Here is a 288,358-nt window from a genome sequence, read left to right as displayed (position 1 = left end):
TATAATGTTACAGCCGTAATTCACAGAAGGTAAATGAAGATGGACGAGAGGGATGGAGATCACCCTTATCCATGTGAGGTGTGCGGGCTGCAGACCAGACTCCTGACATACACAGGCCCACATGGTCCTGCATTTGTGTCTCCAGGAGGGCAGGAGCCATTTACATCTTGGACGTTCTGTCCCCAGCACTCCAGTTACGGAGATGCATGTGCATACGTTTAGATGTGTGCTGTGAGTTCAGATGAATTGTTCTACAGCAGTTACTGCAACATAATTTCTTTGAGTTGCCTCACCTGAGGGAAGGTGGGGGTAGTCAATAAAACTCTGCCAGTTAGAGCCAGTCATTAAATGTGGTTTAACAAGGGTGCAGAGCGCAGTGCTGGGGGACAAAGGAGCCCACAGATGACAGGCAGCTAGACCAAGTGCACTGCCTCCAAATTACTTACTTTATTTTTTATTTTGAGATAGGTCTCTCTCAGTTATCCAGCCTGACTGTGAACTCAGTCTGTGGCCCAGGCAAGCCTTGATTTGGCAATCCTCCTGCTTCAATCTCCAGATCCGATTTCTTTCCCTCCTTGGGGAATAATAACCCAGATGAACACTAGAAGCACAATGGGAGACAAGTCATGGGCCATTCAAAGAAAGAGTGGTAAACAGGCCTCTTATCCCAGGACTCAGGAGGCAGAGGCAGACAGGTCCCTTAGTACTAGGCCAGCCTGGTCTACAGAACAAGACCCTGTCTCAAAAAGGAAGCTTAAAACTATAACTCCAGTCCCAAGAGATCTGATGCCCTCTTCTGATATGCTCTGGCACTAGGCACTATGGACAGACGTACATGCCGGCAAAACACCCAAACACATACAATTTAATTTCATTTACAAAGTTAACTTGGAGGAGAGTCCCGTGTTAATCTCAGGACAATAGTAATGAGTAGCTTTCATGCTCCATTCTCAGCAGTTGACAGGTCATCCTGACAAAGTATAAAAAGAGAAATATCTGAGTCAAATGACATTGTAGGTCAAAAGAATTGAGCAGATTTTCACAGAATGTTCCATCCAAATGCTGAGGAACGCACTCTTCTTCCAGCAGCCCACAGAGCCTTCTCCAAGATAGAGCGTGTATTAGGGCAAAACCAGGTCTTAGCAAGTAAGAGAGACTGAAGTAACTCCTTGTATTCTATATGATCACAGCGAAACTACAATAGCTGGGAAATGAAATCAGCTTTGACGCCCGTCATTGGATGAATAGATAATGAAAGTGTGGTGTGTATACACAAGCCAATTTTCCTCAACTAAAAAGGGTAAAATTATGAAATTTGCAAGGAAATGGAACTAGAAAATATTATATTGTCTTAGTTGGGGTTTTATGAGGAAACACCATGACTGCAGCAACTCTTATAAAGGAGGACATTCCACTGAGGTTGGCTCACGGTTTCAGAGGTTCAGTCCATTATCATTATGGCAAGAAGCATGGCAGCCTGCAGGCAGACATGGTGCTGGAGAAGGAGCTGGGAGTTCTACATCCACAGGCAGCAGAAGAAGACTGTCACATTAGACCTAACTTGAGTATGATGAGACCTCAAAGCCTGATTCCTCAGTAGCATGCTTCCTCCAACAATGCCACACCTACTCAAATAAGGCCACACCCACTCCAACAAGGCCACACCCACCCCAACAAGCCCACACCTACTCCAACAAGGCCACATCTCCTAAAAGTGCCACTCCCTGTGGCCCAAACATTCCTATACATGAGTCTATGGGGACCAAACAAATTCAAACCACCACATACACTAAGGGAAGCAACTGAAGCCTGGAAAGACAAGTGTTCGATGTTCTCTTTCATATGTGAGTGTAGCTTCGGAGTTTAGGAGTTGTGTGTTCAAGCATCTGTAAAGGTCAGAAGGCTAGAAAGAGCCCATGAGCAGGGGAGGAGTTAAAAGCTGAATCAGGGATTGAGATGGGGGACAGGAGGGACAAGGGAACTGTAACAGAGTCACCAAAACTAAGGATGCACAGAAACCCGCTATTTTGTAGGCTAACTAAAAAAAATAAACTAATAAGAAGTTTTAACAAAGGTACCTTCATGGGCTGGATAATATTTCTTCCATGGTTATTATATGAAAATCTCAGGGCCAGACCCCCAGACAACGTAGGCTATCGTCGTCGTCCTTGGGTGCCACAGAACTAGAAGGTAAGTCCTATTCCTGAAGACACAGCTGACTTTGATTGCTGGACACAGGGAAACCAAGCTGGAAATAACCAGAAATGTCCTCCTTGTTGATTGGCCTTCTTTGGGGGAGAAAAGGTATCAGTGGTATCTCCCAGCAGCAAACCCCAAGTACTAAGTCCTGACTTGTTGAGCAACCCGGGCCCACAAATGCAACGGTGGCATGGGGTTACAGGGGTAACCAGCAGCATCTGAGTTGGAGTTTAGCCCCGTTCCTCAGGAGCAAATTCACATGCAGTACTAAAGATCTCGTCAAAAGCCCGTGGCTAGAAAGGTCATAGGCCCCGTACGGCCGCTTACTCTAATTCTGCCAAATGGCAAGTTGCCAAGCTGCCTTTTGAACAGTTATATTTACGCACATATGTTGGCGCCATCTTGGCCAGAGACGCTTCTCTCTGTGGCGGCCATCAGTTCGTGCAGAGATTCATAACTCGCCAAAATGCTGAGGATAAATGACTATGGAGAGTTCAGCCCCAAGGGGGACATCTGTTTCAAGAAACACCATCCCTCTACCGTGTCACCCCACCTCCTCACAATGGGACACAAGACTCAGGAGGCACTGAGGAATGTGAGGGTCAGAAGAGGAGGAGGAGTCCTGTCTGTGAAATGTCCTCTGGAGGTGACCTGACCGTTGTACTCACAAACTCACTCCAGCCATGGCCACCTGCCCAAGATCAGGACAACAGGACATCAGTAGTTGGACCTAGTGGGTTACAAAAAAAAGACAGAGTATATATGATCGAGACATTTTGTGTGTGTGTGTGTGTGTGTGTGTGTGTGTGTGTGTGTGTGTGTGTGTGTGTAATTGTGAAAAAGGAGTTTTTTCTATGTTTTGAAAGAAAGGTGGAAAAGAGTAGTGAGAGAGACCTAGAAAGGTGTAGTGAGAACAGATCTTAGATAACCATGATCCCAGATTAGTGAGTGACCTTGACACCTGTACCCAGGGACTGACTCGCATCAAATCTCTCCTTTGCATCAAATCTCTTCTTTAAAACTTCTTTCCATGGCAGATGGGGCGTATGCTTCCATATCATCTGAGCACGGGATGGGACAATATGACTTACTTGACCCACGAGACGCCAGCGTCACACAGGTGAAATGGAGAGCTGTGCCCTGGCAACTGGGTTTGTCACCTGGGTGTTGCTTGGAAGACCCTGTGACCCAAGGCAGGAAGCAGTGTTTGTCCGGGAGAGCCAAGTGCACCTCCAGCCCGGGGAACTGAAGCAGCTGAACTCCAGCCGACCACTAAGCTATGAGCAGTAAATAACTACCTATTGTCTGATGCCGCTAGACCTTGCGATTGTCTTCCAGTGTCCGCTCCTGCAGGCTCTGTGTGAGTCTTCCCCAGGCGTGATGCAATGAGAGTTGTACCGAGTGAGTTTTGATGGCACCAGATCATCCCTGGGGTTCATTTGCACTAAGCCAGTCTCTTGCCGACCTCGTAGTGCTAGCAAAGCGACTGAGAGATGGATATTCAGTTCACGTCTGATGGCAGGTCCTTCTGTCCATCTGTTTTAGAGTTGTGCTGCTCTGCAGGTGGAACTCACAGGTGTGACTTGTTTGGATTTTATTTGGGTGTAGCAATGAAGCCGCCACCTGTCTCTGCTGCGACCGCCAGAGCGTTTGAAACGTTCCTCCTGTGTTTATAAATGTGGAGAAGAGCCTCTCCTCACACCACTTATCAAGGATTCTCTCAATCGTCGCGTCACCACAGCCGACACGCCAATCACTCTGGTTGAGAAAACTCATAAGCGATGGTGAAAGGAGCAAATTGCAAGAATCTTCCTCATTTATAATACATATGATGTATTATACATATATGTGTATGTATGCACACATGTGCATGATTCAAGACATCTTTGTCAATGGCCTCTTTAGTCAGCAGACATCTGTACTCATAGTACGTATGATATATAACACATATATGTATACATATACACACATGTGCATGATTGAGAAAAGGGGAATCTTCCTCAATAGTCAGCAGCCATCAGTATTTATAATACATATGATGTATACCACATATATGTGTACATCTACACACATGTGCATAACATATTTAAGAAATAGATGCTCATCACCAGGCATCGTGTTCCAGAGTATTCTAGGCTCACCAGCCTCAGGCCTCCCCCTCCCCTTACCCATGCGTTAACCTATGACCCTTTTTTTCAAGGGTCTTTTTTTCAAGATTCACCCATTAGGGCATCAGCCTCCTAGATCAACTAGGTCAGTGTTTCTTAATCTTCCTAATACTGTGACCCTTTAATACAGTCCCTCATATTGTGGTAACCACCCCCTCCAACCACAAAATGATTTTGTTGCTACTTCATAACTGTAATCATGTTACTGTTACAAATTGAAACATCATATATATATGTATATATTATATATATGCAGAGTATCAAATATTGGACCACAGGGAGTCACGAGTCACAGGTTGAGAACCACTTTACTAGAGCCAGGCATGATGATGGTACACACATGCTGTCCCAGCGCTCGGAAGGAGGAGGTGGGAAGATCAGGGGTTCAAGTCCCACTCAGCTCTATATCCTAAGAGCCTTAAGATACATGAGGCCTTGTCTCAAAAATAAAGGCAAGATGGATACATTTTTTTTTCAGAGTGAACTAGGATGAGAAAAACAAAAGTGTCAGAAAATGAGAGAGAAATCAGAAGGCTTTTATAGTTGATAGCACAAGGCAGTACCCTGCTTGTGACAGGTACTCTGCCAGGAAATGGACATACTGAAAGTGTAATGTCTGACCTCCAAGGTCCATGGGGACATTAAAATGTGCCAGCTCTCCTATAAGAGACTTAGGAAGGCCTGTTGAAGAAAACTACCCCGGGTGTGTGCTGGTGATGGTCAAGGTCCTGGGTCGAGCTCTAACCTCCAGTCTCTTAACATGTGGCCTTATTTTCAAATAGAAAGATTAAAGGTATCTGTATTCCAGCTGAGGTCTGGTTACGACAGACACACTTGCCCATGGTGAGAAGACAGTGGTCATGTACATATACATGACCCTGAAACACCTGCAAACCAAGAAGACCAAAGATTGCCAGAAGCCCTGCAGAGCCTGGAGAGGAGGCGTGGGACAGATCGGTTCTCACAGTCCTCAGACAGAAGCGATGGCTGCCGACACCCGGACATCAATCCTCCAGAGCCGTGATAAAAATAAACGCCTTTCATCTAGGTCATTGAGTGTGTAGTAGTCGTTTACAGCTGCCTAGAAAACTTGCACCTATGCCCTGATGAGAATTCCACGAATGGTCTTGTTTGGTTGTAAGCCTGGTTTCATGCGTGCTGTAGAAATGGATGCTCAATAAAGTACCCCAAGGCTTAAAAACAAACAAACAAACAAACAAAAAATAAACCATCTCTAAAGCAAGTTCTTTGTGTCTCTGAGTTAACGAGTGACAGACCACGATAAACTCGTTTGGCTGCTGTGCACTTCCGACCCTACTCGGTTCTCTGGAGCCATTCACGAACTCTCTGTCATGGTGATGGCTCACCTGGCTCCTTTCCGCTCTTCTAATTTCAGCCATTTGGTTTTTGTCTGTCAATTCAGCTCCACCCCAAGTACCAAGTCTTAAGGTATTTCTGCTATGAGAATAGCTTTGTTCCCCTGGGTTAATCTAATCAGATCCAACTACCAGGCCACATTGGCAGCCATAAGTCCCCCTTCCCCATTCCCCTCATGGCTTTCCTGCTGGTTGTCCTACGGCTGGCACCTGCCCTTATCATCTGTGCCAGCTTGGTGGCTCTGCCCGAGTTCTGGATCCTTGACTCCTCTGCTCCGACCAGTCTAGCCACTACCTAAAAGCCTCAGTCTAGGCTGGTTATGTCACAATAGCTGCAGAGGCTCCTTAGGCAAAAATCTCTTTCCTTCTGGTCAAGAGAACAAAAGGTCTGGCCTGAGCAGAACCTAACATAGCAACTCCCCTGAAGCATGAACGTTAATGCGAGTGGGCCGGTCAAATACCGGGTAATGGGCCACCCTCCAGGAAGGTGGGTTCGCCTGAAGCCACACTGAAGAAATAGGACAAATAAGTATCCCTTTGATCAGGTGCTGTACTCTTCCCTCCCGGTATCCCTACTCCTCGCATGGTTGATTACAGAGCAGTAGCCATGTGCCTTGTAAGTCTTCCCACGTCTCTTGAATTACTCAAAAAGTTATAACTCCTCCTCTGTCTCTCCTGAGCATGCTTTCCCTGCTGCTTTGGGCTTCCTTCTTTCTCTAAAGCTTGCTCCACTACCACATGGCTGCTCCGTCACCATGCGGCTGACCCCCTGCTGGCTTGACACAACCATCGTGGACTTATCTCTTTTCTCCTTCTCCCACCTCTCCGCAGCTGCTGAGACTTACAGCTTGCCCGTCCTGGGTTTTCCCTTCTAAACCCTGAGAACATTGTCCTTGAGATTCCTTTTGAGTCCGTTTGTAAATTCTTTTACTAACAAAACTAAGAACTTCCACAGGGAACCCAAATCCCCCACCCCAGTGACACATGGTGATTCTTGGGGACGTTCCCAAGTGTCCCAAAACTGTTGCCTTTCTGCTGAACTGAGAACATTGTATTTTCTAGGTTTTGTCTGTCTGTTTTAAGGGCCTCCATGTAGTGCAGGCTGGTGTCGATCTTACCAAGTAGCCAACCGTAACCTTGAGCGGCTTCTTTCCTTGCACCTCCTGAGCTTTGAGGTTTGGGACTTTCTGTCTGGCTACATATGGTGCTGGAGCTCAAACCCAAGGTTTCCTGTGTGCTGGAGAACGACCCTACCACCTGAGCTACGTCCCAAGCCCCCATTTTCCACTTTAAATATATAAGGTACTCTTGGTCACACGGTATTTTGTCAGTGTGGGCTAAGTTGCTTTTACTTACTTTTTTACTGTGGTGCCAAGCAATGCACAGCTCAAAACAGCCAAGACTGTTTTCCCCTATCTCCCGCTGTATTTTGAGTCAACATAGAGAGACATGGAAATTATGGGATCGTGAGAAGGAAACAGACCCTCCCCTCCTCCTAGTCTGATGGAAGCCTCTCCAGGCAAGAAGCAGGAATTCCAGCTCAACTAACACCATTTGCTGTAAATATTCCAGACGTCTTATGTTGAAGTAGCAGTGAGAATCAAGCCCCAAATGTATGAGACCTTGAGTAGAGCCCCATCCTTTCCCCCAAGACGTTGCCCGAGAATCTCAAACAGAACTTTGTCCGTTCCTTTATCCTTGTGGATTAGATTAACTGTTAGACTAGATTAACTACCTTAACCCTGCCAGTGCTCCTCAAGAACTGCCCCGGGATGAGCTGTTAAGATTGAAACTCACCAAGATCCTACATCTGACTAATAAAAACAAGCTTGGAGCCTTTTCTTTTTTGCATGTGTCTGTGTGTGATGAACAGATGTGTGTGTGTGTGTGTGTGTGTGTGTGTGTGTGTGTGTGTTCATAAGAGTGGGCGCATGCGTGTGTGCAGCGCGTATATATACACATGGAGGTCCGAGGTCAGTATCCAGACCCTTTCTCTATCGCTCTCACCATACTCATCGAGACGAAGTCAGCCTCTCACTCGGACCTGCAGCTCACTGCTTCAGTTCTCTGGCTAACCAGCTAGCTCTCTTGTTCTCTTCGGAACCCTGGGATGACAGACAGGCCACCACAGCCACCTGGCGTTTCATAGAGATTCTGGAGATCTGAACTCTGCTCCTCATACCTGTAAAACACGTGCTTTCCTGGCTGAGGCACCGCCCCAGCCTGGGCCTCTCTTTGAGAAGTTTGTCTGTCTGTCTTACTTTCTTACTTACTGGCTTACTTCCTTTCTTCTGCTTGCTTTACACTAACCCTCATGCTTAAGCCCGCATCTCAATACCTTTAGAAAAATCTCCTATTTCATTAACTGGCTCGTCCTGAAATTATTTTCAGTGTCCAAGCCACAGATCACTGTTTTGGCTTCATATTAGGTCCCTAAAACTCAAGCAAACATTCTTGGGATAGCAACGGAGAGATGAACACCCTGTACCCGAAAACACTGAGGTTTTAATTATGCTTAATCAGCTGGTGTCCATTAAGAGTCAGCTCAGAATGTCTACCCTCCTTCCTCTGTTCTCCTGGGCCCAGGCCGATAAGCATTGCAGTGTGGGATTATGGGAAAGAACCGCAAGCTTGTGCTTTGCTCTGGGCATGCGCAGGTCTAGAAGGACCTCGTTTCGCTTCCGCTTTATACTCACTGACTAGGAAATCAATCTCTGAGAATTTGGAAAGGGATCCTAAGGGCTTCCACACTTGACAATGATTTTGTTTGTTGTTGTTTTTGTGTCAGGGTCTCATTTCCCCAGGCAGACCTCTAACTTACTAAGTAGGAGGGTGATCTTTAACTCCTCATCCCCCTGCCTCCACCTTCCAAGTGTTAGGACTACAAGCATATGCCACCAGGCCCGATCATGATGAATTTAGCTTAGCCCGAATGTTATCAAGGTCTTTCTTCGTGTTCACAGATTTCTGGATTAAAATAACACAACTGCAGAGTATTTGCCAGTCGCTAAACCTGAGATACATTCCAGAAATGGATATTCTATACTGAAATAAAATGTTTCCTTTTTTTTTAACAGCTACTTAGCATGTGTCAGCATTTCAAACCGCCTGCAATATTGTACAAGTGTGAGTGTGTGCACGTGTGCATGTGCATATGTGTGAGTATGTGTGTGTATGTGTGTGTGATTGTTATGTGGCAATGAGGGGTGGGGTGAGGGGTGAAGGCCAGAAAGAGGTATCAGGTCCTCTGCCGCTGAGTGACAAGAGTTTATGGACTCCCCAGTGTGAACTGTGGTCTTCTGTAAAGAGCAGCAAATGTTCCTAAACACTAAGCTAGCTCTCCCTCCCCATCTCTGCAATATGTTAGCTTTGCTCAATCCAAAATAACAAACTTCTTTACTACACTTCTTTCCTTGCTAAAGCTTATTACTAACCTGAGGAAAATAGGCAAATCATGCTTTGGATCTTGTAGCTGCCCTGTAAGCCTCTAAAGTAAGAAAAAGATTTAAAAAGAAAATCTTTGTTTTCCTATTCATTGACTGGTTGAAAGATTAACCCTATGAAAAAACTAAAATCATTGCTTTTGGTAATCTGTGAATTTCAGTCATATATATTTTAAGTACAAAAAAAGATTATATTCAGGCTTGCTAGGAAGATGCTCACACATCTCATGTGACACACACTTTAGTAGCACGTGACACCCACGGTGAGGAGGTCCACCAGACAGCCACAGAATGAAGGAATCTCAATGGTTCTCAACCTGTGGGTCGAGACCCCTCTGTGGGTTGAATATGTTGGCCAAGGTTGAATATATTGAGTACTCTGTTTCCACTATGATCTATAATAACGCTACCAAATTACAGTCACAAAGTAGTGAATAAATTTTATTTTGTGATTGGGGATCACCACAAGACAAACTAACTGTCTTAAAGGGTCACAGTGATAGGAAGATTGAGAACCCGTTTTATAGGCTTCAGTGGGGAGATGTTTTGAGGTCAGTCCTTACGAAAGGTGCTGGATAGTCTACGGGCCCTTTGCTCCAGTTGCCTTGGGCCTGGGCATAGGGAAGCTTAATCCTTTCACCCTGTGCTACCTTGGAACCAGTTCATGCTAAAAGTTTAACGGAACTCAGGTTGCCTTAGAGAGATGGGAGAGGAGCTACAGGGAAGTAAGGCTAACCCCCCTCTACAAGGGCAGCATCTGTGATTACAGGGAGGCAAGGCTAACCCCTCTATAGGGGCAGCATCTGTGACTACAGGGAGGCAAGGCTAACCCCTTCTACAGGGGCACCATCTGTGACTACAGGGAGGCAAGGCTAACCCCCTCTACAGGGGCACCATCTGTGACTACAGGGAGGCAAGGCTAACCCCCTCTACAGGGGCAGCATCTGTGACTACAGGGAGGCAAGGCTAACCCCCTCTACAGGGGCAGCATCTGTGACTACAGGGAGGCAAGGCTAACCCCCTCTACAGGGGCAGCATCTGTGACTACAGGGAGGCAAGGCTAACCCCCTCTACAGGGGCAGCATCTGTGACTACAGGGAGGCAAGGCTAACCCCCTCTACAGGGGCAGCATCTGTGACTATAGGGAGGCAAGGCTAACCCCCAGGGGCAGCATGTGTGACTACAGGCAAGGCTAACCCCCACTACAGGGGGAGCATGTGTGACTACAGGGAGGCAAGGCTAACCCCCTCTACAGGGGCAGCATCTGTGACTACAGGGAGGCAAGGCTAACCCCCTCTACAGGGGGAGCATGTGCGACTTGGCTGTCATTTGTTTCCCACAGATAACTCAAACTTTGCAGTGACTGTTTCTAAAAAAAAAATTAAATTCTTGACTGCATAATGAACTTACACTAACGGGGAACACTTGAATTACACACCTGTTTCTGAAAGTCTATCACTGGAGACGGGAAGTTTCACTGAATTGCAACTTGGAAAATTTATTTTTCCTTACTTTCCTTTTACAATCTATAATTATAAAATCAACTTCAAAGGATAGGGTTTTAAACTAACAATTTATAAATTAATTGCATTTTATCTTTGCCATATGCCTTATTATTAAACATAGTTTGCAATGGTGACTTCACGTAAGATAATGACATATCTGAATTGAAAAGTAGTCACTGAAAATAAAAATAAGTTTTAAAACCTCTCATACATATGTGTGTACATGTGCGTACGTGTGTGTATGTGTATGTGTGTGTCTGTGTGTATGTCAGTGTATGTATATGTCTGTATGCGTGTGTACGTGTATGTGTGTGTATGTGTATATATGTATGTGTATGTCTGTGTCTATGCCAATGTGTGTGTGTCGGTGTGTATATGTGTGTATGTCAGTGTATGTATATGTCTGTATGTGTATGTACGTGTATGTGTGTGTATGTGTATATATGTATGTGTATGTCTGTGTCTATGCCAATGTGTGTGTGTCTGTGTGTATATGTGTGTATGTTAGTGTATGTATATGTGTGTATGTGTGTGTATGTGTGTGTGTATGTATGTGTATATATGTATATGTCTTTGTCTATATGTGTGTATGCCAATGTGTGTGTGTGTGTGTGTGTGTGTGTGTGTGTGTCTCCAGCGATCTCATTCTGCCAGCCAGACTCAGGGGACTCTCCGGCCCAGAGCTCTCAAAATGTTTCCACCCGACTCACTAAGTTCCCTTGGCGGGTCACTTCCATGCCAGCCCCATAGTCACAATTCCCAGTAACCTGGCAAAATCAAAACTCTAGAAGTTTGTAATTTATCAATCATCTTTATATCAGTAAATTCTCACTCCACAAAATGTCCACACGATAAGCTCAGAGTCAATTGTTATGAACATAAATGGCCCACTAGATAAGACAAACTGTACAGTAATTATCCATCCCTCATAAAATATTCATAGCTACCTGTGGCTATTAAAGCCACCCGGGGTTGGTTCATCCTTTTCCTCCTCCATCTTGGTTTCTTCTTCTCCTTCTCCTCTCTTTTCAAAAACTCTGCCCCCGACTTTCTTTTTCACTACCCAATCACAGGCCTTGCCTTATCTTGTGCCTGCCCTCACCTACATACAGACATTAATCCACATCTATTTGTGTGTGTTTGTGGTGTATGTATGAGAACACGTCTGTGTGTATGTGTCTGTGTTTGTGTATGTATGAGTATATGTCTGTGTGTATGTGTCTGTGTTTGTGTGTATATGTCTGTTCATATGTATATGAGTGGGTGTATGTGTGTGTATGCCTGTGTATATGTATGTGGGTGGGTACATGTATGTGTCTGTATATGTGTGTCTGTTTTACAAGTTTTTACAAAGAAGAAGCTGTCTTTTAGATATACAATTCTACAAAATCCCTAAGGCCTTTCACAATGGTGAAAAAAAATCTAATTCAGCATTTATGCAAATTAACACTGTGGCTTTACTCCATGCAGACTTTTTCCTTCTTGAACATGGCATCACTTTAAATCTCTACTCTTCTGTAGTGTTTCTCTCTGTTTACAAAGATCAGGTGACGCTTTCTCAGGAAATGATAAATGCTCACTGTTAGACGGCTCTGCTTCCTAGTATTATTTCTCCCCTTCTCTCCCTCCTCCGTCCATTCCTCAGCACCCTTCAGGGTCTTCCATGTTACCTTGGGTTTGGGAGCAGGGACACTCTGCCTTGTACTCTTGCTCCTGAAAGATTTAGTTTTCCAGAACCTTCTTTCCTCCTCTTTGCCATTACACATTCCACCACCACACACAGCAACACCCTGGCCTTGCAGGCTGAAATGCCACTCACCTTGTACCGGGAGCCTTGCTGGGGCTGGAGCAGAATGGGGCTGGTGTTCCCAGTATGACTGGCTGCTGACTTAAAACAGATGTAAGCAGTGTTTCTGGGAAAACAGACAACAACAACAACAACAACATCAGGCATAGTAGCTCATCCCTTAATCCCAGGACCTGGGAGGTGGAAGTAGGAGGATCCAGAGTCCAAGGTCACCTTTAACTACCCACCGGTGTAGTGAGTCAGCTCAGCTTGCTCTGTGGAATCCTGTGACTCTGCCTCCCCAGTCCTGGAATTACGTAATGGCCTTCATATGGTTGCTGGGTTTCCCAACGCATGCTTGGCCAGCAAGTACCCCTCCCCATTCACACCTTCCTCATGACTTTTTCTAGACATGGGCATTCTTGAACTCCTGTTGGATCTTGAAATTAACAGGAAAATATTTTTTTCTGGGTTACGATAAGGCTAACCTGCTCCTTTAAATTTTTCTTTCTTTACTTTTATGGATTTACTTATTTTTTTTCAGTCCTGGAAGGAAACAGACTGATTTGTTTCCACAGCATCCCATGGGTTCTATTGGTGGATTCAGATCACCGTGACCACGGGATCCCAGATTAGCTCTGGATGTAGGTATCACACATGGTGAAAGAACTTCTCCACACACAAGTTTTCTTGCTCTAAGTGGCTCGAGGAAGTGAAAACCGGGAGTGTCCAGTATAGCATATGAGGTAGAAAATCTCTTCAAATAAGAGGAGGTAGCGTTGAGCGTCGCTGTTTCTAACATCTGGATTTTGCAATGTCTCACGTAACAATCTCCAGAAAAAGCAATAGAATACAAATACTGGGATTTGCACCACAGCCCCTGTAAAAGCACCGAGCTAAAGATATGTTCTTTCTGGGCATTCTTATCCAATTAAGACTCTAGCGTGAGAGCCAGATGTGGTGGGGCACACCCTGTCATCCCAGTACTTGGGGAGCTGGGATAGGAAGATCAGAAGTCCAGGATCGTTCTCAGCAGCACAGCAAGAGAAAGGCTAGCCTGAGCTATATGAGACACTATCTCAGAAAGTTAAAACTCTCAAGCCATGTGACTTTTGTTTCAGCACTCCAGAGGTAGAGGGGGGAGAAGCATCACAAGTTTGAAGCCAGCCTTGTCTACATTTTAAGTTCCTAGCCAGCCAGGGATACTTAGCGAGACCTTGTATAAAACAATAAAGTTAATTAAAACTAGATTCCCCTAAGCAACGCTACTCACCACAGAATTTCATTTCATACATGAATTAGGTCGCCACTTCTCTACCCTTTCCAGGTCAGTCTTGCTTTTTCACATCTAAGCAAGACGGATCGGGCCTCCACCCAAGAGATTTCAGCCGTAGAGCCCCTCCCTGGACTCCACGAAGACACACAGCAAGTCCTTGAGCATTGCACAAATACGCCCTGAGTGTTCTGGGTCAACTCCTTCTGGGTTGTTGACTCAGATCTTTCCACAGATACGTAGATGCCTTCGGAGACGTAGAAATAGCATCCCCTCATTTTGAATGCAGAAGACACTGCAAAGCAACATTTTAGCACACCTTCCTAAGGCCGGAAGCTGTACAGGCTCTACCTGAGCTTCAGTGTGTGGTGTTCACCAGGATGAGCTTCTTCACAGATGTCCCCTGGTGACCCCATGGTGCCAGGCACTAAACCTGGGACCTGAGGGTGTAGGGCAGGTACTCTCTCACCAAGCAACATCCGAAATCCTATTTTTTTCCCTGACTTTTAAATTTTGAGATGTGGTTATGACCCTCCCATTTCAGCCTTCCAAGCAGCTTAGAGTTTGACTGCAGTTTCTGTGCCTCAGACAGGGCTTCTCCGGGTGCTCTTGCTTTCTCTTGGCACATTTGAAGAAGCCTCTTAATCATGTCTAAACAGAGTCTCGTCCACTTTTTTTTTTTTTTTGTCTCAAAAGTACCAAATTCTCCATCTCAAGGTCAGTCAGAAAAGGCAAAGCCAAGTCTGTGTAATTAAAACCTCTTCTGAACGAAAGGCATGTAGTCCCCCAAAGAATTTACGACAGACTGAGAGATCTATTTCTGGATGACTTTATCAATGGGCTTCCCTTGGGATCATGGCAAGCACTTAATTTATAAATGCCCGGCTTGCTAAGGTGTTATTTATGAAGCTTCCTTTCTTTTCGGGTTAAAAAAAAATCAAATTATTGTTCAACTTGGTGGCACACACCTTTAATCCCAGCTCTTGGGAGCAGAGGTAGGTGGATCTATGTGAGTTCAGGGCTAGCCAGGGTTACACAGTGAGCCCCTGTCTAAAATAATAATAGTGGTGATGATGATGATGATGATGGTGGTGGTGGTGGTGGTGTGGGTGGTGGTGGTGGTGAAGATGGTGAAGATGATAAATTATTATTGTTGCAAGACATGGTAGCATAAGTCTGGACTACCAACCATTGGGAAGTGGGGGCAGTAGAATCAGGACTTAGTAGGTAAAAGGTCTAGCTAAGCAGTCCTCCTGATCTAAGTAGGATTCCCCAGAGCCCTCATACATATAGAAGGACAAAAACCAATCCACAAAGTTGTCCTCGCTCCTCCATACACATGCTGCATGTGCACCCACATACACTGTGAACATACATGCACACGCACACACACAAGGGAGGGAGGGAGGGAGGGAGGAAAGAAGGGGAAAGGGAAGAAACGCATGCTCCTATTAGAAGCCACCGTCTTCGAGTCCCTCCATGATAACATTAGCTTATTTTTAAAGGACGGTTATTTCTCTGTGATCTTTTTCCTCTTTGTAGGCAGTGGAGACGTGTGCTTCTTTATGTGTGTGTGCTGAGGGCGGCAAGCTCCTCGGCTTTTGGAGATAAAGACTAAGGAGCTGCCTGGGTGTGTGAGCTACTTCTAAGCTCTCTGCAGAGGAGCTCCTGTGGCAGGGGAAGAGGGTGGGCTGTGGCATTCCCTTGACCAAAGAGTCACCGAAAATTATCTGGGAGTCACTGTTTGAAGGGCAGCGTCTTCACCCACTGAACTGTGTCCTCCTTTTCAGGGTGTGGTAGGCTTCGTCAGAAGGAGAGGAGGCTTCTAGAAGTCCTCATTTTCAATCATGGTTGCTCCTGTGAAACAGAAGAAGCACTGCTTAATGATTTTGTCCGCCATCTCTGTTTGCTCTAAGTGCCCTAAAATCGTGATCCTGAACCCATTCAGTAGGAGGTGAATGAAGAGTTGAGATTTTAAAAATCCTTGAACACTTGTCACAGGAGAGCACGGAAGTTCGTGTGCGGTTTTAAGAAGCTTACTGCGTTAAGTCTGTCTTAGGGTTTATGGGTAACTCTTGAGTCAATCAGGCTGTTGACTTACACGCATTCTCATAAAACTTGACTGCCTAATTAAAACATATTTATTGGCAAAGTTGATCTCCTTTTTAATTAACTCTTGGCTCAGGGAGCATTGCAGGAGCAAGGAGGGAAGGCTGTAAGACCCAAAGATCAGGGAGTTTGCTGGGAGAATGTGTCTTCTAGTCACGTCAGAAGCTACACCCATGGCTAGACATAAGCTAAACATGGGCCACAAGAGACATGTCAAAGTGGATGGGGAAAATGCGATGTGCTGTATATAATATATTATACATGTAATTATATGATATATGTATATAATATTTATATACTATATTACATACATATTACGCATATACGTGTAACAATAATTAATGAAAAAAAAGACCATGGATTTTTTTAAAAAGAGCAAGAAGAAGAAGAGGTATATGAGAGAGTTTGCAGGGAGGAAAAGGAAGGGGGAGATTATGTAATTATAATCTCAAAAGAGAAAAGAGATAATAGAAAATAAAAAAAAGGACTCTTGCAAACGATAGTAGAAAAATACCATTTGTTTTATATGACAGTATCTCGCTGTGCAGAGAATATTATTGGCCTATTTACCTCCCAGAAATGGGATTCTACAAACGCACTCCATGCATGTTCCTAAGTCTTTATTAGTCGCAAGCTTAGATGAAGCGCTGAGGAACACCCAGGGACACAAACAGGTCCAAACAGGTAAGTCAGCACAGAGTGAAACAGCAAGTGTGTCCCGTTCTGTAGATCACGTCCTTGTAGCTCTCTCGGTGACTAATTTCGATTGCACAATTTTTAGAGCAGGGTTTTTTTTTTAAAATTTATTACACAAACATGATAAGGACACAAAGACTTTTTTTTTTTAATTTGGGCCACTGAACTTTCAGGAGAATGCTCTGAGAACCCCATGTCTTATCACACTAACCCTCACTCTTGACTGGGTCACCGACTAAAGACTAGATTTTTTTTCCAGACATTGAATCTGAGCTGGGTTTGTAAGCTGTGAGGAATCCTGGACATACAGCAAGCTTGTCTGATAGTATTTTGACTGAATAGAAGCAAGTATGTTTAAAATAACAGTCAGGTCCCAAGAATATTGCCTTACCCCAATAGTCTGGTTTCCTTCCCAAGTTTCACAGCACACTTCAAGAATTCACCATTTAATGTTCTAAAATCTATCTGGAGTCCATGCTTTGGCTTTTTGTGGTTTTGTCTTTGTTTGTATTGTTGTTGTTGTTATATTGGTTATTTGGTTATTTGTTTTTTTCGATAGGGTGTCACAGTGACTCCATCTAGCCTGGATGGAACTTGCTATGCAGACAAGGCTAGCCTTGAACTCAGAAGCCTACCGCCTCTGCCTCCCAAGTAGTTGGATTAAAGGCATGAAATAACGTTCCCAACACTATAATTTTATATTGCATTTTTTATTCGTGTGTGTACATGTGAGCAAGCCTGTGGAAGGCAGAAAACAACTGATAAGACTGTTTTCTCTTTCCATCACACGGATCCCAGAGAACAGAATTCAGGACGCGAAGCTTCGCAATCTGCCTTACCCTGCAAGCCGTCTCCCCGGCTCAGCAAATCATCTTTAAATAAAAGAACGGTCAGTGACAGAAAGAATAAATAACTATAACTACTTACTATGCAGCTTTCTAAAGGCTTCCTGCCTCACATGGGATACAGGGAGGTTCCTGCATCTACCTTTGCTGACTTACTGAAGCAAAAGACATCTATGCAATTATAGAGTCGGTGGCCACTGTGAGGAAGCACGGGACCGTCGAGCTGGTGGTACGTTCGTCTCTCAGCCTTTCAGCTAGGGTCAGGAACAAAGAGGAACCTCAGCGTCGCACAGGAGAGCACGCAGACACAGCAAAAGTAGCCGGACAACCTAGACCCAACAAGCAAGCCCACTCGGCCACCGTAGCTTCTGTGTCTTCCTATTGGTGGGAGCGTCACAATCTGAAGAGATTGGCTAATCAGTGGCAAGGAAAGGAAGGGGTCAGGAAACATGAGCCTTGGTTGGGATTTAGCTCAGTGGTAGAGCGCTTGTAGAGCGCTTAGCAAGCACAAGGCCCTGGGTTCGGTCCCCAGCTCCGGAAAAAAAAAAAAAAAAAAAGGAAACATGAGCCTTGCCGGGATAGCTAGCCTCAGTGTGGGGGAAAAAAAGTAATCACATCTCATACTAAGATCTAGTGTGCGAAATCATCACTCCAACAGTCTGTGTTCGTTTTCAATGCTCAGCAGTATTGTCTTTGGAAAGTACGAATCTGTTATAAAAGGCAAGGCCTTCTTTCGAAGGGTTATATCTATTCCTGTGCTCAACAATTTTTGTTCTGATAAATGAATTAATAAATTAAAATCCAAACTCAGCCTCTTAATGTTTGACAGAAAAAAAAATGTAATGCACCCGAAAAGAAGACTTTTCACTGATGTAAGAATGTGATTTCTTAGGAAGCAAATGGAGCCAAAAGTGTTCAATGTATTCCTTTTAACAAAAGCAAGACAGCGAATGTAGGGCACGTGAATGAACGCCACTGCTGACATTTAAGTACTGAAGATTTTTTTCCCCCTCAGTCTCTCCCTCCGTTTCTCTCACGTTCAAGTTAACTTCCCCCCTAGAATGATCTCCAGCTCTACGTGTCGCCTGCTCTGAGACAGGATGCTGTGCCTCCCAAAACATAGAGCCTCTCTCTCTAGGCCAGACCTCAGCTCGGGGTAAACAGTTCTCAGAAGCATTGCCCCATTCACATGAGCTGTACCTGATTAAACAAAAACTATAGTGTCGAGCCTGGAAGTAGTCCTCCAACCAGTTAGGCAGAAACCTGGGGAGCTAGGCAAGAGACAAGCAGGGAAGGAAAGCCACGACGCTCAGATAAGGTCCTCAGGAGCGAGGTAAGAAAACAGACACGCTCAAGGGGCCGAATTTTATAAGCCTGGGCAGCAAGGTCAAAATGACACCATGAAACAAATGAGGGTGTGGGGGGACAAGCAGTCACTGACCCCACAGTACGTGACGTGTTAACTAGGTCACGTATTCCAGCTGCAACTGCCCCAACTCCAACAAAAGAAAAAGAGGTCCTCGAATGTCAGTCACCAACACTGTCATCTGTGTAGTCTTGGTCCGCCTGGGTTTTGCTGTTATAACTCTTGTTTCTGGGTCTCTAGGTAGAATCGGACAGCATCCGCCCCATTTTCAAGCGCATCGTGCCAAGATCAATCTCACCAGTTCCACAATTTGTAAACATAGATTTTTTTTTTAACCTGGAAATAGTCTGCCCCTTTCCCTCTGCTAAAGATTCGTCATTTAAACCTCGACAGCACACACTTGGAATCGAAGTCAGTTTGCTCAGATGTAGATGCAGCTGTCTTTAATATGTTAAGCAATTTTTTTAAAAAAAGTATATTTCTCCAGAAGAGGATATAAGCATCGTCCCTGTCGATATTCAAAACAGATATTGATGAGTGACCCACAAAGAAAGCAAGTAAAACATATTTGGCTTAATAGCCATTATGCTGCTCACCTATCTGTGACTTCATATTGACAAATTATATCCATGGAGAATTTCAAGGTCTAATCCATAAAATAGTATCCTTTTTCTTCCCCTCGTACTGGAAATTGAACTGAGGGCCTTTTACTGGGGAGGAAGTGTTTTACTGACCTATATATATCCCCAGCCCATGAAATACTGTCTTATATGTGTAAATAAATTAATTAACAGAAATTTATCATTCTTATTGGCCATACAGTAATTCAGGCAAGCTACGGTCGATATTTCCATTCAATAACCATTTATTGGGTGTCATCGTACATCAGCTCCCAGTTAGGAGCTGGAAATCAGCACAGGAGGACAGAAAGCACACGAGGCTTTCAGCGACATGGACCCTTTGCTTTTCCTCGTATCACTCACCGTTTGGTGAGGGCGGGTTCTTCCTCATTTCCCCAGGAGGAAGAGGTGCAGGCTCATGAGAAGGGAAACAAGGCAGGACTGTACGTTTAAGCTAAAGACTGTGTGTGAAGCAAGGGGTGCCCATGGCGATGTCCTTCTGTCTGTCTAGGGAGTCCAACATGGTGAGCGAGAACTGAGACACTGATGCAACTGTGGAACTCAAACATGAGAGCTGAAGAGACGTCTAACATCAACACCGAAGTGTGGCAAAGAGCAAACCCACAGAGAGTTTTATTTTATTTTATTTATTGATGTGTTATGTGTGCCTATGCACACACATGCATATGGGTGTGCCTGTGGAGGTCGGACAACAGCTTCTTGTATCTGTTCTTACCTTGCTTGAGATAAGGTCTCTCTACTCACTAGTACTCATGCCAAGCTAGTGGGACCCCACACTTTTGGTGACTCTTCCCTGCCGCCCCCATCTCCCTGCAGAAGACCGTGACTGCAGATGTGCGCCCGAAACAGCATGGGTTCTAGGAACTCAAACTCTGTCCTTCAGGCATGTGTAGCCGCTTCTTTATCCACTGAGCCTCCTTGGCCTGCCAAATGCTTGTCGAAAATTATATTAAAATGATAAACAATAGAAATAATTTTGGCCCTGACTGGTACATACAGTCATCATCCTTTCGGGAAGTTTGTTTGCTCTTTTGAGTAACTCCTGTCTTAGTAGCTTGCACTTCCTAACGATAGCGGATTCTAACACAGTAATGATATATTTGCTTATGTAGTATTGTGGTCCGTAAGCATCGTGTATTGGGCAACAATAATAACAAGAATCTTACGTCTGTGAAATGTTTTGTAGTTTACAAAACACTTCCAGTTACATTGTCTCATTTGATTAATGGTCTGGAAGGTGGCCAGGACAGCATGTTTATCCCTGCTTTCCAGATACCAGGACTGAAATAGGTTGTACAGATACCCAGACTTGAGTTATCCCAGTCAACAGCAAGAAGAGCTAGGGGTTATGTGATGGTTTGTATGTGCCTGGCCCAGGGAGTGGCACTATTAGGATGGATGGCCTTGTTGGAGGAGGTGTGTCACTGTGGGCATGGACTTAAGACCCTCATCCTAGCTGCCTGGAAGTCAGTCTTCTCCTAGCAGCCTTCAGATGAAGATGTAGAACTCTCAGCTCCTCCTGCACCATGCCTGCCTGGATGCTGCTGTGCTCCTGCCTTGATGATAATGGACTGAACCTCTGAACCTGTAAGCCAGCCTCAGTTAAACGTCCTTTATAAAGCATTGCCTTGGTCATGGTGTCTCTTCACAACAGTAAAACCCTAACTAAGATAGTTTATATCTAAATAATGTCCCCAAAATGTAGGTCTCAGGACCCAGGTTAAGTTTCATTTCCTTCATGCTCTGTATCTGATATTACTGTGACCCCACAGTATACCATGACGGTAGCCATCAGTGCTATAAAGGCTGATTAGATAGATCATTTCATCTCAAATTAAATAGCATCATTATGGGCAGGGGTAATAAGTAAAAATTCACTACATTCTGTGTGTGAAGGAACCTAAAAAGGACTGGGCTATCGTGAACAATTGTTATGAGTGGGCCAGGGGGTGGGATGGCTCCAAAAGTAAAGTGCTTGCTATGCAAGTCAGACAGCCTGAGTGCAGGCCCCAGAACTCAGGGTGAAAGAGAGAAATGACTCCTGAAATTTGACCTTTGGCTTTCGTGGCATGCTCCAAAGCATGCATGTATTCTCTCCCCCCTCTCTCTCTCTCTCTCTCTCTCTCTCTCTCTCTCTCTCTCTCTCTCTCTCTCTCTCTCTCTCACACCACCTCTCCCACTCACTCTGTCTCTCTCTCTCTCTCTCACACCCACACACCCTCTCTCTCTCTCTCTGTCTCTCTCTCTCTCTCTCTGTCTCTGTCTCTCTCTCTCTCACACACACACACACACACACACTCTCTCTCTCTCTCTCTCTCTCTCTCTCTCTCTCACACACACACACACACACACTGTCTCTCTCTCTCACACACACACACACACACTCTCTCTCACACACACACACACACACTGTCTCTCTCTCACACACACACACACAAACACACACACACACACACACACACACACACACACACACACACCCCTGATGCACACTTTTTAAATTTAAAGAACGTTATGAGCCAGGCGTGGTAGCTCTCACCTTTAGTCCCAGCACTGGGGAGGCAGAGGGGTGAATCTTTCTTAGTTTGAGGCCAGCCTGGTCTACAGAGATGGTTCTAGGACAGTCAAAGCTACGTGTAGAAACCCTGTCTCAAAAAAAGAACAACAATAACAACAAAAATAATATGAATTGCCAAAAGAAAAATCATAAAGCCAACATAAGGACCTCTCTGAGATTGTTTGTTTTAATTTAACTATGTCTGCAGGCGTGTGCACACATGTGCGTGTGCAAGTGTGCTGCACATTCCACAATGCACATGTAGAGGTCAGAGGACAACATGTGGTTTTCATTCTCTCCTTCAACCACGTGGGTTCTGGGGGTTGAACTCAGGTTGTCAGCCTTGGTGGCAGGCACCTTTACCCACTAGGACATTTTGCCAGCCCCTGTCTGTGATAATTTTTTGAAACCTTAAAATATATATAATACTTTATGTGATTCTTTGAGACTTGCATGCGTGCATATAGTATATTTTGATATTTGCTCCCAATTCCTCCACCCAACTCCTCCCCAATCCACTTCCCCTCTAGAGCCTTTTGAAAAGGTATCTACTAAGAGTAATATGTCAAGGAGGAAATATTTAAGGCGTTTTTAAGGGACTCGGTGTCTCAGTGACTCCTTGCCTACAATAAGTAGGTCATGAGGTGTCCCCGAGAGACCATTCATTGTTTCGTCCCCTAAGACTAACATAGTAAGCAGCTCAGACTGCTGCTTCTTCAAAGTTGTCAAGACCAATTACCAGTAATCACAGAGTCCCAGACGCTCGGTACCCCAAGATATGCAGACCTAGAAAGCTTGGTCTATGAACTCAGGAAATCACAAGAGTGGTTTCTGTGTGTCTAACCATGTTTGTTGGGAACACACACTGATTTACTATAGTATATAAGATTTTGAGTCAGCTTCTTGGCACGTTCCTCCATCCTGACAAAGTTTAACCTATCCCTAACTGTAGTGAAGGACTCCAGCCTGACTTAAGCTCCAGCAGTGTGGGTTTGAGCCAGGATGGACTGATTGGACTCTCCTTCCTGACTTTGAATGAAGGGAGACTCTTGTAAATGAGCTTTGGGTTATAGGTCAGGAAACTCAGGAAGTGAAGGGTGCTGAATTGCGTAGGCGTTATCTTAGGACTGAATAAATACGGGCAGCCCGTACTTTTACCTGCCAGATCTGGCAGCCCAAAGCGATATGCCGTGTTAAAGTGGAGTTGCCAAGGTAACGCTGCAGCTGGGTGTGGTAGTGCATGCCTAGAATCCCAGCACTTGGGAGGAAGAGGAAGGGGGATCAGGAGGTCGGGGACAGTTTCCACTGTATAGTGAGTTGCAGGCCAGCTTGGGCTACATGAACCTTTGAGTAAAAAAAAAAAAAAAAAAAGGCCGTGAAATGCTTAGATGGTAAAGTGGCCATGCTATTATCAGGACCTGCGTTCAGCTTCCAGCATCCACATAAAAGGTATGGCATTGTGAGGGTGATGTGCTGAAAAGACAGAAGCAGGAGGAGCCCTGAGTTCACTGACTAGCCCCAGGTCCCAGTGAGAGACCCTGTCTCCAAAATAAGGAGCAAGCTCTTGAAGAATAACATTCAGAGTTGACCTCTGGTCTTTATGTATACATGTACACACTTGCACACACACGCACACACACACACACACACCCCCAAACACACACACACACACACACACACACACATACACACACGTGCCCACACACCTATACCCGCAGATATATACTTACATAACAAACTAACAAAAATAATAGAAACAGAGATAGAGAAATTATTTAAAAATTAGGGGCTTAAGAGATGGCTCAGTGGTTAAGAGCACTGGCCACCAGTTCCAAAGAACAAAGGTTCCAGACCCATCCCCACCATGTGACTCACAACAATTCGTAATTCCAGTTCCAGAGGATTCAACTGCTCCCTCTGGCTTCTGTGGGCACCAGGTATATCTGTGGTGAAGAGCTATACATGCATGCAAAAGACCCAGACGCATAAAATAATAACGGTGCTAGGTGGATTTATGTCAACTTGACACAAGCCAAAGTCACCTGAGAGGAGGAAACCTCAATTAAGAAAATGCCTACCCAAGATCAGGCTGTGGGCATCTTCTTAATTAGTGATTTGGGGGTAAAGACCCAGTCCATTGTGGGTGGGACCACACCTGGGATGGTGGTCCTGGGTTCTATAAGAAAGCAGACCAGGCAAGCCGTGGGGAACAGCACCCCTCCATGGCCTCGCATCAGCTCCTGCCTCCAGGTTCCCGCCCTGTTTGAGTTCCTGTCCTGACTTCCTTTAGTGATGGACTATGATGTGGAAGTGGAAGTCAAACCCTTTCCTCCCCAACTTGCCTTTGGTCACAGTGTTTCGTCACAGCAGTAGAAATCCTAACTAAGACAATAATAACAATAGTAATTAATGATAGTTGTAGAAGTAATAAGTTTTAATTATGATTAAATTAGAAAATCGAATGTACCGTATCAAATGGACCAGGATGGAATGTGGTAGAGAAAAACCATCCCCGTCTGTCTTGCCTTCAGCCCCAACTCCTTGGAAGCTCTTACTGGACTTCTTGCCCTTGAGTTCTGTGAGACACCACACCTCTTTTTAAGAGACCCCATTTTTCCTTCACAAAGCTACATCTTCATGCGGAACTCGTCCCCCAGGCATGTATAATGCTGTCACACTCAGAGGAGAGGTTTGATTTCCCAACCTTCAAACAATCCATGGACTCTGTGGGGAAGCTTGCCTCTTGTAACTTAGACCTGGGGAGTCTTGGACTATCAAAGTGACTCAGGGGGAAAGGCACCTGCCCTGCAAGCCTTGACCGCCTGAGTTCATCCCGGAACCCAAGTGGTGGAATGAGAGACCGGAGTGCTCTAAGATGTGTTGACCCAAAATTATAACTCTCGCCCCAAAATGGGTAACAGACAGTTTATTATGGAGCCAAACATGCGTGAAGATGGCCCAGAGACATGGATTTAGATTACCCCAAATTCCATGCTCCAATGTGGAAGCAGTTTCGTGATGTTTCGTTAGTTTGTTTTAGGGTTTTGTTTTTTTTTTTAATGTGCCTGAGGATTTTTTACCCATGAGCATATATATGGAGCGCATGTGTGCTGGTGCCTCTGAAGGTCAGAAGAGGTCGTCAGATTTCCAGGAACTGTAGATAACAACAGTTGTGAGTGTAATATGGCTGCTGGCAAAAAGGACGGGTGGGGGATGGGTGGGGAGGTTGTCCTCTGTAAGAGCAGCCAGAGTGCCTAACCATAGAAACAAAGTAACAGAACAAAGAACGTTTTTAAACACATTGGTGGAAATGTTAGATACAGTTTCCAGCCAAGTGTGGGAGTCTGTATTAGAGGACTCCGAGGCTATCAAAAGACAGTCTTTGCGTGGGCAGCAGCTAGTGGTCTCCTGAGTTAGTACACTGTACAGTCCAAGTGATTTACCTGATGGTCACAAAGCTGTCAGGCCAGACACAGAGAATGGCAGCGCACAGCTGTTAAGAGAGATAAAGATGGCCCGAGGTAGTTAGGTTCTGGACCTGCAACATTCCAACTTCTCTGGAGTCACTAATCAGTTAATCAATCAGCCTCAGAGAAGGTTCTGTTTGGAAGTGCAGCTTCTCTCTGGGAACTTTCGTTCACACTGCCTCTGAGCTACACCTGTGCTCTGTGGCCTAAGTGTGTGCATTCACACACACATGCTTTCACACACTCGTTAAGTAAACTTAAAAATGTAATTTTAAAAACGTACGACTTGGAAATCCCACCTTTCTGTCAGAAGTACGGCAAAATGCTTGGCTCACCACTTCAGGACGTGTATGTTTGAAATTTGGGGGTTCACAGTTGGTCTCCTTCCTTCTTTCCTTAGAGATAACCTGTAACTTGGTATATTTGTCTAATACAGTTTTCCGGAGTAAAAATGAGCAGCAGAGAGGGCTGGAATGACGGCTTAGTGGTCAAGAGTGCCTTCTGCTCTTCCAGGGGATCTGGGTTTGCTCTCCAGAATCCACGTGGTGGCTCATAACTGTCTTTAACACCAGTTTCAAGGGATCCAAATGCCTTCTGGCCTTTGGGGGCACCAGACATATGGTCAGGAAAACATTCAGACATATGAAATATAATACCTTTTAAATGTCATCAACAGGATAAGATGAGTCTTTCTGGACCAGCTATTTCCATGCCACTTATTTCTCCTCTTCTTGTCATGGCTTCTCCTGGTCTCTCTCGTCTCTCAACCCATTCTCTACCCTGCCAGCTTCAGTACCACAGAGGAGAGGGGAAAGTCACTATTCTCTCCGTGTGGCTGAAAGTGCTCCTTGTAGAGTGTTTGCATGTTAGGAGTCCTGGGAGAGAGAAGACAGCAAAACATTTCTGAGTTTGCAGTGAAGAGTAACTGCCGTCGGTGTAATGTAGAGTAAATTAGCACGAAAGGATGGGTTACAGGTATCCAACGCCACTGAGGGAGAGCCTGTTGGTCTGCTTCTGCTAACTGTGGCTAGGACCAAAGTGGCTTTCTCAAGAGCAGAGAAAAAGATGTAAGGACACAGAAACTAGGAACAGTAAGTAAACAGGACACTGGTCCAACTCTCAGAGCGGAGCTGAGAAGAGTGAATTTCCGTGTGCGTGCGTGCATGTCTGTCTCTCTGTCTCTGTCTCTCTATGTCTCTCTCTGTCTCTCTGTCCCTCTCTGTCTCTCTCTGTCTCTCTCTGTTTCTCTCTGTCTCTCTGTCTCTCTGTCTCTGTCTCTGTCTCTGTCTCTCTCTCTCTCTCTCTCTCTCTCTCTCTCTCTGTGTGTGTAGGGGTGACCTGAGACATGGCATAGACATATTTGGTAGCACATCTGGAGAAGCAGTGAGAAGGAGGGACTGGGAGGGACAGTGCCTATGAGGTCCTTAAAGCTAACGCACTACACAGGTGACCAGACAGCTTAATTACACCCACAAGCTGTCAAATGATTCCCTCTATCCTAACACATCTGCCCTCGGCCTGAAACTCTGTTAATTGAATGTACTTTTTATTAATAATCAATCTCCTTTTAGGGTTTTAAGGAGGATTGCCAGCAACTCATACCTTAATATGAACGTGCGAAGGAACTGATCAGTTGCTCCCTGTGTTAGAAAATGTGGGGCTGTCCTTCTCTTAGGGAGAGGGCAGGATTAATTCTGAAAGGCGGGGCACTTTGAGGGGCAAGACGCCTCAGCCGTAGCAAGAAGGCAGCACTAATGATAGTCAAAATGTGTTAGAAGCCAGAGGTCTTGAGAGGTACCCCTGTGCCTAAGAGCATGTGGTGAGCTTCAGAGGACAGAGTTCGAGTCTCACCACCCACACCAAGTGGTTCAAAACCACTTGTGGCTCTCCTACCAGGGACCATGATGCCTCTGCCCTCGTCAGGAACTTCCCTCAGTGACATCACCCCCTACCCTGGCCACATACACCACTAAAGATAGTCAAGTGACCCATGAGAAACAGACTTAGAAGACAAGAACAAAATGAGACTTTGTTATTTATTTATTTATTTTTTTTTATTTATTTTAGACAAGTTCCCTCTATGTACCTCTGGCTGGCCGAGAAATCACTGTGTGCATTCAAGTGGCTTCGTACTTGAAGTGATCTTCCTACCTCGACCTCGGATGTAAAGCGACTGCACAGATGCAAAGTGAATCCTTTTTAAACTGGTTTATTTTATATGTATGGATGTCTTGCTCACAAGTACATCTGTGCTGCGTGTGTATGCAGTACATACAGAATCCAGAAAAATGCATCAGATTCGCCTGGAGCTGGAGTTACTAGGGGGTGCTGGGAATAGAACCAGGGACCTATAGAAGAGCGTCCAGAGCTCATCATCCTCCTGCTTCTCACCATGAAGGGTTAGTACTGCACTCATGGGCCATCTCACCTGGCTTCCCAGTGTTCTTCATTTATTCACTTACTTATGTTTGAGACAAAGTCTCCTGTCAGAATGACCTGGACTCCCCGTGAAACCAACGATGACCTTGAACTCCTGATCCTCCTGCCTCTTCCTCTGGGATTATAGGTGTATGCTACTTACTCTGGTTTCTGCCTTGCTGGGGGTGGACTCTGGGCTTCAGTTCACTAGACAATCTCTCTACCAATTGGGCTACAGCCCCCCACCCCCACCCCCAGAGATATCTGGGAATGGTAAATTGAAACTTTCATGGATCACTCACTGGACATACGTGATGGAGCCGGTGTGGTGTGCGGTGGAACGTCGCTCTGGAATAAGTAAGAGTGGAACAGATTAAACAGTACGTCAACGACAAAGGGATATCAGACAGTCAACTGTGAGTCTAATGGGCGAAACACACTAAAGATGTGCCTGGCTACCGGTATTTCCGGTATTGTCTAGGAAGTTACCGCGGGGCCCAGGAGCTGCTCAAAGATTTGTAATCACTTACAATGCTATACATTTGCAATTTTTTATATGAAAAATATAGATGAGCTTATAAATTTTTTGTTTGGTTAGCAATGAGTTACATTTTCTTCCCAGACTTTCCCACTTTGTAGTCATACTTAGCTCTGAAATTTTCTGCCTCTCCCTTCCCCTCTCCTCCCCTCCCCTCCCCCACCCCCTCTTCCCCTCCCCTTCCCCTCCTTCCTCCCCCCTCCCCCTCCCCTCCCCTCTCCCTCCCCCCTCCCTTCCCCTCCCTTCTCCCCTCTCCCTCCTTCCTTCTCTTCTCTCTCTTCCTCTGACTCTCTTTTTCTTGCAGTCCTTAAGACTGAACCTACGGCCTTATATATGCTAGGTAAGCGCTCTACCGCTGAGTCACATCACTAACCCAAGGATGACTTTAGTTAATTTTTAAGTTGAAACTCAACGTTAATGTTAATAGGTATACATCAAGCAGTAACTTCTAAAACAGATCTTCATGCTATGTGAGTGCAAGGTCACATGAGCGTGGTACCTTCTGAGCTCAGAGACTAAGTCCCCTGGAACAGGACCTTATTACAAGCAGTTGCGAGCCACCTAGTATGAGTGCTGGGAACTGAACTCAGGCCCCCAGGCAGCAGTAAGCACTCTTAACCGCTGAGCCATCTCTCAAGCCCCTGCTTAAAACAGTCTGGAAAATACTCTGGAACTGGAGCGATGTTCCAGCAGTTAAAAGTACTGGCTGATCCTCCAGAGGACCCAGGCCATCCCCTGTACCCACCCCAGTGGGCGACGTACGACTGCCCAAAACTCTACTTTCAGGGAATCTGGCCATCTGTCTCCTCTGGCATCCTTCCGCACTGGGGCAAACATAGGGTACACAAGCAGACATGCAGGCAAAGCATTCAAACACAGTTTTCAAAGGTAAATAAAATTAAACAATGAAAACAGAGCCAGGCATACTAACACACACGTTTAATTCCATCACTCGAGAGGAAGAGGCAGGTGGAACTCTGTGACTTCCTGGTTTACATAGTATAAATAAATAAATAAATATATATATATATATATCTGTATATATATGTATATATGTTTGTGTGTATATATGTGCGTGTGTATGTGTGAATATATATATATATATATTCAGGGACCTTCCAGATGGTTCAGCAGTAAAGATGTTTGCCACAACTGGGCAAGGTGACATACCTCTTTAATACCAGCAATCAGGAGGCAGAGGCAGCCAGATCTCTGTAAGTTCAAAACCAGCCTGGTCTACATAGTGAGTTCCAGGACAGCCAAGGCTACCCAGAGAGAGCCTGTCGCAAAAAAACAAAAGCCAAAACAAACAAAGAAACTGTCAAAAAATGTTGTTTACCACCAATCCTGGTGACCTAAATTTGATCCACCACAGAAATCACGTGATGGAAATTCTCTAGTCCTCTTCTGACCTCCACAGACATGCCTTAGCGTGCAAGCAAGAACACACACACACACACACACACACACACACACACACATGCACATACACGCACATACACACACCTTTTTATAAAAAGAAGGTTATATCTTACTTCTTTTATTACTAGTGCATTCCCTGCCCCAAAGTCTGTTTAATAAATCTTAAAGAATGAAAAGTAAGTATTTATGTAATGCCTTTAATTTAATTGTGAGTACTAAGAGAATGTAGAGAGAAAGAAAAGAGAAAGGAACAAAAAAAATCATGGGCTAGCTGTGGTCCTAACCAGTTAGATCCCCCTGGGCAAATATTTTAACCTGTCTGACCTGTTCGGACCTGCTTCCTGAGCATGAACACCGTGTGGTCAGTAGGGGTCTGAGCTCGGGGCAGCTGAGTGAAGGCAGCCCTGTCATAGTCTTGAGACAGATAGTTCATGTGTTTGGAGAAAATTTCCAACATTTCCATATTGTGCTGGTCCTGCATCTCATGCGTGCCTTGGGAGTGAAGAAAAAGAGAATACAGCTACTTTCAGACTTCGCTATTTTAATTGCTTTCTTCGAATGTTGCGCAAGAAAGGGTGACTCAGATACCTGAGTATATCAGGGAATTCGAGAGGTCGCCTGACTGCTGGGTGAAGAGTCATTCTGCTCTCAACACCTGCCCTCTCTCTACCACCTCCAGCAAAGTTCCTCCATCCCGTGCCTGCTAAATCTGCCACAGTATCCCACTGGCTTCCATAGGTTGCTAACGCACGAAAGCAGGACCCGGAAATGGGGGGAGGGGGAAGATCGGGAGCGGGGGAGGTCGGAGGCACAGACACACACGACTTGCCTTCTGATGGCAAATGTTTTAGCTCTAAAATGAGAGAAATATCTAATGAAGTTCCTATAAGAAGGGTTTTGGACAGAAAACCTGAAAGGCTTTGGAAAATCATTTGGATATTTTGAATCTCTTTCCTTCTCTCTCTCTGTCTTCTTTTCTTCTTTTCTCCCTCTCTCCTCTCCTCCTCCCCGCTCCCCCTGTGTGTGTACAGAGGGCAATCTCGCTATCACCCTCAGGGATATGGTCCACATCCTAGAGACAGGGGTCTCTCGGTGGCCTGGAGCTCACAATTAAACTAGGTTTACTGGCTAGCGAGCTACAGAGATGACCCTGCCTCCGCCCCTCCCCATTGCTAGAATTATAAGCCTGGTGCACCGCACCATTTTCTGGAGGTCCTCAGCGGAGGCTAGAATTTGGGTCCTCCTGCTTGCAACCCAAGTATATTACCAACTGAACTATCCACCTAGCCCCCCTGACCTCCAGTCTCCCAGCCTTAGCTTTTTCTTTCTTCTCTTTAAACCATTTCAAAAATACCTCATATCCATCCTCAAATTAAGGATATTTTCACAGAGAACAATTTTCATACACAATGTTGCAGAAGGGAACAAATGCCACCCCGGTTTTTTTTTCCCAAGTAGTCATTATGAAAATAAATGATGGGCAAGAGAGGGGGAAAAAAACACAGCAAGCTGCCCAGAGATGAGAACAGCATGCAAATTACTACTAATCTAAATTACCTTTTCTTCTCTCCTTTAGAAAAATGCCATCTCTATTTTAAAACATTTCAATCTGAGCAATTCAAGCTATTTCAAGATGTTAGAGCTTTGGTCTCTGAGTCTAATGCTTTTTTTTTTTTTTTTTTTTTTTGCTGCATCTTACAATGTTTAATAAAAGGCATTGTCATGTTACAGTCTGAAACAACTAGGAAGCATTTTAAAAATGTCTTTTTTACCACTCGGGCTTCGTTAAAGGTAGGGCAAACCACATGGCATAATTCTTCTTGACAATATCATCATTCCTCTATTGATAATTGGGAATGGGATGAGGACGTGCTTGGGAAGAGTGGATAGTTCTGGAACTGTGGGTATTGCGTTGTTGACCCTGAGAGCTGGGTAGATGGAAGGAAACACATCTTTCTGGGCGCAGTTTCTGGAAGTGTCTCTTTTGGTTTGAGTTTCCTGTCAGCTCTGTTTTCTCTTTACAATGATGCAGTAATATATTGACAAAATGCAATCTGTGGAGATTACAGAGTATCATGGTCACCTGGAAGACCTACTGGCCTTTTTAAGTGTTATTATATTTGTTAACTGTGTGCGTGTGAAGTGGGAAATTTCTGTTTTCTTAACAACTCCGCTGTGTCCCGTGATGTTTTTTTTGGAAGCTGTCTTGTGAGAGGGCATGGGGCGATTTGCTGGAAACAGACACCTGAGAGGGAGTGTAATGTTTTGAAAGAATATAAATGAAACCCCGCGAGAACACTGAGCGGACACTCTCGAATTGCTACACCAAGCAACACTTCTCTGGTCTTCGCTGGTCTTAGCTGGTTTTAGCTGATCGTCACTTCTTGGAGAGGAAGATTACCTCGTGGTGTTCCAGTTGATTCTGGCCACTTCCGATGACTCCTGCCACTTGTTGGAGCCTTGCTATTTCTGCTTGATCCTGCTGCTGCTACTGATTTGTGTCGGGTGTTTGCTAATGAACTGGACTGCTGGTATCCTTGACTACAAAGAGCGGAACCACTCATGGAACTACTTCTAAGCAGGTCCACAACCCCCTTTCCTACTAACCTTGTTTTCCCCCCTACCTCTGGTCAGTGATTTAGAAGGGAAGTTGCCGAGTATAAGAACCCTGAATAAAGTAGGTTTAGAAAAAAAATTCTTAGTCTACGTGTGTGTGTGTGTGTGTGTGCATGTGTGTAAGTACTGGCTTGTACATGCCATTGTACACATTTGGAAGTCGGAAGACAATGCTTAACAAAGTCTGCTCTCTCATTTTACCATGTGTTCAAAGGATCAGACTCAGATCTTAAGGCTTAAATGGTACTGATTACTATGCCGTATTTCCAAATAAGATACCAGAAAGCAAATTCAAGGACTGCGTGGGGAGGGGCTTCTGTGGCCCCGCCCCCATCTATGAAGCTATTGGCAGTTGATAACTGCTAGTGACTGTCACTCTTCTTTAAAGGCACAGCCACTGGTAGGTTCTTTAGATCCCAGTGCATGACCCCAAGCCTGTGCATATTAGGACAACACACATGGGACTCTGAAGATTAAATAAATAAATACGTAAAGACGTAAAAGCTAGTAAAGGATGATCTGTAGGGAGGAACGGGGTACACACCTTCTACAAGAGTCTGCCTTGCCCTCAGAAAACAAGGGAAGTACTGAGACCATCTACTTCATCTAAGAAACTCTCCAGGAGTTACTGTAGCTTGGAGCCAACTATACCTATGTGTGTTTTTTTAATGCACGTGTAGGGATTCATTCATTCAGTAAAACTATTCTGAGCACGTAACAGGTGCTAAGCATTTCACTAAGAACTAGAGAATGAGGAAATAGGATGATAGACCAGATAAAACCAGATTCAGCGAGAGTAGTAAATGTCTCCCAGACAGGATAGCTTCGTCAAAGCCGAACTGATTTCTCCGTCGGGATTCTGGAGTTGACGTCTATTGTATTGGCCTTGATGATGAAAGGGTTTTTTTGTTTCGTTTGTCTGTTTGCTTTGTTGTTTTCCTGGACATGGTTTCTCCGAGTAGCCCTGGCTATCCTGGAACTCACGCTGTAGACCAGGCTGGCCTTGAATTCACAGAGATCCACCTGCCTCTGCCTCCCGGTTACTAGGATTAAAGTTGTGTGTTACCACCATCTGGCAGAGCTGGAAATTCTTGTGGCCTCCCCTATCCAAGTCTCTGTTCTATCATCCTTAGGGCGAGCCTTTCTTCATCATCCAAGGTAGAGCTGGAGTCTTGAACTCTGTCCCGATCAGCCGGCACAGACAGCCGGCACAGAGGAGAAACAGGAAACCTCCCTTAATCTCCCAGTCTCTACTCTGTTTTTCTACATTGGAACCTAAGCCCAGGCCTCACTTCTAGGTCCAAGGAGTCTGAGAAACATGTGTTTAATTTAGCAGTTAAACACATCGATGCATCAATGTGTTCAACTCAAAATGGGGAAGCTCAGATGCTGAGGTGAATGTAACTTCTGCGGTGCATGGCCACAGACCTTCGATCTTGTAGACTACACCCTGAGTAAGTTCTTCGAAGTGTAGACAACACCATGAATGAACTTGAAGAGAAAGCAGTTAGCAGCTCATGGTGTAATTTATTGACTTCAAGTACTATGCGTAGAAACAATGTTAATGGACAACAGAATTCAGGTGCCACTTTCTCTGTGGAGGGCTCCATAACTGCCTCCCACAGGTGCTCGCACAAAGCCCCTCTTAAAGCCTCCGCCTCCCACCAAAGTGTAGCAGCATAGCATTTACTACAGGTACAATAACTGTGTTTCTGTCTTTCCTACTCTTTCTCATCCAAACTTGAGTTTAATGCCTTAAGGGCTAAAATCTGAGTTTTCATACTCCCACTTTCTCAGGAATTAGGTTCATGAAAAGGTTTTTTTGTTTTTTGTTTTTTGTTTTTTTTTTTTTTTAAAGACAAGACCTCATTATATAACCCTGGCTGGGCAGGACCTTGTTCTCTAGACTAGTCTGGTCCCAAACTTGCACAGCTCTTCCTGTCTTTGCCCCCTCAATGACAGGGACTAAAAGTGTGAACAATCATGCCTGGTTGAACTATTTTTAATAAGTAAAAATATTTCAAATGCAGGGTCTCTGAGCCAACATAACAAAGGTGCCACAAAATAAATAGTATACAGACAGACTACTTTGCCAGCTATCAAAATATTTAACACAATATTTTTTCCCCTTTGGTTCTTTTTTTTCGGAGCTGGGGACCGAACCCAGGGCCTTGGGCTTCCTAGGTAAGCGCTCTACCGCTGAGCTAAATCCCCAGCCCAACACAATATTTTTTTGCTTGTGAAAGCAAGTGGATCTTAGTTTTATCAATATTTAGAATCTCATCTGATTTTTCTAATCATGCTAAATATAGCTGGCAAACTTAGAATAAAGTATATTTTGTCAATGATAAGTGCAATGACAGCTATAGCAATTAAAAATCATTCTTTAATCACAATTGCCAAATAAATAAATAATTAACTCCCTTCAAATGTCTTAGTAAAAAGTACAGTGTGAGTTTTATCCCCTGTCTACATTTGTAACGCTGGTCTCAGTGTGGCCTGCTTGGAAACAGAGCATGCTGGCTCTCTAGCTCTTGCTTTTCCCTAGTTCTCTGATGCCTGGAGATTCTGTTCCTTAGATCGCCCGATGTAGAAGGACAAGCGCGCAAGGCTTCCGCCCAAGGTAGTCCACGTGACCCAGCCCAGTCCTTGCCTGTTACCCCACAAAGCCCTGCAGGGAATGAACTGCTAGGATTCGCACTCTCAGCCCTTTTCATTCGCATTTCCTTTTGTAATCATTCATAGCTTTTTTTTTTTCAATCTTCTTAGCTCAAACACAAATGGTTCTCAGATTAGAAATTCAGCTGATAAGACACTTTCTGAGTCCCCAAGTGTTTGGCTGAAAGAGAATCAGATCCAAAGCAGAAAAGCTTGGGGTTGGGCTGGGGTCTGACTCACTGGCAAGCTCTTGTCTAGCACACGTAAGGTTCCGAGTTCAATAGCTCTCCACCTATCCTCAGCGCTGTAAAGGAAAAAAAAAAAAATCACAACAAAACAAGAGCGTGGTCGACAGGCTCCTCCCCTCCCCCATGATCACTCGGCTGTTCCTTTGTGATTCATTCATATGCTAAGTATTGTTGAATACAGACGAGGCACAAAGACCCTGCCCGTGAAAATGCAAATAAAATAAAATAAATAAGTGAAAAATGAAATTGCACTGGCATTATATTTTTCTTATTTTTTTTACTTTATATTACAATTACCTATAGATAGTCTATTTTAGATTATTGATTATGGAATTCCACATATAGCTGAATTAAACCTTGAGTTGGAAATTGGTTAAAGAGTAAATGCATGTATAGAAACACGGACATCCATAATTTTCTACAAAGATGAATTGTCGGATGGGAAAACATTTTGTTTTAAACAAGCCGTGATGGAAAACACTGAGGGACAATAGTCTGTTTAGATAGTGGTCATGTATTGTTCACAGCACTAGTGATGCGAGAAGGAAAAAAAATCTCCTCTGTCTTGTGTGCTTAGGGCATGTGCTATAGAGCGTTTGAATGAGTCCTTCAAACACCCCTATATTAAAGGCTTTATGGGGGGACGGAGGGAGCAACGCAGGCAGGTAGTAGATCCAGTGGGTAACAGACCCCTGTGGGAGGTTCTCAACTCACTGGGGATGTGCCCTTGGCCCATCTAGTTTTTCTCCTGTTTCCTGGTTCATGCTGTGGGCAGTTTGTTCTTCCACATGCCCCCTGTTCGCTGTCTCTATTTCAGTCCAGACAACCCTCCCCAACAGAGTCTCAAGCAACCAGTCTACCTACTGCTGCAATGGAAAATTCTTACAAGTTGAATTACTATCCTTGCTGCTATGTCCAAACACCTGACCAGAATTAGCTCAAGGGAGTTGGCTCGTGGTTTGAAGGGAAACGGTCCATCACAGCCAGGAAGGCAGGACTGTGGAAGAAGAGGTGGCTGTTCACATTGTGTTGGGAGCCAGGAAGCAGAGAGCAGATGGGAAGTGGCGTCTGCTTAGACAACTGTACTTCCTGGGCCCCATGACTCGCTTCCTCCAGTGAGGCTATACCTCGTAAAGGCTCCACACTCTTCAAATTGGCATTGCCTGGGGGCTTCAGGAAGAATTCAGCAGTTAAGAAAGTTGGTCACTCTTCCAGAGGATAGGTGTTTGGTTTCCAGAATCCAGACTTAGTGGCTCACTACTGCCTGTAATTCTAGCTCCAGGGGATCTGACATCCTCTTTTGGTCTCCTTAGACACACACCTGATACACACACACACACACACACACACACACACACACACACACACAAAGAGAGAGAGAGAGAGAGAGACAGAGACAGAGACAGAGACAGAGAGAGAGAGAGAGACTTTTTCTTTGTTAAGGAGCTTCACCGTTTGGAGACTAAGTGTTCAAGCACATGAATCTATTTGGATATGTTGCAACCATAACATAGGTCAATTGTCTGAGGTTCTTTTATACTGTAGCAATGTGAAACTCATTAACACAGTATGAGAGATGATAAATTTTCTCTCACGGTTAATATATGTCTTTAGTGGTTTTACATTTACTGACTTTATTTTTTTACCAGCTTACTCAGCTGGAGTATTTGAATTTTTTTAGTTACTGTGTATTTTTTTTTTATTGGTATCATTTTCTCTAGGAAGAATTTCTTCTCCAAGAAAGCCTCTATAGATCTCTTTAATGAGCTAGCCGTGCCAAACTCTCTCTAATTTTCAATGTGTCATTCAAAATGGCGACAAATCTTCAGGATTCTTGAAGATAGGTAGATAATGTCATTGGAGCAGCTATTCTCAGACACTTCTATGCTGCTCTTTGGTCTCTGCCATTTTTTCCCCTATTCTATACAGGATAGTCTATAAAAAGCCAAGAGTGTTAAATCTAAGAAAGGATATCAGTATGACTCATGGCAAGTTACAGTAACATAAGCAGAAACAAGTATCAAAGATAGAGAACTTCCCAATGCAGAGCAGATGCATCACAATGTGCATGGAACATTTCCTGAATGACAGTGATAAGAATAAACATAGTGTTTAGGAACTGTCAAGAGGAGAAAGGGCTACAGATTATGTATCAATGAAGTAGGGACCACTGCATGGGAATCTGACGGAGGAGGCAGGCTGTCCGGAAAGAATCAGTTTGTTTGCTTTGTCTAAGACAATGTAACAGTAGCCCAGGCTGAACTTGGACTTTAGGTAGCCAAGGATGACCTTGAACTGCAGATCCTCTTGTCTCCTCCTCTAGAGTGCAAGGATTGCATGTGTGTAGGGCCATGCCTGAACTAGGAGATATTGGGAGGGAGGAGGGGGCTGTTGCATGCTGGACAAGCACTCTCCCAGCTGAGCTTTATTTCCCAGTGCAGAGGAACTTGTTAGCAAGGAATTCAAACCTCAGTAGGAGATAGGTAAATCAGAGAGAGGGCATTCTAAGGACAGAAGAGCACACACAGAGAGTTTTTAAAAAAAAGTCTGGTTTGGAGAATGTGCATGGGCTTCTCTCTCTCTCTCTCTCTGTCTCTGTCTCTCTCTCTCTCTCTCTCTCTGTGTGTGTGTGTGCATGCGTGTATGTGTCTGTCTGTGTCTGTGTGTGTCTGTCTCTGTGTGTGTGTGTGTGTCTGTGTGTGTCTGTGTCTGTGTGTGTCTCTCTGAGTGTCTGTGTGTGTCTCTCTGAGTGTCTGTGTGTGTCTGTCTGTGTGTGTGTGTGTCTGTGTGTTTGTGTGTGTCTGTCTGTGTATATGTGTGTGTGTGTGTGTGTGTGTGTGTGTGTCTGTCTGTGTGTGTGTGTGTTTGTGTGTGTGTGTGTGTGTGTGTGTGTGTTTGTCTGTGTGTGTCTGTTTGTGTCTGTGTGTGTGTGTGTTTGTGTGTGTGTTTGTGTGTGTGTGTGTGTGTGTGTGTGTGTGTGTCTGTGTGTGTGTTTGTCTGTGTGTGTGTCTGTGTCTGTGTCTGTGTGTGTTTGTGTCTGTCTGTCTGTGTGTGTGTTTGTGTGTGTCTGTGTTGTGTCTGTGTGTGTTTGTCTGTGTGTGTGTCTGTCTGTGTCTCTGTGTGTGTCTGTGTGTCTGTGTGTGCGTGTGCGCATTTGGAGGAAGGAGGTTGGTATTGGTGGTTTCCCTCTATTACACTCCACTTCAGTTTTTGACAGATTCTCTTACTGAGCCTGGAGCTCACCCCATTGGTTAGGCTGTCTTGGCAGGAAGGCCCTGGGATCTACTGGTTCTGTCCCCCTGCTCTGGGGTTACAGTTCATACTCTGCCATACCTGAGTTTTCACAGGAGCATGGAGGATTCAAACTCAGAGTCTCGGGTTTGTGCAGACAGCACTTTAACCATGGAGCCTGCAGGAATCCATTCCGAAGCAGCTCTAAATGACTGATGCAGATGGACGACTGAGCCAATTTCGAGAAATAGTGCTAAGAGGACAGGAGGATGGTGAGGACGTGCTGTTACAAAACCTAGAAGAGGAGGGCTCAAAAGGTGTGGCGGCCATGTTGATCTAGCAGAAAATCCTGGAAGCACAGAGCCAAGAAAGTGCACAGCCTGAAGAATACACTGTAGGTGAGGAGCAGTGAAGCCATGGGGAAATGGGCATGGGGAATGGAGCTTGTCTACGAAGGCAGCACCTTGCAGACAAGCTGGACTCCAGTGTCAGGAATTCAAGATCATCCTCGGCCGTGCAGTGAACTCTAGGCCAACAAGACTCCACGAGACCCTGTTTCAAAACCCACCAGCAGAAAGAGGGTGTGTAGCTTTTAAAAGATTAATAACTGCAGGGCTGGAGAGATGGCTTGGCAGTTAAGAGCATTGACTGCTTTTCCACAGGACCTGGGTTCAATTCCCAGCACCCACGTGACAGCTCACAACTGTCTGTCCCTCCAGTTCCAGGGGATCTGACACTGTCGCGCAGACAGACATGCAGGCAAAAGATTAATGCACAAAAAAGTAAACAAATCATTTAAAAAGTTAAGAATTGCATTGGGGCTGGAGGAGTGGCTCAATGGTTAATGACTGCTCTTCCAGAGGACCCAGGTTCTATTCCCAGGATCCACATGGCTGCTCACAAACCACGGGTAACTGGGATCGAAGTACACAGTTGGAGCTCTGGAGCTTTGCTGACCAGCAAAAACAAAAACGTGGGGGAGAGGGTGTGGGCGGTGGTTTGATTTGGTTTTGGTTTTTAGAGACAGGACTTCTCTGTGTAGCTCTGGCTGTCCTTAGAACTTCCTTTGTAGACCAGGGTGGCCTCTGCCTCCCAATCGCTGACCTTAAAAGTTTGTGCCGGTGCCTGCCAAGAAAAGGTTTTAATTTAACCAAGTTCAGGGTCTCAGACACAAGCTCCTTCAAGTTCTTTTTTGTTATTGTTGTTTTGGACACAGGGGGTCTTATGTAGCTATGGGGGTTGGAATGAGACTGTCCCTAGGAGGGTCATAGATTTAAATGCTTGGTTATAAAGGAATGGCACGATTAAAAAGGGTTAGGAGGCGTGGCTTTTGCTGAAGGAAATACGTCACTGGAGGTGGCCTTTGGGAATTTTAAAATCTCAAGCCACGGCCAGTGGCTCTCTCTTCCGGCTGCCTGCAGGTCTAAATGTAGAACTCTCAGCTACCTCCCCAGCCTGTGCTGCCATGCTCCCAGCCAGGATAAAGAATCAACCCTCTGAAACCAGAAACAAGCCTCAGTCGAAGGCGTTCTTCTGTAAGAGTTTCCATGGCTATGGTGGTCTCTTGACATCAGCAGAACAGTGCTGACTGAGACAGTAGCCCAGGCTAGCCTCTACTTGCTTGAACTTCTGATCCTTCTGCCCCCAAGACTAAGATGCTACAACTGCAGATCTGTATCACCACAGACAGTTTCTCCATCATCATTCAGGAGGCTAAAGAGAGAGGATCATGCCAAGTTCAAAGCCAGTCAAAGTTACAGAGTGAGACCCTGACTTAAAACCAAACCAACCAAACAAACAAACAAAAAACAAAAAACCAACCAACCAACCAACCAACCAACCAACCAAAAACCAAAATCAACCACTGAACTACAGCTTTGTGCTGTTCTTTTCAGACAGGGTCTCAATGTTTTGCCCTGGCTGGTCTCGAACTTGCCATGTAGGCAAGGCTGGCCTCAAAATCTGAGACCCTGCTTTCCAAGGGTTTGTTTAAAGGCATGCACCACCGGGTCCAGCTTTTTATTTTAATTTCTTAATGTGCGTGCGTCGCGTGCGTGCGTGCGTGGAGCGTCGTCGTGCGTGCGTGCGTGCGTGGAGTGCGTGGAGTGCGTCGTGTGTGGCGTGCGTGGGTGCATGGTGCGGTGCGTGCGTGCATGCGTGCGTGCGTCGTGCATGCGTCGTGCATTTCATCGATATATCACAGTACAGCATGTGCGTGCCTGGTACCTGAAGAGGGCAGAAGAGAGCACCAGATCCCCTGGAACCGGAGTTACGGGCAGTTGTGAGCTGTTGTAGGGGGAACTTGGAATCAAATTCAAATCCTCTGGCAAAGCAACAAGTACTCTTAACTAATGAGCCATCTCTCTGGCACTGTCCCCTTCCCTTCCCTCACGTCTCTTAAGCCCCATTACCTAGCAGGATTGCTGGCACCTAGTAAGGATCCTACTTACGGTTAGATTAGTGAAATGATTTTATCTGTAACTCTCTGTTATTGGGTTATTTATTTATTTACTTATTTATTTTATGGGACGAGGTCTCCATCCCTGGCCAACTAGGGATGAATCGAATTCTCTACATAGCTAAGGATAACTTGAACTTCTGAATTCAGAATCGTCGCCCTCTCCACACCCCCTCTCCCCCAGCTGCCCGGTCTCCCTTGAACTCCCAACCCTTCTGCATCTGCCACCAGGTGCTGGGGTTACAGGCCTGCCCCGTTGCTACTAGCTTTTTGAGTGCTGGGACTTGAACCCTTGAACCCAGAGTTTTATGCATGCTACAAAAACCCCACAGAACCAACTAAACAATAAACCCTCCCCCTGATGAGTTTGCTTCATAGGAAAGAAAAGTCCTCCAATCAATTGGCTTGCAGATTTTCCTTTTCTTTGCTGACTCGGACTTTCAGGCTCTATCCTTTCTGCCTACCTTTCCACTTGGCTAATTTGGTCATCCTTCCTCTCGGACCTCTCCTGGTATAGCCCATCTTGCTTTGGCTAGTTCAAGGGGGCTGTTTACAATAATGTCCTTAGGTCTGTCAACCAGTGATGTGACCAAATACATAGTATCAAATCTTATTGGTAGAGTTTGTTTGTAAGGACCAGTGCCTTCTTGTGGAAGGCAGGCAAAAGCTTGACCAGGGAAGTACAATCCCAGGCCCTTCTTAGTAGAGTTTAATAAATGATTGTATATATATATATACATATATATGTGTGTATATATGTGTATGTGTATATATATGTGTATGTGTGTGTGTGTATACATATATTAGGTGTTTCTTGAAGGTAAAAAACAAAAGAACAAAAAACTTTGCTCTCACAAGCTCTTTCTTTACTTTCTAGAAGTCACTTTTTTAAAAAAATCCCCTTTAAAAGGATAAGCGGGGGCTGGAGAGATGGCTCTGTGCTTAAGCTCACCGAGGTTCAATTCCCAGCACCCACAAGGCAGCTCACAAGGTTTGCAACTCCAATTTGAGGGCAACGGATACTCTCTTCTGGCCTCAGAGAGCACTGAATGCACACGGCACTTTACATACATGGCAGACGAAACCCTCATACATGTAAAAAAATAATAAGTGATTTTTTTTAAAGTTCCTAAAGGGAAGCAAATGAATTTGCAGGGGTCTTATATATGATTTATTTAGTGGTGTGTGTGTGTGTGTGTGTGTATGTGTGTGTGTGTGTGCGCGATTGTCAGGGGTTTTGAGGTAAGACTTCTCACCTTCTACCCTGTGCACCTAGAGGCTTGGCCGCAAGCTCCTTTGCCCACTGAGCCATCTCGCATGGGTCTGTTGTTTTCTAAGATGTCACCTTGTTGTGTTCTTGTGCTCTGAGCTAGGAGTTCTTCAGATCAAGGAGTGCCCCTGTGAATGGGGAGGGTGATTCTTTTTGGTGATTTTCAAAAATATTTATTTATTTATTTATTTAGGGGAAGTGTGGCTGTCAGAGTGGGGGTGGAGGTTGGATGACAACCTTGAGGAGCAGGTTATCTCCTCCCATCACGTGGGTCCCGTAATCTAACTCAGGCTACCTCACTGGCCCTTTCCTCAGGACTCTTAAGCCTCTCCTTTTGAGGAAGTGACAGTCACAGGATGTTCCTTCTCAAAAGGCAGAATCAAGAAATAAGAAATCAAATCGTCTCACAGCCTGGAAATATATATATAAAAGACAGTAAGAAGCAGACGTTGGATATGAGTTTAGGCGTGACTCAGTCCTGCAGAGGTGTAAGGTGATAAAAGGATTTGTTATTGGGTAATAAACTCCATTGAGGGGTTGAGGCATCAGGAAGAAAATTAAACAAGCCCAGGGCTGACTCAAGGTTAAGGAGAGTCGGCAATAGGAAAGGCATGATCAAACAGACCTGATAAAAAAAGTGTGGCTGTAAGGAAAGGGCACTTCAGGAAGATTTTAAGAAAATAAGAATTTTACCCATTAACGGTGAGGAATTATTTAGAGTCCTCAACATTGTAACGTCTGAAGCCGCTTTCACCAGCCCTGAAGGTCATGTGGGCTATCATCTACCCCAGTCAAAGCCCATCTTGCTTTGTATACACATCATTAGCTTTTTTTTTTTTTTTTTTTTTTTTTTCTTTTTTTTTTTCGGAGCTGGGGACTGAACCCAGGGCCTTGCGCTTGCTAGGCAAGCGCTCTACCACTGAGCTAAATCCCCAACCCCCATCATTAGCTTTTTTATTTGCTGCTTTCCCCAAACTTCGGGACACAGAGCATTATTCTTGAGAGTCTAGACTACATAGGGAATGGTGGCGCACACCTTTAGTCCCAGCACTCTGGAGGCAGAGGCAGGCAGATCTCTTTGATTTAGCCAGGTCAACAGAGGAAGATCCAGGACAGCCAGGGCTAGGCAGTGAGATCCTGTCTCAACAAACAAACAAACAAAAAACAAAACAAATGAAAGATTCTAGATTACTATTTGAGAACTGCAAATGATGTTTTTTCTTTTTGAAAAAAAATTTTTAATTTTACTTTTCTAGGATAATTTATGTATTTGCATTTCAAATGTTATCCCCCTTTACCCCTCCTACTCCCCCTGCTTCTATGAGGATGCTCTCACTCCCACCCACCTGCTTCCACCTCACTACCCTAACATTCCCCTACACTGGGGCATTGAGCCTTCACAGGACCAAGGGCCTCTCCTCCTATTGATGCCAGACAAGCCGTCCTCTGCTACATATGTGACTGGAGCCATGGGTCCCTCCATGTGTACTGTCTGATTGGCGGTTTAGTCCCTGGGAGCTCTGGAGTCTGGTTGGTTGATATTGTTGTTCTTCCTATGGGGTTACAAATCCCTTTGGTTCCTTAAGTCCTTTCTCTAACTCCTCCACTGGGGTCCCTGTGCTCAGTCCAATGGTGAGCTGCAAAAGCATCCTCACCTGTATCAGTGAGGTTCTGGCAGAGCCTCTCAGGAGACACCCATGCAAATGTTTTTCTTTTCTTCCTTCTCTCTGTCTCTCTTTCTACCTCCCCAAACCCCAAGCATAGAGTCTACAGTCTACTATTGAACTACACCCTTAACCCTTGGTTGTGATTTTTAAAGATACAAAAGTTAATCTGTATTGCTTTTTGAGATGTGCTTTCTGCGAACACATCTTGTAGTAGCAAAAGATCCAGCGTTAAATAGAAGCCTAGCACACAGCCAACGTGTAGACTTCTCGGTGGTATTCAAACATTCAAAGCCCACAGCAGGACTATCGAGCACTAGATTCATAAGCTACTGTGACATTTGGGAGATTTTTTTTAGTCTGCAGTGGTAGCAGCATCGAGAGTCAACAGCTCTTCGTATCCTTGCTGTGCTGTTCCAGTGACCACTGATGCTAATGTTGGACATTTCCTGCTAGCTATTCCTTGATTTAAAAAAAAAAAAAGTCATATTTTCCAGAGACTGGGCAGGAGATAAGATGTCAAAAAGTAATAAGGACTGAAATGAAGGAGTAGAATACAAAGGAACCCCAAAGAGAAAACATTACAGCAATGGTATTTTTTTTTCCTCCTGTATATGCAGATGGACAGGAAAATTATAGCAGTAATTGCAGTCTCCGTTTCACCAGAGACGTATGGCCTTGGGGAATCAGGAGATAGGAGAAAAAGCCAATGAAAATGCACTCTCATCGGGAGCTTTGGCCAAGGGCATTCAACCTCCCTGTGCCTTGGTTTCCTTAAAGGTTGAAAAGGATGATTTACTTATTTTAGTTACTGAGAAGATGAAGGAGATAATGCTTCAGAAGCACCTAAAACTGGTCAGGAAAAAAAAAAAGGTGCTTCGAGAATGCCAAGTTGTACTATTATTATTGAACTGTGTCTCCTTTTGGGATGAGTCACTTGCTGCAAAGCCTTGGTTACAATTCCAAGTGTGATGAGGGATCAGGGGCAGTAAGGAGCAAGCACAGTGCTCTTCACTGGTGCCAAGGGAGGTCTTACTAGCAGTGAACCCTTCCTTTGTTCAAAGGACAAGGGGAGTGGGGGTGTCAAGGCATTAAAAAAATACTATACAGCAACGTATTCATTCAAACAGACTCTTGAAAATCTATAGGCGATTTGAACTCAAGCTTTGCCATTTTCCCCATAACTCGGGGCACAATCACCTTTGTTCCTTTATATTTTCCCTCCCCCGTCCCCCCAACTCTGTGAAATACAGACAATCAGGATTTAAATGTCCACTATCCCAAGGACTCCGTAAAGTAAATTGCCCTTGTAATAAATGAGAGAGATCGGGAGCCTAGAAATTCACGTTGATAATCCAGTGCATCTTTTTAAGAAGAGGAAAAGGCAAGTTTTTATTTTCTAAACTGTTATATGACTCAGAAGCCTAGGAAGAAAAAAAAAAAAACAGTAACAAAAAGACCTTAAAGTCTGAATCGGTCCCATTTCAGTGGTCCGAGCTCACTCGTGGACCCTCCTTTATTTGGCACGCCACACATCAGAAAAGCCTTTCCTAAAAGCAGTTTCCCATTTCAACGCCCGGCGTCTCTCTGAGTAGCTCCTGGCTAGGCAGTAGCTGGTACAAAACCTCACGGGTTCGGAGCCGAGCCCTCCGGGTGGGCGCCGGCGGGACCCGACCCCGGAACCTTCGCGCGGCGCGGGCGGGGCGCGGGGGAGGGCTTTGGCGGGGGCGCGGCGCCGCTTCGCCCAGCCTCCGAGCGAGCGCAGCGCGGGCCGGCGGCCGGCCACGGAGATGCCGAGGGGCGGCGACGCGGGCCGGACTCAGCCGGGGCGGCAGGAGGCGCCGCCCGAGGGGTAGGGCGGCAGCGGGGGCGCGCTCGGGCCGGGCCGCGCGCCCTGCGCTCGGTTCGCTCGCTCGCTCGCTCGCTCGCGCCCTCCTTCCTCAGCAGCGGCGGCGGCGGCAGCACAAGGCGGCGGCGGCCGGGGAGCGACATGGCGGCCGACCTGAACCTGGAGTGGATTTGTTCGCTGCCGCGCTCCTGGACGTATGGGATCACTAGGGGCGGCCGCGTCTTCTTCATCAAGTGAGCGGGCGGGGGAGGCGCCGCGGGGCGGCTGGGGCGGGGGGGGGGACGGCGGGAGCGAGCGGGCCGGGGGCCCCGCGGGTCGCCCCTCGCGCGGCTCAGCTCCGGTCCCTTCTCTTCCCTGCAGCGAGGAGGCCAAGAGCACCACCTGGCTGCACCCGGTCACCGGCGAGGCCGTGGTCACCGGGCACCGGCGGCAGAGCACAGGTAGGACGAGCCGGGGCTGCGGCTCGGGGCCACCTGGCGGGGTTAGAGGTGCTCGGGGCTCCGCGCGACTGAGTCCCGGGGCGCCTTTCTTCTCCGCCTTTTCATCTGCACTTGGAGACGGCGCCCTCTTCCTGCGCCCTGGTCCCCATCCCTGCCCCGACACCCCCGGAGGATGGGCGACGCCCCTCTATCCCAGATCGCCCCCGTCTCAGCCTCCAGCACCCTTCACGAATTTCTCGCCTGCTCCCCTTTGCTCCCCGTACTCCAGCACCCCCGCGGTGAGACGGTCCCGCATCCTCACCCTGCTCCCCAGAGAACTGCCTTCTGCCAAGCAGCTTCCTCCTCCTCCACCTCCTACTTCTCCTAAGTGGGACTGTGGGAAGGTGACTGATGGAAGAGTTAGGGGTGCTGCAGTGCCCCCCCCCCAATGTGATCCAAACGCCGGTGAGTCCCCTCCTGCTACCGGAGGAGCAGCTGGAGTTAGGACGCTGGAGCGGCGCCGCAGCCAGTGATCCCGGCTCAAAAGTCCCCAGTAGCTGCAGCCAAGCTCCACGTACCACCAGCAGGCGGTGGGCGAGCCAGGGCGGTCCCGCGTGGGGGCATTCGGGCCCCAGTTCCGCGAGGAAACGCATCTCGGGTTGCTTTGATAGCTTTCTTGAATGCCTAGCTTGAGTTGAGCCGGAGGAGGGCTTGTGGTGGTTTCAGTGCGAGTCCGGCTTTCTTTTGTCATTCTTTGTTTACATTCAACCAACTTGTTTGCCTGAAACGTAACGTGAGTGCACCGACTGGCCCGCCTCTATTCCGGGTGACTGCAAAAGCTTGAGAACAGTTGGGTCGAAGGTGAGGCCGGTTCAGCCATCCCCTTAGGTACTTTTCTCCCCAACTCTGAGGTTCCCAGAATTTCCTATTAAAGTTGCCAGAAGGGTGAACAAACCTGCCTTTTCTGTTAAACGCTGGAGTTGAGTGAAGTGACTAATAATGTGTCCAGATTTGCAAAACTGTGGAGGAGGAAAGGGAAGGCTGCTGCAGCAAGCGTGTGAGGTTACATTTTTAGGGCATTTCTGACTAATAAACCGGCATGCTTCCTAACTCCCTGTTCGGTCTTCAGCTTCAGCCTGCTTTGTATACTATATGGAACGTTGATGGCCTCGTTACTTTAGTGGCTATGGACACTATTATTTCATGGAAGACAATATATGATTAAAAGAATTTAACCCAAATGTTTTATGGCATTATTTCGGGCTTGTTTTGGTTATGTATGACACGAATGTCTTTGAATTACCCTTACAGATTAAATAGCAGCCACATGCCAGAAATATTGTTTCCTGTGATGTGATTTCACATTTACCTATTTATTTATTCTTGTTTGATTTACTTTGCTTGGGCTCCGGTTTTGTGCGCACACGGATGCCTTTCCGTTTTGGAGATGTATGATTAAGTCCAGGCCACTTGCACCCTAAGTACCGTGTGGCACATAAAGATACAGCCGCTCACTTGAAACTTCACATCTCTTAGGTCAAGTGTATTGAAACACGTGCGTCAGTAAGTGTTCAGCCAGTTTCCCACTAATTGAGCGCTTGAGTTCTTTTCATGGTAGATGAAAATCTAGATGTGTTTGGATTGAAAAGTGGGGTTTTGAATTGATAAGATATACCTAAAAAGGCAAAATGCTGCCCATTTGGGGTTTGTGCCAATGATGGGTATTTTACGAGGTTTTGAAGACTTTGCCTTTCGGAGTATCAGAGTATAGTCCTTTCCCACCCTGACTACTGTTAAAGGGAACAGTTATGTTATTATTATCTTAAATATTGCTGGAACTTTCCTGGTGGCTTTAAATTTGAATTATCACCTTCCAAATTCCAAGTAATGTTATATTGATTGACTAATGATCTTGCCAGCCAAGACTTTGGATGGACACATACTTAAATGAATGTAGCTAATGGTGAAGACAGATAAGAAAGGTTTAAGCTTATTTTGCAATCTCACTGAAGTAATACTAACTATAATGTATATTTTTTAGATTTGCCCACTGGCTGGGAAGAAGCATATACATTTGAAGGCGCAAGATACTATATAAAGTGAGTGAATTTTGATTGCTTCCCTTGGTAACTCAAATGTTGTAATGAACTTGAAGTTGGATACTTGTGAGTCTAGACACAATCATATCTTAAAGTCTATTATACAGGTATTAATTATATCCTTTATATGGTTATGAAATTTTGAGGGGGAGGGTAGCCCTTTTCATTCATTATCTTGTTATTTACCTGGGTATTCACGGATTCACAGATTGCAGATTAGGTCACTTTTTACCACGTTTGTTTGCTTGATGTTCAGTAGGCTTCTGTGGTGGGATATTGTCAAGTCTCCTGACTTTAGTTATGTGGTACTTAGAAGTTTTGTGTTTTGGTTATCTGTGATAAGAAAACTGTACACACACGCACGCACGCACGCACGCACGCACGCACGCTCACACGTCTGTGTTGTTTTACCATTCCTCCTTGAGAGGTGAGTCCAGCTTAGATGGCAGGTGACAGCCTGAGTTGTTCATACGCAGCAAAGCTGATGCAAAGCTGAGGCCCGCTTAGAGGAGAGAAGCTCGGTGACCTCAGGACGCTGCACGCCTGCCCCTGCAATGGCGCTTGTTTGTAATTCTGGGTTAGTGTCGTTAAAAACACCCCAGACGACGTGTCTCACTAATACCTGCTTGGGGAAGGCTTTGAAAAGAGCTGAGAGGAAAGATGGCTGACTAATCTGTGAAAACCAGTTCTATGGGCTCCAGAGCAGGTTGCCGTTCTCCTGAAAGTTGGTAGTACTCCACACAAGCGCCCTGCTGGACGTCAGCATTGCACAGGGAAGATCTCATGCCACCAGGGGAAATAAGTTGTTTTGTTTTTGTTTCAAGTTAAAAACTATTTGTAAAAGAGCTTTGCTTTTGTTCTTATAAACATTTTTGGCTAATTTTAAGTGACTGAGTCTTGAAAGAGAATACTTAAGCACAAGATTTGGTAACAAGCTTAGTAGTTTATTAGTAGTCACAGATTCCAAGTTTAAAGGCACATTGGGCCCAGTCGGTTATTTTTACCAAGTGGCGTTTTTTAAGATCACAGCATATTTTCATTAAATTATAATTACTTGAATGGCTTTTTAAGTTTCTGTAGAAAGATGTTTTATGTAAAATGTCAAGGTATATTTATAGGTGCAGTTCCTCTGGCGTGCCACAGCAGGAAAAGCAGAAGTGAGATGTAGGCTTGAGCATCTTCACAGGTGTGGTCCTTCTGGATTAGTTATTATCTGATGATCAAGCCATACATTGTTAGATGACCTAAAATGAAGGCTTCAGTAAAAGGAAACCATCAAGTATTTTCCCAGCAATTGTTTTCGTTCTGAATTTAAATGAGCTCATGTTGCCTTGAAGAGAATGTTTTCTTTTTAGATACAGTGTTGATGTTATAAATAAAGGCATGGTGCTTAGGGCTTCTGTTTTTGTGAGACAGGCTCACTGGATTTCTCTAGTTGGGCTGGAACTCATGGAGATCTGCCTCCCAAGTGCCAGGATTAAATGTCTGTGCCGTCATACCTGGACATAAAAATGGGTTCTTGATTCTTTCTCATCTATTCAACACAATTTAAATTATTATACATTAAGCTTAGCTGATCTGAAAGTAGACATTAATGTCAATAATATTTTAATTCTTGTGAATGGGTGTACTCTTGCATGATTTTTTTTTCATAGTTCGAAATCGAAAAGTAAAGTAGGCCCACTGTATATGTTTAATTTAGAGCTGAGCTGGTAGACCTTGTTTTAATTTAGAGCTAAGCTGGTAGACCTTGTTTTACTACCTAGCCATTTTGTTGACATTTTCTTTCTTTTTGAATTAGAATTTTGATTACCATGCCTAAGTCACCTTAGGAAAATCAGAACAATATTAGAAAGCTATAAATTAAGGCCATCCTAACATTTGTGGGCTTTAATCCTGTGATAGTAAGAGGCAGCCAGTGATTGCTTCTGTAATAACTGTGATTTGTATGGTGAGAGCAGTTCATTCAGAACTGGGCACATCTTAGAAATCCATCATATACTGAGCTTCTCCAAGGATGTGGACATTCACAAGTAGATGCTGTGCTAATGTGGGTGTATGGCTCCTCTCTTCTAGTGGGGCAGAAGACCCCATTCCTTTATTTGTAGCTCCATCACTAAGATCGGCTGTAATTTCTTAGTTTCATAGACTGGCTCATCCCATATTAGGGATGCTTTCTCATCTTGATGGTGAAGACTGAAATTCATTTTAATGGTGGAAGTAATCAGAATCGTTGTTTCCCTTTTTCCCCGCAAGGAAGGAAGCAACAGGGACACACCTCCAGCGCTTAATCTTCTGCTGGTGACAGCCGAGGATCTTCCAAAGGAAAGATAGTTTCCAGGAAGAGAGTGATCAATGTTCTGGACATCATTTCATCTGTTGTTCTGGAAGAAGGGAGGTTATTGATCAAATCAAAGGAAAAGGAGGGATGGAAGAATGAGCTGTAAACTGGTCTCCTTTGAGAACAGAGAGAGAGAGGCCTGGCCTGGCTCCTAATCAGGTGTGGGGGGTGCCCCCCGTCAGTGGGGACCTGCAGCACACGTGTGCTCCGAGGGGATGTGCGTGCTTGGAAAGCCTTGCTCTTCTGGGGCGGTGCTGGTGCCTTCCCGGTCACAGTCACAGTCCAGGGAAGAGCTTCCTCGTTGGATGTTACTTCAGTATTGACAGGTGGGGTGGGCAAGTTCTAGGAGCTTCGTGTTAGCTTGACCTTTTAAAACAGTTTGGAGGTCAGTCTTCCAAACCGTAAGTTAGAGAAGCTGGAGAAAACAACTTGTAAATTCCATCCAGAGGGTAAGTTTCTTTGAGTTTTACTCTGTGCATTCTGGGAATTTTCAGTATTGCAGAGAGTAATGAAAGCTGAGCCTGCCAGGAGGAGGTGGTGTGGGAGACCTGGCAGAGCTGAGTGGCCTGAGTGGCCTGGTGCTTTGCTGTGGCCTGGCCCTAAGCTTGCATGGAGAGCAGCCGCAAGTGAAGTGTGCAGAGCTAGGGTGCGCTGCCATGCCGTGTGGGTCTGTGCTCACTCTTCCTCCTAAAGCGTGTGAGTGTACGACCTCCCCTGATGTTTCCAGGAGATCAAGGATAAGTAGTTGTCGTGTCAACGAGGGGCCTGAGCAGAGGGAAGAGTTTGATGCATTTGAACAGGGTCACCAGTTCACTTCGTACACTTTAGAAATCGGTTCTTTAACACAAGCTTAAAGCTAGTTTTGAAAAAGGATCATAATAAAGAGAACATTTTATATTTGTGTTCAAAAAGTTAATTTATAAAAATTCCTTATCTTAGAGATAAGTATTGGGCTGGAGAGATGGCTCAGTGGTTAAGAGCACTGACTGCTTTTCCAGAGGTCCTAAGTTCAATTCCCAGCAACCACATGGTGGCTCACAACCATCTGTAATGGGATCCGACGCCCTCTTCTGGTGTGTGTGTGTGGGTGTGTGAAGAGACTGACAGTGTACACACATACAATAAATACATGAATCTGTAAAGAAAAAGATGAGTGTTTAGGTCTATGCTTTGACTTGTCTAATGGAAAACTGATTTTCACTTTACCCTAAGCCAGCCTTCAGATTATGCAGTTGTCTTGTATATGTAAATATAGAGTTTGAATATTACCTTTCCATATTGCTTTCTAAAACTTAATTCATGTGATTTATTTTCAGAGAAAAATGCTAAAAATTATTATAAGTGAATTTATTAGTTAAACTATAGCTTTAAATATTCCATATTTTACCCATAATCAAACACAAGCCCACAAAATACAGAAGATAATCTTATATACTTGAATGTTATTAAGCTTCATGCTTAAGCCTTGCTAATAGTGCTTAATGACTCTTTAATGACAGGTCACTATTGCTTAAAATGAATGTGTCATTGACTAGTCCTTTGTGCTTCACAGCTTTATGACAGTTTATGTAAAGTGCAAAGCAAACCCTAAAACAGTGCTCTGTGACTGTGAGAACCTGCTGGCCTCTTACAGCCCATCAGGCAGGAATGAGCTCAGACTGCATTTACCTGCACACTGTGTGGTAATGCAGATCCTGGGAGGTAGCTTTTCATACTACTTTCTCCTTAACTGTAAATATGACATCTTTGAAATATGCAAATGGAACAATATGTAATTTGGGATAATGAGGTTTCGTTCTATCTTCAGTAGACTCTAAAATGTGCTAAGAATCCCCAAATACCTGTGGAGATGGAGTTTCTGATAGGAGACAGTCATTGCAAGGAATGAGAAGAAAGTAGGAAGACAGGGAATAATCCATGTCCACCGTGAACATTAGAATCACTCACTATATTTAATATGTAAAGTTGTTTTGTATTAAGTGCTGCAGTGCTTATAGTCAAACTTGAAACAACATCTCAGACTGTATTCAGGCTAGCCTGGAACTCTGACTGTGTAGGATGACTTGTAACTCAAGGTGATGCTCCTGCCTCAGCCTGCTGTGTGCTGGGATTAGAGTGGTTATGGCTGGTCAGCCCGTGATCTGCCAGGCTTTGCTTGTGGACCAGAGCATCCTAGAAACCCTGCCAGAGTTGTGCAAGGCCTTTTTGTTTTACGCTTGTGCCAGCAGCACTTCTGAACATGCCTAGGAGCTGGCAATGGGGTCACTTGTTGATTCAAAAAAAAAAAAAAGAGTGGTTTGTCACTAGAGCAGTGTGATGTTACTGAAAAGTCAGTGACAGGGCTCTGCTTCCTATTTGCCAGGAGAGTTTGGACTGTAAACGTGTAGCTCCTTCTGTACATTGAACACTTCATACCAGTCCACTAGGTACAACACAGCTATTATCCCTGAAGGAGCTTGTAACATCCTGCACATACTCCATGCATTAAAATAGGGAAATGTGTAGGGAAAACTAATATATCTTCTTACTTTTTTTACTTATACTTTATATTTTATATGTGTATATAAATTTTAGATCCAATCTAAATATCAGCAATTTCTTTTTAATTTTTATTAGGTATGTATGTGTATGACTGCATTTGTGTGTGTGTTCCATGTGTATAGCCTGGTATCCAGCAAGGTTAGAAGAGGACATCAGTGCTCTCCTGGGACTGAGTTACAGATGATTGTGAGTTGCCTTGTAGGTCTAGGAATCAAACCTGGGTCCTCAGTAAGAGCAAGTGCTCTGGACTGCTGTGCTAACTATCCCAGCTCCTGTTACTTTCTTGTTCTTTCCATTTCTTGTGGTTTTTATTTGTTCTTTAAACTAATTTCCAAAGAGGCTATAAGACCTATCTTGTGTAGGCAATGAAGCCTTATTATTAATCACTAGTATTCCAATAAGGTCTATTAGCCAAAATATAATCAAGATGCTGGAGAGATGGCTCAGTGGTCTAAGAGCCCAGGCTGCTCTTTTAGAGGGCCAGGGTTCAATTCCCACCAACCATATGTCAGCTCACAATTGTCTGTAACTCCAGTCCCAGTAGATATGACACCTTCTTCTACCCTCTGCGGGTACTAGGCACACACATGGTATACAGACACACATATAGGTGAAATTTCCATACCCTTAACAATAAATAAATAAAGATTAAAGAGAGCAAGGCAGCTAAAAGCAGGCCCTATACTATGTGGCACTCTAACTTGGTTACTTGAAACAAAGGGCTGGAGACATGGCTCAGCGGTTAAGAACTGACTGCTCTTCCAGAGGTCTTGAGTTTAATTCCTAGCAACCACACGGTGGTTCACAACCATGTGTAATGGGATCTGATGCCCTCTTCTGGCGTGTCTGAAGAAAACTATAATGTACTCACATAAATAAAGTAAATAAAGATAACCTTTTAAAAAGGTATGTTTCCTACTATTAGGCTACTGGACTAGCCCACAGGTCCTTGTTTAACCCACAAAACCTGTTAATTACTATGTGTAGGATCTGATGACTGGTCTTTCCTGTACATTCACTTAGGAGTGCCTGTACTTTCATCCACTCTTGGAGCTTGAGCACATGAAAGTGGGGAATGGAAACCACCCTGCCATCTTTGACTCTAAGGCCTAGTAGGAGAAACAGACATTTAGAACAAAAAGAACAAATAATATAATTTTAAAATAACATCTTCATGAAGGCAGATTTCAGTTTGTTGTGACAGATTAGAAGAGTTTATAACCTAACCATTCAAGGTTCTATTCCTAGCATTTCCAGCCGCATTGAGCTTCTTTGTGGGACACATGATTACAGTCCCCTACTTTTTAGCCTCAGGACCTCTACTCAGGACCAGGCCTGCTCATTATCCTTTGCCTGTAGTTCTCTTGATAAATACTCGGAATACAGTCAGTCAGCTTCTGTGTAAGTGTCGTCCATGAGCTAATGCTCACACCCAGTCAGTAAGGATTTCTTTTGTATTATTACGACTGTTGTTGTTGTTGTTATTATTATTGTTGTTGTTGTTGTTGTATGAGCACCCATGTGGAGGTCAGTGGACAACTTTGTGGACTCAGCTCTCACATTCTCCCTTTTATATGTGTTATGGGCATTGGATTCAGGTTGTCAGGCTTGCATCATCTGTCCATACGTACTTTTACTTGCTGAGCCATCTTTCCCGTCAGCCTAGATGTATTCTCAAAGTTAGTGTGTTTGAAGTGGTGGGAGAATAAAGAGTAAAGGTGGGTTGGAGTAAAGATGAGCTGGAAATGGTGGGAAGGCTGGAGACGGAGCCTGATGTAAACAACAACTGACTATCTTTTCTCGTGTGACCTTTTCATTGTGTTTGACAGATACGTGCAAGTTAGGGTTAGTGGTAAAAAGGGTTCTGTATAAATGTGTCAGTTGGAGTTTTGTCAGTTGACAGTAGGAGTTGTCAGTTGGAGTCATAAGAATTTACAAGAGGAAGAGGCAGTTTGGTGAGCTGCTAAGAGGTAAAAGGACTTGAACAAGGTAGGTTTGCAGGTGCAGTGGGATTCAGATCTAAATGACAGGAGGGAGAACTGAGAGGCTCTGGTCTGCTTTATCAGTGAGAAGCAGGGGCTGGAGGGGCGCTCCAGCAGGCAGAGCTGGGAGTGCAGTGGGAGACTTGACTACCCTGGATGTTGGTTGGGTTGTCTGTGTTCGCAGGCATTCTATTTCAGGTGTCATCCAGAGATTTTAACTCTAGCAGCCCCTGCAGTAGACGGGGCAGGCCTGAAATCAGAGGGGAAGACTGGTTTGTTGCTCTAATCTAGAAGTTGATTGCTTCAACCAAGTCTGTGACAGAGGGAGTGAAAAGGAAGGAAGGAGGCCATTGATCAAAGATATTAAAGGGGGGTTGACAGCCTTAGGAATCTTGCTGAGCAAGGAGATTGTCAGAGGAAGAGGTCATGCCCTTAGAACAAGGGAATACGTGTGTAGGGAAAAGCCCTGGGTGGATATACTAACGATGGTTTGGTTTTCTGAGTTGTTGAGAGAACACAGTGATATTTTAAGTGGCTAAAATCTGGCCTTCATGAGAGACTTCAGTTACATCAAGCAAACATATTTCTCCATTCTCAGTCAAATCCCAGACCATGCTAAGAATTTCGTATTCATCTATCTCTATTTCTTCAGTGTATATTGGGGCTGAGTGTCATGATTTTTACTGGCAATTATAGCACTGGAAGCAGAGTCAGGCCTCTGCAAGTTCAAGGCTAGCCCAGTCTACACAAGATCCTGTCTAAAAACAAAAAAAGTTGCCCTAAACAAATATGGGTGAGGGGTAGAATAGGAGCTGGGACAGGGTTTTAAACTCACAAAGCCTGCTCCCTAGGACATGTTTCTCTAGTGAATGGGGCCGGCTGAGACGACAGCCTCAAATGCATGCCTTATAGGGACATTGTGCATTCAAGCCGTCACATGACTTATTAAATTGTCGTATTAAGTAAGGCTGGAGAGATGAATGTAGCAGTTAAGAAGATGTACTGTTGTTCTGGAAGATGTTGGTTCCGGTCCCAGCACCCGTGTCAGCCAGCTCACAACAGCCACAACCTGTCCTGGAGAGTCAACCTTTGTTTTCTTCAGAAGGCACTTGAACACACATGTGCTTGTACACATACTCAGGCATAAATATACAATTAAGTTTAATATGTTTTAAAAGTACATGTTAGGCTGAGGGAAGAGAAAAAACCCACTTGTGCAACACTGTCTTCGCTCACTCCAGACAACAGATACTGTGGGAAGGGATCTTGCTCACCGCTGCATTCAGTTCCTTACCCCTTTCTATTTTAATACTATTTTTAATAGTATTAGATTCATATTTGTTGATAACATGAATGACTTTACTCATAGCACTGTACTTAATTTTATGCTGTCCACAGACTTTGTCCTTTGGGATTTTGTAAAATTTAACATTCTTTTTATGTGACATTTATCTACTGTGAATTGGTAAATCACCTCTTACCCCACGTTTGGTTTGTGTGATTGTGCTCAGGCTGTGGGGAGGGGTTTGGGAATCTGTTCAGAAATCTAAATATAACCCACTCCTCATAAAACCAAAATGATGGAGGGACTTGCGTGGCCTCCTGGGAGACACCCATTACATACCCAGAGCTTGCCCTTGACAGTCTCATTTCTATTAAAACTGCTTGCAGTTCAAGTTTGAGAGGAGCCACTGTAGTTTCTGGAAAGCAAGGCAGTGGAGAGTCTTCTGCTATGGGGAGTATGGACAAAGCAGCTGTAGAACAGGTCATGATGTAAGGAAAACAGTGGGCCTAGGAGAAGCCTGAGGGAAACAGGAAGTAGTCCTTGGCTGGAGCGCATAGACAGCGCTGGTCTACTTTAGAGTAGCCTCCAGCTATTTGAGACTTTTGTTCTGAAGTGGCCAGTAAGTACAGAAGCACCCAATCAAATCCTTGTGCTATTAGCACTTTGAAAGCAGCTGTGGTCTCAGAATTGTGCAGTGTTCATGTGTGATGGACAATTGGATGTGTGAAATGAATTAAGCACAGACAGTAAGAAAAGCTTTTTATCCCTCTAAAGCCGTTTGCCTTAACACCACAGGGCGCAATTTATTGTGCCTTCCCCATCTTTCAGGTGCTTCTTGTCCATGTCAGTGACCCAGAGCCAGATGCCTTAGCTCTAGGGTTCTCTCCTGCCTTTCTTGACTGCTGAAGGTTTCTTTCATCCAAACCAAAGAGTGGTTGCCTGTTTTTCTGGATAACAGTCTTTTGTTTTTAACCTCAAAGGTTAAGGTTCCTTTTTAGTCAAACAAACAAACTTTGAGTCACATGCTCATTCCCGAGCTAGATGCTTGGCCACTAGTCTCCATTGCCTCCTCTTGCTGGAGCCGAGGTGCTGATGTTGGCAAGCCTCCTGGAAGTGCCATTAGAGGAGAGGCAGGCCTAATCATCATCACGAGAAGTTGTACAGAAGGCTAAAGTCTCAGTGGCTGGCCTCTCCTCCCAGGTGAGGGGATAGGGCAAAGCAAGAGTTGCTTTCTTTTTTTTTTTTTTTTTTTTTTGGTTCTTTTTTTCGGTGCTGGGGCCCGAACCCAGGGCCTTGCGCTTCCTAGGCAAGTGCCCTACCACTGGGCTAAATCCCCAACCCCAAGAGTTGCTTTCTGAAGAAAGAGTAGAAGCCGATCCTAGACTTACACGTAGAAATCTCCCCGTGCATCTTTGTGGGCCAGGGGTTCTCCCCACTGCTTTTGAGCGTACTCACCACTTAAAAAAAATAATGGCAGGAATGAATACTTAAGAAATTCTACCAAATCTTATTTCCTTTTTATATTGTGTCTCATATGTTATCCTTCTGAATGACTAACAATCTACATTTACTATTCTTTGAATACTCATTATCCAGAGGGGGTGTGTGTGTGTGTGTGTGTACACAAATTAATTAAGCCTTTTGGTAAAAATTCTTTTAAGATGTATATAATAGTCATTTTACTAATACTAATATTTAATAGAAATTAAATATCTAGGATAAAGCTGTTTAACCTAAATAAGTAAAAAAGACAGTAGCACGAAATCTTGAAAAGAAATAATTCCTTGCTGAATTTTTATAGAATAAATAAATGATATAAAGTAACATGTTAAATTTAGATAAAATATTTTATCTTAAATATTCCTTATAGAATGTAGGTATATCATAATAATGGTTTATAGTTTGTAAATTTGAGGTGTATATATCACCTTTGATTACATAGTAAGATGGCTACTATAAATTAAGTAGACAAATTAATTTGTCATCTAGCAGATGGTTGTGTGTAGAGTAAGGAGTGTCTCTTCTCACAGCAATACTCCAGTAGATAACACACGATTAATTGCAGCCTTTTGGCGGCTTTACTTCTTACTTCTCACCAACTGCATCTCTGTCCTTTAACCTGTATCTCCCCTTCCATTTTGTCACTGTGTGTTTGACCTTTCCTGTTTCTCCTTCTTTTTAAAGCTTCCATGTATAGGTGTGATCTTGCACCATTTGGTCAGTGTATAGCTTATTCCACCTAGCATAATGGTCTTTAGGGGATTTGAATGGCTCCCATAAGCTCATATGTTGAATACTTGATCCCCAGATGGTGGAACTGTTTGGGAAGGATTAAAAAGTGTGACCTTGTTAGAGGAGGTGTGTCACAACCCCAGGCTGTAGCTATGAGGTTCAAATGACTCTTGCCGTTGCCTGCTGGCACTTCATCTGTGACTTGCCTACTCCATACGCAGCTCCTGTGTCCTTCACTGGTTGCTCCTCAGTGGTGTATGGGATACATGCGTTTGCAGTTTTTGTGTTTGTGCTACTTAGTGGAAGCTTTCAAAGTATTTTGTGTGTGAGTCTCCTATGAGAATTTTTGTTTGCTTTTATTATATGTATATTTGTTCATAAATTATGTGTGTGTGTGTCTGTGTGTGTGTATAACTGTATTTTACCATACTAGTTAATGATTTTTTTTTTTTTTTTGAGATTTGAAAGTGTGTGATTATATGCACTAATCATGCACATCCTTTTAGGAACTCATGGGTGGAGTGTACAGTATAATGTAAGTCCTTTCCTGGCCAGTTAGATAGCTAAGACGCTGTCTGTTTTGTTACATGTCCATAGAAGCCAGTGAGCATTGGCCAATGCCGTGAAGTGAGTAGAAGCTACAGGTTGCACGAGACTAAGTAGAGAACATAATTGTTGTGCCTATTTTGTAGTCTTTTGTAGATATTATGTACATATTAGGGGTTGATTTATCTGAATATACCATGAAAAGCTGTGTAGTGTGTATAAATATGAAACACAGAGGTCTTTGTTTTGCAAGTTTATTACATTGGGCATCTAAAAAAATGCTTCATTTTCATTTATTCCGGAAAATAATCCAGATACATGGCTTGTGGATAAATGTCATCAATGTAGACTCGAAGCTTTAGTCTGTGTTACATCTCTTAGAAGTAAGAACTCTTCTTTTTTTTTTTTTTTTTGTTTGTTTGTTTGTTTTGTTTTTCTTTTTTTCGGAGCTGGGGACCGAACCCAGGGCCTTGTGGTTGCTAGGCAAGCGCTCTACCACTGAGCTAAATCCCCAACCCGAGAACTCTTCCATGTAGTATTCACAGGTGAGGATAATGTGACGCCATTCAGTGACATATACTGAGTTTACAGTGTGGGGACTTGTTTAAGAAACATCTGTGATTTAGAAATAAAAATCAATTTAGCTGGTAAATACCAGATCTTTAAACAGTAAAGGAGCTGTTGTGTGTGAAGAAGAAAGGCAGGAGCTAGCTTGAGTGTCTTCCTGGTGAAGAGTGAAAGGCATTGCAGAGTACCCTGCAGCACAGGACTGAGGCAGCAGCAAACTGCAGGTGCTGGAGATGGAGACGCAGATGGGACATTAGGCAAGGTGACTTTGGACAGAAGTGTTGCTGACTTTTGAAAAAAATAGACCTTTTCAAAATGAATAGATTGTGAGTAAAGGAAGTCTGTAGGAAAGACAAAGTCATAGAGTCCCTCATCGTTCGTAAAATAAATAAAAGTTGGGACTGCAACTGGGATTGACCTTTGGGCGTGAAGCATTTAAATGTCTTAACATCACACTGCAGAGATGCTGGAAATGATGTGCTCCTGGGGCTACGACCACCGATGGCTTGAATAGGGTGGGACTTGAGAGCTGTAGGTCGCAGGCCAAGCGGGGTCACATTCCTTTGGAATCCCCTCCTTTCTGCCTCCATCTTGTATTCACAGGGCAGCCCCAGAGGGTGGGAAGCAGGTCAGGCCTGGCCATTGTAGCCACTGATCCTCACTGCTTTCCCAAATGAGTGGGCAGTGTGGCAGCAGGCGCTCCATGCTGATTAGGTCTGCTTTCAGATCTGATCACTTAGCTCTTGGAAGGTTGGAGAAGGGGCTTAAAACAGACAGAAAGCCCTTGTCAAGTCAGAAAATATTTCCTAGAAGTGACACAGAAATTTCTAGAAGAATGATTGTAAAAGGGTAAAGAACTGCATATGTGCAGGAGACCCTGGTCCTTCTGGCCACACAGCTCATCTACGGGCCTGGTTTTAGAGGATCAGGTTGGCCTCCCTCTGCTGTGTCAGAAGTGACGTTGAGCCTGCATGTGGCTTATTTGCTTTGTTAGAGCGGATTTCACAAAAAGAAGCTATGACTTTGAAGCTAGCTATATAATTGGTGAGAGAAGTAAAATCTTCTGACAGTTCTCCATCCTGTCTTAGTAGGATGGTTTTGTCTGGCTTTCTTCTTTGGTGTGATGGGAGAAGACTGACCTTAAGTATTTTAGTTATGGATTTCTGTTTTTCGAAAGTATTCATGGGGAAAGGTGATAGGCTAGCAGGGTAGAATAGATGGAAAGAGTTAGAGCTTGCCCCGGCAGCTATCGCTGTATCACACCATAGAGAAACTCAGGAAGTGACACTGGGGCAGGCAGAGCTCTGTGAGCTTGAGACCAGCCTAGGTTGTCTACATAACCTGTTCTAGACCAGCCAAGGTGACATAGATCATTTCAGGAGGAAAAAAACAAAAGACAGTGAGTGACTACTGTGTGTGGTTCTGCATGCATCCTTGGGGCAATCTGGAGTTGTTCTTGTCTCTTCTGGGCCTGCCCCTCTCTGTGAAGAGAAAGGTGAAAGGTGTTTTTGATACTGGCTGCTTCTGGACTGCCGTCATTGGTCTCTATTTGCAGTTCTGTTTTCTGCAGTATTCTTACATCTGTGGTCAGCAGTAGTATGAAAATATTAAATGAAAAGTATCAGAAATAAACATTACATGCATTTTGAACTCTACGGTATTTTGAGTAGTGTGATAACATTTTGTGCCATCCTGACCAGGACACGAGTCAATTTGCATACAGTATTCATGCTGTAGGCTACCTATTTAACAGTGTCTTAGTTATGAGATCACCTCTATGGTATCAGTGTCTGTATTCAAGTAACTCACACTAAATTATGATATCTACCTCATTCTCTTTATTTTATTTCTTTAGGCATTGTACTATCTCATCATATAAAAATGGTAACTGAAGAAAACTAAAATATTTTGAGGGCGTGAGACCATATTTCACATAGCTTTAATAAATTATCCTAGATGTGCATATGTGTCCACACATACACACAGAAGCGCACAGTATATACAGGGTAGTAATACCCACTGGGAAGTCTCTGGACGATGTGCCTGCTGTGGGTAAAGGGTCCTCCTGTATCTGGGATTATGAGAATGACTTAGCTCTTCGCAGGTGGTCTCTGATCCTCTAGCAGGCCAACCCAGCCTCCCTGTCTCGTAAAGAAAGGCATGCGAGGGCTGGAGAGAGGGCTCAGCGATGGAGAGCACTGGTATGTCTTCTAGATGACCTAGGTTCAGTTCCTAGCACCTACGTGGTGGCTCACAAAGCATCTATAACTGTAGCCCAAGGGATCCAACACACTCTTCTGTCTTTGTGGGCACCAGACATTCATATAGTGCACGGATGCAGACAAAACACCCACACACATTTTTTTTTAATTGCAAAGAAAAAGCGTCCAACTAAATGAGTGCACTCACGGGTGTCCTGAAGCTCAGGCCTAGTTCTGGAGTAGTGTGGCCTGCCTGCTCTCACCGGCTGGCAGTGGTGGTCTGCCTCACTGGCAGCTCAGACTGAGGGTTGTGGGTGAAGTAGGTTGCATCTTTGATGAGAGCAGACTCATACCACAAAGCTGTAGGTTCAGAGGAGAAGAAAAAAATGGAATGCTTCAAATCCAAAAGCATATGCAGAAAAATATTATTGACACCCCCCCCCATTTCAAATACAGGATTAAACTGGATAGTGATCTCACTGCTGATCCTGTCTTCTTTTACATAGAAAATTAAATGCGGCCTTGTGCTTTTATTAAAAGCTAATCTCTGAGTCAGATAGAGTATAGTTATGATCTTTGCTGCTGTGTGTAGTTGACTTGGTAGTCTCAGCAGGGCCAGAGTGGGCCTCAGTTCTTCTCCAAGGTCTAGAGGAGCTGCGTGAGTTTCATTGTGTTTAAAGACAGATCTCTAGAAGGTAAGCTCAGCGCTCTGCCCACACCTACAATCTAGCACGGTGACCAGGCGCCTGCTGTCCTCTTAACCCGGTTCTATTTCCCTGTAAGCGCGTTTCCTCGGATTAAGGTTCTGTTCACTCTTTGCTGTTTTTGTCTGGTTATGTGAGCTTCACATGAATGGAGATATCTGGTCCTTGTTATCACTAAATTCCCAAACCTTTTCTCTCTTTATGGGATGTTTACCATACAACTTACTAAAACACCACATGTAAAACCCATGTCTTTAGTACACTATAGGCACTCATTGGCTCTTAATTCATCATGAGGGAGGTCTGGGAGCTTGGAGAAAATACGTAGTTGAATCCACAATTGTTTACTGCACAAATACAATAAAAATGAGGCATCTGAAGAGCGTGGAGGAGGACAAGTCTGTTCACAGTTAGACTTCATACTGGGAAGGCGGGTAAGGGGCAAAGGGAGTCTAGTGGATGGGAGTGGAGTTCCTCCCAAGACGGAGGAGCTACACAGGGCATGTAGGTCAGCACGCCTGCTGGAGGGCGGGTGGGATGTGCGCTCACTGCAATTGGGTTCTTCTGTGCCAGTTATGGGTATAACCGGGTCCTAAAGAAGAGGATGTGGTTGGTAGCTGGACGAACTGAGAGAGTTCAGTAAGACTGCTCGTGTCTCTGGAGAAAGTCATTGAGAGGTCAGAGGTTGAGGTGATGCCCTACATGGACATGGGACAGTGTGTTAGTGAATGGAAATGCTCTGTAGCTGGTTTTAGGCTGTAGAGAAAATACAAGCTCTGTAGGGCTAAAGTGGGGTCAGAGGGCAAACAGGGAGGATCAGGGAAAACGGAGATGGGCATTAATTGATTTATAGATTCTTAGAGAAAGGATACCCTTAGGCTAATGTCTCATTTGTTAAAGGTGGAGGCCTTCCCAGAAATCTCTAGACTATCATCCTAGTTGGTGTTCAGGTAGATATACATGAACTTTTCATGCTAAGATTCTAATTAAATACAGCCTGCTATACTGGCTAAATGGGTAGCAAAGTCTGCAAGGGATTAAGTTCCTTTGTAAACAGTATAGTGATTACCTGTAATACACACACACACACACACACACACACACACACACACACACCCCTTCCTGTATACTTTAAATCATCTTTAGTCTGCCTAGACACCTAATAGAATAGAAATGTGCATGAATTGCCTCCTAACCCTTAGTGGCTAAGGGCAAATGACTAGAAAGCTTGTATGTGTTCAGTAAGACACAGCCATCACAGGCCTATGATGTCATCTATGAATGAGACTTGAGGACACGCAGACAAGTGCCGTTGTATGTGTTCAGTAAGACACAGCCATCACAGGCCTATGATGTCGTCTGTGAATGAGACTTGAGGACACGCAGACAAGTGCCGTTGTATGTGTTCAGTAGACACAGCCATCACAGGCCTATGATGTAGTCTGTGAATGAGACTTGAGGACACGCAGACAAGTGCCGTTGTATGTGTTCAGTAGACACAGCCATCACAGGCCTATGATGTCGTCTGTGAATGAGACTTGAGGACACGCAGACAAGTGCCGTTGAGACGGAGCATCCGAGAAAGATGGTGGCTACACAGTGGGGTCTGTTTCATCCCTTCCTTTGATGGCCTCCGTTTTTTTTTTTTTTTTTTTTGGTTCTTTTTTTCGGAGCTGGGGACCGAACCCAGGGCCTTGCGCTTCCTAGGTAAGCGCTCTACCGCTGAGCTAAATCCCCAGCCCCCGATGGCCTCCGTTTCTTGATCTCTGTGTGGCGATTCCAAAGCCTCTTTTTAGATGCTTTGGCTTTTCCCTTGATGCTTTCTGTCCACAGTTGATAAATATGTGGGTATGACATATGTATGTAGAAGGCTGACTCTATATTCATTTAAGATTATTCATATTTTCTCTGTGGGGTTTTTGTTGTAATTTTTTTTAAACTAGAAATGGCATTTCCCAAATGTGAACTATTCGAATATGCCAAACATTAATAACATGTACAAGTACTGAAGGAGATATTTAATTAATTCATATAATTCTAGTTATTAAATAAATCAAATCTAAAACCCAAGGATCAGAATGTCATGGTTATATTTTCCATTTTTTTGTTAGTTTCTTGCATCAGCGTTAACAGTGGGAGCAAATATTTAACCTCTTCCTTTGCTCTCCTTTTGAAAGTTCATGACCTGTATAGAACCAGAACAGACTTTGGTAGCCTTCCATCGAAGAGTTGGCTGAGGCAGCCATGCAGGAATGACAACAGTGGAAAGCTACAAATTCCCAGAACCCCCAGGAGTCGTTACTCATAGACAGAGACTGTGCATGAAGAATAATTAACAGCAATTACTTTCCTCCTTCCACTCTTCGGTCAGACTTGCTCCAATGAAAGTAGTAAGACTGGTTAAAATAATCTGTGTAATTAAACCACTTGTGCGATATAAGTCAGGTTTGTTTTTTTTTTAATTTGGTACTGGAGACTCGAACCCAGGGCCTTACTGTGTTAGTCAGCTTTCTATCAGTGTGGAAGGTAAGTGAGAAAAATGACCAAATAAGGACTCTGACTCAGTTAGCTCTCTGTTGCTGCGAAGGACACTGTGATGGAAGGGGACTTCCATGTTACTGAGGATGTCAGGCAGGACCTTGCAGCAGGAGCCCTGGAGCAGCAGACGCTGCGCACAGGCTCCCTTCACGCTCCTGACCTTTCTTACTGCCCCGGCCCACCAACCTGGGGATGGGGTTCTCCGCTGTCGGCCGGGCTCCTACACCAATTAGCAACCCAGGAACCGCTCCGTGGATGTGTGATCCAAGCAGTTGCTCAGTTAGAGCTGACCTCTTCCGGGTGACCCACCCTAGATCTGTGTCAGGTCAACACGAAAGCAGCTATGACAGAATGGAAAGTGCTTTGCTTCTTGTTCAGGTTTTAAAATTTTTTCTTTATGTGTATGGCCTTTTTGCCTTCATGTTTATGTGTTCCACATGCTGACCTGGTGCATGCAGAGGTCAGAAGAGGATGCTGGATCCCAGGAGCTGTCTGTGGCTTTCAGCACTGTGTGGGTGCCTGTTCCTCCCTCTGTAAGAGCAGCAGCTGCTGCGCCCTCTCTCCACTCCCAGTGTGCATTGTCGCTGCTGTTCCCTCAGTCCTGTCTTCTCCCCCCACGTCTCCTCCCTTCCTTCCTCTCTCTCTCTCTCTTTAAGACACAGTCTCACTATATAGCCCTGATGGTCCTGGAGGTCACTGCTAGACCAGGTTAGACTTAGACTCGGAGATCCTCCCACCTTTTCCGTCATAGCTGGGATTAAAGTGTGTGCTAGCTCGCCCAGCTCCACGGACTTTCCTTACGCGTTGCCTGGCAGCTCTGGTGCAGTGGAAGCAACTTGCTTTCAGACTCAGAAGTTCATGCTTTAGTTTCCTTTAGCACATGTTCTTCCAGGATTAGGAAGATACAACTTTTAAATACAGAGGATTCTCTACTACTCCTAGTTGGAGAACTTATGTAATAAAGAGTGCTGAATTCTATCATGTATTTTTTTTTCTCTAGTCAGTAAAGCAATTTCCCCCTTTTAATTTGCTACTTAATGAATTACATGAATTTCATCAATGTAGTTTTGATTTTTTTTTTTTTTTTTTTTTTTGAGACAAGAGTTTCTCTGTGTAGGTCTGGCTGTCCTGGACACATTTTTGTAGTCCAGGCTGTCCTCGAACTTACAGAGGAATGCCTGCCGCTGCCTCCCTGACTGCTGGGATAAAGATGTGCACCCCCGCACCCAACCCATGTTGCACCCTTTTAAAAATTAATAAGCTTTTATGTTAGGGTTAGGTTTTAGCAAAGTTTGAACAGAAGGTATAAATTCTGTATATGCACTCGCGCAGACACACTGCCCCCTTCTGGCGATGCCATGCACAGCCGAATTGCTGCACATACATTGTATGTCCTTATTACTCTGGATGTATTGGAGTTGTCGTTACACATTGGCTTAACCATGACTGTGGTGGTGACCGTTTTCCCTGTACAGTTCTGTCGTGCTTTAGAAAGTCGTTTGGTGCACTTAGTGCTCTGTACTAAGTTCAGCGTGTGCATCAGAGTCCGCCATGCTGTCTCAGCAGCAGAGGGCCTGTACCTCAATGATACTGTTGACCTTGCTCCTTCATCTGATTTGAATATTTCAGTTTTGTGCTATTTGATACTTGCTGTTTTTCTAGCTCTTTATAAAAATACATAAGTATGTGTATTTATAGGTGTGATGTGCTATTGTAAAAAGTATTTAATAATCAAATCAGTAATCAGCATACACATCTCATGCATTTATTGTTTCTCTGTGTTAGGAACATTCATCCTCTTGGAGCTATTTTGAAATACACAAATAATCGTCGTGAATTGCGGTCACCCTATTAATCGTGCTGAAGAACACTGGAACACCTCTACTTTACTGTAGTGTTCTACCTGCTCACCACCGTCTCCTTCTCTGTCCCTTACCTCCTTTTCCTAGCCTGTGGTAACCCCTGTTTTCTGAAATCAACATTTTTAGCTTTCAAGTGATTGAGAGGATGTTCCTTGGTGCCTGGCTTATTTCACCCAATCTAATCTAGTTTGACACATCAGGATTTCATTCTTTTTGTTGTTTTGTTCTGTGTTGTTTTGTATTGGGGAAAAACAGTTTCACCTAGTCCTGCTGGCCTCGGACTTGCTCTACAGTGTAGGCTAACCTTAGATTCCCCTCCCTTATGCCTTAATCCCCCAAGAGCTGGGTTTGCAGGCGTGTACCATTACTCTGATCCTCATACTTGTGACTTTTCTCCTGGTCCCACACACAGACACTTGTGCTTTGTGCTTTGTTCATTGGTGTTGTGCTGCCTTGGCATGCTAAGCAGGCCTTTTTACCACTGCCCTACACCGGCAACCCAGCAGCCTGTCTTTAAAAGTGTACTGAGATGTCATGGAGGGAGATGGACAGATTGCTCGGGGATTAAGAGTACTTTTTATTCTTTCAGAGGAACCAGTTTCCAGCACCCATGTCACGCAGCCAATACCGTCCTAACTCCAGCCTCAGTGGATCCAGTGCTTCATAGAGCCACATGCAGTTACGCACCTGTACATAATTAAAAACAATGAAAAACTTTTGACAAGTGTCATAGGCATTTCTTCATTTTTTTATACAAAATTTGCTGTCGATTGGAAAAGTCTCAGCTCTGTATTAAGTTAATTGGGAGTATTATTAAAATAGCTGTTCTACCTGATAAAGGGGAAATGCAGAGGAGTGAAACCTGGTTTGACATGAAATTAAGTAAGCCTGGTACTTGATATTCCTGAATTGTGAGTGTAAACAGCTGTCTTTAGTGAGAGCCCTACTGGGAGCAGTAGAAAGGGACATGTGGTGCTGTGAAAGCCCCAGGTCTTGCTTTTCCACTAAGGGCCTTCTGTCGGGCACACAGTGTGGGGTAGAGACTGTTGAGACTGTCTGAGCAGAGGGGAAAATAGCTAAGACGCCTCATAGAAAGCACGAATGATTAGCATCTTACATTAGGTACTGATTTCTGTGGATGGTCTCTTGGTATCTGGCCTTTCCCAGAAAGCAATGGGAAGCCCAGTGCCTACGTCAGCCGAGGCACGATAGAAGTGCAGGTGTTTCTGGGATCCAAAGCAACACTGCCCCAGCACGCATGGCTGCTTGTTTCTGAGGTCTAAATATAGCTTCCCACATGTTTTGCTGTAGCTTTTTCATACATATCCGTGATGTGAACCCTTAGGAGGAAATACGGCATCACAGGCTTTTGTTCCTCTCTCTGTGGAGCATAAAAACCATGCATGTGTTTGTTCACATGTGAGCCCCGACGCTGTCAGTAACAAACAGCCACCAGGGTCACAATCAATACAGTGTCGCGCGCCCAATGTCCCGCCAGCAAGAACGACGCGCGGCAACAGGATTCTTCTGCGAACAAGCCTTTACTGTGTTACAGCTCTTCTTAGTGTTACAGCTCTTCTTAGTGTTACAGCTCTCTTAGTGTTACAGCTCTCTTGAACAGGGACCCCGAGCAGCAAAATCGCTCGGCTTATATAGACAACAGTATGCTAATTATCTCTCAGGGATTGGTGGGGCTTGGGTCACCCCACTACTTGTCCTCCAGTAAAAGGCAGAGAATGAATCACCTCATTAGCATATTAACGGTCAACTGACACCTGGTGCATAAACCGCACATGTGCAGTACCGCTGTTCACCACTAGAGGGAGCCCTAGCAATGGAACAAGCCTGCACATGCGCAGTAAGTCGTTTATATCCAGGCAAAGCTGGATGTCGGCGCCATCTTTGTTTCGCCACGCCGCTCTCTACAATACAGGCCCTGAGCACAACACACATGCTGGCCGCTGTATTAGTGTGTGAGCTTCTGTCTTCTTCTAGCAAGCCTTCCCTATCAGATGGCCCAGAAACACAGAATCTTCTCCCAGTGAATTTTCAGCTACAAACAACAACAACAATAACAAAAACCAATATGTTTTAAGGTTCAAATAAACTTCCTTTTTCCTTGAATTGGAAAAGATGAAGTTAAGTGAATATACTCTGTCGAATAACCTGCCAAAACGGGCTGCAGAGATGAAATCCACAAGGTCTAGAGAGTCTTGGAACCACATACCGCGCGATGGAATTGGAACTGCCTATCTGCTTTGTTTGGTGCTGTACACTACGGGAGTACAGACTGTGTGCGTGTGCTAAGACTACAGGCTGGCGTGGTACTTGCTATGTTGCCTCGGCTAGCATTTGTGCTTCAGATCAGGTTACAGGAATTCATAATCATATCTGACCACTACTTTACTCTGTCTCTGGGTGGATACAAACCAGTTTTTGTTTGAGATTTTGAGGGCAAGAAATTAGAAGCAACTTTTCTTCAGGTTTTCATCCCTTTGATTTGCGTAACAGCTGCTGCTTTGCGGTTCTCACATGTTGCCCACACAGTAACCTGGTCAGCACTGACTGAACATTTGTGTAGCTGTCAGTGTGTAAGCATTTGACTTTACAAATGAGTAGACTAAACTTTAAATGCTGCCAGAAGTGAGATTCGTGCTGAGAGTGGGTTAGAATAATGGACCTGTGCCCATCTAGAAAGATCTCAGGTGTGCTTTGTGAAAAAAAGTCCATGTGCAAATGCAGACAAATCCCACCTACAGTATCAGTAGGTGTCAGATTCTGGAAATGTGAATGCATTTCAAAGTCCTCACTGGGTGCCTGAAACCATACATTGTACCAAACCCTGCGTGTGCACCTTTATTTCCTATGCATATGTAACTCTGATAGTTTAATTTTATACATTATATAAAAGATACATAACAACAAAGAAGAAGACAGAAGCTCACACACTAATATAGTGGCCAACATGTGTGTTGTGCTCAGGGCCTGTGGTAACTGAGACAACCAGCAGATGGTGTGGATGGAGTTTCCCTCTGTCCTGGGATTCACCCATGCAACCTCAGGTCAAAACTACATGGGGAAAGAAAGCATATCTGGTCATCATTCCCCGAACACTGGAGTAGTATTACTATGTACATCAGATTTATAATGTGACATCTAAGTGTACAGAGACCAGGCATACAGAGGTTTATAGTGTGATGTCTACACAGAGACCAGGCATGCAGAGGTTTATAGTGTGATGTCTAAGTGTACAGAGACCAGGCATACAGAGGTTTATAGTGTGACATCTGAGTACACAGAGACCAGGCATGCAGAGGTTTATAGTGTGATGTCTACACAGAGACCAGGCATGCAGAGGTTTATAGTGTGATGTCTAAGTGTACAGAGACCAGGCATACAGAGGTTTATAGTGTGATGTCTAAGTGTACAGAGACCAGGCATACAGAGGTTTATAGTGTGATGTCTACACAGAGACCAGGCATGCAGAGGTTTATAGTGTGATGTCTAAGTGTACAGAGACCAGGCATACAGAGGTTTATAGTGTGATGTCTACACAGAGACCAGGCATGCAGAGGTTTATAGTGTGACATCTAAGTGTACAGAGACCAGGCATACAGAGGTTTATAGTGTGACATATAAGTGTACAGAGACCAGGCATACAGAGGTTTATAGTGTGACATATAAGTGTACAGAGACCAGGCATACAAAGGTTTATAGTGTGACATCTGAGTACACAGAGACCAGGCATACACAGTGGTAAGTAGGCTGTATGCAGATACTGCCTTTAATATAGAAACTAGTTTTGTTTGTTGAGATTTGTCCTTTACCTGTGAGTTCTGGCTGTCCTGGAATTTGCTCACCCCTGTCTCTAAGTGCTGAGAAAAAGGCGTACACAGCACACGAGAGTGTGAGCATGTGCAGATTTCGGTGCTCTGTAGGAGTAGGGCTTGTGACCAGTTGGTTACAGATACTGAGTGTGGACATGCTGGGCTAAAAGGATGACTCATGTTCTGGGCAGGCAGGCGAGGTGAGATGGCAAGGGGTTTCAGCATGCTCCTTAGAACAGAATACACCCTAAAACTTTGGAATTGCAACACTTCCACCCCCTTGACCCTTTTGGTTTTTGTCTAGATAGCATCTTGCTCAGCCTTGGCCCGAAACTCCTTGTGCAGTGCCATTGGCCTGTATTTCAGCTTCTCAGCTGTTATGATTATGGCACACCATCATCGTGGGGTTGAATTATCTCGCATGTGTGTTTAGATTAGAGATGAGCCTAATGTCATTCCAAAGGAGTTGTCCATGTGATTTTTTGGCACACTCTCTTAGCTGGGGTCTTAGGCTGAGCTGGCTGGCTGGTGACCCCAGGGATCTGCCTGCCCTGCCTCCCAGTGCTGGGATTACAAGCACACAGCAGTGTGCTTGGCTGTTTACATTTGTGCTGCGATGCAGTTCAGGTCCTCAGGCTTCTGCAGCAAACACTTCACCTCTGAGCTTCTCTCAGCCTCCTATTTTGAATTTTTCATTTAATGTTTTAGTGGTCCATCGGTAATGGAAACAGAGAGAGCAAAACTGTATGTAAGATAAACTCCTGAATTCAGTAACTCAGAACAGTGATATAGATCTGAATGGGGCTTAGTTATAGCCTGTGTCACACTCATTGTGAAAAAGTTTTTAAAAACTCCTACCATGTCCGCCGATACATTCACTATTATAAACCTTGATTTAGAATGAATTTTGAAAAAAAATTAGTCCATAACATTAGTTTCCTAATTAATGTGGGTCCTGCAATAATCTGGCAAAGGAGGCCATATTATTCTGCTGGCGTGGGAGATTGATTGGCTACATTCTGCAAATTATGTGGATATCCCTTCCTTGCTTGCCTTCAAGTTCTGGGCTTCTCACGTTCTGGCGTACTAGTTTATAGAAGGGAGAAAGTAGTAGCCATGGTTAGCTCTAGTAAATGTTCCCTGCAGGAGGTCCGGCCTCCTCCCTCTGCCCATAGCCCAGCCTTCTGGCCCCTGTGCTGCGGGGGAAAGCATGTGGGATCTCTAGGAGGCAGAGACAGGATGGCCTGTTGGAGTGATCCAGTGACCTTCAGATACCCCAGCTTGTTGTCTGTTGATGTTTACTGTAGCAAAGTGGATCAGGCTTTAACTTGTTCATCCTTCCTATGTTTGCATTTTAGTCACTTGTAAACAGACATTTCTGTCGTTATCTTTGAACTTGTATTATGAGTTATTACACTCCTCTCTTACGTGATTCAACTGACGTCAGTGCAGTTTAAAACACAGTCCAGAGAAATTACTGAATTTGACATCAAATATAACTAAATATTTTCTAGTGTGCCTTTGACTTTTGCCAAGTGCAAGTAGAAGTTTTCAGCCTCTACTATTAAAAAGGCTTGTTATGGTTCTGTAGGACAGATTAAACACAGCTGGGAGAGAAGTAGTTCGTCTCCCAGTCTCTCCGCCCTCTGCTTATTTTCCTGTTTGTATTCCTGGAGGCAAACAGCTGTGCATCCATTTTATCCTTTATTTAAAATGCGACTCTAAAAAGAAGTAAGCGGGGCTTTCAGACTTAGAAAAAACTTTCCATTAGCTACTGACTTTCTGTTGAAACAATGTATTCATTATATTAAAATACCTCTTGAAAGTAACCCAACATAATGTATAAAGTAGCCTTATATGTTAGCCGAATATGTTCTTCTGCTGTCTTCACTGATGGCTGCTCTAATATGTTCCTGCATGCCCGCTGTCATTACAGTTTCTAACCACTGCATAGTGCTTCCTTATTAAAAACTCTTCATTTGAAAACTTGTGGGGCTGGAGAGATGGCTCAGTGCAATCAGTTAAGAGCACTGATTGTTCTTCCAGAGGTTCTGAGTGCAACTCCCAGCAACCACATGGTGGCTCACAACCATGTGTAATGGGATCCAATAACCTCTTCTGGTGTGCATGAAGACAGCTACAGTGCACTCATATACACAAAATAAATAAATACATCTTAAGAAAAATAAAATCAAATCTGTATAGTTCACTTAGACCCACAATACCCCCAGTTACCGTCAGTAATGAAAGTGTGATACTGTTAAATGTATTTCTGGGCTGATTAGATGTCAGCGTTCTAAGGCCATGTGTACTGTACAAATTACAAAAGACTCTTCAGGTTTTAGTTCAAAGAAAGGGCTGTGAGTAAATAAGAACTTTTTGGTCACTTGAATCAACCAAGTATTTGAAACACTTTTCAAAATTACCTTTAAGCTAGGTGTTGCTTTGCATCTATATTTTAAAAACAATATATGAAAATGTTATTTATTCTGACTACAGAAGAAATATGTGTCCCAGTTGGAAAAATACAGAAAGTTGCTGTGAGAAAATGCCCGCCCTCTGCCAGTGTCAGCAGTCTTGGCTGATACCCTTCCAGTGTCCTTGTGTATAAGCCAGGAACACTGAAATGTGACACACAGGGGTATGGTAACTTGGTGTATTTAACACTTCTGGTACATGCATGATCCTGTAGATTTTATTAGTAGTACTAGAACTCTCCGTGATGATGAGAAGGCAGGGGTGTCTCCCCGCCCTTTGAGCCCTTCTTCCCCACACTGTTGGCAGTTGTCTGTATCACTGATGACTAGTGGGGTCAGTCCGTACAGTCAGTCCTCGACTTCCTGCTTGCCTTTGACAGAGTCCTGCTGTGTACTCTAGGCCATTCTGGTGGAGCTCACTGTCCTAGTGCTTCAGCCTCCTTAGTGCTGTGAACTCAGGTACACGTTATGTCCCCTGGTTTGGATTTTGTTCTTTTGATACTTCATAGTGAGATATTTTAAATGACACTTTAATTTGTAGATGCACAAAGCTTATAATCTTTACTTTTGAGTATCTGGTTTTACTTTATGTGCATGTGGTTTTCCTTATATGTCTGTGTGCACCCCCTGTGCTCCGAGTCTCCTTGGGGCCAGAGGAGGGCAAAGGATCCCTTTGAACTAAAGATAGCAAAGCCACCATGGTGTTGCTGGGGTGGAACTTGTGTCCTCTATAAGAGCAGTAAGTGCCCTTGACCACTGAGCCGTCACTCAGCCCTTGTCTTCTAAGTTTCTTCTGTCACAGTCTAAATATTGCTCTTGGACACGTGTTTCTTACTTAAGACTGTTACAGGTTAATACTGAGGTATAATGAGTAATACTAATAATACTGATACTATCTCAGATTATAACGAACAGGTTTATTTTCATTTAAATCAGATTTACTGTGGAAACATTAGCTATTTACTGACATGTCCTGCACTTCCTTTTTTTAATTTGTTTGCTTTTTCGAAGTCTGTGAGCTGTTAGAAGTTGTGCCTGTGCTTCCTACATCCCTGGCTCCCGATGTGTTGGTGCTCCCTGGTCCATCCCGAACTCCAGGCAGTCTCTGCCTCTGCTCTCAGGACTGGACTGCAGGCCTGGGCCAGTCCCGTGTCTCTTGCAGAAGTGTTCATGTTGAAGGTTAGAAGTGGTGATTGGACCTGAAGAGAACTGTGGCAAGAACTCTGAAGAAAGGAGTAAAAGAGTTTACATGTCCTCAGGGCTTTTTCTTTTTGTTCTTAGTTTATTTCAAGGGAAAGAAAGTGAAATTTACAAGTGTACTCCCAAGTACACATAGTGCCTGTCGGTCTGTCTGCTTACCGTCCGTGAGTCGACAGCCGGCTTTCTCTGGGAACATCTCTTCAGTGAGCACTGTTACACTCCCACTGGGTCAGCCAACATGCGTTCCCGGGGTTCCTAAAGGTAGAAGTTTTGAATTCTCTTCATGTACCATGGGCTAGTAGTGGGTTTCATGGTTAGCTATTATTAACAGTCATTGTATCACGTCCTCCCGGTCTGCCATCCTCCTGCATGGTATCACCCAGAATTCTCTCTCATTTACATTCCCATTTGATAGCATGCACAGCTACCATGGTTAAGAACCACAGTTTTAATCTCTGAGATTGAACAGAAGATTTGGCTCAAAGTAAACGGAAGCCGCAGTTTCTAAAGCCTCCTGGCCACGCTTCTTCCTTTGACAGCAGGCGTGGAGACAGCAGCGTAGCTCTAGTGGGCCAGTTATGTCCTTCTTGTTCCAAAGAGTACTGAGGATGTTCTTTCCTTGGGGAAAACAGTGGTGACTACATTAAAGTCAGACGACCTTAGAGAGTGATGCATTTCTGAGGTAAGCAGGTGGACTTCAGTGGCAGCCTCCCACTGAAGAAGGCCAGCACCATAGTGAGCCCCGGGCAGAGGAGGCGAGCTGTGGGTCGTGCTAAATTGTTGTAATTAGAAACGGAGTTGTTGCATGACCACATAAGCTAGTGAGCTTTCCTCACTGCTACAAGTCTGTGAGACAGTGTGCACGTGAGGAACAGCCACTGTTCTGCCATTCATCTCTTTCCTCTGGAAAGTTTTCAACATTAAATTTGTTAATAAATATTTACCATGTTCTGTTACTCCTCAGCTTCTATGTATGAGTGATGTATGATACAATTTCTAGTATTGTGATTAGATGAAATAGGTAAAAAAGATATTTCTTTTCTTAAAAATTGTACATTTGCTTATTTATGTTTGTGTTTATGTGTGTCATGTGTCTTCTAAGACGTGTATGCAAGTCAGGGGACAACTCACAGGGGTTGGTTCTTTCCTCCAATCAAATTTGGGTTGTCGGATTTGGCAGCAGGTGCCTTCCCCTGATGAACTCTCTGACTTTGGCCTCTGCTTAATAATTTTGATGTGAGAGTCAGCACAGAGGTTGAAGGAGAAGCAGATAAAGGACCACCATGTTTCAGGGTGCCTGAGGTAGATATGATAATGTACCTACGTTCCATTGGTGACATAGCGAAGGGGCCAGTAAGGCTGGTGTGTGGGCTACAGTAGGAGGAGGGAGGTGCCAAACTGCAGGTAGAAGTCACTGAGGAAAAGGATAGTTTCTTTTTTATGTAAGTAATGTGTTTTCTTAAGAACCAAACTCTGGATTCACCTAATCCATGGGATATTGTTTTTACATGAATTAAGAACACCTTCATCTGAGATTATTTATTTCAATGTTGTACAGACAATGTTGTCTTCCCCGATTAGCTACATAAGCATAGAATGTGTTTCCATTTGCTTTTTCTTGCTGTAGTAAAACACTGGACAAAACCATCTTAGTGCGGGAAGGGCTTTCTGTGACTTGAACATCCAGTCACAGGCCGTCTTTGAAGGGAGTCAGGCAGGAGCCATGGAAGACGCTGCTTACCGGCTCCCCAGGCCTCGCTCAGTCTGCTTCTTGTAGCACCATGTGCCCAGGGGCAGTCCCCACAGTGGGCTGGGCCGGCCGTCCCACGTGCAGCATTAGTCAAGATTGCCCAGAGGCCAATCTGAGGAAGCCATTTTATTTTCTCAGTTGACGGTCCCTCTTCCCAGATGGCTTGAATTTGTTTCAAATTGACAAAGACCAACCAGCAAGGAATACAAGCCAAGATTGTCCTATATATTGAATTTTTAAAAAAAATTTGCCATGTACGAGCAGCGCACAGCCATGTGTAAACTCCAGTTCCAAGGGATCTGACACCCTCATACCAGTGCACATAAATGAAATTAAATTTTTTTTAAAAAAAGAAAAAATGTTAGAGTTTGATCAGAATCTGGTTTGAACATCAAAAGTGTTCAAAATACCTTTGGTGTTGAGCACTGATCTAATGGCATTTGTATTATTTAATCTTAGAATTTTCACGTGTCCTTAAAAAGACACAGTAGAAAATGCGGCCCAGTGGAGAATAGGTCAGAGGAGAACTCGAAGCTCAGCATTTAAAGGCAGTTACAGGACTGGTCAGCAGGTCGCAGAGGTAACCCAGTGGTTACCAACTGAGACAGGACACATCATTAAATCTCCTGGCTTCTGAGTCTCCTCTTACCCACCCTGTCCACCACTGTCCACCACAGAGCTGAAATCTGGCTCTAGACTCTTTGCTCCCAAGGTCATTTATGCTGTTTCCTTTATTTTTTTTTCCCCAGTAAATTGCATGGGCTTTACAAAATACTAGTAGTTTGGTTTTTTTGTTGTCATTACTATTCTTTTTTTTGATTGTAGAATAAAATATGAAAGGAAGAAGAGGCCCAAATTAGAATAACCTAAATTTCATAATTTTATTTAGCTAGTCTACATGATACTGCCTCATTGAAACCTGCTGCTGTTAATCAAACTCATCACAACTCTGATTGACCTGTCCCTCTGGTCTGTGTCTCTGTGACTCTAGCTGCCTTGCCCTGGCTTGGCTCTGCCTCAGGTTTGAGTCCGCCTCTGTGCTCCGGCTGCCTTTCCTGGATGAAACCTGCTTTAGCTCTGCTTTCACACATTATGATGTTCCAGCCTTCCACGCCCTGTCGCTTCCCAAGTTTGTCCTCCTATTCCTCAGAGGTCAGGGATCAGCTGTTTATTTTCCTGTTTCTAGAGAAAGTTCTGTCACTTGTGTGGCCTGCAGCTGACTGTGTGTGCACATAGCACCTTCATATGTAACGATGTGGGTGATGATAAACCAGTTTCCCACGTGTTTGTCCACCTCCCTTCCTCCCTGGCTCCTCCCTCCTGGCACTAAGTGCTGGTCACTAGAGCAGCCTGGACATCCCTCCTGATTTGTCCTTCAGTGGCCTTTCTGGACTCTGCACGTATCAACATGGCAGCTGTCCTTATGTTTTGGGTTATTAAATTTATCAAGTAAGCAAGCGATTTAACTTCTACATGTTATCTTTCTACTGTGAGAAGGCAACAACAGGAAGATAGTTGCTAAGCATAGCATGTATTCATTCAGAGAGAAAGAACTACTCCCTGTAGACCTTACCCGTAGCAAACTGGCACGCCCATACAGCCGGCCTCACCGTTCCCTCGAGCTCACCCAGATGTTTAGCCTCTTTGTCCTGCAGTCTGTCCCTTGCATGTAGATAACCCTTGAAAGCCGTCTTCACGGTGAACTTGAAGTAGCAGCAGCAGCAGTTTGATCCTGGTTTCTCCTGGAGTTGAAAGTAAAGCCAGACAGTGAACAAGTATGTCTTTTGTACTTGAACTCCAAGGGTGAACTCCATGTAGCCTTCTTTCAAGACAGATAAACATGTCATCAGATGTAATGCATTATTTGATTCCAGTGCATAAGCTTTGGTTTTCATGTTGACATTGTCCTGCCCATGACTCTGTGTTGTCGGAGGCTTCTCTCTCCCTGGAAAGTTGTGGGCAAGTTGCTGCTGGGACAACGTTGTGCTGGTGCTCTGAGCCATGTTGATCATTGCCAGGTTTGGGTCTGTCTCGTCCCTGTTGGTTTGTGTATGCTATCTTAGATTTTCACTCCTTCCTCTCTGTGGACTCCGTTCTGTTGCCGACCCGAAGTGGTCATTTGGCCTGCAGTGTGCACAGGGTGCTGTGCTGTTGGCTGAGGTTACTGTTGTGATTCCTTATTGATAGTTCGGTGGGGAGCTGCTCATTAATCAGCCACACAGACCAGTCTGCAGGTACAGCAGTGATAGCTCAGCAGCATTCAGTGTCAGTGGGAACCTGGGCTGCGGACGTGGCTAAGTGAGATCCAGAGGATAAGTGAGTTACTCGGACGCTTGTCCTCCACACTGAGGAACGGTCTGCTCGGAAGGCCTCTTGACTGGTGTTCTGTGGGTCTGAGGAATGGGGGGAAGTTTGTCTCAGGAATGCAGAGATGAGACGTTTGGGGAACCTGAGGAAGAAGGGTGGCATGGAGCCCTACGAAGCAGCAGAGTTTCTGGGATGACAGGTTCTGCTTATCCTGCCAGAATACGTCAGAGAGGACTCAGAGTCCATAAAGGAGGACCAGGATGATGGAAGAGTCATTTTAATCTTCAGATATAAAATGGTGCCCAGTTTTCCTGTCTTTGCACTTTCTGTTTTGAATTTATCTTCCCATTTCCTTACCAGACCCTCTTGAGACACCTTTGTGCGCACGTGTGTGTGCGCGCACGCACACACACACACACACACACACACACACACACACACACACACACCCCATCTAGGCCCATGGTCCCAATGATAAGCTATTCTTGGAATGACAGTGCAATGCCATTCTACCTCCTGGTTTCACTGGCTTCCTTTTTATTCTTCTGTTGGCATGAGCATTGTGGTGTGGTGGTAATTGTGATGGCAGCTGCTGCAGGAGCTGTAAAAACCATGGTAGCACAAATCTATCTTGAAAAAAAAATTTATGTGTACAGATGCTTTGCCAGCATGCATGTCTGTGCACCATAGGCAGAAGAGGGCATCAGACATCCTGCAGCCGCAGTGACAGGCAGTTGTAAACTGCACAGGTGCTGGGACTCAAACCCAGGTCCTCTGGAGGAATGGTCCATGCCTTGAGCCAGTATGCCATCTCTCTAGCACCAGGAAATCTATGTTTTGTCAGATACTGACCTAGCATTCTGCATACATATCCATCTTTTTCTTCAGATAATAGAGGGAGCTGAGGAGTATGAAATTGCAGACAGACACTAGAAATTATAGCATTCCTTTGTGAATATGCACTGTAGTTGACTAAACTTGCTTTACTTTTGGCTATTAACATATTTTATGAGAGAACTTAAAAGCATATGGTTCTTCCCTATTGGAATGGCTACGAAAAGCAAAAGTAGAAGACAAGTGCAGAGATATAAAGTGAGCAGCCACAGCTCCAGTGGTGTGGATGAATGTGTGTGAGAGTTGGGCACAGGGATATCCCAGAAGCCAGCAATCATTCTCTCAAGTAAGTATCTGAGAGAACTATATACATGCATGCACCAGGAAATGGTAGACTGTTCACGGTAGCTGTGTTAAACAAAGAGAAGCTGAAAGCTAACAGTGGGTAAATAGATGCATATTCACATAATGAAGGATGGTACAACAATAGACAGTTAAAAACTGCATATAATAATATAGCCAAGTGTCATAAACCTGCTGAGGAATACATTCCAGCCCTTTAAACATAGATATATCACATATATATGCTAGGTATCGTACATAGTGTGTGTGTGTGTGTGTGTTAGAGAATGTCTTTCTTTAACCATGGCTCTCCCAGCACTCTGGAGGCAGATGGATCTCTGAATTCCAGGTCAGCCCGGCTACACAGGGAGACTGTCAAATTAATTAAAGAGTAAGACATTGATATCCTGTGTGCTAGGATAAACCAAACTTCTGAATATAGGCCTAAAATACAGTGACACAAATACAGTTTAGCTTACTTGTGGCCCACAGAAAACTTTTATAGGACATATGTTCTAAACTGTGGTCACAGTAGGGGCTATTTCCCCTCTGTGTAGCCCTTAGGGAATTGGGCCAGTATTGTCTCTGCTGTGCTCAATGAACATGTAGCTCAAGGGCACACTACTCACTTTCTGTTGTAAGAGGACATAAGCACATGCCCACACCAAACTGTGGGGAGGCAGGCAGGGGGAGTGATACATACTGTGAACTCTGTTATTTTTTCTATCTTCTGACATACCAGTACATGGTGGCTAATTTTTCATGCCAGTGGCTATAGTTCTCATTACTACTTTTATTGTTAATAAATTGTTCCATTGAACAGATAGGATGAAATAAAATTAAATAATTGAATGACCGTGTGGATGATTTAATTTTGATTTTTGCTAATATTGACAATTCTACAGCAGAAGTCCTTGGTAAGAAAATAACTTTGGTCACTTCTCTTCTTCTGCCATGCAGGCTCTGGTGCTTTATCCAGTGAGGTGGCTCAGCAGCATCCATTTTTTATTTACTTATTTTATTTGCTTTTAAATTTTTAAAACTTGAGTTCTCGTGTGTTGGTGTTCTATGATGCAGATGTTAGGCATGGTTACTGTAGTGAAGCAATGTGATCTCTCGGGGTTGAAGCGACTTAAATGACCTGGGCGACTTAAACAGTGAAGATCTATATGCTTAAATGATGCTGACTATAGCCTTCATGTCAAGTAATAGTAAGTTGACCATATTTTTCATATTTTGACCATAATTTCATTATTGCCACAAAACTTTTATTTTAATGTCTTTTGATCTCATACTCCACTCTCCTGCCTCCTCCTGATTCTGCTCTTGGTGTCATATTTGGCTTTATCCTTAGGTTATGAAAATGTCTGTATTCCTGAATAGATGTTGACACTTTCATTCATGTTGGGTTTTTTTTTTTTTGGTAAATCTAGTTCTTCTAGAACTGATTTGTCTATAGGATCTAGTTTTCTTTTTTGGTTGAATGTTACTTAATTATGCCAGTAGAAATTGGTTGATTTTATTTTTAAGGGACCGTGTGAGTCTTAGATAAAACCATCCAGAAATGTTTTAAGATGTTTTTCTAGGTAGGGATTGGGACGGAGTAAGAAAGGAAGTTGTAGTTCTGAGTCTTTTGAAGGAGAAAAACCCGTATTGGTACAAATAAAAATGCTCATTCGCTCAGAATCAGGAGTGCTCTGACGTTTGGAGTCTCCGTCTGCTAGCTGCCGCCACTCAGGTGAGGCCTGTCACTTCCCTTACTTTAGGGCCACATCTGACTCACACTGAGACTCATGCTGGTTGAAGCTAAATTTGAATTGATTTAGTAAAAATTGACATCAGGATAACTTTAGAGACTTTTTCTGTATGCATAATTTATGGCATATTAATTTATTTAATGTGCATGACTATGAAAAGTTACTATTAAAAATCACCAAAGTCTATTAGCATGACTTTGTTCCTCAGTTTATGTAACATGCTTTGAGCACATCTGTACATGTGTAGCAATTACTAGGTGTTTGAAAGAAGAGTCCTTCCTTGCTCATTGTGCTTTAGTCAGCAGCTATGCTCAGGTTTGTGGGTAACAAAAGAAAAACTTAGTTGTTGGATGAATAACCCAAGGGCGCCCAGGGTATCCCCAGCCCCTGCTGACCTCAGGCTCATGGTCTGCATTTGTTTGGATTCCTTTGGTTACAGAGACAAACAGTGCAGTGGTAGCATATGCCCGTATGGTGATCACTAGAGCCAGGAGTTTGAGCTCATCCTCGGATTCATAGTGAGTTCAGCCTTGGCTACACGAGGCCCTGTCTCAAAACATATAGATGTCAGTTTCTTTGCTCATCAACCTCATAGCTAAGAGACTCTTAAAAACATCAGAATATGAAAGCCCCTTCGGTTGGTACTACTTGTTCTACTGATTGTCTCAGTCTTAGAAATGTCAGTTTCCTCTATTCCTTCCCATCTGCTGCACTCCACATAAGCTCCGAATGCTGGGTCGGCTTGCCGATCGGGAACACTGAGAATTGCTGGAGAAAGCAATATAACCCTTCTCTTCCACTTGCCATTGGCTGACTGTTGGCTTTGTCAGTCCCTCACTTCTGTAAGGCATTTGGGGTGGAGTCCTTAGTACAGTCCGTTAGCTGAGGGGCCGGGCTCCTACACCATGCATGGGAAGCTTCTCTTGGTTGTCCTCATTCACCCTGCCATAGCGGAACTGATTACTATCAAAGCATATTCTGCAACCCATAAATTTGTGGGTTTTGAATAGAAACAAACCAGACTGGCTTTGGGTATCTGTTTTTAGGTAGAAAGAACCATCTTCTGCCTGCCATTTTGTTTCATCTATTTTGAAACATTTTCCTTCATTGATTTAGTGGTTTTTGAGATTCACTTTTCATTGAAATTGTATATTTGGACTTGATCAGTGGGGAAAAAGCACTTCTTTTATGTGAAAATAGACCATTCTAATATTACATAAAACTTAGGAGTTTGTGCAACCAAACTGAGTTATGTTTTGTTTGTGCCACAAATGAAACAAATCACTATGGCAAATACATTTTGGAAACCACAAGACCTTGTGCTGAAGAGTTTATATGATTTGCAAACAAGTTCTCTAGCAATTTCTTTTGGGTGAAAGAAATGAAGTTTGACACTAGTATCTTTGTTGTTATAGTTGGATCTTGATGTCAACCCATAAGGCCATGTGGTGAAGCATGGTCACCAGGCTGTGGCTGTGTTCAGAGAGAAGTGTGGGGGAGGCATGGGTGCTCTTAAGAGTTTTGGAAATCCAAACGCTGTCCTATATCTCTCTGTTTCCCAATCACCACAAGGTGAACCAGTTTCCTCTACTACCTGCTTGTTTGCACTCTGATAAGCAGCTTTGACCAGTCAGTGAGCCAGGAACTGAACACCGGGACTTCGGACAAGCCTCATGTCCCTTCCTTCAGGTGTTTGTTTCTGTTTATGAAACACTTCACAATCTTCTATCCCCCCCCCTTATGTATGCCTGAAAGTCTCATATTGGAGACACAGTCCATTTTCCAAAACGTGTTATTATAGATGGCAAAAAGGGTTCTGCAAGTTTTAAAATAGTGATACTTACATAATACTCAATTTTGAGATTTCTGTTAAGAAAGGTTTAATATTCAGGCCAGCTAGATGGCGCAGTGGGTGAAAGAGGTGGCCACCAAGCCAGATGACCTGTTTTCTCCCTTGGTTCCCACATAGACCAACTCCAGTTGGTTTTCCTTGAACTTCTACACTTATGTCCATGACATGTACACATACATAACAATAAAATTTCTTAAAAGATTTATTTTACGTATGTGAGTACACTGTAGCTGTTTTCATATACACCAGAAGAAGCCATTAGATCCCATTACAGATGGTTGTGAGCCACCATGTGGTTGCTGGGATTTGAACTCAGGACCTCTGGAAGAGCAGTCAGTGCTCTTACCTGCTGAACCATCTCTCCAGCCCCACAATAAAATGTTTTTAAAATGTGTTGCTGAGAATCAGGAGACAGAAACAGGCAAATCCTTTGTGAGTTCAAGGCCAGCTTAGGATACAGAGTGAGGCCTTGTCTCAATTAGATCTGAAGGAAGACTTGACTTTCCCAGGGTTTCACCTCACCAATGGTTCAGTACTACCTACTAGGAAAAACTACTCGGATGAACACTAAACCGTGAAAGGAGATGTGTAACTCCAAGAGATAAGCAGTTTGAAGAACCCATTAATAAGGTTTGAGATCTTATGTGTGTTTATTTGGTTAATTCAGGTGACTTCCATATCTTTTCCTGTGTCCAGCAGCATTCAGTGACTCCTCCAGTAGAGCCAAGGTACAAATCGGCGTGTATTCAGTTGAACCATGGTTCCCTTCTTTTTCTTTTATTATCTGTTTATTCACTTACTTTTTCCTCTTTTGTCTCCTTGAGATCCCTTAGCTCAGGCTTACAAGCAACTCACTCCATAGCCAAGGCTGCCCTAATGCAAGGTAGTCCTTTGCCAACTGCTGAGCCTATCAGTGGGAGCTGCCCATACCTAGACAGTTTCATAGTCCTTAACTGCACATCTAACTTGTATTTTTTTTGTATGTGTGTTTTGTGTAGCTTCTGTGTACTCCTTTTTGGTAAGGTAACCAGCTTCTCATTCTCACCAGTGTGAGGGAAGAAGTGGGTCATCTGTACACGAGAACTCAGCTGGCATTGTTGGGACTGTTAGATCCATTGTTAAGTACCTGGATAAGTACGAGTCTGCACTGCTCAGTGATGCCCGCCATCTCAGGAAGCAGCCTGTGTGTAAGTCCTGTACCAGAGTGTGACGACCAGGTCCTTGATGCCCTCACCCCAGAAGGTGAATGAATCACTTATCTCTCTCATTCACTAATAACATTAAGTGTGTGACTTGTGTGACCTTCCATGGCACCCTTACCTGAAATGCTTTGCACTCCTTGTAAAACCCATGGGCAAACCATTTCTGAGTAGTAAGATGAGAAGAGGGGGATGAGGTGGGGGTGGAAATCGTTATGCGGTAGAGTCTTATGAGCTAACAGAAAACTCTTAAGGACAGTGTTGCTTTCTCTGCGGCTTTGACTGAGTTCTAGGAAACTCGGGTTAGAAACTAAACATTCAGCTTCCTTTGGTAATTCTTATTCATCTTGCTTATTAGATGGTAGAGGTATAGTGAAGATGCTCGACTCGAATGGCCTTTTGTGTTGTCACTTGTGAATGTTTACGGAGCCAGGGAGCTGTAAGGGAGCACTTCTGTGGCTGACTGTAAGGAGTTTTACACTGGGCATCCACCCACTCGGAGACTGACTTCCCGGGCGAAATGCTACCTCCCCCTCCCACTGTGACTTTAGAGGTCACTTTCACCCTTCATTTCTGACACCACATGACTTGTTTTCTGGATTGTCTCTCCCCACCCGCTTAAGTTGCAGAGAAAGCAGCTTAGCTGGCACGTTAATTGACGTAGGTGAAGTGAAGATGATTGTCACAGCCTTTGTTGTTATGGAACCCACAGGGCTAGAACTCTTGCTGACAGTGGTCGCCTGTTAACTTGCTGTGTCTTTTGGTGTTTGGCTAATAAGACAATTGCAAGCCTCTCAAATGTAATGAAGTGAAGGTTTCCTTTTCCACTTAGCATGCAAAACAGGAACAGTAGTTAGAACTGTTGTACCCACATTTTCCTCCTCCATAGGGAAGCCTAGATAACTTGGCTTGGCTTCTGTAGAGGTCATGTGAAGAAAACAGTCTTATGTGCAGCCGTATGAGAACAGAACTGCCCAGTTGTGCCTAGACACACAGTGATAGGAGAAGCGTTGAGAAGCAGGGAGCACTTACATCCCATGCGGGAGGACAGAAGAGTTAGGGGAGGGTAGAGATCATTAGTTCTTTTTAATGTATTTTAAAATGTAAATAAAGAGGCAGTTTATACTGTAAGTCCTAGCGGTATCCTGTAATAAGTATAATGTATTGCGCCAGGAGGACGGCAAAGTAGCTCAGTGGTGGGACATCTGCCTGGTGGGCATGAGCCTTGGCTTCATCCCGCAGACCCCACCACAGTCCTTTAGAAGAATGTTGAAGAGAACGAGGCATGAGGACTCAACACTACCTGACTTACAGAGCTTGCTGTAAGTAATCACAGTGTGCTTAGTCATTCTAAATACAGTGCACAGTCACCGAATGCAGCAGCTGAAAGAAAAGTGCTGCACATAATCAAATAAACGTGTATACACATGACCGTGTGTGTACACATTCATACATATGTATATAGAAGGAAGTGCAAAGCTGTGCACATACTCAAATTAATACACACACTTTGTAATTCATTTTTATAGAGAGCTATAAAATTATCACAGTGGAGAGAGATGGTAGTCTTGAAGGGAGGACGCTGAGCCAATGAGCGCGGTAGAGGATGGACCTGGGTTCATGAGAGAACTCTGACTCTTGGGCAATGTTTATGTTGGTTTGGTTTGGTTTGAAACAGGGCTCTCTGCATACCTTTGGCTATCCTGAAACCCACTGGGTTGACCATGCTGGCCTCCAACTCATAGAGGTCAGTCTCCCGAGTGCTGGGGTTAAAGGTGTGTGCCACTGCTCCGGCTCCCTGTAAATATAAGATATATAATTACATATTATGTATTAATACACTTCATAATTGTATGTTACATATTATTGCATATTAATATACTTGACAAAAATGGGGCTAACTGGTGTTTCAGTGGTATAGGACCTGTTTAGCATGCGTGGGGTTCTGGGTTTGTTCCTAAGCTCTGGAAAAAACTTTTTAATTAAAATTATAAAAAAAATGCACTATTGACCTTAATTTAAAACTTCTAAAACTGTTGAAAGAAAATATATCAGATAATCTTTGTGATCTTAAAGTATGTAAAGATTTCTTAGAAATGATGCCAAAATAGACAAGAAACTTCATAGGAGACTGTGAGAGAGGACCAAGATGTGTGTGGAAGTGGAAAGGAGGCTACTGAAAATGGACGGATGTAAGGAGGGCGGAGCTGAAATAAAACATTTTGTTTGTAAAGTTCTATAATGAAAACTAATGCTATAAAATCAATGGAAAAAGAAATGATACACAAAGTATAGTTCATACATAGAAAAATAGGTTGAAATTGTCAAAATTAATGGTGTTTTATATTGTAAAAGAAAGGACTGGAGATGGCTCTGTAGTTAAGAGTTCTGAGTTCAATTCTTAGCACCCACCTGGCAGCTCAGAACCGACTGACTATAACTGTAACCTTTAGGATCTGATGCCCTCTTCTGGTGTGCAGATGTATATACATGCAGAGAAAACACCCATATAAATAAAAAAAAACCTTTTAAAAAAAGAACTAAGAAGGAAAATAATCATGGGGAGCATATTTATAGATCATACATGACAAATTACATCCAAATAGCACAATGTTCAGAAAACAGCCACTAGGCAGTCACTTGTGGGTTTCCTAGGTGAAGAACAGAGTCGCTCAGGCCTTCGAGTGTCACTTTGTAGCATCCCACTTCCTATGTTCCTGCTAGGCCCCATTCCACCTACAACTCCACAAAGGAAAATGGTCTACAACTACAGTAATGCATCAAACCCATAATTAGGAACCAAAGCATAACTACTCAAGAGAAAAAAGGTGACCATAACTCACTGTATGACATGCAGATGTGTGAGGCACAATTCTCAGTGCTGGGCCTCATGAACCCACTGGCCCTCTAGAAGCCCTGCACACCAACCGCCATTACCCATCCCGTCAGATGGTGTCCTCGAGGTGTGCCGTTCTTAGACATGTTGAGTGGGCCGCATGCTTTGGGATTAATGAGTGCTGGTCAGTGCTCTTTCTTGCACCTCACAGGGGCTCTTTGTACCTGGCCATAAAAGGAGAAAATCATAACCAAAGCACTACTGATTGCCTCTCACTCATAGCAGTGTGTCATCTGTTCACTAAACTTCCTGTTCCCAAGGATTTCAGCCCCTACCCATTAGAAGAAGAAATAGATCCTCACAGAAAGAGCCAGGCAAGAGTAAGGATGGAGTGGAGCTAATTCGGGCGGGGCACCAGCCAGCGCTGTCTTCCTCTTCCAGGGATGCTTTTTCTTAGCAGTAAACATCAGAAGCGCAGAGTCGCTGTTGCAGGCTGCTTTGTCCCTCACTGTTGACCTCCCAGGAACATGAGGCAGAAGACTGCTGTAGCCTCAAGTGAGACGTGTGACTCAGTGATCCACCCTGTCATGTGCACAGGCACCACACACTGTAGGCTAAGAGGCCCTGTGGGACCGCATTCCTGATATTAGGTTTAAGGCCAGGGTCTAGACCTTCCTGTGTCCTCAGCCGTCACACGTCAGATACTTAATTTTAAGTTAGAAATCTGACTTTCATCTCTCAGTCCTCATGAACAGAACCTGCAGTTGCTATAGCAGCGATCTCTTTCCCATCTACATGAGATTTGAGTTTGAGACAATTACTTCCTCACAGATTTCCAAACTGTAAAATGAATACTCATAGCCGTTGTAGCTCGGAAATAATAACTCAGAGGAAAAGTGATTTGTTTTCCATGAGGGAAAGCCTGAAAACTCACCTGCAAAGTCCAGTTTGATCGGAAGGGAGACTTCGTGTAAGACAGGGACTGAAAAGTACAAGTTTAAAGGCCCAGCCTTCCTCCAGCACCGAGAAGAGAGGCATTGGCTCGGGCCAGTTACTCATTAGCTGTTGTTTCTGTTGAGCCTCTTACAGGATGAGGATCGGAGGACCGTTCTGTGGTCCTAAGGAAGAAGCTTTGACCTAACTTTTGGTGACGTTTGGCACTGTAGTCACTTTCGACCACTCAGCTGTCATCGTGGAGCCTGAAGTCTGCCATGGCTCCACCCCACCCCCAATGGTACATTTCAGTTTGAGTGCAGAGTGACCAGACCCATGCTGTGTGCTTTCATAAATTGTGACTTCAGGTTCATGTTTAACTCAGAGAGTAAGAATTAGTGATTTCTCTGTTGAGCAAGTATGAACTTTGACTTTGTGGTGGGGATGTTTGTTCCCGTCGTTAATGCCTCTGACCTGAGCAGTGCCGTCATCCGTACATATGGGATTGACCGTGGAGAAGCAAGCTTTGAGTCATTTGATCATTTGATCATTTCTTACAGCAACCCAGGTTGTGATGTGCTTTGTGTAATGTGCTGTGTCATGGTCGGGCTTTAGAAACCGTGAACACTCACCCTGTACCCTAAGAGCTGTGACTGCCCAAGTTACCTTCTCGGTGTGCGCCGTGCGCCTTTCAGGAGAGCGTGGGAAGTGCTGCTGGCACCCCACGGGCTTGGGAAGGAGTGCACACAGACAGATCGTGTGCTTCCCATCTTCCTGTTACCCTCTGTTCACAATTCATTGTTCTCTGGTTAAATTCAGCAAGAACAGCTGAAGTCAGCGATGTGTCCTATCACTGAGTTGAATACAAGTCTATGCAGGGATTATTGAGCCCTGGGTCAAGAAGGAAACCCAGTACCTGACACACAGCTGGGGAGTGGGGCTCCATAAAGTGGCATGGCTGGGTTTCCAAGTGGGAAATCGGCATAGTGAAACAATAAAGATGCGCTGTCGTACAACACGGTGTGGCAGGACAGCAGCACCTTTGGGCTACGCGGTGACTTTCGTGGGTGATGTCGAGCTGTCCTGGCCATGAAATGGAAGGGCTGAGACTGCACTCCGCCTTCTCCCTCTCTGACTCTTCAGTCAGTCACATTGGGTATTGGTTTCCTCACCTCTGTGAAGGAATCCTGGGTAAAATATCAGTGTATTGCTTTCTTTAAAAGAAAATAAATGTAGTTACTATTTATAGGGAGTGGTGACCTTGCATGTGTTAGTCAAATTCACTGAACTCTAGAAGTCCGTGAGGTTATTGGTTTGCTCTGTTGGGAAACAAGAAACCAAATACTTAAGAATAAAGAAGGGGGGAATCTTACATTTGTAATAATTTAATTACAGGTGCAGTTGTCTCAGAAATCTTATGATTCATACATGATTACATTACATTTTAAAGGAAGACATTTAATTCCTTTGCACTGAGAAATCTGTTTTTCAAGTAGTTATTTTATACAACTGCAGTCACTCCCAGATGCTTTTTTCATTCTTCTTTTGCTCTGTGCTTTAGTGATGGAGCCCTGGTGTAGCCGCACCAATTACACAAATTGTGTACCTTACACTCATAGGAGAAGGTGAGTGTGGCACCGTGTGACTAGTGCGCATGGCTAAGCGCTGTAAAGGAAGCCGAGAAACAGCTGAAGAAAAGAGCGAAGGGCTGATTAACTGGAAAGGGTTGGTGACAGATTTTCCTCTGACCTTTGGAGCAGAGGGGAATTGTTATAGTACTTATAGGTAAGTTAATGTTAAAGCAGTGAAATTTAGCCTCTTATTTATAAGAACTCAGAATATAGACAACTCATTTCCATGACAGTTAAATACAGAGAAGAAATGTGGAATGGGTAGAATTAAACAATAAATGTAATGAAATGTGTCCCTGGTTGATTTAAGACCCATACGCACACAGTGGAGGTTATAGACCTTGCTCTTCTATCATTGCAGTGAACCAGTGATGTTTGTACAGTGTGCAGTCCCTGAGTTCATTAGGATCTACATTATCAGCTCTGAGAGTCCCTGTGTGTTCTGTCCAAGTCCAGAAGGGCTTAGCAGTTGAACACAAACTTGAAATCACTGCTGAGAAGGGAATTTGTACTTTGAAAGACTAGGCCGTTTGACCAAAGTCACTGGCATTTTCATCCTCTGATTACTTAGTAGGCTTGGAAAAACCTCTCGATCCACTCATAGGGCTTCATTCCTAGGGCTGAGGCATGGACAGTCTGGGGCTCTTCATATACAGTAGTAAAACACTGAGACTTGGTTTGTGGAGTGATCCTGAAAATGAGTTTTACATTGGCAGCAAGCAGCTAGGGAGGGACTCAGAAGTAAAGGTAAGGAGACCTTTGCTTGCCCAGTCATCCATCCGTACACTCACTTATTACTGAGTTAGCCTTTGTTTTCCAAGCTGGCCTCTACCTTGTTGTGTAGTTGAAACTAACCTTGAACTTACTGTTTTCCTGCTTCTACAGTCTGAGCGCTGATGTCACTGGCCTGGGCTGGTTTATGCGGTGCTGAGGATCAAACCCAGGAGTCATGCTTGTTAGGCAAACATCCTACCCAGTGAGCTACACTCCCAGGCCAGCACAAATACTGTCATGCTACATCTGACTGCTTGACAAGATCTCTTTACATAATCAAGGCTGGCCTCGACCTTGCTTTGTAACCCAGGCCAACATCAGACAGCAATCCTCCCTCATCCTAACCATTGTTGCATTTTTGGTATGTGCCACCTCGTCCAGCATTTAGAACTGCTTTTGATGGTCAGAATTTCACATGTACAAAGCCCATTTTAGAGAATTTCCAATGCGAGGACTATTCATTTGTTCCTGCTCTCCCAAAATATGAATATCGTAGTTGTGTTTTCAAAGATTTGGAGTTCACTGGTGATTTAAGGTGCACTAATAACATAGGTTTGTTTTAATCAAATGATTGAGCATAGAAAGAACAAATACATTTTAAGGATAGGTTTCTTGGAGCAGAAAGGTTTTTTTTTTTTTTTTAATCGTGTCAAGCCAGGAGAGGAAGAGAGGAAGAGAGAAAGAGAGAGAAAGAGAGTGGAAGAGGGGAAGGAAGAGTGAGAGTGAGGAAGAAGAGGGAGCGGAAAGGTTAAGAGCGAGAATGCTTGCTGTTCTTTCAGAAGACTTGAATTCTGAAAGTGCCAGTGCCTCCAGGCAGCTCACAACTGCCTGTAGCTCAAGGTCCAGGGCATCCAGTGACCTCATATGGCCTCAGGCACCTACACGTGTGGTATACATCCACACAAACACACAGAGACACACATAAATAAGAATATATCTTTTGAAACTCACAACTAGAGCTAGGGCGATAGATAGCTCTGTAGTCAGCAGCACACACTGTTCCTGCAGAGGACCCTACCAATGCAGCATCTGCAAACACCAGCTCCAGGGCGTCTAATGCCCTCTACTGGCCTCTCAGGGTACCTGCATACGTGTGGTGCACATACATATATTCAAATACGTGCACAAATACACACACACACACACACACACACACACACCATAATAAACTAAACAGATAAGTCTTTTAAAAAGGAAAACACATGTCTGAAATGCTGTTTGTTCTTCTACTTTCCAAGATGATGCTTTACGTTGCACTTCATAGTCACTGTTTTTCCTTTTAAAAAAAATCTCAACTCTCCTGAGACATGTGCAAATCAGACACTTAGGGTGCAGAGTCTGGGGAATGTATCTTTAAATCTGTTCATTTTTATCTAATGTGCATTTGTATTTTCCTGCATGTGTGTCCATATGAGGGTGTCAGATCCCTAGAACATTCCAGGGGTTACAGACAGGTGTAAACTGCCATGTGAGTGCTACGGATTGAACCTAGGTCCTGTGGAAGAGCAGCCAGTGCTCTTAACTGCTGAGCTCGGAATCCACTTTTAAAAAATGACACAGACCACTGCCCAGCCCGATCAGGATGCAGAAGTACTGTTCTGAAGTCTGTGCACTTCACTTGGGTAGGAAGATAGTTGAAAGGACATGTTGGCCCAACATTTCCCACTTCTCTTGTAATCATTAAACAGATTAATTTAAATTCTTTCACTATTCTAGAAAATAGATTCAAAAGAGCACTTCCTTCTCTAATAAAAGGTCTCTATTTGAGCAGACATGAACTAGATATAAAGAAACAGAAGGATCTGGAATATTTGACAGAGCTACACAGTAATGGTGTAAGCCATAGTTAAGTGTGGCTGACTAATGGAGATGGTAACTACTGCTCAGTGTAGAAGAGCAGTGCTACTGTGTTGTCCGCAGGCACTCGCAGTAATATACTGCAGAGAAGACCCACTGAGTGCTGTGCACCACTGACGTAGTAGGAGGTGATACTGAAAATATTCGTGTGAAAGTGCATACACACATATACACTTTGTATACAGTGAGTATTCAAAAGCATGTGTGGTGGACAGAGAGTAATTTACAGGAATCAGTTCTCTTTCTACTATTTGAATCCCACAGGTAAAATTCAGGATGTTGGCAGCAAGCACCTTTACTCACCGAGCTATCCTACCAGCCCACTTAGACATATTTAATGCTGGACATGACGGCACATTATGTAATCCCAGTGTTCAGGGAGAGGTGGGAGAGACTTGCTGCTAATTAATTCTAGGCCTACCTGGTGGACACAACAAATCCATTCAGCCAGCCTGATGATAAGATACTCTTTTCTTTTCTTTTTTTTTCTTTTCTTTTTTCTTTCTTTTTTTTTAAAGGAGCAGTAGCTGGGTGTGTAATAGGTTTGCTGCAAAAAAGTGAGGACCAAAGTTCTCAACCCCAGCACCCATCCATGTAAATATTGCTTGGTGTGGACCTGTAATCCCAGCGTTCAAGAGAGAAATTGGAGGTCCTGGAGGAAGCCAGGCTAGCAGAACCAGTGAGCTTGAGTTTGAGTGAAAGAGCCTGCCTTGATCTAAAGACGGAGAGGACAACACTCAATGGCCTCCATGTCTGTGTGCACAGCGTCCTGTGCTCCCAACTCACTAGGTAGAAGATAACGTGTAGACAGGAGCAAGAATGGCAGTGTTTGTAGAAGTGCATACAGACGAGTCACTGGGGTTCTCACTTGTTCCTTCCCTTGGTGCAGTAATCGGAAGATGGCTTTGCTGCAGAGGCCAGTGAGAATGTACTGGCCAATGTACCAGACTGGTCCTGAGTGGGTAGCCAGTCAGTTATCATTTTGTTGTAGGTAAAGTAGATTTTAAAAGTATAATTTGGAAGTATGGTAATGGAAAAGAAAGTTGATAGAAAAAATACTGACTTCTAGTAGTCTCCCGTCCCATAGTAGCAGAGGTTTGGACATGGGGTCCATCTGCTGGAAACAAGTGTAGTTGGGCAGAGAACAGGAAAGGTAGTGGTTAACAGTCATTTGTCATCAGTCAGCAGTTGGACACCCAGAAAGCAAGCCACTTCCTGAGAGACCTGTGGTAAAAACCAAGAAGGAAAATGTGCTTGTGTGGGGGTTGCAGTGTAAGGTATATACACGAGAGGGTGCAAAGCCCAAAGGGCATGCAGGCAAGACAGTGGCTGAAGAAGTTTGGGGCTGTTGAGGACTTTTGGGTGACTTTTGTAGTGTGTTCAAAGCACAAGTAGAAGATATAAAGACCAAATCTTCTTAAGGAAGTCAGATCCTGAAGAAACAGCTTTCCTTAAGGACACCACAGTGACTGAGACTGACTCAGAGTGGGTAAAGTAATGCCTTATACCCAGGTGGCTGTGCCTGCATCGGTGTGGTCACAGTGATGCAGCACGCTAGAAGGTCGGTGTGAGGCTGCTTGAACAGGGAAAGGGCTGAGGTAAATGGGTTTATGCAGCAGAAGCCAGGAAGGCCCTACTGAGACTAGGTATAGGAGAAAGTATGGGACTATTTCAACACTGAGTCCCTGGTGGGGCTGGAGAGATGGTGCAGTGGTTAGCCATACTTGCTGCACTTGAAAAGGACCCAGGTTCGGTTCCCAGCACCCAAGTCATGCAGCTTACAACCAGCTGTAACTCCAGTTTCCGGTGACCCTGGGTCCTTTCCTGGCCTTCTATGGCTACCCGCTCACACAGGATACACATATTTGCATCTACAGACACACATGTGTAAGATAAAATGAATAAATAAACATTTAAAAACAATGTCATTGGTACCATGTTTACCATGAGATGATGTAACCCCAAATTCTGGAACTGCGAGTTTGAGTTCTGGTTCAGTAGATAATTATTCCGAGTCTCACTTACAGTGTCTGACGAATGGCTGACATCTTGACACTTGCCAATACCTATGCTGAAGTCATCCTGTGATGGCAACACGAGGCTTGTCACCAGGTAATGTTTACTCTCAGCATTCCAGTTGTAACTGCAGCGTCTTTGCGGTTGCTTGAGGCGGTGTCATTCAGAGATAGCACGCTGATAATACAAGGGTATTTCAGAGGGTGGCTCTGAAAGCCCAGCCTCTGTTTGCTTCACTTGCTTCCTGGCGTGCAGAACTCTCATAGGTTCAAGTTTCGGACCTTTGGTTAGGAGCACTCTGCTGGTAAAATAAGTGGTCCAGGATCTGGAATACTTTTGTCCCTAGGAATGGAGACAAGTGATGCTTAGTTTGTGTATAATTTTTAAGAAATACTTAAACAGGACGAAGTACAAACTCTTATTTCTTACCAGTGAAGATAATTTTCGTGCTTGTTTTGTATGAGTCAGAATCTGTAGTTTTAGGATGTATACTGCTTTCCAATTTAGTTATTGCATTTGTGTACATGCGTGTGTGTGGAAATCATGGTCTATGAATGTCAAAGACCAACCTTGGGAATGGGTTCTCACCCTCCATCCACCATGTGGTTCTGTGGACAGACGCCTCACCTGACGAGCCGTGTCACAGGCCCCAGACAGAAACTTTCTTAGCCACTTTATAATGGTTGCAAATAAGAGGACTGGTGACACAATTGATGACGTGGAAGTTGGGGCTTTAGTAGCAAGAAGTCAAGCCTTTCACCCTTTAAAAGGTAGCAAACAAATTGTTACTGATAAGTTACCCCCCCTTTAAATACACCAATTCAAGTCCTGAAGTGTACGCTTAGCTGAGTTCATGACCATGGAGACTGTTGAGTTCCGTGTTTGGCCAGATGAGGGTGCTGGTTCTCCACAGTTCTGGAGCCTGGCCTGGGGAGCAGATTGTTTCCTTTGCTCCGCCCTTTCTCGACTGACTGCTGGCAAGACAGACCATTTACAAGTGTTTGATTGTGCTCTGTTCCTCTAGATTAATCTTTCTCAAAAGAAAAACCTTCCGCTTTTTGTACACAGCTTTTAAATAGGGAAATTTTAAAATAAATGATGCAATTTAGAGGAACGTGGTAACTTGAAAAAAATAAATGTACATTTATTCGTAATTTTGCTTACTAATAATGGGTGTTGCAATTTACTGAGAAAAATGCCATAGCTAACTTTCATTGTAAAAACTATCTACATCAGTGCATATTAGTTATACTTGTCTTGCTACGTGAACTTTAAACTTTCTTTCATAACTCCTGAGATTGGCCATAATTTTGGTCTCTAATTAATCCTTGGACCTTGCCTGCTATTCTCATTCGAGGCAGTCCAATTCTGTTGTTTCACTGTGGACTTTAAGCCTTTAATAAGCTCTATTATTGCTCTTCACAACTTGACTTTCAAAAATGTCGTAAACTTGTTGGGGTGGAAGGATGAGAACTTTGCTGTACAGGCCTTTTAAAAACAAACAAAGGCCAGGCATGGTGGCACGTGCCTGTGTCTCTGCAGTTGGGAAGCTGGTACAGGAGAATCTGCATTTGATATTAGAGAGACCTTATCTCAAAGAACGAAAGCCCAGCCAGCCAGCAAGTAGGCCATCAACATTGTGTCTTTTATTTCCTTAAGACTGTTCAGCTGATACCAAATAGTTGTCTTCACCCTTACCCTGTGAGCCCTAGTCTTCTGTGTTGGGTCTGAAACCTTAGAGATGTTAGGCGAGCTGCCCTTGGGGCAGTTCCCAGCCTTGATAAGTAGCTGGTAACCACTTAATAAGTCTGTGGTCTCTGCATCCCTCCATCCATCCGGACTTCACTCACGTCTTCCTTTTACTTAGGCTCATTGGAATTTGATTGTTATTTGAAGCTACAAGAGTCCTACTTCAGAGGAGAGAGAGAGAGAGAACATACACATACATACATACATACATACATACATACATACATACATACATACATATTTTAAAGTATTCTGTGATTCAGGAATTTATAATCAGACCACCATATACATAAATGCTTCTGCTCTGTTTAATATGGTGCATAAATGTACGTGCAGTTTTCTTATCATTAATTAATTGATCACCATCTTTGCAACAGTTTCCTTATCAGAACATAACCTTTTGCTATAATTAAGGAGGTGAGGTATTTTATAGCAAAGCCTCGTTCTGATATCCCTTTGAATCACCAGACTGCATTTCAATTTGCCACCTGTCTCTATAGACTTGTGTGTGTGTTGTCAGCCTCAAGATCTTAGTAACTAGAATCAGACTGGAAACCATAGCAACATGAGTTGCTGAAAGGTCCCTGAAAATGTATAGTTGTTCTGGCTTCAGTAAGTAACTTAATTTTGTCACTCAGAATAAGTGGATAATTCAGCTTAGAGTGGCGGATATTTTAAGGTATAATTCAGCTTAGAGTGGCGGATATTTTAAGGTATATTTCAACAGACTGTTTACTGGAAGGCAGCATTAGAAGTGTGGAGCGGCTGGGCAGTGGTGCTGCACATACGCCTTTAAGCCCAGGACATGTGAGGCAAAGGCAGGCAGAGACACAGAGTGAATTCCAGGACAGCCAGGGCTACACAGTGAAAACCTGTCCTGAAAAAACAAAAGGGAGGTGTGGTGAGGCTGCAGGACACCTCACCACACCTGCAGTCCTTGTGGCTTCACTTGGTTGGTTTGGCTCCTGGGCCCCATGTCTGCTCCTAGCAGGTACACAGTATTGCAGTTAACTGGAACAAGAAAACAGAGTATCGCCTGTGTGCATAATTGACTCTGGGCCTGAAGTTACTGAACCAAATGTATTTTCAGACATTTACTTTAAGAAAATAGTTTATCTCTAGTTAGTATGTTTTTAAAAGGGAAAGACAACTGAAGAGTTGATTAAAGTGAGATATAGACCATGTTTTCTGTGCTCTCGGTATGGTCCTTGAAACTGTTTTAAAGTTCTCGACTTCTCTTCTTTGCTTTATTTCCCATTTAAAGTACTATTTGAATCTGCATCCGTCTACTGAAATTCTATATTCAAAATCAGTTTTTGTCTTACCAGAGGCTTTTAGGAGAGTTGAAATCAAAATTTCGTTTGTTAAAGAGCACACATTTCTCACCTTCACCTTCCAATTGTTCAGAACTTTAAAATAGACTGTGTGATGATACAATAGGAAATATATTTAGGATTTATTACATTTTTTAAAAACATTGCTCATGATTAAAGAATGGTATTGCATTCCTGCCCTCTAGTGGTTGAAAAAGATACTGTGAGTATGCGATTACAAGTAACTACTCTTGGTGTCACACTCCTTCCCTTTACTCCTCGGTGCATTTACTAGTTTACTGATTTGTCAACAGTGTATTTGTGTGTCTTTATCAAGACTGTAGATGTGCCCTTATACTATTAGTCATGCAGACTCTTCCTTAGCAATGGGTTCACGTATGTGGAGTCTTAAGGTGCAGTTGCAGTGGGCGCAGCCAGTGCTCACACAGGACCGGCAGCTCCTGAGAGTCGTCCCCAGACTTCCATATACGACCAGTCAATATCATATTTGGTCACCACTCATCGGAGCAACGCTGGTTTCATTGAAGTTACAGTGTATAATAGAAACTGTAAAGAGGGGTGATAGCTCGATGGGTTTGCACATGCTCTGTAAGCACGGGGACCCTGAGTTTGAATCCCAGCCTGACGTGGAACTCTAGCACCGGGGATGAAGATGCATAGGTTCTGAGAGCTGCAGCCAGCACAGCTGAGACAGCAGGTTCCTGGGTCAGTAAGAGAACCTCTCTTGAAGAAGCAAGGTAGGCCGTGAAGAGGAGGACACTTATGCTTTCCTGACCTCTCTGTAGATCACATGGCCACACGGTCATGCGCCTTGCCACCCCATTCCCCCTACACCAAGTAAAGGCTGGTAGTGGGGCAGAAAAGGGCAGGCATGCCATATATGCAGGTGTGAAACACACTACATGACTAGAAATTACAAAGCTAATTTAAGAAGTGCTTTAATAATAAAAATATTAAAACATTGAAGTAAAATAGGAAAGGTAAAAAGTGACCAATCCTTTCTGTTATTATTTACCTTTAAATACCCTTTCCGTCTTCTCTTAACACACTTTTTATAAATCTGTTTTCTTCACGGTATCCTCATTTTGAAAACAAAGCCATGCTACTTTTAGTCTTTTGAAAGTAAGGGAAGAAAATACGAACATTAAATATTAAATTGTATCAATCTGCCTTTCACATAGCTTTAATGTTATTTTAGAACCAAGAACAATGACGTTCTTGACTCTGAAATGTACTAGTGCTTCCAGGGGAGGGGCATTTGCACTGGCTGCCCGTGGGTACCTGACGCTCGGTGATGCTGCCTCTAGCTCTGAATTGTCCGGCTCAGTCAGTAGCTAAGGTCCTTTCCTTTAGAATACTTCACTCCTTCTGTGAGCTTAACTTTGTATATTTTATCATGTATTTACATTTATGATTTATAAATCAGGATATTATTATACATATTTGATGGCATGTGGGATGAATTTAAGGAAAAAAGTCCTTTAACGGAAGGATGTGTCATGGACATTTCTTATGTCAAGCTTCTGATAGTTTCCAGGGTAATAGTGATAAGCAAAACAGGCATTGTTCCTCAGTTAGACTAATAATTTCACAGGCAACACACACACACACACACACACACACACACACACACACACACACACACACACACACACACCCCACTGGGGCAGAAAATAGCTTGCCAGGAAAGAGCCCTCTAGGACGAAGAGATTCGTGAGGTACGAGAGAACCTAGCGTGCCTGGAACGGGACTAGAGGGAAAGGAGACGCGCTTGTTAGGAGACTGCTGCCTTTGTACAGACGAGGAAGGCAGTGGATGGACTGCTCGGCGGACCACGTACCTCAGCAGTGGGTCAGAGGACAGGAGTAGTTCCCAGGGTGGTGATCTCTGGAATTGGAAGTCTATAGATTATTGCAGGCAGATGGTATGTGTGATGGTGTGGGAAAGGCAGGTGGAAAGGGAGTGGGAGCTACCAATCCACAGCTCAGGAATGAGCCGGGAAAGTAAGGTGGTGACATTAGTATGGTAATGCAGCTTAACCCAGTAACAGCCTGCCCTCCAGTCTTCCCTTCGATCAGTGGTAGGTAGAGGACGGTGTGCTAATGTTTTATTGACATGAGTCACCTCTTTATGAAAGATAAGTAACATTTGGAAGAGCTCCACGAGAAAGGCTGGTCAGAATTTTCCTTCATGGGCTTTCTGTGATGAGCCTTCCTCTGCGCTTGATTGCATTCTAGAGGGATTTGTATGACTGCTTTATCCTTTCCCAAAGGCATTGATTCAGTGCCTTATTAATTGTTGAAATCTTGTCAATTCCCCACTTTCCTCACGTCCCCACTCATAGACTTTTAAAATTATTCTTCAGCTAACTCTTGATCTTAGAATTATTTTTCCATAGGCTTTATTAAATTTCCACGCTGCTTTGGTAGAAGAAAACTATACAATGGACACCGTACCTTTCGTACTTTTTAATTTTGAAGTAATCTTGAAACCCTTTTAACATTGTACTATTTAGCTCTTACTATTTACTGGTGACATCATATTTTCAATTTTAAGAATACCGTTTGAAGTCAGCAAGAGCTTTTCCCGTTCAAACATTGCAAATAATTAAATCAGCTGTATTACGTTTCCTCTCCTTTCCTCTTCTCTTCTCTTATGATTCCCACATAATGTTTTTATTAGCTACTCATGTTCAGCTGACTGTAAAGCATTGTGCCCGACCTTACAGAAGAGAGGCTGGCTGTCCTGCATGAGAACCTTCTGTTTCTGTAACTATTGGCAGAGAGCAGGGACAGCCTTTCGCTGCTGTGCATGGGTCTGACTGGGACACTGGAGTGTAAATGTCAGCCTTATCAATCAGTGTGGCTAATCATGTCGCTGCCATGTTGAAGAAGTGACAGTGACTCATAGCCACAAGTCCATGATGTCAGGGTCATAACAAGCTCCCTATATGATCTCCCAGTGTGTCTGCCTTTGTTCTTGTGAGACAACCACTAAGAGTGTTTTAAATGAGATCCATTCCCACCCCCAAGAAACATTCCGAGACAGGCCCAGGGCGAGATGGAAAAAGAAGCGGCTGCAGGAGCCGTTTCCAAAGACAGGAAGACACCAAAGGAAGCCTGACAACAAGAGAAGCTAGAAAAGCAGTGCGAGGTGTGTCAGAGCTCAGTGTGCTGACTCATTATCTTCTAGGACACCAGTGTGTTAAGAGCAAGAGCTGACACGAGGCTGTGTTGAATGAACTAACAGGCTTCTACACGGGAAAGGACCAAAAGATGAGGAAGCCAGACTATAAAATAGAAAAAAATCTCCTCAGCTGTTCATCTGACAGCAGATTAATATCTAGAACACATCAGAAATTAAACACCAAAAGGACAGATAATCCAGTCAGCAAGTTGGCAAACAGACTGAATAATTACATTAAAATAATACTCAATATCTTAAGCCATGAGAAAATGCAAATCAAAACTACACATTCTGTCTCACCCTAGTCAGATGGCTATCATGAAGAAAACAAATCTAAACAGAAAACAAAAACAAATGCTGGGTTAGGCTGTAGAGGGAAAGGAACTCTTACTGTTATTGGGGATGTAAATTAGCACAGTCATTATGCAAATGAGTGTTGATGTTCCTCCAAAAGCTAGAAATAGAACTACCATATGATTTAGCTGTACCACCCCTGGGAAGGAATCCAAGTCAGCATAGAGCGAAGAAACTCACCATGCTTATTTCTATTCAGGATGCTGTGGGATGGGGTAGGTGCCCATCGGCAGGTGAGTGGGTAGAGAAAACAGGTGTATACAACCAGTGTGGTGATTCAGCATAAGAAGAATGGAGTCAGGTCATTTGCAGGAAAATAGATGGAGCTGAGATCAACATACATGTTAAACAAAGTCCAGCGGTCTACAGCAGACACTGCATGTTCTCTTTCAAGAAAAACCTAAGGAGAAAGGAAAGACAGGGAGAGCGAGAGAGAGGAGGAATGAGGTAGGATTGGCCAGCAAGTAGACAAGGTAATAGGTAAACATGGTCAAAATATGTACATGTGTGAGAATGTACAGTTTTTGGCTGATATTCACTGTCGACACAAGACTCAAAACTAAAACCATGGGTCCACATCTCCCACACAGAAGTCATCTTGACCTAGACTTGATAGCTGAAACTGGTGGTCTGTGTGGGAGATAGGGATCTGCCAAAACCAGACATCAAAACGCCAACGCTGCCAGTCACAAGTAGGCCAACGAGATGGACAGTGCTCAGAGGAGGAGACACAAGGGGCCAGTAACACAGCCTGGCCATCAGAGAAACACAAATTAAAACTACTCTAGGATGCTGGGTAAGGTGTTACCCAGTCAGAATGGTTGTGGCATTGGTGCTGAGGCTGATGTGGGGAAAGAGGAACCCTGTTCTCTGCAGTTGGGAGAGCATTCTAGTGCAGCCATTACAGGATCATTATGGAGAGCTCTCCAAAGTTTAAAACTGACGTACAGTGTGGCTGTACTATTTGTGGGCATGGGCCCAGCAGTCCATAGTCCCTCCTCTAGAGAGAGGGACACCCATGTTAGTGCTGCTCCGCTCACAACAGCAAGTAATGCCACCAGCGTGGCTGGGCATCCAGGCTTCCTGAATAGTGAGGATGTGGCCTTTACAGAGTGGAGCTTTATTCAGCTGTAAAGGAAAGTGAAGGCGTCAAGTTCCCAGGGACACGCCTGCTTTTGGTTGGAAAGTGACAGAAGCATCTCATTTTTCATTTGTAGAGAAGTGCCATTATTTCTACTTATGACAGGGAAGTCAAAGGTATAAAAATAAATTTTAGAAAACAGTATTTATAAGGAAATAAAGTGCTTCTTTGGTTCTGTTTGGTTGGTAAAGTATGAAATTAAGAAAAAAATTAAATATGCAGTGAAAATTTGAAAATGGAAATTTGCTGTTAGTGAAGTTAGTAATAGTAATCACCAGGGAGTGGGGTCACCTAGGCAGCAGTCAGGAGGAAGTGGGGGCCGGCTCCGTGCTGTGGAACTGGTCCTCCAGATTAGGGACCATCCCAGCCTGGTTTTGTAAATAAATTGTATTGGGACGTAGCCCTTCTCATGTGATTGTGTATTGTCTGTGACTGTTTTCTGATTACCATGGGAGAGTTGATAGCTGTGACAGAGACCATTTGGTTCAGAAGGCCTAAAATATTTACTGCCCTTGTGAAACAAGCTTGACTTCTGTTTCGGATTTTTTTTTTTTAATTTAGATTTATTTTATGAGTACCACATATGTGCCTGGTGCCCTCCAAGGTCAGAAGAGGGCATTGAATTCCTTGCAACTGGAATGTGGGCAAACATAGGTCCTCTTTGACAACATCGAGTGCCTTTAACCAGGGAGCCGTCTCTCCAGATCCTGTTTTAGTTTCTAAGCTAAAGTGTTATGTTTGGGATGTGAGTCAAAGACAGACCCCAGGAAGCAAGGGCTCAGCGGTAGAAAGGCTGACTGTCAGTCTCTGGTTGCAGTTTTTAGAAGAAAAGAACATTGTATCATTGGTCTGGACTTTGTTTATTAAGATAATTCACGAAGCCAGCATTTGAAAAGTAAATCTGAGCATTATTTAAGAAAAAAAAGGAGTTTAAATTTTATCCATTATTCTAAATTGGATGTTAGGTCTGAATTTTTTTTGATTTACTTAAAAATGTATTCTGTCTTGTGTACTTTTGTCTTACTGTAACACAATGAGAGTAATCCTGAGAGTAAAGCCCCTAGGTGTGTTCCCCCTCCAGCATGCTGCAGGGTGATGGTTAGAGTCAGTCATTTACCAGCCTGAGGATGCGCTGCTGAGTGCAGTGGCCTGGAGCGCTGCAGTGCTGCAGCCCTGCTCAGCTGGCGATGGCTGAGCACTGGGTTCCCTTAGCTGACATGGACCTCACGTCCTCCTGAGTGCTGAGAGTTGTAAATGTGTTTCTCCCAGTTCTGCAACACAACAAAACCTACTTTGTTAAACTGAGGAGAATCGTTTACTCTGTGTATAGTGTGCACTTTAGGTTGATGGATAGAAAGGCATTGAAGGCGCCCGGTGATGCGTTTCTCTGTAACCTTAGCACTTGGAAAGCGGAAGTTAGAGGATCAAGAGTTTGAGGCCAGGTCTCTCAGAACCTAAGCTGCAATATCTCCACAGTGCAGGGTAGGGCAACAGGAAGACATCTGAGAGGAGTCCCAGTGAGGATGGAGTAGCAGAAACCAGAGACCTCACACCAGACCAACGACTCACGGCAGAACATTTGCAAGCAAAGCTGTGTGGGCAAAGGGTTGTGCTGTGTGACACATCGCAGCTTCAGGAGTGGGATCTTTTCTTTCCTTTTTCAGGGGAGGTTGTAAAGGCAGAGGGTATATATGGGAAGGTGGGGAGATGAATGAGATTGGGGTGCATGACGTAAAATTCAAAGAATCAATAAAAAGTTTTTAAAAAGGAGAATTTGAGGCCAACCTCAAACAAACCAAAAACTGTAAATGGTTTAGAGGACAAATAATTTTATGTTAATCTATTGGGCATTTATTTAAACTCTACTAGATATTTTCAAACTCATTTAATGTTTATAATCCCATAAAATAAGAAATAGTATTTTCATTCAACACACGAATAAGCCAAATCTTAGAGAGTCTTTTGCAAAGCTGGAGGCCAGACTGGAGCCTGCGTGTGGGCACTCCCCTTGCATGCCTCCGGGGGGCTCACTGCTGACGTGGGCACCGTTCCCTCTCCACCCCACTTCCCAGAGCCTTTCTGTTGTTTCCACTGCTGACTCCATGACCAACCCGATGGCCATCACACGGCACAGGAGCGCAGTGTAGAATGTGGCCGTCACATGCCGCTTGCCTACTCCAGGTAGCTTGTGCTGCCCCCGTGTTCCACAGTAGCAGCCACACGTCGTGTTTCCCAGCGCAGACAGTGAACGTTACCTTCAAGATCGCTGCTCAGGATCTCTCTCAGCTTCTGGCATCTTCTTTGTCGCTGTTTATGGAATTTCCCTAATGAGCGTCTGGTGTTTGTCTTGCCTGCACTAATTGAGATGACTAGAGATGAAATATATCCATCCAGTTTTAGATTTTAAAGGGCAATAGTTTTTGTTCTTCCTGGGACCTAAAGAGATATTTGACTGCATCTGAATTTAAGTTTGTTTCAGCAGATTCAAACATGGAGTCTGTCTGTCAGGTGATGATTTCCAAGGCCCTTGGTATGCCGTGTGCCTGCAGTCACCATCCATCTGCACCTCCATCCCTTTGCTGCTCTCTGTCACGTGCGCTGACGTGCAGTGTCTCGTGAGGGCAGTTGAAAAACAACTGTGCAAGTATCCTTAATCTCTCTCCTTTACTCAGCAACCCTGGATCTCCTATTGGAGGCCCAGTTGACACTTCCTCTTCTAAAAGTGTCCAGACATGCCTCTTCCTGTGTCCCCATACTTTCCCATCTGCCACCACCCTTCCAGTCACAGTAGCCTCTCAGCTTTTCCTGTCTTGTCCTTTTAGGATCCATTCTCCATACTGTAGGTAAGCACATCTTCTCAAAGCATCTCAACCACATTGTCAGATTTCCCACTGCACTCACAGGACCCTTGCCTGGCCTAAGAATCCAGTAATAGCTGACTTCCTGTATCTCAGAATTCATCGCCCACCAGTCTGCTCACTCCATTGTACTTGGCTATACTAGCCTCCTTTCTTCTCTTTGAGATGCCAAGCTTAGTTTCTAAATTTAACTTGCCCAGTCTGGACCCCACCCTCCACTTGTGTGTCACATAGTGCTTGAGCAGTGTTCCTCCATGCCTTTTCTGATTCTCCAATGACAGTCACATAGCGTGTCCTAGCTCTGCATAACCTTTGCTGTAGTATAGTCTCTGATGTCTCCCTGTGAGCTTGGAAGCTCCTGGAGCAGACACCTCTTTAATGTTGTGTCTGCCATGTGGACAAGAGCATTTGCAACAGACTACCCAGCACACATTCAGAGAATGGATGAACAAAGGGACCAAATTACTTTTAAAAGTGGCAGATTTTTGCAATACTTAAGGTAATATTCTAGTCAACTCATTGACAGTATTCTTAGCAGAATAGGAAAAAATACAACTTCTGATTGGAGAGAGAGGTATTAAGTAGTTATTATAATGTCTCTTAGCAGAAAGTAATAATAATCCTGTCCCAACCCTGGCTTTTCTTTTTACTTACATAATGCAATATTTTTAAAATATTTTTCTCTTATACCTTTATTCAGAAGCAAAATTGTCTTGTATATTCTTTATTTTTCTAGTGAAGTATGAGGAGGTTTTTTTTCCTAGTATAAGTATTGTCTATTGCAACAGACAACTTAAATGCCAAAATAATATATAATTAGATCTATTCATTATCTTGCCACATGCTAAGTAGATGCTAAGGGTTTATTGCTACAATAAAAGTCAATGGTATATTTAAGCTTCTTTTGTATGAAAATGTATTTTAAAATTTGCAATTTTGTGTCACTAGCAAATTTATTATGTATACTGTTATACCTCTGCCAAAGACTCCTGTAAATGCACGTGCCCCTCAAATGCCTTCATGCCATGCTCCCTTCCATGTAACAACCTGTGAAGCTCATTTTCTTTTTAATTTATTCATTTTATTCTGTGTTTTGCCTGCATGCATGTCTGTGCACCATGTGCATGCTTAATTGTCCCTTCGCAGGTCAGAAGAGAGAGTTAGAGCTCCTAGAACTGGAGTTACAGATGGTTGTGAACCACCATGTGGGTGGTAGGAACTGAACCCAGGTCCTCTGTAGACCAACAAGTGCTCTTAACCACTGAGCCACCTCTCTGTCCCCGTTTAATAGTGTGTGTGTGTGTGTGTGTGTGTGTGTGTGTGTGTGTGTGTGTGTGTGTGTGTGGTGTACATGTGAGTGCACTGCCCACGGAGGCCAGAAGAGGGCGCATAGGAGCTGGCGTGAGGTCTGGGCAGCCGTAAGCTCTCCAGTGTGAGCGCTGGGACAGACTTGGCTCCTTTGGAAGAGCAGAGCACATTCTTCACCACCGAGGCCTCTCTTTAGCTCCTCAGTGTTGTGAGGTATAGTTGAAAAGTTCTAAATTTTGATAGTTAATAAAAATGCATATTTTAAAAATCAAATTCCTTCCTTTTTTCTCCTGCCTTTTGAAGCCCCTAGTGAGAAATCCCTGAAGCATCACGAGACGTCCTTGCCAACAGTGTAACAGAGCTTAGGCTGATTGGCACCCATGGGACTGGGACTCTGGTTTGTGGGAAGAATGGAATGGTAGCAGTGGTGACAGCGGCCATTTCTAATTCGTGGTTTGTCTTCTCATTCTCAAGATCCCTTTTCTAACTTGTGGTTTTCCTTCTCGTTCCCTTCCCTGGCTGATGAGACTTCTTTAGACTGTTCATTACCATATGACAGTGTGATCTTGAGTGCACCACTAGCTCCGTACTCACTGTAGTTGGAGGGATTTATACTCTGAGGTCCTCTAAATGTTAAATACTAGTGCAGCCATCAGTGAGCCCAGCAGCCACATTGGAAGACGCACATTCAAAGACTAGATGTTTTTGGAGAAACTGTATAACTCATTCTGTACTTCGTAACTAAGGTCTGTTTACATATAGCCTAAAACTCTGTATACAAGTTGAAGTTAAAATCATTTTATCCTTTTCTCCCGTTCTTCCTGGAAATGGAAACCTTAGTGGAAATCCCAGGGTCCAGTAAAGGCCTGGTAGTTTGTCACGTTGCAAAACGAGGGTAGGAAATGGTGTGGCGGGGCTGATGGTGGGGTGTGAGTGATACCCACATGGGTCACTGCCCTCAGAGTGCTTGGCTCATTCCATTCCTCCATTCGGAGCCAATCTGCACCCGCTGGGAGAGAAAGACAGCCGTGAAGTGCTGACCTCATTAGCCTTGCCGCTGCCCTTCCACCCAAATCTATTGTAGCTTGTTTTATTTTTCTTATCTTTTGTTACTTACTATTTCTGTTCTCCAAAACCAAAAACCAAGGAGAAAATTTTAATGATGATGCCAAAGGAATTCAGTAAAGGAAGGATAATTTTTCTGCCTATGATGCTGTAATAACTAGCAAGCCGTATGTCAATCAGGACAGCAACCCATGGGTCTGTATAATACCAGCATCATGTACAAAACATGCTAAAAGTCATTAAAGAAAATGGATGTTGTCCTTCACCAGTTTCAGACTTTTGCTTTATGTGATTAGAGACTGGAGGGAGCACAGAACAAGCTGCCGACTGGGAGTGTAGTTACCTCTCTACCTAGGAGTTGATTCACAACTGTAAGAATGCTCAGAACTGGGCTGGAGAGATGGCTCAGCGGTTAAGAGCACTGACTGCTCTTCCAGAGGTCCTGAGTTCAAGTCCCAGCAACCACATGGTGCCTCACAACCATCTGTAATGGAATCTGATGCCCTCTTCCGGTGTGTTTGAGGACAGCTGTAGTGTACTTATATAGAATAAATAATTTTTTTAAAAAAGGAATGCTCAGAACTCATAAGACAACTTTTAAGTAGGCCAAGATGTCAAACATAATGCTCAAAAAAAAAAGAAAAAAAAAAAAAAGAACTTGCACACATAGCTAATAAACACAAGTGTCACAGACTTCAGGGAATTGCAAAGTAAAAGCCCCCAGGCCCACTGACAAGGTGTTCAGTGCTGCGGATAACTGGGAATTCTCTTACAGTGGTGACAGAAGTATGCCGCAGTGTAACCACTTGGAAAGAAGTTGGCAGTTTGTGAAAAAGTTACTCACAAGCTTGATTGTGCAATGCCACGATGTGGGTAGTGTTGGTATTCCTCATAGCCTCGGATGGGCATGAGTGCCATCTCCTGCTCAGATGCTATGAAGGCCAACAAATGGGCAGCATCCATGCAAGAGAATACTGCCTGAAATCCAGAGAAAACACGAGCTGATAGTACAGTGTGGATAAACCTCAAGCCCATGGTGTTCACTGGAAAAGGCACAGATATAGACACATACCATATGATTCTGTGAGATTTCTGATGAAGGAATAAACTACCAAGGACAGCACAGATCATGGAAGGAGGGACGAACTGCAGGTGGGGCACTGAGGAATATTTTGTGTTGATGAAAATTACAGTAAGTGGTTGGTATGGAAAGAAAGCCAGACCTGTCAAACTAAACAGACACTGCTGAGTTGTTCACATGGCTTCTTGCTCCCCGAACAGGTCCTTCTCTTCATGGTTATTGGCTCTTCTCCCATTGCCTCTTTCTGCAGTCCCTACTGAAAACTCTTTCAAACAGTTCTGCCCGATCTCTGAGCTTGATGCCTTTTAAGTCTCCCTTAGACCACAGTTTGGTGCCTGCAATTGGGTTTAGGATCCCGTTCCTCTCACGCTGTATGACACTGAACTGCTGTCTCTGCATCTGAGGTGGCAGAGTAGTTACTACAGTCTCGAATATTCAATGGAACTGTGTATCTGAATCATTAATAGATGCTAGGCCTGCATGGTGCCTTTGTTAAAGGAGCATTAATGGCAGAGCAACAGTCTAATGGAAAGAAGTCCTAGCATTTAGAACACAGAGAGCTAGAATCAAAGTGTATGGCATACGCTACTGTTCTGCCCCCTTCTGCCTGTGTGACAGCACTCATCACCACTCCATGTTTCTCCTTTCTGATCTTTGAGATTTGTAACAGTTATCACAAGCATAAATGTTAATCTTCATAAAGGTTGATTATGGTGCCTGACAAACACCGTAAGTGCTTTACCATTAAGTCACCGGCCAGAACTTGGTGCCTCTCAGCCCTCTCTGAGCTGGCTTTAAACCCGTAGCTGTGCCTTGTGAGTCCTTTGACTTTTTCCAGCCATCTGGACAGCTGCCTGTTCTGTCCTCAGCAGTGTCCACGTCTGAAGCCTCCTTTGGGCCTCAGTGTGGTGCCTGGTGGGCGGCGCTTCCATCTGAGGCTCTTGTCTGCTTCTGCTCTTCTGTACCTGTGCATCGTTGGTTTTGATTTCCTTTTACCCCGGCATAGGTATCTCCTGCCTCTATTAGACATCGTCAGGCGGTTGTCAAGGCTCTGCACTCAGTCGCTCTTAAGTGCTTCCCTGTGAGCACCTAGAATCCCTGGCGTCTGCTTTCGTAGGCTTGCTACTCCCAGTCCTCCCAGGCAAGACCTGTGCTGTGCTCCACATTCCACACATGAGCACCACATCCTTCTGATGGCTGTTTACAGTCTCCCGGACTTGTCTTCTCTTGTCTTTTCCTTATGGCACAGCTTTAAAATCTCCTTGTAGATCACAGTGTACTCATTTCTGTCCACCAGTCATCAGTCTTTCTCCTTTCCAACCTCTCTCTAAAGTTACCACCAGCACTGTGTTTAAAACACGTGAGTAAGAGTCTCATTCCCCTGTTAAGTAGCAAATGCTTACTAAATGCTCCTCCTCCTCCCCCTCCTCCTCCTCCCCCTCCTCCTCATCTTTCTCTTCCTTTGCTTCTCCCCCTTCTTCCTTCCTTCTTCTTCTTCCTTCTCCCTCCTTCATTTTAGAAGCGTTTTATAAGCTTTCCCTCCTGCTTCACTCTGGGCCACCCCCGCCCCATGTCCTAGACAACCGGTGCACACATGCACTGTGTCATGTGGACCTTTGTTTTCTCCTGAAATTCTTGGCTTCTTCTGTATCAGCTGGCTATGTTGTATTCCAGCTGTTTACTTATCCCTCTCTGTCTGTGAACCAGTGCACCTCCAGAGAAGTTAACCAGAGAAACTAGTACCTCGTAACTGGAGTCATTTTGATAAGTCAGATAGTGTTTTGGGGTGTGATAACCTCTTCCAGGCCTAAGTATGCCACTGGGTATCTGAGTCCATTAAGCTCCAAGCTAGAGCCTGTTTATTGTTCTGGGCTTTTAGATTGAGTGGGAAGGGCTGTGGGGTCATCCAGAGTTCGTAGGATCTTCTAGTAGCTGAACAGTCCAGCACAAGCTGATTGAAAAGGCATAGCTGGGATAGGAGTTTTCTTCAGCAGCAAGTAACCGTAGATGGAGTATGGCTTCCTGAAGGTCTTGTCATGTTTTCATAGTGGCATGATGACAATACACTGGGTTGGTTGTCTGGCTGATAGCCATTTACTTAAGATAGCAAAAGTACTAAGGCCAGGGTCTAATGTCAAGGAGTCAAATTATCAATGTACTCATCAATGTCTTAACTTATTTAAAGGAAAATTATCATCAGTGATTTAACAACACTTCACAGTGTTCAGTGCTTAATTCTTATGAACCTAGAAAGTGGTTTCTCTAACGTCTCTCAGAACCTCAGAATAAGGAATTTCTCCACAGTGTGTACAATGTGTGACCACACGCAGGAAGACCTTAGGAGTGGGTAAGCACGTGTGCAAACACATGCATGTTTTCCGATACTCCTCAGCTACCCTGGATGGCTCTGCCGCATTCCTGTGGTAATTACACAGAATAACAGACTGGAGCATGCATGAGACTCCTGGGCGAGCACAGCAGCAAGTGTGAGTGCCACCACACTGTGGAGGGATAACATCCTAGTGAGAGCCATGGAAGGGAAGGAAATGTGTGTTTGGTCTCTGTGTCTTCCTGGGTTGACTGGGAGCCTAACACTGCTCTCAAAGTACAACAGATGGCAGGCAGAACTCATGGAGGCTGGATAAAGGGGTGCATGCTTGTCAGCTAACCCGGAGGCTGAGACAGAAGAATCACGAGCATCAGGCCAGCCTGGGCAGCAGAGCAAGACCCTGTTTCAGAGCAACAGTGAAAAGCTGATGTGTTTGTTTCCATTCCTGGCCCTTCCATCCCCACACTTAGTCAAGTGTGGAATAGAAAACAGGTCTATTTAAGTCTTCGTAGAACATGTGATTCTCAGAGAAATAAACGATGTCTTTGTTGAACTTTTTAAGAACTCATTCTTACTTGGGGAATGTTTGTCTCAGACTTTGCTGGTAGAAAGGATAAGCCAAAATTAAAGAATGATTGTATAACATAGAAATTAATAACATAACACAAGGATGGCAATGTACACCTGTAATTCCACTATTGAAAGAGCAGTCACAGCCTCACAGCCTGCTGGGCTGCATAGTGTGATCCTGTCTCAGACAAGTTTAAAACGAAGTCCTCTGATTACTGTGAGCACTTAGGTTGAATGTATACAAGAGGGAAATTGTTCTGAAGGGAAGGGAAGTAGTGTGGAGAAATGTCAAGGGTGAAATGAAAGAACAGGGCTGTGCCTGTGCTGCTCGAGCTGCCCTGAGTTCCCCATCCTCCTTCCTGTGTATGTGTGCATGTCTCTGTGTGTGTGTGCATGCCTCTGTGTGTGTGTGTGTGCATATGTGTGCACACATCTGCTTCTTGTTTTAGACTTGATGCCTTTACTCTGCAGTCGTTTTAAACATAACCCAACTTTTGCTGTCACCTTCAAGATTCCCCTCAGAATAATTATCTTTTTTTCTCCTTAATGTTGATACTGTCTTTGTTCATGCAGCCAGTGTCGCTGCTCCAGTCTCCATGTGGGTTTCAGGCTTCGCTCCTGGCTATCCCTTGTCCCTTCTCCCCATACCCTCATAAAAGCTCAGGTGATTTCCCTCCTCAGAATGCTCTCTACGCTCGCTCTAGACTTTGAGTCTGTATGTCACTCTGGGGACCTGCTCTTTTCCTTTGTTCTTTCTCTTCCTAGGCTCTTTCTTCAAAGATAGCCTGTCCTGCAGCTACCCACAGTCCTAAAACTACAAAGCTCTTTGCAGTCAGAATGCTGAAGAAAATGTTTTGTTTAAAGTTAACATAGTTTTCTCAAGGAAACTGTTGAAATGAAATGGGGTTCTATATACTGTCCCCATGGTCCTCTCCCAGCCCTCACTCTTGGAGTTGAACCTAAGGTCTTGCAGAAGCTAACAAGCATTCTATCCGAGCTACATCTTTAGTCCTGATTTTTAAGTTATTTCGAATTATGTATATGGGTATAGTGTGAGTTGCCGTGTGCATATTTGAGTGCATATTTACACATCACAGAGATGTGTAAATGGAGTTAAAAAGCAGTTTGGGAGCCTCCCAATATGGGTGCTGGGAACCAAATTTGGTTCCTTTGCAAGGGCAGTGCATCCCTTAAACACAGCACCAGATCTCCATTTGATTGATTGATTTCTATTTTGAGGCAGTATTTCCTTATGTACCTCTTCCTGGCCTTGAACTTGCTGTATAGTCAAGACTGGCTGGATCTCACAATCTTCCTGCCTTGGTCTTCTTTGTGCTAGGATTACTGGGTAATGTTTCATTTTTTGTGAAGAGTTGTGAAGAAGAAGGAAAAGCACAACAACAAAGTGCTGATTAGCATCTGTGCCGTCAGATGATAGTTAGCTTTGCTCCATCAGAGGCCGTCTGTCCATCAGAGGCCTGCTGTCCATCAGAGGCCTTCCGTCTGTCCATCAGAGGCCTTCCGTCTGTCCATCAGAGGCCTGCCGTCCATCAGAGGCCCGCCGTCTTCGTCTGTGCGTGCCAAGGGTGCAGCTACTTCCTACAAATCCTTGTCAGTTTTGCTTATCTGCCCAGAGGGAGAAGAAGAAGTGGGTATGAAAGAGCTGGGTGGTTGGGTTTTACTGGGCTGGGTTGAAGTGAAGCAGGGATAAATCACCATCATCCCAGTCCATGGCTGTCCCTATAGGTTACCCAGCAAACCACATCAAACTAATATTCTAATATAAATATAAATTAAATCATAAAAATAATACAAATATGTCTGTGTAAACTCCAGGTTTTCTACCATTTTTTAAAAACATGCTCTTTTTAATAAGTTTTTTTTTTTTTTCTTTTTCTTTTTTTTCGGGGCTGGGCGAACCCAGGACCTTGCGCTTCCTAGGTAAGCGCTCTACCACTGAGCCAAATCCCGAACCCCAACATGCTCTTTTTAAAAACACACCTTTTATCTCAGCAGTGAATAAGACAGAACTCTTTCTGAGTTCCAGGTCAGCCAGGACACAGTACACAGGACACACACACACACACACACACACACACACACACACACACACACACACAAACATGGAGGGGGACTTTAAAAGATTCTATTTTCTACACTTAGCAATATTCAGGTTATACCTGAATATTCCTGTTGTGTAACATCATCTCTAGTTGATTATATATTACAATTATATAATCTGCAGGTTAATTTGAGGATCGCAAACACTGGTGCAAATGTGTATCAGTGTTTCGGGCCACTACTATTTACACAGGAGAAAGTAAACACCTCTGTGAGGAAAACTAAAGAACCAGCCACGCTGCCTGTGGGTAGGACTGGGAGTGAGGTGTGAGCGGCACGGCTGAGCAGCAGCACCTACTTCACAAACCGTGCTGCCTGGTGGGTAGGCGGGAGGACAGACAGACAGCAAGGGGGAAATGGATTCTACTTTGCTTGCTTTAATAGTGTTTGTATTTACATTTGGAGGCCACATTTCAATGTTTTAAATTGTGGTTTATCCTAGCATCCTGATATATTGTGTTGACGTTGAGCACTGGCCCCTGGCGCTGGAGATGGAGCAGCCAATAGGAACATCACTAGGCTTGCAGAGGCCCCAGTTCAGCCCATAGATGTCTATGTTTCAGCTCCTGGGAGATCTAAGCCTCTCTCATCTGACACCAGTGTTCATGTGCACAGACCCCACAGAGACATACAATTAAAAACAAAACAAATCTTTAAAGGGTGTTCTTTTTTTTTTTTCCGGAGCTGGGGACTGAACCCAGGGCCTTGCGCTTGCTAGGCAAGCGCTCTACCACTGAGCTAAATCCCCAACTAAAGGGTGTTCTTTAATTAAAGTATAGAAGTGTAGCCCAGGTTGGCTTCGAATTCGTGATCCTCCTGCTTCTGCCTCCTTCAGCAAATCCTACCAGCATGTACCACAAAGGTCACTATCAATAGACAAAATGGCAACCAACAGATAAAGGTAAAGACCTTTTCCCAGCCATACATCTGATAGTGGTCTAATATCCAATATATATACAAAGAACTCAAGAAGTTAGACTCCAGAGAATCAAATAACCCTAGTAAAAAAATGGGGTACAGAGCTAAACAAAGAATTCTGAACTGAGGAATATCTAATGGCTGAGAAGCATCTAAAGAAATGTCCAACATCTTAGTCATCAGGGAAATGCAAATCAAAACAACCCTGAGATTCCACCTCACACCAGTCAGAATAGCTAAGATCAAAAACTCAGGTAATAGCAGATGCTGGTGAGGATGTGGAGAAAGAGGAACACTCCTCCATTGCTGGTGGGATTGCAAGCTGGTACAACCACTTTCGAAATCAGTCTGGAGGTTCCTGAGAAAATTGGACATAGTACTACCTGAGGACCCAACTATACCACTCCTGGGCATATACCCAAAAGATGCTCCAACATACAACAAGGACACATGCTCCACTATGTTCATAGCAGCCTTGTTGATAATAGCCAGAAGATGGGAAGAACCCAGATGCCCTTCAACAGAGGAATGGATACAGAAAATGTGGTACATCTACACAATGGAGAACTACTCAGCTATCAAAAACAATGACTTCATGAAATTCTTAGGCAAATGGATGGAATTAGAAAATATCATCCTGAGTGAGGTAACGCAGTCACAAAAGAACATATATGGTGTGTAGTTACTGATACGTGGATATTTGCCCAAAATCTTGGAATACCTAAGAAAAATAAATCATAGATCATATGAAGCCCAAGAAGAAGGAAGACCAAAATGTGGATGCTTCATTTTTTCTTAGAAGGGAGAACAAAATACTTATGGGAGGAAAGACAGGGCCACAGAGTGGAGCAGAGACTGAAGGAAAGGCCATCCAGAGACTGCCACACCTGGGGATCCATCCCATATGCAGACACCAAACCCAGTCACTATCACTGATGCAAAGAAGTGCTGGCTGACAGGAGCCAGATATAGGTGTCTCCTGAGAGACTCTGCCAGAGCCCTACTGATACAGATGAGGATGCTTGCAGCTAACCATTGGACTGAACAAGGGAGGAGTTAGACAAAGGACTGAAGGAGCTGAAGGGGTTTGCAACACCATAGAAGAACAACAGTATCAACCAACCAGATTCACCAGAGCCCCCAGGGACTAAACCACCATTCAAAGAGTACACACGGAGGGACCCCTGGCTCCAGCTGCATATGTAGCAGAGGATGGCATTGTCCAACATCAATGGGAGGAGAAGCCCTTGGTCCTGTGAAGGCTTGTTTCCCAACATAAGGGAATGCCAGGGCGTTAAGGTTGGAATGGGTGGGTGGGAATGGGAGCATCTTCATAGAAGCAAGGGGAGGGGCAAAGGGGTATGAGAGAGAGGGGAAAGAGGATAACATTTGAAATGTAAATACATAAAATATCCAAGAAAAATAAAATTTATAAAAAGTGTAGAAGTAGTTCTTCCGTGTCACATCGGGTTAAATGAAGCAGCAAGACCATGGAGTTAAAGCCCGGCTTTAGCACGGCAGTGTGTGTACATTGCAGCTGATGGGCTTTGAGTGTGCAGCTCTCTGAGTTTGTTTGGAAGTAGGTCATGGCATGCTGAGATACCAAGTGATTTGAGTTAGATACAGAGCATGCTCGTAGGAGGGACCTGCTCGGGAAGATTGCGGTGTGCTTCAGCCTCTGGGAAGGAGCAGGAGGAAGAGTGCGGTGTGTGGTTCTGTCGGAAAGCAGAAGCTGGAGATGAAGAGCAGACCACAGCTTCCTTAGCAATAGACTGGTGAGTGAGCGAGCGACCGGTTGGTCACCTGCTTTGTCTGTTCCAGCAGGCTGTGCCATTTTTATCTCCATCTGCAGCTCATCTCTGCTGAGCCCAGGCTACGTGTAGCTAGTGCACAGCTCTGGAGAAATCTGCCTGGCACGCTTAAGTCTCATCCTTTGTAAATAGTGCCAATGCATTTTTGAGGCAACAAACTTACAAACTGCTGTGATAATAATACTTCTCTTGCCTTCACCGATGTCCTTGCTCCTGTGCCGAGAAGCGCTGGTGGGATTGTGTGCCGAGAGAGCTGGATTTGTTCATTCAGGCAGTGTAGCATTCTTGCACTTCAGTGCTCTTGCTCTCCAGTGAAATCCCAACACTGCCTTCACAGGTCCTAGAGTAACAGGAAATACAGTTGTTTAGCATAGGATCTGTTATTTAATAAAAGTAAAAGGGGGTTTACAGTAATGTACATGTTAACTAGGTTCAGAGGTAAAAGTTTGTTTTGCATTAAAGTCGAATGAAAACAGCAGCACCTTGTGAAATGTGCTACAGTGCTGTGTCTTTCCCAATCCATTCTGGTTTTAGCTGTGGCATTAACTGTGGAAGTGTCTGGAACAATGCTTTTCTGATTTTAGTTCTTTAAACTCACTGAAGTGCTTGCTGGGAATATAGTCTTAAGTAATTTTTAACTGTTTAATCCAAAGTGAAGACACCAGGTAATGTTTATGAGCTTCTATTGTTTTTAATGAACACTATATTTTACTATTTGGAAGAGATACAGCTGACAGTCTTCTCAGTTCTGGAGAGTCAAACTCTACCTCTGAGCTTGGGATAAGTACTGTAGCTTTTGAAGATTTGAGAGAAAGCATAAAATTGCTATATATCTTTCCTTGGGGAAAAAATCGAGTTATACATCCAATGTCAGGTACGGAGTTTGAAACTCGGGTCCTTTGAGGAACTCTAGAAAGAAGGGGTGCGGGAGAATACTGAACTCTCAGTGCTGCCACGTGCCAGGCAGTCATGTGATGCTTTCCTAAAATACCTCTGTTTTGTGAACTGCCCCCGCCTTGCCATTTTCTAGGATTGGCACGTGGGAAGGAAGTGGGTGGGCATTAAGCTTAGAGACTCATAAAGAGAAGGTTAGCAGGTGGATGGAGGAAGACCCCGTTTCTCAACACTAACTAATGCTCATGACCCTGGACATCGTAAGTGTCACTTGTCTGCAGGTAGCATGTGCCCCTGGTGAAATGCTAGCCAGCCCTACTTGTAGTGATTTGCTGGCTTCTTCTCCCTAAGCATTTCAGATGAACAAACCGTGTAAACCTCTGTTGGTTTCAAAGTTAATTTGTATATTTAGTCCTGTTTGCCTCTCCTTATAGAACGTATGGCTCTTCAGTAGAAGACAGCTAACCAAAGTCTTCTTTTTAAGCACATAGAAACAGTGGGAAAGATGCAAGGAGAGGTGCATGGAGGAGAGGTGCATGGAGGAGAGGTGCATGGAGGAGAGGTGCATGGAGGAGAGGTGCATGGAGGAGAGGTGCATGGTGGAGAGGTGCATGGCGGAGAGGTGCATGGCGGAGAGGTTGCATGGCGGAGAGGTTGCATGGCGGAGAGGTGCATGGCGGAGAGGTGCATGGCAGGGCGCTCCCTGACCTCCGCGAGACTCAGCAGTACTGAGAGCTCCTGCGTACACCTGTGTGGTGATGGGCCCTGGCTCAAGTCCATTCGAAAGTCAGCAGCCTATGGAGGCTTTCTATACAGATTGTGGCCGTTTCCATCCTGCTCAGGGACTCAGGTTCTCCTGGAATATACTTTGCTTTGTAAAGAAAAACCATCAAGCCTTTAAGCAATCCCACCCCACCCCCACTGGGAACAGAAATGTCAATGGTTTTTGTTGATGTGACAGAATCAATTTTTTTTTTATTTTTAGACTGCTGTTAGTAGGAAAGGAGATGATTAAATGTTATCTCGATTTCATAATTAAAAAATACCTCTTATTTTGAATGCCAGTCTCACAAAAGCATGCAAAATTATTTATTTAAATAGTACTTATTTATGTCTTGTATGTATGAGTGCTCTGTCTACATGTGTTCCTGCAGGCCAGTAGAGAGCATCCGATCCCATTATAGATGGTTGTGAGCCACCATTTGATTGCTGGGAGTTGAGCTCATCTCTCCAGGCCCCAAGCATACTAGTTTATAAAAAGCAATATATTTAGAGTATTTTATTTTATTAGATTTATTTATGTGTATGACTGTTTTACTCAAATGTGTTTCAGTGCAGCACATATATGTCTGGTGCTTGAGAAGCAGAAAGAGAAAATCGAATCTCCTGGAACAGGAGTTATGAATAGTTGTGAACTGTCGTCAGGTGCTAGAGTTAAACCCAACTTTAATAACAGGAGAGAGAGAGAGAGAGAGAGAGAGAGAGAGAGAATATGAGTATGAGAATGAGAATGTGAATAGGATAATGTTGAAAAGAATCTCCATGTTTAAAGCCAATTCTATTTTGAACTTTTTTTTTATTTTGATTTTTGAGATAGAATCCCTTGTAGCAAATGATGGCTTTAAATTCTTGATCTTTCTACATCTACCTTCTAAGTGCTAAAATTATCACCAGTCCTGGTTCTGTGTTAACTTTCTAAAGTATTTGCTAAACTGCGGTCTGGCTGTAATCTGCACAATAGGAACATTAAAAAGACTTTAGACTAAATTTCATTATGATTTGGCCAGGTGTTATGATGCACACCTCTAGTCCTATCCCTTGGGAGGCAGGAGGTTCAGGAATTTAAGATCGTCCTCAGTTACATAAAAACTTGAAGGACAGCCTGTGCTACACAAGGTCCTATCTTTAAAAACAAAACAACTTTTCAAACTTATTTTTACTACTTTTAATTGTATGTATGTGTGTGTGCACATGAGTGCAGATACCCACAGATGACAGGGGTATCACATGCCCCTGGAGCTGGAGTTGCAGATGGTTGTGAGCATGTGATGTGGGTTCTGAGAAGTGAACGTAGACCCTCTGGAAGAACGTAATGCAAGCTTGGCCATTGAGCCATCTCTCCAACCTTCAGCTTAATTTTTTAACACTTATGTTTTTGTGTTACTGTGAAAACCATGTTAACTAACATTATATTTAGGTGAGTATAAATTCCTCAGCTAGTGGACCCGGACATGCTAGTGTGTGTTTGGCATTTCCCAAATGTAAATGTGTCTGGTTTCATTCTCCTGAGGAAGGGTGGAGAGCCAGGACTGTGGAGGAAGTGCTCAACCTTTGGTGTATATTGAATTAAATTTTTGCTTTATGTTGTTAATCTGTATCAACAAATATAGACTGAAAGCTTATTTAAAAGCATATATTTTCTTGAAAGAGGTTGTTTTTTCTTTTTGTGGTGATTGCTATCCTAATAAAACTATTAGGAAGCAAACTAAGATTACTAGATACTGTTTCATAGTTAATTCTTTGTCATTATTTGTATCCAGTAAGCTCTAGGGTCAATGAATGAGGCTACCCAATGTAACTCTTAAGTAGCAAGGTTGCAGCTGTCACACTGGCAAAGAATACATCAAACAGTGTCTTTCCATAGTCCTAAACTTCTAACGGAGTCTTTTTGGCAAATTTAAAGTGGTTCCCTGACTTGATATAAAAGTAGCATTTAATAAGCTCTGGGTTTTGACTTAATATAGATGTTTTAGTGTTCTGTTGCTTCCAAGAGATCTCATGACCGTGGCAACTCCAATAAAAGACATCATTTCATTGGGGCTGGCTTACAGTCTCAGAGGTTTGGTCCGTTATTGACATGGTGATGTGCAGGCAGATCAAGTGCTGGAGAAGTTGAGAGTTCTACCTCCAGATCTGTAGGCAACAGGAAGAAAGAGAATGAGCTTGGCTTGAACTTTTGGAACCTTGAAACCTACACCATGACACTTAAACAAGGGCCTCACCTACTCATAAATAAGAGCAGCAATAGTGACAGTGACCTTCTTTGTTTGTCTTGGTTTTGAGACCATATTAAATTACCCAGGCTCTGTAGCTGAAGGGGACTTCACGTTCCAGATCTTCCTGCCAACAGTAACTCTGGGTTTATAGGCATTCAGAACCTTCTCTTCTTTCCAGATGGAAATCTCATTCTTCTATCCCCACCCCTGTCTGTTATTGGGTGGGTGGTGGGGAGAAGGCTGTCTTGAATCCTGTCATATCTAGAATAAATATTTGGCATGCTTCCTTACACACCTGTCACAGGTTTTCATTGGAGTGTAGCCTTTAAAATGGTTTGAACTGGAGGAGGCTTAAGAAATAGCTCAGTGCTTAAGAACACTAGCTGCTCTTACAGAGGACCTAGGTTTGGTTCCCAGAAACGACATGGTGGTTCCCAACCACCTGTAACTCAAATACCAGGTACAAGTGTGGTGCACAGACAGGTACGAGTGTGGTGCACAGATATTCATGTAGGCAAAATGCCATACATAATTAGTAATTTTTCATGAAATTATTTGAATTTCAGTATACACCATAGTCCACAGTAGTTCTTCAACTAAATGTGTACACCTTTTCCTTCATTCCAGCTTTGAGTGTTTGGTCTTTCTTCTTTCTTGTGATAAATGATTTCTTCCTAATACACTGAATGCTGCTAGGGAGGGTGACAGATCACCTGTGTCCCTGGTTACTAGACTCTCAGTGCCTTCTGCCTGGTCAGTGAAATACTTCTGGGCTGCTCCACTGTTCCACTCGCTCACTTCAGGGACGTTTTGTTTGGTTTTCTTTGAGGAAATTGATAATTAGATTTAGTTGCAGCTGGCTTGTGTTCTAGCATCCCTGTTAAATTTGAAATCTAACTGAGATAGCAGTTGCCTTTACTTTTAGCCTGAAGGTTAGTCTTCTTTGGTCATATTACCTTCCCTGACACTGGAGATCAGGTTTCTTATTAATTTTGGTGTCTTGGTGGCTTATTAGCTATATTTAGCCAAAAGTAACATGTTAGACATTGATTGTGCAATTTTGCAAGCCTAAAATAAAAACAAAATCTTTTTAAGAACATTCCGAGATTTCTAATATTTTTCAAATAGAGTTGAAAATACTCTGGGGTGTTGGGTAAATGTTTGAGTGGGTAAGAGTGCTTGCTGTGCAAACATGGGGCCTGAGTTCAAATCCTACCATGCATCAGTGGTTGCAGACATGGTTGCATCCCAGCAACTCGTGAACACCCAGCCTAGCTGAAATGGTAAGCCTCTGATTCAGTAAGGCATCAGGGTGGTCAGCTTTTTGTGGAGTCTGCATGGGCACTGCCACTGCAGACATCATACACACACAAATAAACAAAGCAAATAGATTTACTCTACTTTTCAAAGATAGAAAGTCACAGATCTTGAACACCAGGTCTGTGACTGGATACCAGTAGTATCCCCCTGGGCATCATCTGGCTTAGAAAAGTTTTCACAGAAGAAGTTTGAGGTTAGGTTAGTTGAAGGAACTCCGTGGTCACTATCTTAGTCATCTTGGTGATGTTCTCTCTGCCACAAATGATTGGGCCTTTTCCTTATATAAACTGTGGTAATTTCTTTTGTCTGTTCAAAAGTAGATCTATCTTAGACACAGCTGTTCATTTTCTTTGGCACTATACCTTTTCCTTGAAAAGTCTCTGAGATGAGAAAGTATGATTGGTCTACTACAGGCACTTTCATGAATTTATCAAAACCGTGTGTGTGTGTGTGTGTGTGTGTGTGTGTGTGTGTGTGTGTGTGTGTGTGTGTGTGTGTGTGTGTGTCTGTCTGTCTATCTGTCTGTCCATCTGTCCTGTCCATCTGTCTTTGCGTCTATGTCTAGAGAGAGGAGGGGGTAGAGAGAAGGAGAGAGAGAATTATAGCAGTTAACATCTTACTCTATGTACATCCAAGAAATGAATAAATGAATCTTAGAAAATGGACATAAGCCTTCCCATGAAAACAAATATAATTCTAAACAAAGATCAGGAATGTCAGCAAAGCCAACTACCACAGCCCTCATTTGTTGTGATTTTTTTTTCCCCTCTACTTCACTAAGAGCTAAGACTTGACATTCAGGGGCAGTTAAGAGTATCTTTTGAGCCTGGTGGTGGTGGTGGTGGTGGTGCAGCATACCTTTCAATCCTAGCACTTAGAGGGTAGAGGCAGGTGGATCTCTGTGAGTTTAAGGCCAGCTACAAAGAAAGTTCTGGGATGGACAAGGCTACAGAGAAACTCTGTCTCAAAAAAAAAAAAAGAGAAAGAAAGAAAGAAAGTCGGGGATGGGCCATCAGAAGAACCAGGAATGTGGGTAGCAAGCAATTGTAAAATTCAGCACTTGGAAAGCTGAGGCCGAGGATTGTGGATTTGAAACCAGCTTGCACTTCACAAGGACCCGCTGTCCGAAAACAGGGATGCATACTAGAGCATTTTGATTTTGATTGGGAAACTGAGGTGCTTACGTGTTAGGTCCTCGTCTGGAGACAACTGCAGCCGGGATTGGAGTTCTTGAGCAAATAACATGGAGACCAGGGCAGTGATGGAGCAGGTGCTTGAGGAGAGTCACAGAACTTCAGACTTAACTGCTGACCAGTGATAGAGAAGAGGGCTGCTCCAGCCGGGCTGAGAGCCCACCAGGGCCTCACAGGAGGCAGTCTGCTGCTGTGTCTCTGCCTTTCATTGGAAACAGTCATGTTTCTTTACTGTTTTTGTTTTTCCTCCAAAATGTATTTGCTTACCAAAGTCTGTTTCCTTTGCAGTGTTTGGCCTCTCCCTGTCACATTAAGCTTGTTGAAATTTTTTTACTGTGAAATATAAAGTGTTATGAGGTAAAAATAGTGCGAAGCTATAACCATACATAGAAACTTAGTCACTGTTTGGGTGTTTAGCATGTCCCTAGCATGAACAGTAGCCGCGATGTGGCCTTGGGCACTGGCAGCCCGGAGTCGCTCATTTGTGAGCTCTACAGGGGCCCTTTGAGTACTTCTGTTCTCATACCCACCAGAAGCTCAAAGCATTTTCATATCTGAAACAGTATCTGCATGGCCTCTGAAGAGCACATCATGGCACCATACAAAGAGTCCACTCTCATTTCTTGAGTTTCTTCTAAGATTTAGCAGCCACTGGCTCTTGAGACAGCTCAGCAAGTAAGGGCACTGCCCACAGAGCCTGGTGACCTGAGCTCAGTCTCTCAAGTCCACATAAAGAGGAGAAAACCAATTCCAGAATTATCCTCTAACCTCCACATACATGTCATGGCATACACATGTGCACGCACACACACACAAACACATATTTTTAAATAAATAAAATAAAATAAAATCGGGACCATTATAAAGAAATCTCAAGGGGCTGGGGATTTAGCTCAGTGGTGAGCGCTTACCTAGGAAGCGCAAGGCCCTGGGTTCGATCCCCAGCTCAAAAAAAAACCAAAAAAAAAAAAAAAAATCTCAAGTCTAGCCAAGGCTACATAGTAAAGCCCTGTCACAAATACTACTACTACTACTACTACTACTACTACTACTACTACTAATACTAATACTACTACTAATACTAATACTACTAATACTACTAATACTAATACTAATACTACTATTAACAACAACAGCAACAACGTCTCATTTTTTAAGGAGTTTAAGCACCTGCTCTGGCTGGTAGAACTAGTGAGCACGCACACCTGCTGACACGCATACTGTAAGTTACTGAGTTTTGGCTTCCCAGCAAAATTGAGTCAAATGGTACTTTAACAATAATTCTTCAACTTAGAAACCAAGTATATCAGAAGAGTTGGTATACTGCTGATCTGGGTGCCTGTATTTGTGGAATGTTGTGCTCTTGTGTGGCCCCAGATGACCTCTAACATGCCAGGTTGGTGAGGCTGGCTTTGAACTCTTAACTCTCTAGCTTGTGCATCATAGGAACTAAGATTTTTAGCTGTAAGCCATCGTGTGTAGCTTGCACTTGTTTATATTTTTTTCTAGAACATATACAGCAAATTAACCATGGTGGCTTATATCTATAATTCCAGTACCCAGGACGGAAACAGAAGGATCACTCTGAATTTGAGATTAGCCTGGGTTGTATAGGGAGACTTACTTTAAAGTAGAAGCAAGAAACCAGTATGGTCACTGAAGTACAGCTAAAAGGACTAAAGATGTGCTTAGGTCTTCCCTGTTTCACAGTGGAAGGAAAGAGCAGTGCTTCCCGAGAGACAGCCTGTTATGTGTGTTTCTGAGGGTGTCAGTGGGGCAGTAGACAACTGTTGTACAGTGGTTTGCAGCAGATAGGCGGGCGTCCTAAGGTTTTTTTTCGCAGCCACGACTGCAGGGAAGCTGTGAGGACAGTGCTGTCCTACTGCGATACAGAAGGTGCTCGGGTCTGCAGGTAGTACAACCCTTCTGGTAGCTGTCTGATTGTGGTTTTGCTAGACAGGATTTCACTTTGTAGCCCAGGCTGGCCTTGACTGTGATCTTCCTGCCTTGGCTTCCTGAGTGCAGGGTTACAGGAGTGCACCCACAACTGGCTAAATTGTCAAGTGGCAAAATTGTGTTGAGGTAAATCCTAATCTATCCAACTATTGAACTCAGCCAGGGAGAGGCAGGCAGATCTCTGAATTCAAGGTCAGCCTGGTCTATGTTAGTTAAGTTCCAGGACAGCCAGAGCTATATAAAGACCACATTTCAAAAAATGAAAACAAACAAGAAAAAGCAATGGAATGGATTTCAGGCACAGCTTCTCAAAAAGGGACATGGCATCTTCCTGTCCAATTTATTCCCATTTGACCTGCCTTCTGCAGTCTGCTGCGACTGTCTACCTGCGCGGTTCCTTAGATACAACCTTTTAACCATGGGCTGAGGTGTTCCTCCAGTACCTTCACTTTCTCTCACTCCAAGATCTTCTCAGTGCTGTTACTGTAGCTGCCATGTTTCTGTCTTGAAGACATTTCACAATCATAGCAGCAAAATAACATACAGCAGTATTATCTAAATGAAGTAAATTCTGCAATTTGGTGTTGTTCTTCAGTCATGGTGATGCTGAATAGTTCAATTCTGTGTTACCACTGTGACTTTTGAACTTACTATACTCAGTAAGTGACAGGAGAGATCCGTGAGACCTTCTAGGCCCTGGCGTTCTGTGCTCAAGCTCTCCACGTGTGTGCCCAGGAGAGGATGACAGCTGAGAGAATATCGCACTCACTAGAGTAAGCGTGACAGAAGCAGTAGATAAGCTGGCTGTGTGGAGTATGTGTGGGCTCGGAGGGTTACTGTGTACACACAGGGTTTTGTGTATGCTGTGTGGAGAACCGGGTGTGAGGCCCAGCACAAGTGCTAACAAAGTGTACTTATGCTTATTAATACTGTTGCCGTCATCCAACCTATTGTGGGAGTTAAACCAGAGCATCTGTGTTGGTGGGGTATGGCTAAACCTGTGCACAGTGGGGCTGCAGATGCTCAGTATCTCCTGGCTGCTCTTCCAGGAGTCCTGAGTTCAATTCCCAGCACCTACCTGGCAGCTCACAACCGACTATAACTGTAACCCTTAGGATGTGATGCCCTCATCTGGTGTGCAGATGTATATACATGCAGACAAAGTGCCCATATAAATAAAATACATAAATAAGTCATTTTAAAAAATATACAGTGCATGAAGAAATTTAGAAAGTCTCAGTCAGAGACCCTTGGTCAGAGCTAAAGAGCATTTAGCAGAGTTCAAGAATGTAAAGATTTCCAGTTGTCAAAAGCTGTATAGATACCAAGAGAAGGAGAATCAGGCTGTCGGTGTGGTGGTCTGAGACCTGACTGGCCTCTAAGAGTGCAGTTCCAGTGGGGTGGTTGACATGAGCTCTGGAAGGGCTTGGCTGGGGAAAGACAGAAGAGCACTGCTTACTACATAACAAACGTCCCTCTACTCCTCCAGGACCAGCCAGACCAGCCCGAGCGCTGGCTTAGGGCCATGTGGCAGGAGGAAGAACTTGCTTTTCCAAGTTATCCTTGACTCCTCTTCCCCACCTCAGCTGCACTTGGCACATGTGGCGCGCGCACACACACACACACACACACACACACACACACACACACACACACACACACACACACACACACACACAGTACACGAGTGTTATTTTATAAAGAAAGCCATGGCTTACTCCAGTTTGGCGAGGTGGTAGCCATCCTGATGGACAGATGCTCTCTGAAGGCCCATCACCTACATTGTCAAGAGATCACTAGTCAGTCCCAGTTACTCTAGTACACCGAAATGGAAGACAATCTGCTTCCATGAATACCAAACTTGAGACTACAAAAGCATCCAGGAGAGCTAGAGAGATGACTTAGAGGTCAAGAGCACTGGCTACTCTATCGGAGGTCCTGAGTTCGGTTCCCAGCAACCACATGGGGCTCACCTGTAGTGAGAACTGGTGCCTTCCCCTGGCCTGTAGGTTAGCAGTGCAGTGCTGCCGCAGACACTGCCACACAGAAAGTGACAGGCTGCCAGGAGGTATCGCTTGAAATGTGTATTCCAGTGTCACATGATCAAACCAAATTATATTTGCCTAAACCCCAACCTGTGCAATTCAAAAAGTACGAGGTGCCAGCGTTTTTATTCAATATCTGTTTTTCTAATTTTTACTTATGTGTGTGGATATCTGTGTAAAGAATGCCACACGTGTGGAGATTGTCCGAGGCCAGAGGAGAGTGTGGCATCCTTTGGGATTGGAGGTCCAGGCAGCTGAGAGCACCCTGGTGTAGGTGAAAGGAGCTAAACTCGGGTCTGCTAGAACAGCAAGCCCCCTTAGCCACTGACTATCCATAGCACGAGTGGTAAGAACTGTAGTGGGGAGTGCTAAGCACCCCCAGAGATGTGTCTGATTCTCACCTAGGAAGAGAGCTTTACTTCTGTAAGACCCAATGGGAACAAGAAATAACATTCTCTTCACTACTTAAAAGTTCATGTTCTCAGTAATCATATCCAAAAATATTCTACAGTGGAAATAGCTCCATAAAGTGCACTATTTTTATTTTCTCTGAGAATGTGCTTCCAGATTGTCTGACTGATTCTGCCTTAGTCAGAAGGAGGGAACTTCAGTGACTTGTCTACTGTCCCTAAACAGAGACTGAACCCATAAGTTTGACATGCTAAGCAAGTGCTCTACCACTGAGTTAGCACCACAGCTCTCAACACTTTGTATCCAGGAAGCCCCAGTGCTGGAGACACAGTTAACTAAAGTGCCTGGAGATCCCCCAGGTCACCCCGTCATATGCGTCAGTTCCGCCTGCTTGCTTTTGTAGATCAAAACTTCCAGAGTTTCGATTTTACGGGGATACTGGGAATTGTGACGGGGTAGATGCTGGGATTGTGAACAGAGTTCACAGCAGAGAGTATCTGTCACTAACGTGGGGCTAGCCATGGAGGTGGAGAGACTGCTGGGGACAGAGAGTAGCAGAAGGTAGCATGGCATGGTGTCTGGTGCCCAGCATCATTTTCTGTTATTTACCACATCTTTAAGCTGCATGAGGAGAACTTGTCTTGAAACAGGTCAAAAAACAAAAGCCTCTGTCAAAGGAAGTACACTGAATTGGACCATTTCTAATATCTGTGTTAGTATATCTGTAATTTATGCTCCTCAGAGCCAGTGTTAACTGAAGTTGCTGCTTATATTAATACACCTTAGTCCTTTTACGTCTAAAATAAAAGTAATACTTTAGAAATATGTAGCTGATTTAGAGTTGAAGTTATAGGTGACTCCCAAGACTCACCGCCATTTTCAAATGTCTCATCTGATTAACACTGCTTGTCCTCTCTGGGGAGGTTTGTCACAGTCTGCCAGTCCCATCTGATCACATCTTTGTGATATTTTCTGTTGTGCAGAAGTTAAGATTTGGAATTCATACTCTTTTTGTTGTTTACTGTCACCATCACTGGACACATTGAACTGCTTTCCATTCTTCCTGATTCAAATGTGGCTTATTAATTATTTGCCATGGAACGTGACGGACCACCCTTGGTACCTGCCAGGCTGCTGTCCTCCAACCTTCTCCAGTGGGTCCTGATTTTAGTCTATATTTTTTTCCTCTCATTGGCTCTGAGTAACTGAGCTTCTTAGGCCCTGGGGTATAAATAATAATTACCTTTAGATAATTAATTCTCTACCTCTGCCAGTAACTGCTTTCTGGTAAATAGCTTCTGTGTAATTTAAACACAGAGTAATGTGTCCTTTAAGTGAAACACACGGATGGGCACTGTAGAGCTGCAGGAAACCCTTCTGTTTTCCTACTTCATTATCCTACATAATAGGTCATTTATCAAGATTAATTGTTGGTCCAAAATGGCTTATATATTATTTATCCAAAATAAATATAAATCAAAAGAACATTTTAATTCCTAGCTGAATGAGTTCCCCTTTAAAGCATCTTCAGAGACATCTTGTTCTGTTTTGTTTTTGAGCAGCTCCACCAAATAAATATGGCCGTGCCAGGTTCAGGGGAGCCCGGGCAGCTGTACTTGCCGGACGCCTTTCTTCACCTGACCGGCACCGTAACTTAAGCAGTAGGCAGCAAAGATGACCTCCGTGCCACTGCAGCTATTAACGCCTGGCCCTACTAAGAGTTCCTCAGTGACTGTTTAGAAAGTCCTTAGTGAGGGAGTATTTCATTCAGAAGCTAAGTAGTAATAAAGGCTGAGGCAAACGTGCCTCATTTTCTAGTGTTTGTTCTCCTACAGTCCTGAGGCAAACGGATTGCTTGAGCCCAGCCTGGGCTGTATTGATCCTGTTTTTAAAGCAAAACATAGTTTTCTTTCACACTCAATTCTTTGTGGTTGTGTTGCTGTTGTTGTTGACATAGTGTAGTGGTTTGTTTTGAGTTGGCTTTTTAAGGCATCCTAGACTAAGCTAGAGCTCACTGTCTCCTTCTGACTCAGGCTCACGGGTGTGAACCACCATGCCCTCTGTTAGCCATTAGGTCCCAGTGGAGTACTCCAGTGAGGTCACCCAGGTCATCCTGTTCTGCAGTAGATGAGACTGCCTCATGGGGGAAAAGGAAAGAGAAAACCTTCCTGAGGAAGTTATGATAAACTCGAGCCTCCAAGTAACTGGGAAGTCACGTAACGTCCCTTTCACAGACCCCTCTCTTGCGTGGGTAGCCAAGATTCACTCGCCATTATCCATCAGTATGTGTTTGCTTGCTTTGGTTATTGTTTTTTGTCCGTTTTTGGTTTGTTTGTTTGTTTGTTTGTTTGTTTTCGGTGTTGTGCATCAAATCATGGTCCTGCATATACTAGGCAAATGTTCTACATTCCCAACCTGTGATTTGGTTGAAACGGGGTCTTACTACTGACCTCAGCCTCACAGCCTGCCCGCCTTCCTAGCCTTCCAGATGCTGGGTTACAGAAATGCACTGCCACAGCCAGGTTGGCTCATTTTTGAACCTATACTTTTTAAATTTTTTACTTCTGTGCACCCACATGTGGGGGAGTGTGTGGTGTGTGTGTGGGAGGGGGGGTTTACACAAGACTAATGTATTTGATTGCACCAATCCCTTGGACCTGCTCATCCAGCCCCTCCTTTATCCTCTCTCTGCCATTTTTCCTTCTCAGCTTTCATGTGTTCTTTTAAACTCACTTCGTCCACTTAGCACTGTGTGCTTTTTATCAGGGACCACATCCAAAGGAAATGGATCCTCCTCCCCCAACAGCCTCAGTCCCACTAGCTGCAGGGCTGGGATGGGCTCCACCTTCCCACTAGCTGCAGGGCTGGGATGGGCTCCACCTTCCCATTAGCTGCAGGGCTGGGATGGGCTCCACCAGCCTCTTTCCACCCATGCTCCATCTTGTTGTGCACGTAGAGTTGGGGCTCAGGTTCCGCTCTTTTTACTCATCCTTATAGAATCCAAGGTCAAATCTGATTCTTATATTTTACTAAATTTATCCCACTTTCTCATAGCCAATTTACATGTTTTCTTTCTTTTTCAGTTTTGTAATGTTCCCACACGTCCTAAAAATATGCTTCCTTTACAGAAAGAAAGGAAAACATTATCATCTGTAAATATTAAACAAATGACAAATCGATTATTAGCCAATGAAATTAAATCTCAACCCAGATGACTTTGACTTTCTTAACTCTGGACAGCAAAATACATGCAGCATTTCTAACAGAGACTTTTCTCCTGTCATCAGTGAAAGAAAAACCATGTTGGCTAAGTAATGTTTACCAACAAGGAAAAGCGTACACATGAGTGTGAGCACGTGGGAGTGTGTCCACAGGAGTGTGAGCACGTGGGAGTGTGTCCACAGGAGTGTGAGCACGTGGGAGTGTGTCCACAGGAGTGTGAGCACGTGGGAGTGTGTCCACAGGAGTGTGAGCACGTGGGAGTGTGTCCACAGGAGTGTGAGCACGTGGGAGTGTGTCCACAGGAGTGTGAGCACGTGGGAGTGTGTACACAGGAGTGTGAGCATGTGGGAGTGTGTAAATGAGATGTGAAAATAGCAGACAGTTTACCTTCGGTTCCAGAAACGAGCCCAGAGGTCAGTAAGCTAAGGCAGATGCCTCGTGTTCTAGATAAGTGGGCAGCCAAAAGAAATGTGTAGTTTCCTTGTCCTTAGTTTTAGAGAAAGTGGGAGGCTGAAGAGATGGCAACGCGGTCACCAGCACGCGCTCACAGACGACCCAAGTTTGGTTCCAGCACCCGTGTGCAGCTCATGATCCCCTGTAACCTCCGCTCTAGGATGTCGACCTCAGCTAGCAGCGTGGGTAAAGTCTAAGAAGATAGTATTTGAACAGGACTTGGAAATGTAAGTTGGTGAGGCGCACAGCTTATAAACTAGTTGAATTAGTTGAAACATACCTCATGCAAAAAGCAGAACTTAGAAAGAACTGAAAGAAGAAATAGAGGATTTTTAGTCTTAAGTCAGAGTCTTATTGACCAGCCTTAGAAAAAGGTCAGCTTGCTCACTAATGACCTGAGAACTGGATATTCTCAAATTCAGAGCTTTTGAGTCCTCTTAGTAATAAGCCAGTATGTTTTAGTAGCCACTACTCCCTACGGAGGGAGATTCTAGTGGGATAAAGGTCTTTCTCTTCATAATTGGTTTCTTCCTAAGCAGGTGTTTATGGACTAATTAAATCATTCATCTATTCCAATTACTTATTACTTATTTGCTGTTTCATGAGATTTTTATCTCTAAAAGAACAGCAGCTTGAAACACAAAACATTTTTAAATATTTCCTGGATAATAAATGGAAACTCACTCCACCCCCATTCTTGATTTATTTACCTTTTTTAAATCACAGTGTCCACATCCTGGGAGCTGAGCTCGCAGGCATGGACCACAAAGTCAAGCCCATTCTAAATCGAGTGTTTTCTCATCAGAAAGGTTTGTGGTAAATGACAGAGGAGATGAACTCCTTAACCAGCCAATGAGCACCTCACCATAGTGTGAGGTGCTGGAAGGAAAGACTAGAAGCTGTGCCTCTTTCCCATTACGAGAGCCTCTGCTTTGAATATTAATTATGAATAAATTGACCGCAGGGTGGAATTGGGTTTCAGATTGAGGTATTTGGAAATAAATCTCTTTTGCAGAATGGATGTTGAAGATCTAGATAGGTCAAAAAAGTCAAGGGCAGGGGTGGCATTTTCAAGATTACATACCACTGAGAAGTGAAATAATATGTAGGACTGAAAAATGACAGCGGACACTGGGCCTTAGGGTATCTCCCAGGCGGGCCTTACATGTGCTGAGTGAAACAGTACTGGGGTAAACTCTTCAGAGAACCTCGTGGAACTCGAGTTTTTGGTTTTGTATTGTATCATATCTATCTTATCTGTCTATCTGTCTATTTGATACATATTGTGTTTTAACTGGATGTATATATCATCCGTTTATAGTGTATGTCCCTGGTACCCACACTGACCAAAAGCAGTTCAATCCTCTGGATCTGTGGTTACAAATGGTTGTGCAATGTGGATGGTGGGAATTAAACCCTGGTCCTCTGCTAGGGCAGCTTGTGCTCTTAACCCCTGAGCCGAGGCCGACCCTTCTCTTTGGTTTTTAGAAATGCTTGTTTTCATTTATGAGTATAAACCCGCTCTGGTTCTTCCTCCTCCCCTGGGATTAGATTCATGTCGATTACATTCATGTCACAAGGCCTACGTGGCAATGGCCTTTACCAACTGAGGCGTCTCACTGGCTTTGCTTCTTTCTTAACGAGGCATGGCTCCTGCCATAGGCCTTAGAGACAAATAAAAAGAAAATTGGGATTGGTTGAGATTTAGGATTCCCCACCGATTTGATGTTGATTGGCTCCAGCAGAGTGCTGGGATGTGTGTCCCCACAGCTTTTCTCGGCTCTCCTGACCGTGTGATCAGTGCGAACATTGGAGACCAGCTCCATAGGATTGTACCAGGCACATGAGAATCGCCTTACTGTTAGTCATATTTTTCTTTAAGTAAATAGTTTGTCTGCTATTGGGGAGTTTTTGTGGGTGTGGAGTTTAGATTTTTTTCGCTGACGAGTGTGTGCTCTCAGCACAGCTACGCCTAAACGATTTTAGTGGTCCTTTCACTTTGGTAAGCAGTTCCCACATATCCCCAGGCCGACAGCCATTTCCTCCTCTGGGCTCTCAAATTGGGCTATGTTTTAATGATGGGTTTACAGCCTGCTTTCTCCTATTAAACTGTGGGTTGGGCCTGCGATGACCTTGAGAGGAGGCCTCTTATCTTACTTTCCCCTGTATTCCCATGGCCCACCACACTAAACAGTGAATAAGCTGGTGCAGGGCCGAGAGAGACTTCACAGGTGAACTCCAGGAACTTCATAGACCAAATGCTTGGCTGACTTGTCACTCCTTAATATCCCCAGTCATTCATTGACTCTTTGAACAGATCTCTTTAGCTTCATTTTATTGTTTTCTTGGAGCAGTCCTATGTGGGGCCCTGAACTGCTGTGTTATACTACAAACACTGTGCTAGGTTTTCTTTTTATTTTAAAAGTCCTGCTTTCATAAGGGATGACATGTAAACCAGATACGCTAGAATAATAGAAAAGTTGCTTTTTAGTACATTGTTTTGTTGATCTGAGTGACTGATGTTGTTGTTTGTTTCCAGGTTTATACTTGTTTGATTGCCTCCTTTAAACAGGAGAGGATGTCATGGTTTTAATATTCATGTATTTGAGCCCAGGTCACTAAGTGTTGGCATTATTTTGGAAAGCCCTAGAAGCTTTAGAAGGTGGCCCCTGGAAGGCTACCCTTGGCCCCTGTACCCTGTGTGTTGTTTCCTCTGCTTCCTGGTCTGCTAGGGTGTGGTCAGCCTCTAATACACAGTCCTTCTTGACGAAGTGAGCTACTTGGGCATGATGTCCCTGACATGACGTCCCTGACATGATGAAATGCAAATAACTGAAAATAAGTCTTTCCTCCATTAAGTCGGTTTGTTAGATATTATGCCTAAGCCATGCAAAAATAACTGGTCGAAAAAATTGGGACCAGGGGACTAAAGTCACTGTAACTAAACCTGACAGCATGATTGTTAGGTTTTGAGAACTGGTGTATGAGAAGAGTATGGAAGGGTTTGAAGGCAGACTAGAGCCCCCCCAAAATGCATTAAGCAGAGCTAAGTGGGCCATTCTGATAGGAGTTTGGAAAACTAGAACCCTATAGAGAGGCACAGTAAAGACTGTTCTGTGAGGTTTCAAAGGGAACAATGACTCTATTAGAGTTGGACTGGAAACCATTCATGTTATAGTCTAGAAAAGAATCTGTCTCTAGTTTATGCATGTCTGAAACCTTGAGAGAGTATAAATTGAAAAGTGATGTAGTGTTCAGGTTATGCTGTGCTGGTGTTAGCTGCTTTTAACCAAGTTTGTAGTGAGAATTAGGAGCTTTTTAAAAGCAGAACGAAAATACATGGGGAAACATACAATTTGGCCGGGAAAAGTAGCTTCTTTAAATTTGTGGGCAAAGAAATCATTAAAGAAAAGCCAAACAATTTATACAAGAATGTTAAAATTGCCTTGGAAATTTCAGGAATAGAGAAGTCCCCATTCTTGGTACCAAACTGTATATTAATCTAGGTTTTCTAGAAGATCAGAGCTAATAGAAAAAGTGTGTGGAGGGGGAGAGTGTGTGGTACATGGAGATTTATTAGCATGGCTAACGCAATAGAAGGCCAGCAACTGTGTGATGGCTCTGTGCACACTGGAGAGTCCCTGGTGCTGGGTCCACATGGAAAGGCTGGCACTGCTGGGGCCTGATGTATATAGATGATGGCCACAGTGACCTTGTACTCAGGAAGAAGGGAGCTTTCCACATGTAAATTTCCACCTACATTCATGCTGAACCTCCCTTCCATCCCCCTTTCCCACATGCCAGTCCTCTTTAGAAATGCCCTCTAAATGCTCAGGCTTGTACTCTGTTCCTAGACATCTAGCAGTCACCAAGAGCCTCACTGTATGGCTTCAGCTAACCTTTCCTCACAGTCCTCTGGTCTTGGCACTCCTAGGTGTTGGGGCAGACACGTGTCATCCCATTGGTCTCAGTGAGTTTTCAGAAAGGCTCTTTGTCACAGAGCTGTCCTGATGAGCAAATCTTCATTAGGTAATGGGAAGTCTAATTGCTTTGAGAGGTAACGAGCCTAATACCTGGGCAGCAGTGGCCCATGCCTTTAATCCCAGCACTCTTGGAGGGCGAGGCAGGTGGATCTCTCAGTTTGAGAACAGCCTGATCTACGGAGGGAGGATACAGAGAAACCCTGTCTCGAAAAACAAAACCAAACAAACAAAAAGCCTTTTGTAGTTTAGCAATCTCATTTTAAGTATTTAAAAGGGATTCTCCTTTGCCTTTGGAATTGTGAGAGAAGTTTTATTGATTTCTTTTTGATGTTCCTGAGAGTAGGATTGTTTTCTTTATTAGTATAAAAATGTAAGTTGAATATAATTGAAATTAGGAAAGTCTTAACCTAAAAAAGGGATGGAGGACTCTGAGCCATATTACAGCCTTCTGGTTTGAGCACACTGTTGGCCTGCTTTCTTATAGTGCAGACTACATAATGAAGCAATTTTGTCCTCTGGTTTTAATTTTTGCTAAGACAGTTTCATAGAGAAGGAATGTTTTAGCACCCATTAGGTTGTGTGTTAGATTTGGTGTAAGACAGTTCCAATTAACATATTTGAAAAGTATTACGCCATTAGCATTCTAACAAGTTATTTACAGCATGTTTAGTAAAGTGACTTGCCCATTTTTATATAAATTACTGTTTTGTGAAAGAGGCATGAACTATAGAAGAAATACAGTCAGCCATTAAACGAGTCAGCTTTTGATTATGTGGCTTTATGTGACTTTCATGGATCTCACAATAAGCCCATAGGAGAATATTATTAGATTTGTTTCCATAAGAGAAGGCTGAGGCTAGATGACCTATCTGTGATCAGAGAGCTGCTGAGAAGGCACTGAACTTGAAAAATGCAGCATCCAACTCCAGGGCTGGTGTGCTGTGACCACTAATTAGGCTGGACTCCTTCCTGCAGGCCACATGTTCACAGACAGACAGTGTGGCAGCACAGGACGTGACCTCGGTTATGTTTGCAAGAAGAAAATGATTGTCAGTGTTCAGCCTGGGCCAGGATAGGGGGAAGAAGAAATGGGGTAGAGGACAGTATAAATCTAAAGCCCAGTCCTTCCTCCCACCCCCAACTCTTCCACAAGACTCCCCCAGCTCCATCCAGGGTTTGGCTGTGGGTCTCTGCGTCTGTTTAGGTCAGCTGCTGGGCGGAGCCTCTCAGAGTACTCTTACACTAGGCTCCTGTCGGCAAGCATAGCAGAGCATCATTAATAGTGGCAGGGATTGGTGCTTGCCCATGGGATGGATCTCAAGTTGGACCAGTCATTGGTTGGCCACCCCTCAACCTCTGCTCCATCTTTGTCCCTGCACTTCTTGTAGACACATTTGGGTCAAAGGCTTTGTGGGTGGGTTGGTGTTCTTATCCTTCTACTGGGAGCCCTGCCTGGCTATAGGAGGTGGCTGCTGCAGGCTCCATATCCCCCACTGCTAGGTGTTTCGGCTACAACCATCCTCCTCAGACTTTCTGGAGCCTTCTCTAGGTCTTTGGCATGTCCTGCTGATTCTGTTTTACTCTCTTAGCCCTCCCTACACCTGATTTTCCCCACCCCCTTCTCCTTTCTCACCCAGTTCCTTCCCTCTGTCTACCTCTGATGACAATTTTATTTCTAATACCCTCCCTAGGGCCTTCCTTGTTAGTTAGCTTCTTTGGTCTGTGGAATATAGGGTGGGTCCTGTACATAAGTAAGTACTTACCATGCATGCCCGTTTTTCAGTCTGGGTCACCTCACTCAGGTTAATATTTTCTAGTTCCTGAGGAACCCAGAGGGGATAGGAACTCCACAAGAAGACCAACAGAGTTAAATAACCTGGACTCTTGGGGCTCCCAGAGACTGAACCACCAACCAAAGAGCACACATGGGCTAGACCTAGCACCCCCTCTCCCACACATGTGCAGTAGGTACGCAGATTGGTCTTCTTCCTCAAGAACTGCGCTTACCCTAGTCCATTCCCTGCCTGTGCATCCTATGCCCCTAACTTGACTGGCCTCAGTGGGAGAGGATGTTCCTAGTCCTGCAGTGACTTGAGGTGCCATGGTGGGTTGGTACCTAGGGGACCTTCTCAGAAGAGAAGGGGAAGAGGGGAGGACTGTGTGACGGGGAATTGGAAGGAGAGGGGAGGTTGCGGTCAGTGTTGCCTGTGCCTGCCCTTGGGGATTGGAGTTGAGGTGGTGCAGAGTCAATGGCACAGACTCCAGGAGCAGAGGGGAGACAGCAATGCTGCAGCTCTCTGAGCACTGTGCAGGCTCCTCAACACCTCCACCCACGCCCCAAGACAGCACCTCTTAAACAGCAGCTCCCGATTGGCTGGCATCCTCTGTGCCAACAATCTGGGTCTCCCAGGCAGTCCTCAATCAGGTCCTCCTGCAGGAGATGCTTTTGCAGCTTCCGGGCTCCAGTGTTTACATAGAGTTAGCCCCAAAATAATTCCTGGAAAAAGAGAATTAGAGTAGAAAAAAAAAAAGAAAGAAAGAAAGAAAGAAAGAAAGAAAGAAAGAAAGAAAGAAAGAAAGAACAAAATAAAGAGAAAAATTAAAACTATACACACTCTTTGAGATCCAGTCTATATCTAGGCATTATCCTAGGTAGCTAAATACAGAAAAAAGCACTAAGACAGCCAATACCCTGTTTTGGGTTGGGTGGGTTTTATTTTATTTTATTTTTGCTTGTTTATAGTAAGAAATTGAAAATGAGCATCTATTAAGGTTAGCTAACTGATAGAATGTCATCAAAGAATGAAAGTTGGGAGTGCCAGTGCTGTTGTAAGACAGCAGTCACTGGTAGCGTCCTGTGAATCCCCACCTATGCACGGGGACTTTGTCTTCTGACCACTAGTGTAACAGTAATGGTGCCTGGGCAGGGCTGCCTCACAGGCTTTAGCAGCAGTCACTAGGGAGGCCCACGTGAGTTCATAAGGTACCTGACACAGGCAGTTACTCTGAGCAGATATCATTGTTTCTGGGTGGTGAAAATCCAGGAATTTGTTGAAATTTTGAAACAATAAGTAGTGATGTTGGAAACAGCAGAGTGGGTGGGAACATTTCCAGTGGAGTATCTTTTTAGTTGGTGTGGTATATAAAGCTGGAAAATGTCCAATTAGAGAACTTCTTTTAAATTTCTCACTAAGCATTTTCTTCAAAGCTATCTGTAATCATAAACCTTGATATTTTATTTTACCCTATCTTCTATGTCAAATTTAAAGAAATTGAAGTCAGGGTTTTGTTTTTTGTTTTGGCTAGAAAGCAAGCTTAATCATAACACATTCTTCCTGGAGAAACTGCTTTAATTTGCGGCTGCAATGACAGGCTAGAGTGACGTCAGTGTAGTGTCAGACTTCAGAGTGGCAGGCCAGCCCGAAAGCCACAGTGCATTTCCTTAGTGTTGGTCCTCACGGGACTCATCCTCACCCGGAGCTGCTCTGAGACAAAGGAGTGGCATCTTCCACCCCAGGTCCTCTGTGCCCGTAGCTGAGTCTTGAAGGATGTGGTGTGGCGGAGACGGTGAGTGAGTCTCCTTCCTGCTGCCTTGTGCTCAGCAGGAGGACAGGACAGGACAGGACAGGACAGGACAGGACAGGACAGGACAGGAGAGGCCGAGCAGCAAGCCCTCTGCTGCCCTAGAGCCACGCTTTGGGTGTCATAAATAGTTCTCACTACTACAGTCACGGAGATGTGTCTGACTTTCAGATGGCTTGAACATTTTAAGACATCAGTGTTGGGAAACCTTCCTCTTAGCTTGTCCTGAACTTCCAGCTGCGTAAATATGTTGTAGACATGCATTACTTTAAAGCCAAGAATTGTTATTTTTAAAAATCTGTTTATCTTAATTTTCTAATTTACTCAAATGAAAAGTTGAATACTCCCCCTACTCAGAATTAGATGAATAATTCCCAGATGTTCTTGTAAAAAAAAAATATAGACAATATTATTGCGTAATGTCTTAAATTTTTAATGTAGTTTAAGTTGATGAACAGTTAATTAAAATTGTCTTTGTTGGGGTTGGGGATTTAGCTCAGTGATAGAGCGCTTGCCTAGCAAGCGCAAGGCCCTGGGTTCGGACCCCAGCTCCGAAAAAAAGAAAAAAAAAACTGTCTTTGTTTCTCTGATCCGGGGCTATTTCTGTGTTGTGATTCATTTCTGTGTTGCGATTCAAAGTAGGAATCCTTGCTAACCTAAACTTTCAGAACAAAATACTAGCGGAAAATTTTATACTAGAGGCAGTCTTTTTTCCCATCAAAAGAAATTTTAGAAACATATATTTTTACTGGCAATGCCAATTCATGTTTCTGTGAATTATAACACATAGATTGATTTAGTTTGAAAGCATTGATATAAGAAAACTGTGTTGCGTAAACCTCCTTTTGTTTTTCGAACACGCTTTTACTTACAGATTCTTGGCTGTCATATAGGTGTGTTCTGTTTATGGTGTACATATTGGAGCTCCTGCAGCCCTGTCCTATCGGTATTTACAGCAGCGTGCTTTTCATGAAGGTTCAGTAGCAGTTTGATTTCAGCTTAAGAATAGATGTTTTATAGGAGGAAACAGCAATAATTCTTAATAAATAATGTCTTGCTTCAATTTTATATGACAAATAAGTGATTTATTGTATATATTTTATATGAATGTTTTATGTTGATACCAAATTTAAGGACTAGATTGCTGCCTTAGCAGTATAGTATATTTTACCACATATTTGGAAGCATAGAGAAAGGGTTTCAAGTTCATTTTGTTTAACTTGACATCCGTATGAGTCACGTTTTTCCCCTGAACTTACTGAATTTTCAGCTTCCATCTAAGATTCTGCCCAAAGCTAGAAAGTTCAGTAAGTGCTGTATATGGAAAAGTCGTGAATATTTTCTATTCCCTTTAAAAATTTATCATGAATGTGCTTAAAATATTTTAAGATGTTTTAAAAGGCTGCATTTTAAACCTAAGTATGCCTTGGAGCAGATGAGGCACACAGCTGAGACAAAGATGGGTTTGAGGTACTATGACATCAGAGGTCATTATGACATCAGAGGTCATTGGCTGCTGGCAAAGTTCAAGTGAGAAGAGACTGCTCTAACTTCTGTTTGAATGCACAGGCAGTTAACTCTGACAGAAAGACGGTAAGCATAGCTGTAGGGATAGGACTTAAAATGGGCCTCAAAGTTTCCTTGGCTCTAAAGCAATGGAAGACTTTAGTGTGGTAAGCTCAGATGACTGTCTCAGCCCTTTTCAGCTTAAACGATGTATTTTGTTCTCTTGTGATGAGCAAAACAAAACACTGGGCAAATTAGCATTTCGGCATACGTGCATAACTAAAGTTACTACACAAGTGAAGTGAGAGAGGAGAGATTCCATCTTCCGGACATTCAGAGCTGCGCACTCCCTGAGAGCCGTCTGAGGGTCGGTGCACTCAGACGCCAGCCCTGTTTCAAGCCCCCGACCTGGGCCTGCACATCTGCCCACGTGGCCAGTCGTTGCACTGTCTATCTGCTAAAGGAAGGGGCTCTTGTGGGGTGGGTTTTTATCCCACTCTTGCCCCAGTGCCACGTGGCAGCAATTACTTGTTGATTAAGCTGAACAGGAAGTGCGTGGGTAAATCTCTGTCTGCTGCCATATTCGCCTACAGTAGTTACTCCTCCTGGCTATTTACTTGTATGAGGCTGTGTGGCCAGTGCTCATTGAAGGAGTAAAAAGCATTTTCTGTGCAAAGAACGACACATTCTTTTTAAAGGAAATTTATCCTGTTTCACATGGATGTTATTTGACCTAATTCTCATGAAATAATTGTTTCAATACAGCTTGTGTAATTTCTAAAAATAAGTAAATACAGTGGAGAGAAGAGGTAAATTAAGAAGCTGGAGAGTTGGCTCTGGTTAAGAGCACCAGCTGCTCTTCCAGAGGACCCCACACTGGTTATCAGCATCTGCATGGTGTCTCAAACCATCTGTAACCCCAGCTCCACCTCCTCGGCTGCTCTCCCCAGGCACTGCATGCGCCTGGTACACTTAGGACAGAACACTCTCGCGCGTTGGCATTTCCTGTTAGAATTGGATTATGCACTTAGTCAGTCTGACTCTTAAAACCCGTGCTTCGCGTGCAGCAGGGCAGTTGGGCCACTTCAAACCGTGTTAACTCACATGTCTGAAGTGAGAGTGTAAGAACTAGGCACTGAACTAGGCTTTTCCTGGCTTCCTGTTTGCTTCCTTCCCATTGGTACAGGTTTTTTTTTCTTTTTTTTTTTCGGGGCAGTTAATGTCTATTTAGTCTATGTTACTACAGAATATTACTAATTAGCATTCTTGAGGGGGTGGTAGAGTTATCTGAATTCATGAAATTATCGGTTATATATTTTTAATGTCACATTATTACTTTAAAATGACAAATGGAATATTTTTGCATGTTTCCAGTTGAGGTTTTGAGTTTTGTTTTATAAATTCCCACCTATCCTGGGACTTTAGTGACAATTATTTTTTACAAGTTCCATTGCCATTTTTCAAAGTATCTTTTAAACCACTGTAATGTATCCTGTAATCATTTTTATTTTGCTACGTGGCTTCATATATGCTCTTTGCACTCTAGATCGTTCAACAATAAATTCTAAGCATAAGCCATATTATTAGTGTTCCTTGTTCATTAAATTGTAGTTGCCTGTGTCATTTTATTTCATATTAAAGATGGTGACAGTAGCCAAAAATCTTCTAAAGCAAGGAAGTACCCAGTTATATTTGTTTTTAGTAACTAATTCTTCTAGCACATTTAATTCTATCACTATTTGGTAAGGACTATGTCACACTCATTAGTATGCCTAGATGCCACCAAACACTTTATCCTTACAGAAGGGTAGAGCTTGTGTGTTTTGTTGTTTTTCTTTGCTGTACATTTTACAGTTGTACAGTATGAAGAATGGATAGGAGACAGTGGGGTAGATTAAGGTGATGTCCAAAATGTCTAGGGATCAGATAAAATGTGGTATATAACAGATACACAACTGTATATGGTATTTTTCAAGTTTTTATTTAAGAAGTAGGTAAACTCCTCTGAGTGTAGCACTCCAGTGGGTGTAGTTCCGTGGTCGGATTGTCCTATGAAAGTATAGACCCTGACCCCTTCCCGCCCCTGAGGGAGCCCTGGAGGATGCCCAGCGTCACTCAGCACAGCTGTGGCTGAGATCTTCTAGGCTGGCTGTTCTCCTGCGCTCTGCCCACTACCGAGATAACATGGCCTAGTACTTTACACTTGAGTTTGTATGACCATCTTAAATTCATGTTTCTGTCTTAACCACACAGTGCTTCTTTTCACTAAAATGAACATCCTAAGTCAGATTTATCCAAGTTGCCTGCAGGCCAAAAGATATGTTAAAATTATTTTAGTCTTTTCTGTCTTTGATTTACCAAGTGGTCTGAGATGTAACCCTGTCGTGACACCAGGGAGAATGTGACAGGAACATTTTGTCTTTAACTAGCTTGGTGCTAATTGATTTATTCTTGAGTTACTTCAGAATTATTTAGGATCTATTCTAAGAGTTTATTTCTATAGGTGTATGTAATGCATGTGCTATTTTTATTGTTAAAGGTTTTGTCAAAGGACAGTTTATACAACCTCTGGTGTGTGTGCTCCCCCGCTTTGCAGTGTTGTGGTTCTGGTCCAAAAGGAGCTTCCAGCTTCCACTTGGCTGATCGAAGTATGCTCGAGGTTTCCCACCCAGCTTCTGGCCCCACTGAGGTGCTTAGGCCGAGCCGATTTTCAGTTCCTGCTGCTGTGATGCATGCCACAGAGTTGGTGGCACTTGTAGTCCGTGGTACCTGTGATAGGGGAATGTGACATAAGGTTTCTAATTCTGCTGTGGTGTTAATTTTTATTGGAACAGCTGACTATAAGGCGGAGGGGGAATGATTACAGAGCTTTAGAGCATACATAGCAAGATAGAAAGGCATTGAGTTTAAATGAAATTGGGATTGGAGGTTTCATGACAGCTTTGTGTGGAAGTGGTATTGGTGAGGCAGAGAGCAGAGGAACCCCTAGCCAGGCTGCATGTGCCCTGCCCCGCACTCCCTGCCACTGCTATTCTTGAGAAGAACTTCTGAGCAAATTGTGCTACCTGTTCTGGGTGCCATTGCACCAGATGGTGAGGACAAAACCAGAACTGTCACTGACTGGTGAGTCAGGAAGGAGACTGGAGAGAGCATAGCTGTTTGCCGGAAGGCAGCCTGTCCTGGGGAGGACCTTTGTCCCTCCCTGCCCTGGTGAAAGCAGTGTTTAGCCACTCCAGAGGGATTGCTCTATGAGTGCTGTCAGGCCCAGTCCCTCGTGCAGCAGACAGCTGGCTCTGTGGCTCCTACTGTTGCTGTGAGAGCTGGCACTAGTGATGTCTGCGCGTGCTGCCATGGGAAGAGCAAAATAGTCTTCACACGCGTGCTCTCCCTTTTCTCCCAAGACACCCCAGGCGATCTGTTTCCTAAGTGGGGAGAGAAGGGTGAAGAGGAGTTAAGTCCTACGGAGAATCCTCATGGTAGGTACTGGGTCCCTGAGGTTAAGCAGGATGTCTGGAAGCATTTAGGGCTGAGTTGCAAGTGGCATTTAGAACCGAATGTGGGGACAGGAAATGTGTACTTCTCATGTTCTTAAACAATTACGTCTTTGAGTTGCTAACCCTAGGCTTGTTTTCCCACATAACCAAGGCCTAAGAAGTGGGTTTCTCTCAAGAAAATCTGGGTGCTTCTGGCTTTCTTCTTTTTTGTTCCTAAAATATTGAGTTTAATTGTAGGCCCAGTTTCGTATACCAGTGTATTTTTAGTTTGTAAATAAGTTGTTGAAATAGTTATTATGGCAGCCAGATTTCAAAATAATATTTTCCTCCTGTTTATTAAAATGAGAATAAATAGCTTACTATATAAAGCATTAGTGAATTTTCCATTTAATAATAATAGAAACAGTATTTTGAGTCAGTATAGAAACCATCAACTTAACAACTAACAGGCATGTTTTTAAAAGCTAATTAGATTTGATTGTCAATGATGGTGGCTACTGAATGACTTCTATGGACAAAAATCTCTCCAACATCACATCAAGCCAGAAAATGTACCTGCCTTGTGGTGTCTTGTGGTGTCTTGTGTTACAGCCCTGAGCTGTAACTACAGTGGAAAAGCACATGAGCGCTGGAGCTCTTTCAGTTGGGCGCGCGTGTGCACAAAGTGCATTGCAAGCTCACCTTCAAGCTGCTGCTACAGGTTTCTGACCTACTTGAGAAGCACAGCAGCTTCCGGGGCTCCTACAGGCCCTCTGCCTCCTGCTCACAGGTATGTGGTGACTTGTGGATCGGGCCCCTGTAGAAGTCCAAGGCACATGCTGGCCTTGTTACTGGGGCTTTGAGAAGAGCTAGCAAGCAGGCTTCAGCTGCCAAGCCTCACTGTGCAATCTGTTTTGCTTACTCTAAATCAGATCCATTTCTCTTTGCCTTGAGAGGACTCATGGGCCATGTGGGCTTAGATCTGAACTTAATAACAGAAACACAATCTTTTGGACAGTTTTCTAAAAACACATACTTTTTTTTTTTTTTTTAACTTTTTTCGTAGTGGGTATATTTCCAGCTGTGTTGCCAGTTACAGAAAACCCTGCCCGACAAGCTTGCTTTGCTTGGGTGTAGTACTCCAAAAGATTACATTAGCTGTTAGGGTAACATATTAGTAGTGGTTTCACTGTCTGCTTCTTAATGGAAAGATGAATTCACTTTCTATTAGTCACTGAAGTTAGTTTGTATACTGAATGTCCCTCGGAGGCCCACATGTTGGTCCCTAGACTAAGAGGCACTGGAACTTTTGAGAGGTGGGCCTCTCTAAAGGTGATTATGCCGTGGACAACATGCTCACACTCAGGGCCCCTCAGGGTCCCTGCAGCCAGGGGCATAGCGCTTGCTCACCACCACTGCTCTCACTCACCGTGACGTCCTGCCTGGAAGGCTCCAAGTAATGGAACAGTTTGTTAACTGAATCACCAAAGTAAACACTTTCTCTTATTAATTCACAACCTCAGAAAGTTTGTTTCAGTTACAGAAATGAAATGAATATATCATGATTTTTTTTCTAAATTACAGCAAAAGCAAATGTTTCTACAGAACACAGTTGCAGTGCTAAGAATAGCCAGAATTGTAGTTATTGGCCAAAATGTTACATTTTTGAGACTATGCAGAAAACCTCAAGAAATCTTAGTGTTCAGATTAAATCATCGTCCTGGCCTTCCCTAACCTTCCTGGAGGAAAAAAGCAGGGATGGCTCCTCCCCCTTCCGTGTAAAACACGCAGTGTTTATGCTCCGATAGCATGGGGGTTGTCTTTACACCACACGGAAAGCTGCCGTGTCAGAAAAGCAGGATGTTTCTTAGCCCTTCCTTCAAGATGCTACAGTATAGTCTCGTGTATTTATTTTCTTCCCTATGGTTATAGATAAGGTCATGAGTTGACTGTGTAGTTAGTCCGTGTTGGCTTATAACATGACTGTTACATTTGCCTTTGTGAGGTAGGCGTGGACTTGGACTGTGACTGACAGGACTGTGGAGGAGGAGAGCTGTGGCGTATCAGCTAACCAGAAAGTAAAGGCCAAGGAAAGTGCACTCTGAACTTAGTCTGTGTGCACGATGCCAGGACACTGTGGCTATCTGCACCCAAGTAAACCGGGCAAGATCAACAACAACAAAGATGGAGTCATGGGAGTGGAACCTCGGACTTGATGCAGGCTAGACAAGCACTCCGCCCATCACTCAGACTCCTGTCCCATAAAATTTTCTCTTAATATGGGACATAGTCATTCGCCATAAGTTTATGTATCTGTTATTCTTGGTTGATTTTTACACTCTAAAGATCAATACAATGTGGGCGTTACCGCATAGCAGGATTTATAACAATGGTTTCCATTCATTAGTGGGCTAAAGCATGAGGTTATTCAATTATTCTGGCTTGTATCATTTTAGAGACCAGAAATTTGGGGCCTGAGAAATGTCTCAGTGGGTTGAGGCACCTGCTACTGGCCTAAGAACCTAAATTCAGTACCTGGAACCTCATGGCAGAAGGGAAGAATCAGTTCCCACCAGTTGCCTTCTGACCATATGCACGGACACATACACAATAAATTTAAAAAGAAAAAAGAAAAAGAAAGAAAAGAAACTAGAAATTCAACTTGTCATTAACAGAAAACAATTTCTTATTTCATCCCATAATTTTATTAGAGTTTATATTTGAAGCGATTATTTTTGTACGTTGTTTATCATGTAGGTATGTGGTACTTCATAGGTATGTTTGTATCATTCTTTGTGTCTAGAGAAATGCAGGAGAGTAAATGATGCTTCCCACTCAGTGGAACTCTGGGCTGTCGTGGTGCAGAGCAGGCTTCCCTCCCTCGGCACTGGGGCCTTTTCGGAGGTACTTTGATGTGGACCGCTCTTCTGCACATTATAAACATGAACATATTGTAGGCTCCGTCATTCCAGTGGCACTCAGTAACGCTTCTAGCTGTCACATTCCGATGTCTTCTGGTGGACACACACACAGGACATGGACATCCCCTCTAGAAACACGTGGCTTTCCTCCCTTGCTGCTGGGAATTTCAAGACAACAGGGAGCTCATTCATTCCCTGACTGTAGGAATGTTTTGTTTCAAGACCTGAATTTTATCCTCTTTTGGAAGAATTCTCTTAGAAACACAAATTTACATTTAAACAACATAGAAAAGTCTAACCTCTTTGCTTTCTGTTTTCATGCATGAAGACCAGCAGATCCCTTGACAAGTTTTCTTTTCTTTCGTTTTGTGACTGGTGCCTACGGTTTAAGCCCAGAGCCTCAGACATGCTAAGCGTGTGCTCCACCACTGAATTTCAGCAGCAGCCCAGAATTTAAATGTGCTGAGGCTGAGGAAATGGCTGGGGGCGCTAAGAGCATCTGTTCTGCATGCCGGAGGGCCTGAGTTCCCAGAGCACACATACAAATGCTGGGTGTGGCTGAGCATGCCTATGACCCCAACTCTAAGAGGCAGAGAAAGACCCGCCAGCCCAGCCTAAGCAGCAAGCTTCTAGTTCAGACAGCCTGTCTCAGAGTAAACCGTAGAGTGCAGAAGAGCAAGAAGTCACTAGACGTACAACATGCATACACATGGCCTGTACAGTGTCACACTTGCGTGTGTAACAAAGGGGGAAGGGTGGAAATCAGGCAGTGACAAGCCCAGAGGGAGAAGAGGGATTAGAAGCAAACACAGCTTTACTTGGTGGCAGAGGAGTAACGGTGTAATCTCCGGAGCGGGAGGTGCGGTGGCACACGTTAGTAATGCAGAGCGTGCCATGGCAGGATTCTTTAGTAATGCAGAGGACGCCATGACAGGATTCTTGCCTTGAAAGGGAACTACAGTTTGAGGAAGTGGGCATCTTGGGAAGGGCCTCAGCCTAGGAATCATTGGCAAGTGTGGGTGTGTTTCGTAATAGCTACTGAACTAAAAGCAACTGGGATGTAGCATTGGAGATGTAGGAAGATGTATGTTTTGTCGGTTTAGGTGGCTGAGTCTGCTAGATGCAGTTTTCTACCTTTGTAGTGTTTTTCCAGATTAAAAAAGAACGTGTAAGCAAAAATAGATTTGTGCTGTGCTCAGTTTATTCTCTAATGTATGAGCCTCTGTAGAAGACATTGCCAAACACACATTGTAGCAAAACTGAGGATATTTTTGGTCTGGAAGTAAAATCCAGACCAGAGCAAACCTGATGAACTATGGGAAAGAATGGCAAATATGTGTGAGCATTAGGTTTGCAGAGGAGCAGGAGGAAAAGGTAAGAAACATTGTCCTCTCTGCCTGCCCATCTTTTATTAGGATGCACATGTATGAAACTGCTAAAAGAGAATTTAATTTAAATATGCACTTACTTACCTTTATGGGACTTTAGTGTGCCAGTATCCCTGTGCTGTTTAGCATGTCTCCTATGTATGACTTAGCGTTTACTCTCTGAAATGTGCCTGAATTAGGCCCAAGTTAAAGAAGGCTGGTAAATGAGGTTTGTGTCTCCCCTGTAAAATACTAGGTGTAGTAGAAACAGGTCTGGTAGACTGGACTTTGTCTATGAAATATTGAGGAGACAGCTGAAGTTTGAGACGGAATGAAGGGCTAGGCTTCATGGTATAGAAGCCGCACGTAACATGGATTTGTTCAGTGACTCTGATGTCAGAATTTTAAAGTAGGTGCCTCGCTGCTAGAATATTAGAAACCATATATGATTATAGAAGTATCTATACAGAATTTGTTTTTTCTTTCAGCCACAATGAAAGGAAAGTAACCTGCAAGCATCCAGTCACAGGACAGCCATCCCAGGACAACTGTATCTTTGTTGTGAATGACCAGTAAGTCGTTTCATGGAGTGCCTGTGCTCAAAGCGGGGTTACACAGGATTACTGTAACCCATGTCTAACGCAGTGCAGTTAAACAGTGTTATCTGGACATTTGTGGTCACATAGAACAGTGTCAGCTCTTTACCACTAAGAGAAACATGATCTGATTCTTTTCCTTAGGAATGTAATTTTAGAATCTGTTTCACAAGAATTTAAATTCTGGCTCTCAGCTCTAGAGCTCAGGATGTCAGGCTAAAAAAAAAATATGCACACTGTGTTCTCAACTGAACCAAGCCACCCACTTCCTTGACCTTCAGTTAGGGCTTCGATGATTGACCATCGCTGTACATATTCATTTGTTTGTTTGCTGCCGCTGCCCTCTATTTCTGGAACTCGGTGTGTGTGCGCATGTGAGTGTGTGTGTGAGAGAGAGTGTGTGTGTGAGAGTGTGTGTGAGAGTGTGTGAGAGTGTGTGTGTGAGAGAGTGTGTGTGTGAGAGAGTGTGTGTGTGAGAGAGTGTGTGTGTGAGAGTGTGTGTGTGTGTGTGTGTGTACGAGTGTGTGTGTGTGTGAGAGAGAGTGTGTATTGTGAGAGAGAAGGGGAGAGTGTGTGTGTGTGAGAGTGTGTGTGTGTGAGAGAGTATGTGTTGTGAGAGAGAGGGAGAGAGAGAGAGAGAGAGAGAGTGTGTGTGTGTGTGTGTGTGTGTGTGTGTTTAGATACATGCATATTCAGGTGGACAGAATTGAGCTCAGTGCCTTGTGACTGGCATCACCTTGTTCAAATCTTTGTAACTGATTTTTTTTTAGTTTGTCAAAATTGCAATATCTATAATAATGCCCATTTCAATATGATGCTCAGTTATGTTAGGCTAGAAATAGAACTGTTGGATTTATTTAAAGTGGGGATAGCATTTAAGTATTACTTTATGGTCAAATTATGTAAAAGAAGGCCATCTTTACAGCCTAGGGAGGCTTCTCTCTGAAGCCGTTCCCAAGAGCTGCAGCAGGCTGTAGCATTGGTGTGTTTTTCAGGACTGTTGCAACCATGACATCTGAAGAAAAGAAGGAGCGACCCATAAGTATGATAAATGAAGCTTCCAATTACAACATGGCTTCAGATTATACTGTGCATCCTATGAGCCCCGTGGGCAGGGTAAGTGCTTCTGCTTATTCTTAATTAGTTCTAAGTACTACTTTATATCTATTGCTAATACTCTTTATAGACTGAAATTGGGATTAGAGAATAATAATTACATTTTATTGTATAAGCAGGTAGGTCTTCCCTGCATGGTACTAATTATATTGGCAGTAACTGACAAGAAAGAATAGCTTCAAATATAAATTAATAAAAATTTAATGACCTACATTTCTTTTAGATTTTGAGATAAGATATTCAGTAATTTTGTAAACATTAAGGATGTTTGTATGAGGAAATGGGTATTCTGTTGAGTCAACTAAAATTTTAGATGGAAAATTAATATAGTGGCCTAGAAATCATATTTCTTTGTGAAGAGTTCTTATATATGAAATAAGGCAGCAAAACTGGAATTATAATTTTTCCTGCAAGTAATAGAGAAATCTGGAAAAGATGAAAATTGTAAAAACGGAGACAGTGTTAAGGCTGCAGCTCTTAATAGTTCTGTCCTCTTTCCTGTTTAGACATCACGGGCCTCCAAAAAGGTTCATAATTTTGGGAAAAGGTCCAATTCAATTAAAAGGAACCCTAATGCCCCTGTGGTCAGGCGCGGCTGGCTGTATAAGCAGGTAGGTCTTCTCTGTTCTCAGATGCCTGGTAAGATGGGGTAAAGTCCTCCTGTCTGGGGAGTTGATAACTATGAATTTTTAGGAACTAGGATTATTTAGAAAGCAATAACTGAGAGGACACCCAGCACCCAATCTGTCTCTGCCTTTTCTCTCACTTCTCCCAGGCAGTCACACCACTTACCCAGATGCTCACATGTCTCAGTAGAGTGCCCAGAATCTGCGCTGACCCCATGTTCACTGAATTTAAAGCACTTTAAACCAGTCTCAGTAGCCCACGCCTGGAGGCAGAAGCGAAAGAACCAAGTTCCAGGCCACCCTGGGTTCAACTCCAAACACCGGCAATACTATCTGATTACAGCGGTGGCTTAGTGGCCGTGCAGTCACTGTCTGATTACAGCGATGGCTTAGTGGCCATGCAGAGTCACTGCTTTATAGTCAGTAGACTTTTTTGTGGACCTAATAACATTCATTCATTGAAACATATGGTTATTCAGGTGTGGTGGCACATGTCTTTAACCCTACACTCAGGAGGCAGAGGCAGGTGGATCTCTGTGAGTTCAGAGCCAGCCTGGTCTACAGAGCGAGTCCTAGGACAGCCAGGACTACACAGAGAGAAACCCCATCTCCAAAAAACAAAAAACAACCAACAAAAAAACCCCTCATAGTAAATTTGCTATGATACTTCAGCATCCAGAGATGCTGTTCACCTGGTCTCGGACAGCTAACATCATGTGTTAGAGGAGAGCTGTCCTAAAGGTCATGCTCACGCTCCTTTGCACGGCCAGTGTGGAAGGAAGACTTCTACTCTCTGTACCTCCAAGATAATCAGTAGTTTGTTATCAGCAGACCCAGTCGCGGTCTCTGGGGCTCTCCCCAACAGCTGCAGAGCTTGTCTCTAGTGATGGATACGTGACCTTAAACTGTGTGTATCCTTCCTGTCTGTTCCAAAGAGAATATAATTAAGACTGAAAATGTCATGGACACATGCATCCAGTTGGTTTTGGTTTCTCCTTTGGGGTTGCTGTTCATTTTAAAGAGAAACATTTTTGTTTAGGACTTTTTTTTTCTACCCACATTTCATCTCTATCATTTTAAGGTCACTGTTAGATTAAGTGGAAAGATAGAAAAAAGATAGAAAGAAAGAAGTATTAATGTAGACATCTAAACGAGGCTGGCATCTTGAGGGCATCCAGCTTTCTCTAGCAGTCTTGCTTGCTGACTGGGAAAGTAATTTTATTATGAGTGTGATCTTGTCTGAAGCTGGTAGTTTCATGAAGTTGATACTTATCGTTAGGCAGAGGGAGGCAGCCTCTTCAGGATGAGTGCCCTAAGTGCAGATGGCAGGAGTCTTTGTCCACTGTGTGTGTGTGGTTTCTCCTCACGTGCACTGTACCTTCTTACATTTCAAATCTCTCAGTGCATGCGCTGTGCTTCTTGTCAGCGACGAGCGCATTAAGTCTGCCTAGCAGAATGAGTGCACCATTGCATGCTTCCGTTATTCTCTTCCTCACAAGCTCCTGCTCAAAAGACAAGGTAAAATTGCTTCATCCTGTTTCTTTTTTGATATGACTCATCAGGGAACAGTCTACTTGGGACCACCTTAATTAACAGGAGTCCCTAGAACTTTTATTTTAAACTTTGTTTAATCATCAGCATATAGCAGTTTCATTTATTTATGAAGAACCATGTGACCTTTTCATATGTTGTATAAGCATTATGATGAAATCAGGAGCTGTGTTGTACATGTTCAGAAGTCCATCTCTCTGTGGTGGGAACATTCAGCCTCTCTGGCCTGTGAAACTGTGTGCTGTGGTCGTTGGCTGTGCAAGTATGAAAGAGAACTTTGATGGTCTTTGACTTGGGCTGTGTCACAGGCAGACCGTAAGTGATACCAACTGTATCTTAAATCTGTGCCCAATGCAGGACAGCACCGGCATGAAGCTGTGGAAGAAGCGCTGGTTTGTGCTTTCTGACCTTTGCCTTTTTTACTACAGAGGTGAGTGCATCGAGTGCCTGGCTGCCATACTCATAGCTGCTGAGCACGGGGCGTGTCCTGAGAGGAAAGACGTTAGTGCTGTTACTGTTCACAGTGAGCAAGGGACACCAGGAAAACCTCCCTTTGCTGAGCCAAGGCTCAGAATTCTTTGAGTATTGCTTAAGACAAGAGAGGGCTTCAGGCAGACTGGAGACAAGGTCTTACAGGCTTGCCCTGGCCTGGAACTCACAGTGTAGATCAGGCTGGCTTTAAATTCACAGAGATCTGCCTGCTTTTACCTTTCAAGTACTGGTGTTAGCGGTGTGGACTAGCACGCCTGGTCTGCTTCTGTGCTCTGGTCTGCGTTGTATGAAGAGCTTGGGAATCCTCACTCCCTTGCGTGGTCTTTGAATACAGCGCCCGACAGAGTCCTTGGTGGACTGCATCTTCTTAGAGATGGCGTATCTCTCTGTACAGAGAGCCTGCCTCAGCCTTGTAGTGTCTAGGATTATAACATGGTTGTCACTTTCAGTTAAGGTTTTATATGTTAAGTTTGTCAGATCTAGCTGTGAGTTTATAGATTGCCCATAGATATAACTTTATACAAGTGAGTGTAATGTCAGGAGCTGTTTGTTATAATGGGTTGGAAGATGAAAAACGCGAATTACAAATATAAATGTGTGTGTGTGTGTGTGCGTGCGTGCGTGCGTGCGTGCGTGCGTGCGTGCGTGCGTGCGTGCGTGCGTGTGTGTGTGTGTGTGATACAATCATATATATTTGGGTTATTTTTATTTTGTTTTGTTTTTGAGACACTCTGGCTTAGTCCAGGCCGGCCTTGAATTTGTACTTCTTTCCTTGCCTGAGTACTGAAAAATCAATGATCATTGTGTCCTTAAAACATGGAAAGATCATGTGAAAGATACATACCAGGCTCTTGCTATCAGCACTGAAGAGATGCAGGGGCTACTGGGTAAATAAGCCTTTCTGGCTTTTCTTATTATTAGGAAATACTAGAACAAGCTCTCATGGTGGTGCCTAGGCCAGCCTCACATTCTTGGACTGTGGCAGGCTCGTGCTTACCATGTTGAGCTAATTAATGAAAGTCTAGCAAATTCTCTATGTGGCACCTGTGGGAGAAAGGAGGTTTACTGATACACGGCTCACTCTAGGACAGTCTGTCCTTTAAAACCTGACTGGAAATTATTGCTTAAGAATTAGAGTCATTGGGCCTGGAGAGATGGCTGAATGGTTAGGACCACTGACTGCTCTTCTAGAGGACCTGGGTTCAACTCCCAGCACCCACATGGTGGCTTGAATAAGAATGGGAGAGGGATTAGTGTCGCGCGCCCAATGTCCCGCCAGCAAGAACGACGCGCGGCAACAGGATTCTTCTGCGAACAAGCCTTTACTGTGTTACAGCTCTTCTTAGTGTTACAGCTCTTCTTAGTGTTACAGCTCTCTTAGTGTTACAGCTCTCTTGAACAGGGACCCCGAGCAGCAAAATCGCTCGGCTTATATAGACAACAGTATGCTAATTATCTCTCAGGGATTGGTGGGGCTTGGATCACCCCACTACTTGTCCTCCAGGGATTGGCGGAGAATGAATCACCTCATTAGCATATTAACGGTCAACTGACACCTGGTGCATAAACCGCACATGTGCAGTACCGCTGTTCACCACTAGAGGGAGCCCTAGCAAGGAGACAAGCCTGCACATGCGCAGTAAGTCGTTTATATCCAGACAAGGCTGGATGTCGGCGCCATCTTTGTTTCGCCACGCCGCTCTCTACAGATTAGATTGCCAACGTGTTAAGAATTTATGGCTTTTTGCATATATGAGTTATACAATATGAGCTGGTGCATGACAATAAATTACCCACTGTCACTGTGCTGGGACCTGAGACCTTCTATGATTGTCAGTATTTGCAGACCCAACATTTTATACGTATGTATTTTGTTGTGTTTTTTTAAGATGCACATACTTTTGTGTATGTGAAGGTTGCTTACATGTATACCAGATGCAGGCCTGGTGCCCAAGGAAGGAAGAAGAGGGCATCAGACCCCATGAAACTGAAGTTACAGCCCGTTGTCAGCTGCCACGAGTGGGTGCTGGAAACCAAACCTGCCCCTCTCCAAGCATTGCACGTGCTCCTAACTACTGAGGGTCTCTCTCTGGCCCGGTTAGGTCTTCTTGGTTCTATGGAATTGGCTTTCTTTTTCTCTTTTGATTTTTATTTGAACTCCTTCTTTATCAGGTGTCAAAGGAGCTGTACTATCTTATTTTCAACTTCATTTGCTCACTAGATTGACCTCCATCTCTGTCTCTCCGTCTAGAGACAACAGGCAGTGGGTTTCCCTCGCTCCAGTTGTTTCTTCTTTCCTTTCTCCAGTTGGTACAGGAGGTTGGTGGTTGACTGTTAGATATTACAGATTCATTCCTAGGTTTATTGTTCATTTATTCCTCTCAGGAAATGCATTCTTTCCTTTGTTCATGGGTTAAGACTCCTTCTCCATCTGTATGTAGTATTTCCGCATATCTTTACTGCAGGCTTACTGGTCGACAATGGGACGTCTTAGCGTGTGCTTGTTGTGACATAGCACTTGGAATGTTCTTACTTTCCATTCAGTTATTTATTTTGTGGGTATGAATGTTTTGCTTGCTCACGCATGTGTCATGTGCATGCCTGTTGCCCACAGAGGTCAGAAGAGGTTGTCAGACCCCCCTGGAGCCAGAGTAGGGCTGATTGAACCCACCATGTTCCGCATGTTGTAGACAATAGCTTTGTAGCACACGGTAGTCTAACTTTCACAGGTGTATGTTTTGTGCTTTCCTGGCGGTTAGGACTGCTGTCAGAAAGCTGATGGTGCCCTCATGAGCTTGGATTTCCTGGCGGTTAGGACTGCTGTCAGAAAGTTGATGGTGCCCTCATGAGCTTGGATTTATAACAGAGTTGGTTTCGTTGCTTTCCCTTTACTTTGTGTTTTTAACATTTTAGCTATTAATAAGCCATAGAAAAGTTTTTCTCTGGTGATGTCTATCTGAAACTAAATTCTGCTTTTGTCTGAAGTCCATTTCTTTCTCTAGGTTTCAGGAGTTTTCTGCTATAGTTAGGTTCTCTATTTGCTTTTTGTTTTTGTGTTGTTGTTGTTGTTGTCTTTTTTCCTCAACTCCTACCTCAATTTTTAGCAAAAGCATTTTTATTTAAATTTATATCAGAAAGTTATAGTAATCAAAATAGCAGTGTACTGGCATAAAAACAGAACATTGGAACAAAATTTAGAGCCAAGAAATCAAACTGAACAAATATAGTCAATTAAGTTTTGGAGAGGACACTAAGAGGACAGTCTGAAGAAATTGATGGTTTCTTCAGCACATGAAGCAGAGAAACTCGACACTCAGATGCAAAGCAGTGAGCCTGGAGCCTATGGGACTTATGAAACAGACTGTGCGCCATGAGACCTGAGCCCTGAAGCCAGTCATGTAGAAGAGATCCTAGAGGAGGCTCTGTAAATGGCCTCGCATGGAGACAGACATGCCGGTGAAGTAGTGTGAAAGCACACATTTGCTAAGCCGTCTCGGCCTCCTGAGTGTGTCTGAGGTGTCTGGGCATGTGTTCACGCCATTCATTAGCTCTCAGTAGCCATGCTTGACTCTAGTAGCTCCTGTCCTCATCCCCCATGGTTCCTTCTCCTGCTTGGCCAAGGTGAGGGCGCTTCCTAATACTGCTACTACTTCTTAAAATCTCAAGTTTCCTTATTTTCCTTGCATGTCCCTCACTTTTTTCCTCTGTATCACTGATTGTCCTCCCTAAGGCCTAGAATGAATGTATTTATTTACTTGTATTATCTTTGAAGTCAGACATGAATTTTGCTCAGCATTTACCTGTGTCACTGTCTTGGTTTGGGTGTGCTGTTGTGATCTCTTGGAAGATCTTGCTTTTCTCACTTGCTCCTGTGTCTGAGTTACGATGTGCAATCCTGTGCTTTGGTTATTTCTTTTGATTTTACTTGGGAATCTGCTTATTCCACAGCTACTCTTGAGACCACTCAGGAGCAGCTAACACACTGCTTCTGGGTGAGGCGTCTACTTCATGCTCCCAGCTAGAGCTGGGGCAGTTTTCTTCTCTGCTGTGAATTATCCAAGCTTTTCCTCTTTCTTTCTCGATGGATGTCTATTCTGTCTGAGATGACTTTTCTCGATGGGATCAAATGCAGGCAGCTTCTAGTACTGCATTCTACCCAAAAGTCCCCTCTCTGTTTGCAGATTTTAAATTTACGTTTGGATTAAAAAACATGTATGGCAAGGTTCTGTGGTGACCTACCAAGGTGATAAATGTGTCTTAACCTTCTATAGAGTTACAAGAATTGTTCTCATCAGTTCGCCGCCCAAGTACTGCTTAAGGAGTACTGCTAAGTCAGAGTTTACCAAACCTATAAGTTTTCATTTTGTCTCTAGACATTGGCCAGGAGCAGTGGTGCTGTCTTAGTTGGTGCTGGGCTCACTGTGGACTTTGCCTCAGTGAGTTTCCTGCCCTTGAGGAGTAGTACCCTCCTTTCCCAGTACATTAGTTGACAGTCTGTAGAGTATAAAATGAAACAAGAAAATGTTCTAAAATGAAAATTTCATAATAATAATTTATAGCAAAAGGAATACTAGCTCTTTGTAATGGTTTTGCGTCTGAAAGGTGTGTTTTTGTTTATTGATGACCTGTGTGTGTGATGTGGGGATAGACATGCGGACATCACAGCAGATGTGCGGACACTACTCAGATTCGCTTCTCCTTCCACCTCCTGGGTCCTGGAATTGAGCTCAGCTCATGCAGCAAGTGCTTCCGCCTAGAAATGTGTAAACTTCCCGTAAAGCCAGGCAGTGGTGGTGCGTGGGTTTAATCCCAGTGCTCAGGAGGCAGAGGCGGGCGGAACTCTGAGTTTGAGGCAGCCTGATCTACAGGGTGAGTTCCAGGACAGACAGCCAAGGCTACGAAAGGATGACTGTTGGGTCCTCTTCCTCAGTGTAGTTTATGTGCTTGCTTTGGAGGTCATTCAAGCCCTCGGTTTCACTGTGGATCCAGCATCTAGTAAGGACAGGGGTAGAGCTTCAGAGCTCTGAGGTTGTACAGTTCGCATGGCATAGCTGGATGCTTGTTATGTGGACATATCTAATCTCCTCATGGAGCTTGCCAGTCCAGGAGGACAGGGAGCACTGTGAACAAGTAGAGCATGGAGTGTGGAACATGGGGCAAGTGGCAAAAATTCCCCAAGGACAGAGTCTGACCAACACTAACTTCTCTTCTAGATGAGAAGGAGGAGGGTATTTTGGGAAGCATCCTGCTGCCCAGTTTTCAGATAGCCATGCTTACTGCTGAGGACCACATCAATCGCAAATACGCTTTTAAGGTAAGGAAGTGCAATGCACTGTTTGAAGCTTTGAGAAGTAAATCTTGACTGATAAACTATTGTAAGAACTTCTAGTAGGGATGTGTACATTTAAAGTGTATTGGTGGTGCTGGAGAGATGGTTCAGTGGTTAAGGCACTGACTGCTCTTCTAGAGAACCTGGGTTTAATTTACGGTGCCACATGTGACTCACAGCTGTCTGTAACTCTGGTCCTAAAGAATCTAATGCCCTCTTCTGTCACAGACACACACACAGGCAAAACACTCATGCACACAAAATAAAATTTAAAGATGAAGATCTGGGTTAGTGATGTTACTGCCATGCCAGAGAATACCGTCCTTTTAGGAAGCGTGTGCTAACATGTTCTCCATCATGGATGGCTCTGGCTAGATGTCTTAGTGATCTCTGTTCTCAGTTATTATTTGGATTTTGACAGCTGAAGTGTATGGGAAGGGTGTGGGAAGAGACAGCTCTCTGATATGTCACAGACTTTTTAGGACAGCCTCAAAGAGAGTCTCAGCTATATAACGCTCAGATCCCCTCCCTAGGGTGTGCCTTTTGCTAATAAATATGCTGCATTATTTTTAACCTTGAAGCTAAAAGAGAAGTCAGTTAAAGAAAAAATTTTGAAAATCTGCAGTGTTAAAGTAGCAATGAAAGTGGGCACTGTGCACTTAGTATGGTTTTTCTGTGATATTAATTTGATTTGTCATGTCTTTTGCCTATAATAATAGTAATCACAGTTTCAACCTTTCTTTTGTGGTATTTCTCCTAAATTCTGACTCTGTATGGCTGCATTTCTTGATGTCGAGTCTACTCCTATTGGCATGGTAAGTAGGAAATTCATGCTTTTTTTTAAATTGGATATTTTCTCTATTTAACATTTCAAATTCCGGTTTCCCGTCCATAAACCCCTATCTCATACCCCCTCCCCCTTCTTCTATAAGGGTGTTCCCCCACCCATCCACCCACCCCTTCCCACCTCCCTGCCCTGACATTCCCCTGCACTGGGATGCTGGGGTTGGGTATCCAGCCTTGGCAGGACAAAGGGCTTCTCCTCCCATTGGTGCCCAACAAGGCCATCTTCTGCTACATATGCAGCTAGAGCCATGGGTCTGTCCATGTGTAGACTTTGGGTAGTAGTTTAGTCCCTGGGAGCTCTGGTTGGTTGGTGGTGTTCTTATGGGGTTGCAAACCCCTTCAGCTCCTTCAATCCTTTCTCTAACTCCTCTAATGGGGACCTCGTTCTCAGTTCAATAGTTGGCTGCTAGCATACACCTCTGTATTTGTCATGCTCTGGCAGAGCCTCTCAGGAGACAGCTATATCAGGCTCCCGTCAGCATGCACTTCTTAGCATTAGCAATATTGTCTGGGTTTGGCATCTGTATATGGAACGGATCCCCCAGGTGGGGCAGGCTCTGGATGGCCATTCCTTCAGTCTCTGCTCCAAACTTTGTCTCCATATCCCCTCCTATGAATATTTTTGTTCCCCCTTTTAAGAAGGATTGAAGCATCCACACTTTGGTCATCCTCCTTCTTGAGCTTCATATGGTCTGTGTATTTTATCTTGGGTAATTTGAGCTTTTGGACTAATATCCACTTATCAGTGAGTGCATACCATGTGTGTTTTTCTGTGATTGGGTTACCTCACTCAGGATGATATTTTCCAGTTCCCTCCATTTGCCTGTGAATTTCATAAAGTCATTGTTTTTGATAGCTGAGTAGTACTCCATTGTGTAGATGTATCACATTTTCTGTATCCATTCTTCTGTTGACCGGCATCTGGGTTCTTTGCAGCTTCTCGCTATTATAAATAACGCTGCTATGAACATAGTGGAGCATGTATCGTTGTATGTGGGAGCATCTTTTGGGCATATGCCCAGGAGTGTTTTAGCTGGGTCCTCAGATAGCACTATGTCCAATTGTCTGAGGAACCCCCAGACTGATTTCCAGAGTGGTTGTACCAGCTTGCAATCCTTTCTGACTGATGAGCAGGAGTGGCTATGTGAGTTGCTTTGTTGAGTTGTCTCAGGGCAGGCACAGGATCTTCTTGCCACCAGCCCACTTCCTTCCACTGATCACAGATATGGGCAGTGTTCTTCAACCATTTTTCCAGGTCCAGGGACTGATCATCATCTAGCAGCAGAGGACTTGACCTTTGTCTAGGCCGTGTCCACAGTTGTCTCTGACATCACTGGAGCTGTGTTAGCTGGGGCAGTACAGAGAGAGCAGGGGCCGAGGACTATGCGTGTTCTAAAGACACTAAGCTAATCTGACACTGGGGAGGAAGCAGATCACTGGGTCTTGGCATGGAGGGTATGATTCCAGATGGCGAGCTCTAGTGCAGAGCTTGGCCAAGCCCTGCTTCACACTCTCCTCACCTCTCTTAGGCTGCAGCAGCCTTTGCTTATTCGGCCAAGTCTCTGGGTGTCTAATGGGAAACCACCACAGGACTTTTAGATGGAAACAGACTGCTCATTCCTGGCGTCAGCCCCCCACTCCACAACCTGTTTTCTCTATCTATTGTGGAGGTGCAATGCTCCCCGCACAGTAGCAGGCTCTGATAAAGAGAACACTGCCCCAGTCCTTTCCATCCTCGCAAACTGCAGGTGTTTGCATGTTAACTTGGAAACCTGAAAAGAAAAGCTAGAAGGCAATGCCACTAGACTCATTTATTCCTAGGTGTCCGTATGGCATCTGTGACAGGCATAAATCACATCTGCTTTTGAAAACTAAAGGCATTGCCCCATTGGGGGAGAATGCTGGCTGAGGCTTTTCAGTCTTGTTGTTATTGCGCTAAAGCACACCCTGCTTCTGCATTGTTTTACTGGGTCTCCACTCTGGATCATGTTCTAGAATTTACCAAGTAGTCTAGGCTGGCCTCAGACTAATGCCTCGGCCTCCCAAGTGCTGTGCCTGGCTAGAAATACTGTCTTTGAGTGAGAACTATTGGTCGCACCAAATCAGAGTGGTTAGAGCTGAGTGAGTGGGGCAGACCTGCAAAGGTACTTAGAGCATATGGTTTGTACCTTTGAGGTGTATGCAGTTGAACCATTAAGAGGATAACTAATGTTGTGCCCTGCTGAGGTCAGAATATCGACTCTAAGTCATGCCTATATGGTATGTAAAGGACAAATGTACTTCCTTAGAAACTTCATAGTAATGGTGAGACAAGGATGGACTTTTCCCTTTCTTTTTCAGAAGCGCAGTTCATGGAAAGTGATGCTGTTGTTTTCACTCAGGCAGCCCACCCAAACATGCGGACCTATTATTTCTGCACTGATACAGGCAAGGAAATGGAGCTATGGATGAAGGCCATGTTAGATGCTGCTCTGGTGCAGACAGAACCTGTGAAAAGGTACAGCCCTGGGGAAGCAGCAGTGCCTCCCACCTTGGTTTCACTCCTGCCTTCAAATACCATTCATTGTGCATGCTCTCTCTGCCCTAGCCTGGGTGCTGTGTCAGCTGACCACCCCACCTGTACTTCTGTTCCTCCCTCCTCCTCCTCTTCCTCCTCCTCCTCCTCCTCCTCCTCCTCCTCGCCCTCCTCCTCGCCTCATTCTTACTGTCAGTGCTCTGGGGTGACTCTAGAATCCTCACATTCAAACTGAATGTTCTTTCTTCTTACAGAATTACCTTTAATTTCCGGTGAGTACATCTTTTTATTACCTGAAAACTGTATAGATTTATGTGCTTCATGGAAGAGCTTGGTTTTGTTTTGTTTTTCTTTTTTTTTTTTGGTTCTTTTTTTCGGAGCTGGGGATCGAACCCAGGGCCTTGCGCTTCCTAGGCAAGCGCTCTACCTCTGAGCTAAATCCCCAACCCCTTGTTTTGTTTTTCAAAGATCCCAAATCATAGAATATAATTCATTGTGTTTTTATATTGTATTGGTATTTGGGAAGTAAATAAATAAACAATAAGAAATTCTAATGAGTTTATTTTTGTTAGTATTTTTTGGTTAATTCCAATTACTTTATTATTAATAATTCCAGAAAATTTAAATAATTTCTAAATGTAGCTACTTTGGGATGAGTTGTGCCTTTCCTTTCATACTGTGGTACAAACTAAAATTGATCCTAGAGTTGTTTATTTTCTTCCCTGGTTGAGATAACAGGTCATGTTTTTATTCCTCATTATGATGAGGATTAGTCTACTAGACCTGTTGGTGCAAGAGTGTGTGCGTGTGTGCGTGTGTGCGTGCCTGTGCACATGCGAGCGAGAGGCAAGAGGGCAACTTTCAAGGAGTCAGCTCTTCCCTTTCTCTACATGGGTGCCAGGGATCGTACACAGCATCTTTACCCTCTGAGCGAGCTCTCTCCAGCCCAAGGTATACACTTAAAATTCAAGCATTCCTGCATAGAAGAGTCTCAAGCTCAAAGCCAACCTGGGCTGCATCACAAACCCTGTCTCAAAAGGAAATAGACCTGATGAGAGAAAAACATTTCTCAAACTACAAATAAAGGTTGAGTAAGTGTGCTTTTGCATCAGCGCGGAGGGTCTCTGTAATCCTCCATGTCCTGGAACTCAGTATGCACATCATGCTGGCCGTGAACATGCAAATAACACCTGCCTCCCTCCCAAGTGTCGGGGAAGCACTTCTTCAAAGTTCCTATCATGTGGAGGTTATAATGGAATTACATGTTGTTTCCAGTTAATGATAGCTAGGGTCATACTTTATATAACTGCTGACTTGCACATCTAAAGGGTCCCCCATCTTTGTAGTGTGTGCGTGTGCGTGTGCATGTACGTGTGTGTGTGTGTGTGTGTGTGTGTGTGTGTCCCACTTAGCAATCAAGCCCCATGGCATTGAGCACACTACCTTGGTGTACATTTTAGTAGTCTTTGGCATGTTGAATAAAACACTGAATTGAGCCTTTATAAGATACTTGGACCTTCCCCAAGACAGAGTTTCTCTGTGCAGCCCTGACTGTCCTGGAACTCACTCTGTAGACCAGGCTGACCTTGAGACAGAGATCCGCCTGCCTCTGCCTCCTGAGTACTAGGATTAAAGCTGTGCCATCGATGCTAGCTCTGTTTATACTATTGCTTTTAAAACCAAGATTCTCATCCAGTTCCCCGAGCATGGAAATAAAATAAGTTCTAGGTTTTCTGTGGGTGGCGACTGTGCTGGAGATCATATCCAGGGCCTGTGTACACTAGGCAAGTGCCAAGCCACCAAGAGAGCCATAGCGCTAGTCCTTAGGGTATCTGATCCCAGCACTTAGATGGTGGAGGAGAAACAGTCAAGCATTCAAGGCCAGGGTGAGTGAATGTTCAAACGGGGTAAAGTATTTGTCTCAAAAAACTGGTGGCCTGAACTGAGTCTTCATGGGGGAAAGTATTGTCTTTTGACCTTTGCACATGCACACAGTAGCATGTGTTCCCACACATGTATCATGTGAATATATACACTGATAATAATACAGAACCCTGTATGGTGGCACATACTTTTTTTTTTTTTCTTTTCTTTTTTTCGGAGCTGGGGACCGAACCCAGGGCCTTGCGCTTGCTAGGCAAGCACTCTACCACTGAGCTAAATCCCCAACCCCTGGCACATACTTTTAATCCCAGCACTTGGGAGACAAGGAAGGCAGATCTCCAAGTTTCAGGACAGCCTGGTCTGATGATGATGATGATGATGAGAGGAGGAGGAGGAGGAGGAGGAGGAGGAGGAAGAGGAAGAAGAGGAAGAGGAGGAAGATGAAGAGGAGGAGGAGGAGGAGGAGGAGGAGGAGGAGGAGAGTCACTTGTACTCACATGCATCATGTACACCCAATACAGTACTAAGTTGAGAGAAAAACAGAATGGATTTTAACTCTTACACCTGTGCTTAAAATAATTGAAATCTAAGTAAATTTATCTTTCAGTAAAGCTTCTAGGAATTTTTTAATAGAGTATTATTTATATGTTTCTCATTTTTAACCAATTTCTATCTGCTTTTGTTGAATTTACAATTCTAAAAGCTGGAGCCAGCTGCGATAGCGCACCCCTATAGTTTTAGCACCTGAGAGGTGGAAGCATGTAAATCATGAGTTCAGGCCAGTCCTAGGCTGTACAATGAAATCTGTGACCAAAAAGTAATAAATTAATTAAACCACACATGGAAATGTGGGGTTTGAGATGACTCCATGATTAAGAGCACTTGGGCTTGATTCTCAGCACCCACAGGGATGCTCACAATGGTCTAGGACTCCTGTTTCAGGAGATCTGACGCCCTCTTCTGGCCTCCAAAGGCACTGCATACATGCAGGCAAAAATGGCCATATACATTAGAGAAAGATACAGTAGTAGCTAGCATGTATCAACGCATCATAGATGATGAGTGAGTTACTGTTTATGTCTCCATAACAATGCTGATCCAGGTGTGTTGTAGTGTCTCCTTAGCCAGCAGTTACTGAGTCACGCCTTCAAGCTCAGCCTGGGGTTAGCAGTCGCTTTAGAGTACAGAATTGGCTTACTTTCTTCTATCCTCAACTTTTGGCATTTTTATCCTACCCCATTATGTTTAGGCATTCAATATTGAAAGTATCTTATTTTTATATTTCATTTCCTAAATGCAGTGAGATGTTTGTTCGGTAAAAGTAGTGGGACCCATTTGCTTCAAGGCCCAGATACTTAAGACAGCTCCAGGGCGAATCACTGAAGACAAAACAGCCATGTCGGGGTTTTTTTATTTTTCCTGAATATCAAACCCTAAGTCCCTCTGTGTTAGATAAGTACTCAAGCACTAAGCTACATCCTCAGTCTAACACATCCATGGCTGCGTCCTGAGAGGCTGGGGTCTAGAAACCCCACCAGGATGGCTAGGAAATGAAGAAAAGGACAGACATGGACTGGAAAGCCAGGGTCCAGAGGGTCCACGCACGGAGGGGCTCACACCAACTTCTGAAGCGACCTAGAACCTTAGCGTCTACTAGGTGCAGCACACGGGGGGAAGAGTCAGTCTCAGTAGGAGGTCAAAGAGTCTGACTCAAGCACAGCCAGGCATGGCCAGCTCATGGCAGACAGTCCACATTTACTCAAGCCTTCGCCCGCTCCTACAGCCTGGTTTAAAACTCAGCTCTTCTGAATTCATGAAAGATTTCATCCAGAAACTGCAGTGTCTTGCTGCCCTGGTACATAGATAATTGCTAGCATTTTTCAGATCTGGTTCTAATATACTTTGAATAATTTCCATCTCTGGGCGCATGGTTTCATCTTGTATGGCCTCATTGTGTTTCCTGACTTCTGAAGAGATTGTGGATGTTTACTTGCATTTGTGTCTGTGCACTGAGTGTGTCCCTGGTGTGTCTGTGCACTGAGTGTGTCCCTGGTGTGTCTGTGCACTGAGTGTGTCCCTGGTGTGTCTGTGCACTGTGTGTGTCCCTGGTGTGTCTGTGCACTGAGTGTGTCCCTGGTGTGTCTGTGCACTGAGTGTGTCCCTGGTGTGTCTGTGCACTGAGTATGTCCCTGGTGTGTCTGTGCACTGTGTATGTCCCTGGTGTGTCTGTGTGCTATGTGTGTCCCTGGTGTGTCTGTGTGCTGTGTGTGTCCCTGGTGTGTCTGTGCACTGAGTGTGTCCCTGGTGTGTCTGTGCACTGAGTATGTCCCTGGTGTGTCTGTGCACTGAGTATGTCCCTGGTGTGTCTGTGTGCTATGTGTGTCCCTGGTGTGTCTGTGTGCTATGTGTGTCCCTGGTGTGTCTGTGTCTATGTGTGTCCCTGGTGTGTCTGTGCACTGAGTATGTCCCTGGTGTGTCTGTGTGTTATGTATGTCCCTGGTGTGTCTGTGCACTGAGTATGTCCCTGGTGTGTCTGTGCACTGAGTATGTCCCTGGTGTGTCTGTGTGCTATGTATGTCCCTGGTGTGTCTGTGTGCTATGTATGTCCCTGGTGTGTCTGTGCGCTATGTATGTCCCTGGTGTGTCTGTGCACTGAGTATGTCCCTGGTGTGTCTGTGCACTGAGTATGTCCCTGGTGTGTCTGTGCACTGAGTATGTCCCTGGTGTGTCTGTGCACTGAGTATGTCCCTGGTGTGTCTGTGTGCTATGTATGTCCCTGGTGTGTCTGTGCACTGAGTATGTCCCTGGTGTGTCTGTGCTATGTGTGTCTGGTGTGTCTGTGCACTGAGTATGTCCCTGGTGTGTCTGTGCACTGAGTATGTCCCTGGTGTGTCTGTGCACTGAGTATGTCCCTGGTGTGTCTGTGCACTGAGTATGTCCCTGGTGTGTCTGTGTGCTATGTGTGTCCCTGGTGTGTCTGTGCACTGGGTGTGTCCCTGGTGTGTCTGTGCACTGTGTGTGTCCCTGGTGTGTCTGTGTACTGGTGTGTCCCTGGTGTGTCTGTGCACTGGGTTGTGTGTCCCTGGTGTGTCTGTGTGCTGTGTGTGTCCCTGGTGTGTCTGTGCACTGAGTATGTCCCTGGTGTGTCTGTGCACTGAGTATGTCCCTGGTGTGTCTGTGTGCTATGTGTGTCCCTGGTGTGTCTGTGCACTGAGTATGTCCCTGGTGTGTCTGTGTGCTATGTATGTCCCTGGTGTGTCTGTGCACTGAGTATGTCCCTGGTGTGTCTGTGTGCTATGTGTGTCCCTGGTGCCAGTGGATGCCAGAGAAGGCATCAGATCCTCCATGAACTAGAACTACACAAACAGTTATGAGTGTCCATGTGGGTGCTAGTTATTGAACCTGAGTCCTCTATAAGATCTGTAAGTCTCTGGACCACTGAACTCTCTCTCTTTAGCCCTCTCTCTCTCTGTGTGTGTGTGTGTGTGTGTGTGTGTGTGTGTGTGTGTGTGTGTGTGTGTGTGCGTGCAAGTGCAGCGTATGCACTAGGCCAGCCCATGATCTCTTATACTAGGCACATGCCCACCGCAGTGACTAAACTATACCTCCAATCTGCTATTTTTATTGTCACTTGACATACAGTGATTTCAAATATTCCTATATATAAAGTAATTATACGTGGAACATTTCACATGTATACAGTGCAGTGATCTGATTGGAGTAATTAGTATAGCTGTCATCTCAGACCATCAACCACAGTTGTCTCACAGTGCTGTTTTGGTGAGGAACTCCTCTTCAGCTGTACAAGTATCTACCCTCTGTGCACACTGCTCCCATCCCTCCCCTACCACTTCTCTGTTCTGTTTTTAGGGTCAGTATTCTAGATTCTGCATGTAAATGAGAGGATATGATATATCTGGGTTAGACTTACTTCACTGACATAATGATCTCTAACTGCAGTCTATACGTGTGCATGTGTGCGTGTATGCGTGTGCTTGTGTGTTACAAGTTGTTTATCCATGCATTGATGAGTGCGTCATATATCTTGGCTCCTTTGAAGATCGTCTGTTGTGCTGCAGTAAGCAGTAGGCATAGGAATCTGCTCACGGTACTAATTGGAGAGTCCCAGTGGTCGGATTACTAAATCGCATTCTTTTCTTCTTGTTGTTTTGCTTTTGTGTATGTTTTGGTTTGTTTTAGTTTTTAGTCAGAATCTCATATAGCCCAGGCTGACCTCAAACTCATTGTAGTCTAAACGATGACCTTTAGCTCCTGACCCTACTGACTGCACTGGGGTTCAGGTGTGTGTGTGTTCACTCCTGTCTTCAGGTAGCAGTTCTGTTTCTTGATTTTGAAGAACCTACCTACCATTTTTTTTTAGTGGTCGTGTTAGTTTCCAACATCTTTGCTGCCATGACCTAAGCATCGCTTTCTTACATCAGATGCATTTCTTGTGGTTTAGGCTCCTGGTTTTCTGAGTCAGTTTTGTTCCATTTTAAAAAAGAGTCATTGCCTGCTTATGTTTCTTCATTGATGTGCGAAAGCATTACAATTCTAGTCTAAAACAGTAGCTGTAGTTTACTGGACTTAGTTTACATTTTAAGGATACTCAGCATTCAGTGTTAAACAACCCCTTCCTGCAGACTCCATTGGACTTGTGGTGTCAGTTTCCTAGTGGCTTCCCCTGAAGGGAAGAAGCCCACAAACTGTCATCGTGAACCACCTCAGCCCTGTGTCTGCTGTTGTGTCTGATACAGCAGTGTGACTTGTGTCCCTGCACTGTGTGATTTCACTCGGAGAGAAGGCACTCACCTTTCACTCCTGCTAGAGTCGCATTCCAGAGTATCTGCAGAATCTGTAGTTCCTTACTTAGCTTTGAGTACGGCTCCATGTGTGTGACGTGGATGTTCTCCACACACCAGAGAACCTAACAGTGCCGCCCTAGAAGTTTTTTGATGAATGGGGTGACTTTGACAATTTCATGTGGGTTCAGACACTCAGCTTGATTTTATAAAAGCTTAGATATGATTGGCTCAGAAATATAACTTCTCATCAGAAAGTTCTAGCTACTGAGTGGTGAACTCAGGCAGCCCAGAAGCACAGCTGACCAACAGTAAAGGCAGGATAGGCCATTCAGTCATCATTTGGTTCTCATGACTTCCTCTGACATTGCTGAAGGCACTCTGTTTACCAAAAAGCTTACCCGGTAAGCTCTAACCCTTGCCCAGAGATGCAGCTCGTAAGGAGAGATGCCGACTGAGACTGGGCTTGGTGGACATGCCTTTAACCCAGGCAGGAGCCAACACATGTCTGTGAGTTCCAGCCCAGCCAGGCATACATAGCGAGACTATTTTATTTAAAAAAAAAAAAAAAAAAAAGGATAGTAGAAAAAGAGACACCCACTGAGCATGAGCAGTTTAGCCCTGAGAGTCCCCAAACTGTACGTTCTGGGTATGACGTTTCATACCTGTCGTGTCAGCAACCATTTGCACCTGAAAGACAGAGGATCACTTTAAGTTTGAGGCCAACCTGGGCTACATGGTGACATCACTCCACACACAGGTCCTCTTGCATACAAGCAAGAGTTGTCATTCAGGTCAGCTCTTTGGTGCCATCAGACTGTGATTTCCAGTTGCAGCAGCTTCCACAGCCAGATCACAATTGTCTCGTGATGAGCTGACCTTCATGACTGAGAGCCACATTGTTATTTCAGTTGCTGGCTGCTTTAAGTGGGTTGTGGCTTAACCATTAACGGTAAGAAAGAGCTTTTACTGTGTTTGCAGATGTTAGCAGACAGAGGGACATGGTATTTGTCTCGGCGGCTTTTGCCTACAGTGTTTTCCTGCATTCCAGTACTAGCCTGCATGATAAGGCCACAGCTCTGAGGCTCTGCGGCCACCTGTGCTCTCTGACTGCTCCTTTGTTGCTTGCTCTCTAGGATGAGCCTCAGGTTTGATAGACACCTGTTCCACCTACCTACTTGCTTCTCTCCTCTGCTTTCAGAGTGGACAAGATTACAACAGAAAGTGCATCAACTAAAGAAACCAATAACATTCCCAACCACAGAGTCCTCATTAGACCCGAGGTCCAAAACAATCAGAAAAATAAGGAAATAAGCAAAATTGAAGAAAAAAGGGCCTTAGAAGCTGAAAGATACGGGTTTCAGAAGGATGGGCAAGATAGACCATTAACAAAAATTAACAGTGTAAAGTTGAACTCGCTGCCATCAGAATATGAAAGCGGGCCAGCCTGCCCACCTCAGAATGTACACTACAGACCCATCAATGTGAATAACTCTGACAGCAAAGCAGTGAATGTCAGCTTGGCAGATGTCCGGGGTGGGAGTCACCCAAATACAGGGCCCCTAGCCACAGAAGCTGATCGAGTCATTCAGAGAACGAATTCAATGCAGCAGCTGGAGCAGTGGATTAAAGTTCAGAAAGGACGAGGTCTTGAAGAGGAGCCCAGAGGGTGAGTACCTCGTATCCAGCCTGCTTTCTCTGGCGTGTGGGGGAGGTGGGCTCGTACGCGTGGGTTCACACTTCACGCCTGTCTCTCGCTCCTGGTGTTTCCCGACTCTTGTTTCTGTGGATCCCTAGCTTTGGTGAGGAGCCATCCTTCCTGGCCCAGGACAAATGATGGGCAGAAGCTGGGGGAGAAATGAGCTTTAGGAAGAGAAGAGGCGTCCACCCTTCTGCCTTCACCCTTCTCCCCTCCTCCTAGAATTCAGAACTGAATGAACCAGTGGCAGCTTCTGCATCTCTGTAGACAGGAACCCTGGGGACCAAGTGTGGTAGTACACACCTGGGACTCCAGGGTGTGGGAATGGAGGCAGGGGATCAGGAGTTCAAGGCCAGCCAGAGCTACACAGGGAAACCTTGTCACTGTAGGACCACAGTGTGCCTCAAATGCCTTAGGGAAAAGAAAGAAAGAACTATAAATATTAGATTGTAACCTAAAGGTTTGGAGAAAGTTCACATCTGAGGTGCAGAGACGAGAGGCTCTGAGCCTGTGCCTGTGAGTCTAATATTGAGCACAGCGCATCCAACGTGCTTAGAAGTGTGACAGTGCACACATTCACCCGGGGACACTGGGACAGTGCACACATTCACCCGGGGACACTGGGACAGTGCACACATTCACCCGGGGACACTGGGACAGTGCACGCATTCACCCGGGGACACTGGGACAGTGCACACATTCACCCGGGGACACTGGGACAAAGGAGGGTGCTAAGGAAAACCCTGCAGAGCCCAGGGTGATGGTCCATGCCTTTCTCGGATCCTAACACTCTTGTGCTTGAGCCAGAGGACTGAGAGTTGGAGGCCAGCTCCATAGTGAGGCTCTGTCTTCATTTTAATAAAAGGAGAGGGGACCTGAGAGAGCAAACATTTGAGAATAAGAAATGCAGAGTTTGCAAAGGTTATCAGGAATAAGTGCTGAGAAGTAGGTACATTTCAAAAACCTGTTTTGTTTTTGAAACATTTTCACTGCATATCCCTGGCTGGCCTAGAACATGATATGTAGACCAGGTTAGCCTTAAACTCACATCTATCTCTGCCTTACAAGTGCTAGAGAAAAGTTGTGCCTCGCCACATCCAGCACATAAGCTGTGATTCCCTCTGAGGTCTCGTGGGTGCCAAGAACTGAACCCCAATCCTCTGCAAGCACAGAGCAGTCCCTTCAGCCCCTCAAAACACAAAGTGTAAGCCAGGTGTAGTGCTGTACCCTTGAGATCTCAGCACTCTGGAGGCTGAGACCAATGGCTCTGAGCGTAAGGCCGGCAAGCATTATTTCAGAGTTAGTGGTAGGTCAGCCAGAGCCACATAGTGAGATCCGTTTGAAAACACAGAAACAGTAAATAAAAATTAAGTATTACACCCAGGGACATAGTGCAATGGTAGAGCACTGGCCTGGTATGCACAAGACATGGATTTGATCCCAACCTTACAAGTAAACAGATTTTACATTTCTACAAGTATTTTTGTTCAAATTCATTTAAAAAAAAATCATTGTAATTTTTTAAAATTTTTTTTTTTTGGACAGGGAGGGAGGGTTGAGATAAGGATAAGGTTTTTATGTATAGCTCTGGCTGTCCTGGAACTCTCTCTGTAGACGAGGCTATACTCAAACTCAGAGATCCATCTGCTTCTGCTTCCTGAGTGCTAGGATAGAAGGCATGTACCACCACTGTCTGGCTGTAATTTTTTTCTTAAAATATGAGTTCTTAGAGAAAGTATGTTTTATTTTAAATGGACTTTCCAAGTTACTTTACGTGCTTTACATTGATAATAGTGTCCATGGCATAGTGTGTAGTGATTTTCATGAGATCTCTGTGGAACTGTTACTGGGACTTGTAAGTAACAACAGAGAGCCTGACCTGGACGATATTGAGGTTCACTACTGAACCTGTGAGATGGGGGAATTCGTTCCAGCCCTGCTCAGGGACAGTGCACGCCTGCAGTGTCAGAAGCTTACCTTCAGGAGGGTGGCTCTAAAGCCTTGGTAAGCTGGCCTTGTTAGCTCTCCCGAGGCTGCAAGCGCACACCCCCTGTGAGGTGCTGCTCACCCATAAATGACACTGAGTTCACACAGTAGGTTGTAGAGACTTTTGTACAACATAGTGATTAAGTTGTAGTAAGGAATTAATTTAAGTACTTGAAAATTGGCAGAAAACTTCATTTTTGAAACAGGGTGGTTCTGAGTGTCCTGGCCAAGAACTCCTAGAGAACTGCCCCTGCCTCTGCCTCGCTGTTGTTGAGATTAAAGACTGCACCTCTGGACCTGGCCTCCAAGATGGTGTCAGAATTGCAAGTTACATGCAGTAATACACACACGCTGATTAGTTTGAGGTAGCATTTCCATGGTGTGTGTGTGTTCTAGGGTATGTCATACACTATCTGATTGTTCCCAGTTTTTTTAGAGTGAAAAAAGTATGACTAAATGCTCAAACTATCAAGTTATCAGGGAAATATACATCAAAGAAACAATGAGAAACAATGACCACGGTCATAGGTAAGCAAACTACTTAATGACTGGATGAGAACACAGAATTTAACTATTGGTGATCAGCTGAAACACCGTCGGTAGGAAAACAGATCAGTGTGGTTTGATTAAACAAAGACAGGAAGCAGTTCTGAGGGTGAAAGGGTTTGGAAGACTAAAGGTCACAGTCAGGAGATAATTCAGACTTGAAAGTTGTTCAGGTTGCTCCCTCTCAACTTAAATCTCACTTCAAAGAAAAATCATCTCAGAGCATCCCTTTCTGTAGTTTAGAAGTGTAGGGAGGGTAGCAGGCATCTGGAATTTCTGTTTCATTTGTGAAGGATCGAGTGAGCATGAGCGGCCCCTGAGAGGCTTTCTAGCCTTTTCTTCTACGTGCAGCCTCCTGAAGGAAGAAGGCCTCTTCTCTTCAGGTTCACAGTGTTGTCAGGTCCCTGGGTACTTGAAGTGTCACATTCTTTGCAAATGGCTTAAGATCACTTTGAATCTTTGAAAAGTATCATGTACGGTTGGTTCTAAATAAACCTCCCAAACAAACATCTATAAACTCTTACTGCAGAAAGAAGCATCATAATTCATGAAATAGCTGATTTCTTTTCCTTATGAAGGCTTTCTTTAACCACTGAGACCCTCGTAGGAAGCAGGGGTGGCTTACTGTCGGTAGGTCCCTGCGCCTCTGACAGAGCTGCAGAGTGTCTTTGTGAGTAGAGGAGCCTTGATTGTCGTCCCCCAGGGCGGATCCCAGGCAGCTGTGCTGAATGGGTTCACTGTGCTTGCCTCTTAAGCCTTTGCTCACAGTGAATCACACTTGGCTTAATTTAAATTTCTTTGGGACAGAAATCAAAGTCCCCCAAAGTTTCAGAGGGCAGATGAACCTTTCACACTTATAACCATTAGCCACACTGGTGGGAACACGTCTGTTAATAGCACACGAGCACTTGGCAGTTTGAGTAAATGCAGCAGCTCACATGCTAGTGAAGCCTCAGAGGACTGGCAGTGCTGTCTTTCCAGAGTTGTAGTTTGTACTGTTAGTGCAGAGGTCGTCTGTGGTATTTTAATCTGGCAATGCGTGTCCCTTCTCATGCAGATACATTTCCATGGCATCCTGTACTTCTGTAGTGTTTGTTTCTTAGATTTATGACTTGACTTTCTTAAGTTTCTTAAGAAGGTGTGGTGATGGGTTGAGGATTTGGCTCAGTGGTAGGCGCTTGCCTAGCAAGCGCAAGGCCCTGGGTTGGTTCCCAACTCCAAAAAAAAAAAAAAAAAAAAAAAAAAAAGGTGTGGTGGTTAAACTGCTTTAGAGTTCGTCTCTTGGGTGGAAACCCCCTGAGGTAGACTGTTGGAGTGCCAGAGCGGAGTCTTGAGTGGAATCAGCTTCCCCTGGCTGCCACCCTCCTGAGAATACCTGAGTGTGGACCTCCAGCTCTTCATTTCTGACCCTGATGTCTGGCTTTCGTCTTGTCAAAGAGAAGTGGAGAGGGAAATCTAGCGGGGGTGGGGGCGTGCAACAGGAGAGAAAGCCACAGCTAATGGAACTCCAGTGTAGTCACATGAGACTGTCCCTCCCACTCCACTCCCAGAGTTAGTTGCCTGACGATTGGCTTTGTGGGGGATGGGGGGGGGTGGGGGGTGAGGGGACAAGCTCTGAGAACATTGCAAGAGCCTGGAAGAGGAACCAGAATGATGGAGGAGATCTCTACTGTTCAGGAGAGATGACTGAGGGATCAGAAGTTGTTTGAATATTAATGAGTAATGAGAGTGTAGAGCTCTAGGTGGCTATGATCAGCTCTCTTGTAGTCAAGAAACCACAGTGGCTAAAGGCCTCGTGTAGCTACTAGATGGTGGGGACACACGTTTGAAGGGCCCCCAGCCTTCTGTTGGTCACTGCTTCCTAAACTTGATGTCTTCCTTATTTGTAGTTTTGCTTTTAATTGTCATTTGTGGGTATGAGTATCATAGGGGTTGGGGTGTGGGGGTGCCTAGGAGGCCGAAAGATAAGGTGGATGTGAGGCACCTAATGTGGATCCTGGAAGACCAGCAAGCACTCAACTGCTGAGTCATCTCTCCAGCCCTGCTGTCTTCAGTTCCAGTCAGTTCATTATGATAGATGAATAGTTTCATGTAAACATACATATCTGTAGCAGATTTTTTTAAGAAGGGATAACTTTTTCATTTACATATAAATGTGTGGAAATTGTTACAAGTAGGCATTTTCATTCACAAACTCTTACTATAATGCCAGACATTGAAAGAATGTGGATAGGATAACCTGGGTGGCCTGGAACTCACAGAGTTCCAACTGCCTTTGTGCCCAAGTACTGGGGTTACAGGTGCACGCCTTCCTCATAGTTGTTCCCACTCTGCCTTTCTCTCTATGTTGCAAAGAGAACTTCTCATTGAGTAACAATAATATAATTTTACATACCAGTAGAAACTATGTAGTGTACCTCATAGCCAAGTGTGCACTCAGTTCTTACACTAACTAGGTCAAGAGCTCCATGGACTTTTCCATTGTTGGGAGGTCTTGTCCAACCCCAGGCCCCTTAGATCTGCTGCGTCCCTCCAGAGTACATGGGCGAGCAAGAGTGGCTCTGACGCATTGCCGCCCGTAACAAGTCCGTCAGAGATCTTTGGAAAAGCCAGAGATGGCTGAGCAGGTAAAAGTACTTACTGTTTTCCTAGATGACACAGGTTCAATTCCCAGCACCCATACTGGGTGGCTCACAACTGCGTGTAACCGCAGGTGTAGTGGATTTCAACACTCTTCTTGCCTCCTCATATATGCTCCGCACACACATGGCATTCACTCACGCAGACAGACACACACATATATAAAATAAAAAGAAATCTTTAAAATAAATCTTTGGCTTCCGGTTTTTCAGCCGGAGATTTAGATTAAGAGTAGTAAAGTGGGGGCTGGGGAGGTGGGTGCCTCAGCGGTTAAGAGGCTGCTCCTCCACAGGACTTACGTTCCGTTCCCAGTACCTGCTTGGTGCCTCACAGCCATCTTAACTCTAGTTCCCATGCCCTCTTCTGACCTCTGTCTACACCAGGCACGAAAATGGTACACAGAAAATGCAGGGTAACCCACTCATAATCATAAGTAAATATAAACCATAAAATGTCCTCAGGAGTTTAGTAAAGTCGCCTGCAGGTCACTTTTCACCGACTTCCTGTGGTGACAGCATCTGCAGACCGCTAACACAGTAGAAGGCCGCGAAAGCAGGTTCAGGATGCAGGAAAGGCCAATCGTGGGTGAGCTGAAAGTTCGTCTTTGGAGCCCTGGAGGCATGCGGGAAGCCACTGTTGGACCCTACCTTTCCCCCAAAGCCCTGGGTTTCGTTACAGTGACTGTCTTAGGATACAAATGTATGTATCACAGAATGATAGGCTATGATGAACACTTGAAATTTAATCTTAACTTTTTTGGTTTGGTTGGTTGGTTTTTTTTGTTTGTTTGTTTGTTTTGTTTTGTTTTGTTCTTTGTTTGTTTTTTTTTTTTTAAGGCAGGGCCTTACTATCTAACTAGTTGCACAGTTAATGATGAAGGCTTAAGATTAGTTCTTGAATAGTCTCTTTAAATTTTATTTATTAATATCTTAGAAGTTGGATGGGGGGCAGTTTGGGGGAGGGGCAGGGAGTTGGTTGTTGGGGTTTTTTGTTTGTTTGTATTTTAAGACAGGGAGGGTCTCACTGAAGACCAGGTTGGCCTCAAACTGAATCAATCCACCTACCTGTGCTTATGAAGCCCTGGGGTTAAAGGACATTTTTTTTTCCCCCCCGGAGCTGGGGACTGAACCCAGGGCCTTGCGCTTCCTAGGCAAGCGCTCTACCACTGAGCTAAATCCCCAACCCCAAAGGCCATTTTTACTACCAGTGGAAATGGGCAAATGCTTCTGCATTAAACCAGATACATTTTGTAGAACTAATAATCACATATAATTGCTGTGGGTTCTATTTATAATAGTACATTACCAGATGTAATTTCATTTAAAAAGCTTTATCTCTTCATGATTTATACTCCATATAACATTAGTCCTTCCTTTCTCTTTCGATTTGTTAAATAATTAGGTTCATACCCAGGGTTTTGCACATGCCACTAAACTATGTCCTTTTAAAAAATAAGCCTGTTACGTGTTTACTTGACAGGAAAACCAGAAATACAGTTGTCACTTAAAATTGCAAAAACAGATCTCCCTGCATTTTATAATAACTTTCATTTTTATAACTTATTTTTAATTTTAGAATAATTTCTTATCAAACATTGCCAAGAAATATGCCAAGCCACCGAGCCCAGATTCTGGCCCGCTACCCTGAAGGTTACCGAACACTGCCAAGGAACAGCAAGACCAGACCAGAGAGTATCTGCAGTGTAACGCCTTCTGGTCATGAGAAGACAGGGCCTGGGGCAGAGGAGAAGCGGCGGTCCATGAGGGATGACACCATGTGGCAGCTGTATGAGTGGCAGCAGCGCCAGTTTTACCACAAGCAGAGCACCCTCCCTCGGCACAGCTCCCTGAGCAGCCCTAAAGCCATGGGGAAGGTTTCTGACCAGACAATGCACTCCATCCCCACGTCACCGTCCCATGTGCCAGCTGCTGCTTACCAGGGCTTCTCCCCTCAGCGGACATACAGGTCAGAAGTGTCCTCGCCAATCCAGAGAGGAGATGTGACGATAGACCGCAGGCACAGGCCTCATCACCCTAAGGTAAAAGGCTGTTTGTTAACTCATTGCTCAGTGATGATGTAGTTTCTCTTTAATATACTTTTTATATTAAGTTAGAGGCAAGAGGACAAGGCTGCTGTTCTCTTAAAACAGGTGGCTTCATCTTAAAAATTAAAGCACTGTTAGAATCCCATAATAGAATGTAACTTTAATACTTCCGGGTCACAAGAGCGATTCCTTTGTTTGTGTATAAGCCTCGTATATGCAGACAAGTGTTTCTATTTGAAGTATGTCTCTCAAGTTTTTGAGGCAGAGAAGCTGGCTTTGAAGTCCAAGTGGTCCGGCCTCGACCTTGGATTAGAAGTTTGGGCCATGTTTTAGATGTTTCTCTATTGCTATGATAAAACACAATGGCAAAGGCAGCTTTCTGAAGGAGGGTTCATTTGGGGCTGGAACTTACAGCAAGGATCATTATTCAGGCTTGTTAATTAATTAGTAGACCTCTCCCAAAGCAACATGGAGCCTGTCACTTCAAAGAGAAAAAAATATCACAGCGTTTGTCACCACTGATGGTATCTGAATTTTCAGGCAACCTTGGAACTATCTGTTTGCAGACTGAGTTTGATGGCTTTTCAGGACTGAAGGATTGATGTGACATAAACAAATGTGATCTTTCAGTATTTTATACTCCAACATCTCAACCTGAAGAACATTGCATGCCTTTGCAGATGAACTCTATTATTCCCAGATTACACACGCCAAAGGTTAAAGTGTGATAGAGTAGAGGACATTAGCACCCCAGGAAGTTTTAAGGAAACGCCACTTTATTTTGAGCTTAACTACAGATCAGAAATGAATGTCTACACCCACCCAGATGAGCTGCTCAGTGTACCCACCCCTCACCAACTTACAGATGCCACAGGAGTAACGTACTTTCTCTAAAGACTTGTCATAACAGACGGAATATAAAAGCAGGCATGGGGCTGGAAAGATGGCTCAGCCGTTAAAGGCTAGGCTCACAACCAAAACTAAAACCAGGCACGAAAAAGCCAACTAGTAAAATCTGTGAAACCCTCAACCTCTGCCACTCCCATCACTAAGTTTTCTCTAAAGACTCTGAAGCCAGGCCAGTGAGAAGTTCAGTAGGTGGCTGTGGCTGTGTCAGCCTAGTGACCTGAGGTCAATCTTGAGAGGCCACCTAAAGTGGGAGGACAGAACTAGTTAGTGCCTTAGAGTCGTCCTCTGACCTCCACGTATATGCTCTGCACGCACCCCTTGTGCATAAATGGTGATAATAAACACAAATGTCTGATGTGGGCCCAGGTATAAGGATCATGCCTGTGATCCCAGCACTTGGGTAATGGAACCCAGTCGATTAGGAGGGTAAGTGTGGCCTGAGTTACATACAAGATCTTCTCTCAGAAACACAAAACAACAGTGCATACACATACACTGTCCATTAGCATCTATATTTTAGTCAAGTAAAAAAAGTTAGTATTTCTCTTAAAAACTGATGACAATTTTAATTAGTAATCCATAATAAAAATTTAAGACTATTGATCAATAATATTGACACCTCCCCCCTCCAAAAAAAAAAAAAAAAAAAAAAAAGCTTACCACTGAATCTGTTCTCTCTCTTTCCTAGCATGTCTATGTACCTGACAGAAGGTCAATGCCGGCTGGCTTAGCCTTACAGGCTGTTAGTCCTCAGAGCCTCCAGGCTGTTAGTCCTCAGAGCCTCCACGGCAGGACGGTGAGTGTGATAAGTCTACTTATCGTATGCTTGCTTTATTTGCTGCCCAGAAAGACGTGAAGCTGACAGTTTGTAAGTGTGAATTTTCAGAGACATCGCACAACTACAGAGAAAAGCACAACTGCTTTGTAACTAATTTCAACACAAGAAGAGCATAGACTTACATAGCCATGTCGGTGCCTTTCCCTAAATGTCCAAATAAAGGAGCGCATTTCAAGTTTACTGTTTAACTCTGGATTTTTGATTTGTTATTCCCCCTTTCTTCAAAATAAAAACCAGGCACAATGGTACACAGGGATGGCTATGAGTTAGGCTAGCCAGGGCTACATGGGCATACGTGACCACATGGCATACATGACCACATGGCATACGTGACTACATGACATATGTGACCATATAGTTTGTTTTTGTTTATCTTAAAACCCAAGGAGCTCAGCATGGCGTGCTTGCATAAGATACCCAAGACCATTCGAGATCAGCAAGCCCTGTACCAGCAGCTCCCAACCTGTGGGCTGTACTCCTGTGAGGGTCACATAGCAGCTAGCCTGTATACCACATATTTACATTATAATTCGTAACAGCAAAATTACAGTTGTGAAGTAACAATGAAAATAATTTTATTGTTGGGGTCACCACAGCATGAGGAACTAACTGTGTTAAAGGGTTGACCCATCAGGAAGACTGAGAACCACTGCCCCCCACACACCCAGTACAGACAGAGGAGTGAAGTCCAGCCAGCAGCCGTGGCCGCACAGCAGATCCTGAAACATTTTGCTTGTGGCTTTTGAAAACTGACTCTTGATGTAAAGCACAGGCCAACCTGGAGCTCAGTCTTCCTGGCTGGCCTCCTCATGCTGGAGTTACAGAACCATACTGCCATTGTTGGCTTTCCTGTGAGATTTACTATAAATTAGCTGCTTTAGAGTCAAAAATACATTGATTGATGTATTTACACAAAGAAAGACTACAAACGAGACAGCCGGCCATGGAGGCTTATTTATGCCTTCAATCCTGTCGATCCAGAGGCTGAGGCTGGAAGACTGGGAGTTAGGGACCAGCCTGAGACACAGGGTGGAACAATACCAGAAAATAGATGACTTTGCTTTGGCTTAGCTTTTTGGGGGGGTTCGTTTGTTTGTTTTTATTATTGTTGTTTTGTTTGTTTGTTTTTGCTTTTGCCTTTGCTTTTAGGCAGGGTCTAGATCTAACAATCTTCCTGCCCTAGCCTCTGGCTGACTGAGGTTACAGGTACATGAACACTGCTGAATCCTTTGTCTGGGACCTGACTCTACTTGTCAGTAGATAGCCCTGTTTGTTTGAGGATGTGATTTAACACCTATAGGATTGTTCATTATTATTTAAAATTCTCCCCTACAGCAATCAAAACAAACTCTTAGTATACATTTCGCCTTACACATTCGAAATATGGAGATTGTTTCTGATTTAAAGTGATCTCAGTTTGTTTATCAAAGATTGTGAATATATTTTATTAAAAACCAAGAACTATTAAATAAAGTCCAAAGAGACACCGGCTCACCAGCTTTAGAACCAAGAACTATTAAACAGTAGATTGTAGTGTGAGAGAAGCTGGCCTGGGTCACAGAACAGCTGCTACTGTCTGAAAGTTACTCTTCCACTTTGCTCCCTCTAGTGGCTGTTCAGAGTCAAACACATTTACCATCACCCCAACCTTCTCCCAGCCAAGAATGCCTCTCTTTGACATCCACATGTGAATATACAGCTAACTTACTACCTTCTGTACTTTTGAAAGTTCCCTCATCATTTTAGTCCATACACAGACTTCTTTGGATTTTCTGTCAGAAATCAGCCTGAGTTTTAGAAAATCCTACTCTGTCAAAAGAAGGAGGAGAGTGTGTCAGTCCTTATCTCCCCACACCTCTGGCAAGACCTCAAGAGCTGGACAAGGTGATCAGCAGATAAATCCTGTCCTGAAGTCCTGTAGTCACAAGGTGGCTTCACTGCAAAAGCTATCCTTTTGGATTTTGTTTTGAGGGTTTGGGGAGCAGTGGGGGTTCACTCACTGTAGCTTGACGTCATATACTCTGTCCACTGTTGGCTGTCATTATAAAAGCCTGTTGCCTCCCCTTTGTTCCCGCCTACACCCGAGGAGCCAGTAGGAGGGTGTAGCTTCCTTCTATGATGCCAGCCGTGCCTGTCTGAAGGCAACAGTGAAAATGCCATGGGTCTCTAAGAGAACTTTGTGGTCTAGAAAATGGAGAGCCAGAGCCAGTGAACAGAGGAGCCGACACAGAACTGCATGGACACAGAGAGCTCAGCAGGGCCCAGGCCCAGGATGTGTGGGAGCCGAGTCCCTTTCCCTACCCCTTACTGTTTTTAAACAAAGTTCAGAGAAACAGCTGTCCATCTGCTGCTGTAGGACAGACTACAGATTTGAGAAGTTCACCCCCTGTTGAACTCTTTCCTCCCCAAGTGTGCAGTGCCATTGGGGGATCAGTCTCCATGGTTCCCAGAGAATGTGTGCAGGTGGGGGCGGGGAGGCAGGAAGGGCAATATTTGTTTTCCTTTCGATCTCCTTAAAAACAATGACATCTTAATCATTTAAAAAAGATGCTGTGGAAACTCTATTGGTAGGTAGCATTACAGAATGCAAGTGACCTTATATGCTGAATCGTGGATTTCAGAAACAATACCCCAATTTATTTCTGAAATGTAATTCTTTTGATTTACTTGTTCTTTGAAATGGTGTTGGATGGGCCAATACTGTTCTGTTGCCAGAAGAGCCTTAGGTATAATTTTAACACTCCGATGACATTTTTAATGAGCAACTTAACAGTTCTCTGTGCTAAACTTTATGGTGGTTTTGTGCTTTTTATTCTTGACAATGAAATACTCTCGTGAGCTCTGAATGTCCTGTTGTTTTGATGTAGTGACACTCTTCCTTCTGTCTCTCTAGATACCTATGCATTTATGTAGGACCTGGCATCATAGTGCCTAGGTTCTATGATGCCAACCCTAAGAGGAAACTTGCCAAGAAATCTTGGTTTAATGTCTGTCACTTAAGACAACAATTAATCTGTTTTCCACTGTTTGGATTCTTAAATTGTACTCCTTCAGCCAGAGGAGCTTACGCTGCTGCTAATAAAGCTGAGACGGCAGCAAGCAGAGCTGAGTAGTATCCGGGAGCACACCTTAGCACAGCTCATGCAGCTGAAACTCGAGGCCCACAGCCCAAAGGTCAGCTATGGACATGTCCGTCTGACGTCATCACCCATCAGTGCACTCTGTGTCCATGGTGTTGCGCATGAGCCTGAACCATCATGGCAGGGGCATCGCCGTCTCCTGCTGACCCTTTGAGAATGCAGCTCCCTTACATGCATGTATAACAGAGAAGATAGAGTGAGTGAGTGCACACGTCTTAGCCTTCAACTCCCCTGTTTGGGAGGAGAGGGGATGGGGCTGCATTGAGGTTTCAAAACAGTTCTGCTGCTCAGTAAATAAATTCTAGGACTTCTGCATCTGATAAAACAGGTACTGAAAGCTCTGGTTTTCAAATAAAGCAGTAAGTGAAAAGTCAGTATAAGCCTTTTTCTTATGAAAAAAAAAAAAGTGAGCACATAAAAATATGTCTCAGCTGTGCACCTGTGATCCCAGCCCTCAGGATTGAGTACAGGAGGGTCAGGGAGTTGGAGGCCAGACTGAAGTCTCTCAAAGGGTTAATAGCACCTTTTATGTGAGAAGGGAGGGCAGTAGCACAGAAAGGACTGGCATGTAAATCTTCTATCTGCTAAAGGCATTGCAAGTGATTTCCTACTGAATAGCTCATGTCTGATTTTTACATACCGAGGGTGTCATCTGTACCCTGACAGAGCATGTGTGTGTGTGTGTTTGGGGGGGGTATGGTATTGCGCTGTAATAACGGCCTGCTTTTCTCATCACCAACTGACCTGTGGACAATTTGCTCTCTATCACTCCTTCCTTGATTGATGGCTACTAGAATGAAATTCTTTCACATCATCTTCAAAGGAACACCATATATTTGGATCATCAGGTGGGGTTTGAAGAATTTTCTTATTTTGACACCAGTTAGAACTTAGCATTTATAGTATAATTTTCTTGGCATCTTAGATACTTCAATCACTTTAATTGATTCTATGATTTCTTTAAGTGACAGTAAGGAGCCCTGACCCAAAGGCCTCTGTGAGGGTCAGTGGGGTACAAGCACTGGGTCACCTCTATCCTGTTTCTTTCCTTGTATCTCATGACAACTTAGGTACGGAGGTGTGTCTGAGCTGAGGTGAGCAGTGAAGAAATGAACACTATAGAGGTCCTGTTGGCAGTGGTGAGGAGAACCGGTGCAGTACGCTGGGTTCCCTCAGGAGAGCGCTTTGAGTTGCCCAAGTGCTGTCTCCTCCTAGGGTTTGATCCTTGCCAAGTATGCAGGGCCTGCCTCAGTGCCCTGTGATTCTCCCCATTACCTCCTGCTGGGTGGCCAAGGGCAGTGATCTCTAGTGAGCAGTGAAAGGTACAGTGTCTGTGCTGTTGTGGTGGGGTAGAAACCGAGACCCTGTGTTGGAAAGGCAAACACACCTGGAGAAGTGAAGAGTCAGTGAACAAGGACTATTCGGGTTAGGGTGTTAGACACTGTTAATATCTAGTGGGCCTTGGTATCTTATCAGACATAATTTCTGCTAACAAATTACTTCTTTGATAAAGATAAAGCTAAGCCTCATTTTGACTTGTCTTGAAATGCATAGATTTGAATATTTTATCAATTATAGTTCCTACAAGAAATAAGACAGATGCTTACATCTTTGAAAGAAAATGGTAGATGCAGCCTTATAAATTATTTCTATTTAAAGAGAGATTTTACACCTAGGTAACCCTTTGCAGACATGTTCAGTCACCTTAATTTTAAAGAAGCACACTTAGTGTGTAATTTACATACTTCCCGTTAGTTTTTGTCATGATTTTGCCTATTGCAATGCTTCAGAAATCAGCATTTTGTTATCCAAGTTCAGATTTTCAGTACAGAGACTGGGGTGATGAAACTCAAGCTGGCCTCTCAGATGAACTTTGAAAGCAGTATAATAAAGATACCTCATATTCTAAAAAGCTTCTGGGGTCCATACGGAATGAACTGTCTTTAAATTTCCTTTACATTGTAAACTAGAGTACCTGGCATGGCCACACACACCCGTGTTTCCAGCAGTCCAGAGGCAGGAAAATCAAAACTTCAAGACCAACCTGAGTTACAGAACAAGATCCTGTCTCAAAAGAAAACTTACCTGACTAGTCAATAAGCAAGCAAGCCTTAGAACATTCTGAAAACCTGTTGGAAATACAACATTACTTTAAAAAGCAGGAGTGTAAGCATGAAGTTACCTAGAAAGTCTGGAGACGCCCAACGGTTTGCCGCGGTTCCTAGTAACCTCAGTAAAGCCTACAGTGCAGCTACTGGACGGACTCGGGGCCTCCCAGACAGATAAACGTGTTGTTGTCCTGAGATGCTTTTTCAGTCCTTCACTGGTTTTCCAGAACAGCACAGAGCCCACCTCAGGCTTGTGTGCCCTCACTGGTCTCTAGACACAATGTTATGCCACACTAGTGCCCCACTGATGGCTTCTAAAACCGTTACGCATTCTAATATGGTGAAAGGAATGCTGGTCGTTCATGGGCTCTGTCCACAGAGTTTTTAAGTAACTTGCCTTGTTCTTAGGTTCTAAAAAATTACATTGTTTCCATTTTTAAGTTTTATAATAATGGAAATAATATAGAAATGGGTGTTGTGAGTGATACTTGCATTTAAACATACTTCTTCTGAGAGTGAGCATTTGGCCATTTTAGATAACAATTAGAATGTAAAACTTGGACAAGCTGAAACTCATCTCCACACAAGAGTCCGACAGAGTGGCACACGTGTGTAATCCTGCACTGTTGTGGCAGAGACAGCCGGTCTCTGGAGCAGTCTGCTCGGCCAGCCTGGCAAACACAGCAAGCCTCAGGTCCCACTTGGTCTCCCAAAGGAAAAATGGAAATCCATGGCACTCCTGAGAAACAACACATTTGACCCCTGACTTAGATATGCATACGCACACAAAAGGTTATGTAAAGAAAATCTCTCCTTACATACAGTTTTAAAAATTGTTTGTAGCACTCTATTGAGATAAATTTTTCTGAACTGCACTGTGCATTGTGTCTAGCTACAGCTGAGCTGTACAGTATATAAAGTAATTATGATAATTTTAGTTTAGTGGGCCTTCTCATTCAGCTCAAACCTTTCCAGCTGTCTGTCTCGTCCTTGCCAGCAGCCTGTTTGAGCTGACCGGGTGTTCAGGACTCACAGACTGACTGACTCATCAGTTTTATAGAACCTGTTTGAGCTGACCAGGTCTGTTGCTTTTGCAGGCATTATTAGGTATCCAAGATTTACAGACTGACTCATCAGATTTATAGAACCACAAATTAGACAGCAGATCAGAGGAAGATGCCCTGGGTAAATTTCAAAGTCAAAGGCATGCCGGTGCTAGCTGACTCTCCCTCTCTGCTCCCCCTCTGTCTTCCCACTCACAAGCATTAAGTAAAGGCCATCTATGCAGAATCAAGGACCCCTCCTTTGGCCTTGTGTAGGTGCCACAGTCCCCCACAGGAAAACCTCCATTCATTTAAATTCTGTTCATCTCTAAATATTCATGAACACTAGAACCAGAAGGTGTCCTGTGAGCTATTTCAGAGGTGAGTTCTTTTCTGTGCCACTAGCATGTTACAACAGACGAAACAAGCAGGACACTGGCACGTCACACACTCGGCTGAAGAGTGACTTCTGGTCCTCACAGCCTGAGTGCTAGAGCGTGGTTTCTCATCGCCACCTCTCAGGACAGGTGACACAAGTGACACTAAGTGGCTTTAAAACCACTTTAGCACTGGGTGTGTGGTGTATGCCTTTAGTCCCAGCACTCAGGAGGCTCAAACTGACAGGATCGTGGGATCCTGTCCATATAGTGAGTTGTGGCCTGCTGGACTAAAGACTTAGGCCCTGTCTCACGAAAGCAAAACATAAGTAACAGTAGCTGTGCACTTCTGTGGGAGGATTTTTGCTTTATTCTGCAGTGCACAGTCACAGATTGTGTTTAAATAGCTATCAACTGCTTGAAGTCTGTATTTTTGATGACATTTTGTTTATTCTTTGAGCATTCCATATGTGTTTCTGTTGTATTTTAATCATGTCCACTCCCCCAGGTTCCCCACAACACTCCTCCCTCCCAGTTTCATGCCCTCTTTCCCATACTGCATTGGGTCCCGGCACTGGGTCAGGGTTGTCCCGGTCAGTGAGCTCATCTCATTTGGTTCTTTCTCCCTTTCCTTTGTGACTTTCCCGGCAGTGATGAAGAGCTCTTTCCCTTAGTCTTCCTACCCACTTGTAGGTAGACAGGAATAGCAGATAGCATGCCAGGAGAAGACACAGCAACCCAGGAGAGCGCCAGGCAGCAGGGGCTGAGGTCAGAGACTGAGTGACTCCTACCCTGTTGGAGCGGTCCATGTTGTAAAGAGGTCTTAGGTAGTTTAGGAGGAGGCAAGAAAGTCGCTTTTCATATCATGATTCTTTTCTATTTTTATTTTGTGTGAGTTTCACCTGCATGTACATAGGCACACCTTGTGTCTGGTGCTCGAGAGGGCCCCAAAGAGCACATCATCATATCCCTTGGGTTTATAGATGGTTACAGGCTACATTGGGGGAGCTGGGAACCAAACCTGGGTCTTCTACAAGAGCCTTAAATGCTCTTAACCACTGAGCTATTTCTCCAGCCCCCCAACTTGTAAGAGTAAACTAAACTTTCTGTTCTATAACTGATCTATAATAGCATTTAGATTTTATAATACAGTCCCTGTTTATGAACTATGCTCTACAAGGGTAAGTGACTTTGAGTGACGTGTACAGCCCCATGATCGGGTGCTATAGACTGTCTTTCTCAGCGGGCTCCCTTTGTCCTCTCACGAAACGATGACAGGAAAACCCATGCAGATGAGAACTCAAGATTGCAGGCTCTGCCCTGGTGGAGTATGCAGACTGCCGCTCCGTGTGGCCCTGAGCGGGTGCTGCTGTGGTCCTACCCCTGAGGAGATGGTGAAAGGGATCCTGGGAGCTTTCCCCATGGTAACTCAGCAGCTTCCTTCTGCGGAGCTCCCAGGCAGGCTCCACCCTAACAGCCAAGGGTCTGAAGTTTTCTTTTCTAGGCATGAGGAGAAGCTTTAAGGCAGTATTTCCGGCTGTTACAGAAGACAGGCATTTGATGGAGTAAATTAAGGAAATGAAGGTTTTTTTTATTTTGAGAAAACAAATGTGTTTAATCTGATTTAACCCATACATAAGACATCAAAATATCAGTATCACAATCTTTTTTATTAATCTCTCATACATTATACCGTGACTACAGTTTCCCTTCCCTTCCCCCCACCTCCCTTCTGCAGATCAACTCTGAAGGATGTTCCTTAACTCTTTTCCCAAACTGTTCTCCTCCTCCCCTTCCTCCTCCTCCTTTTCCTTCGTTTGCTTGTTTTGAGTTTTGTTTTTGATTCTTTTTTTTTTTTTTAGTTCTTTTTTTCGGAGCTGGGGACTGAACCCAGGGCCTTGCGCTTCCTAGGCAAGCGCTCTACCACTGAGCTAAATCCCCAGCCCCTTGTTTTTGATTCTTAAGACAGGGTTTCTCTGTGTAGCCCTCACTGCCCTGGAATTTGCGCTGTAGACCAGGGTGGCCTCAAATTCCGAGATCCTCTAGCCCCTGTAACCTCTACCTGCTGAGTTCTGGGATTTAGAGGCATGCCCCACCATTGCCCAAACTAGTCTCATGGCCTAGAGAGTTGATACCTACAATAAATAATGCTAAAAATAATCTTTTTTAAAAATATGTATTTATTTATTATGTATACATCATACAGCTTTCTGTCTGCATGTGTGCCTGCAGGCCAGAAGATGACCCCAGATCTCATTACAGATGGTTGTGAGCCACCATGTGGTTGCTGGGAATTGAACTCAGGACCTCTGGAAGAGCAGTCAGTGCTCTTAACCGCTGAGCCAACTCTCCAGCCCCGTAAATAATCTTGTATCAATCTTTTTACTCCTTTAAAATCTTACTGCATTTATTGTGAGCGTGCATATGTGTGCATGCACAGGAGAGAGTGAGTTTGTGAGGAGTCTGACTCAGTTCTCCCATCTCCCCGTGGGTCCTAGGCATCACACTCAGGTTGTCCAGCTTGTCCACAAGTGCCTTTAACTCGCTGAGCTGTCTCTCCATCCCTCTATGACCACTCTTCATTTTTCTTCTCTCCATCTCTTCTCTTTTCCTCTTCTTTTGGTTGACACATGGTCTCATATAGCCACTTTTATAGGAGGGGTCCCCCCCCATCTCTCGTGTCTGTCTGTCTGTCTGTCTGTCTGTCCTTACTGCTCCTTCCCTCTCTCCTTCCTCTACCACCTCTCTCCCTCCTTTTCCCTCTCCCTCTTTCTCCCTTGGTTTCTCCGGAGCCCATGACAGATCCAAGTATGGATAGTATAAAGGGTATACTATATACACTAGTATATTCTGGGTCTCGGTCTCTCTCTCTCTCCCTCTCTCCTCTCTCCCCCCCATAAAGCCTGCCTTGTGCTCAGTCCCCTGCTGATTTTCACCCAAACAGAAGCAACCACCCTCCCGTATCTTTCTCAATAAATCTCCTGTGTGAGGTTTGTGCAGTATGACCTTGATATTTCTTGGCTCCCTATTGCCAGGATACCATTCTTTTCAGAGCTGCAACACCTCTGTTGAGGAAACCTTTCCCTTCCTATCTGTAACACTCAGAGATACCACCAAAGTTCACTGGATGAGTCAATGAGTTTTATTGTCACTTACAGGAATACAGGTGAGGGGTTACTTCCAGGAGCAGAGATGACTCAAAGACAGCTGCATCACCCCAGCTCACAAAGTCTTGGAACCTGGAGCTCACTGCACAGCCTGTGGCAGCTCAACAGGTTGTAGAGTGTCCTTTCCTGATGTCTCCACTGGCCTAAACCTCTGCCAGGCAGCCAGTGTGTTTCTGTTTCATCCAAGCAGCTCAGAGAGGCTTTTGCAACTTGGCTCCTGTGAAAGAAACTTGTCTTTTATTGCTTACACTGGCAGGGAAGGGTCTGGTGAATCTGGTCAGTTTACGGGACTTCCTCAAGCTGCTTTGAGTTGTTTCCTCTGTTTATAGAGCTTTCCCATAGGTTGGAAGGTTTTAGTCTGGGAGGAAACTGTTAGATTAACACTCTCCCCTCCTTCCACCATGCTTCCCCAACCCCTGTCTCCCCGCCTTCTCTCCCTTCCCCTTGCTGTCCTCCGTCTCCAGCATATTTGAGCTTGGAAGTTGAGGCCCAGACAGTTCTTGAATAGAATAGGACATCATAATGGCAGAATTCTAAGAAAACTAACTAGACATCAGGTTTATTAGAATTCTGAGTGTAGACTTAATACCCACTTGTCAGTCCTCTGGTCTCTCAACCTGGCCGGCTCAGTGCCTACATGACTGGAGTGATTGTATCTGATTGGTCAGGTCCCTGTTGATACGTTTCACCATGAAAGCTCCTTTCCTCACATTCTCTCAACTGTGAGTTCCTCTCCTCAGTTCTCTACCAGCTACTGTGTCCTTTCATGTTCTGTCAGAAAGCAGAGCATGTATGTAACCTTTCCTGATGTGAGCTTATTTGCAAGAAGTTTACCTTGGGAATTGATACCAAAGTGAGAGCAAAGAGTGACAGAGAATGACAACCACAGGTTCCCTAGGCCTCTCACATTAAATTTTGACAAATGTACAGAAACTCAGGAAATTATTCACAGTTCACAGAAGAATTACCCAGGAGACCCTAGGAGTACCCCTAAGACTGGCTGCCAGTGCTCTGGGGCTGTGTTTACATGCATAAGCACTGGGTGTGTTCTCATATGCAGGGTACATGAGCACTGGGTGTGTTCTCACATGCAGGGTACATGAGCACTGGGTGTGATCTCACATGCAGGGTACATGAGCACTGGGTGTGTTCTCACACCGGGTGCATAAGGCACGTGAGTGCCGGACACATCTCACACATAAGTGCCGGGTGGGTTCTCACATCGGAGCGGAAGAGGCTGAGTTGCGGAGAGGCAGAGTTGCTGTCTGGAGTTTTAGTAATGCCTTAGTTAGTTCTCCAGCATAGGCCCAGCAGTTCAAAAGGTGGACTTTTCATCTCTAGCTCTCACGTCTAACAAAAACTCTAAAAGCAAAAGGTAAATAGAATCCTCAGGACAGTGCGTCATTCTGACCCAGGGCTTTCTAGAGAGGCCTCCCCATGACTGGATCATTCTGTGTACTCAGAGAGCCTCCCCATGACTGGATCATTCTGTGTACTCAGAGAGCCTCCCCATGACTGGATCATTCTGTGTACTCAGAGAGCCTCCCCATGACTGGATCATTCTGTGTACTCAGGGAGCCTCCCCATGACTGGATCATTCTGTGTACTCAGCCTCCCCATGACTGGATCATTCTGTGTACTCAGAGAGCCTCCCCATGACTGGATCATTCTGTGTACTCAGGGAGCCTCGGGTTGCACAGGAGTTGCCTGGGAAGTGTGTGGAGAGGTTCCAGGGTACGGGGTGAGGGACCACTTCTCTACATAGACTTGGATTGAGAGATTAGATTCCCCTGTGTGTTGCACGGCTTTATCATCTATCCTAATAAAAGATGAGTAGTCAGTAATCAGCCAGCTGTGGAGACGAAAGTGAAGTCTGGCTGCAGTCAGTGAGGTTTCTATGAGCTCTAGTGGAGGAGAGTCATGTGCTTTGTCAACGACATGGACAGCACACACCTTCAACCCTGGGGAATGAGAAACCCGTGTTTGCTACCGTGTAGACGATAGAAACCACAAGGGACAATGATAAGCAGCAGACCTGTCAGCCGTTTCCTCTTGGTATAAGAACGCTTGTCTTTGGAATGCTTTACCTAACTGCAAAGCCCGCTGCACGAAACTCTGCCTTCCTGAAAGCAATCATGAAGGGGTGTCGTGCTCTCCGCCTACCACGGGCGGAGCTAAGGAGGCTTACTGAGCCCCTGCTCGATATGTTTTATTTCCAATGTCCTTGGACGTTCTATACTATACTATGAGAAAATACAAGGGTTATGAAAATGTCTGTCAAGACCAATTTTAATAAGATGTTATCTAAGTGATAAAGATGTTGGGTATTATGAAATTTTAGTATCTGTATAGAACTTAACTATTTTCTGACTTCCTTATAAAGAATTGTGATTCATTTTGGTCTTATTACGGAATGAAATTAAACAAGTACTATTTTTCTCCTTCTGAACTCACAGACTGCCCCCCTCTGGAAAGCTTAGGTTCTCTTGTATATTAATGCTTTATCTTCTGACATCTGTAAAGTAGCTGTTAGTTGGATCTGTTAATTCAGGTAAAGCCTGCTGTAGCACAGTACGGTCAGTAAGGTTTGTTTATAACCTTTCGTGTGTTTTATAGCTTTAGAGACTGGCTTGGAATTGGTGGTGTACGTTAAGTCTGCAGCCGTGGGGTAAAATGTAAGCACTGTACTGTTAGGAAGATACTAAAGTAGAGGATATATTTACAGTGTCGTCTTTCAAACTACCTGTGCTGTAAACTGATGTTTGCTGTATGCTCCTCCTGATTTGAAATAGATGAAAGAAAATGAACCTATTATCACCATGGTTCACACCATGATTGAGAACTCGGCGCTAAGACCACAACTGTACCAACAAGTAAGGTCTTGGACTCTGAATGACACCACATTGTCATCTGCAAACCCTCAGTGACAGCTTTGTCTCTCCTCAGATTTCCCATAGCATCAGTGTTTTTACCTTGTGTGTGTTTGTTTGTTTGTTTGTTTGGGAAACCACGCTTCATTCATGCTCCAAGCTGCTGTGCTACCCTTAGCATGGCTTCGCTGAACACTGGCCCTTGAATATTAAGTGTGCCATCCTAAAGCTTTTGTGTACATCATGTGGTTAATAGATACTTGGAGGTCTGCAGTACACTTAGCCAGAGTTACTAGGTTTCCTCTGAAGGTATTATAAATGGATTTCAGGGAGAAGGATTTATAAAGTTTTCCTTTTAAGCACAGCCCTCCAAATCTCTCCTCCTCCAGGGTTAGTACATTCCGTTTATGTGGGAGGTGATTCTGAGGTTTTGTGTCGATGGAGTAGAACCTCGCCAAGTTGTAACATAGCAGGACTGGCTGTGGTTCTCCTGTGTTAGCTATCGTTCCTATGTGTCCATCGGGGTACTGCCCATACCCTATTTCTTTAACTCACAATGTATCGGGGAGTAGTAGGCTTTGATTTAGGAACCTTGGTAACCTGCAGATCTGCAAAAGAAGTCCACGTTTCTCTCCATTGCTTCCAGTTATTATTTCTCCATGGTCTGAATGTCCCCGGCTCTGTGTTCAACAGCATCAGCTGCTTCCACCCGAGCGCCCTCCAGTTCTCTGGGCAGCGGCCTGTTAGAACACTGTAAAGCCTGTCGAGGAGGAAAGCATTAACTCACATGAAAAATGAATGTAGATCCTGCTGCAAATGTGAGAAGCACCAAATACAGGGAAGCCACGAGCGAGCCTGCTGGGCTGGGGAGGTCCAGGGGCTGCCAACAGAGATCATCAAAACACTGAATATTTAAAGTTAAACAGCTTTACTTAAGAAAATGGAAGTGGCATCTTACCTTTGTGTACATGTACACGTGTGTGCACATAACCCTGTGTAGCACATGTGTGGAAGTCTGAGGACAACTCGTTAGAAGGGTTCCCTTTTTCCTCAATGCTCAGGAGTCCAGCATCCAGCTGAGGTCCACAGGCTCAGGCAAGTGCTTCGCTCACTAGGCCACCTCATGCCACAGTGGCTTTGTTTTGAGACTGGGTCCTACTTCCCTCTAAGTGCTGGGACTGTAGTGCACACATCAGCCACCAAGCCCGGCTGCAGCCACCTTAATATGTATGTTCTCTTAGGGAGCCTCCTGGAAACCCACCTGGACAATAGGTTCTCTCCGAATTGACTGAGTGAAAACATCTAAAGTTAATAGTAAACAAGTATGAAGTTTTTATTTTATTATTCTATGTGCTTGCACCACACATGTACCTGGTGCCTGAGGAAGCCCAAAGAGGGCATTGAATCCCCTGGAGTAGGTGGAGTCGAGTCCCAGTCCTCTGGAAGAATAGCCAGGGCTCTTGCTGAACTGGCTCTCTAGTCCCTGCAATCAAGGGTTTTTAGAATCTCCTGAATTTTGTGTGTTATTCTGCTGACTGACAATATTTATATACCACACTCCTTCTACTACAGGCTTTATAACAAGGTGACTGCTAGTGAAGTCTCTTACCTAATGGACAGTTCTGAACGATGCATGCCAGCCAATCACTGTAGACCTATAAGCATGGTTTGCTTGGGTAGTTAGTTGGTGGTTTTATGAGAATTTTTCTTTTCCTTTTTACCCTTGTCTGTTGGGTCTCACTATGTAGCCCATACTGGCCAAAAATTCACTGGGTAGCCATGCTACCCTGGTCTTCGATGTCTCCATTCCCCTGCCTCCTCAATGCTGGGATTAAAGATTTAGCCCATACCTGGCTGGCTGTTGTACCTCAGGCTGTCCAGGATCTCAGTCAATGCAACCCTGAACTTCTGATCCTCCTGCCTCAACCCCAGCAGTGCGAACTTTTGTTTGAGCTGAGGCCTTCATGGACACTAGGTAAGCGCTCTACCAACCCCAGCTGGCTTTTTTTTTAAAGCTCACTGATAATACATTATCCAAAAAGTAATGCCAAAGCCAGGCATGTGTCACACCTGTAATCCCAGGTACCTGGGTAGGTAAAGTAGAAGGTTTGGTTTGAATTGAAGGCCAGCTTGGGCTGCAAAATAAGATTATCACCAGGGGGGATGGGCGGAAGAAGAGAAAAAGCCAAAGAGATGACTCAGTGGTCAAGAGTGCATACTGCTCTTGAAGAGGACTGAGTTTGGCTGCCTGAATGTCCTTTTCTGGCACCTGTGCACGCACACACACACACACACACACACACACACACACACACACACACAATTTGTTTTGGCAAAATTGTTTTGAGGTATACATACATATATATGTATGTACATTTAAGAAAGACAAAATGCAAGGAATTTTAAAGGTTGGGTTTTATTATGTTTTTGTATGGTTGGTTTTGTTGTTATTGTTGTTTGCTCACTTTAGTATTGGGTTTTGTTTGTTGGAAAGGGTTGGTTTGGTTTTGGGGGGGTTTGTTTTGTTTTTGTATTTGTGTTTTTGGACAGGATCTCACCATGCACCGTGTAGCTCTGGCTTGCCTAGAATTCACTATAATATAGACCAGTCTGGCCTTAAAGATCCACCTCTCTCTGCCTCCTGACTACTAGGATTAAAGACATCTCTACCGTGCCCAGCACTAAAAATTGAATATTAATAAAAATAATTTTATTTGTCATTAATGCCAAGCCGGTTTTAGTGAGAGAGTCAAACGAACATTAGAAGACTAGATCTTAGCACTTAGCAGCTCTCCTGGACTCTGGGTTCCATCCCTAGCACAACAGACTGGAAAGAAGAGGAGAAAATGAGACCAGGAGACAACAGAGAGGCTTGGCTGCAGCCCTGGAAGCAACAGGACAACTGGCTAGATGAATGATAACGGTCTTGCCACCAAGCCTACTGCCTGGGCTGGACCCCTGGGCCCCACGCGGTAGGAGAAAGGCTATCTTTGAGAGTGTACCCACACACATAAACAAAAAAGGGAGACTTGGGGGGCATGATTTTTTTTTTTTGTTTTAGGAGAGTATAATACTATTCTTGTTTAATACTATACTATTATAGTTCCAGCACATGGGAGGTAGAGACAGGAGTATGGGGAGTTCAGAGTCATCGTTGGCTGCATAGAAACAAGTTTGAGTCCACTCCAGTCCTGATAAGACAGTGTCTCAAAAAAGGTGTGAGCGTGCTGGAGAGCTAGGTCGGTGGTTAAGAGCACTTGTGGCTCTTCAGAGGACAAAATTTCAGTTGCCAGCATCCTCGTAGGGTGGCTTCCAAGCCCCTGTGTATAGCAACAACTCCTGGGAATTCGACTCTTCTGGACTCCTCAGGCACCTGGTGTGTACACCGCACATTCACATAAACTAAAATAAAATAATTGTTAAATGTCCAGTGGTGCAGTAACTACAGATATCCCATAAATTTGATGTATTTGCCTCACTATAAAGACCACTCAAAAGCTGGAACAGCTAGGTATGCTGACATATGCCTGTCACGTCAGCACTGGGGAGGAGAGGTGTAAGTTTTAGGCCAGCCAGGGCCATATCACAAGGTCCTGTCAAAGGGTTATTGACATTCAGTGGACACTTTTGATGCTATGGCAACTGGTATGAAAATGAGTTTTAAATGGCTAAGTAAAAACAGCACAGTGGGGTCCCAAAACAGTCACCACCAAGGAAGAGCAGAGTTCTCTTCCTTGATCCTTGGGCACACAGTGGGGCTCCTGTTTTTAACCCAGACACTGCCCTGCTAGCAGCATGCACATGCCATGGTCTAGTAAAGCTGCCTCAAATTTAACTTTAAATATGAAGCAAAATGTACTAGAACGTCTCACTCGCACAAGGCCTCACGCCTTTCATTCCTTGTAAGTGCAAAACTGAATTTGGGCCTTTCCCAGTTTGTGTCACAGAAAGAAGCATTTTAAACCCACTCTCCGTCCCCTCCCAGGCAAGGGTGGACATGCTTCTTTGCATCAGGTGCTCTGCTCTGGAATGACACGATGTTCGTGAGGACACTATTGGCTGGTCCTTACCTACAACAGCAGATGAGTTCTTTTTACCATCAAATTCATTTTTCATGTACTATTCATTTCTGTAAAACCTCAAGGTTTAATGGTCATTCCGCATACCTTAAACAGTCATGGTTCACTTGCATGACATATGAGAAGCAAAGTCATAAGATGAAGTGTGTAATTCCAGGATTTACTTGTATGTTTGAAATGCTTGAGTTTGTAACCTGCTCTGCACGTTTCTAGATCCACTTAGTGTACTCGGCTGTTTGTTTTACAGCTGTAACAGTCAAGCTCTGTGTCTTTACAGAGGGGACACTTAACAAGCACATCCTTATGGATTTGTACGTGTGTGTAGATAAAGTTTAGCTCCCCAAACTCGATCATTTGGGGAGTATCTATTCTCCTGAACTGACAGTGAGGGAAGTGTTCCCGTTCAGTAAGCATATGGTCAGCTCCAGCTCGATCTTCCTAATACGTTTTTGTTGCTGTCTAGCAGTTAATGTAAAACCAAAAGACAAGTGAGAGAGGGAAGTGAGGCCGGCAGAGGCTGTGTTGTGCTCTGGGTATGACTGACTGAGATGGCTGTGGAACTCTTGGTAAGCACAGTCAGAAATGAGGGCTCATGTGACTGAAAGACAGGAGAACGTTAAAAGAGGAAGAATAATCCCTTCCAAGGCTGGGGGTGTCATGTGCTCCTCTGTGAGAGCTTGATGCTAATGCAGGAGGCTTTGGGTTCAGTCCCCAGCACTCCAGAATAATAATCAGTGTTCCCAGTATCATACATAGGCAGTCAGCCGACAATACAAACCTCTTTTGCAAATTTTTTTTATTCATAACTTAAAGCAGAGGCTTTCGGTTTTATGAGGTTTCAAATGATTTCCTCGTTGCAATTAAACCTGCCCTTTTCCTCATTATCTTTTAGTTCTTAAGACAGAAGAACAAGATAAGTCTCTATTGTGTATGTGTGTTTATATTACATATATGTACACGCTGTGTCCTAGGTCCCGTTAATGCGGTTGTGCTAAGATGTTTGGCTTGAGTGCACACACTGCAAGCGTGTGTGCACTGTGACACGCTTCCCCTGGATATGCTGATGCAAGCATTTGACTCAGTGCAGCTGCTATGGTTGTGTTTGTCCGTTTTCCATCCAAATAATGTTTGTCTTTACAGTGGAAAATGGAAGGTGCTATGTTAATTTTGTTTGGCAGTTTATTATTTGAGAAGCTTGCCTTGGCATCGTTCTCATGTATCTTGTGTAATGTATTACTGCTAAATGTTTATTTACTTTTGTGACAGTTTGTGCTTGAGTTAAATTTCTAGAAGTATAGAAATTATTAAAATCATGCTTGGCATACCGCCATTTTGACAGAAATTTAAAGTATTCACTGTAGACTGGATATATTACTTAATAAGTTTCTGAAATTGCTTTATGGCATTTGTTCTTATAGCTCTCACAAGATGAGTGCAGAGGCACATTATACAAATACAGACCTGAGGAAGTAGATATCGATGTAAGTATTCCTGGCCCCCAGAACTCACTTGTAGACCAGGCTGGCTTTGAACTCCTGTCTCTGGCTCTCAAGTACTAGAATTAAAGGCATGCACAACTATTACTAAGAATTAAAAACAATAAAATAAAGCCAGGAATCATGTTGGCACATTCCTACAATCCCAGCAAAGCTAAGACAGTAGGATCTGAGGACGTTCCAGGCCAGCCTAAGCTTCAGAGGCAGCCTTGTCTCCAGTGAACAACGCTTTACCCTGGGGCTATAGTTTGGAGGTAGGGCATTTGCTTAGCATTCCTGAGACTCTGGGTTTTATCCCCAGATCCAAAAGAAAAGGAAAAATGTCAAAGTATATGATGGCTCTTACTTCATTTTTTAATTTGTTTTTATTTATTTTTCCTTTTTGAATTGGGAATCTCACTATACAGACCTGACTGGGCTGTAATTCAAGGTCTACCTGCCTCTACCTCCAGAGATCAAAGGCGCATGCCACACTCCCTGCCCAAAAGCCCTTACTGTTGCTGGTTCTGATTGAAATAAAACATGTCCTAAAGGGGAAAAATGTGATCAGAATATAGCACATAAAATACTTTTTCAATTAGAAGAATTAAGTTTTTTAAAGTTCAGCTAGACAGCCCATGGCTATTCTAAGTGGCTCCCTTCCCCTTGTGACAGGAAAGACTTTAAATGGCTAACAGAACCCATCTTCTCTTCTAGGCCAAATTAAGCCGATTGTGTGAACAGGATAAGGTGGTCCGCGCGCTGGAGGAGAAGCTGCAGCAGCTGCACAAGGAGAAAGTAGGGCGATTACCTTTACTCTGCACGGCTGATGTTGCTGCCCGTGCTGTGCTGCTTGTGAGGACACTGCAGCCAGTTACGTGACCTAACTCACTGATGCAGGACATTAAGTGTATCCTCTTTATTACCACAGTACACGCTTGAGCAAGCCTTGCTGTCAGCCAGCCAAGAGATAGAGATGAATGCAGATAACCCAGCCGCCATTCAGACGGTCGTGCTGCAGAGGGACGACCTACAGAACGGGCTGCTGAGCACGTGTCGGGAACTCTCCCGAGCCACCGCTGTGAGTGCACACTTTCCTAGAAGCCACCCGGATCAGGGCCTGGTGGCACAGTACTAGGAGATGAGGCAGGATAATCACTAAGTTCTAGACCTGCGTGATAGTGGAATGAGTTCAGGGTCAGCATGTGTAACTTAGTGAGAACCTTTCTTAAAAGGCTTGGCCGCTTGGTGCTTCACCCGTATGACCCCAACACTTAGAGATCCAGGATTAGAGACAGCGGCAGGCAGGCAAATGTCTGTGAATTTACTTGAGGTTAACCTTGAGGTTAACTTGGCTACAAAGTGAGACTTTATCCTAATATATATAAATATATTTAAACATATATATTAAAAATATATATTGCAGGTTTTTGTCTTTTTTCTATGTTCTTGGCTGGGCTGTCTTTAGTCTTGTTATCACAAAAGATGTTCAGGCAAACATGGTGTCACATCACATCTCCTGTAAGACAAGCGCTCAGGAATCCAAGGCAGAAGGATTACTAGAGGTTTTAGTCCAGCCTATGCTACACAGTGAGATTTTTATTTCTTAATTCTTGTTGGTTTACTTGTGTTTAGGACATACAAACCAAACTTCTATGGTTAGAGTCCTGCTCTCAATTCTTTGGGTTTGTTTGTTTGTTTGTTTGTTTGTTTGTTTGTTTGAAGGATTTACTTTTAATTATGTATGTGGGTAGGTGCCCGAGGAGGCCATAAGGAGGAGTTGGATTCCCTGGAGGTGAAGTTCCCAGCACTTGAGAGCTGCCCCACATGGGCACTGGGAACTGCACTCGGCTCCTCAATAGAAGTAACAAGCCCTGTGCTGTCTAACACTGAGTCTAAACAGTGATCCCTCCCCTTCCAGACGGGGCTCACTGTGCTAACACTGAGTCTAAACAGTGGTCCCTCCCCTTCCAGACGGGGCTCACTGTGCTGTCTAACACTGAGTCTAAACAGTGGTCCCTCCCCTTCCAGACGGGGCTCACTGTGCTGTCTAACACTGAGTCTAAACAGTGGTCCCTCCCCTTCCAGACGGGGCTCACTGTGTAGCCCTGGCTGGAATTGCCTAAGCACACCTGCCTCTGCCTCCTATGCAGAGATTGAAGGGATTGAAGGTTTAGGCCTTTGTGCCCTGTGGCTTTGAATACTTCACTTGCACAAGAGAATTAAGCACCACCCTTGCCTGGCCCCTGCTGTGCCTTGAGGTTCCAGCCTCATTTCCCCTCCCAGAGCCTTCAAGGGCCCTGTGTCTCTGTGTTCTGTTCCTTTGATAAATTACAAGATGAACAGGTCAGCAAAAAGCAGAGCAAGATGGCATAGCCTTCAAAGGTACTTGCTTCCCGGTGATCTGGGTTTGAACCCCAAAACCTACATGACGAAAATAAATGACTCCTCAAAAACCTCCTCTGACCTCCACATTGCACACACACAAATAAATAGATAAGTGTATAAATAAAATGTGAATCTATACATAGATTGTTTTGTTTTGAGACGGGTCTCTCTGTGTAGCCCTGGCTGTCCTGGAACTCTCTCTGTAGACCAGGCTGGTCTTGAACTCAGAGAGTTCCGCCTGCCTCTGCTTTCTGAATAAAAGATTGCTAGAGAAAATTTTATTAAAGGAAACTGATTTCTATATTCACATAAAAGTCTGCTAAAGTTAGTTTTGAAGCTAATATTCATACAGTCAGACAAACGTCATCATTTTATTTCTTCCCTATTCTACTGGGATTGACCCAAGTCCTTGCATATACCTAGCAAGCACCCTACAGCTCCATATTCCTACAACTGTTTTTTTAAACCAGGTCTTGTGGAGTACCAGGTAGCCCTTGCTTCTAATTCTGAGTAGCAGGGATCACACAGTCCTGTGTTACCATGCCCAGATTGTGTTTCCAGTGTTACATGGGGAGACCCTGTCTCAGAGAGAGGGAGCGGGTGGGAGCAAGAGAGAGCTCAAATGCTAGAGAGCAGGACCAGTGGTTAAGAGCATTTACTGCTCTTCCTGAGGACCTCAGTTTAGTTTAGTACACACATCAGGCACCTCAAAACTGCCTGGGACTGCAGCTCCAGGGAATGTAACCACCTTTTCTGGTCTCTGCAGGCACCACACATATGAACGGATAATTTAAAAAAAAAAAAAACTTTCTAAAAATAAATTGTATTTAAGATTTATTTTATGTATATAAATGTTCTATCTGCATGTAAACCTGCATGCCAGAGGAGGGTATCGGATCTCTGAGCCACCATGTTGTTGCTGGAAATTGGACTCAGGACCTCTGGAAAGAACAAAACCATTGCTCTTTACTGGATGAGCTATCTCTCTAGCCCCTAAAAAATTAAATAAAATAAATAGATTTAAAATTTTTAAATAGATATAAATTCATTATAAAACTTACTTAAAGAAATCCTTTTGTTATTTTTTTTTTTAAGATTTATTTATTATATATAAGTATGCTGTAGCTGTCTTCATGCACACCAGAAGAGGGCATCAGATCCCATTACAGATGGTTGTGAGCCACCATGTGGTTGCTGGGATTTGAACTCTGGATCTCTGGAAGAGCAGCCAGTGCTCTTAACCACTGAGCCATCGCTCCAGCTCATTATTTTCAATTTCAAACAAGGTCTCACTTACACTAGGCGGCCTCCAGCTCCCTTTACAGGTGAAGATGACCTTATCCTCCTGCCTCCACCTCCCAAATGTAAGGATTGCTAATGTGTGCCACCATGCTCTAAAATTCAACTGGAGTTTACAGTCTGAATTCACAAGAGACTTTTTTCTGTTTGATTTAGAGAAACAGTGAATTAGAAAAAGACCAAATAGCAAAACGAGAAAGGACCTAGTCAAACAGTGGGCAGAAGAACTGGACAGAAGAAATGCAAATGGCCAATAAAGGCATTTTCAACATTCCTAGCCATCTTAAAGATAAAAATTATAACTACTTTGAGATTCTCCCTTGAGTCAGAAGAGAGATGATCAAGAAAAAACAGGAACTGGAGAGGTGGCTCCACTGCTGAGAGCATTTCCTGCCAGGCAGACTGGCCACACCTGTAATCCCAGCAGGTGCGCCTCGGTGAGTTCAAGGCCAGCCTGATCCACGTAGAGCTCAGGACAGCCGGAGTTACACGGAGAACCCTGTCTTTAAAAAGCACTGCTTCTCTTGCAGAGGACTTGGGTTTGGTTTGGTGCCCAGCAGCCACGTGGAGGTCATCTCAGGCAGTGCACACACACACCTGCAAGCAAGCAAGCAGTCATGCACAGAAGATAAATAAATCTAAAACATCGTGTTAAAGAACATGGACTGGAGAGATGGCTAAGTGGTTAGGGAGTGGGCTACAAGGAAACAAAGGACAGCAGATGCTGGGGAGAATGTGGGGCCTTTCTCCCCCACTGCTGAGGACGTACACCAAGGTGGGGACGTCAGCCTCCCAAAGAGACTCCAAACACAGCCATGTGGCCACCAGCCACAGGAGCGAAGAAATGGAGCAAGCCTGCGAGCACAAAATTTGATAAACAACATGTACACCTTGGATATGTTTTTTTTTGGCAGACATAAAGAAAAATTAAATCCTGACATTTGCACAAAAAGATAGATGGCCCTGGAGGAGGTGAGGAGGTCATGACATTAAATAAAGTAATGCTGACCCTGAAAAAGTACCACATGCTCTCTCTGAAGGAACTGAGTCTTGAGAAAGAGGAAACAGCGCAGGAGAGTGGACGACAGCAGTTCCTGTTTTGGTGCTGAAGATGTAACTTAGTAAAACACTCACTTACCACGGTTTTTGGCTTCAGTCTCCAGCACTGCCAAAGATATTTCTATTTTGCCCAGAATAAACCATATCGTTTTCTGAAATCTTGGGAGGTCTTAAGCACACTGATAATACTGTTAAAGTTTGGGTCCCCTTTAAAATGATGAACATTCTCGATTTTAGGAGCTGGAACGAGCCTGGAGAGAATATGACAAGTTAGAATATGATGTGACTGTTACCAGGAACCAGATGCAAGATCAGCTTGATCGCCTTGGAGAAGTGCAGGTAGGAAACGCAGTCTGCTTATAGTCTACCTCTGTAGCCTTCACAGCTCATGCTGTTGGCCTCTAAAGATACACAGTGTCTTCAGTGACAGGACTCTCACTCTCCCACAACATTCCCCATCTCCTCCATAAAACCTTTGCATCTTACTGGACCCTGATGACCCCTGAAACACTCGTGCTTCTTTGTGTTTAGTGCAGCTCCCTCAGCACTCTGCACTCTCAGTACTGTGCTCTCAGTACTTAGCTCACCTCTCAGCACTCTGTACTCTCAGTACTGTGCTCTCAGTACCTAGCTCAACTCTCAGCACTCTGCACTATGAGTACTTAGCTCACCTCAGCACTCTGCACTATGGGTACTTAGCTCAGCACTCTGCACTCTGAGTACTTAGCTCACCTCTCAGCACTCTGCTCTCTCAGTACTTAGCTCAGCTCTCAGCACTGCGCTCTCAGTACTTAGCTCTCAGCACTGTGCTCTCAGTACTCAGCTCAGCTCTCAGCACTTCCTATAAATGTGGTTTAGATTCTTCACTCGGGAATCAGAAACGCAGTTGTTCATTGTGTACAGTGGTTTGTTTTCCTCTAGTAAGTATCCCACTTGTAGCTCTTGCATACTAAAGTTGTAAGTGCCCCCAGACCTATTTACCAAATAATATTTATTTTTAATAATTTTTTCTTGGGGCTGGAGCACTTAAGAGCACTTGCTGCCCTTCCAGAGACCCCACATTGAATAGCGCACAACTACTTATGACACTAAGTCCAGGGGATTGACTACCGTCCTCAAGCCTCTGAGGTTCCCACATATGTGGCACACACTGTCTCACTGCTCTGTTGCTGCTGCAAGGAGACACCATGATCAAGGCAAACTCTCATACAAAGAAAGTACGTGACTGGGGGCTTGCTTACAGTTGCAGTTGGTTAAGCCCTGATCATCATGGCTGGAAGCAGACAGGCACAGTGCTGAAGTAGTACCTGACAGCCACAGGCAGAGAGACTCTGAGCCTGCTGTGGGGTTTGCAAGCCCAAAGCCCACCTACAGTAACATACAGCAAGGCCACACCCCCTAATCCTTCCCAAGCAGTTTGATTCTCTGGTGACAAAGCATTCAAATATATGAGCCTGTGGGAAACATTCTCCTTCAGACCACCTCACCACCATACACACACACACACTCACACACACACACACCACACTCACACACATCACACACCACACACCACACACACACACACACCCCACACACACACCACACACACACACACACACACACACCACACACCACACACACACACCACACACACACACACACACACACACCCCCCACACACCACACACACACACACACACACACACCACACACACACACAAACACACACACCACACACACACAAACACACACACTTCACACACAAACACACACACACCACACACAAACACACCACACACACCCACACACCACACACCACACACCACACACCACACACACACACACACACATACACCACCCACATACACACAACACCCACCCACACACCACACACACACACACACACACACACCACACCACACACACACACACACACACACACACACACACCACACCCACACACACCCACACACAAACAACACACACCACACACCACACACCACACACACACACACACACACACACACACCACACACCACACACCACCACACACCACACACCACACACGCACAAACCACACATACACACACACACACATCCACACACATACCCACATACCACACACACACACCCCACAAACACACACCCCCCCTACACACCACTCCCCCCCCCACCTCACACACACCACACACACCACACACACACACCGCACACACACACACCACAACACACACACACACCACACCACACACCACATACCATACACACAGCACATACACACACTATACCATACATATTCACACCACACACACACACACCACACACATACCACACACACCACACACACAAACACACACACCACACCCACACACACACATACCACACACCACACACTCACACACACCACACACTCACACACACACCACACACACACCACACACACCACACCCACACACACACTCACACACACACTCACACACACCCACACACCCACACACACACCACACACACCACACACACACACCACACACACACACACACACACACAAACACACACACCACACACACACACACACACCACACACACATACACACACACACACACACATACAACCACACACACACACATACACCCCACACACACCACACACCACACCCACACACCACACACACACACACACACACACACACACATCCATACCCACACACACCACACACCCACACCACACACCACACACACACACCCACACACCACACACACCACACACACACACACACACACACACACCACACCACACACCACACACACCAAACACACCACACACACACACACACACACACACCACACACACACCACACACCACACACCACACACACATACCACACACACACACACACACACACACACACCACACACACACAAACACACACACCACACACACACAACCACACACACACCACACACACACACACACACCCACACACACCACACACCCACACACACCACACACACACACCACACACACACACACACACACACACACCACACACCACACACACCACACCCACACACACACACACACACACCACACACACACACACCACACACACACACCACACACACACACAAAACACCACACACAAACACCACACACACACCATATACCACACACACACCATACACCACACACACCACACACACACCCACACACCACACCACCAAACCCACACCACACACACCCCACACCCCACACACACCCACACACCCACACACACACCACACACCCACACACACCACACACACCCACACACACCCCCACACACACACAAACACACCACACACCACACACACACACCACACACACCCACACCACACACACCACACACACACACACACACACACCCACACACACACACACACACACCCACCACATCACACACACCACACACAGACACACACACCACACTCACACACACACCCCACATACACACCACACTCACACACACACCCCACATACACACCACACACACACACACTCTCTCTCTCTCTCTCTCTCTCTCTCTCTCTCTAAATAGAACTAAACCTTAAAACATGAAATTTGCATTGTACAAATTTTAGGTTGCCAAAAATATATATCTGTACTTTAATTACTACATAATTGATACTATACAGGCGTGCAAGTGTCTGACTTTCAGAGTTCATCTTCTTTCCCTGTCTGTCGTTTTTCTCCTGAGCTTTCATTCCTGAGTCCTTCCTGTGTGTTTATAATACTTGGGGCAGTGTCAGGACTTCAGACACTGAAAACGGAGCTGCAAGCAGGAAGGATGGTAAAGAGCTGCAGTCACAGAATTAATTCAGCAGGAAGCGCCAGAGCTTGAAAACAGCCTGACTTCAAACAGAGGTCCAGGCCTGCCAGGGCTGCTTTGTGAGGCGCTCTCTTAGTTTGGGTTCATTGCTGTGAAGAGACCATGACCAAGACAACTCTTAGAAAGGACAACATTTAATTGGGGGTTTAACTGGGGCTTACATTTCAGAGGTTCAGTCCATTATCGTAGCAGGAAACAAGGCAGAGTGCAGGCCAACTCAATGCTGGAGAAGATGCTGACAGTTCTTGATCTGCAGGCAGCCACTGGGCAGAGCTTGAGCACTGAGAGCCATCAGCGCCCAGAGCCCACATACAACAGGAACACACTTCCCAACAAAGCCACACCTGTTCCTCCATGTTGGAGGAGGCATATTACTGTGGGTGGGCTTTGGGCTTGCAAACCCCACAGCAGGCTCAGAGTCTCTCTGCCTGTGGCTGTCAGGTACTACTTCAGCACTGTGCCTGTCTGCTTCCAGCCATGATGATCAGGGCTTAACCATCTGCAACTGTAAGCAAGCCCCCAGTCACGTACTTTCTTTTTATGAGAGTTTGCCTTCCAAAAAATAGCTGGGTAGCGGTGTTTTTTGCCTTTAAACCTGGTAAGCACTCAGAAGGCAGAGGCATGCAGAGTTTTGGATTTGGGGTCAGCCACCATTACACAGAAAAACCCTGTCTTGGGCGGGGGGGGGAGAGAAATATACATATATATATGTATATATGTGTGTGTATATATATATATATATATATATATAGAGAGAGAGAGAGAGAGAGAGAGAGAGAGAAAGAAAGAGAGAGAGAGAGTGTTTGACCTTGGCCATGTGGCCATGGTGATTCCTCACAGCAATAGAACAGTAGGACACTGTGTCACTTCTGTGGGTCCTCAGAGGCTTGAGAACGTTAGTGTTACAAGTGGTTGTGAGCTCAATGTGTGCTCTCTGGAAGAGCAGCTAAGCTATCATTCCAGCCCCAAGAAAAATGTATTTCTCTGTAAGGGCTCATAAAGATCTACAGAGTCTTGAAACTGTATGATTTTAACCTAAAGGCATGGTACATAATATTTAAATAAGAAAACAAATGTACTAGAATAGAGTAATGATATATGTTTGTATTGGAAACATACCTACTTCCTCCTGTCAGTCAAGTGTTTCTTTGGTTGTTAGTGTTTTGTTTATGTTTTAGACTTCAGGAAGTAATGCAGGAAACCCTTACCCTCAGGACATATCCCATGCCTTTCAGTGAATCACGAAACTCCAAATGATAGGGTGCCCTGTACACAAAGGTTGAGAGGAGGTGGTCCTGGGCATTTAGAAATAAGTCTCACCAGTCTCTCTGGACTGCCCAAGTCCACACCTGCAACAACAACAGCCAGCCGCTTTAAGTGGCCAACGATGACACAGTAGCTGCTGCTCCCTAAATCCAGTGCTGCTGTTGTGCTGAGAGCCTCGTGCATGCCGGACAAACGCACTGCCTGCCGCCAACCTGCAGCCCATCTGTGTATGTGTTGACTGTGTATGTGAAACCAGAAACATGGGTCTGTGGAAGAGGGAGCCCGTCAAGAGCCTTCTGTGGCTTTCCAGCTCTTCTCGGGGGCTTGTTTTTACTTAGGAATATTAGGGTTTCTCTCCCGTCCCTTCCTAGGGTGGCGAAGCACACGGCAGGTGTGTGCAATAGCACATTTATATCAGAGGGATCCAGTGGTTCCTCTTCTGCTTTCCCTCTCACCTTTGCAACATCGTGGCCTCGTATGTATAATCCTAAATATTCCAGGGACTTAAGCCTCTGTGGCTCTAACTTTCTATTATATAACTAGTAGAACTTATAAGGCTGACTTTTTCATAACTTGCCATTGAATTATTTCCCTGTTGCTGTCATAGAAAACCCTAACAAAAAGCAACTTAGTGGAGAAAGGGTTCTTCTGGCTCTCAGACCCATTGTGGCAAGAAAGGCATGGCAGGAATGTCTGGAGGCTGCCCGCACTCCGGAGGGAAAGAGGGAGAGCAGGCGCCCAGCTGTAAACCATCAAAGCTCCCACCTAGTCAGTGTGTACTCCCTCCATCAAGGCCCCCAACTGAAACCCAGGGTTCAAATGCATGAGTCCACGGAAAACAATTCTCACTCAAGCACCACAGTGATCTGTCCATCTTTACTGATAGAGTGAGTCGGCAGGAATTCAACGGGCACAGATTCAAAAAGAACTTTGGAGAATTCAAGATGTCATGGAGGGGTTGAGCAAACACAAACAGCAAAGAGGCTCTTCAGAAACAGGTGGGTCAGCTTTGCATGGCTGTGTCTAGATGGAAAGACATGATTAAATTTGTCATCTGAATAGAATTTATCTTCAGAGAACAGTCACTGTGCCATCGAATGGGTGCATAAGTTAATAAACTAAAAAGCAGTGATTCTGGCAGCCACAGCCACACAAAATCTGAACTGTGTATGTGATTACTGAAGGTATGTTAGCTTCAGCGACTCTTCCCTTCTGAATCTCCTCAGTGTGGGCAAAACTGAAGTGATCCTGCACCTCTTTTCCTCACCCCCCCCCACACCCCTCTATACACACTTCTTTGAATTTTACTTAATGTCAGAGTGCTCTGCTGCCTGTACATCTGCAGGCCAGAAGGGGGCATCAGATCCCTTACAGATGGCTGTGAGCCACCATGTGGTTGTTAGCAATTGAACTCAGGCCCTCTGGAAGAGCAGCCAGTGAGCACTCCTAACCTCTAAGCCATCTCACCAGCCTGCTTCCCCCCCACCCTTTTAGGAATATCTTTTACTTATATTTTGGAAGTTTCATACATGTACACAATGTATCAACATATGTCAACATCAACTTCTCTTTTCTTGTTTCTGACCAATGAATGCAGTTCCTGCTACCGTTAACATGGTGACTGATCGTGTTGACTTTTCCAGTCCCAGACGTAATAGTAGTTGCCTGAGACTTTCCTTTTCCATATTGGTGAACATGTGCTGTGTCTGGAGTTGTGTTTGTTTCTGTCTGAGTCGCTCTGTAACAGGCCTCTCATTCCATAGGCCCACAATATAAAGAGTTAGTAAGTGCTCCATTCTAAAGACTACGGCCAGATTGGTCTCCTAAAAGACGACTGTGTACACCAGTAATGCCTGAGGAAACCTGTTCCATATCCTTTTGTCTCTCGTGTTGAAGACTTTTTTTTAAACTTACTTTATGTGTATTGCTGTTCTGCCTCCATGGTCATCTGTGTAACTTGCGCATGTGGAGGCCAGAAGAGGGCAACAGATCCCCTGGAGCTGTTAAAGGCAGTTGTGAGCCTCCAGCTAGAGTACCCAGCTGGCGCTCTTAACCCGAGAGCCATCTTTCCAGCCCCAAGTACCATTTTTTAAATCTAATATTTAGGCCAGATAGTGGTGGTGGTGCACACCTTTAATCCCAGAACTCTGGAGGCAGAGACAGGCAGATCTCTGAATTCGAGGCCAGCTGGTGTACAGAGCAAGTTCCAGGCAGCTAGGACTACACAGAGACCTCGTCTCAAAAAAAGAAGAAGAAGAAGAAGAAGAAGACTTCACCAGGTGTGGTAGCTAACACCATAGTCCTAGCACAAGGGAGGCTGAGGCCAGGGGACGGCCTTGTACTGAGAGCAGCCTCAGTGAGTGTCAGGCAAGAGCAAACTCCACAGCAAAATCCTGAAAAGAGCAGCTGGGCAAGTACAGGAGCACTGAAGGCTTCAGTCAAAATAAGCAGAGCCAGGGCGACCCAATGAGGCAGCTCAGTGCATCCCTGAGCCTCCAGGTGGACATAGAACCCGCTTCCGGAAGCCGTCCTCTGCCTTCCACATGTGCACCCTGGTACATGTGCATACACATGCCCACAAAATAAATACGTGTAATTTAAAACGTTTTAAATAAAGTAAGCTACCTGAAAGCATTCTCTCTGTGAGTTTAGAAAGTTGTTCTTGCTGGTCAGTGGGGGCACGCACCTTTAATCCAAGCACTCAGGAGTCAGAGGCAGGGCAATCTCTGTGAGTTCCAGGCCAGCCAGGGAGGGCAGTTACACAGAGAAACTCAGTCTTGAAGAAGAAAAGAAAGTGTTCTTAACATCAGTAGCCATGTTTTCTCATTTCCCATAGGTCTGGCAGGACCAAAGCCTTTCCCAGCAGTTAAGTACAAAAGCGAGGTAAGTCAGCTTGGTTTTCTAGCTCACTTGAAGTATTAGTACTGAGGTTAGAAGTAGTTACACCGTCTCTAGTCCTGAAAGCAGTAGTTTGAGCCTGCCTGGGGTGGAGCTCCCGTAACCCCAGAGCTGGGGAGGCTGAGGCAGGAGGAGGTAAGTCTGCCTGGGCTGCATAGCAAGACTGTGTCAGAAGAAACAAGGGTGTTTTCTAAATATATAAATATATTTAGGTCATTTTAATCTTAAAATGTTGATGATTTAGTAATTTGGTGTCTTAATGACTTCTAACATGATTTTTCTTCCTTAAAGTCAAATTAGTGACTACTTTTTGTCTGTTAAAACTTTAACATTATTGTACTTTTTCCTTGTAATTTAAATATTAATCATGGCTTCTTGTGTTTAATAAAGTTTGTAGGACGGTTGCTAGATGAAGTTAGCTTGGTCATGCATGCCGTAGAGAAATTATAACAAAGAGACACTGTCAACCTAACTGAAGAAAATCTGTGCCCTTGAATTTTGTTTAAAAGCCAAAAAGGAAATTATTTTCTTTTTCTTCTCAAAGGCGTCAAAAATATATAACATGGTTTTTGTTTTTGCTTTTTTAGCCAGCTCTTTTCCTCTGGCTGTGCAGTGCAGTACAGTATGTTCACACAGTACCTTGTCTGAGCAGGGAAAGCTGCCCCGTGCGTGTAGGGGAAGCGCACACGGCCTTTGAAACCCATTGGCGACCATGCTAAATCGTTTTGGTTTTTCAACATAAGCCTCTTGGCTTGGCAGTGTCCCTTTAATCATACTAAAGTAACTAAGTTAATGTAGCAATGAAAACAGTTTAGAAATGCTTAATCCAATCTGCTCATCTAAATAAGGTGACTTCTACAATCTTTAGGAAGAGGAAGTAGTCCCACCTCGGCCTCCACTTCCTCGGTCTTATGACTTTACAGAGCAGCCTCCCATAATCCCCCCTCTGCCCAGTGATAGCAGCTCCTTGCTCTGTTATAGCAGGGGCCCCGTGCATCTGCCTGAAGAAAAGAAGAGTCACCAAGTTCAAGGATATCCAAGAAATGGATCTCACTGTGTAAGTGGCTGCCGTGCCACACAATGACCATGTACATATGCTCACTTTTTAAGTTAACTTATTTCATACTCTAGCTTATTTTTGCTATAACTCCATTTTTTTAGCTAGTGCTTTTTTGTTTGCATATAACATTACCCTTTGTTTTTCCAATTTACATTTTATCATTCTCATTTTTTAATGTTCTCATAATTTTAATATTTCATTTTTCATAAAGTGGTTACTTTGCACATTTTGATCAAGCCATATTTTAAATTTGCCATTTCATCATGTTAGACAGAGTGTTTAGATCAGAAAATAGGGAACTAGCAAAATGGATGGGCACCGGGCAGTTTAGGAAACCATGCCAGGATGCAGGACTTCCTGTGACTGGAAATGAGGCTTCAATGGGAAAGAAGACAGTTACCATACGCAAGAAGGATTTGGGACCTGGGGTTGGGCAGGTGTGTCGTGAGGTCAAGGCCAGCCTGAGCTATAAAGCAAGTCCCTGTTTCCAAGAGAAAACAATGAGAATGGGTCTTGGCTAATGGCGAGGATGTTGTATTCTCTGACAGCAGTGTAGTTTGGGATGAGCCTGGCTCACTCAGACTTATGTCTAGACGAAGGTTATTGGGTTCTGTGACTATTCTTAGACCTTAATTTAACCATGATAAAAATGTGACTTTGGGCCAGGTATGGTGGCCCCATCTGTTATCCCAGCAGAGAAGCAGATTTGGTAGAGCCATGATTCCTGACCAACCGAGACTGAGTTGCCTCAAGCAGGGTGAGGGGGAGAATAGCCCCCGGAGGTCAAAAGGGTCAAGAGGTCAAGGCAAGCCTGGGCTATACGAGGATCTAGAGAGGTGGCTCAGGACCCCAGATTCAGTTTATTGTTCTTCGAAATGTACAACTGTTATGACAGGAATCCAACACCCTTGTATAGCCTCTGCGGGCACCAGGCACATCTGTGGGGAGCAAGCCAAACACTAATATTCATAAAATAAATAAAGCTTTAGAGTGCATACAAGGCCCTTGGATACCTACACACAGGAAAGCATACTTTGACCTAGGAATATTGTTCATTTTAAAATAGTAAGTTTTACTAATTAAAACTCTTCCTAAAGAAGAAACAACCTTGGAATTATTCTTAGTACTCAGTACCACGTGGTGTGAGTGCGTCATGTGAGAGGGAGCCAGCTGGGGCTTTCGGTTTGCACCTTTAAAGGCAGACTTATTTTCAGTTGAGCCAAGGACCTTTCTGGTGCCAGACAAGGCTTCTAGTGCTGAGCCTCGGGCCCAGCTGAGGGACAGGGTACAGTGACGGCAGCGTTTGTTGTTGTAATCGTGTGTCTTCCATTCAAGGGTCCAGATTATAGACTCTACAAGAGCGAGCCAGAGTTGACCACAGTGGCAGAAGTTGATGAATCTAATGGAGAAGAAAAATCAGAGCCAGCTTCTGAGACCGAGGCTCCGGTTGTTAAAGGTCAGCATTTATTTGTAGTATTTTACCTGTTTTCTGTCTTTGTTTTCGGATATTTTAGTATATACTTTCAACCAGCATGTACATAAATCTATAATCTCATATTTGAAATCTTTGAGATCTTTTTGTTTCCCAGCTACATGATGTGAGCTGTATGTGGTGATGCATATGTTTATCCTAGCACTTAGGAGGCAGAAGTCGGTGAGCTTCTGTGACGTCATGCCCAGCCTGATCTCCATGGTAAACTCCAGAACTCCAAGGCAGCCAGAGCTATATAATGAGACCTTGTCTCACACAAGAGGGAGAGGGAGAGAGAGAAACACTTTGAACCATGTTGACACCAGCCTACAGGAGAATTGCTATGAGTTTGTGACCTACTAGGGCTGTGTAGTAAGACTTTGTCTCAAAATAAATAAAAGAGGGCAGAGTTGGCTCAGTGGTTAAAAGAACTTGTGGACGACCTGGGTTCCAGTGTCAACTCTAACTCTAGTTTCAGGAGAGTCAAACTCTCTTCCCATTTCTGATGGCACCAGGCGCGCACGCACGCGCACACACACACACACACACACACACACACACACACACACACACACACACATCAAAAATACATGTGTTTTGTTTTGTTTTCTGAGACAGGGCTTCTCTGTGCACAGCTTTGGCTGTTCTGGAACTTGCTCTGAAGAATACGCTGGCCTTGAACTCAGAGTTCTACCTGCCTCTGCCTCCCAAGTTTTGGGATTAAAGGCACGCACCCCAACTTCCCAGATAAAAAATATGTTTCTAAAAAAATTAAAATTAAAAGAGGCAGAACAGTGTGGGCAATAGAGTCACCGTAAGGAATGGTGTAATGGCCCAGTGATTAGGAGCACTTGCTTTTCTTCCAGAAGACCTAGGTTCAATACCCAGAACCTACATACACATACATAGTTAAAAATGTAATGAACGATTCCTTTTGAGATTTTATGCGTGTTTTTTTTTTTAAGTCTATGCCTTGTGTGGGTACTCTCAGAGGTCAGGAGAGGGAGTGGGACCCCTTAGAGCTAGAGGTTCCGATGGTTGTGAGCTCCCTAACATGGGTACTGACAATGGGACCCCAAGCCTCTTACATCAGGAGACACTGCCAAGCCTCCTCTCCCACCACATTGCTGTGCCTGGGAGCCTGTATGTCAGGTTGCAGGAAAGCACTGTTCATGGCTTAGGTCCAGTCCCAACTCACTAGAAATCATAATCAGCCAAGGCCTCTAGTGTAATGCTCGGTAGGGCACCACGCCGTGTCACAAGTGCTCAGCAAGGTGCCACACCCTGTCACAAGTGTTCACAAGGGCACCACACCAGATCACAAGTGCTTTGTGGAACTTAACACTGCTTTAACTTTCAGGTTCCCACTTTCCAGTTGGAGTTCCTCTGAGAACGAAGTCACCTACACCTGAGTCCTCAACGATAGCTTCCTATGTGACCTTGAGGAAGACGAAGAAGATGGTGGAGCTAAGAACGGTATAGCCTCCTCACTGCTGCTGAGAGCTTGCTGTTTGTAGAGTTGGAGTAGGAACATCGTCGTCTTTCTGCTTTTATCTCACAGGACAGCCAATCACAGTATCTTTTGGTCAACCCCAACCTAAGCCTTAGTCTACAGTCAGGCTACACAGTAACATCATGTCTTTTTAGTTGTTTAATAATTTACTTACTTGTGTATTTATTATATATGAGTACACAGTAGTTGTCTTCAGACACCAGAAGAGGGCATCGGATCCCAATACAGATGGTTGTGAGCCACCATGTGGTTGCTGGGAATTGAACTCAGGACCTCTGGAAGAGCAGTCAGTGCTCTTAACCACTGAGCCATCTCTCCAGCCTGACACCATGTCTTTCTAACAGGAAAGACAGTTAAGATAGCCCAGGGTATGGTGTCACATGTTTGTGATCCTAACTTCTGAGGAAACTGCAGTGTACCCTGCCTTTGAGGCTGGCTTGGACTACAAAAGACCCTGTCTCAAAATTTACCCCCCAAAATAAAAATAATTGTAAGATAAAACTAATAACTGTGTATCACTGTAGTGTAGTGTAATGTAGTGGTCATAGTTCTAAAGTAGTGTTATTAAGAGAGAAGGGCTGTTTTTCTCCTTAAGACAAATCCATTTCTGTAGATCCTACCTCAGCCTCCCAAGTGTTATAGACACCACTGTACCCTACTACTGCCAACTCAGGCCAAGGAAATGGAGAAATCTGAATTCTGTCCCACAGATTGTAAAATGTGTTTAACTTTAAAATCTGTCATATAAAGTGTGTTAAAATTTTTCTTTTCTAATGTGACTAATATTTCTAAGCCCTTCAGTTTATATAAAATGAAACAGACACATAGAAAACTATGAAAATTAGCTATTTGTGACAGTTTACAACTATGAAAAGTAAAACTATCTTTATAGAAAATAATATTTCTGTACTTTTATTGTCAATCACAAAACATTATAGGGTATTTTCTTGACTAGTCACTTCATAGTAATGTGTGACGAAAAGTATTCCATTCCTCTAAAATGGAAGAAATGTCCATTGTGTAAGTATTGTGCCCCATTTCTTCCCTCCCCCATTTCTCCCAATCTGAGGTTTGTGCTGTTTTCTGTTTCAGAGACAGGGGGTAACTTTATTCAGAGAAGCCATACCATTTATTCATTTATGTTTAGTGAGACAGGCATCAATATGTAGCCCAGGCTAACCTCAAACTCACCTCAGACTTACAGCATTCCTGCTTCTGCTCTCGAAGGCATTACTACAGCAGACAACCGTGTGTTTGGGGAGCGGGGGACAGGCGGAAAGAGAGCCTACAGGGTATCTCAGTGAGCTCCAGAAATCTGCCCTCTACCTTCCCTCACCCAAGCACAGGAATTTAGATAGGAGCAGCTGTACCTGACTTTCTCGTGCTGCTGAGGACCCATACTCAGGTCCTCATGCATGGACTTTACTAACCGAGCCAGCTCTCCAGCCCAGCACTGTCTTTTTAAGCAGCATTGGTGTTTAATAGGATAGTTTTATTTTGGTTTGGTTTCGTTTTTGAAACAGTTACTCCTATGTAGCCTTGGCTATCTTGGAAGTCTGTGGACCAGGCTGGCCTTGAACTCACCAAGAACTGCCTGGCTATGTTCCCAATACCCCAAAAATATTGCCAACACCACCCAGTGTCAGCGGGGTTTAACGGTGTCACTTAGTGCTGATTTGGAGCCTGTGGGTCGAGAGGAAGAAGAACTCAGATAATGCGAGCATCGGCTTCTCTGAGACAGCTCCCTTTGGCTGTTTCTTTCTCAGTCACCACACCCTGTGGCTGGCCGAGTTGGTTTTGTCAGGTTGAGGCTGGAGCCCAGGAGGCCAGCACTCTGCCACAGGCTAATGCTTCTGCTGTTCCCTTACTGGTATTGAAGACAAGAATTTGTAAATTTACCTTAACATTTTTTTATATATGATATTTTTAGAAGTTTTTATCTGTTTGTTTTTGAGACAATATCTCATCCACTCCAGTCTTGCTTTAAACTCTGTATAGCTGAAGATGTCCTTGATCCTCCTGCTTCGGGTTTATTTGGTGCCCGGTATCCAAATCAGGGCCTAGTGCATGTATGCAAGTACTTTACCAACTGAGGGGCTGTGCGCCTGGTGCTCACAGACCTGTTCTTCATTTTAAGGAAAGACCGAGAAGTGCCGTGGAACAGCTCTGTCTGGCGGAAAGTACTCGGCCTCGGATGACTGTAGAAGAGCAGCTGGAGAGAATCAGGAGGCACCAGCAGGCCTGCCTGAGGGAGAAGAAGAGGGGGCTGAACGTCCTCAGTGCATCCGACCCATCTCCCTCACAAAGTCCTTCAAGCGTGAGGGACAGTCCTTCCAGGGTTCCTCAGGTACACTGACTTAATTGTGGTTTAATTGCTTTTGACTACTGTAGATACATCTTTTCTCCTTGTTTGTTAAGAAAACTGACTTATTTAATATGCTACAAAGAGGCAGCCAGCTAGTAGTGACAAAAGGGCCACTAGCCGTGGGCATTGTCACAGGCTAATTAATTCTCTATCTCAGAAGTATATCCCAGCCCTTACTGCAACCTCACTGAGGCATTAGGGGCCTCTGTGAGCTCGTACTGTAGTGCAAGCAGGCCTTGTGTGGCCTTCTGCTGTGGTCCCATGCAACCGAGGTTATAGACATGACATGCGTCACAGACCAGGATAAGACTGTAGGTAGGACTGGCCTTCTGTTTCTTTATTTTGTACACGTGTGTGGGTTTGCTCTCCAGAACACCCTCATGGAGAGGACAACCTGTAGGAACTGGTTCTTTCCCTCCAGCTATCCACAGATTGAACTCAGGTTGTCGGGCCTGGCAGTGAGCAGTGCCTTACCACTGAGCCATCTCTGACTCGTTTCTTTTCCATCCTTGGTGTTTATCACAAGACCAGGCTGGAACCTTATGTAGCCAAGGCTGGCCTGGCAATTCTCCTTCCTCTACTCCCGGTATTGGGGTTGCAGGCATAAGACACCATACCCAGCCTCTTTAGGTTTTACTGTATTTTAGTCAGGGTGGAAGGGATAACAAAGGTCTGCACACATAGCTGAAAGTGACTTTGAGCTCCTGGCCTCTTGTCTCCACGTCAAAGAGACAGCATCCCCTCTGTCTGTCTTTTTTCTTTAGACTTTTCAAGACCAGGTTTCTCTGGACTCAATCTGTAGACCAGGCTGGCCTCAAACTCACAGAGATCCTTCTGCTTCTGCCCTCCCAGATGCTGGGATTAAAAGTATGCGCCACTATGCCCAGCCCAAGAAAAAGTGAGACAGAGTCTCACTAACTGTCCATGCGGCCTTGGACTGACCTGTCGCCGGGCAGTCCTCTGTCAGCCTGCAGAGGGAGGGCCTGGGCCACAAGGAGGCACCATGGAGACTGCTTCAGCTGAGTTACATGACAGACTTAGGTGTTTGATAGGTTTTCATAGATCTACCATAGAGATAGCTGCTTATATGGCTTGGTTATTATAACAGTCAGCTATGGTGGCTTATTAAAATGAAAATAACTCTGCTCAAGAGAGGAGAGCCAAAATAACTGATGGATACCCTTGTACCACCTGTGGCTTAATCCCCTCAACTGTAAAGCTCATGATACAACGTAACCTCTTTATACAGATAAACATGTAAAAGTTGGCACAAATGTAAACTGTCATGCAGGACAGGCCCTGGCCTTGTTTACCGGCACACCAGGTCCGTCAACAAGGGACAGCAAGGGGACCTGCTGCCTAGAGATGGCACTGCCCACAGTGGGCTAAGTTCTCTGTCAGTTCACAAGTAAGAAAATGACCAAAGGCAGGCTTGCTCGGTTACTGTGGTCCCACGTCCACCCCTCCATAGGGCTGGGGCTTAGGTAAGCGATATACCACATTTACCCCACACTGCCGCTGGGCAGGTGTTGGGCTTTGGGAAGCCATGAGACACTGCTCTGGGGTGGGGAGGAAGCACAGTCTGCGTGCAGGACACAGCCGGAGCTGGCTCAAGGTTCCCTGGACCTGCAGGGAGGCAGGGGCTGTCCGGGTCTGACTCCTGAGCATCCAGGCACCACTGGAGTGCTGTGGAGGAGCCGAGAAAGGAGTGGGGGGCCCACAGGCTGGATCCAGCCTGAGGCCGAAGGGAACAGAGGGGGAGCGCAGGCTGGTCCCGAGGAAATAGTCCTTGGCTTGGCTGTGGTAGGCTACAGGCTTGGTGGTGGCAGTAGCCACTGGGAACTCAGGGGGGCTTTCTTCAGAAGATTAGACATCAGCTCTGTAGGTGAAGGCCTTCTCTATGGCTCCTCATGGTGGATCCCAGTAAAAGAGACAGTCCATGGTGTCAAGGAATTGTCATGGCAGAAAGTGGATGAGCAAGCCGTTCCCCACTTCCCAGGGTGGGCCTGAGATTAAATAGCTTTTCTCAGGGTAGGCCTGAGATTAAATGTCTTTTGCAGGGAGGAGTGTCTGGGAAGGGAAACTCATTGGCTAAGCCTCCAGGCCTTTAGGTATCTCATTATAATAGAAATCTGTCCTGAGCCTACATGACCTGGTCATGTCCTCTACCTGTGGAGGGGCTTGGGCATTGACCTTATGTGATTGATGGCCACAAATCTATGGAGGGCTGTGGGCTAGTGATGGCCTGGTTTCCTGGGAGTCAGGTGAAATGCCTACCATCCCTTAGGGTCACTGGGGTTCAAACCTCCTCAACTAGGAACCAGGGTGTCTTTCATGGTCCCACACAGTCTGATAGAGGCAGTCCCCCCAGTTTAGACATCTCCAGAAGCTCTAGGCTATGTCAGCTACATTAGGCTGTGGCCACTGACATTAACTTGGGAAGCATGCAGTATGGGTGTTCTGTGGGAAGTATACAGTATGGGTGTTCTGTGGGAAGTGTGTACACAGAGTCCACCTTTTCTTCCATCCAGGCAAAACAGACCTTGCTTGTGGGCATTAGACTCTGACTGTTGAACTAATTTACAAATTACAGATGGGTGATTTTAAAAGAGAGGGAGGGAGAAAAGGATTTATTCCCTTCATTGATTTTCTTTTTAATAGAAATCTTCCCTGTAAGTTTTCCACATTAATGCCTGCGATCTGTGAAAATGTGCACACTCGTGCCCAGTGCCAGTGTGAGGATGCTTTATGAAGCAAAAGGAAAGCTGGGTGGTGGCTCAAGCCTGCAATCCCAGCATTCAGGAGCCTGGGCTGCCTAATGAGACACTGTCTAAAACAAAACAGAAACGGGAGTTCTGTAGAAATGGCTCAGAGGTTAAGAGTCAGTCTGCTCGTCTAAGGACGCAGGTTCAGTTCCCAGCACCCACATCAAGCAGTTCACATCCACCCGTAACTCCAGCTCTGGAGATCTGACTCCTTAGGCTCCACAGGACCCATAGCCACAGACATCCACACTTACACATAACCAAACTAAAGTCCCGGAAGGCCACAGTAGCACAGACCTATGACCGCTGCATTCAAGAGCTGTGGCAGGGACTGCAACAAGCTCCATACCAGGCTGGGCCACGCAACAAGACCCACCTATAATTCTGCCATCTCATGACGCCCAGGAAAGAGACCCACAACAAATTCATGGCCAGCCTGAGCAACATTGTGAGTTCAGGGCCAGTGCTGGGTGAGAGCCTGACTCAGAACAGTGGCAGAAGGTGTAAATACTTTTAATAAAAATTCTCTCTGTGTCGTGAGCAGACTCTAAGGAGGAATGATAACACTAAGGAGCTGGACGCCGTCCACAGAGAAAATGGTGGGAAGCCAGACTATGACACTCCAGCAGCAGAAACTGCTCACCCAGAAGAAGCGGAACCCCAAAATGCAGACGTCGGCCGGAAGGTACGAGTGCGGATGTGGGAGGGTGGTAGGGACTGAGAAGAGGAGACTGAGGGAATTAAGGTGTGCTTTCAGTCAGTGGGTCTAAGGGACACTCTCTCTAATTTGATAGATGTGTTCACCACCTAAAAATATCACCCAGTGGCTATGTATGTAATGTGTATTATCTCTTGTATAGTAGTAAATAATGTTAATTTTTAATATTCTTAAATCTACATTTATCTACAAGTATCTGGTAGATTTTAGTAATAAATAATATTAATTTTTAATATTCTTTTTTTTTTTCGGAGCTGAGAACCGAACCCAGGGCCTTGCGCTTACTAGGCAAGTGCTCTACCACTGAGCTAAATCCCCAACCCCAATTTTTAATATTCTTAAATCTACATTTATCTACAAGTGTCTGGGGTCATAATATTAAATTAATGTGATCATCTCTGGTTTACTAATAGTAAATATACTAAGAACATGTAGAAAAGCACTTTTTCTTATTTTGCAGCTAAAAAGAACTGAAAGTATTTTTTATGAAATGCTTTACACGCCTGAACCTTTAAATGGACTGACTTCTGAGGAAGTGATGGCTAAGGAGAGGCAGGAAGAGCAGGTGCCTGAAGGGGCCGTGTGCAGGTAAGAAGGATCGACGCCACAGAAATCCGAGGCTCTGGGATGCCTTACCTGGTTCTGTGTGTGTAGTGTGCCTGCATGTATGTATGTACACCATGTATGTGCAGTGCCTGCCAAAGCCAGAACTAGATTTAACACACAATTGTGAGCTGCCATATGGACAGAACCCATTTCTCTCCAGGAGCAACCAGTGCTCCAAACTGCTGGGCCCTCCCTCCAGCCCAGCCGTGTGGTTCTCTAACTTAGTGAGCTAAGCTGGGTGTGGTGGGGCTCAGGAGGCAGAGGCAGGCAGATCTGAGTTTGAAGCCAGATGGACTGTAGAGCAAGCTCCAGGACAGCCGGGCTACACAGAGGCCTTGTCTGAGAGAAGCAAACAAACGAAGCAAGGGTGTGCATCCAAGCTGGACTTGAAGGGCCTAGAGAATGAGTTGAGTGCTTGTTGTAAAAACATGAGGGCGTGAGTTCAGATCCCTCGTGTGCACAGACAAGCAGAGCACACTTATGCCTGACACTGTGGGAAGCTGTGCAGAGGCAGGACCTCTTGTACCAGCCAGTCTAGCCAAACCCAAGACGAGACCCTGGCTGGGGCTGGAGAGATAGCTCAGCAGTTAAGGTCACCAGGCTGCTCGACTCGGGTTGGGTTCTCAAAATGCACGGGGCAGCTCACCACTGTCTCTAACTCCACTGTCTGAGCATCCAATGCCCTCTTCTGGCCTCTGAGAACTGTGTGTGCATATGGTATGCAGGCATACAAGCAGACAAAACACCCGTATACACAGAATTCAAATAAATTTTGAAAAGATGTTGCTTTATGGAGTAGGGAGTGTCAGAGGAGGAGGGCTGGTGGTGAGCAGGCAGCTTTCAGACAGCTCCAGTCTTTCTGTTCAGCATTTTATACAAACGAAAATAACATGATTTATCAGAAAAACACTAACAGTTATTAAATAGAGATGGTAGCATCTTTTCTGTACTGGGGGGCAGGGGGATCCCGTGTAGGCCAGGCTGGCTGAGCACTCAGGATGACCTTGACCTTGTGATCATCCTACCTCAGGCTTCTGTGCTGGGATTGCAGGAGTGGACCACACACCCAGCTTCTGTGTAGTACGTTTCCATTGGAAGTTAGGAGAGGCCAAGTGTGATGGTGCACAGCCGTGGCCTTATTTGGAAAGCCGAGTCATCAGCTGCGGCCGTGTAGCTAGACCCCGTATCAGAAGGACAGAGCTAGATGGTGTCCTGCGAGTTCTAACACGCCGGTCTGTTCCCATCAGCCTTCAGGAAGAGGCTGCCATGGCAAACCATCAGGCAGAAGGCCCCCCTGAGGAAGCAGAGAGTCTTCACGAAGAGGAGGAAACTCTGGCTTCCTGTGAGCCAGCTCCTGAGACTCCTAGGGAGCATCAAACCACAGGTGCGTGCGCGCTCCAAGCCCAGTACTTCCCTCAGTGGGTGCTAAGGGGGCCCTGGACTCCACAACTCCAAGGGACATCGACCAAGGACTCACTTCCATGTGTAACCTCTTGGCCTTTGCGCCTGAGCCTCGGGGTCCTGAACTGTGGAGGAAGCAGCCATCCTTGCTCGGACACATGAACTGTTTCTCTTGAAGAGCCAGGCATGGTGGCTCTCTTGCAGTTCCTGTATTCAAGGAGGCTGTGGCAGTTCAAACCCAACCTGTGCTAACAGAGCATAACCTTCTCTCAGAAACTGTTAGGGCTAGAGAGACGGCTCAGTGCGTAAGCCCCATGCCGCTTTTACAGTGTATTTCCTCATGCGGTGCCTTGAGCGCCTGAGGTGACTTGCGCCCACCTCCGCACACTACATTTGTTGTTGTTGCTGAGAGAGGCGAGGCATTGTCCTTGTAACAGCTTTGGCTGTCCTGGAAACCACAGCCTCACACCTCTGCACACATGTGCGTTTACTGTTGTTTTTGAGACAGGGTTTCTTGGTGTAACAGCCCTAGCTGTTCTGGAACTTGCTTTGTAGACCAGGCTGGCCTCAAACTCTCCTGCCTCTGCCTTGAGAGTGCTGGGATTAAAGGTGTGTGACACCATGCCTTGCTATGTAATTTAAAACAAAATCTTTTTAAAATCATTTCTTCATACATGGAAATCTTACAGGCAGGATCCTTAGAAACCATACCTGATACTTTGGGAGCTGTGGCACTGTGTTTGCTCTGGTCGTACCTTGGTACACACTGAGATCTCACTGTGGGGTAATCCCAGTGAAGTCCACAGGCCTTAGAGAGCAGGTGGTTGTGCTGGTCTGTCACGTCTCTCTCAGGCGGTGCAGTGTGAGTGGGGGTGGAGCCTTGGCCTTCCGACACCGTTCTTCACTCCCGCCCCTGCCTCCTGTACTCTGTAAGCAAAACACATTTCAGTCCTCTAAACTCGCTGTCACACCAGCCTGATACCAAAGAGTAGCAACGGTGAACTCGCTTACTGAGAACCCCCTTAGGAAAGTGTCTGTGTCAGTCGGCCCCTGTGAGATAGACAGACAGTGAGCACAGGGATTCCCGTGCTGGAGCATTAGAGCCGCTCGGGAGCAGAGTGCCTGCAACACTGGCAGCTCCTTGGTGTGAACTAGAAAAGTTACAGCAGCACTTTCTGACATAGCTGGGAATCGGCTTCAAAGCAAGAATAGTCCGATGCTGCATCTGCATGGGCAGAAGCCTTGTCTAACTGTTCTTTCTTTTCCCTTTTCCTTCTTCCTTTTTCTTTTTTGATTTACCGAGACAAGGTTTCTCTGTGTGGCCCTGGTGGTCCTAGAGCTCACTTTGTAGACCAGGTTGGCTTCAGACTCAAGAGGCCTGCCTTTGCCTCCCAAGTGCTGGGGTTAGGCCTGCACCACCACTCCCAGCATCCGTTGGGTCTGTAAGCTGACTTCTGACCTCTGCAAACATACATACGCTCAGCACACACAGACACACAAGAATTATCAACTGTCTTCGCTCTATACAACATTTACATACGTGTAGGTATGTGTGTTTGTGTGCGTGTATATGCTTATCTTCTGTTTTCTTGGTGTGTTTTAGTGAAAAGTCTGTCTCCGTCTCCTGACTCCTCCACGGCAGCAGACCCGCCCACTCCGCCCCAGCTCACAGAAGGATCACATTTCATGTGTGTGTAGTCTCAGAAGTATGTCTTCTCTTCTCTTCTCTTGGGTGCTTCGTGTTAGGAGTGTGTTTCTTGGATTGTATCCACTTGTTGGAACAGCAGTAGAGAATTAACCCTGGACTTCATGCCACCAGAGCACCAGGCCATGTCTATGAAGTGCAGGCCAGAGTCCAGGTTTCTCACCGTGCCCTTGCAGGGAGTGGGTCTGTGGCTGTGTTGTCTCTCAGGCTCTCACACCATCGTCCATAAATGCAGCAGTATTTGCACGAGCGGCCTGTGCCAGCCCCCCGCAGCACTGCAGCTGTGCCATGGAGACATCTTGCTCACACTCAGGGCTGAGGAAGCAGGTGTTGCCCGTAGATGAATGTTTATGATACAGTCTGGGGCGAAGCCTGGATGTCCCAAAACCGTGTCTGGAGCCAGAATAGAGAGAGCTGTGGTCATAGGCACTGCTAAACTATCTCACTGACCACACACACACACACACACACACACACACACACACACACACACACACACTCACCAGACTCCTACTTTAAACACTATAGACTGTGTGCACAGTACCTACTTTACTCATAAATTTTTGCTTACAAGTAAATACTTTCCCTGAAAAACTGAAGTGAGAATTTGTACACCTTTTCTACATGTTTTCTCAGCATCTACCACCTCTTAAAAAGTTTTGAGTTACCATAAGTTCTGGAATAGTCATAAGTAGTAACACAAACTGTCAGGACGTCTTCAGATGTACCTGGCCACCGTGCAGTGGGTCTGTCCGGGGTCTGTCTTCATGCTCGCTTTTGTGGTAGCTCTCCGCTCTGACTTGAAGCTCCTGTGGGTTGTGGTTTAGTTTCCGTACTGGGTTGAGGTGCTTCACTAGAGTTAGGAATGACTTCCTGTTACAGGTGTGTCTGTGGCTTGCCTTTTCACTCACGGACCTTTTTGGTTGTGTGAGAGTGACTCTAGTGACAGAATAACACTAGACAGAAAATGTACACACTCTACGCCTGTGGCCTAATGGTGCCCTCTACTTCTGTTAATGAACAAATAGACAGAACTTTCACAGGGAGGGCCAGGTAACGTGGCCTTTAATCCCAGCTCCTGAGAGGCAGACACCAGTGGATTCTGTGAGTTTGAGGACAGCCTGGTGTTTACACAGTGAGCTCCAGGGGCCAGAGCTGCACGGTGAGACCCTGTCTCAAAACAAAAGCTATCTACAGGAGCTGGGCATGCAGCTCAGCGGAGAGAGCACATAACCAATCCACATAAGTTCTGGGTTCAGTTCCCCGCACCAGAGAATCAGCCCTGATGGTGTCCACCAGTGATCCCAGCACTTGGAAGGAGGAGGCAGGAGAATTAAAAATCCCAGGCCAGCCTGAGCCTCATGAGGTTCCCTGTCAAAACAAAAAGGGGTTCTCATGAATTTTTGGACAGGCCATGATTTATGCTACAGTAACTGTTTCTCTAACAAAGGACAGCAGGACCTTAGATGCACCAGTCTGATCATTTGTCACTGGACTGTGTTTACCTTTTATTCCAGCTCCAGTGGCAATGGGCATTACAGCCAGGCATAGACATCACTGATATTTCTCATCCTGCTGTTGACCACCACACACAGCTTAGCTACTTAGGTCTTGCCAATGTGCATGTCACGGTTCTCTGTTTGGCTGAACCTGTGGTGTGGGCAGGATGTAGGGATCCTGACAAGTGCTGCTGTGGATGCAGCTCAGGAAGTTGCTGTGAGTCGGAGAGGCCGGCCGAGCTGGCCTGCTTCACTGATCTGCAGCAGGTAGAGATGTTTCTGAAATGCTGTGCGATTGGTCGTACTCTGCATCTGCCGTTGTATCCTCACTAAGGAAATGGAGAAAGTGCCCGCCCGTGTGTTCTGGCTTTCCAGGCCACGTTTGTCACCTCTGCCTTAGTTACTTTGGGATGTAGCAGTCATTAGCTTTGCAGATGTCAAAAAGTAATCTCCCAGGGTTGGGGGATTTAGCTCAGTGGTAGAGCGCTTGCCTAGGAAGCGCAAGGCCCTGGGTTCGGTCCCCAGCTCGGGGTTTGGGGGGAAGAACCCAAAAAAAAAAAAAAAAAAAGTAATCTCCCGTCTCGTGTTTTGCAGCCGCATTGCCGTCTGTGGAGAGCACACAGAGCTGAAGCCGTGGACGGACCCTCAGTGGTGTAAGAAGATGTACAGTATACCTTAAATCTATGAAATTCATAGTTCAGATGCTTCTGACCACAGAGCATCGTTTTATCACCTTTGGAAAATGTTTATTCCAAAATAGCTTTAATGGCCCGTATGTGCACTCCCTCCTTAGTGTCAAGGTCACCGTCCTCCACAGGCTGCTTCCGTTCAGAGCCTCAGTCAGCTGCTTTCTCCCCCGCGCCGCTCCATCCAGAGCTTGCTTGGTCGCAGTCCCCACATTTGGATGCTTAAGTCTCAGTGAACTCGGCTTCCTTTGCTTCTCAGGAGCCTACCCTTTCCTGTGAGGCTTATTTGCTTTTTTTTCTTCCCTTTTTGGCTTCTGCAGTGCTTCGTTTGACACTTGATTTGTAAAATTTTATATAAATATATTTAAAATGTGCCATTTTATCACTGCTAAGTGAAGTCTGTCCTGTTCTCGGCTCGGGCCTCCTCAGTGAGACTGCACCGTCAGCAGTTCTGCCGCGCTCCGTCTGCTCCACAAGTGCTGCTGCTCAGCTTTTCCTTAGAGAGCCAAACGATTCCAAGTGTAGGTGTTTTGAAGTACTGGACATTACGTCATGGGACTAGATGTGTACAGCAATAAGCAGGCTTTTAGATCCAGTACTTGGTCTGTGTACAGATGTAATTATGTTCATTGTGTGACGTCACACAGTGAGCACATGTAATAAGGCTGCGGACTATAGTCTGATGCAAATGTTCATAGCTCATTTCTTTTTTATCATGTTAAATAAATGTTGATGTTCTTAAACCGTTTGCGTTAGAATATTTTTCTTCCCTCCTCCATCTATCCGTCCATCCGTCTGTCCATCTGTCTGTCTGTCTGTTGCTCTCGAGGGTTTCAGGATTCCACCATGTTTCTCCAGCTCGTCTGGAACTTGCTATGTAGCCCTGGCTTTGAGAGGCTGCCCGACTCCCCGAGTGTTGGAGGTAGAGGCATGCACCACCCAGGCTTGGAAAAATGGAGACTCTTCGACCAGGAGTGTAGCCCAGAGGTAGAACACTTCCCCAGCATGTGTGAGTCCCTATGTTCAACTTCAACACCAGAAAAAGAAAAGGTGGGGAGCGCTTCAGAGACCCACGTGACCTCTAAAAGAAAAAGTGGTGTGTTACTGTGCCTCCCTGGGCAGCATCATTAAAAGGCCTTGTATATGCTTGCAGCCCTCCTGTGACAGAGTAGAGGAAACTGAGAGCACACAGGAAATGGTGCTCTCATACCCACAGTTCATGACACAGTGTAGACCACCAGGTCATTGTTCCGACTTCTCGTAATTGCAGCTTAACACCAGTGAGCAGTTTTCAGAAGTCTCCTGCCCGGGGTCCATGTCTCCTGCAGTCCCAGTGTGCTTAGAGAGTGAGCATGGGGGAGGGGCAGACAGGGCTGTTTGCCATGGGGAACTAGACAGTTCTCAGGAGCGGGCCCTTGGAGATGGTTTCTTTAGGATACATTCTTTGCAGATGTTCACGCTCTTCAGAATCAATTACGGTTCCTTCCCCTGTAACCTTTTCTTGGTGTTACACATTGTTCCCGCCTTGAATAGCCCCAACCAAGTTGGCACTGGTCAAGTCTGTCCCCCACCCCATGATACACTAAAAAGAATGTAGACTTAATTGGAAATGCAGGTGTGTAAAAATGCATGCGGCTGCAGACGGAGACAGGGAAACGGGCTCAGCCGGAGTCTACGGAGATCAGTGAAAACCAGTCGGAACAGCATTGCAAGCGCCGTCGCCATAACGCTCTGCCTTCACCCAGCCAAAGAAAAGCCTCAGACTGTGCCCTCGGCCGCAGCACGGTACCAGGCGACCTTATGATGAGACATAGCTTTTGTCTTTCCCGAAGAGTCTTCGGACTTCTCTGAGGGTTTGAGTATTGAGGGAGAGTCTCTTTTTCTTTTCTTAAAGATTTGTTCCCTACCTTTTAAGTGTGTATTTGTGCACGTGAGTTCAAGATCTCACTGAGGCTAGAGATATCAGATCCCCCCTGGAGCTGGAGGTACAGGCAGTTGTGACTACTCTTAATCCCACCAGGCAAGAATAAGACCACGATCACAATTCAGAGCCAAACTTGAAGCAACCTTTAATTAAATACTGGCCACATCTATTCTGGAGTTCAGGAAATGGCCACGGAGCCACACTGGCCAGCTGTTTGTAAAGGCTAACTCACCAGATGATGTACTTCCGCCTTGGTCTAATGCTGGCTGGGCTGTGGGGCAAGCAGACATCCTGACCCACTTTCTGCCTAGGTACCTCTGGCCTACATGTGACCAAGCACATCTGGTGCAGGGAAGTGAAAACCTGTGGCTTGTTATCTTATGAGATCATCAGCCTCCAGCGTCTCAGGAAATATCTGACCCCGGGCAAGGGCTTACAGCTTAGAGGCATTTTCTGTCTCATACATCTCTTAGGCACAGGGATTAAAACTTAGAACATAACTTTGCCTCTTCATTACCTGACACGGGTGCTGGTAACCAAACATGAGTCCTCCAGAAGAGAGGTATACACCCTCAATTCATGACATCTCTCCAGATCCTATTTATTTTACCTCACTGTCCTCAGACACCAGAAGAGGGCACCGATCCTGTTACAGATGGTTTCGAGCCACCATGTGATTGCTGGGACTCGAACTCAGGACCTCTGGAAGAGCAGTCACTGCTCTTAACCTCTGAGCCACCTCTCCAGCCCCAACTTTGAAGCTTTAACTGTAAAATGATTTCCATCGAAAAAGTCAACCTGGGGCTGGGATTTAGCTCAGCGGTAGAGCGCCACCTAGGAAGCGCAAGGCCCTGGGTTCGGTCCCCAGCTCCGGAAAAAAAAAAAAAAAAAAAAAAAAAAAAAAAAAAAAAAAAAAAAAAGTCAACCTGAAACTTGAAAACGCTGAGAGTAATCCAGCTGGCAAAACTCACCCCGGTACCGTGGGACTAAGCCTGTGGCAACTCTCTTCAGCATAAGTTAGGCCGGGACCAGTGCCCCTGCACACACCACTCCAGCACTCCCCGGTCTCTGGTACAATCCCCGTCTCAGCTCGGTACGAAGCCATATCCCTCAAGCAGCATGTTCTAAAGGTATTAGATTGTTGTAGCAGGCTTAGATGGGGCCATGTGTTTTCACATCAAGGGGCAGAGGAAAGAAGGCTGCCTCCTCTTACGGGGCAGAAGCGACTTCTGTGTCTGAGAGGGAAGCTGGGAGATGTCTTTCTGCTGGGAACATCATTCCCAACTCAGGGAATATAAAAAAAAAAAAAAATGCAGCTGGGGCATTATTACTGTTCTGTACAGAGGAGGGTCTTCGTTGGAGGACCATTGAAGGGAAGGGAAGAGGGGGGGGTCCTCTGATCATGTAGCAAAGGGAGAGTCTCCACTCAATGAGTTGTGACGGATCATGTGTTTGCCATTTGTCTGTACTCACGAAGAGAGGTAGGAAATAATATTTAGAGGGCTACAAGATGATTTGATTACAGAGTGAGATTTCCCGGGAAGGTCAAGGGAAAGGAAGGGACAGAGGTGAGAGAGAAACGGAGTGGGCTGGGTAGGAAGAAGTGGTCATAGAGCTGATTCAAGGGGCAGTGACTAGTTCTGAGAGGACTGCTGCGTGAAATGATCCCATGGAAGCGTCAGGGAGTTACAGAGCATCAAAGAAAGGGAACAGGAGAAAACAGGACTGATGGCAAGAGTTGTATCTGACTTAGGGTGAGAGGGATAAAGGTCCCTCCTTGCTGGAGTTTCTCTACAGCACCTAAACGACCTTTCTGCAGAGTATCTTCCGGTTTCATTGCTGGGAAGAGACACCATGTCCACAGCAACTCTGATAAAGGAAAACATTTCACTGGGGCTGGGTTTCAGTTCCAGAAGTTTAGTCCATCATCCTGGCAGGAAGCATGGTGGCACGAAGGCAGACATGGCGCTGGAGAGGTGGCTGAGAGTTCTGCATGGGGATCAGCAGGCAGCAGGAAGAGAGAGTGACTTAGGGGCCCGGCTTGAGCTTCTGAAATCTAAAAAGCCAAACTCCCTTAACACCTACCCCTGCGAGGCCACACCCACCCCTGCAAGGCCACACCCACCCCTGCAAGGCCACACCCACCCCTGCAAGGCCACACCCACCCCTGCAAGGCCACACCCACCCAGCAAGGCCCCACCTCCTAATAGTGTCCCACTCCCTATGGGCCTCAGGGGCATTTTTAGTCAAACCACCACACAGGTATCAGGAACAAATGGGGCTATGGTAGAGGAAGCTATTGGGGAGAGCTTGTGTGGAACATTTTGTTGGGTGTAGGGTGAAATCCAGTAAGCTAAACATTTAAAAGACAGGATAAAAGCGCAGGTGTGGGGATGAGGAGGGAAGAGGGCTCAAGGGGAGGAGCCAGAGTGGAAAGGCACTTAGAAGGATTTGTTGTCTGGGCCCTAGGTTTTTAGGCTACATTTCAAACCAGTTAGGACGTGTTCGTGTGGAAGCAGCATCGTTGCCGTAGGAGGGCTCAGATCTCACCCCTGGCATCAGTCAGATGTAGCTCTTTAATCTTGGAGCACTGCATCAGCCAAGGAGTCCGGGCTGTCCTGATGGACATTGTCTGAGCTGGTGAGACAGAGGTTAGCCGATGCATAGGAGTCCTCAGTCCAGCCACATTCGTTCTGAGTCCCAGGAACAACGCACAGAGTGGTAACAAGACGGGTGCGCTGGGTGGTTTGTCCTCTCGCAGCACGGAGCAACTGCACGGCATTGTGGGAAACAGTAAGAGACAGTTAACTGAGGAAAACTTGTGTACCGAGATTACTGAGTTCGGTGCAGTTTTGCAACTGGCCGGACCCTGCTCCAGAGTTCTCTAGAGGTAGGTAAGGCTGTTAGCATTTTGTCTAAGCTCCACCCCACAGTTACCCGGCAACAGCCAGGTGTGCCTGGCTTACTATAAAGGGGGCTACCTGCCGCCTCCTCTCTGTCTCTCTCTCTCTCTTTTTTTTTTTTCTCTTGCCTTCTCTCGCTCCCTCCTCTGTCCTCTCGCCCCATCCCCCCCCATCCTTTCCCCTCCCTCTCTCTCCACGTGCTCATGGCTGGCCTCTACTCCTCTACCCTCCCTCTCTTTCTTTTTCTGTCTCTACTTCCTCAACTCCCCTCCCCATGCCCTGAATAAACTCTATTCCCTATACCGCCATCGTGTGGCTGGTCCTTCAGGGGGAAGAGAAGCCTCAGCATGGGCCCGAGGACACACCCCCTTCCCCCATACCTCACCACACATCCACAAAACATATTCCTTCTCCCCCCTTATCTTTTTATAAAACACAACAAAGGCCGTGGTAGGTGGTCATTTGTTTACATCAGACTCCTGCATGAAAACCACCCGGAAGCCCTGTAAAAGAAGTCAGTTAAAGGTGGCGTCCAGGGACTGAGCCCGAACACAGAGCATCTGGACTTCCCGCTCTCATATGCCATAGAGTACGTTTACGTATGAACAACACCAGCTACTACTTACTGGACAAAAACAGTATCCCAAGAAGAACAATTTTTAGTTAGAAACCATTTGATAGGCTAAGTTCTAAAAACGTGAACTATTACCTTAAATAACCATATCTTGTATTGGAAAACAAGGCAATAAGGTTTTTGTTAACACGGGTGCAAGATCACCAGCCAAGATGGCGGCAAGCCACATGGCTGTCATTGACTCTTACTCTCTTGTGAGCCACCAGGCACACAGCCCTCCATTTTCCTTTTTAAGAACTTCTCATAAACAAAACTTAAATCCAAGTTACATACAAGCATCTTGTAACAAATAATATTCTCTATGTACAGATTTTTTTTTTACTGTCAACCCTTCCTGTTAGGTATTTTTAAGATTTATTTATTTTATGTATATGACTACACTGTCTCTGTCTTCAGACACACCAGAAGACGGCATCAGATCCGGTTGCAAATGGTTGTGAGCCACCACATGGTTGATAGGAATTGAACTCAGGACCCCAGGAAGATGAGTGCTCTTAACTGCTGAGCGATCTCTGCAGCCCTTTTAAACCACACCCAATGAGTTTACAAATCCTAAGGTTCCGAAAGTCTTACAGATGCTTAGATAAAGATTATTCTTCAGTCAAAGTTTTAGATGTCATTGGGGACAATATTCTGAGCTAAAACCAAGGAAAGGACCATTAGATAAGCAGCCCTAATTCCTACTGGGAATCATTTACTTTTAACTGATTATAAGCACCTTGTGTCTTCTCCTGGGCTGTTCTGTTTTCCTTCCCCCTTTTCCTAGCACAGAGTCAGGTGAGCCACTGTAGGAGGCAAGGAAGTCCTTGTGCTCACAGACAGGAGCCTAGGGGGATCCTGGAAGGTTAGTCAGAGGGGAATTCCGTCAGAGGTAGAGATGCATGACTTATTGCCTACCCCGAAGGCTGGGAGGTGACTTGGTTAATAGCCTGGTGACCTTTGTGCTGTCTGTATGGCCACACAGAGTCCCCAGGTCCAGACGTCCACACCAGGTCCTCCCTCAAGACCCTTGTCATGAGTTTGCCAAGCTATAGAGCCTGTCTTCATAAAGGCGTCGCATGCAGTCAACCTATAGACTGCATCTCCATGGAGGTGTCACATGACCTTTACAGTCTCCACACCATCCCCATCTGATCTTTGCTTATTTTGTGATGTATTGAGCACAGGGGATTGACTTAATTGTGTTCTCCCAAGTGTGCTGTGCTTACATATGTCTAAAATAAACTGCTCAGGCACTCAGCGTCAGACCCCCACAGTTCCAACAACACTTGGCTACTTAGCAGTGCTGACCCGACCGTTCGGCTTCCCTCAGCAGCGCTGGCTGGTGATGGTTACAGAGGTGTCTCATAGCCTGCCTCACCAGGACACAGACTTTGGAGGGAGATTTTAAACAAACATGGATGGATCTGGAGCAGGCGGGACAAATTCTAACTCCAGAGCCAGCTTTTTTCAGTAGAGTACAACAGCACAAGGCAATTTTACAGCAGTTTTCACCTTGCCTCCTTGTAAGACAATGCTCTACATATCCATTTACCAGTGTGTGTGTGTCTGTGTGTGTGTGAGAGAGAGAGAGAGATTGACAATGATCTACTTATCCATTACCCGTGTGTGTCTGTGTGTGTGAATGTGTACGTGAGTGTGTGCGCATGTGTGATGTATGTGTGCACGTGAGTGTGTGTTCGTGTGTATGTGACTGTGTGTGTGTGTGTGTGTGTGTGTGAGAGAGAGAGATTGACAATGATCTACATATCCATTACCCGTGTGTGTCTGTGTGTGTGAATGTGTACGTGAGTGTGTGCGCATGTGTGATGTATGTGTGCACGTGAGTGTGTGTTCGTGTGTATGTGACTGTGTGTGTGTGTGTGTGTGTGTGTGAGAGAGAGAGAGATTGACAATGATCTACATATCCATTACCCGTGTGTGTCTGTGTGTGTGAATGTGTACGTGAGTGTGTGCGCATGTGTGATGTATGTGTGCACGTGAGTGTGTGTTCGTGTGTATGTGACTGTGTGTGTGTGTGTGTGTGTGTGAGGGGGGGGGGATGGGAGAGATGATTTGAAATGCTTTTCCCTGTTTTTAACTCTTTCTTCTCTGTTAAAGATACAAGGAGAACTTTCCAGGTTTGGAGATGTAGAAACACAGCAAGCCAAAAGCATAAGGCAGAGGAACTCCACAGTAGGCCGAAAGCATAAGGCTCTGTGCTCTCGGTTAGGAATAGGTACAAGCTTAGAAGGCCCAACAGAAGTGGTGGTGGGTATTCCAGCTCCGAGAAGGGAAGCAAGAATTTCCCATGAGGAAATTCTAAGTGAACTGTGTGACGTAGGGGAGGGACTCAGTCCATGCTAGTTCCATCTCCTGATGTTACCTAACTCTTTTTAGATAGCAGTAATTGAACCAGACGATGGTGATTTTTGGTTTTTTGTTTTTGTTTTAAGAGTTATTTATTTATTATATGCAAGTACCCTGTGGCTGTCATCAGACACACCAGAAGAGGGCATCAGATGTCATTACAGATGGTTGTGAGCCACCATGTGGTTGCTGGGATTTGAACTCAGGACCTCTGGAAGAGCAGTCGGTGCTGTAACTGCTGAGCCATCCCTCCAGCCCGACTATGGTGGTTTATATCTTTAATCCCAGCACTGGGGAGTGAGAGGCAGGAGGATCTCTATCAGTTCGAGGCCAACCTCATCTACAGCCAGGGCGACACACACACACACACACACCACTGTCTCTTGTCTAAAAGAGGAAAGGGGAGGAAGTAAGAGGAAGGAAAATGAGGAAGAGGAAGGAGGAGGAAGAGCAAGGTAAAAACAGAGGTTAATATCCAGCCACTTTGAGTGGCACCCCAATCTCTACTGGAAAGCTGGAAAGTAAGGACGCACCCCAACCTCTGCAGTTCCAGGGTTAGGAAACCCCAGGGCCAGCAGAAGTTTCTCAGAGTTTTCCACTGATTAAGTGGTAGGCCAGTGGAGAATTCAGGGAAAAGCATTTCAGATTGTCGTTCCCATTTACACACACACACACACACACACACACACAAACACACACAAGGAGGTTATGAATATGTAGATCTCTAGGAAGGATCAGTCTTACAGAGAGACTCAGACGTCTTTTAGGTGAACTATGTCGAAAACACTGTTTCATGTTTTTCTACCCTCCTTCAATCCCATGCGCTCTAGGAATTGAACCCATGTCATCAAGCTTGATGGCAGGTGCCTTCACAGACTGAGCTATCTTGATGGCATTTGGGGGGTGGGGAAGAGTCGTGTAGGAATGGAGAGGTCAGAGGGCAATCTGTAGGTTCCCAGGCTCCATGACAAGTGCCTTTACCCACTGGGCCATTCAACTGGCCCTTGCGTTTCTTTTTTAATGTTAATCTTTCATTCGCATTTTAGCATCCGCGCTGCCTAAGCAGGCACCCAAGAGCTGCTTAATAAAAGAGAGATTAGATCCCAGGGAAAGAATGCTAGCCTTTACAAACCCTTGGCTGGAGGTTGTTTGTTAATGTGTCTCAGGTAGATGAGAGGAGAATGGGCGGCAGCTTTTCTAAGGACAGCCTGGCCAAAGCCACTTTCTCTAAGAACAAACTCTGAACCCCTCGGGCGCTCCACCTTGCTTGACTCCGCTCGGGCTGGCTTTCTCTGCTGCCTGCTGGATCTTGTCTGCTAAGATGACAAATTATCCACTTGTGAAGGCCAGCCTTGCTGACAGGCTGAATGGGAAGGTTTTCAGCAAGAGAAACTGCTCTGGGGTGGTGTGCATGGTGACACACATGCTCACAATCCCCATGCTTCAGAAGGAGAAAGAGGAAGGCCAAGAGTTGGCCTAGACCAGAGGAGGAGACTAATATGGACACACACACACACACACACACACACACACACACACACACACACACAAGCACGCGGCTCTAAAACTCCAAATACCCTTTGCTTCCCAGCAGCCGTCTAACACAGACTCAGAGCCATGGAAAAAACAGATTCTTCCCTTGCCCCCACACTCTTAGTATTTCACTTAAAACATATGTGTGTATTACCACATGTGTGCAGGCACCCACCAGACCCAGAAGAGGACAACATTTCCACTAGAGACTGGTGTTACAGGGGTCGTGATGTGATGAGCTTAACATGGGGGCTAAGATCCAAATTCCAGCTCTCTGAAAGACCATCGAGGGCTTTTAAAATCATCCCAAATTCCAGGCCAATCTGGGCTAAGGGTGAGATCCTGTCTCAAACAAGCAGGTATAATTTAAAAGCCAAAGCAGGCAACGGTAAGTTCCTTTAATCCCAGCACTCGGAGAGCCAAATCAGTGTCCTTTATTAGCGGTGACCCAGAGCAGGCTTTTCCCTTGGCGCTAAAGCAGAGGAGCAGACCGTTTAAACGGCGAAAGCCACAATGCCATTATTGTTAGTTGGGTGTTAGGGGAACCTGGTGACATTTGTTTTGGCAATACACTCCATGGATATTTCACTTATGCATTTAGGCCGTGGTCAGGGTCATGGCAAGGCCGAGGCACACCTGACCTGACTGTTCAGGGACTAGGGGATAAAAAACACGGGCACGGGAACAGACGACATAAAATGCAGTTAGGATAAAAGCAGGACAAGATGGTGTTGTTTCGCTCACTTCAGGGGAATCTCTAAGAGTTCAAAATTCGCCGGTTTACATAGCCCCAGGCTATGTAGGGATACATAGTAAGACCTTGTCTCAAACTCAAAAATGAATAATAATAATAATAATAATAATAATAATAATAATAATAATAATAATGGTGAATTAAAACAAACAAGCTGGAGAGATGGTTCAGAGGTTTGGAGCACTGACAGCTCTTCCAGAGGTCCTGAGTTCAAATCCCAGCAACCACAAGGTGGCTCACAATCATCTGTAATGAGATCCTATGCCCTCTCCTGGTGTGTCTGAAGACAGTTACAGTGCACTCACATACATAAAATAAATAAATCTTAAAAAAAAAAAAAAAAAACTCTCATAGGTGAAATAATTGCATTTGCTTGTTTGTCTTTTTGTGATGGGGTAGCCTGGACTCTCTGTAATCCTGGGATTACCCACATGCACCACCATTCCTGGCGAACTGTCTTATTGTGTCTGATGATCTAAATCCAGGTTGGTGATAGAGAAATGTGAATCTAGCCATTTCAAAGTAGAGGCCAAAAGATCAGGAGCTCAAGGTCATAGTCTGCGGGAGAGTGAATCTGGGGTCATTGTGAACTCCAAGGACCTAGCCTCAAAACGAGTAAAAAGCCAAACCTGTGTTTGCTGCACTGCTGTGCAAACCTCCTATCTGAGTTTGTTGCACTGTCCTGTGAATGACTTCACAGCTGATCCATCATTCCCACCCTGGTTCTGCCCTGTCATTCCTAATAATGCTAAAAATCCCGGGGAACTTAAGAAGGCTCTTTGCAGCACTCATGAAAATTGTATCTTTCCCCTGACGGAGCATTAGACTCGTGCTGCCTTCCCCTTCAATGCCCTGTCCTATCCTTATGGATGAGGCTGGCAAACTCTCCGTGAACCAAGACTGCCCGCTCTCCCCTCAGAAGCCCAGTCGGAACAAAGGGGCCTCAAGTTTGTCAGGGCTTCCGATCCCCTACTGCCTACTAGGGCCACAGGTCTCTTCCCAGCCGACCTCATCCGCTTTGATGAAACCTGGATGGATTCCCCCTCCTCCAAAGCCCCAGCCCTTTGCTCTGTATTTTTGGGACAGGATCTAGCTAAGTTACCCTAGATGAGCTCCATCCCAGGTCATTACGTCTCTGCCTCCGCCTAGGATGACTCACCTGCGGCCTCGTCACGTCACTGTTATTCTTGTAACGCAGGGAGCCACGCATTCGAGGCTCCAATTCTCTATGCAGCCCTGCCGTCCTCGTCTCCTAAGGGGCTGGATTACAGTTCTGTGTGTCCAGCTCAGTTATCTGGTGCTAAGGACTGAACTCAGACCCTCGAGCAAGCTAAACGAGCACTCTGCCAACTGAGAATCCCCAGTTCCCGGCATTTGCTTTAATCAACATTGATTCATGAAGCTCCTGACAGTTGACCTTAGGGTTTTTTTTTTTGTTTTGTTTTGTTTTGTTTTGTTTTTTTCTTTTTTCTTTTTTTCGGAGCTGGGGACCGAACCCAGGGCCTTGTGCTTGCTAGGCTAGGCAAGCGCTCTACCACTGAGCTAAATACCCAACCCCGACCTTAGGTTTTATTGTTGTTGTTTTGTTTTGTTTTTTGAGACAGTCTTCCTGGTTGTCCTGGAACTCTCTATGCATGCCAGGGTGACCTCAGACTCACAAGAGATCCTCCTGCCTCTGCCTCTCAATTGCTGGGATTAAAGGCCTACACCAGCATACGTGGCTGCCCTTAGTTTTCTTGACTTAACTTCCTGATTTAGAATTGTATAACCCAGAACTCCAGAAGGCGCCCACACCAAGCCTGAGTGTGTGAGCTACCCTGGGGTCCCAGGGACAGGCCCATATACCTGTTGGGCGTGTGCAGTATAATGTCACATCAGTTTAGCCTTTATTAATCCCATTTTGCATACGAGAAGCATTAAGGAATGTGCCCAAAGTCCTAAGTTTCTGATTAAAGAGGACCCACTTGTTTTCTTCTGCTGACTGGGTGTCCAGAGAAAGCTAGCTTGGAACTCACTGTGTAGCTCAGGATGACTTTGAATTCCTGATCCTTCGGTCTCTGCCTTCCCAGTACTGGATGGTACGGATGTGTATCACCACACCCAGTTTGACCCCGTGCTAGAGAATGAACCCAGGGCTTCCTGCTTGCTAAGCAAGCACAGAACTCACTGAGCTAACCTGCCTGGCCTCTAACTAAGTTTCAAGTCAAGCAATCAACCCTTATACCAAAATTTTAACTTTTTTAAAAAGACTTTTTATTTATACTGTACACCATAGCTGTCCTCAGACACACCAGAAGAGGACATCAGATCCTATTATGGATGGTTGTGAGCCACCATGTGGTTGCTGGGAATTGAACTCAGGACGAGCAGCCAGTGCTCTTAACTGCTGAGCCATCTCTCCAGCCCCCCAAATTTTAACTTAACAGATAAGAATATATATATCTAATTAAATTCCATAGACTGTCTCAGACAGAATTACACTTCCCTAACAAAACCAAAACCAACGTAACATATTAATTTTCTTGGAAAGAGAAGCTGGGAGATTAGGAGCGAGGGACAGAGGCTGTGTGGTTCATCTCAATATAGATTAATGGGAGGAGTATATTCCTAAGTGGGGAAAGAGGAAACTTAAACAATTTTTTAAATGAAAATGTAAGTTGGGGGTTCAGGCACATCTCTCATCCACAATATATATTTAAACTGCTGTAGGCAGCTGTGCATGTATGAGTCTTTTCTAACTGGGACAGAAGTAAGGGGATATCGCCCATGAAAAATTAAACAGTTACAGGGAGCTCATCAGGGATGACCACTCAGATGAAATTTGCAGTCAATTGGAAATCTTTATTCCGGCCAGCTGGGACTACACCCAAGTATTCAGGGACCCAGATATATCCCCAATGTCCAGAGAACAAGGTTTCTGAAGGCAGGCAATCTGACAGAAGCTAAGATATGCAGAAGGAGGTTCCTCACAGTTTAACGAAAGCTAAGCTATCTAGGACAGCCTGACCTTGGGTTCTTAGAATGGGGTTGGGTAGTTTTCTATGGGATTCTCAATCAAGGAGATCAAATTCTAGTTAAACCCGAAATGGCCTCAGTCAGACCATACAAGATGCACTGTCTTGCCCTGTCACCCTAACTCTAACCCTAACCTAGACATTCCTCAACTAGTGATTTCTAATTGTTTTTTAATTTTGCAACAGTAAGGCAAAATCAGAATGGCCCTGTGTTACTTAATCCACCTGCATTGGTATTTCCCTGGGAGGTATATGAAAAAAAATCATATTAGTTCAATTACTGAGCTTCAGATTATATCAGGCATAACCATTTCCCTTGAGTCCCAATTAAATAAGGCTGAATCAACTTTCTGCCAACAGCATTTGTGCTAAAAGAAAGAAAAAAAAACACTATTCCATTATTTTATACACTGTTAGAAAATAGAGATTTGTTTTCAGATTTTTTTTTCCAATTTTCATTTTACTGTATGTGTACGACTGTTTTGACTGCATGTATATTTATGTACCACATCTATCCAGGAGTTCCTGTAAAGGTCATCGGAGGGCATCAGATTCCCTGGAACTAGAGTTATGGAAGGTTGTGAACCACAGCGTAGATGCTGGGAACCCAACCGGACAGAGTCTTCCACAAGAGTAACAAGTGCACTTAATCACCGACGTGTCTCTCAGGCCCCATAATGATTGTATTTTTATTAACCATGTGTATGTGTGCATGTGTGAGTAAATGTGTGCCGTGTCGGTACGGGTGCCTGTGGAGGCCAGAAGAGGTGGCTTTGAATTCCCAGAAGCTGGAGTTCTAGACCACCATGAGACACTGACGTAGAAGCCTGGAGATAAACTAGTCCTCTGCGTGAGCAGTACATATGGCTGAGCCATCTCTCCAGTCCCAAGTAGCTTCTTTCTTAAAGGGTTAAAAAACCTCGAAAATATGTTTGACTCCTTCCTTGGAAAATGGCTCCTGAGTTCCAAAGGGTAAGGAAGGAAGCTATGAAGTCATTTTGGATGAATTTGTTCAGCAGGATGACTTGTTTTCCACGTGAGCTGCCAAGTTCACCAGCCGTGAGTGGATGGGGGGGACCTCAGTCTTATTTTTTAACTTCATGGGCTATTCTTAAACTACAGGCTTGGGGAAATGAAAAATCCCATTAGGAGATCGGATTCTTCAGGTGGATTTAATTTATATACCATTTGACCAAGTCAGTCAGCCCAGGGTTAGGGAATGAGCTTTATTCACTATCCCACTGTGGGGCGCTGGGTAAGACGAGATGCTCTCCTAAGCAGTAACCGCGTTGCCTCCTTAAGAACAGACTCCCCAGGGGTTGGGGATTTAGCTCAGCGGTAGAGCGCTTGCCTAGCGAGCGAGCGCAAGGCCCTGGGTTCGGTCCCCAGCTCCGGAAAAAAAAAAAAGAAAAAAAGAACAGACTCCCCAAAACTCTGTCCAACGTAAGTGTCTAAAATCTAGCATTTACTCTAATGGATTAGTTGCTGAAAACGCCATGGACCTGCTTCTGGAGACTTTCATGCCCTGTCTTCAGATTATGTGCAAGAGCGGAGATGAGCAATCAGGAGCGGGGAAAGCAGAGCTCTCTAGAAACACCTTCTCTCTTTCTAAAACGCAGCGGACAGCTCCACTTTCATTGCCAACTCTGTCTTTCCTCACCCCACACTAATTCCTGATTAGCCTACATGAAAGGACTCACTGTCACACAGAGTGGAAACCTGTCACGTTAAGCGACCCACAGCGTGCTGGTACCCAGTGCTTGCTTGACCGTATTCTCTACTTTGAAGGGAAGTTGGGGCAAGCCCATCTGAGGCCATTTCCTTAGTAAGAACCGGGACTTCCCTGACAGCCCAGTGGCGCGGACGGAAGAGATTCGATGGTTACGGACCTCGCAAAGGACCTCGCATTGTGTGTCTTCCTTTATAGATGTTTGTTCTGGCCGGAGGAGATGGAGCCGATTTACAGGGCCCCTCTCCCAGAGCTTCCCTGTGCCTCAGAGATAGCGCTTTCCCTTTAGCTCCATCGAGCCCTCCACACCCACAACTGAAGGGCTTCCTGGGCTCCTCGTCATATCTCAGCATAGAGGATGAATTTGTTCAGCGGGGGAAGAGCTGGGCTCATTTTCCACGTGAGCTGCCAAGTTCACCAGCCGTGGGGGAGGGGAGGAATGGGGGGACCTCAGTCTTATTTTTTGACTGTATTAATTGTATTGATTTATTGATGGATTAACTCATCCATTTTTAGTTAGTGTCCCACTACATGGCCCTGGCTACCCTGAATCTTGCTAGTAGACTAGGCTTGCTTGGAACTTTCCGAGATCCTCCTGTCTCTACCTCAGAAGTGCTAGGATCAAAGGTCTGTAGCACATGTCCAAGTAATTTTTTTTTTTAACATTTTATTGTCTTTGATTTGTTTCTTTTATGTCTGAGTACTTTGACTGTATATACATATGTACTACACTGAACACCGTTTGCAAACCAAACAAGTGGTCCCTGTAAGTCTAACTTGGTGTGAACCTGTGAGTTTACTGTGGTAGCTTACAGGGACATGCACGGCTCAAACCTGCATCACTGGAGAAAAACACCAGCCTATGGGTGAGAACACAGGAGCTCTGCAGCCACGGAGATCCCTGCATTTCTTGCAATTGACTCCACAGGGGAGTCCCTTTAGATGAGCTTATGTAACCTTGGGGAGGGGCTTTGGGAGGCTTTTTGGTTCCTGAATTTGGGGGAAATCTCACAAATTGCATGGACTTCTCCTTCCTGCAGGGAATGTTTAAATTAGGAGATGGCCACACAGCAATTCAAGTTCAAGTTTTAACTAGAGAGCTAGTTGTAGACCAGCCAATGCTTTTGTTGTTTTTAAAAAACAACAACAACAACAACAAACCCACTTGTACATGAAGGCATAGCCCCTGGACAGGTAACAGGTACTCAGGTTGCTGCCCGGTGAGGAGGTTCAGTCTGCCCAATACAACATCAAAGCAAGGACTGGAGAGATGGCACAGTGGTTAAGAGCTCTGACCGCCCTTCCAGAGGTCTTGAGTTCAATTCCCAGCAACTACATGGGGCTCACAACCATTTGTAATGATATCTGATGCCCTCTTCTACTTAGAGATACTATTTATAGGAAAGAAAGAAAGAAAGAAAGAAAGAAAGAAAGAAAGAAAGAAAGAAAGAAAGAAAGGAAGGAAGGGAGGAAAGGAAAGGAAAGAAAGATAGATTGAAACAGTTTCCTCTTCAGACTTTAATCTTTGGGGTGGGACTTTTGTTGTTGTTCTTGGTTTGTTTGTTTGCTTGTTTTTGCATGGCGTTGGCTGGTCTGCAACTAGCTCTCTAGACCAGGCTGGCCTGGAACTCAGGGAGATCTTCTGGCTGCCGCCTCCCCGGGCAGGGATTAAAAGTATGCACCCCACTGCCCTCAGATTTAGTTTTTCCTCTGCATTGAGCCTAAAGGCTTCTGGAACCCTCTAGTCAGGGTCTTTCTGCACTTCGAATGGGCACTCTATTAGTCCTTACCTCAGAGGTCCAGAGATTACACCAGCTAACCTGCCTAGGCCCTTCAAGGAGCTTTTAACACAGATGAAGATTTTAGCAAGCGTTCATCAGTGCTGCTATCCTGTTCTTACCTCAGGCCTCCGCAGCTTGGAGACCCCAGCACTGCTGGGCCTATCTCCAGAAGGAAACCAAGTCGCTGATTAAGCCCTACTTAGGGAGCAAGAACACAAGAACACCAACCATAATTCATGAAGAGAGGACCCCCGCATGCTCGCTCACTTCCTCCTCATAAAGCTCTGTAAATGATGACCTACCCTGTACTGGTGGGGACGGTGGATCACACAGATCAGTTCAGGGGACACCTCATGTTCTCCGGCTAAAGGCTGGCTTGATCACAAAGGTGTGTGCGTGTCTTATTCTCACTCTCTGTTCCTTTCATATCACCCACATAAACGGGATGAACACTCTCTCTCTCTCTCTCTTAAATAAAACTCATCTTAAAAAACAAAAATTCAAAATTCAAGCTACATATGAACAATAGCAACTCACTAAAATAGTATGTTTTTTGAAAAAACTATTTAACTGTATGTTCATGAGAGGGTTGCATGTGTGCCACACCATGTGTGTGTGGTGGCGGTGACTGTGGCAGTGGCGGTGGTTAGAAGACGACTTTTAGAAGTTGGTTCTTTCTTCCCCCCTCCCCCGCCCCCATGGGTTCCAGGATATCCAACTCAGGTCCTTAGATGTGGTGGTTGGGCTTTTTATCCACATTAATGTGTTAATAGTGAGCACGTGTGTGTGTGTGTGTGTGTGTGTGTGTGTGTCTGTGTGTCTGTGTGTCTGTGTGTGTATGCTTGTGTCTGTGTGTGTATGCTTGTGTCTGTGTGTGTATCTATGTGTGTGTGTATCTATGTGTGTGTGTGTGCCTGTGCGTGTGTGTGTGTGTGTGCTTGTGTCTGTGAGTGTGTCTGTGTGTGTGTCTGTCTGTCTGTGTGTGTTCTTGTCTGTGTGTGTATGCTTGTGTCTGTGTGTGTATCTATGTGTGTGTGTGTGTGCTTGTGTCTGTGTGTGTGTGTGATGGGATCCTTACCGTTTTGAAGCCCAGCCTGTCTTAGAACTTACCACATTATTCGGCCTGATCTGGAATTTGTAAACCTCTCTGTCATCCATATGCCAACCCCTCAATGAACATGCAGTGCTTTCTGGGTATGGTAACACACACCGGTGACCTCAGCCTGTGGATACTCAGGTGCTGCACACCGGTGACCTCCGTTTGTGGATACTCAGGTAGGGAACATTCAGCTTTGGGCCAACCTGAGCTACATACTGTGACCCTATCTCAACATTTATAGTTATTTTTTTCTTACAGGTCTATGTTATTTTATTATTTTATTCTTTTTTAAGACAGAGTTTCTTCCTGTAGCTCTGGGTGTCCTGAAGCTTGCTCTGTAGGCCAGGCTGGCCCAGAACTCAGAGATTCATCTGCTTCTGCCTCCCAAGTGCTGGGAGTAAAGTCACACACCACCACCTGCCTGTTTTATTCTAATGCCATGTTTCTGTGGATATGGGTGGGCGTGTGAGTGCAGGAGCTGGAGGCTCGGGGACTCTCAGGCTGCCCTGGGAACGTTGTGGACAGAACTGCAGGCCTCTGCAACAGCAGCACTTGCTCTTAACCCATTGGTGTTTTGTTTTGCTTTTTAAAGATTATTTAACGTATGTGACTACACTGCACTCACACTGTGTGACAGTGAGGACACTGTTGCTCTCTTCAGACACGACAGAGGGCATCTGATCTCATCATAGATGGTTGCGAGCCACCATGTGGTTGCTGGGAATTGAACTCAGGACCTCCGGAAGAACAATGCTCTTAATCGCTAAGCCATCTCTCCAGCCCAACCACTAGGTTTTGATTTACCAAGTGATAAGGGGGTATCTCGGGGCTTGGGATATAACTCAGCAGAACTTACTTAGCAAGTCTGAAGGAAGGTCTAAAGGACTGAGATAGAAGCCAGCAAATAAACAAAAAGCTAGTCAGCTAGTCATTTATTTATTTAGGCATGGCATTTTTTCATTTGGGATACACACACACACACACACGCACACACACACACACACACACACACACACATACACGATACATTTATTTACTTGGTGTGAGTGGGCATGAGCTATGGCACCGGTGCGGACACCAAAGGACAACAACTCGGACAAGCTCCTTCTCTCCTTCCGCCATGTGGGACCAAAGTCTGGTTCTTAATCTTGGTGGCGAGCACCTTTACCCATTGAGCCATCCATCATATAGGCCTTCTGTGGAGTATTTTCTTTTCTTCTCCTGGAGTCTTGTCATGAGTTTGAGGCCAGTGTGGGCTACACAGTGAGTTCCAGGACAGACTGGATCCTAGAACAAGTCCTTTTGGATCAACGAGATCACAAACCCAACAACACACACACTATGAAGCAGAGCCTGGAGCTGGGGAGAGATATAGTCCAGGGCCTACAGGGCTTGGCTCTTGTACACAGAAGGCCTGGATTCTATCCTGAGCACCCTGATGTGTGGATGTCCTACAACCAAGAACAGGGCGGGCAGAGTTGGGATATCAGGAATTCAGTCATCCTGAGCAACGCAGTGAGTTCAAAGCCGTGCTGGAATACAGGAGAACTTGTCAAAATAAATTTAAAAATATAATAAAAGTAGTTTGTGACTCTATAGCTGCCTTGGTGTCAGGATCCTCTGCTCTAATTTACATTAAAATACTTCCTTACCAATGGTGTAATGTATTTATGTGTAAATTAACTTTAATCTACCCTCTAGGGGAGGTGAGTTCCCATTAGAGTTCTGTTAGGAACTCACACTGCAGGGGAGGTGAGCTGTGGTCTGAAGGGCCCTAATCAGGACCCCAGACTCCCCAGGTGGCTACTCAAGCATTTCAAGAATCTTTATTGAAATTTATACCACAAGGTTTACTAATTAGCAGAAATGGTGTCAGAAAAATATTCTCACTGATGGAATGAACGGTGTCCCAGATCTGCGCTGCCCTAGGGAGGCGTCCACACTTGTCCCTTTTTCCTGTCATTTGCGAGTGGAAGTTTCATGAGAGCAGGGCCGTTTATGGCCTTTATCCACTTTCCTGGAGCAGAGAGGAGAGTGTGGGGGGCTAGCCTGCATTTCAGCCATAGGTGCTTACCTACCATGATTGAGGGCCGGGTATCAGTACCCAGACCGGAGGAAAATAGGAATGGGAGAGTATACACAGACCAGCAAGCCTGACAGACGTGGGTTCAATCCCCGAGACCCACACGGTAGAAAGAAAGAAGCAACTCCTGCAAGGTGTTCTCTGCCTTCCCCCATGGCATGTGCAGGGACGGAGACACACACACACACACACACACACACACACACACACACACACACAAATAAATACATGTTTTAAAAAGCAATTGTACCTGGCATGTAGTAGACACCAAATGGATTTAATGCCACCAGGCGACTGCAGGCCTGCAAACGGAGGTTGGCTGCTCTTGTCACTGCTTAGGTGACGCTTCTGCTTGCTCCCCTCATGTTGAGACTCTGGAGAAGAACCTGGGGACAGTGAGTTTCTTATCCTTACACAAACAGCTGTGTGACTGCTTTAAAGAAAACAAAACATCTCTAAGCACCGTAATCTACTGCTGATATCAGTGTGGTGGGGAGAGCGAAGGGTCTGGGGGCACAGGCCTGTTTGCTATCCCAGCTGCTCCGGAGTCAGAGGCAGGAGGACTGCAAATTCAAGGCTACCATGGGCTACAGAGCACGTTCAAACTTGGCCTGGACCTAAGGAGGCCTTGTCTACCATTACCAACCTAAAAGGGACAATTGGCAGACCCTGAAAAGCTGCCAGTGGTGGTCCCTTCCTGTAAGCCCAGAACTCAGGCTGCAGATGGAGACAGAGAAGGAATTCAGGGTCATCCTTGACTACCTTGGGTGTTTTAGGCCAGTATAGACTACAGAAGCCTCATGTAAAAAAGGAAGTTGGGGGTGGTTTGGGGATTTAGCTCAGTGGTAGAGCACTTGCCTAGCAAGCGCAAGGCCCTGGGCTCGGTCCCCAGCTCCGAAAAAAAGAAAAAAAAAAAGGAAGTGGGGCTCCCAAAGAGTACATACACGTGGACAGACCCACGGCTCCAGCTGCATGTGTAGCAGAGGATGGCTTTGTTGGGAACCAATGGGAGGAGAAGCCCTTTCTTGGTCCTGCCAAGGCTCAATGCCCCAGAATATCAGGGCAGGGAGGCGGGAAGGGGTGGGAAACGCCCTCATAGAAGAAGGGGGATGGGGATGGGATGGGGGTTTATGGATAGGAAACCGGGAAAGGCAATAACATTTGAAATGTAAATTTAAAAAAAAAGTGGAAACAGGGAAGGCAATGGCTGCTAATTTGAGCAAAGTGTCATTTAGATAAAAAAGAGGAGTGGGGAGGAAAGTGGAGTCCCAAGGGTCAGAAGTTCAAGGTCACCCTCCGCTATCTCTGGGGTTTGACGTGAACTTTGGTTATAGGAGTTCTAAAAATAAACAAATAAAAAAGAAAATAAACAAACCAAGGCCAGCCAGGCGCTGGTGGCTCATACACCTTTAACCCCAGCATTTTAGATGCAGAGGCAGAATCAACTCTGAGTTCAAGGCCAGCCTATTCTGCAGAGGAAGTTCCAGGACAGTCAGTGCTACACAGAGAAACCCTGTCTCAAAACAAAAACAAAAACAAAAAAAAAAGAAAGAAACAAAGAAAGAAAGGAATGGAGGAAGGAAGAAAGGAAAGGAAGAAAGAATCAAAGAAAGACAATACTGCACTGTTTTGCAGGAACAGCAAGTTCCATTCCTAGTAGCCAACACTGGGTGGCTCGCACCTGCCCGTACCTCCGGCTCCAGGAGGACTCAATGACTTCTGGGCTCCTAAAGCACCTGCACTCACACAAACACCATTTAAAATTAATTAAACGAACCCTTAAAAATAATAATTCAAAGTCGTTCTCAGCTACCTATCAAATTCAAGGTCATTTTGGAGCCACATAAGACTCTCAAAAAATTATTAAACAGAAGTGGTTTAAGCTCTGGTTGAGAGCGTGGACTGCTCTTCTAGAGAACCCAGGTTTGCTTCCCAGCGTCCACACGGTGGCTAACAGCTATCTGTAACTCCTGTTTCGGGAGACCTGATACCTTCTTTTGTCGTCTGTGAATGCCATATTCCAATATAGTGTATAGATAAACATACGAGCAATGCACGTAAAATAAGAGAACAACAACGATAAATTGAACAATGTGGGCGTGTGGCATCCATGATTATCCTGGTACTTCAGAGGCAGAAGCAGGTGGCTTCCTGTGAATTGGATGGAGGTCAGCCTAGTCTACATATCAAGTTTCCAGGCATACAGTAGACACCACATATAGTTAATGTATATGGGAAACATGCTCCGTGGACCTTGTAGGTGAGACGCTGCCTGTCTGCTACCAGGCCACTGCAGGCTTGCGAACCGAGGTTGGCTGCTCTTGTCCGCTGTTTCCTTCCAGTGCTACACAGTGAGACCGTTCCAAAAACAGAAAAGAAAAATTCAACAGGACATAGAGATAGGCAGACAGAACAAGGGACAGACAGAGAGTAAACAGAAGTTCAAAACTACTCTCAGCACATACATTCTACTAGTGCATATAACCTCTTTTTAGATCTATTTGTTTATTATATATAAATACACTTTAGCTCTCTTCTGACACGCCAAAGGGCATCTGATCTCATTACAGATGGCTGTGAGCCACCATGTGGTTGCTGGGATTTGAACTCAGGACCTCTGGAGGAGCAGTCAGTGTTCTTAACTGCCGAGCCATTGCTCCAGTCCACATATAACCTCTTAATGGGGATGGAGTCTAAAAGTATCCAGGTTATGCTGATGAATTTCAACTCCAGGCTACGGTCATATAAAAGACTGCATGGCAGCCTTGACGTTCTTTCTGGCTTTAACATCTGTAAGATGCCGTCTCTCTTCGTGGGTATTTCCTTTCAGTGCCAAGTCACTCAGGGGATGAAGTCATCGTGGTGCTATTGCTCTTGCTCACAAGGGCAGTATCCACGCACAGAGACCGAATAAAGGGAAGTAAAACCAAGGCGCAAAATGTAACTGGCTGCCAATTTGGGGGAAATTTTAGAAACATCTAATTTGCAGTGTGGCAGGAATCCCAGCTTAGAGCTGACATGGATTTGTCACCCCGTGGTCAAGCACGCCTGGGCATGTCTGGTGACCTGCTGAGGCAAGATGGAGGCACACTGGCTGACACAGGTGGAGGCTGCTTCCTAGAACAGGACTCATTTTAGAAGTGAAGAGAGAACGAGAGAAGCTGTGTAAAAAAGACTTAGTCACGCGATGGAGAGTCATAAATGCAGCTTGGGGTAGCTGTGACTCAAATCTGTCTCAAGTTCAGGCCCATGAAAACCCATCTGGGTCTCTAAAGGAAACAGAACTCATAAAGAGCTGTTTCACAGAAAGCCCGGGACTCTGAACACAGCTGCCCACTCAAGGTTTCCGATAACAGCGGTGCTCAACATGGTGATCTCCATTTCTCCAGAGGACATCCTGGCTTTGCCTGGTTTCTCAGATTTGGGCAGGCACAGTAGGTGTGAGAGGGCGACGGGATGGAGTGTTAGGTGTGAGGGGAATCAGTGACCCCATTAGTACTGCGGTGCCTCATCCAATACATCATTTTATAAAGTAATTATGGATGCGAGAAATTTAGGGTCACAATGAAAGAGACCCTGAGTACAACTGAAGGGACCAAACAAGGCAACCACTCTTGATCAAGAGGGTGTGCTCATGAGACTGAACACACACACAGTGGCAGGAAATACATCTGGAATTGACAGGAATCTGAGGAAGGGTATTACGGCTCCGAGGAGAAAAAGGTCACTGCTCCTGGCCATCAAGTTCAGAGAGTAGAGCTGTGGGCTTTTATTTAAACAAAGGTTAATTGGTTGGGGAAGAGTAAAATATTTGCATAAAATTCCTAGAAGGTGGGCGGGGGAGATAAAAAGGTTTGAATATTCTTTACTAATTCAGTCCTAATCTCTAACATTCAACAGAGCCACCTCCATATTCACTGGTTCCAAGCTTTACTTCAGTCCAGTTCTGTTGATCCTTAGTGTACAATCCAAGATGGCAACAGCTGTGTAAAGTTGTTTATAAAACATAGTGTCCCATATTGTGTATTATTATTTTAATTTTTGCCTTCCCTTGAGGCAACATTTTTTTGACAATGTTTCCTTCCACTGGGGGGTGGGGGGGCACCAGTGGCGTTAACACAGTACATGTGATAATATGTATCCAAAGGGTAAGGCTGCAGCTACACTGCTCCGGTATTTGTAGTGACGTAGGCGTTTACCTTGTGGCCCACGCTAGTTTGCCTCAAAGTTGCAAGGATCCTTCTAGCCTCATACTTGAGTGCTGCGATTATTTTGGTAGGCTACATGTTGTTTCTTTATTATTTTTATTTTATTAGGGCAAAGTATTGATCTCTCCTTCCTGGCTTTCTTTCGTTTTCTTCCCACCCTCCCTTTCGCTTTTTGAGACAGGGTTTCACTGCGTTATCACTGGCCTGCCTAGAACTCTCTCTATAGCTCAGGCTAGCCTAGAGATCTCGGAGACGCTCCTGCCTCGGCCACCCGAGGGCTGGGCGGAAAGGCACGCCTATTTTAGGTCAGGTACATGTGTGCACCGCCCACGTGACTGGGAGGGAGGCCAGGAGAGCCGGGTCAGAGCTTCTGGAGTTAGACAGTTGTGAGCCGCCATGTGGGTGCTGGGAACCGAGCGCCGGGTCCTCTGGAAGAGCGGTTAGATCGCTCAACGGCAGAGCCAGCACTACACCCCCGAGAACTCAGCCTACCTACAGCTTCATCCCAGATTTTATTAGAAGCTCCAGGACTAAAAACTGCGAGGATCTTGAGCTAAAGCGCTGCCCTCTTCGTCTGAGCTTCCCTCCTTGGGTCGTTGGAACGTCGGGACAGGTAAGCAGGTCCGGCTGAGAGTGAGGACTATGCCTCCGCGGTGTGGACGGCAGCTCTATGCCTCAAAAAAAAAATCTATTTAACTTTCTGCACATTTTTGTGTCCTGTCTTTGCGTACGGTAAGCACTCAGAAGGTGAGACTCTTGCTCCACTTATGGCTTCCTTCTACAGGACACCTTCCCACACACACTCTGAACGGATGCTTTCCTCCAGAGAAGTACAGGGCTGTGAAAATCCCCAGTGACTTCGGGTTTCGAGGGCTCGTCCCGCCTCCGCTGGGCGCGGGAAGGCGTGGGAAGGCCCCGAGAAACTCTCCGAGGGGCCAGGCTGGCCGGGGGAGTGGCTGCCGCGGGCCGCCGCGCAGGCGCGCTGCCTCGTCCGCGTGAGTGCGCGCGTTCCGGCGCGTGTCCCCGCGCGGGCTCCGTAGCGCGTGTGCAGCCTGACGCAGCCCCGCGGGCCCTCCTCCCGCTCTGCGGCGGCTGCGAGGAGTTTGGGGCGTGCGGGCGCGGGGGGGCGGGGGCGAGGCGGCGCGCCGCGAGAGGAGGCGGCGGCGGCGAGAGGAGGCGGAGGAGCAGCAGGCGCCGCCATGGCCGCCGCGCTCACCGACATGGCCGACTTGGAGGAGCTCTCCCGCCTCAGCCCGCTGTCCCCCGGCAGCCCCGGGCCCGCGGCGCGCGGCCGGGCCGAGCCGCCGGAGGAAGAGGAGGAGGAGGAGGACGATGAGGCGGAGGCAGAGGCGGTGGCCGCGCTGCTGTTGAACGGCGGAGCGGGCGGCGGCGCGGGGGGCGGCGAGGCGGAGACCATGTCGGAGCCGAGCCCCGAGAGCGCCAGCCAGGCGGGCGGGGACGAGGACGAGGACGACGAGGACGACGAGGACGAGGGCAGTAGCAGCGGCGGCGCTGAGGAGGAGAGCAGCGCCGAGAGCCTGGTGGGCAGCAGCAGCGGCGGCTGCAGCGGCGACGAGACGCGCTCGCTGAGCCCGGGCGCGGCGAGCAGCAGCAGCGGCGATGGGGACGGGAAGGAGGGCCTGGAGGAGCCCAAGGGACCGCGGGGCGGCCCGGGCGGCCCCGGCAACGGCGGCGGTAGTAGCAGCAGTAGCGTTGTGTCGAGCGGCGGCGACGAGGGTTACGGCACCGGGGGAGGCGGGAGCAGCGCGACCTCCGGGGGCCGGCGGGGCAGCCTGGAGATGTCGTCGGACGGGGAGCCGCTGAGCCGCATGGACTCGGAGGACAGGTCAGTGCGCCGCCAAGGGAACTCTTCCCGGACCCGGTCGAGGGGACTCAGGGGACTCCTTCCTGACTCCAGGGGACTCCCCTTGGGTCCTGTCTAGGGGACTCTTTGGACCCCTTTGAGTTGACTTCCTTGCCCGATCCCCTCCCACCTCCTGGACTGGTGGCCCAGCAGGGGGGACCTCCTGGCAGCGATCTCCTTGCTCCGGGTAGAGTCCGGGCCACCGCCAAGGGGACCAAGGGGACTTTCTCGCCGCGGTCCTTTCCGTTTCTTGCCTCCCCTTCCCAACCCCGCCCGCCCGCCCGCTCGCCTTGAGAACGTCTTCGCCAGCATCACCCCTGCCCCCGACTCTGGGACCTCGGACCCCAGACCCGGGGGACTTTCTCTCGGTCATCTCCCGCTCCCTGGTTCTCGGCCCCTCCCCCCCAGATCTCAACTTGGAAATCCCGGGCGGCCGCCGCGCCCCTCTCGCCACTGAGCGGCTTCCAACTCCTCACCATCCCCCTCAACTCTCCTTTCCCCTACCCTCCTTACCTCGGCGCGCGGTTCTTTCGGACCGAAGGACGACTCTATCCCGGAGACAGCTCCCCCAAAGCGGCCCAGAAGCCCTTGGTGTACACCTCGGTAGCTTCGTGCATCGGTGTTCGGGAACACTTGTCAGAACTGTAATTGACAAGTGTTTTCCAATATGGCTGGTCTCCTGGATCTCACAGGAGTAACTTGTGCTGGGAGGACACCCCCAAGCCTGGCTTTGCTTTACTTTCAAAAAGGACTGTTGGTCTGTTGTGTGTAATCACATGGACCCCTCACATGTGTCAGTTATATCATCTCAGGGGATTTGAGTTTTGGTCATCAAATCTGAGCGACCAAGTTTTAAACATTGTGGAAAGGAACAGTGAGTTTGAATTGATGTCCATTACAGTAACTTTGCAGAATCAGAAAGAATTGGAGTCATAAGATACAGCCATGAAGGTTAAACAATTAGGATGTGGCTTACTTACGAAAAACGGCATTGTGCAGCGATACTTTGATGTGGGAGTCACATCCCCCTTGGTGATTTTTTTTTTTTAAAGTCATGTATGGGGGAGGTGTCTGGAGGAATTGTGGCTTTTCTAGAGCTTGTTCTAGTTAGAACATTTAAGAAATGTATGTTTTGGTTGCTGCCCTAATTTTTGATTGCTTTGTAAAATTTCATAATTGAAGTTGATTTTCAATGTACTTTGAAAAAGCATCAGGCTTAATATGTTCCTAAAGTACATTAGCGTTTACTTTTGACCATCTGCTAGTGTTTTGATGATTAGAATTTATAAGCCAGTAGTGATTTCTCTCCTTGGGTTGTATTTTTTTGGGGGTGGGGTGCGTCTGCCTAATCAGTTGCCCTTATTGAGAATTCAACTTTACCTCCCTTAGTCTCTGGATAGAATCCACACACACCACCATCCCTGGATTTTGATTTGATCTTAAGTTAAAGCATTCAGAGGTTTTTAGGAATTCTGGTTGCCAAAAAAGTTGAATATGTTATTAGCTAGTGATAAAGGAACAATCTGGAGAAACCTCAGGCATTCTTTTGACACTTTAAAACTGAGATAAGTACATACATTTTCTTTTTCCTCCAACATCTGTACAACAGGGTTTCCCTTTGTAGCCCAGGCTAGTCTGGTATTCACAGAAATCCTCAGCCTCCCAAATGCAGGATCTACCATCTATCTGCCACAAGAAGTGTTCTTGAATGGGTGTAAAACAGACTGCTCCTTAGGAAAACTTAGAGAAATGTGCTAACCTGTAGGTGTGGTTGGGGAAGGTAGTGTCTTTAAGAAACCTGTGGGGCCGCCTATTTTGGGGGCTGCTGTGCTGAGTTGTAGGTGTGGCTGGGGAAGGTAGTGTCTTTGAGAGATTTGGGGGCTGCTGTAATCTGTTACTTTACTTAGCCAAAGCCCTGTCTGCTCGTCAGACACTGAGTCTAACCACACAGTGGTGCCTGTGCTGCTATTCACTGCAGTGTAAGTTTCATTGACGACAGTCTACCAACTTTAGTGTGAGTGTGTGCACACCCATGTTGGCATGTCTGCATTTCATTCTCCTGTTTGTGAATCACGAGAGAGTTATTGTAACTTCCATTAAGCAGATGGAAACAAACTGAGTGTCTCCCTGAAAACAGCATTCTTTGAGATGGAACTGGGTGTGAAACAAGGTTCACAACTCCATTACTCCCTCAGAAGAAGACTTGGAATAGTTAGCTTTATTTCATTTTTAAGGAAGAGTTTATTTTGATTTATAGTTTTAGGGTAGGGGTGGGATAGGGTGGGATGGGAAGATAAAGTCCATCCTGGCCTGGAAATGCATGTAGCATGCAGGAAGGATTGGGACAGGAGCAAGAAGTTGGCCATCATGTTCTGTCCATGCTGTGAGGTTGAGCACGAGAAGAGCCTGGGGTTTTTTTCTGGGTGGGAGGGAGAGGAGCACTTGGTTTCTGCAGTCCTAGCTGTGTTGTAACTTCATATGTAGACCAGGCAGATCAGTCTGCTTCTTTCCGCTGGACAACAAACAGAAAACCCGGACTGGGTCACACGTACAGTTAGACCTTTGAGATGTGCCTCGGGGAGCTGTCCACATGGCTTGGGGGAGGGGGGGACCAAGTCCTTCCCTGCAGAGGAAGGTGTGGCAGCAGTGGCTTACAGCTCTGGCCTAGAATAACTCACTTGAAATAATACTAATAATAATAAGGTATATGTCCCTACCCCCACCCTCTCCATTACTTACTTTCAGGGGACAGTGAGTTTCTGGTTAAACAACAGTTCAGTAATTTGGTTTCATTTGGTATTAGATATCCAATTTTGACATAATCAATGATGAGTAATACTGGGATCAAGTCCAGATAAGGCTAAGACAATCAAGCATGCTTGCCTCCTTATTCCTGTAATTAAGATTTATTTACTGGTGTGTGTGTGTGTGTGTGTGTGTATACACAGCAGGTGCACTTACAGAGTTCAAGGCCTCCATAGTTCTCTCCATCTCATGATCTATGGGAATCAAACTCAGCAACCGGCTTTGTGGGAAGTGAATTTACTGCTGATCCACTTCACTGGCCCATTCTTGCTTCCCTAAAGCTTTTAAACATTGGCAACTGAGAAAAAGCTATTGTGGTGATCATTTCCGGATAGTAGCTTTTTCACCTGCGTGAGGAATCCTTACTAGTGATACTGGATTGTAGCCTTGATCGTTCTGAAATACCTCTTGTTGGCTTTGAGTTTTATGATTCAGAGTTAGATTAAATTTGGAGAAGATTCATATATTTTTTTTTTTTTTTTTGACAGTCTGACTCTGGTTTAGACTAGCCTGTTATTCCACTATAACCTAGGCCAGCCTTAAACTCGAGTCAGCCTTCGGATGCCATGCTGCTTAGGATCCAGATTAGAGTGCACCAATCAATCCCTGCCTGCATTGGTGGTTGGTCATGGAAGGGAGCTGCAGGTTTTATAGTAAGTTGATGGTAGGATACAGTAGCTAGCTTAAAATCCTTTTAAAAGGTTGAGACATTACTGTGACAGCAATATATATACTTACCTTATTGTCTGAGCTGTTTTTGTTGGAATGGTAGTTTTTTAGGTTTTGAAAATATTTAGAAAAGCTGTGCTGGTACTTGCCTTTAATCCCAGTACTCTGGAGGCAGAGGCAGTAGCCTAGTGTGCATAGTAAATTCCAGGAGAGCCAGGGTTAAAACACAGACCCTGTCTCAAAATAAAAGAAAACATGTTAAACATTCGAGTTAATCTTCTGTTATGCCTTAAAATTTATTCACATTTCTTAAGTATGCATGCTCTCTATAGAAAAATAATTAACTAGAAATGCCTAGATATTAGAATATTTCATTGTTTCCTTTACAAACATGCATCAGACATTTTTGGTTTTGAAAGATTTTTTTTTTTAATTAAGTGTACTTATGCATGTGTATCTGCACTTGGGTGCAAGTGGTTTCAGATCAGAGGCATTGGTCCCTTCGGAGCTGGAGTTTGAGGCAGCTGTGAGCCTCCTGTTGTGGGTCCTTTTGTCTTTGCCTATGGATTAACAAGAGTTCTTTCTCCAAACTTCTATTAGAAGTATTGTAATAAGTAGCTGATTTCTAAATTGATTAGATATGTTGTACAAAATGGTTGAGAAATACGTTAAAGCATATTAGTATTTTAAACTATTGTGGTTTTGTGTGTATTTGAGAGTGCAGTGCCTATTGTGTAAGATTTCTTTTTTGGGGGTGGAGATATAGGGTGACATTTCCCGCTTGATCCATCATGTATGTTGTCCTTTACACTTTAATTCCAAGGTAGGTTTTGCCATAGCTTCTAGCAAATAATTTTATTTATTGTATTAGACTGGGTCTATGTAGTCTATAGAACTGATCCTTGTACCACAAGAAGATTTCCAAAGTGTTAGGATTACAGGCAAGTCCTATCACACTGAGCTCAGCAAACCTGATTACTCAAAAGTGAAGAATGCTAGGTTTTACCCTTTACCTGTCATCTGTTAATAATGGTGGAAGCTGCAGTGGATGAAGAATTTGGTGGTAGTGCAGTGAACCATGCCAGTTCAGCATGGACCACAGTGTTCAGTTCAGTGCTTCAGCCCTGGATAATTTGTATGGCATCAATATGGACTGGCTGGCTTCTCTTAGAGTTGATCTGAGAAAGAGCAGAAGGGAAGCCACAGAGCTCTTTGAGCTAGATCTACCTATAATAAATGTCTTCTTTATTGTAGGTTTATGTGTGGGTGTTTTGTGTGCATTTATGTTTGTGCCACATGTGTGCTTGGTCCCGTTGGCAACCCTGGGACTGAAGTTAGGATGGTTTTGGGAATTAAGCCCAGATCCTATGGAAGAGTAGCAACTGAGTAATGTGCACTATCTCAGTAAGCTGCTTCTGTTTCTATTTTAGTCTCTGATAACATTGAATTGCCTTTTCACCTATGAACAAAACAAACTTTTAAACTCTACAGTTTAAAAAGCAGTGTGGTGCACCCCTGTAATCTAATTACTTAGCAGGTAGAGGCAGGAGGATCATCCAGCAAGTATCAAGTTGGCTTAGCCTCTGAGTTCCAGGCCAGCAGAGGTTAATATATCCAAATCTTGACTGAAACCACCCTCTCCAAAATGAAACTAAATGCAAACATCAGAACACAATTACTGCTTTTCTGGCCACTTTGTTGTGTGTGTGAGAATGTGTTTTGGGGTGGTCTTGTTGGGAGAGGGCAGGTCTCTTCTAGACCTGGCTAACCTGGAACTCACAATGTACACCAGGCTGGCCTCAGAGAGAGAACTTGCATCACCAGTCTCCTGGGTTCTAAGGTTACAGGCATGATCAGCAGTACCTAGTGACAGTTTTTTTTTTTTTTTTTTTTTTTTTTTTTTTTTCGGAGCTGGGGACCAACCCAGGGCCTTGCACTTCCCCTAGGTAAGCGCTCTACCACTGAGCTAAATCCCAGCCCCTAGTGACAGTTTTAAAGCGACTTTAAATCCTTTTATACATTTGTGTGTACGTCAGAGGACAGCTTGTGGGGGTCACTTCTCCAGCCCTTAGGCGGGTGTGGGGCTGAACTCAGAGCCCAGGGTTTTTACAGAAGAGCCAGTCTCAGTGAGCCGTCTCTCTGGCCTGGAAGCTTTCCTTTAAATGTCGTCATCTGTTTGGGTTACATTTTTTGGAACTTATAAGCATATTTTTGTTTTGAAATTTTTTTTTTGTATGTCTGTATCTGTATTGGGTCTGTGTGAGAACAGGTGCCTGAGAGGCCAGAGACTTCAGAGCCTTGGGAGCTGGGGTTACAGGTGCTTGCTAGCCAGGCCGCCCAGTGTGAGTGCTGAGAACAGTGTGGGCCTTTGCAGGAGCTGTCCTGCTCTTCATTCACCAGCCTCCCTCCGGAAACCTTGTTGTATTAAAGTAAGGTGGTTCCACTGTAGTCTGAACATGATGGCCGCTGTCTGAGCTAGAGGAGTGTGGGTGTAGTAGTGCTGAAGGGCTGTCGGCTTGACAGACCATCTCTGTGCAGTGTGGAGTGAGAGGCCATAGAGGGAAGCAGCCTGCTTGTTCTCCACACACTGCATTTATTTCATCATTGTTGCACAAAGTCCCCTTTGACCAATTTAGTGAATGCTGCTGGGTCTTCTCTAGAGAAGTCACTGTGGGGATAGACAGTAATCTTTTTTCATCTTGATTAGAAAAACCCATTTTGGCTATTTGTTTTACTGTGATAATTAGATGTAGTTAGAGCAATAACAGTAATAATTTCTAGGTTTAGGTTAATGTTTTTTAATGTACTTAGAATTTTTTATGATCAGCTCAATGCGATAAGCATCTCTAGCCTTTTATCCTGAGTTTATTTTTTGAAACAGGGTCTTCTGGCTAGCCTGGAGCTCACAGAAATATGACCATCTCTATCACCCAAGTGCAGACAGATACTAAAGGAAACGCCAGCCTTGCTAGAGCAGTCCTAGTAGGTGACAGTATTGTAGGTAAAAAAGAGAAGCACCTGCGACCAACATGTTTTCCTTGTTAGCAGTTAGAGGCCGGATCTTTTGTGTGGTCTTCAGGTTGTCTACAGTTTGCTAAACAGGTTGCTTATTATTACAAGGTAGAAGATTTGTAACACATGGCTCATTGCTTTTGTAAGCTCAAAGCCAGTCTGGGATACATAACAAGGTCTGAGTCAGAAAAACCCAACCCAATTAAAAAGCTTAAGGTTAGATTGTTCTTTCAGATGACCCTTTCAGTGCTCTTAGACTGCACTTTTTTTTTGCCTGCACTTTAAGCGGTTTTCATTTGGTATGTAGGGTCATGTTTGCCTCATTCTGTTTTGAGATGGGCTCTCTCTCACTGTTTGTTCAGACGAGCCTGGAACTCCACTGATGTTGTGTCCAGCGGACAACAAAAGCTAACAGGAGACTGCCCTTGAACTTTTCCCTGCCTCCCTCTCTCTCACTCAGTGTTTCCAAGTGTGAGCCCTGCACATGACATCCTCAGATGGACAGTTCAACGCTGGGTCAGAACTGCTGGTGACCCCTCCTGCTGCCCGAGGCTTACAGGCACGGCACACCAGGTGGCCCATGTACTGTCTTGAAAAATGGAAATTTTGGAATCTTTGTTTTTTATAGGCTGTAGATATATATCATATGCAGGAGTCCCCCAGATTCCATATATTCATTACACACACACACACACACACACACACACACACACACACACACACACACGAGTTTGTACTAATTAGGTGAATTGAAGGGTTCTTAAAGATTGTGCAAGGGAAAAAGTCTGATCTCTTCGAGATTAGGCAAGTTCTTATTGGAATTTTCAATCCAGGACCTTCATTTGTTCCTGAAGGAAGGGTTTGGGGTAAGCATTCATGGTGAGTTCATGGTACCTCAATCCTTTCCTTCCTGTCACACTCAGCACAGTGGGCTCCAGCACAAAAGTACTGTTTTCACAGTAGTGGACATTTTGATGTCTGTTGAGAAAATACAATTTAAAAACAATCAACAGGGTACAGTGCTGCCCTTGGAATAATTCCTGCGCTCTCTCCTGCACAGAACAGTGATTACTGCAAACTCTGCAACAGGTGATGAGGTCAAGGTTGTGGGGTGCTCACTGCTCTAGTATGTTCATCTTTGTACAGAGAGTGAAGCGTCATCACTCTAAGTATGTACAGCTATGTGTCTGTCATTCAGAGTTAACACAGTTTATGAATTTCCAGTAGTGATTGGAAACTTTTCCTCAAGTGGAATTTTATATGGAACCCCAACACATAAAAATGAAAATGACATTTTATTAGCACTGATTTGGGGGGGCAGGTCTTTAGACTTTTTTTGTTAATTTTATTTCATGTGCGTGTGTGAAGGCATGTATGCAGAGGTCAGAGCAGCTGTGTAGGAGTTGGTTCTCTCCCTCATGAACATGATAAATGAGTGTTCTACCACTGAGTTAAACCCCTCAGCTCTACAGTTAATTTGTTTGGTTTTGAGACATTGTCAGGTTGTAACCCAGGTTGGCCAACTCGTGATGATCTCTTTTCTTGCCTTGGCTACCATGCCGGCACAGTTGCAAACTGATCTTTTCTTCTAATTCACCATGTGGCTGAGGATGATTTTACATCCCACCACAGCCCGCCTTCACCTAACAAGTATAGGGATTATAGATCTACCTCACCACCATGCATGGTGTACATGGTGCTACAGATTTGCGTACGAGCTTGTGTATAGGCAAGCCATCTCCAGAGCTATGCCTGTAGTTCCTTTTATATTTTATTTTGTGAGTGTAAGTGCATATGTACGTGCTGGCGTGTGTGTATATGTGGGCACATACATGGAGGGCAGAGGGACATCTGGCTAGAGAGGATTGAATTCAGGTCAGCAGGTTTGGCAGCAGGTGTCTGTACCTGCACAGAGCCATCTTGCAGTGTCCCCTCCCTTCCCCCCCTCCAATTTCAATCACCTTTTTGCCTTCTCTTTTCGTCCTGGAGATTGAAGCAAGGTCTTCATAATTAATAGGCAAGCACTAATGCAGTGTACTCTAGTCTGAAAACTGAATTTAATTAATTTTGGTGTTGGAAACTGGACCTTGTTAGAACCAATTTGAGCCTTTTCATAATGAAAACGGGAAGAACCGGACGTGACCGTGGTTCAAGGCTGTCTGATTACAGAGCAAGTTTCAGGCAGCCCGGGCAAATAAGACTGTCTCAAACAAAACCAAACAGACCCCCAAGAAACAGTAGCAAGATCTCACAAACTAAAACCAATTGATAGACATTTCAGACTTTGGGAGAGAGATGGCTTGTGAAAGGTTAATCGGTGCCAGCCTACGAAGCATGGCAAAGACTGTCTCATGGTTTTTGGCAGGGTGGGTGAAGCAGCTAGAAGTGCCCTCCACCGTCCTGATGCGGAAGCTGGAATCTACATGGTAGGAGGGAAGACCCAACCCCTGCAAGTTGTATTTCCCCCAAAATGAAAATTTTGTTTCTAACAATTTTTACTGTCAATCTACCGTTCATAGATTTAAAAACTCAAAGGGAACCTCTAAGAAGCCACTTGAAGTTCCCTAGACTACCTGGGAATTAGGGGCATGAAACAGCCTCGAAAACAACCAAAAAGCCCGCAACAGGTACAGAACGAGTGCTAAAGAACTCTCAGTCCAGCTTCCGCATGGCGATTCACTCAGACACCAGTTCTAGGGGAGCCAGTGCCCTCCTCGGGGACCAAGTGGTACAGACATAATACATATTTTTTAGAAAGGGTCTGTTTGTGTGAGCGGGGCGGGGCGAGCACTTAAGAGGCAGAGACAGGAGTATCTGAGCCAACGTGGTCTACATGGATAGCCAGGACTATATAAAGAAACCCTGTCTCAAAAAGCCAAAAACCAGGCAAACAACCGAATAGTGAAGGACAGATGTGCATGGTCGGTGATGCCGGTTAACTCCGTAGTAGTGAGGTGCAGGCCAGAGGGAGGGGCAGGAAGCATTTAAGATCATGCTTTATATTGTATGTATGGAGCTGCTGGTTAGCCTGCTCCGCAGGGGACCTCCCAGGAAAAAAGGTCACAAGTCACACTGCAGCCACCCATCTTCATCTGCTGTAAGTCAGTGCCCACAGGCAGAGATGGTGGAGCAGAGGTAGAGGAGTCCCTCCCAGTAGGTTCAGAAATCTTTAGGGTTTGGCTGATTGTCTGCCAGGCCATGTCTGTCTGTCTTGTTAGCCAGGTGTTAAAGCAGAGAATGAGTCTCTGAAAGGCCTTCAGAGTTGTGGGGAGCTAACTCTTTGTGGGTCTGCCCTTCTGTGCCCAGTGCTTAGTGTCAAAGGGTTCCTTAGAGTTGATGGACGTGAACCTGCCTTGGCAGACTTCAGAATGTCAGCAGCGGGTGCTGGAGTGGAAGTGGAAATGCAGACTGGGCCTGGTTGGCTGGGCCACACAGGCCCCCAGCTCTTCCTGTCTGCTGCCTTCCAGCATGTCAGTGGATGAACTAAGCTCCCCTGTGGGTCAGGCTTAGTGGCTACAATCTTGCCTCCCTCTGGATTTGAGGACTCCACCAGGAGGTAGTTTATCTGCCTCCAAGATCTGAAAGGCCTTGGGTTAGGACCTGGGAGATCCCGGAAATGCCGACTGCAGCTTATTTTTAAATAAAGTTCTAGTTTCTTAGTCTGCTCAGGGGCTAGAGGTTAGGTTTTGGTAACTCCAACCCCCCACCCCCATGTGCATGGTGTGTGCCTGCGTAGGGGCAGGGGTGATGGTTTGCTTGTAGGGTAGTTAGTCTAGCTAATGCTAAGAAAGTATTCTGTCATCACCCATATCCTCAGCTGCTGTTCACTTCACTCCTTTAAGATATTCACAGTGGATTTCATCTCAGGCTGTCTTCACATCCCTGGCAGCCCTGCCTCAGCCCACAGCACCCAGCCTTATGTTTGGTTTTGAGGCACTGTTGTGTGTTTACCTTGTGCTTTATTGCCAGCTCCCTCAAAGCCTTGCAGTGGTGTGGGAGCCCTGTGGAGCAGAATGCTGGATGTGATCATCAGTGTTGTGAGAGCGTGCTGGTCCTGAGGATTGCTAGCAGTAACAGCCCTTTCTTCTCTTGCAGCATCAGCAGCACTCTAATGGACATAGACAGCACAATCTCCAGTGGACGCTCAACTCCAGCCATGATGAATGGACAGGGGAGCACTGCTGCTTCCAGCAAGCACATTGCCTACAACTGCTGTTGGGACCAGTGCCAGGCCTGCTTCAACTCCAGCCCAGACCTGGCAGACCACATTCGCTCCATACATGTAGATGGTCAGCGTGGAGGGGTTGGTTTTGCCATTCTTTTTCATTCTGTTTTTTATTGTGTTCATTTATAATTGCAAAGAGGGTTTTTTTTTCTTCATGAAAGGAATTGGTGAATTCCCTCTTAAATACTATTATCCTGTCTGATTGCTAGGTTACATGAAATATTTGGATTTCAGTTTGTTCCTAGATGTGTTGTTTTGAAGAAATGAACCCTTTAAAGCTGTGTGTGGTAGAAATATATAAATGGGACACAGTGACTCCCAAGGTTCTGGCCCTGGAGAGGAGAGCATCTGGGAACCAGTGTCATTCAAATGGCTCCTGTCAAGAGACAGTGCCAGGGTTGCTACATGTAGCCAGCCCATGTAATTTGAATAGATTAGAGCCATCTTTCTAGCCCCTTTAACATTTTACTTACTTTTATGTGGATGGGTGTTTTGCCTGTATGCATGTCTGTACACTATATGTCTGGTGATTTTTATACTGGAGATGGACTTGTGAGCTACTGTTTGAGTGCTGGGAATTGAACTCGGGTCCGCTCTGAAAGAGAAGCCTGTGCTCTTAACTGCTGAGCTCTTCTCCATCTGTCCAGCCTCCCTTCTGACTTATGTATAAGCATAGGTTGGGTATGTTGGAAATTAAATTACTTAGGCAACAGATTATGAGTGTACTTTAAAGAATTAGGAGACAACCTGGGTGTTATCTTAGCATTCAGAAGTTGAGGTAAGAGTATGCATATAATTAAAAAAGCGGGAAAAGAGTAGAGCTTTCGGGTCTGCACTTTGGAGTCTCACAGTGGCGCGGGCTTTCTCCTGTGCTGGCAGTGCAGCCTTGTGTTTGCCATCTTGTCTTCTGAGTTCTAAGGGTACGGGCATGACCACTGTGCCTGTCAAGTTTGTTTACTATATTTGTTTTGTCTAGTATTCTCTAATAGTGTCTAGGCCTCTCCATATCACATACAAGGGTTTATTATGGGTTTATTAAAATAGTCAAACCTTGATTTATAGGACCACTTGCTGACTTGGAAGCAGTTTAGTCCCAGCACTGGGGAAGCATTGGCAGTTGGACTCTGTGAGTTTGAGGTCAACCTGGTCGTGTTCTAGCCAAGGCTACATTTTAAGATAGTGCCTCAGAAAAACAAAAACAAAAACGTTTCTAAGAGTCAAGTATAAAATGTTTTTCAAGGCCAGAAATACTGGTACTTGCTTGTGATCCCTGCTTGGGAGGCAGAGGCAGGATGATGTCTATCTAGAGAGGTTAGAGGTTCTGAGGCTGCCTGTGCTGTGAGACCCTGTTTGAAAACCAGGCAGGTGGGGCTGGACAGGTGGAGCAGTGACTAAGAGCACAGGCTGCTCTTCCAGAGGGCTCAGGTTCTCTAGAACTCCAGCTCCTAGGGAGTCAGTCCATGCTCACTTCTGCCCTCCTAAGGTGACATGTGCTGCACAGATACCCTGGCAAAACACATGAGCACTTTTACAAAAGAAGATTAAGGGAAAAAAAAAATAACAAAGCAAACCACAGATACTGGTGAAATAGCTACAAGTGGGCATCTAAAGTCTTAGGTTCTGCTCTCCTTTTCTTGTCTCTCCTTCACTTCTCTGTCAATGCCTTCAGGTGACAGTGGCACATACCTTTAATCCCAGCAATTGGGAGGTAGAGGCAGGTGCATCGCTGTGAGTTTGGGGTTAGCCTGGTCTACAGAGCTAGTTCTAAGACAGCCTAGGCTATATAGAAAAGCCCTGTCTTTAAAGAGTAGTCACTTAAGATTTTTAGATGAATAGAGCAGCAGGTCTGTAGAAGTCTAGTAGCAGGTCTGTATAAAAATCATGGGACCTCAAGTCAGCCTCCTGATAGAGGTCAGCCTGGTCCACCCTGCAGGGACCTGTCTCAAAGAGCCAAGCCATCCAAACAAAACTGAATCTTGTGTTTAAATACTGTGTTTATTTCATTTTCTTCCTTCCTTTTTTATTTATTTTAGTTCTTTTAAGATTTATTTATTTATAATGTATAAGTTCACTGTACCTGTCTTCAGACACACCAGAAGAGACCATTGGATCTCATTACAGATGGTTGTGAGCCACCATGTGGTTGCTGGGAATTGAACTCAGGACCTCTGGCAGAATAGTCAGTGCTCTTAACTACTGAGCCATCTGTCCAGCCCTTATTTTAGTTTTTAAAGACTGTTGATCTGTGTAGTCCTGGCTGTCCTGTAACTCACAGATCTGCCTGCTGCCTCTGGGGTGTTAGAGTTACAGGCGTGCCCAGCTATGCTGACATTTCTGTTGATTTCACTTGGGCAGCCAAGTCCATCATTAGCCAGTCAGGAGATTTACATCAGGAGTGTAAGTATGTGCTTATAAAACAGCACTCAATTATTTCCTGTAATGTGTAGCATTTCACGTTTTTCTTTTCCTAAGTTTATTTTGAGACAGGATTTCACTGTGTAGACCACAGTTTTCAGATCTACCTGCATCTGCCTCATGAGTTCTGGCTGGGATTAAAGGCATGTGCCACTCACTGTATCCAGATTTGTTTTTTTGTTTTTTTTCCTCCCAGAGCTGTGTACTGAAACCAGGGCCTTGCGCTTGCTAGGCAAAAGCTCTACCACTGAGCTAAATCCCCAACTCCCTTTTTAATTTTTATGAGTGCACTGCAGCTGTCTTCAGACACACCAGAAGAGGGCACCAGATCCCATTACAGTTAGTTGTGAACCACCATGTAGTTGCTGGGAATTGAACGCAGGACCTCTGGAAGAGCAGTCAGATCTCTTAACCACTGAGTCATCTCTCCAGCCCTAGATTTGTTGAAGGAACCTTTTATGTATCTGTTTAAATATGGTCGCATTAAATTTATCTACTTATTTTGTATGGGGGGGTGGGAGTGTAGAGATGAGAGCGCAGTTTGTCAGTATTGGTTTTCTCACCGTGTGGGTGTGGGGATTGAGCTCGGCTCATCAGGCTTGGTGGCAAGGTAGGCCTTTGCCTACTGGGTCTCCTCACTGGTCCGGAAGTCATCCTGGGAGCAGTGTTTTGGTGGAGGTATTGAACCACGGGCCTTTGATTTACCCCTTGAACTTCCTCTGTAGCCCAGGTAGGCTTAGCCGCCTCCTGCCTGCCTCACCTGCTGAGCAGCTGTAGCTACAGACCTGCTCTACTAGTTAGGGGTTTAAATCGGCTTAAGCCTTGGCGAGGGAAGCAAGATGGGATGCACAGAGAGGGCCAGGAATGAGTCATTGAGGAAGAAGTGTTTCGAAATGTAGTGTGTGTCTGCCTAAGTGAAGTATATGGGCGTTATCCAGGGAGCAGCCATTCAGAAGGGCAACAGTGATGCTGCCTTGTTAGAGTAAGTTATGTTTTTGTCTCATGTGATCTGGGCTGGCCTCAGGACTTTGTACTTCTGAGCCTTTTGCCTCTACCTCCCAATTGCTGAGCTAGTCTCTGCACGGTCATTGCACCTAGTTCTTCGGTTTGTGTATTCCAGGCAAGTGTCTACCAACCACTGGAGGACGACACAGCGGTTCCACCTTACTGTCATACCTACTGTGCCTGCTAAGAAGCTAGGTTAGGCCCATGTCACCAGGTCCATCTGAGAAGTCAAAGCCACAGTAGACCACAGAGGCCACCTGACTTCAGACATTAGTTCTCAGACTGAGATGCCTGCTGCCCATTGCACTTAAAAATGTGTGCCTGGTTCCTCCCAAGGAGGCTAGAAAGGAGAATATCAGAGTCCCTGGAACTGGAGTTCGATTGTTTGAGCTGCCATTGGGTGCTAGAAATTTGACACAGGTCCCTGCAAAGAGCAGCCAGTGCTTGTAGACACTGAGTTGTCTCTCCAGCCCTGCATTTTTTAAAAACTGTGTTTGTTAATTTGCTTTGTGCTTCCTGGGATTGAAATCCCAGGGCTTTGTGCATGGTAGGCAAGCACTCTACCACAGAACTACTACATTCTTAACCCTTCATGCATCTTTCTTCAGTCATATACTGTTGTCGTGTTTATATATTGTACAGTATAGTATTAAAGTGACTGTGTATAATTGTTCTTACGAAGAAAAGTTTCAAGTCCAATTTTTTTTAAAGATTTATTTATTTATTATATGTAAGTACACTGTAGCTGTCCTCAGTCACACCAGAAGAGGGCGTCAGATCTCATCACAGATGGCTGTGAGCCACCATGTGGTTGTGGGAATTGAACTCAGGACCTCTGGAAGAGTGGTCAGTGCTCTTAACCACTGAGCCACCTCTCCAGCCCACGTCCAATTTTTTTAAGGAAGATCTCACTATGTTATGTCTTTTAGGGGAAGACTTGAGTGTTTGGAAGATTCAGGAAGTCTTATTAAGGGGAAGGTTGTTAGTTTTAGAACTTTCCAGACCTAGTCAGATTTGGTCTTCTGAAGCAGAGTGTAGCACTTCACAGTGTCCGTCCGTCTTTGTCCATTAACTCTTTATACTTACTTCATAATTAAGATCTGAAGATAATTGTGGGACAGCAGAACAAGAACATGGAATGCTAATGGGCACCTGTGACCAGGAGTCCTGAGGGTAACCAGAAGTGTGACTTCTGACTCAGCCTTTGAAGTTAAAGGCTTATTTATCTACTAGTTAATGTTTATCGGCCATTTTTGTTTTCACATTTACATTTCACATTCAGATGTAGCAAATGTTTGTTCCTTATACAAATGTGAGTAAGCTTGTCTTAGTGCCTGGAGGCTGGTTGTCTTCTCTGTAGCTTCATCCTGAGGTCCTCAGCAGAAAGACCCCGCACAGGAAATAGGGCAAAACTGTACTCTGTTGGGGAACTTAGAATTAAATGTATTTTGATTAAGGGCACAGTCTTTTTATCAGTTGAAAATTTTCATCATCTGAATGATGAGGAGCCCAAAGTCTTTGAGATGAACGATGACATTGCCCTTCTTTGAACAGGTGTTCGTTTGCTTGTGGAAAGGCTGTAAGGTGTATAACACCCCATCAACCAGTCAGAGCTGGCTTCAGCGGCACATGCTGACACACAGTGGAGACAAACCTTTCAAGGTACGTATATGAGGGGTTCGTAAAGTCATTCCCTGAACTCGTCTCTCTCCTTTTTAAAGGTAAGGTCTCACTCTGTAATCTGTAATGTAGGCCAAACTGGCTTCAAAGTCTTGGCAATCCTGCTGCCTTGGCTTCCCTCCCAGTGTTAGGATTTCAGGTTGAACCACCATGCCTGGCTTGTGTGATGAGCATGCTTTGGGCCTTTATAAAAATTCTCCCACAGACTTGACCCTGGTGATTTCTAAAAATGAAAAAGATTTTTATAAGCACACTGTAGCTGTCCTCAGACACACCAGAAGAGGGCACCAGATCCCATTACACATTGTCAAGAGCCCCAGCAGGTTGCTAGGCTCAGGACCTCTGGAAAAGCAGTCAGTGCTCTTAACCTGAGCTATCTCCCCAGCTCCAGGAAAAGATTTTTGTTAGCAATTTTGTTGATGCTTAGATTTTGAAAGAAGCCGGAGATAGAGAATAAAATTCAGGGTGAAGAACAGCAAAATCACAGGGGAGGGTCTTTCAGACCAGCAAATGGCTGGGCAGTGTTGAGCCAGGTCCGCCCTGTGACCTGACTGCTGACTCAGTGTCAGGTTCAGCCTCATTAGCAGGTGATCCTGTTGTGGAATAAAGGAAGCACAGATGTTTGAAGAATTCTTCCAACTTTTAAAGATTAGTTTTCTAATTATGGGAAGCATATGTCACAGGATTTATAGGATCACCATAAAGAATTTCAATAATTTTTAAAAACATAATGTGCATGAGTGTCATTCAAGACCTCTCCTTTGAGTTTTGTCAAAGAATGTAGCCATTCCTGATGCTTTATTTTAAGAGCATCATGAACAAATTTAAGTTACTAGGTACATTTAGATGCAGAGGCCTGAACCATGAGGCAAGGGGGTTGCTTGAGCCCAGGAATGTGAAGTCGGTCTGGGCAACATGGTGGAGACCCCTCATATCATGATTGTTTTTTGGTTGGGAAACGTTTACTTATTAGGGTCTTTTTGGGGAGATAGGAGTGGAATTGGGGGTCTTAGCATTTAACTGATTGGCTTAAAACTTGCTGTGTAGACCAAGATGGCTTTGAACTCACAGATCTGCTTGCCTTGCCTCCCCAAGGGCTCAAAGGCATGCTGCAGCATGCCCAGCTCCCAGTGTCCTGGGAGGAAAGAAAGGCAAGAGGTTTTTTAGAGATTTTAGGAGTGTGTTATGGAGTATACCTTCAAAGTTAGAGATAATCCTGCCTCTGCCTCTCGAGTGCTAGGATTAAAAATATTTATCACCAAAACCTCACTAAGGATTTATTTTCATTATTTTTTATTGTCTGTGTAGGTAAACTCATGAACTTGCCTATAGGTTCATGTGGGGGGCCAGAAGAAGATATTTAATCTCTTGAAACTAACTGCCCATTATAATAATATGGGTGCTGGAATTTGAATTCTAGTCACCTGTAAGAACAGGCAGTGTTCTTAACCACTGAGCCATCTCTCCAGACAGGAGATATTATGTGTATGTGAGCATATCTGTATATGTGTGGAAGTTAGAGTTTATCTCATTTTCTTGGTTATCAGGGATTTTTTTGTTGTTGTTTTTTTTTTTTTTTTTTTACACTTTATGGTTTAATCTTTGTAGTTATTTATGTATAGCCTCGATATTAGCCTGTCCTACCGAAGTCTTTAACTTTCTATAATAATGCTTGGCCTTAGTATATAGGCTCTTGTCCAGGAGTAGATGCCTATTCTTGCTTCACGTGTGGGGTGGGTGAGGAGTTCACATCTAGGTCAGATGTTGGCCATGGCTGTTGCCTCAATTGCTTCTCATGCACACTTCTTCCTTGAGATAGTGCCACGTAGCTCAGTTGTGCCAGTGACCTTGAATGCCTGATCCTTGAACCAAGGCCTTGTTGGCACTGTGTAAATCACTCTGCTACTGAGCTACATCTCTACTCGCCACCTAGGGCCTCACATTGAACCTGATTTCACCAATTTGGCTAAGCTGCCAGTGAGCTCCAGAAATGCATCTGTCAGCCTTTTCCGAGCTAGGATTATAGATGTGTGCTGCTGTGCCCGGCTAAAGTGTGGAGGCGCTGGGGATCCAAACAGTCTACATGCTTGTGCAGTCAGCACTTCACCCACCGATCCATCTGCCCGATGCTCGTTTGGAAGTGTTTCTCTTAGCCGTTTCTCATTTTGGGTTGTAAATGAAGAGAGCTCGAAGGTTTGGGTTGGTTTTTGTGTAGGGAGATCTCACTCTTCTGTAGATGAGTGTCCTGCATGTATTTCTGTGAGATTCCCTGGAACTATAACTTGGTACAGTTGTGAGGTGCCCTGTAGGTGCTGGGAATTGAATCTGGGTCCTGGAAGAGCAATCTCTTAAGTGCTGAGCCATCCCTCCAGCCCCAGGGTATCTTTCCTTAACTTTATGGTTGCAAGTACTGGGTAATAACTGCATTGATGAGGTTGTTGGAAAAAAGTAAATGAATTGAGTGTTATCTATTTTCTTTTTTCTTTGTGATATTGAGGTTTGGTAAAACACAAGGCATTTGTGCTTGGAGCTGTCACTGACTCACACTAGCTCATTACATTACATAGATAATTGCTTCTCTTCTGAGTTACAAGAACTTGGACTTAGCTTTACTGTTGACATTAGTACTTTTCCTGTGTGCCTTCTGTGTTCTTAGATACCCTTTCAGGGCAAGAAGTTGGCCTTGTTTATCCCTTTCATGTACCTTGTAGTAGAGTGGAGTCTGGCAAGTGTTTGCACTGAAACCTTGAGCTGTTCTTCCAGCTTCCTGAGCACTTATAAGGTGCGTGTAGATTCTTAGTAATGCTAGCGGCCATTTTTATTAACACTGTATAAAGAGCTTGTTAAATGTTGCATCTGACATTCATTTTATGAATCATAGAAGCACACAGCTATTGATTTCTACTGCTGTGATAGACATGACTGTGACTAACAAGATGTTTTGGGCTTAAACTTGTGCACAAGGGTGTTCATACTTCCAAATACATTGAAAGTGAATTGTGGCATGTGGACACAGTGGTGTGCTGACAGGCCCAGGTGAGGAGAGCTCATTTGCACCTAAGCCACGTGTAGGTACTTGGAAGGAATTTGGGATTTTGCCTGATAGCAGATCTTGCTGAAGTTTTTCGAAGTTAGGATTTGAAATTAGGATTGGTAGTGCCTTGAAAAGAAGAACCTGGAGGTGTGGGGTGGTGTTTGGTTGTTTGGTGTTGAACTGTACCAATTACATGTTTGTAGTTTATTTTCTTTTCCAAGACAGCAGTAAGTAGACGGGACCTGTGAACGTGTCCTCTGATTGATTAGATCTACAAGGACAACATACATAAAAAAGACAGCTTTTCAAACTCTGCTTTTAGATCTGTTTTCTACTAGAAAAGTAGCGCGGCATCTGAAGAGTTTGTAGTAGCTTCTATATATTTTTAGATGGTATTATATAGCTTTAGTCCTAGTTCTCTGGAGGAAGAGGCAGGAGGCTCTGTGAATTGAATCCAACCTGTTCTAAATAACAAGGTCAAGGCCAGCCTGAGCTTCATAGGGAGATCCATTTTGGTTTTTTTTTTAAAGATTTATATGTTTATTTTATGTCTGCGAGTACAACACCGTAGCTATCTTCAGACACACCAGAAAGGGGCATCAGATCCCATTACAGATGGTTGTGAGCCATCCTGTGATTGCTGGGAATTGAACTCAGGACCTGGAAGAGCAGTCAGTGCTCTGAACCATTGAACCATCTCTCCAACCTCCAGATCCTGCCTTAATAGTGTATGTGTATATATATTTATATTCTGAATTCCTGCAGCTATTAATGTTGGTTTTCTATCCATGGTTTGTTTAGAACCATCTCTTTTAGGAAGACAGTCTTGTGGATTTTTTGTCTTGGTGCAATGGAGAGAGCAGTGGACTTAAGTTTGGAAACAGCCATGCTGCTGACAAGCAGTGCTTGTTAGATAACTTGTTGAGGTTTGAAGTGAACTCATGAAAGAAATTCTCTGCATGGTTTCTAGAATCATTTATACTTGGGTTTTACCTGCTGGAACCTTCCTTGACCTTCAGTCTGCTCACACCTCACGCAGTAACACTGACAGAGCTTTTCTTCTTTTTAGTGTGTAGTTGGTGGCTGCAATGCCAGCTTTGCTTCTCAGGGAGGGCTAGCTCGCCATGTACCCACACACTTCAGTCAGCAGAACTCCTCAAAAGTTTCTAGCCAGCCAAAGGCCAAAGAAGAATCTCCTTCTAAAGCTGGAATGAACAAGAGGAGGAAACTGAAGAACAAGAGACGGCGCTCGTTACGTAAGTGCTCGCTTCCTCAGTCTCCATGTAGTAAAAGAGCTTTAAGCCAGTCCAGTTCTACTGGTCTTAAGTTTGACTATATTTATGGAAAGTAATATACTATACCTGCCTATGGGAATGAGAATCTAGTGAGAAATGTTTGTATATGTTAAAAGAGTATTAAATGTATGTGATCTTAGAATGTAAACATTTTTTTAAAGATTTATTTATTGTATGTAAGTACACTATAGCTGTTTTCAGACACACCAGAAGAGGGCATCAGATCTCATTACAGATGGTTGTGAGCCACCATGTGGTTGCTGGGATTTGAACTCAGGACCAGTGGAAGAGCAGTCAGTGCTCTTAACTACTGAGCCATCTCTCCAGCCCCTAAAATATTTATATTTAGAGAATTAGTTAACTACGTGGTATCTGATTTGGTTTGTTATAAATTAGGGAAATTGAAAACATGGCAGTTTTTTTTTTTGTTGTTTTTTTTTTTTTTGAGCTGAGGACTGAACCCAGGGCCTTGCGCTTACTAGGTAAGCGCTCTACCACTGAGCTAAATCCTCAACCCCAACATGGCAGTTTTTATTTCTACAAATACTTTGGGAAATTTTGAGCGTGTCAGAAGTAAAAGTAAGTTAACCCGTCAGTGTGGGATGTGTGTGAACTATGTAACAGCATGAACATATGAAGATCATGCTTTTAACTACTAGGTTACTATATTTTTAGATGGCATTACATAGTTGTTCTTCCAACTTGCTATTCAGGGTTAAAATTAAACAATAGGCTTACAAGTGTTGGGAGTAGGATTTAGCCCTAACTCCAGGGCCTGGTGGGCCCCATCCTGAGTATCTGTCCTCACATGTGGAGTGAGGACACAAGCAGAGTCCAGTGAGTGAAGGGATGGGGGTGAGACAGTGAGCAAGGGACCAGAGAGTGGTGGGTGGGTGGGTACAGAAGAAAAGGCAGGTGCAAGTCTGAGCCATAAAAGCAGGTCACTAAAACACTGAAATATTTCTGCCACTACAAAACTATGGTGAACAAATGAATTGACTGCAAAGAGAAAAAAAATTAGCTAAATCGTTTCCTGTTGTTAAAGTAAAAACATCTTTACATACTGCCTTAGTTGGTTCTAAATATTGTGACTGTAAGTAACTTTGGAAAGTTTATTTCATTTTTATGGTATCACTTAGGGAAATTAGGCCAATAACCTAGATGCAGAAGTAACCTTGGCATCTGGTACAAGTTTGATCTCGGGAGCCCGCATGGTGGAAGCAGAGAAGTAACGAGTCATTTCTAACCCCATGCATACTCTGAGGTCTGCCCTCAGCTGCCATGATGTAAGACTGAAAAAAGAAACTTGCTTAACCCTGTGTTCAACCAGGGAGCGTGTACACGATCTCACTGTAAACCAGGCTGCCGGAACTGACGGGTGTGTGCCAACAGTCCAGGCCCCCTTTTGCTGCCTTTTCAAGGCTTTCTCAGTGTAGCCCAGGCTGGCCTCAAATTCTTGATCTTCTGAAAACACCTGCCTGCTCACTCTTCTTAGAAAGTGAAGATGGGTGCACTTGAGGGTCAGCTCATGTTTAGAACCGGCACACGTGTTACTTAAAGAGGCGCAGCTCCGGGGTTGGGGATTTAGCTCAGTGGCTAGAGCGCTTGCCTAGGGAAGCACAAGGCCCTGGTTGGTCCCCAGCTCCAAAAAAAAAAAAAAAAAAAAAAAAAAAAAAGGCGCAGCTCCTTTCTGTTTTATGGTCAGGTGCTGAGGTGAGTCAAGTGCTAGCTAGCGACAGCTGACATGGAAACACTTGTTACCTATTTCCAGGGTTTTGGTTTGTTTTGTTGAGGAGAGGATGAATGTAAACTGCTCTCTAAACTGTAAAACATGCAAAGCCTTTCACTGCGGGAGCCACTGTTGAACAGACAGTGCTGTGGTCAGATCTGTCCTCCCTCCCTCTGAACGTCCGTGGGACGCGGAAGCCGTGCTTTTGTTGGCACTTCATACAGGACGTGCGCTGTGACCATTTTTACTCCATTTCTTATAAAAAGCAGATTTTAAATAGCACCACAGCACAGCTTCTATTGAGTGTCAGGTTGCATTAGGAATCAGGGTTGTCTTAGCACAGCCCCACAAGTACTGCTCTGACCACCCCCTCTGAGTGTTTGGAGACCGGACCTTACTTAGGACATTGCCTAGAGTGGCCCTGAACCCAGTCTTTGTCTGTGCTGGTAAACCTGTCTTTAAATGGTTTTATTTTGATATACTAAAAAAGAGACTGTTAGGACTTTGAGGCCAGCCTGGGCTATACAAGGCTATTTCAGAAGTGAGAAAATCTAATGAAGGTGAAGCCATGTGCACATCACAGTGGAGAACTGGTTGAGCTATGAACTAAGTAGCTGCTATTTAGAATTGCACTGATGGGTACAGTGCCTGTCTCACCTGTGAGAGGTCCTGGCTTTCCTTAGGGATTTGGCTGAGTGCAGTGGCCTATGTGCCTCTGAGGTGAGAGGGTTGTTTGAGCCCTCCAGCATTCCAGACTTGAGTGGCAGCTTTTCTTACCTATTCTTAGGGCATTTGCTTGTCATCAGAAAATACTGGTTGAGAGCTTGGGAATGCCATTGCCTCTTGTCACAGATGTGGAAAGGGTTTGATAGCATATAATAAATAAAAAGAGAATGCTGATGGAATCACACGGTAAGTTTGAAACCTTGTTACACAAATGGAGATGGTCACTGTTGAAAAGTTGGTTTTGAGAATTTTTATGGAAAAGTGAAGTTTGTGGATTGTGAGGAGTTGCTGGACTCATTGATAATTGGAATTCTGCCTGTTCTCAACTTAATCAGATCACAAAGACCTGTGTAGCTGGGCACTGGGCAGGGACAGTCAGTTAAAGCTGCAGTCTCCAAACATGCGAGCATTTAGCATATTGTGAATTTTTCTAAACTGTCTTTAACTTCTTTGTGTTGACTTTTAGCGCGACCACATGATTTCTTCGATGCACAAACACTGGATGCCATAAGACATCGAGCCATATGCTTTAACCTCTCGGCTCATATAGAAAGTTTAGGGAAGGGACACAGTGTTGTTTTTCATAGTACTGTAAGTATTCTGTTTTTCTTTCAAATTATATAGATTGGCAAAAAAAAGTATACATTGGCTTTCACAATTATAAATTTCTCAATCTAGGAGGTGTTGTTAAAGTCACAGTTGGCTGAATATGCTAGTACATGCCTGTAACCCAGCACGCCACAGAGCGAAGCAGGAGAATCTGCAGTTTCAAGGCTTGCCTGGGCTAGATCAGTGTAAGGCCAGCCTGGGCAACCTGGTTGCTGAAAACAAAGAAGAGGGGTGCAGCTCAGTGACAGAACACTGGCCCAGCATAGCAGAGGCCCTAGGGTCAATCCGCAGCCCCTAGTACCAAAAGCCCAAAGAAAGTATTTGTTGGGGCAGCATGGGGATATAGATATGTCATCATCGTCATGGAGGAGGAGAGTTTTAGGGGTTTTGTCTAATAGGTATAACCTCAGTTTCCTAGAATTGTGGAGAGTCATCATTTCTTGGGGCTAGGTTTTTAACCCAGAATAAACAGACTGTCACTTTAGAAACACAAAACAATAAATTAGTTGGCTAGCTAGGAACTAATTTTTATTTATTCTTATGTGCATATGTGTGCCCATATGTACATCTTTGTGTGTCTGGTGTCCGAGGAGGTCAGATTCCCTGAAACTGGAGAATCCAAGCTCTTCCAGGATTCTCTAAAAGGGCAGCAAATAGTCTTGACTGCTGAGTCTGTCCTGAGCCTCTTTCTAGTCATTTTTTAAATTGATATAGTTTGGCATAGGGCTCTGAATAAGGCTTCTGGCAATTTGAATCCTTGGAAAAATGAATGTAATTATAGTGCAAGAGAGATGGTTTAGTGCTCAGTGGTTTAGTGCTTGCTGCTCCTTTGCAGAAAACCTAGCACTGTCTCATACTCTGGTCGTCTGTAGGCATTTTACACGCACGCATGCACACACAGAGAAAGAGAACACATGACTGTGCATGGTCACATAGTGGGTGCATATACTGTGATGCCTGTGAGAAGGTCAGAGGCAACCGTAATTAGTTTTTCCTCCACCTTGATGTGGTTTCTAGAGGTTGCATTCAGATCTCTAGGTTTATGTGGCAAGTGCTTTTACCAATTACCATATCTCTAGATCCGTTTGTGTTGAGAAATATACTAGAATTGGGCTGTTTTTGTTTTCTTTTTCAACAAAATGGAGGTTTAAAGTATTGTTGGCATTGACTAGATGGCATTGATTGGCATCTCAGCTCTTCTCCTATAATGAAGAGGTTTCTTGTGTTAGTTTTTGAGCGCTAAGCACTGTAGCTAGAGGGGGTGTTAAGGAAAACACTGAGGTGTGTATAGTATTTTAGGTTCTAGTATGCCTGAAAAAACAAGGTGGCAAGAGGGAATGAGGAGGGAGATCCACGAGAGGCTAGCGGGGAAGTTCACTGAGACCTGGACGAGGCACTGTACGCAGCAATGGAACCGTCTGTCCTCAGAGCATGTGGCCCCCACCTCGCCCTTCGTCATTCACCCATGCTTCTGTGCTCAAGCTGCAGAGCCTACTGGGTTTGGTTTTTAATTTCTTCTTCCTTGTGTGGATATATAACTTTGGTCTCTGTATTGACAGCAGATTGTAGGGGAGAAAAGGCATCTTGAGCCAGTAAGATGGCTCACTGACAGTGCTAACCACCATACTTGCCAACTTGATCCCTGTGACGCATGTGGTGGGAGGAGAGAGCCGAGTCACACACATTCTCCTCACTCCCGTGTGTGCGTGCGTGGCATGAGAGCACCCACACTTACCTTTCATAGCACACAAAACCTTTAAAGATGGGGATACATGTTCTGGCTTGCAGTGGAGGTAAGGGTGAGATCGTAGATCCTGTTTTGATAACACTGACAAGTTTAGTCCTTTTGGTAGGGAAGGAGGCCCAGGGCCAGACTGACTGATCCTCAGCTATGTCTGTAACTCCAGTGCTGGCCAGCTCACTGACCACCCAGTCTAACCAATCAGTGAGCTCCAGGCTAAGGGAGAAGTCTGTCTCAAAATATGGCACCAAGACTGAAATAACGTAGAGGGTTAGCTGGCAGGATGGCTTACCGGAGGAGAGTGCTTGCTGGTGAGACTGACAGCCAGAGTGCATGGTGTTTCACAGTGTAGACCTGGGTGTCCTGGAACTCAGATCCACTTGCTTCTGCCTCCCTAGTGCTGAGATTAAATGTGTGCTTCACCAAGAAAAATACTACTTAGATATAAGATGGTAAGCAATTGAAGAGGCCTAGTTGAATGTACGTGTGTGTGTGTGTGTGTGTGTGTGTGTGTGTGTGTGTGTGTGTGTGTGTGTGTGTGTGAACACATGCATGTCCCCATCAAAAATGTTTGTTTGTTTTGTTGTCTTTTATGTATTTTGTGTGCAAAGACTTCCAAGTAAGTATCCCTATCATTTTGATGATGAAACACTTAGTCTTACTGTAGAAGAAAGAGATTTCCCCCTTCTCCAAAAGAGGAGAATAAAATAAGGGTAAGGATCTGGGAAGCTGAAGGACATGCTTGTTTATGTCGTGTGCATAGTGCTTGAACCCTCAAGTACATGAGCGTGAGTGTCTCGACTAACTGCAGAGTCGTAAGCTCAGGGGCCTTGCCTGGGAAGTCCAAGTGCAGCCTGGGGCAGCCTCGCGAGTTAGCGAGAAATGAGCCGCCTAGCAGGTTCAAGACTTCAGTGGACATCACTGTATGTTAAGTAGAGTCAGCCTTTGTAGAATAAAGTTGGAGACAGTCTACGAAGCTGCCCTCAGACATCTGCCAAAGCTTCTCAGTGGTTAATACAACTGTAAATGTAAGTGTCCGTCTTAGCATTTGAGAATGACCAGTGACCATGGTAGGAAATGGTCGTGAAGTACTCGAAACTGTTTGCCGAGTCTTCTCCAGAGGAGGCCAGCAGAACCACACTTTCTGGCTCCGTTGGGCTGAGTGGTTCTGGCCTTTATTTGTTGGGTCTACTTTTGGATTTTTCCATTAATTGCCACGTCTTATAATAATGCATTTATCCAGCTACAAGCTTGCATATGAAGGAGGAAATCCTTGGTTTTTTTCGTTCTGTTATTAGTTGTGGTATGTTTTGGGAATAGTATTACAATATTGGGACGTTTCTAACTTGGACTTGGTATCAGTGGTGTTGAGATGGTGACGACACAGACTGAGTCCCAGTGTCAGTCAGTGTGGACTCTAGAGATCACCGTGGCTTTCAGACTGCTGACACCCTGGCCAGATAGGATGGGTGGGCCACTCTGTAAGACCTAAGATGAATTGACCCACCGAGTACAGCAGTGGAAGCCCAGGCAGACAGTCCTCTCAGTAGATATTTCTCTTTGCAGCAGCTTTAGGTCTCCCGTAGTCCAGGTTACTTTGGAATTGGCCATGTAGCCAAGGAGAGCCTTGAATTCCTAGACCCTCTGACCTAGGAAGTTATAGTTATGTGCCACTAAAAACCTGTTTCTGGTTTTATTGTTTTTGTTTGTTCTCTGTTCTCCTATATATCCATCTGTTTAGAGATGAGAAGTCATTTGGGAGTCGGTTCTCCTTCTCCCATGGAGATCATGGGCCACAATCAGCCCTTGAAAGTGCTTATAACTGCTGGGCCACCGGCAGCCATTAGTTGACTTAGTGGTCTTACATTTTAATTCTTGAGAGTGTGAGTGTGAGTGTGTGTGTGTGTGTGTGTGTGTATACACCTTGGCAATTTCAGTGTTGTGGGAAGAAGTTGACGTGTGGGAAGAAGAAAGGGTGAGATGTGGTGGCAGTGCCTTTCCTGGTAGGCATGGCCGTCAATGTTTTAAGAGTATAGAGAAATGGTGGTTTACAGTTTACTTTTTACTTTTTGTGATGTTACTAGGTAATAGCTAAGAGAAAGGAGGAATCTGGGAAGATAAAGCTTTTGCTTCATTGGATGCCCGAAGACATGTAAGTATTTGCATAAAGTGCATAAAGAAATAAACATGTTTTATTTTTATTAAAATCATGAGTGTAAAAATGATTTAGCCTACTGAAATCTTAATAAGAAATTTACTTGTACTGTGCTTTGAGGCTGTCAAGTTGGCAACGCGTAGAGGTTGTATAAGGAAGCCTCTGAGGAGGACCACCAGTCCCTGTGCCGTCAGAGGGCAGCTTGGTAAATGTCCCTTCAGGAGGCAGCGGCTGGAGCTTCTGTACCTCGGAGCTCCCTGGCCACAGTAGCTTCCCCAGTCTGTGAAGCCGGCTCAGTCGTTTTTTATGCAATTGGTCTTCAGTCAGAGAGCCCCTCCCACATGGAACCTTTTGTTTTTTAGACAGGGTCTCTCTATGGGGCCACTTTCTGAAAACTCATGGTCGTCTTTATGGAAGCTGATTTTTGAGAAGCCATGTTTGATTTGCAGCACCCACCAGATGGCACATCGGACTGTCCAATACCCACATTGGGCCTTCAGGGCAACAGGCAGGCATATTCGTGGCACACAGACGTGCATGCAGGCAAACACTCATGCATATTAAATAAACTTTTTTAAAATGTCAAATTTAATGTTATAACCCTACTGTTACAGAAATTGAACAATTCAGATATCAAAGTACTTTGCTTTGTAGGATTAAATACTTTTAAATTCAGATTTGGTCACACACATGCAGTTTCTCCTTTTCTTCCTTGTTACCCTTTCCCCCCTTCCGGCTCCTGAGAGTCCTCTCCTCGGCGTTGATGGAGTACTCCTTTGTTAGTGAAGAAACAAACTTAGATTTTCTTTAATTTATTTGAAAGCCAGCCTTATACATTCCTAGTGCATCCTATAGACCCCAAATGCTACTCGTGGAGTGTGTGTCTGACACACGGGCCTTGGCAGAAGTAAACGCAGGTGTCTGTCAGCACAGGAGCAGTATGCCAAAGATAACTATAAATTAATTAATGTAGGTGTCTCTGTCAGCACAGGAGCAGTATGTCAAAGATAACTATAAATTAATTATTGGCTTTTTTTTTAAATTTATAGTCTGCCAGATGTATGGGTGAATGAAAGTGAACGACATCAGTTAAGAACTAAAGTAGTTCATTTATCAAAACTACCCAAAGACACTGCCTTGCTGCTGGACCCAAACATCTACAGGTAACCTGACAACATACTTTCCCTTCTAAATTATCATCTTGACCTTTGTAAGTTTTGGGGAAGTTGGAGTTTTTCAGTAGAGATAGAACATCATGTCCATCTGCAGTGTTGGAGATTTGTCTTGCTTTTGTGTAGACATGAGTAACTGAACATCCCTTGTGAGCGTTCAGAATCCCTGCACCAGGCTTTGTAAAGCGTGCAGATTTCTGGACTCGGGACAAGCAGCATTTCTGTCCCGTAGATCTGTAGTTTTCTTGGGTGGTGCAGGGGTTGTGGGGCTGCCCATGTGGTGTGCCATCAGCGCTGCCTCCCTGCTGTGCCTCAGACTTCTGTGGGCCTGAAAGAGAGCGAGTGTCCTGTAGGCCGTGTGCGTCACTCACTCTGTCCTGAGATTTTCCCGAGGAGCAGTGAGCAGCACTGTGTGTGTTCAGTGCTTCTCAGTCGCATTCCTAAGCTTGTCTGATGAGAGGTTTCCGCAGGTGACACACAACATAGCACCCCTGGGTGGGCCTAACACTGTGTGTCCTAGCAGCTGTCACAGCGAGTTCACTCCCTCTGCCCATGTCCCAGAGTATGAGCTAAGCACCATGCTGCTATGTCCAAATAGCAGACTAAAAACCAGCGCCCAGCCTTGTATTCTCAGGGGCAGTGCATTTTAATGTCTTGTGAGAATGGTTACCCAGCAGTAAGACGAGGCTGATAAATCCCCAGATTGGCCATCATAAAGTTAGCTGATCTAGAGTTGGGGGGGTAAGTAGCAAACTTGGGGTGCTCGTGCCAGTCAGGAGTCCTTCCGACTAATCTGTATCCCTGTCTAACTAAGACTCCCATTTGTAGGAATCGAACTCTTTGAAAGGTCCTGTTCCTTCTGTGACTCAGGTGTTGGAAATGCCATTCAGTGTATCAGGATTCTTGTTTGAGACATGTTCTGAGAACAGAGTTCCAACATCGCGGGCCTTGCTTGCTGTGAGGGAACATTGAGACTCTTGGGATTCCCTACTCTCCCCTCTTTAATATAAACTATCCTCTGTGGACAGTGCCACAGGCAATGAGACTTACTCTCTGATGGATGGGATAAGATTGAGACGATCACACCAAGAATATAGGAAAGTCATACTTAGAAAGATGAGTGGCATTCATTTGCTGGTGCCTAACTTAGATTTGATCCCACTTACTCTAGGGAGGTAATTGAAGTAGGACAGCGGTGCTGTGCTCCTCATTTGCCTTAAAACTGGTTAGGGCACAGCACCTTCAGAGTCCACAATGGATGAGCATCCAAGCCTCTTCTCTCCATCCTTCCCCTCATCCTTTCTTACACATCAACTTACTTTTGTGTTGTTATGTTTTGTAGAAAAGCAGTTTATGTATGTTAATGAAAGTGATTAAAAATAGTCTTCGCACTTAGATTTGATCAGAAATACTGAAAGAAACCAGGTTGGCTTTTCCCCTCCTGGGAAACGATGTTCTCATACATTAGATGGTTTTGTGTAGCCCAGGCTGTCCTGGAGCCCCACATCACAGTCTCTGCAGGGCTCAGCTCACAGACCCCCATCGCACCTGGCTTGGACAGTGCCTATATTAACAACCCCCAACCTCAATACTGACCTTTGTCGTCTTCTGCAAGTTGGAGCTGAGGGAGCTGGAATACCAGGAGCTAGTATAGTAATAAAGGCCCGATTGGTCCTTGTGTGAGATTAGGGTTTAACTTGCTGGATTTTGACCAGTGAAACAGTTATTCCTTCCCACTTCTGTTTTTGAGGAACAATTTTGATAATATATATGTTAAAATGAAAGTACACTTCACTTATAGACATGACGAAAAAGAGTATTTATTTGAAATGTAAACATTTAAAAATAGTTGAAAATCTTAGATGTGGGACTCTTGATAATAGAAACAGGGATTCTTTTTAAATTAAAAATTATGGTGATCTCATCTGTATATTTTAGGACTTTTGCTCTCCATATATATTTGATTCCTGAGACAGGTTTTTCTGCGTTGCCCCATCTGTCCTCAAACTCCCAGGTTCAAGCAATCCCTCTGCCTCCGTCTTCAGTAGTTGGGACTGAGGGCACACATCCACACTCGGAAATAACCTTATGTGATAGCCTGTCACTGTCATTATGTTCAGTTCTACAAGGATTTCTAATATTTGAAATTTTAATATTTTGAAGTACTCTGTTTGATTCAACTGAGTAATTTTTCTTTTTCTTTTTCTAGAACAATGCCACAGAAGAGGTTGAAGAGGTAAAACATTCATAAATACATAAAAGCAAACGAGCGGGGAACCTGCAGTCTTAGTCACTGACAATGGGTTAGGGAAAGTTGCACATTACAGTCAACCCCGTCCTCTTTTACTTTTAAGCCCAGTATTTAGAGTAATATTTATGCCTAGTGTGGACCTTCTGTGACTGGAGTAGACCCTGTGTGGAGCATATTAATGTGCCCGTAGCCCACATGGCTGTGGGCCACTGCGCAGACACTTGCTGGCACCTCAGTGGAACAGCTTCTGAAAGGAAGGAAGGAAGGAAGGCTTTGCATGCTCGCTGCCTAGGCTGCTGTTTGCTCCCCTAGTGACTGTAGCAGCAGTCGTATTTGGAAAGACAAGCAATTGCCCTTAAATACCAAAGCACTGTGAGATAACCATCTTGACAGTGTGAGTTGATTTGAAGTCCTAAGAGAAAATATTTAGACAGTGGAAATTATCAAGAGATAATTAACCTTTCAGTTATGATAAATAGATGTGATTGGTTGCCATTTGTGTTCTTTTTGCAGAACTCTGATAAGAAAAATGTTCAATTTGTATTTAAGCAAACAGTGAACGACGTTTGCAATCAACTAAAAATTCGTCTATCGAGTTAGGTCTGAGAATTGCTATAAAGAGTGTGGCCGTATGTCTGATGGCTCCCTTTTCAGGACTAGGGTCTCACGGGGCACAGTGTGTTAATATTTACCTAAATAACTCTTGTCAATGGTTTTTGAAAAAAACCTCGGTTTCAAAAATATTTGAATGATCTCCATATTTTCATTTAACCTCTGACTCTTTAAATTTTTTTCCTGAGGAAAGTGTTTTGAGTTTTTTAACGTTAAAAAAATTGTATTTTTTTTAAAATATCTTCAAACTGAATCTTTTATGCACCAAAGTTGGTTTTGAAAAGGAAAATAAAATCACTTTCTTGCTTGGCAGGCAAGAAGCCATATGGAATTTTTTTAACTTTTACAGAAATGTGTAACTTGTCAGTACTGTATCAAACAAATGTTGCATAGAGATAATAGAGCGTTGCTTGTAAATAATTCAGCAGATTTGTAATATATTTTTCTATTATGAAATGTACTGTAGATGTTTTCTAGAGGCATGAAAGTCAATGTATATATTATGGTAGAAATAATATTGAAGGAAATTGTAACTCACTAGTGCTGCCAGAGGGATTGCTAACAAAGCACCTTTAACGAGAGAAGTCTGTGCAGACTAAGGGACTGTGTACTACTGTTAATGTCTAAGAACAGAGCATTGGGCATCCTCCCAGAAAGTCCAGGGAGGACCTGACCTGTAATGGTTTACGGCACCCCCTCTGACAGAGGCTGAGGCAGTCGTTCCTCACTGTTGGAGCAGCACTGTAGCATGTGCTGTGCAGTCAGACTGCAGAAAGCGCTCCTCACTTGGAGTTCTCGCTTCCTACAGTGTCAGGAATACCAGCAGTTTTTACTCTAAGTTTTTAAAGAATAGACAATATAAAATTAATCCTTTGGTTCCAAAATGGGAAACGTTCCATGATGCATAGATCATTTCTCATTTGCTTAAAAAATGAAAGACCACCCACAGGGTCTTAAAAGAATGGGAGGCTGTAATGGTGGGGGTTGAAGAGGTAGACAAGGAGCAGTCCCAGAGCCTGAGGGAGCCTGAGGGACGAGGGACAGCACTGCAGATGAGGCGCTCTGGGACAGCTGTCTAAGATGCTAAGATGTAGAAAATGGGGGTCTGTTTTCAGAGGAAAAGCAGTGTGCTTTACTATTTCCTTTTGCTTAAGCACTTCATCATTTGTTTTATTCTGTATCTGCGAAGGACTCTGCAATCTCCTTTGTTCTTTTAAAATTTTGGTTTGTTAAAATATTGCCAAATAGAGTGTTTGAGACATAGTTTGTACCTGCATTTTTATTTTACTGTCTCATGTTCTTGTACGTCATTCCTAATTGACCGATGATTGTAGACTTTGCTTGAGTATTTTTTCTAATAAAACAAAGCAAATTACACTTAGCTTCAAATTGTAACAATTCAATTTAACTTTAAGGTGACATCTGGAAATATACATTCAACATTTTCTTTAGATGCATAGAGAACAAATAAGTTACTATTATGAATGTATAGAATTTTTGCTGTCAAAACCATAATGCTAGTTACTGACTAGCCTCTGAGTACGCAGGTATTCACGGTCCCTTTGCTTCTGATTGACTGGGCTTGACACTTGTTAGCACACCAAAAGGAGTGTGAGTAAGCTAGTTTTATAACTTGTATGTATCCATATCCACAGGCACATTCAAAGTGATTGGAAAGTCAGGTGTGAAATTGTAGTAGGTACCATCTATTAATGTTTCTTCTCACCCAGCTCTGATCTCCTGTGCCTGTCTCTCCAGGACATTAATGGTGGACCTGGTTTCTTGTTTTTCCCCCAAACATGTCTGGTCCAGCACTGGACAGTGTGCAGCCCACAGGCACAGCTCTCATTTTTTTTACCTGTCACCTTGTCTTTTCCCTGCAGTGGCCTCTTGAAGTAGTGAGACTTTAGGGGCCTGCGGCGTTCAGTGTCTGCTCTACGTGCACATGCGTATTTATTTCTCTGTCTCTCGTGTAGCTGGTATAAGTGTTGGAGCAGTAAACAGAGCACATTGTTTGCCCTTAGTATGGCAGTGAGCACGAGGCCAGTGTCCAAGGAGACTGACTGTCTCACACTCTGCGGGCAGCACCAGAGGCACGGAGCACGGCACACGGCGTTTAGGTGGAGCGCTCACGCTGGGTTTCTTAGTATTGTTGAGTATCTACCATTTTACCACGCGTGCTTTGTCTTACAGGGACTGAATGAGAATCTGTAAATCAGATTCTGCATTTCAACCACAAGTAACATTTGTTCTAAGAGATTCTTGAAGTAGTAAATATTGTAAAAATTTAAAATTCTTTATTTTTCTAGTAAACCTTTTCGTACATTAATGTGGCTGCACATTAATTCTGAATTTCAGATGAAAAGAAAATAAAGTGGACAATACTTAACCCTCAAGTATTTCCCCGTGTGTCTAAGTCATTGACCATAGAAAGCTGGGTGCGCTGACTAAAGCCGTGCGTTTGGGAGGACGAAACAAGAGGATTGCCGAGAGTTGAAGCCCCGAGTAGCATCCTGAGGCACACAAACCAAAAGAAGAAATAAATACTGATAATTAGGATGTTTCTAATGTCACACGTTAGTAAAGCAGGGACCATGGAGGGGCTCAGCAGCTGAGTTCCTGGGACCCAAAGGTCTGAGGAGAGACCTGACCGGAGATTTGTCTTCCCCACAAGTAAATATGCAAATGATCTTCACAAGGTAGAATTCGCCATAGTTAAAAACACGTGAGTTCTGTTGTTTGCGTTGAACTGTTTTCTTGATGCATGGTTGACTGAATATCAACGTGGGCAAATGTACGTGAAGCTGAGGCCATGGTATATCTGGTCACAGCTTTAATTTTTTATAGTTTTTGTAACACCCTTGTATAAAGCCTAAAGGTAAACCAAATTTTGGCCTATGTGGGTTTCTAATACAAAGTCTGACATGTTGGTGTGTCTAACGAGGCCTCAGGTTACAGAGATACAGAAACAAATGTAGTTTATTTAGAAAGAAAGATTCAAACCATATATTATTTGGACGTCTTTTTTTAAAAAGCAGAGTGGCACTTTGAGGTTTTAATTTAAGATATTTTTCTATTCTATTTCATAAAAGGTTTAAAATTTTGTGTATAAATATTTTTTTTAATTGTTCAAGAATCTTATGACCTGGTGTAGGGCAGTTTTGCAATTTTAACACTATAGCTTTAATATAAATAACATTTGTAGAGGTTTTCTTTGAAATAAAGGTGAGACTATTTTGTCATTTTTATTATTTCCTTTAGAGCCTGAATAGCCTTAAAATAATAGGCATAAAATGTTGTGTTCTGATTTTTATATTGTTAAAATTTAGAAATAACGTACTTACCTGATTTCTTTCCCAAGTTAAGTTTGTACAGTGTCACATATAACTCTCTCTGCAAAAAGGGTGGAAGCAGGTTACAGCAGGTTTTGTGTAGGTCAGTATTATTTCAACTCTACCAAATTGCCTCTCAGCGTGAGCAAGATGGTGATAGATGTGTTTAACCTCACTATCTGTTCTCACTGTCTCACAGTCTGCCAGGATCACACTCCACACAGAATAATGGATGGATGAAGTGTTTGTAATGAGTGCTTGTTCACCAGGTGCTGTGGGGAACTGCAGGGCAGAGGAGGACACTGTAGGGTTGAGATACACAAGCTACACCTGCCCTTCATACAGACGGAGTGAAGGGACCTGTGCTTGGATGGATATCTAAACATCCCCATGCACAGGATTCGATGTTACGTTCATTCCATAATTCAGTTGCAATGTAATTATTTTGATTTATTTAATCTCATTAAAAATCACTTGCTTTTGGTAGAACCCTCTAAGAATAGTAAGACCAATAAAATTGCTGTGAATGGCATTTTCAGTAATCTGTCCTGAGGACCTGCCTGGTCTGTGGTTTCTCCAGAAGGCTGTAGCCTTGCTGTCCTGTTATGTTCCTCATGGTTTACATTCTTTGGCTGAAGAAAACATGTTTTTAAATTTTATGATTTTATAATGATCTCTGTTTCTTGTAAAGAAAAATTTCACAAATTTATATTCTGATGCCTGTGGTTCTTGTGTGTGCTTAAGATGATTACATTTGGGGAGGGTCTCGAGTCACGGCTTGGGATTTGTATAGTTAGGGGATATGACCATAGTAGAAAACATAAAGGCTGGGCCCTTGGTGCTTGTGCACTTGGAGAGGAACCCAGGATCTTCAGCCATCTTCCAGTGGCCTACCCCCGCCCTGAGTCTTCTCTTGGTTACCAGGTCCAATACTGCCAGTTCAGCTGAGAACACCACTGGACGCGTTCATAAATGTCCTAAGGTCCTCTGTTGGGCTTCATCAGAGAGCCTCATTGATGACCACTGGTGCAGGCATGATGGACGTCCACTTGTGTGGACATGTAAGTCTCAGTGAGTGGTTTGCGTCTCAGCATAGCTTCTCCATCTTTTCAGTGGTCTGACTTCTGAACAAGAGGATATAGTTGGGACACATAATGGAGAAGTGCACGCAGTGTACAAGTGACTCTGCACTGAGTGAGGATGGACTTGTACCATAAGTCAGAAATGCTGGAAACAAAGCACAGGAAGTCTTAAGGCAAGCGGGCTGAGTGTACTGCTTTTGTGGACTTCATTTCCCAGTTCCTAGTATGGGCTGCTTACAACCACCTCTAACGCCAGCTCACAGGATTTTGTACAAACCCTACATAAACATAAGTTCAGTGAGAACTAACCTGTAGCCAGTGAGCTAGCTATAGTTAGAACTGGGAGGATGCCATCAGAAACCTTGTCTTAAAAGGGTCACTACAGAGAAACAGGTCTCATTGGGACACGTTCCATATGTCTCCGTTGGTCCCTTCCTCCCCAACCCCACCTTCATGATGGGTCTCGTTTCCTTGTCAAATGTAATTTTAGTCATCAGTTCATTAAAAACATTCTAAACACCCATATTTTTGGTTTTGTGGAGTTATAGTTACCAAAGTTGATATTAGAGAAAACCAGACTCTGTTTCTCCCTTGTATGTTTGTATTTGAGGGCAGCACTGGGGCATTAGGAACAAGCTGAACTCTTGACATAGGTTGCTCTTACAGATTCATTAAGAATACTAGGTATGAGTTGGGTAATCTGTTTGGTCATTCTCCACTCTGTGTTGCTGGGCCTTTGTGCATCTGAGGGCAGCTACTAACACAGCTATATGTGCCCCAGAGTTGTCTGTGTGACTAGGATTCACTGTGTACCTCAAGCTGGCCTCACCTGCATGTGCCGCCCTGCCAATCCTCTGCCTCTGTATTCTGGTGGACAATAAGGTAGTGATTTGGGAGAATTAACCCACACTGGAGGCACTAGGACAGGGTTTCAGGAGTTTAGTGGTGAACTCACTGGGCAGTCTTCCTAGGATGCCTCCACCTCCTCATTGAGACACTAAGTGTATCCTAGGCTGGCCTTGAACTTTAGACTTTAGGTGCCCGAGTGCTGGGATAAAAGGTACTTGGCATCCTCCCTGTCCCTAAACTATTTTTGACCTTTAGAAGTGTGTGGATGGGAGTTGACAGTGAATATGCAAATGAGTGAGAGCTGGTGCCTCGGGATGCAGATGCTGTGCAGAAGTGGGGCTATGATGTGGTTCTTAGACAGATGGTGAGCTCTTGTGAGCAAAGACAAAGGAGTGGAGAGCCTCTGCAGGCATTTCAAGGAAAAAATGCCAGCACGAAGCGTAGCGAGTGTAAAGACGAGAGGCCGGAAGGAAGAACAGTGAGAAATGCATTATTTTCCTAATGCACTATTATTACACTATTTCCAGGCAGAAATGAAACTAGGACAAACTCAGACTTCGTGGACCATGCCATTTCCTTGTGCTTGAAGTAAGGCGAGTTCATATGACAGGAGGTTACCTTTGAGGACATGGAGTGTTGAACAGTTGAAAGTTAAGATGTGGCTGTTTTAAAGGACATAGCTGGTCAGGAGAGCTCAACTGTGCAGCCATGAAGACAGTTCAGCTGAATTCAGATCACCAGCACCAAGCCCACAAAAAAAAGCAGTGCATGGCGGTTTGTGCCTGTGATTGCTGGAGCCTCCTCACCCGCACACAATCATTACACAAGGCTAAGTCAGAAACAAAGTGCAGTTGGAGCATCTAAAGACTGGCTAGAGTGGAGGCAGGAAACGGTTTTGTTAAACCCACAATACACAGGAAAAACGTCTTAAAGTGCAAGGAACTGTTGGGAGTTGATCCAACGTTAGACTGACTCAACGGCACGTAGTTTTACAAGCATG

At 44.7% G+C, this 288,358-nt stretch overlaps 2 protein-coding genes across 8 annotated transcripts; both read left to right on the top strand.

Annotated features, from left to right (window-relative positions):
* The first annotated feature begins 45,868 nt into the window (after positions 1–45,868).
* On the top strand, positions 45,869–225,828 carry Plekha5 (pleckstrin homology domain containing A5). Of its 6 annotated transcripts, XM_032905496.1 has the most exons (32): positions 45,869–46,036; positions 46,164–46,243; positions 48,264–48,321; positions 148,348–148,431; positions 149,451–149,571; positions 150,078–150,182; positions 152,106–152,178; positions 157,454–157,554; positions 160,797–160,912; positions 161,185–161,202; positions 168,818–169,285; positions 176,063–176,525; positions 178,129–178,236; positions 181,333–181,452; positions 182,213–182,266; positions 190,906–190,986; positions 195,955–195,990; positions 196,481–196,543; positions 197,255–197,335; positions 197,469–197,618; positions 201,521–201,622; positions 207,285–207,396; positions 209,235–209,281; positions 210,165–210,353; positions 211,692–211,812; positions 213,188–213,303; positions 215,478–215,687; positions 219,015–219,155; positions 219,649–219,776; positions 221,042–221,178; positions 222,799–222,901; positions 224,994–225,828. In XM_032905496.1, exons 1-31 carry the CDS (start codon positions 45,945–45,947, stop codon positions 222,891–222,893), a joined length of 3,870 nt encoding a protein of 1,289 aa, XP_032761387.1. In that variant the 5' UTR covers positions 45,869–45,944; the 3' UTR covers positions 222,894–222,901; positions 224,994–225,828. The 6 variants fall into 6 exon arrangements, 4 of the variants coding, with proteins under 4 accessions (XP_032761387.1, XP_032761384.1, XP_032761385.1 ...); XR_004388254.1 differs by lacking the exons at positions 213,188–213,303; positions 215,478–215,687; positions 219,015–219,155; ... (2 more) ...; positions 222,799–222,901; positions 224,994–225,828 and having other exon boundaries at positions 210,281–210,353; positions 211,692–211,805; XR_004388253.1 differs by lacking the exons at positions 213,188–213,303; positions 215,478–215,687; positions 219,015–219,155; ... (2 more) ...; positions 222,799–222,901; positions 224,994–225,828 and having other exon boundaries at positions 210,278–210,353; positions 211,692–211,805.
* A 24,377-nt stretch (positions 225,829–250,205) lies between these two features.
* Aebp2 (AE binding protein 2) lies at positions 250,206–287,032 on the top strand. Of its 2 annotated transcripts, none has more exons than XM_032905492.1 (9): positions 250,206–250,942; positions 261,542–261,749; positions 266,646–266,753; positions 270,875–271,061; positions 274,022–274,146; positions 277,990–278,057; positions 279,110–279,223; positions 281,442–281,468; positions 284,454–287,032. In XM_032905492.1, exons 1-9 carry the CDS (start codon positions 250,296–250,298, stop codon positions 284,455–284,457), a joined length of 1,488 nt encoding a protein of 495 aa, XP_032761383.1. In that variant the 5' UTR covers positions 250,206–250,295; the 3' UTR covers positions 284,458–287,032. The 2 variants fall into 2 exon arrangements, with proteins under 2 accessions (XP_032761383.1, XP_032761382.1); XM_032905491.1 differs by having other exon boundaries at positions 281,997–286,136.
* Positions 287,033–288,358: the final 1,326 nt, after the last annotated feature.

Source organism: Rattus rattus, chromosome 6 (genome assembly GCF_011064425.1).
Source record: "Rattus rattus isolate New Zealand chromosome 6, Rrattus_CSIRO_v1, whole genome shotgun sequence".
Taxonomy (NCBI): Eukaryota; Metazoa; Chordata; class Mammalia; order Rodentia; family Muridae; genus Rattus; species Rattus rattus.
This window is presented reverse-complemented; position numbering and strand designations above follow the sequence as displayed.

Bases quoted from the DNA above. Each gene is read 5' to 3' on its own strand.
- Plekha5 (XM_032905496.1), top strand. From the start codon at position 45,945: ATGGCGGCCGACCTGAACCTGGAGTGGATTTGTTCGCTGCCGCGCTCC. The intron at 148,432-149,450 runs GTAAGTCGTTTC...TGTGTTTTTCAG, and splicing joins ATCTTTGTTGTGAATGACCA to GACTGTTGCAACCATGACAT. The intron at 221,179-222,798 runs GTGCGTGCGCGC...GGTGTGTTTTAG, and splicing joins TAGGGAGCATCAAACCACAG to TGAAAAGTCTGTCTCCGTCT.
- Aebp2 (XM_032905491.1), top strand. From the start codon at position 250,296: ATGGCCGCCGCGCTCACCGACATGGCCGACTTGGAGGAGCTCTCCCGC. The intron at 266,754-270,874 runs GTACGTATATGA...TCTTCTTTTTAG, and splicing joins GTGGAGACAAACCTTTCAAG to TGTGTAGTTGGTGGCTGCAA. The intron at 281,469-281,996 runs GTAAAACATTCA...TTCTTTTTGCAG, and splicing joins CCACAGAAGAGGTTGAAGAG to AACTCTGATAAGAAAAATGT.